Genomic DNA, 288358 nt, shown 5'->3' with positions numbered 1-288358 from the left:
AATGATGTGATTCTCCATGAATCGCGTCATTTAGCCCCGCCCCATATTTAAATTGAAGCCAATCTCGGCCATATGTTGTGAAGGGGATGGGGCTTAATGAGGTGACCTGTTAGGCCACGCCCCCATCACAGCTCATCTGCTTGTCCTCCCCAGGCTTCTCCCGGGGAGGACAATGAAAAGGTAGGCAACTATGGTACAGCTCACTGTAGTACCTGTTCTTAAATCTCCTTTGGTTCTGCTAGTAGTGGAAATACATGTGAACCCTTTCAAGAAAGAATATATTGTAGATAGAGGCAAAGCACCCATTTTAACATAAACTTTGTGTTTCCACTGCAATAAGTGCTGACAAGTAGTAAAGTTCCTCTTAGGACACTAGTCTGATATTAACATAGGAATGTCAGCACTGTTATAGTAGCAGCTGGCTGGGTTATGATAGTACCATAGAATTATCATACCAGTCTGTGTGGGAGTAAAACTCCCTGAAACTAACAGAATAGGATATTTGATCAAGTTTACTTGCCAGGTTTATTTCCGTAATAACTAAACTTAGATTTATGCAATATTAATCTATCATATTGCTATACAAACGTCTTTCTGTTATTAAATATGTTGTTGTTTTTTTTGTATTAAAAGTAAAACCTGTATACTGGCTACATGGGCCAGCTCCCATCATTTTGAAATGAAAAACCCATGTAACCTGAAGTTTGCTCAGGTATAAAATCTACCTTAGAATAAACCCTTGGTTAGGCATATACTGGCTTTAGAGGCCGTATAGATTATTTTGGCTACATGAGGGAAATTTGCTGTCAGGTAGAATGTGTGCCTATATTGCTGTATGTTTCCTATGAGCAGTGCCGGATTACCATATAGGCAGAGCAGGTAATCCTATGGGCCGTGCGCCTTATAGAGGCCTCGCGACAACGGATCAAAATATCATTGATTTGATCTTGAAAGAAAATTACAATCAAGCTTTCTTAAATTGTTTCCAAAAGATAGAAAAAAAAATGAATCAACTCAATGTACCCATTAATTAACAACTTAAAGTACATAAACCATAGACATCATATTCACATTACAGTTTGTCTATTTAAAAGCTCATCTTCTGTCAGCTGTCAGTTTGTAAATATTTTGGTGCAACCTACGTATGTGTAATGTACAGTAGTGATGGTTATCCCCATGGTTCAATGTTGTCCCACAAGAGCGCACGCACAAGAAACCTAGAGAAATGAAGCTTTCTGTGAGTTAGTGTGTCGTGAGTTCCCACTGACTCCAGAACGTAGTAGAATATTCGTCAGTAGAAGCTTTGAGAATACCGATGAGTATATATACTTCTCAAATTAAAAATATATTAGAAGATCATTTGAGAGGGGGCCCCAAGAATTTGACTGCCTAGGGGCCTCCACATTATCCACTGCCTATCAGACATGTTGCATAGGGGCTCCCACACCACTAAGTGCTGATTGTGGAATCTTGCTTTAATGCTGATGAGGTCCAATCTTTTTTTGTCATCTCCTCCTAACTCTTCTAATTTCCAATGTCACTGTCTCTGTTCTCTCAATCCCAATGCCTGCCTGCACCTAGCCGAACTCTTCATCTTGCCCCACATAATGCTCTTGTGTCACCTATACCCAAAAAATATTCCCATGACACTGCTTCTCTCCCATTTCTCTCTTAGGGGGTAATTTAATAAAGCTTGGAGAGAGATAAAATTGGAGATAAATAGCACCAACCAATTAGCTCATAACTGTCATTTTTCAAACACAGCCTGTAAAGTGACAGTTAGGAGCTGATTGTTTGGTGCTATTTATCTCCAATTTTATCTCTCTCCAAGCTTTATTAACTCTCCCCCTTAGGGCTCTATTTACTACAATCCACATTTAGAATGCAGATTGTAGTGTGATATTACCGACTGAATTCGCATTGCAAAGTCAGCCAATATCACAGGGATTTACGAAATATCCCTTGCATGGACAGAGCTTGCGATGTCCTCCATGGCTCCGATCAGCTGGTCTCCCATCCTGCACTGGGACCTGGTCATCTGATTCCTACCCAGGTCAGTCTCCCATGCTAATTCAAATGTTTCCTTGAATTCAGGGGGGGGGGGGGGCCCAGACAATAAAGAATATAAAATGGAAATAGCACTTTTACGACCAGGGTTGTAAGTGCAGAGGCGCTCAGTTGAGCTGAGTTCCCTGAAGGATCGTGACTTACTGAGGGAATTGATAAAACTAGTTATCTGTAAATATGCAAAATATATTTTGGTTGCAGGCTATATTTTTCGCACAGTTCCTCAATAGTGCGAGGGGCAAAATCCCCAACAACATGTAAGACTCTAGTGATACCCACTGCTACCCAGTGGTGTGAGTAAGGACCTACACAACCCAAAGGGAACTGAGGGCGTCTCCAAAGGGGTGTCAAGGGGGATGGGTACGAGGCTAAGTCTAACCATTTATTCACTCTGTCCCAAATACTCAAAGTGGCCTTAACACATGGAACCGTATGCACAGAGGCTGGTCTCAGATGTGGAGGGAGCCATGGGAGAAAACCCACCCTCTGGTCGCCAATCAAATTGCTTTCAATATCCACCCATTTTTTATGTCCAGGGTTTAGATACCAAGACATATTTGGGTAGATGTATTATAGCGGCACTTACCGTGCCGCTATAATGCTTCCTGCTTCGCCTCTTTACCGAGGCAAAGCAGGAAGCACTACCGATGAGATGTATAAACATCTTATTGGCCGGAGTGGGGGAGCTATAACTCCACCCCCTCCGGCGCTCCCCACTAGAGACCGCAGTGCATCAGCCTAGTGCTGATGCGCTATGTCTCAGTCCCGGCTGATTCCACTGAGCATGCGCGGGATCTCGCAAGTATCGCGAGATCCCCGTGTGCAGCCCTGGAGCCGGCAGCCGCCACAGTGGGGATAGGGCAGCGCCAGGCTGTAGCTGTCGACAGCGACAGCGGGTTGAATGGTCAGGCGATCTGACCGTTCATACATGGCCCAGGCTATCGGCGCTATCTTGTAGATAGCAGCGCCGATAATGGCAGGGGCGCATACATCAGGTAGAAGCAGTATCAGCGCACATAATGTGTGCTGACACCGCTTCTGAGCTTCTTACATCCCCCCAATGTGGCTAAGCTGTGCAGCAAAGATAGGGAGGCCTAAACCACCATTAATAGAGGATTTAGCTAGACAATTTCTGCGAGTACGAGGTCTTTTACCCTGCCATATGAAAGTACCACATAGCGACTGAATGGTGCGTAGAAACGTAGTCGGGATAGTGATTGGGATCGTTTGAAACAAATAAAGCAGTCTGGGCAAAACATTCATTTTGATAGAATTGATACATCCAGTCCAGGAAACACAGAGGGGAGCCCATCTGGCCAAGTCCGCTTTAATAGATTGCAAAAGAGGGAAATAGTTATGTGCATACAACTGGTCATACAGTTTTATTATCTGGATACCAAGATAAGTAAGAGACTTCGGCCGCCAGAGGTAACCAAAATTAAATTCCAATTATTTAGAAGCGGAAGGGGAAAGGTGAAATGCCAATGCCTCCGATTTTGATCCATTTATTTTATACCCTGAATATGTACCATACAAGACTACTTCAGCCTTCAAGTTTTAAATCTCATTCCACATGATATAACTCGTTGCTAAATGGGCCCCACAGTTTCCTAATCCCAAACACCATTGACTCTACCTTATAGTTTACACTTCACATTCAGCCTCTCTTCTGAGTATGTCGCTTTCACATTTGAAACATTGAATTATACTTGCAACAATATATGAAGACTATATGGTAATAGAAATTCAGAGATATTAGTTGCATGCATTTGCAAATACATGGGAAGCTGTTAGGCCACGTCACGGCTTCTCTGTCACTAGCAGTCCCTAACACTCAAGCTGCATACACACACAACGATGTTAGTGACCAACGATTTTTGTGAACGATTTTTGTTCAGATTTTCCCTTGAAAAAGTGAATGAAAATCATTCACTAAAAATCGTTGGTTACTAAAAAAATTAACGATTTTCAAAAACTATTAACGATTTTTTAACCATGCATACAGTGAATGGAAATCGTTCATCGTTTATCGTTCATTATGCACAATGAACAGTCAGAATGGACGATAAACTACAAACGTGAATGCGCATAAACGATTATCGTTCATCGTTCAGCTAAAAAAGATGAACGATTTTACAAACGATTTAATGATAACGACGTCGTTATAGTTAAATCATTAAAAAATCGTTATGTGTGTACGCACCTTAAGTGGTTCACGTCCAGGGCGCAGGGCACTCAAAAAAAAAACATCCAGCCCAGGACCCCCCCAGGGCATCACACGAAAAATGGAAAAAGAGTGACAGTGCAATGTAAAGTATAGATGTGTGCGAGTAGTTAATAAGTGTTGAAAAAGGGGTTAAAATATATGTGAAATAATTACATGAATAAAAAAACAAACATAAAAAGTGATGTGAAAAGTAACTGTGTATTAAGTGGTGATGCCCTGAGGAGGCCCAGCCAGAGTAGCCTCGGGGGCCCTATGCCCAAACACTCACCCCAAATGTAATATATATCAATTATCAGGCCTCATGATAAAGGCAACAATAAAAATTGTCAAATGTAAGGCCTCATGATAAAGGCACATACATAAATGCATCCAAATTGAGAGCCAGCTTACCTGGGAGTCAACCCTGGGAACTCCAACTAGCACTACTAGAACCAGCATGCCCTCCTAATGCTAGCTCATTCATGCATCTCGTGACAACAAACAAAAAAAAATGTCAGCTGCTCAATCAATCTTGCAGTACTATTCAGGTGTATGAAAGGGAGGGGTCATACCAAGTAGAAAAAGGGGGGGGTTAACCCCCTATTGTTCCCCAGCACACTGAATTATACTTGTACATAAATCATCATATGCTGCTACACTACAACTTCCAGCTGATGGCTGGGCATGCTGAGAGCTGTAGTCCACCAACAGCTGATGAAGGAAATCTCGGCGTCCCCAGATGTCTCTGTGTTATCGGTCGGATCTCTCTGGCCTCTTCCTAATTAGTTTATTTCTACCACAGATGTGTTCTGTGGCTTAGGAAAGTGTGACAGCAGACATCTAGTAATGTGAATGTGTGTATGTGTAGGGCATCCAGTAATGTAAATGTGTGTGTAGGGCATCTAGGTGGAGCTAGACACTCCCCTTGGGTGGAGCGGGCCACGCCCCCTCAATGGCGCGCCGCGCTGCTCATGGCGCATTCTACTACCATCTGCATTCTCCCTGAAAGTGTTTTTCAAAAGTAGGCAACTATGCATTGTCGAAGCTGAATAATTGGCTGAGACAAGTTCAGTTTAAAATTTAATTGCGGCAACACCATCTTGCGAATGGCCGCAAGACGCCATCTTGAAAATGAGATCGCAAGACGCCATTTTGCGAATGGCCACCTAAGCGCCATTTTAGATAAACTCACATTTTAGTACATGTGGCGATAATACTAATAGCACCATGCGTTTGCATCTTTCACCATTTCTCATACACACATTAATACACACAATTGCGTTGTTAACTAGTCGCATATTAGCGAATGCATAGGACTTTGTATGAAACCGCTGTTTTATTAGCTTTATGCGCACGCATCTGCCCCATGTTAACTAGCATCCTTATATCAAACCCTGAATACCCACACATTACATATTCACACATAAGGTTCAATACGCTTTAAAGTGTATGATTTAAGTTGGTTCAGTTAGTTTAAATGCTGAGAAATAAAGATATTTGATAACTAAGGTATTATACATGCTAAACAAGTCGTGTTTGGAGTTGTACTGATGCGTACTCTTTTTACAGTATTCCGGTGTTATCGGTGGGGAGATCGCATCATGCATTCTCGAGTTATGGATCGCAGAGCCTACAAGCAACAAAATGTATATTTTAGGAACAATTTAGGATGTTGCAGGGGGCATGAAGAGGAAGATCCCCAGCTGTTAGAGGCAGGGAGAGTCTATTTGAACTAGCCTGTTAAATGTGCTGTAACAGATGCTTCTCCCTTTGGAACCAATGACACCAGCAACAAACTTCCCTATTGTCCTGTTTATTCTGGGGGGTATAAATATGTGTGCACGAACGCTGGTTCTCAGTCTTCATGCTAAACGCTGTATGACTAGGGATCTATTGCTGATGCATATCTCCGGGTCCGGAAGCGCCTGTGTATGTATACTGTACTTGGGTCTGTATAATTTTCCTTGTCTTGATCAATTGCGTGTAACTGTCTGAACTTTTACCTGAATAATACTTGTGCTTTGGAACCACAGATTCCACGTCTAAGTCTTTATTTATGGTATGACTGCGTACGCAAAATTAGCATCATCCTTAGAGGTTTATAGGAAGGGTTTTAGAAGGTACAGGCAGAGGTATATAGAGGTTCTGATCCAGTATCGTTAGTTGGGGGCTCGTAGTGAAGTCACTTACCTGCTCACACGGTACATACGGCTATCGATATTTCAGCAAAGGGTGGAGTGGCCACATGCAGGGTTTGCCTGCAACCGCTTTGTGCTGAAAGATCGCTATCCGTCTCCGTGTGAATCAAGGAAGCTGACTAGAATCCAGGGACAAGAGAGGAAAAAGTTTGTTTTCCTCTGTTGATAGAACCTTACGTTTAAAGGGGTGTCGCAGTACTGAGTATGCGGCTAAGTCGCAGGTTTGCGCATAGCAAAGACGCACTTTTGCGTACGCAGTTAAAAAGCCATTATACAGTTGTGTGGTAGTCGCATTATTGCGTATGCGACTGGTCGCACAATAGCGTATACGTACTTCTGGTTGTGCTGCCACGTGTTTGAACAAAGCCATTGAGGTTTACATTTTTTCTTTTATCAATATCTGGGTTAACGTGTATTTTTCTGCGCAGGAAAAAAGTGTGCAACAGTGAATATTTGTTGAACAAAGTTAAGGGTATCGTATGATCCTGAAAGGCTAGGTGCAAGGGTTAGTCTAGCCGCTCGGTAAGCAGCTTTACCGTTCTATACACAGTAGCAGGTGTACATGTTGTCTTTGTTGTAGAGAGGTGCGTGAGAGTAGCCGACATATAAACTCTCATAGGTGTGGAAGTCACCTTACTAAATCTTATCCGGGTGTGGAAGTTGCCTTTTTCAAATCTTATCCAGGTGTGGAAGTTGCCTTGCTAAATCTTATCCAGGTGTGTGGGTGCCGCCGACTTAAATCGTCCACAGGTAAGTGAAAGTGTCTTGAATGTCTTTCACCAGTTTAAATTTTTATTGAAAAGCGTAGGAGTTGTCTCAGAATGGGAGCCACGCAAACAGTAGAGATGTTAGGCAATGATGTGTTGCAAATGGAGGCGCCGATCGGATTGGCCCTGCGTATCATGCATACAAAGTACGGTACTTATGCAATAAGGTATTGTGATTTATGGTTTAATATGACGAGGAAGAGTGTTAGACCGTTTCCCAGAATTGGTAGTTTCGATAAAAATATGTTAGACAATGTCCGGGATCACATCAGTTTGATGCGCTCCTGAGAGAAAAAGGTTAAATATTTTGAATGTTTAAAACTGTGGCAGCATGAGGGGGATGCGTGGCTTAAAAATGTGCAAGCGACGCAACCTAGCGTCACGAGCGCATTGCCAGAAAATGCATCCACAGCGCTGAATTGCAATACGGGCGAGCCACAAATTAGCTCGCACGTGTGGCAAGGTAGCATTGTGGAGAGTATTGTCAGCAGTTCACGCTCACCTCCCCCACCTTATGTGGATGGAGGTGCAAGTACAGTTACCAAAAATACCCATAAAAATGTAACAAGCAACTTGTACCCTCTCTTAAGCAACTATAAAGAAAATGTTCATGATGCGGATGATGAGCCTATTGTAATGTCTGCCATTTCCCATGCTGTGCAGATGATAGATGCTGCATCACCACAATCAGAGTGGTGCCGCCATCTCCATCGGTAACAGCAAGAGAAGTGTTAATGCCCTCTGCACCCGTAGAGGAAGTTGTTCATACCATACGCAGCAGCAGCAGACTAAACCCCCAGCCAGGTAACCAGGTCAAAGGTAGCAGCGCTAGCGGTCTGCATCCCATTCAGACAATAACTGTTCCAAATGGAAATGCAGATGCGAACGGTATAGTGCCCATGAGGGAAGTAGTAATGCATTGTCCTTGGACAAGAGCAGAACTAAATTCCATCATAAATGATTTCCCCGATCCCAAAAAGGAATTAGCCAAATGTCAAAGATTTTTGAGAAATTTGGGTAGTTCACATGAGCCCACTAATAAAGATTGGTGTGTGGTGTTAAGGGCCTGTCTGCCACGCACTACCGACGTGACAAAATTTATCACGGATTGTGTATTGGATGGTGACATTCCCTTAACAGACCAAGTAAACCAAGGTAACATTTCCCGCATTGTAACTCAATTGGGTATATATTTTCCAGTGGTAGTTAACTGGAACAAAATTTTCACCATTAAACAGAAAGAGAGTGAGACTGCAGAAGATTACTGCGATCGGCTCTGCAGGCTATCACCCAGTACACTGGGATAGAAGATATTAAAGATAGCACTCACCACAGGGGAATGATAGTTACGGTACTTGTGGACGGTCTGAAAGAGAGTTTAAAAACTCGGGTTCAGACCTCACAGCCTGGCTGGCGGGGACTTACAATAGATACCCTCATAGAAACCGCCATTGAACATGATAAAAACATCTCCAAAATGAGAGAAGCCCAGAGCGAAAAACTAATGGCTGTCAGTATACAAGCTCTGGAAGGAATGACGGTAACATCACAGCCAACAGACACACTTGCACACACACTCACTTCTGAACAAGTATGTGCTCTCACTAACCCCACTCAACAACAAACACAACTCTATCCCACTAACCCAATGCAACCACAGGTCCCAGGCTATCCACCAACTTCTTATCCCCCACAATACCCTTACCCTCCCTATCCTTACCCATATCCACCACCTTTACCCTCTGCGCAAACCTCACAACACCACGTCTTCACCCGAAACACGAACCTGTTTTAACTGTAAACAAACAGGACACTTAAGTAGAAACTGTACAGTAAAAGGAGTAGGGATCCCACATCAGGGAAGACCTAGATATCCCCATAAGGGATATGCACAGAGGCCAGCAAATGTTCAGCAGGCACCAGCTCCAATTGTAGCCGTAAATGCTTTATTGGAGAATGGTAGCCAACGCTAGGGGTCAGGTCATACCTGTAGTCTACAGATGGTCAGGTTAACGGGAAGTACTAGGGAAGAACCGATCATGATGGTTGATGTAGCTGGTACTGAATATCCTTTCCTTGTAGACACAGGGGCGACCAGGTCGGTGATAAAATCTCCCATTAATTTGCAGGTGACCAACGAGACAGTACCAACAATGGGTGTAACAGGTAAAGTGGAACATTATCCTTTAACAAAGTCCACAGAGGTTACTATTGGGCCGTTGCATACCAGGCATTCTTTTCTTCTGGCTGCTGCGGCTCCTACTAACCTACTGGGCAGAGACTTGTTATGTAAGACGGGATGTGTTATATATTGCACCCCCGATGGTGTATTTTTAGATATCCCAGAGAGAATGGTATACGAGGTGCGGGATATGTTAGACACTCCTCAAAGGATTATGTATCACTCTACAGTTTTAAATGAAACTCCATCACAGGTAGATGAAATGTTGTCCCTAATTCCAGATTCCCTTTGGACTAAAGATGGACAGGACACTGGATTAATGGCAAACGTAAGCCCAGTAATGGTAAAGTTAAAAAGCGGAAGGCAAGCTCCAAAAATTCCCCAGTACCCACTAAAGCAGAAGGTAGAATTAGGGGTTTTTCCAATAATTGAGCGATTATTGCAACAGGGAATTTTAGTTCATACAGCTAGTGTAGCCAACAGTCCCATCTTTCCAGTGAAGAAGAGTGGTGGGAGGGGTTATAGGCTGGTACAAGACCTTAGAGGTGTTAATAAGGTAGTAGAGAGCCAATTCCCCGTAGTGCTGAATCCAGCTGTCATTTTGATGCAAATCCCACCAAATGCAACCCATTTCACTGTCATTGACCTCTGTTCAGCTTTCTTCTCTGTGCCTCTCCATCCTGACTGTTAGTATCTATTCGCCTTTACATACAGAGGTTTACAATACACATGGACACGATTACCCCAAGGTTTCATAGACAGCCCCAGTATCTTCTCCCAGGCATTGCACGACTGTTTACAATCTTTTCAACCTGCCAATGGATCTGTTCTAATTCAATATGTGGACAATTTATTGTTATGTTCTTGTCTCGTTTATGTCATGTTTGAATGATACTAAACTTTTGTTACTTCATCTCTCACAAACAGGACACAAGGTGGCTAAGGACAAACTACAGCCGTGCCAATCCAGAGTAAAATATTTGGGACATTGCCTAACCCAGGGGTTACGACACCTTACAACAGATAGAATCCAGGCCATACAAAACATGACACTGCCGCAGAATCAACAGCAAATTCGTACTTTCTTGGGAATGTGTGGATACTGTAAAATGTGTACCAGGTTTTTCTATTTTGGCCTTACCTTTACAGGAATTAGTCTCTTCCTCAAAGCCTGATCGTGTCATACACACAGAGGAATCAGAACAGGCTTTCCTTAATCTTAAGGATAGTCTGACAAGAGCTCCTGCATTGTGAATACCTGATTCTGAAAAACAGAATAGCAAACAAAGGTAGCAAGATTACTCCCCACCTGTTTGAGAAGTGTAGCAGCTACCGCTTTATTGGTGAGTAAAAGTGAGGACGTAGTATTGGGCCATGATATGATTGTCTACACTCCCCATGCTGTATCTGCTCTGTTGAACTCAGCTCAAACCAGACACGTCTCCTCGGCTAGGTTCACCAAATGGGAACTAGCTCTAATCGCTCCTGCAAATATTACTGTTAAACGTTGCAGTACGCTGAATCCAGCAACATACCTACCATATGTACAACATGATGTACAAAGGATGGAAGGAGAGGAGTTGCTGGGGGGAGGTGAGTTCGGCAGACATAATGATACGCATGATTGTATGACACATCTGAATCAGACCTTTACTGCTAGACCTGACATACATGACACACCTTTAGAGAATGTGGATGTAACTTTTTATACGGATGGGAGTTGTCATAGACAAACAGACACAGGTGAATTATGTACAGGTTATGCTGTTGTAACTGACACAGACATCATAGAAGCTAAACCTCTCGGTCCTCCTCACTGAGCCCAGGTGGCAGAGTTAGTAGCACTGACTAGAGCATGTGAACTGGCAGCAGGCAAATCTGCTAACATTTACACTGACTCGAGGTACGCGTTCGGGGTGGTGCACGATTTTGAGGCTCTATGGCGTCTGAGAAATTTTATGACAGCAGCAGGCACACCAGTTGCACATTCCCGACACATAAAACATCTTTTAGAAGCAATCCAACTGCCCAAAGCAGTGGAAGTAATTAAATGCAAAGCCCACACATGTGAGGATGACCCGGTGTCACTGGGCAACAACAGAGCTGATGAAGCTGCAAAATGGGCAGCAGGGTTAAAAATGTTTCCTCCAACTGAAACAATGATGTCATTTCAAACTATTGATATGCTGAAATTAATTGAGATACAAAATTTGTGTTCAATTCAGGAAAAATCCATTTGGAAGTCCAAGGGATGTGGGCAAGAGTCCTCTGGGCTCTGGAGGGACGGACATGGTAAGCCAGTAGCCCCTAAGGCATATCACCCCAGCCTGGCTGAGGCAGCACACGGCTTGGCTCATGTGGGTAAACAGGGTATGTGCAAGTTGGTGAGGGCATACTGGTGCGCATCAGGTTTTTCTTCACAAGCAGAGAAGATAGCACTGTCCTGTCTGACCTGCTTGAGAAAGAACATAGGGAAAGCTATCCCTACCGAACCGTCCCACATTCCACCGACTGATCGACCTTTCCAGGTGATACAAATTGATTTCATCCAATTACCACCCTGCAGGAACCTTAAGTATGTATTAGTGTGCACAGAGGTATTTTCTAACTGGGTTGAGGCTTACCCAGTGGCCACTAATACTGCTGCGTTTACTGCCAAGAAAATAGTTCAGGAATTTGTATGCAGGTACGGTATCCCTAAATTTATCGCGAGTGATAGGGGTACCCATTTCACAGGTGATGTTTTTCAAAATATGTGTAAGCTGATGGGTGTTAATAGCCGACTTCACACCACCTACCGACCGCAAGCCAGTGCCAAGGTAGAGAGGATGAACGGGACTATTAAAAATAAGCTAAGTAAAATCATGGCAGAGACTGGACTAGGATGGCCAGAAGCGTTACCTTTGGTCCTACATAGCATAAGGACCACTCCTAGACCTCCTCTGAATCTGTCCCCATTTGAAATATTGTTTGGTAGACAACCTCATTTGATTATAAGTCCACAGGAAGATCTAAAGGGTAACAACGAGGTAACTGTGAAGTATCTTATATCAATGAGTAAGCAATTAAAGCAACAGCAGCAGAAACTGAAATTGTTGTCTAATGATATGCCTGAAACGAACTGTCCTGATGTTGAACCAGGAGAATATGTAATGATCAGGAATTTCTTGCGTTCAGGTTGTTTGACTGATCGGTGGGAAGGTCCGTACCAGGTTCTGCTGACGAGTACTACATCTTTGAAGGTGGCCGAGAGAGATACCTGGATCCATTCCACTCACTGCAAAAAGGTCAATCAACCGGTGGAGAAACAAGTCGGAGACAAAGCTGATAGCGTGGACCTGTCGCTCGCGAGCTTGTTCCGGGAGGATTGAAAAGGTCGTAGCAAGATACCTGAACTGAGAGAAATTTGCAGGTCTTGTTGTGACAATGGACGGGCCTGCTGTGTTCATTTTCATATTCTCTTTTAGAGTGTTCACCATCCTGGTCAGTCCGGGGATATCCAGTGTCTGTGATGGGGGACCGATTGAGGAAACGGGAGCTGATGGCAGTGCTGATGGAGTGGAATCAGGAGGAGTGCAATGCCAATCAGGGGAGTGTCTTTCCAATCTTAGTACTGTTATTGTTAAAAGAGCTGTCATTCCGGATACTCGGGGAAGGTGTGGAGGGTTATCGTCTGAAGATTCCTGTATTTGTGAGCTTTGTGGGTCCCTAGTTGATGAGAACTGTATCCAACGGTGCCAACCTAAATATAATCCGTACTGGGGTGGGTTATCATAGCATGGTAGGCAAAGTGTTAAATCAAACTGATTGCTGGGTGTGTTCACATGTGCCCCAGGGACAGCATAACGTAGGGTTGGTGCCATTCCCGCTGAATATCAGGGAAATTTTAGAATTGCAAAAAGGGAAAACATTGGATGGAAAATTCCTCTCATCCAAACCACCTCATTTCAAACTCTATCAATTCCAAGTAGATAGATCACTTTTGTGTTTAAACATAACCAACCCCAATAAACTCGGGAGTTGGGAAGTGACGGGGAATAATCAGACAATGACCTTCTCACAAAGAGCTGATAATGAGTCCATAAACCATGATCTGCTGCGCTCCATTAAGTCTGGTGGGAAACATTTTAGGTACCGGTATACATTGAGTTCCACCAAAGAAATTATTGGTAAGGTGCCAAATGGTTATTGTGCTAAAATAATACAGCCAGAAACTTGCATGTACCAGATGGAAGAACCAGAAATAGGATTGTTTGCAAGGGAAATGTGCTTAATGATAATGATGCATACCATTCCTTATGTTCTCCCTGATAATGTATATTTCATCTGTGGAAGAAAAGCATATAAATGGCTCTCCCCGAGTTCCGAAGGTTTGTGTTACCTGGGAAGAGTAGTCCCAGAAGTTATGACCCTCACACATGTTGAAATGCTGGGTATACATAAAAACACACCGTCACCATATCTTCACACACAATATGAACACAGAGGCAAAAGAAATATGGTACCTGGTGATATACATAAAGCCACTCAGTTAATCAGTGAGACAACTGGCTTTCAAGTTCTGGTCGCATTGGACCCCACCAGGATTGCTCGGGGTACATTAAATTTTAGATATATCCAGGAACTTGCTAAATTAATAGATAATATCACCGAGATGTATGATGAAACATTCAGGTATACAGGGAGAGAATTGCAAGTGTACAAGAAAGAACTGGTGCAACACAGGCTAGTGTTGAATTATTTAACTGCTGTTACTGGAGGGTATTGCGTAACATTGGCCACCCAATTTGGAGTAAAATGTTGCACCTATGTCACCAATGATACCAGCGACCCTAAGGAGGTGATAGACCGGAAGATGGATGAAATTCTGCAGCTAAAGTGGGAATTTCACAAGAACCATAATGCTTCAGTGGCTGAAGTAGGGGAAAAGATAGTAGGATGGGTGTCATGGCTGAACCCAGTGAAATGGTTCTCAGGTCTAGGGGAATGGGTCCAGGAAGTGATCGCCAGCATAGGCAAATTCTTAATCCTTATACTGATTGTCATCATAATAATTGGCATATGCATCCGGTGTGTTCCTATTGTGTTGAAGTGTGGAAAATGTAAAAACAGAGTGAAACGAAAGAATGAAACTATGATGGTGGTCAGTAATGACAATATGTATACCGATGTAAATATAGAACTGCATTACAACCCTAAACTAGGAAATACAATCGTTTGATGTATTATATTTAGACATGCATAGAATGTATTATTGAAATGTTATTCATAGAACACCTCAGATAATGTAAAGTCTCGATTCCCCTTCGAGACTGCTATTATAAGACTGGTGTATTCCCACACCTTTCACATGATCTTCCAAGATCCGCAGTGTGCGTATAATAGTAGTTTTATGTCCCCACCCAGAGACACATTGATGGATAAAGAACCACCTTGTGCCATCCCATAATAACACCAAATAATATGTAAATGTAATCCTAAATTAAATTCTAATAGCAGATTGTGATAGCATGTTGTTTGCTATCAAAGGGTGGACTGTCGAAGCTGAATAATTGGCTGAGACAAGTTCAGTTTAAAATTTAATTGCGGCAACGCCATCTTGCGAAAGGCCGCAAGACGCCATCTTGAAAATGAGATCGCAAGACACCATTTTGCGAATGAGATCGCCTAAGCGCCATTTTAGATAAACTCACATTTTAGTACATGTGGCGATAATACTAATAGCACAATGCATTTGCATCTTTCACCATTTCTCATACACACATTAATACACACAATTGCGCTGTTAACTAGTCGCATATTAGCAAATGCATAGGACTTTGTATGAAACCGCTGTTTTATTAGCTTTATGCGCACGCATCTGCCCCAAGTTAACTAGCGTCCTTATATCAAACCCTGAATACCCACACATTACATATTCACACATAAGCTTCAATACACTTTAAAGTGTATGATTTAAATTGGTTCAGTTAGTTTAAATGCTGAGAAATAAAGATATTTGATAACTAAGGTATTATACATGCTAAACAAGTCGTGTTTGGAGTTGTACTGATGCGTACTCTTTTTACAGTATTCCGGTGTTATCGGTGGGGAGATCGCATCATGCATTCTCGAGTTATGGATCGCAGAGCCTACAAGCAACAAAATGTATATTTTAGGAACAACTGTTAGGATGTTGCAGGGGGCGTGAAGAGGAAGATCCCCAGCTGTTAGAGGCAGGGAGAGTCTATTTGAACAAGCCTGTTAAATGTGCTGTAACAGATGCTTCTCCCCTGGGAACCAATGACACCAGCAACAAACTTCCCTATTGTCCTGTTTATTCTGGGGGGTATAAATATGTGTGCACGAACGCTGGTTCTCAGTCTTCGTGCTGAACACTGTATGACTAGGGGTCTCTTGCTGATGCCTATCTCCGGGTCCGGAAGCGCCTGCGTATGTATACTGTACTTGGGTCTGTATAATTTTACTTTTGCGCCTAAATTGTGTCTTGATCAATTGCGTGTAACTGAACTTTTACCTGAATAACACTTGTGCTTTGGAACCACAGATTCCACGTCTAATTCTTTATTTATGGTATGACTGCGTACGCAAATTAGCGCCATCCTTAGAGGTTTATAGGAAGGGTTTTAGAAGGTACAGGCAGAGGTATATAGAGGTTCTGATCAAGTATCGTTAGTATCAACTGCTTCCTACAATGCAGGGCGGTTTAGTTTATGCTCTGGTAATCTGAGCCAATATTCCCTGTACCAGTGGAAATAACATTGATATACAGGAGGCAAGAAAGTAAAGTTTTAATATAATGCAGGTGAAAGGTGTTTACACAACTTCAGCAATGAACAGGATACACATGATAAAGGTTACAGAGTGTACAGGTTAATGAGCTTTCATACTCTAAAACAATCGCATAAAACAATACCAACACAATATATTCACAGTCAGCCAGCAATCCCTCCCCAAGGGTAACTCAGGGGTCATGCTTCCCTTGTAGGATCAAAGACAGGACAAAGAACAACCAGATGAAATACTTCTCTTATGTCATCGTATGCATATATATTTTTTAAACACAAGCATGCATGTCAAATATTCAAATATGTAGTACACACACACACATTTTATATATATATATATATATATATATATATACACACACACAGTATATACACATATACACAAGATGATTAATTTTCCTGCGCTTCAATTGGAATATTAAAAACTATTATCAGCCAACAGTATTACTATTATAACTTGAATCTAAATCTGCACCTCCTGAAAAGAACCCACCAGCAAGAGTTCTATCTAACAATGTAAAAAGCTACTCTGAAGCAAAGGGCGCTTTGGTAGACACAGGGCCTGATTAGCAAGGATCGCAGTAGCAAAGACGCACGCAATCGGTCAATTAATTCACATTGCACATGCGTATGCATCGCAGTGTGCGTGCGTGAGCTAGCAATTGTGATGGAAAATGTGTTTGCAGAGGCTACGCAGATCCAGAGCACATCGATTGATAGGAAGTGCCATTTGTGGCTGGTGACAGGGTGGGGGTGGGGGGGGTCGGGCGAACACATGCGTGTCAGTGTGTTGTAACGCCGTTGCAGGGGCGTGCATAAATTATCCACTGCAATACCAGACACAACATGAGACCTCATAGCATGTGCTTAATTTAGTAATTCCTGAGTGAGGTCTGACCTGCCTTAACTGTGCGTATGGGTCCGATGTTACCGATTATTTCGCTATATTGCCCAAGTAAAAAGATGTGAGTAAGGGGAAGTGAGTGTCCTTATGTTAGGCTGTGATTGAAATGCGATTGCAAACATTTGCATTTCACCGCTAATATTAGCAACTGCGGTGCGTGCGTTCTAGCAGAATAGCGATCCTTGCTGAATCAGGCCCACAGTGTGATGATTGCCTCTTAGTGTGTCACATATGTGTTCTAACTTATTAGTGATGTTTTAAGGTGCATACACACTTAACAATTTTTTGAACGATTTAACTATAATGACGTCGTTATCGTTCAATCGTTGAAAAAATCGTTCAGTTTCTGAGTTATAACAATGAATGATTATCGTTCATGCGCGTTCCTGTTTGTAGTTTGTAGTTTGTAGTTCATTCTGACTGACCAATTGAACGATTTTCATTAAGGGAAGTTACAAAAATCGTTTATTACACTTTAAAAAATCTGACAGATAATCTGACAGAAAATCGTTCATAAAATCGTTGGTAACAAAATCGTTGTCTCATAAATGTTTTTATATCATTAATTCAGTTGTACCCAATTTTGACATATTTTGATACAATAAAAATTTTACAAAATTTTATAAAACAGTGTTTCCAAATAAACATTTTTTACAATACAATAACAATTATTATATATGCACCAAATAGCTAAAGATCTGATACCACTTTTTCTGCTTGATGGAATGTTGCCACTTTTTCTTCCATCCTAGGACCTCATTTATCAACGAGTTTCATCATTCACGAGTGATAAAACTTGCTGCGTATGGTAAATGGTGCTCCAGCCAATCAGCTCCCAACTGTCATTTTTCAAACAGATGCACCATTATCATATGCAACGAGTTTTAACACTCCTTGTGAGTGATAATACTCATTGATAAATGAGGCCCCTAGATAGAACGCAAACTTGTACCAAATGTGGCTTTATAGTATTGTGGACACAAATTTCAAACACCCAATGCATTTTGTCGACTTCATCAGGGGTGGTGCTTGAGTGAAACAGAAAACGGGTACAACTACATAGGCAAACGCAGGGGGGTTCTGGTTGCCTGGAAACCCCCCTACCCAGCCCATACCATGACCAGAATAGATTATTGCTACTGCTACATGTTCTTCTAAGTATCACAAATGAAATAATTAGCACCACCTGTGGTTCTTTTAACATGTGTCAGCCAGTAATAAATAGACCTGTGCAACTAGGAGATCTGGAAAACTTGCGCTGTTAAGGGTGCACTGCTATAGACCATCAATGGGGTTAATTATTAATACTGTATAATAATAGTGCATAAGAAGACCAGTATGTACATTTAAGTCCAGGACAGTGCTAGGTCCTTGTGCTGCTCTCCCAGACTCCTGTTTTGCTCCCATGCTCTGTAATGGTGCCCACATGTGAAATAAAAACATTGAGCTCAGGCAGGATGGCCCTTCTGCCGCATGTAATGGCTTACTGTGATTGCTGGTCCTGTATATGCTTTAATTATGACACACAATACATTTTGTATGATGCATATTAAAGCTGGATAAGTGCTAATTATGCCCTCTTCATGGACTGGCCACACTCACTCTATAATCAAGCATTTTGGACCCCCCTTTAGAAATCCTGTGCTTGCAAGATGGTAACTTGCAATATCCACCCTATATATCACTATTCTATAACAATATGGTGATAATGTGATGAAATCACAGACTAATATAAACAATAATATTGAACCTTTTAGGTCTTTGTTGGATACATACCAAGATTGGGGAGTATCATAACTTCCAAAATATTTTTTTAATTTATGAATATAATCTATGAATAACACATCATACAGCAGGTAAGCAATCTAAAACTAGAAAAAAAAAAAAAAAAGAGTAAAAAAAACCATAATAAGTATGCTAATCGTATAAGGGAATCTACGTAAATATTCGATTGTAAAATCCAAAACAGAACGACAGAAATAGGTGTCCATAATATAACAATTAGTTCATCCTTATATGGTTAGCATACCTTGTTCAGGGTACAATTTTATAAGGATATACAACACTGTGCAAAAGTTTTAGGCATGTGTGGAAAAAAAGTTGAAAAAAGGGGGGAATGCAGATGCACACTCAGCACTAAGAATACTAAATATATATAATAAACTATCAAATAACATGGTTTTCTATTGAGGTTCTTAGTACATGTTTAGCCAAAGATGTTTGCCCACCTACCACGTCACGGTGACCTCATCAGGTGGGTCCCTAACATCCCTAATATTGACACATTGTATAAATGTATCTAGGACTTACCTGTAATAGTACCCATTACATGTGTGTACTGCAATTTAAGGACCAGTACTAATTAAAATCACCTTGGGCAGGTAGGAGGCGTGCTAGCCCAGGAGAAGGGGTCTCACACCTTCAAGTGTACCTTAAATACACACATACATAGGAAAAAAAGGGGGGCTGGGCTGCACATCCTAATTTAAACATAAGAGGTGCTACCATGCTGAGACCTGTAGTTCTATTGCAGCAAAAGGGGGGGGGAGATGCAGATGCACTAAAGCTGCATACATACACAACAATTTTGTTACCAACGATTTTCTGAACGATTTTCTGTCAGATTTTTCAAAGTGTCATGAACGATTTTTTTGAACTACAAACGATTTTTGCATATTAACTAATGGAGCGTACACACGGTCAGATTTGTCAGACTTGTCAGATTTGTCAGATGAACGATTGAACGATTAAACGATCTGAACGATTTGAACGATTTGAACGATTGAACGATTTTTGACTGCATTAAAATGAATGGAATCGTCCAAGTCTGACTGCAAACCCATCAGATGTCAGATATCGTTATCTGACAAACGGGAACGCGCATCGTTGATCGTCCATCGTTCAGGCATGTCAGATATGAACGATTTTCCTTCAGATATGAACGACTGAACGATTTTTAAATCGTTATCGTCCATATCTGAAGAAAAAATCTGATCGTGTGTATGCACCATTAATATCGTTGAGTTGACAAGTCTGACTGAACTACAAACTACAAACTTGAACGAGCATGAACGATAATCGTTCATCGTTTGACTCAGAAAGTGAACGATTTTTTCAAACGATTATCGTTAAACGATATCGTTTAACGATAATCGTTCAAAAATCGTTTTGTGTGTATGCAGCTTTAGAATACTAAATATCAAAATATATATATAATAAACTATAATTAACATGGTGTTCTATTGAGGTTCTTAGTAGATGTTTGGGCAAAGATATTTCCTATGTATGTGTGTATTTAAGGTACACTTGAAGGTGAGATCCCACCTGATGAGGTCACCGTGATGTGGTAGGTGGGCAAACAGCTCTGGCCAAACATGTACTAAGAATCTCAATAGAAAATCATGTTAAATGACAGTTATTATATATATTTTGATATTTAGTATTCTTAGGCCCGTATGCAATTGCAGGCAAAAAGGCCCAGACTTTTCGCCTGGTATACTTTTCACCGTCATCGCTAGTTTTGCCTCCGGAAAAGTTTTGCGCTCAACACCGCTTTTCGCCCTATTCAGTTGCAAAGGATGCGAAAACGGGACCAGCAAAACTCAAATAGGCGAAAAGTGCTGTCAGTTTTGGGGAAATCAGCCTGACACCCCCCAAAAGATGCACTGACATGGGGGATCACTTTGGATACCCCCGAATAGCCCTGCTGAAGGTATTTGGGGTACTTGAATGGTCTCAATAGGTGGTATTTAGCGTCTTTGCATAACTGGTGAAGAATAGCATTTTGAAAAAATTTTTGGAGAAAATAAGTAAAATCCCAGCAAAATTGGGGTACCTGAAAATGGGGGCTAGCATATTTAAAAGTTTCTAAAGTGAAGTTTTAAAAAACATGAAAAATCCACCTTCCGCAAGCACCTGCAAAGTAAAAAACACCTAGGGCATACTTGGGGGCTCCCCTGGAGTCTATTTCGCTAGTTTTTAACTTTGTCCCCCAACTTTATTTTTTTTCACCCCCAAAATGAAAGTACTTTTTTGGGGTGTTCTAAAGGTTTTTTGAAACTTTTTTTTTACGTAGTTTACCTTTGGGGGACTGTCCAAACACTGCACGGGGGTTCCCACAACTTTGCACCCTACAACCCCAATTCTACATTTTTTTCCGCCTGTTTTCAGAGGCGAATTTTTTTCTTTCCACGTACGCGAAAAGTCATTGCAATTGAATAGGGCGGAAAGTCTCCAACAGGCGGAATGATGTCATCAATTGAATATGGACCTTAGTGCTGAGAGTGTGCATCTGCATCCCCCCCCCTTTTTCTGCATTAGATCTACAGGTCTCAGCATGGTAGCACCACTTATTATGTTTAAATTAGGATATGCAGCCCAGCCCCCCCCCCCTCTTTTCTTTCCCTATGTATGTTGGAAAAAATGCTGCAAAGAAAGAATGCTTTCAAAAATAGAAGTGTTAATGGTTAATTTTTTTTATCAATTAACAAAATGCAAAGTGATGAACTGAAGAGAAATGTAAATCAAATCAATATTTGGTGTGACCACCGTTCACCTTCAAAACAGCATCAATTCTTCTAGGTACAAAGTCAGGGATTTTGTAGGATTATAGTCAGATTATAGTCAGATGTATGATTAACCAATCCTACCAAACAGGTGATAATGATCATAATTTTCATATGTAGGTTGAAACACAGTCATTAAATGAAACAGAAACAGCTGTGTAGGAGGTTTAAAACTGGGTGAGGAACAGCCAAACTCTGCTACAAAGGTGAGGTTGTGGAAGACGGTTTCATGTCACAGGTCATACACCATGGCAAGACTGAGCACAGCAACAAGACACAAGATAGTTATACTGCATCAGCAAGGTCACTCCCAGGCAAAGATTTCAAAGATGTGCTGTTCAAGCTCTTTTGAAGAAGTACAAATAAATGGGCAACGTTGAGGACTGCAGACGAAATGGTCGACCAAGGAATCTTAGTGCATCAGATGAAATACACATCATGATTCCCTTCGAAATCGGAAGATGTCCAACAGTGCCATCAGCTCAGAAATTGCAGAAACCAGTGAGACCCAGGTACATCCATCTACTGTTTGGAGAAGTCTGGCCAGAAGTGGTCTTTACGGAAGAATTGTGGGCAAAAAGTCACACCTTTGACGATTTAACTGTGCACGAAAATATAGGAACTGGGGAGCAGAAAAATGGCAGCAGGTGCTCTGGACTTATGGATCAAAATCTTAAATACTAGGCTGTAACAGAAGGCAGTTTGTTCGCCGAAGGGCTGGAGAACGGTACAATAATGAGTGCAGGCTACAGTGAAACATGGTGGAGGTTCCTTGCAAGTTTGGGGATGCATTTCAGCAAATGGAGTTGGGGATTTGGTCAGGATTAATGGTGTCCTCAATGCTGAGAAATACAGGCAGGTATTTCATGCAATACCATCAGGGAGTCATCCGATTGACTCCAAATTTATTCTGCAGCAGGACAACGACCCAAAACATATAGCCAATGTCATTAGGAACTATTTTCAGTGTAACGAAGAACAAGGAGTCCTGGAAGTGATGATATGGCCCCCACAGAGCCATGATCTCAACATCATCGGGAACATTTATAATTTAAACATTTAATAACTCACAATAAAAATGCATATGCCAATTTCATATTATACACAGTTGTGTTAATAACACTAAAATAGAAAAACAATAGTTTCCACTATACTCTGTTAGTGTTCATAAAAACTAAATAAACCCACAAAGTTCAATTTATATTTTGGATAATTGAAATCCTGAGTCCAACATATGCAGGGTGATCCCTTTCGTGTAAGAATAAGATACTATTATGTATAGATTTTGTCACTGGTCTGTATAACGTTCCACCAGAAGCTCACATACTGTATATCCGTTTGAATCACCTGTTCTGTGTACAGGTGAGCTGGATCTCAGTAGAGTGGAGCAGTGGTGCTTGGAGCCAAATTTATTCCAGCGTGAGAGAAGCGGAATTCTGCAATGTGAGTTTGTAGTTGTCAAGGTTGTGAAGCAGCTTGGAATACATGGGTCCCGTTAGTCCCTCTTGGAATAGACACCGCTGTGTAGGGGTGTGCAGTCACAGGCAGGGCCGTAACTAGGGTAGTGCGACTTGTGCCATGGCCCAGGGCACTGCACGGCAGGGGGCGCTGTTTGGGCCTGTCAAGTTTTTGTTTATTATCATTCACACTTACAGGCATCTTCCAGACAATGTGATATCCTACATGAATAGTAAATACTGGCTGAAGACACTGCCCAGTGAGGCTCAAATTCTTCAGAGACTCCCCGTTGCAGCGAAACCACCACATAGGTAAGAAAAGACTTTCTAACAGACTGGCCTGTACCTTGTGAGAAGGGGTGGGGGGGGGCCACAAAAAGAGTTCACCAAGATTTATTTTGCCGGCCCTGCTCCCTTCAGTGGCTTGCAAAAGCCCCTCCAGGCCCTAAGAGGATGGAGTATTCTTCCCTCCTCCACAGACCCCGACCCTCAACAGACCCATCCCCTCAGCAGACACGCCCCCATTAGAGCTGCTTCCAGAAATTTCAAGGGCTGGTTTTCCATCCCAGGCCACCCCTGGTAAGGGGTTAGGTATATTCACCACCACAAGTGTCTGCATGTTAAAGTTGCAATTGAAGAGGCGAGTGGATGAAGATGTTATGTTTAAAAGAAACTGATATTTAGAGTTAAAGTTACATTAATTTGTACATAGCACCAAAATATATCAGTAAATAGACTAACATTTAAAATAACATTGTTACTTTGATCCCTAGGTTGTCGAAGCTGGGAAATTGGCTGAGACAATATCAGTTTAAAATTGAAGCGCGGCGACGCCATCTTGCGACTGGCCGCATGACGCCATCTTGGAAATGAAATCGCAAGATGCCATTTTGCAAATGGCCGTCCAAGCGCCATTTTAGATAAACTCACAATTAAGTACATATGGCAAGATTACTATTAGCACCATGCGATTGCATCTTTCATAATTTCTCATATACACAGTAATACGCACAATTGCGCTGTTAACTAGTCGCATATTAGCGAATGCATAAGATCCTATATGAAAACACCGTTTAGTAGCTAAATGCGCACGCATCCGCACCAAGTTAACTAGCGTCTTTATATCAAACTCCGCATACTCACACATTACATACTCACATACAAGGTTACATAAGCTTTAAGGTATAAGATTTAAGTTTGTTCATTTAGTATAAATGCTATGAAATAAATATTGTTTGGTAACTAAGGTTTTATACATGATAAGTAAGCCATGTTTGGTTTTGTACTGATGCGTACTCTTTCCACAGGATTCCGGTATTAACGGTGGGGAGATCGCATCATGCATTCTCGACTTATGGACCGCAGAGACTTCAAGCAACAAAATGTATATGATATGAATAACTGTTAGGATGTTGCATGTGGCAGGAATCTAGGGACCCTCAGTTGTTGGAGGCTGGGTTGTGTCTATTTGAATCATCCCGTTAAATGCTCTGTAACAGATGTATCCCCCTTGGGAACCAATAGCATCAGCAACAAACGTCCCTATTGTGTTGTCTATTCCTGGGGGGTATAAATATGTGTGCTCCAACACTGGGTTTTAGTCTTCATGCTGAATGCTGATAGACGAGGGGTTTCTTGCTGATGCCTAACATCTGGTCCGGAAGCGCTGCGTATGTATACTGTACTTGGGTCTGTATAATTCCTTTGCGCCGAATTGTGTCTGGATCAATAGCGTGTAACTGACTGTACTTTTGCTTGAATAATACTTGTGCTTTGGAACCACAGATTCCAGGTCTTAAGTCTTTATTTACTGTATGACTGCGTACGCAAATTAGCGTCATCCTTAGAAGATATAGGCAGGATATTAGAAGGTATAGGCAGGATATTAGAAGGTATAGGAAGGAGTGCATAGAGGTTCTGATCCAGTATCGTTAGTTGGGGGCTTGTAGTGAAGTCACTTACCTGCTCACACGGTACATACAGCTATCGATATTTAAGCAAAGGGTGGAGTGGCCACATGCAGGGTTTACCTGCAACCACTTTGTGCTGAAAGATCGCTATCCGTCTCCGTGTGAATCAAGGAAGCTGACTAGAATCCAGGGACAAGAGAGGAAAAAGTTTGTTTTCCTCTGTTGATAGAACCTAACGTTTAGAGGGGTGCCGCAGTATTGAGTACGCGGCTGAGTCGCAGTTTTGCGCATAGTAAAGACGCACTTTTCTGTATGCAGCTAAGAGTTGTCATACGGTTGTGTGTTAGTCGCATTATTGTGTATGCGACTGGTCGCACAATAGAGTATACGTACTTCCGGTCGTGCTGCCACGTGTTTAAATAAAGCCGTTGAGGTTTACATTTTTCAATTGTTATCAATATCTGGGTTAACGTGTATTTTTCTGCGCAGGAAAAAGTGTGTAACAGTGAGTATGTGTTGGTAGGGGTAACTTGTTCCCTACAGTTAAGGGTATCGTATGATCCTTAAGGGCTAGGTGCAAGGGTTAGTCTAGCCCCTCGGTAAGTAGCTTTACCGTTCTATACACAGTAGCAGGTGTACATGTTGTCTTTGTTGTAGAGAGGTGCGTGGAAGCAGCCGACATACAAACTTCCATAGGTGTGGAAGTTGCCTTACTAAATCTTATCCTGGTGTGGAAGTTGCCTTTTTCAAATCTTATCCAGGTGTGTGGGTGCCGCCGACTTAAATCGTCCACAGGTAAGTGAAAGTATCTTGATTGTCTTTCACCAGTTTAAATCTTTATTGAAAAGCGTAGGATTTTGTCTCAGAATGGGAGCCGCGAAAACAGTAGAGATGTTAGACAATGGAGGCGCCGATCAGATCGGCTCGTCGTATTATGCATACTAAGTACGGTACTTATGCGATAAGGTATTGTGATGTATGGTTTAAAATGACGATGAAGAGTGTTAAATCGTTTCCCAGAATTGGTAGTTTTGATAAAAATATATTAGATAATGTCCAAGATCACATCAGTTTGATGCGCTCCCGAGAGAAAAAAATAAAATATTATGAATGTTTAAAACTGTGGCAGCATGAAGGGGATGCGTGGCTTAAAAATGTGCAAACGACGCAAACTAGCATCGCGAGCACATTGCCAGAGAATACATCCGCGACGCTAGATTGCAATACGGGCGAGCCGCAAAATGGCGCGCACGTGTGGCAAGGTAGCATTGTGGAGAGTATTGCCAGCAGTTCACGCTCACCTCCTCCACCTTATGTGGATGGAGGTGCAAGTACAGTTACCAAAAATACCCATAAAAATGTAACAAGCAATTTGTACCCTCTCTTAAGCAACCATAAAGAAAATGTTTATGATGTGGATGATGAGCCTATTGTAATGTCTGCCATTTCCCATGCTGTGCAAATGATAGATGCTGCATCACCACAATCACGAGTGGTGCCGCCATCTCCATCAGTAACAGCAAGGGAAATGCTAACACCCTCTGCCCCCATAGAGGAAGTTGTTCATACCATACGTAGCAGCAGCCGATTAAACCCCCAGCCAGGTAACAAGGTCAAAGGTAGCAGCGCTACCGGTCTGCATCCCATTCGGACGATAACTGTTACGAATGGAAATGCAGATGCGAACGGTGTAGTGCCCACGAGGGAAGTAGTAATGCATTGTCCTTGGACAAGAGCAGAACTAAATTCCATCATAAATGATTTCCCCGATCCCAAAAAGGAACTAGCCAAATGTCAAAGATTTTTGAGAAATTTGGGTAGTTCACATGAGGCCACTAATAAAGATTGACGTGTGGTGTTAAGGGCCTGTCTACCACGCAATACCGACGTGACAAAATTTATCACGGATTGTGTATTGGATGGTGACGTTCCCTTAACAGACCAAGTAAACCAAGATAACATTTCCCGCATTGTAACTCAATTGGGTATATATTTTCCATTAGTAGTTAACGGGAATAAAATTTTCACCATTAAGCAAAAAGAGAGTGAAACTGCAGAAGATTATTGCGATCGGGCTCTGCAGGCTATCACCCAGTATACTGGGATAGAAGATATTAAAGATAGATACTAATGGATGGTCTGAAAGACGACTTAAAGACTCAGGTTCAGACCTCACAACCTGGCTGGAGGGGAATCACAATAGATACACTCATAGAATCTGCCATAGAACATGATAAAAATATCACAAAGAAGAGAGAGACCCAGAGCGAAAAACTAATGGCTGTCAGTATCCAAGCTCTGGAAGGGATGACAATAACATCACAGCCAACCGACACACCTGCACCCACACCTACACCTGAGCAGTTACACGTCCTCACCAATCCCACACCACAGCAAACACATCCTTACCCCACCTATCATACACAACCGCAGGCCTCATACTACCCACAAACTTCATATCGCCCACAATACCCTTATCCTTCATATCCTTACCCATACCCACCATCTTTCCCTCTTGCTCAACTCCCACAACAATCCTTTCATTTCCCCTGTTCAAAAATATGTTTTAATTGTCACCAAGTGGGACACATAAGTAAGAACTGCAAAGTGAAGAACACCACACATGAACACAGGTTTCCCATAGGTTCATAGGCAACCCCAGTATCTTCTCCCAGGCCTTATATGACTGTTTACTATCTTTTCAACCTATCAATGGATCTGTTCTAATGTAAAATGTGGACAATTTATTGTTGTATTTTAGGTCATGTTTAAGTGATATTAAACTGTTGTGCTTTATCTCCCACTCACAGGACACAAGGTTGCGAAGGATAAACGGCAGCTATGCCAGGCTAAGGTCGAATACTCGGAATACTACCCAACCCAGTGGCCCAGGCATTATTTAGAGCAGTAGCTATTAATAAAAATATTTAATTGCAGGAACCTGTATGCAGATACTATATCCCTAGAATTATTAAAAATGATAGGGGGACTTATTTTACAGGTGACATTTCCAAGAACATGTGTGAGGTGATGGGTAACAACACTAAGATTATCCCAGACTGTCTTTTCCTTTATTTGCCCCCCCTTTTTAGATACTGTTCAAACGGGCAGCCTATTGTGAAAATATGATAATGATGTTACTGTGCAGGGTCTCACGAAGATGAGTGAGAATAACCGAAATTGAAAGTGTTATTAACTAACATGTCTAATGCCAACTGTCATGATGTCAAACCTGGAGAATTTGTTATGATCCAAATTTTTTTAGCTCAGGTTGTTTGACTGATCAGTGCAGAGGTCCGTATCTGATGATACCACATCCTCAAAGAGTGGCTGAGGAAAATACGTGGGACCATTCCACTCACTATAGGGAGGTTAACCAACCGGTGGAGATACAAGGCGGAGACAAGGCCGATAACGTGGACCTGTCAATTGCGAGCTTGTGCCGGAAGGATTAAAAAGTGACGGTGAGATACTTGAGCTAAACAAATGTGTAGATCAGTGCTTCCAGCAATGGAGTAGTCTGCTGTGGTCATCTTAGTTCTTTCTTCCAGAGTTTCTGTCGTGATGATCTGTTTGGGGATACCCAGTTTCTGTGATGGGGGACCGATAAAGGAAATGTGAGCTGATGCCAGTGCTGATGGAGTGGAGTCAGGAGGAGGAGTGCTATACCAAATCAGGGGAGTGTCTGACCAATTTTAGTATTGTAATTGTTATGTTATTTGGGAAGAATACTTCCAGAAGTTATGACCCTCACAATTGTGGAAATGCTTGGTATACATAAAAACACACCATCACCATATCTTCACACACAATATGAACACAGAGGCAAAAGAAATATGATACCTGGTGACGTGCATAAAGCCACTCAGTTAATCAGTGAGACAACTGGCTTTCAAGTTTTTGTCGCATTGGATCCCACCAGGATTGCTCGGGGTACATTAAACTTTAGATATATTCAGGAACTTGCTAAATTGATATTTAATATCACCGAGATGTACGATGACACATTCAGGTATACAGGGAGAGAATTGCAAGCGTACAAGAAAGAACTGGTGCAACACAGGCTAGTGTTGAATTATTTAACTGCTGTTACTGGAGGGTATTGCGTAACGTTAGCCACCCAGTTCGGAGTAAAATGTTGCACCTATGTCACCAATGATACCAGCGACCCCAAGGAGGTGATAGACCGAAAGATGGATGAAATTCTGCAGCTAAAATGGGAGTTTCGTAAGAACCATAATGCTTCAGTGGCTGAAGTAGGGGAAAAGATAGAAGGATGAGTGTCATGGCTGAACCCAGTGAAATGGTTTCATTCCTAGGGGAATGGGTCCAGGAAGTGATTGCTAGCATAGGCAAATTCTTGATCCTTATACTAATTGTCATCATAATAATTGGCATATGCGTCCGGTGTGTTCCTATTGTGTTTAAAAATAGAGTAAAATGCAAGAACGAAACTATGATGGTGGTCAGTAATGACAATATGAATACCGAGGTAAATATAGAACTGCATTACAACCCTGAACTAGGAAATACCATCATTTAATGTATTATATTTAGACATGCATAGAATGTATTATTGAAATGTTATTTTTAAAACACCTTAGATAATGTAAAGTCTAAATTCCCCTTCAAGACTGCTTTTATAAGACTGGTGCATTCCCACACCTTTCACATGATCTTCCAAGATCCGCGGTGTGCGTATAATAGTAGTTTTATGTCCCCACCCAGAGACACATTATTGATGGATTAAGAACCACCTTGTGCCATCCCAAGCGCCATTTTAGATAAACTCACAATTAAGTACATATGGCGATATTACTATTAGCACCATGCGATTGCATCTTTCATCATTTCTCATATACACAGTAATACGCACAATTGCGCTGTTAACTAGTCGCATATTAGCGAATGCATAAGATGCTATATGAAAAAACACCGTTTAGTAGCTAAATGCGCACGCATCCGCACCAAGTTAACTAGCGTCTTTATATCAAACCCCGCATACTCACACATTACATACTCACATACAAGGTTTCATAAACTTTAAGGTATAAGATTTAAGTTTGTTCATTTAGTATAAATGCTATGAAATAAATATTGTTTGGTAACTAAGGTTTTATACATGATAAGTAAGCCATGTTTGGTTTTGTACTGATGCGTACTCTTTCCACAGTATTCCGGTGTTAACGGTGGGGAGATCGCATCATGCATTCTCGACTTATGGACCGCAGAGACTTCAAGCAACAAAATGTATATGATATGAATAACTGTTAGGATGTTGCATGTGGCGGGAATCTAGGTACCCTCAGTTGTTGGAGGCTGGGTTGTGTCTATTTGAATCAGCCTGTTAAATGCTCTGTAACAGATGTATCCCCCTTGGGAACCAATAGCATCAGCAACAAACGTCCCTATTGTGTTGTCTATTCCTGGGGGGTATAAATATGTATGCTCCAACACTGGGTTTTAGTCTTCGTGCTGAATGCTGATAGACAAGGGGTTTCTTGCTGATGCCTAACATCTGGTCCGGAAGCGCTGCGTATATATACTGTACTTGGGTCTGTATAATTCCTTTGCGCCGAATTGTGTCTGGATCAATAGCGTGTAACTGACTGTACTTTTGCTTGAATAATACTTGTGCTTTGGAACCACAGATTCCAGGTCTTAAGTCTTTATTTACTGTATAACTGCATACGCAAATTAGCGTCATCCTTAGAAGGTATAGGCAGGATATTAGAAGGTATAGGCAGGATATTACATGGTATAGGAAGGAGTGCATAGAGGTTCTGATCCAGTATCGTTAAGGTCATAACACCTTCATTCATTAAAAAGTCATTTTCAGGAAATTGTTACATAACACCATCATCCGCTCGCCTCTTCAATTGTGTAAAATGCACGCCACGCTGCTGTAGACAGTTATAACAGTTACTTAACTATTTTGCTCCTATTAAATACATATATTTTGTGGTATGCAGAGCCAAAGTGACAAGCTAGCGTTTGGGGGGCATAGCTATGCCCTGATGGGCTTTTGTTTAAGGAAAATGGTATTTTTCATACGGAACTGCAACACTTCCCGACCCTCTACAATTCATGTCGGTGGTTTGGATGATTTTTCTTCTTAAGCAGTAAAAATACATTAACATGGTCAATTACACTGTAGCGATCTATTTATTATTGTACAAAAAGCCTTATGGCTGGTAAAAAAGGGTGTTTTTAGGTCAACTTGGAGATGGTTCTCTCTTCCCTCTGCAGGACAATCTGTAGTGACATCAGCACTTATGCAGGAAGAGAGAATATGACTGCTATGGTCCTGGGAGGTGTCAGGCAGCAGCAGTAATGTAGTACAGGTTGAGTCTCCCATATCAAAATATTCCGAAATACGGAATATTCTGAAATACGGAATATTTTTAGCATGACTGAGAAAGTGAAACCTTTGCTTTCTGATGGTTCAATGTACACAAACTTTGTTTAAAGCACAAATTATTAAAAAATATCGTATAAAATAACCTTCAGGCTGTGTGTATAAGGTATATATGAAACATAAATGAATTTCATGTATGTACACAAACTTTTTTTGATGCACAAAATTATGAAAAATATAGTATAAAATGACCTTCAGGCTATGTGTATAAGGTGTATATAATACATAAATGCTTACTGTGTTTAGATTTGGGTCCCATTCCCAAGATATTTAATTATTTTATGCAAATATTCCAAAATACGGAATATTCCGATATCCAAAATACCCCTGGTCCCAAGCATTTTGGATATGGGAGACTCAACCTGTATTCTGTCTGTAAGCAAAGTGTGCAGTGACATAAATGTGCTTGCTTCAGCTCTGTCCACCATACGGAACAGCTATCAACAAATGCTCAACTAATCCAAGCTACAGCCTGCATAACACCCCCCCCCCCCATAACATTCTCCTGTACTTTGAGAACATATATCTTCATAAAATAATAAAACGTGTATGCCACCAGTGATTTACACTAAGAATCCAGCATTCTCGGCCAGCCACAGGCTGCTATTCAACTCTAAAACTTGTAGTTCCCTAACACCTGAAGAGCTGGACGTTGCATAGTTCTGCTTCCGCCTAATACAACCTCCCACATCTATCAGCCCCAGGTCTTCTCACACTGACCTAGCCCCCTCCTGCTGCTTATTGTGTGTTCATGAGACTTATTACAATATATATGCTGAGAGGTTAGTAAACTAGTAATCTGCAAAGTACTAAAACAAAAAGCAAGAATCTACATGGTATCAATTTATAGTCAATAAAACAAGCTTTTTTCTTCTTTACCATATGAATAGCAATCTATATACTTACATTTTCCTGAGACAACACTAGTATAGCTTGTAGCTTTATACAGTGAGGATGGTAGAAGACACTATGAAACCTTATGGTATGGTCAGGCCTCTCTGGTAAATATGTGCGTAACAGGTAAGGAATAGACCTATACTTGTACTTCTTCACTATTGGGCTAAACATCCAGGTAGATGGCTTGGAATAGTCTTCTCTAGTGATGTACTGTATGTATAACATATTCAGTAGGATTATATGGGAGGATTTGTATACACGTGCTACGGTCATTGTAGAATGGTTCTTTTCCCGTTTGGTAGTACTCCTGACTGTAATGCTCATCAGTGTAATACATTAGTAAAAAAAAAAAATCTTTTACAAAAATAGAAACAAACCTAAGGATTGTTTGCATTACTTATATTCAATATGAGATGTTGAAATATTTAAAGTGTATGTATTACAAACTGGCACACACTAGAAATACTGTAGCCCAAGAAGGCTGAGAATCCCCCAAATCCACTAAATATAGCACGCATCCATACATACTGATCTCATATTGCTGAGTTCCCCTTCATGTTTATGCCAAATCTGGTAATTGGGGGTGAGCGTTACACACTGTACTCTCTGTGTTTTATCCCAATGCGACATAGAAGAATAAGGCCCTCACTGTTTACTTACGTCCGGCAGAGGAGTGGGCCAGGAAGGAAACTGCTGTTACTGGCACAGAAACACTGAACATTTGTCTGCAGGTGTGTATCCATGTGCTAAGCCCTCTTAGGAGGGGTCTTTATCATTTAGTATATTGAATTCGATCATATTTTTGTGCAATATTGAAATGTGAAATTAAATCTAAATCCTTAGGATTAAATGGGTTTCATCATACTAAAGTATAGAAAACATGGACATCTTCAGCACCTCCACATCAGAACTTTTTTTTTAATGACATTATATATACTGTTCTGGGAGTACAACCCCTAAACAGTTAATGATAACATTAATATTTTGGGTCTATTCATGATGTTAATTATCTGTGATATCTCCTGCTTTACTTTCGTGATGAATGGCCCTAATACTTAATTTTTACAATTGCAGGTGAAAATTTCTTTTACAATTGCAGGTGAAAATGTTAAGTGATAATGAATAGGCCCCTTAATATTTGGTTTTATTGGGGGGGAAGTCCTTTTTCCTGTGTGGATAATAAATTTCTGTCAGTCATGAAATGGGTTTTAGTTTCATTCAGTATGAATGGCTTAACAATGACTAAAAAACAAATATCTAATTATGTTTACAATTATAAGTTAAAATCAAGATTTGACCAACTTCAATCAAATCACGGATCCAATCTGCCAAATCAATTGATTTTTTTTGCTAGACAGTATTTTGAGATCAATTAATATTTGTACGATTTCCCCCCATAAATATTAAGGATCATAGGTTTCTATAAGGCTGCCGTGCAGTCGGATTTACTAAGCTCTGGAATGCGGAGCTTGGACCCGGTAGCTAACGTTAGCCTATAGTATCGGGGTTTTTTTTAATGAAAAACTTCATATTTTTTATTATAGTGTAGGGCCCCATATGATCACCAGGTAATAACTACTAAGGGAAAAAGGGGTCCGCCTCTTTCAAATAAGGGTGCCCCTGAGTGTGTAGGTTCCTGTATGGGGGACATAGGTCACTTTAACTATATATATATATATATATATATATATATATATATGTGTGTGTAGAGCCCGGGCCACCAACCGGGGACTTCAGAATTATTTTATGTTGGGGGGCAGGAGCGTATATCTATAATGGGTGCAGGGTGTGGGGTGCACACTGGCCCGGCCCGCCCTGCACACCCTGTACTCTTATTATCTAATACCTTTCCAAGGTCCAGCGTCAGGTATCTCAGCCCTGTATAAAAGACAGGAAAATGCCTGCCACTTCCCCGGTGACCTGCGCATGTTTTTTTGGGGGGCAACATAACATCATTCCGATGCCCCTGTGCATGCCCTCACCTCCCCTCCTTACCCATATATATGCCAGACACAATGCGGAATCTATGGGTTAACAACATAAGCAGGTTTGCCCCGCAGAGATAATGCATAATAATTGAATAGTTCCGCCTGTTAAATTCGGAACTTTAATTGCGTGGTAAACACAGAAGCTAATTGAATCTGCCACTATAAATTAAAGTAGCTGAAGGTAGGCGCTAGCTATACACCCATAAAACTAGCCATACCCCATGGCACAAACCACACACCCTGTTTTGACCATAACCACACAGTACTGGTCACACACCCTATAGTGGCACACAATAGGCCCTTAATAAATTTCAGCTCCAGGCCCATGTGGACTTAATCTGGCCCTGATTAGGAAATTGTTTCTCTGGCTTATTGGAGGTCTATCGCTAGTTTACTACTCCTTCATCTATTTGCCCATATTATTGTCACACCTTTCTATTCACTGGGTACACCCACTTTGGCATATGGTTACGCCCCTTCAGCAGGCCCCTACTATTTCAATCCCCTGGTGGGCCGTTCCAGTCCGATACTGGTGCTGGCACAGGGCACCATGTTCAAACTTGCATCTGCCATAGGGCTGGTGCAAACTTCGATGATTCGACCGATTGTGCATCTAAAGGTGCACTGAGATGTATTAGTGCCGCTGGCTGTGAGCATCTCAGTAGGAACAATGGGCCTGATTCAGACCCACTCGCGAGCGGCTGTCCGCTCGCAAGTGGGTCGATGGTGTGCACTGCGCATGCGCACGACGGAGGGAGCTCCGTCGTGCGCATGCGCGAGACGCGACGAGCGAAGGACTTTCCTTCGCTCGTTGTGTCTGATCAAAGGGGGCGTGCTGTCAATGTTGATTGACAGCACGCCCCCTTTGGTGGGCGTGCCGGGGGCGTGCCTCCCAGACGGGGGCGTTCCCAAGGGAACGTCTACCGTCAGAAGCCGGCCCCACTGACATCACTAGTGATGTCAGTGGGAGTGATTTTGGCTCTGATAGAGCCAAAATCACTCCGGGCCTTGCGGTTGAGAAACTCAACCGCAGGCTCCGGTTCGCAGTGGCGATGGTCGCGATGGTCAAGACCATCGCGACCATCAACCTGCACGCTCGTATAGGCTGTGGGTGGTGACCCACAGCTATACGAGCGTCCAGGAGGACGCTCCATAATTATGGAGGTGGGCCCTGATTCAGAGCTAGCGCTCTGGTCAGAGCGTCCGGCTCTGAATCAGGGCCAATATTGGCTGCGGCATTACCAAAGAGACGCAGCTGAGGCAAAAGGTGTAGATGCACCTGCATGTTCCTCTGAGTCAGGCTCCTTATATCAGATGCTCTGTACTTTGTATATCTCAGACTTATGAATGTTATTTTCCCAGAGCACTGTGATGGTCACCTATACTTGTATATATGAATGAAAATTATAATCATATTAGTGTTCAGCTGAAGCATAACTTTCATTGTTCTTTAATGTACTCACAAAGTTTACGTTTGTAAACTAGTTCCCCAAATTGTACTGCAGAAACCTGCCACATGTAAGTGCTGCCTCAGTACACTCATAGGCTCACTTATAACCAGGGACAATTCACAGAATACACAGAATGTTACTTTGTACTGGTCCACAGATATGTGCAGATCCTGTGTGTGTGTCCTGTCTTTTATATTGCTGTCCATTCTTTCTTTAGCGGTATGCATGCCGACATACAGCATCACTATCAATATAGTGTGTCTGATTTAAAATAAATACATTTTTCTGTTTTTCTTATTTGGACAGATTACTGCAAATATAATAAACTACTGATTGCCAGTACACAGACATGCTACTGATTGCCGGTACACAGACATGCTACTGCTTGCAGGAACACAGACATGCTACTGATTGCCGGTACACAGACATGCTACTGATTGCAGGTACACAGACATGCTACTGATTGCCGGTACACAGACATGCTACTGATTGCCGGTACACAGACATGCTACTGATTGCCGGTACACAGACATGCTACTGATTGCAGGTACACAGACATGCTACTGATTGCAGGTACACAGACATGCTACTGATTGCCGGTACACAGACATGCTACTGATTGCCGGTACACAGACATGCTACTGATTGCCAGTACACAAACATTCTGATTGCTATGAATTGCTTTATTCCCCCCATCATGCTTTGCATAATTAACTGAGATGCTGTGCATCTGCCTCAGACCATAGACGGGTCACAGATTGTATTGCTTTAGAGCCCATGACTCATCCAAATAGTCATAAGCTCTTTATGCTGCCTCAGCACAGACTCTGAGTGAGAGGACCAGAGCTCAGCAGGGACAGCAAAGTTCAGAGAGCCTAGTAATGTAAGCCATTGTTATTTTGCAGAACTACACTGCGGGTGGCTACACATGCTCCATATTCTGTAAAAATTCAACAGTTTTTATAGACCAGAATAAAATGTATATTATATAATGTAGTGTAAATTGATCAGTAATATACACAGGGCCGATGCCAAAAGACCAGAATAAACTGTATATTATATAATGTAGCTAGGCAACATTTCACCAACCTCTCCTGCTCCCTCCAGTTCATAATATGCAACGCATCAGTATCCCTAGTTCATAATATGCCACTCATCTGTGTCCCCTGTTTATAATAAGCCACACAGCAGTGTCCCAAATTCATAATATACTATATAGGATATGCCACACAACAGAGCACCAAACTTATAATGTACCTCATAACACTGCTGCCAATTCATAATATGACACTCAGCCGAGAATTATGCCCTACAATGCCCCACACATCAGTGCCCCAATATATATTTATTCTACACATCTGTGCCCCAAAATATTATTCAAAACGGAATTGGGTCCGCACTAGTAAGAAAATAATTGCAGTATATGTTAATAGACCAATATGTGTCACATGTAAATAAATGTTGCCCCATACACAATTAGTGGTGCTCCCAGAAGTTTTGTAGACAATTAACTATATAGATTAAATAAGACAAAAAAAACACTATACCAATAATCAATGGAATTTTTTTTTACTTTTAATATTATACCTTTAAAACCCTTGTGGCTTGCAAAGCATTGGGCCACAGATGAGAGGGTGATGTATGTACAGTACTGGGGCAGAAATAGAAAGGACGCCTCTGCTGTTTGTACTAAAAATAAAAAGGACCTGTTACACAATGTGCATTGCAGGACCCAGTATCAGTCTTTTCCAAATGGGAGAGCATCTGAAGAATTAAAGTAATGTGTAAAAATATGTTGGAGTTAATACTCTCAATTAGACCATTAGTAACTGATTAAATATATCCTGCTTGATTAGCCTATGTCGTCCCATGGAATTAGTAGAAACATAAGTGCAATAAGTACCCTAATTTACTGTATGTCAGCACCCATTACCCTCCCCACCGCCACACACACACTCACCATGCCAGGACTCAATACACACACTCACCATGCCAGGACTCAATCAACACACACACTCACCATGCCAGGACTCAATCAACACACACACACTCACGGTGCATACACACACAACGATTTAGTTAATGAACGATTTTAGTAAACGATTTTCTACCTTGAAAAAATGAACTAAAATCGTTTACTAAAGTTGTTCATTTACTATGTTCATTTAAATGTAATGAACGATTTTTATGAACTACAAACGATTTTTGCATATTAACTTAATGAAAATCGTTGAGTTGACAAGTCTGACTAAACTACAAACGTGAACGCGCATGAACAATAATCGTTCATCGTTTGACTCAGAAAGTGAACGATTTTTACAAACAATATCGTTTAACGATAATCGTTCAAAAAATCAGTGTGTGTATGCACCTTTACACTGCCAGGAGCCCTTACCTGGCTCCATTCAGCTGCAGCAGCAGTTCCTTGTGTTGCTTAGGGGGTGGAGCTTCCTATATGAATGACGGGCTGGCACACCTAAGGGAAGGAGGGGAATGTAGGAGACAAAGGGCTGCCACCACTGCTGCTGAGTGCTGATTCTACCGAACCGCACTGACAGGTGAGAGTGCATTCCTGGGGGGCTGGGGGAGATCCAGATGCTTGTAAGGAACGAAAAAAGGCATCTATTTTTTTTTGTGGACTCAGTGGCACCCTCCATTGGTCAGCACCCTTAGGCAGCTGCCTAATGGTAGCACCGGCCCTGAATATACCTCTACTTTCAGTCTACCTTGTTTAAGTTTCTGACACTTTAAAAGAATACCCTACCCACCCTCTCAGATTAATTGTTAATAGTAAAAAAACAAATAAAATAAAAAAATATCATATTTGTATAAAAGCAAAAAATATCATACACAAGAATAAAAAAATCCCATTCCGACGCCCATATGCCGTTACCCTTATCATGAAAATTCTCTGCCTAAAAATGTGAAGTGAAAACACAACGACCAAACAAATTTTGTAGCCCCTTAGTGGAATATAAAACATTTCCCAGGTTGTGAAAGAGTAAGTGCATAACCTCCTGTGACGTCGGTGACAGGAACTGTCCGATAACACAAATATTCCACCTGCGCATCCATATGTATGCCAGGGTTAGGTACGGGATGCCGGTGCTCGGGATTCCGACGATCAGAATCCCGGTAGAATAAGTACCTAACCCTACCCCTAAACCTAAGCCTACCTCCCCTAGTGCCTAACCCTTATCCTCCCCCAGTGTATAACCCTCCCCCTAACCCCAATACTTACGGTCAGGATGCTGGCACCAGCATTGTGACTGGTGTTGGGTTTCCTGCACCGGCATTTCGACAGCCAGGATTTAATCTACATCCCGTATGCCAGTATCTAGCCACCATCTATGAAAAACCTTACAGGCATGTTCTTTAAAGAGTTTCTGACTGGGAGGTGATCGGTGTATCCAGATATATAGCATGTTTTTTCATGCCACTATATTTTAAAGCAAGGGTTCTCATACTATTTTGCTCTAGGACCACATCTGACAATAAAAAATTATTACAGTACCCCAGCAAGTTACCACAGAATGGCTGCCACACATGTGTGACCAGACCACCCTTGCACAGAGGCAGGGGGGCCGAGAGGAGGGACGGATACAAATTACCCGGGCTTGCTGGAGGGGCCCGGGTCTGGCACCGCTTCACTCCCTCTTACATCACACAGCAGCCCAGCACACGCTGCTGTGTGCTGGGCTGCCCTGGAGACTACTCGCGGCTGCTAAGAAGCAGCCATAGCAGCTCCTTCAGTATGCCTGTGGGGGGAGGCGATCAAGCTGATCACGCCTCCCACTGGTTATGAACCAGGCTGAGGGGGCTCACTGCGCCCCCCCCCCCTCGCCAGCGTGCCGCTGCAAAACTTTTTTTTCTTTAACCTACGGAGGCATGCCAAGGCCTCCCGCTATTAGGCAACGCCCCCTTTTTTTTTACCAGGGCCCGGCGCGGCTCTTGATGGGCCTGCACAGAGGCACAAACAGAAGTGAAGAGACGGCTAATGTGCTTACTTTCACATCGCAGGGGCGAGCGCCTTTCCGAACCTCTGTCTCTGCATGTGTTTTTAAATACATTCATGAAACTGTAAAGTTTATACCACCTACAACAGCTTTGTGGGTGGCAGGAAGAGGCAGAGTGACTGGGGATGCAGAGAGTGACTGCTGGGGAGGAAGATGGTGACAAGAAGAGACAGAGGGAGATTAGGGAGGCAGTGGGTGACTAAGGAGAGGTAGTGGCTGATTAAGGAGAGGTAGTAGGTAGTACAAGATATCAGTGATGGACAGAAACCATCACTGATATCTTGTATGTAAGTAAGCTATCAACAAATACAAATAGTGCTTTCAATTCTGTTTTATCATGAATAGTAATGCATGGACTCAAAGTATTAGATGGGATGAAGGTTGTCGAGAGAAGCTAGAAACTAAGGCTCTATTCATGCATGTCCCCTTGCAGACTGTATCATAAACGGCTTCACAAGGGTAGTCACAAAATTAGGCATTCTTACAAGCAGACTACTGCTGGGCAATCCCCTACCTTTAATAACTACCAAGGTAGCATCAGCAGCTCCTCTTTCCGCATGCTTTGACTCTCCACAGACAGCAACGACGCTTCATGCCCAACATTCATTGGGAAGACAGCGCTATTCTGAGGCTGTGTGTTACAGTCTGTGCCTTAAGCTGGTCTGCCCTCACGACACGACCTCATGCTGAAATGTTCATGACCCATTGTTTGAGAACCAATGTGTTAAGGAATATCTCCCTATTAAGTCAGCAGAGATACATTTCCAAGAGTATTGAAGAGATTTTATGAGATCTAGGATGGTGAATTCTAAATACTGCTAGTTAACATCATCGCCATGTTGACAATTTGTCAGTGTTGGCATTATTAATGTTGAGAAAATATATCGAACCCGCTAGAAAGCATGGACAAAATATCTCCCCAAAATAAACCTTAGTGCAGGGATAGAACCATTAGCTACCTGACTAGCAGGAGTGTCCAGCCCTGCCTTGGTGATAGTGCTTATATATAATTGTTTATTACCAGTTATTTATATTAGCGCACACATATTCCGCAGCGCTTTACAGAGAATATTTGGCCATTCACATCAGTCCATGCCCCAGTGGAGCTTACAATCTATATTCCCTATCACATGCTAACACACATACACACCAGGGTCAATTTTTGTTAGGAGCCAATTAACCTACCAGTATATTTTTGGAGTGTGGGAGGAAACCGGAGCACCCAGAGGAAACCCACGCAAGCACAGGGAGAATATACAAACTCCACACAGGGCCACGGTGGGAATTGAACCCATGATCTCATTGCTGTGAGGCAGTAACGCTAACCATTACACCGCCTGTGCTGCCTATATATAATTAACATCCTTACTATTTAATTTTAAGAGACCTCCACCTCATACATTAACATATGTGACAGAGAAATAACTACCCCTTTAAAAGGTGTAGGAACTAGATATATCGATACTGAGAATTTGCTAGCAGTAGCCTAATGTGGGCAATATACACAGTTGCCATAACATTAAAACCATCTGCCTAATATTGTGGAAGTCCCCTTATGCTGTCAAAATAGCTCTGACCCATCGAAGCATGGATTCTAACACCGTTCTGCCATAGCCATTATCTTTTTCAGCAACTTGTACTACAGTAGCTTCTGTGGAATCGGACCAGGCAGGCTAGCCTTCACACCCCACGGGCATTAATGTGCCCTGGGCACCTATGACCCCGTCGCTGGATCACCGGTTGTCCTTCCTTGGACCACTTTTGGTAGGTACTAACCACTGCATACTGAACACCCCACACGACACCAGTCATTTTGGAGATGCTCTGACCCAGTCGTCCAGCTCTCACAATTTGGCCCTTGTCAAAGTCGCTCAGATCTTTTTGCCTATTTCTTCTGCTTCCAACACATGAACTTCAAGAACTAAGGCCCTCATTCAGAGCCACTCGCTATTTGCGGTCGTTCATTCTGAAACAAGGGGTGGCTATTCAAATGAACCGTTCGCTGTTTGCGGTCTGTTCACGCCTCTAGGTCTGAACGAGCGAACAAAACTTGCGTTCGTTTTTTGGAAAAATACGCCCCCTGGCCGCTCGCATCCTACGTCATGTCCGCTATTTATTAGATTAATCGAGTACATCGACCAGGGTATGAACTGCTCGCTATTCGTGTGTTTGGTTTTTGCTACCACAATTTTGCGAACAGTTCTGGCTATAAAAGAACCCAGTGACGTGGTCAATGACGCTGCTGTTTTAAATATGCACACCAATAAAACGCCCGTTTTGACCTTTAAGCACGCCTGCGATCGGATCTCCACTCCCCGTTTTCAAGCACCTTCCCCTGTTACCACCCACATACGCCTCTTTCTGTCACTCAAATTATCAGGCATTCGCTATTTTGCGAGCACATGAATTTCGGCCGCACTGAGTGGTTCGCGCATGCGTATTACGATCCGTACGCATGCGCAGTTGCGCAAACATCGCTCGGAGCGAACGAGCTGCCACTTACGAGTGGCTCTGAATCAGGCCCTAAGTGTTCACTTGTTGCCTAATATATGTCCATTATGAGATAACCAATTTTATTCACTTCACCCGTCAGTGGTTTTAATATTATGGCTGACAGGTGTATATGTCAATCTCCGAAAGCTCAATGAAATATCTTCTGCCTATACTGTTCCTATATGTCGCCTAAGTCTTTGTTATGCATCTAATTTGACATTTGTCTTCCAAGAGGAAATGGTTTTTCTATAAGAGGGAACAGAAAGTAGCTATTTCCTGTAATCCTCTTCTATTCCTCAATTGGGCCCTCCTATGTGCGATAAAGCTCATCTGCTGACTGAGGCAAATTCTACTTAAGCTGTTTAATGACAAAAATATATACATATCTATTTTTATCTATAAATAGACATTAAACATGACAGGGAAAGGGTACAGAGAATAGACAAAACATAATCTCTAATATTTTTGCATTTATACATATCTAGAAAAAGAACTCAGTCCGCATCTCAACTGTCACCATAACTTAATATTACCTTTATAGGATAGGAATCTGGAAACGAAATAGTATAGAAATAGAACTAACATACAAGTAAGGTGCAGCATTGAAAAAAAGGAAAATTATACAACTACTCGTATATATACAGTATTACTTGTGTAGTGTCAATAGTAGATAACATAATATTGCAGCAGTGTGTAAGAATGAATCAAGAGGGGTTGTCCAAGCATACAAGTAGGTCCATATACTGTATATATTTGGATACTGATACAATGTTGGCTCTGTACGCCACCAGAATGGATTTGATAATAAACAATGTAGATGCAATTGAAATGCAGACTTGACACTTTAATTCAAGGGGTTGAACAAAAATATTATATGAAACATTTAGGGATTGAAACCATTTTTATACACATAGAAAAACAGAAAGATCTGAACCTTGCGCTAATACACAACTCTTAGCTGCTGGATGCAGTACAAAGGAACAGCACTCCTCAATCAGCGCTAAATGACACAAAAGAAGTAGAGTGAACCTAATCGCTCAGAATATCATTAGACTTATCGTTATCGAGTGTCTCTCAATTATTTGGTGTTATCATAAAGCAGGTGACTTCAGTTTCCTAGATGGTATAAGGAAAAATAAGAATAGATGTATATAATATGATGTTATCCTCTTTCTAACTATCACATAAAACCAGGGATAATACCATTTGCAAGTGGACAGATAAAATGTGCCCGTGTCTTTAGTTGTTGTTTGTTCGGGGGTCATTCTGCCTAGTTTTCTCTTCAGCAAGTAAATTGCATGCTTGATTGGGTTGAGATCGGATAATGACTTGGCCATTGCAGAATATTCTACTTCTTTGCCTTAAAAATGTCTGGGTTGCTGTTGCAGTATGTTTTGAGTCATTGCCCATCTGTACTGTGAAGCGCCGTTCATTCACCATTGCTGAATTTGAGCAGATAGTATATCCCTATACACTGAAGAATTCATCCAGCTGCTTTGTCTTCTGTCACATCAATAAACACTAGTGACCTAGTGCCATTGGAAGCCATGCATGCCCATGTCATCACATTGCCTTCACAGTGTGTTAAAGATGATGTGGCAGCCATTCCAGACCTCCTCCATACTTTATTCTTACCATCATTCTGGTACAGGTTGATCTTGCTTTCATCTGTCCTAATAATGCTGTTCCAGAACTGGGCTAACTTTTTTAGGTCGTTTTTTTTGGCAAAAGTCTAATCTGCCTTTTCTACTCTAGAGGTCTAGTAATGATTTGCACCTTGTGGTGATCTGTACTTGCTCTTGTTAAGCCTTCTCTTTATGCTAGACTTGGATGATGATATGCCTACCTCCTGCAGAGTCTTCACTTGACTGGATATTGGAAAGATGTTTTTTTATTTCTTTTTAACTATATAAAGGCTTCTGCGATCATCCACCATCGTTGTCTTCAGTGGATGTCCAGGCCTTTTTTGTATTGCCGAGCTCAGTAGTCCGTTCCAGTTATCTGATTTTTATTTTTTTTTGCCTCCTAAGGATGGGCTGCGTCACTTGCAATGAGAGCTCCTTTGTCCACATGTTGCTGGTTCATAGCAACAGCTTCCAAACGCAAATGCCATATTTAGGGGTATATTTACTAAAGTGCAGGTTTTTAGAAGTTGCCCATAGCAACCAATAAGATTCTACTTAACATTTATCTAGCACCTTCTAGAAGATAATGGCTAGAAAGTATGGGCAACATCTGCACCTTAGTAAATATACCCCTTAGAACAGGGGTGGGCAATAAGCTGCCCCTGAGATTTTTTAGAACTACACATCCCAGCATGCCCTTACAGTTTTGCTATTTGGCCATGCTAAATTTGTTGCAAGGCATGCAGGTTGCATAGTTCAACAACAGCTGGAGGGCTGCTTATTGCCCACCCGTACCTTAGAATAAACTCCAGCCTGCTTAATTGACAAAGAAATTAATGGACAGGTGGGGGCTGCACCTTAACAGCTTTTGAGTCAATTGTCCAATTATTTTTGGTCCTTTGAAACAGAGACTGCTACATATTAAACAGACGCCCAAACCCTTCAATTTGGATGTAAATACCCTCAAATTAAATCTTGACTTGAAAACCATTTTCATTATATAACTAACTTAAATATGTTTTAGTAAACAGGTAAAATAACAAATTGTGTCAGGGACCAAACATATATGGACCTAACTGTATATGGTAAAAAATCCCTGACAAAGTACATACAATACACAGAGAAAACATGTTTGGAAAAAAGCATATGGACAGCGAGGCTGGTGGACTAGGGTACTCCAGGTAAACTAAAACACCACAAGACTTGTTAACCAAAGCTGGGTACAAACTAAACTATGTGTGCCCAGTGTGATGTCGCTAGTGATGGGACCCGGCAGTGATGCAATGATGGCGTGGGCCATGCTGCATTTGGAGCATCATCCGGACTGGATGGTATGAACGATTTGTCGATGCATCGGAATCGGCCAAATCATTCATAAAATCGTCTAGTGTGTACCCAGCAATAGTGACTCCACACAAAACTTCACTAAGTAACATTTATTTTAACCAGATTTAGGGGCTATTTATCAAAGCTGGGAGTGAGATAAAATTTGAAAAAATAAATGACCAACCAATCAGCTCATAACTATAAATTTTTTAAACACAGCCTGCAAAGTGTAAATTGCAAGCTGATTGGTAAGTTCTTTATCTCCCACAATTTTATCTCTCTCCCAGCTTTGATAAATACCCCCCTGTAAGAGAAGAACAAGGTGAGAGCGTATCCTGGGGAAAACATAAGCAGTGTATGCATGTGTGACAATGTATGTACGACGGTCATCTACATTGCTTTTCTCTATTGTATATGCTGATAGAGGTGGCCTGATCAGTGGCAATAAAGACCCTCCCCATTCTGCTACAACAGGGACGGCCCAATAGGTTACGCGTGTTTAATGCTTACCATAGATGATATATTAGGCATGCTAAAAATGTGGTATAGGGTGGTTTGGTACGGCATAGGAGTAATTATCACATGTATTGTATATTTTGTGGCATTCCGTTTGAGGCTGTGGAAATGTCCTCTAATTCTCTCACATCCCACACCAATTCTGCTCCCAAAAAATATGCAAAATGGCCATGTGGTACTTTCATATATATACCGGTATAATTCTCACACAACATACATCACACACAACAAACGCAGAATTATATTAATTATTTTATTGAATAACTGTGTGGTTCTTGTAGAATAGAAAGGCTCCATTCTCTGTGTCTCAACCAAAAAATATACATTATATAGATATTTATATTAATAAACCCTCCCAGGAAATTCCCACTAGTTTAAAGGTTTGTTTTTTTGAGCTTTTGATTTTTTTATTTTCTCGCTGAAAGCCCTAAATTATCAAGTTGTAGTTAATAAGAAAATATATGTGGAAGTTAAATGAAAAATATACACAAGAAATGTTAACAGAAACAAGTATGTCTAAGTGCTGTGACAAAACACTGTCCTTTAGGGTTAGCCCTTGCCCTTCACACCAGTCTGTGATTATACACAATGTTCTGAGGCTCATCCGGCAGTGAGTGGAATTGAAGAACACATCCATAATAGAGGCACCAGTTTGTAATCCTTATTTACCAATTAAGAGCTAAAGATCCGGCAACGCAATGCGCAGCAATGCGTAATAGATTGGAATCAGCACTGATGGAGTTCAGAGAGACTGAAGGCATGTAGATGTAAAACAGAATTAGACTGTGGCTACGGTCTCTAAAAGGCAAGAGGTATAATATTTTCATAAAAACAAAAAATGGCAGAAAAGTAGAAGCATAGTTCGGGCTGTAATTCTGTTTCATGGCAGTTAGGATATAACCTTTGCTTCTGGTAAAAATGCTTCCCAACACTTGGCCAGCTGAAATGATAAAGAAAGGTGTCAGATCCCGAACAAACATGCGGTCGCGGTTTGGTGACTAGTTTATGAAATCTTTATACAATGTGATTTATATCACAGTCTTATAAATGAATGATAGCTCCAGCAGTACCGTAGGTGTTTTCTGTTCCTGAATAAATAGAACACGTATATGCAACAGAGCGCTCCATGGCTAGCACACACCCACTACCTTATATACAATCACCTGGGACACAGAAAGTTGTGATTTATGTATTATGCCTTTAGTTCCACATTGCTATATTCTACCATAAAGAGCCTTCTGCTTTCTCTCATTAGCATCCTACCCTCAGGAGTCAGGAACAAAGTAAGGATTCATTACTTTGTGTACTTACAAGGGAAACAGTGGAAAGAACATTTGAGGACAATACAAGACTTATAAAGTCGGAAATATAATAATGAGATGTCTCAGATGAGTTCTCCTAAACAGTCATTCAATTAGTTCTGGGGGCAGTAGGGAAAATTATACAGCAAACAAATTATTTGCAGCAGGTGTAATGAGGTGTAACGTTTAAAAAAAAAAAATGCAGGTACTTGTGTACTTTACGGACTCATTGCAGAGAGAACCCAATGAATGTTTTAAATGGTACTTGTGTACTTTACGTATTCAAGTACCGAAAGTTGGCTCCAACTAAAGAAGAAAGATGTCCCCTCGCCACGCTTCGGGCTCAGTGGCTCGCTACAAGGTTATATTCCCCCTCTATGCCCACTTGGATGGTAGGAAATGACCCTGGATACTGGCTGATGAAGTCAGGGTCCTCCCCGTGAAGGGGATTTAGATATTACCATGATTGATAATGATAATAATAATAATAATGAGTGTAGGACACTTGGGTTCTCTCTGCAATGAGTCCGTAAAGTACATAAGTACCAAAATTCACACTACCCGAGATCAGTGGTAACCATTTTATATGTCTGAGAGCAGGAAAGGTCAATTATCAGATAAAATGTATCATGTAACACAAATGCTGTAGAAGCATATGCTGGAAAGTCAGAAGCAAGATGTACAGAATGTCCAGTCATGTGCACGGAAGATGGTCTTAAATTGGTTAATAACATGATAGGACGCCACAAAAGTTATAAATTGTGTCAAGATTAAAACTACTCAAAAGTATCCTATAAAAACACATGTACGGTGAGAAGATTTTACCAAAGCCAAAGTGACCAAAAGTCCCTCTCTCTGTCTTCTTAGTGAGGAGCCAAACACAGTCCCTCATACCACAGCTTACTAGCTGTACAGGCTGAGGTGTGATACATTTCACTCCTTACAGGGACTCTAAACTAAATGTCTAAGAGGCTGCATAGCCCATTACCCCAGCAAGGGACAGAAAATTAGCCCTCACTTCCTCCTCTGATATGATTGACTTGGATCAATGCTTTCAACTCTTTCTCAATAACAGCAGCTAATTCACTGTCATCCTCATCACTTCTCCATGCAAATTCCTTTATTCTCTCAGCATCCTATTTCTCCTTCCCCTTCACTACTTCCCTCCTCGCTAGTCTGTAACAATGACATACCTGTATTATGTTTCCTACACCCTCCACACTCACCGGCTTATAAAACACAAATCATCCTATTGTATCCTCATTCTGACTATACATCTTCTCATGGCGACAGCTCACAGAATCCCTACTATCTGCCCACACAGCTAATGCCAACTTGTACTTCCGATTCTTCCAACCTTATACACATAGACATAGCTCTACTACCCAACCTCCCCTGTTTGTGCACTTTAAGCACAAGATCTGTTTGTAACAGATTCAAAATAAATTGATAATCTAATTAAAAATCCCTTAACGTGTATGCCATGCAGAAATCTGGCTTATCTCATCTAACACTACAGCCCATGCAGCTTTCTCTAGTCCCTCTACTCTATATCCTTTGCCCCAATGCATATCTGTCTCTTGCTTAACTCATCAAACCGTCTCTCCCTGCTGGCACAATTGTCGGATAGACAAAGACAGGATTTTTAGATATGCTGACAGGTTCACAATACAACTCACAGTGTATAAAACAAAAGTGACAAGCTGACGTTTGCAAAATGTGCATAGTCACAGTAAGAACTATTTACAAGCATTGCTCAATAGATCTAATGTACACTACACCTCAGGCACCAAACATCTGATTTAGTCATTTCATTTGCACTAGACAGAAAACCGCTGACTGCTGGTCTTTTGCTGTGGGTTACTAACATTTCCACGTTTGGGTGCCATTTACAAGGTGAAGCTATATTATTAAACCATAAGGATAAAATACATTGAGACAGTACAAGTCCAAATACTTACTTTGTGCTGTGCATTCAAGAGAGTTTCCAGGTATTTCACTATGTGACTTTTAAAATCCTTGGATTTCTCTTTCTAGAACAGAAACATAAATCTGTCAGTCTTAATAGCAACACATCTGCAAATCTCTGTTTTCTGAAGTGTGAAATTAACAGTGTGCTACTTTCACTAACAAGTAATAAAGGTTATGCAGTAAGAAAGACACATAGCATATCTGGGCCAGGCATTGTAGATCAGAAGCTAGCGGGAACGTTTTACAAGGCTGAATGGAGTAATTGGACATATGGATTTGTCCTAAGGGAGAGTTCTTACCTTAGTGTAGCCAGAATGGACATTGCTGCTTTATGTAGCTATATAGTGAATTGGTGAATATACATGCTATGTTAGTGTGATGATGGTTGCATTTGCACCTTACATAGCAAAAGGGAATTTGTGCTCTACTGGCATATTTATTGCAGCCTTATACCCCACCCAGAGCTTTGCTAGTTTTATACTGTGTAGCATTATTCTGTCCATTTGGTCATGAACATGTAAATGCTTTGTTCTATTTGACATGTATTATATATGCAGGAAACAAGCTGTAGGACACCATGCAATGAGGAAAACTACAACTTTCTCCTGTGCAATTTAAAACAAGAAAATGTATGCAGATATCCCTGTTACAATCTACAAACATGTTGGCAACATGACCTTACCTCAAACCTCATGACTTCCCTTCGGACAGTAATAGAAATCCTCTCAAACTCCCTCTCATACTGTGTGACTCTGGATTCCCACTAATAGAAGAGAGCAGCTCAGTCACATGACAGATTATAAGTAATCCATTCAATAACACTGCAATATTATTCTGTATTACACAGTGAAAGTGAAGTGTCTTAACAAAGCATACTAGCGTAACGCACGTCTACGTTACTTCTGCCACCAGTATCCTGATTATGGCCACAATATAGAACACATGACTCGATGTGCTGCCTAATAATAGCTGATGTCTGAGGTGTAGAAACCATAGTAAAGATGCTACAAAGAGGTCAATAATAGGACATATCAATGAATGAGGATATCACCTTACAGGGGCAGAACAGGGATATTGCACTATAATAGGAATACCTGATAAATGAATACAGAGTGAGCCAAATACAGGCAGAGAGAGGAGACTAAAGCCGTGTACACACTAGATAATGTATGACCCAGTGACGGTGTGATACGATGTAACGACGCATCGCGCACACACTGCACGATCCGGTGTATGACGGCGCAATGTGTTATTACATTCTGTATGTAACAGCACTGCCTCGTTCATTGCATCATCCCATCTTCTGTGCAACTCTTATTTTTAAAAATCTTTAATCTCTCTGTCACATAACTGTACATTACTTTATAGTACTCCATATCTACATATCCATAGCATGTGTATACATTAATCCAATACTAAGACATTACATACTTATCAAACACCTAGCTAGCTTATTACAAATACAGCCAATCAAATTCCTTGCTGAAGCTCAGTAAAATAAATACACAACCAGATCACTTCCATACACACCCGTGCCCCACTGGGGAGCTCACCTCTATATACTACTATTTCCCAAATGAGGGGCTCACCTTCATATACCACTATTCCCCAACTGAGGAGCTCACCTCTTTACACTGCCATTCCCCAACTGAGGAGCTCACCTCCTTACACCGCCATTCCCCAACTGAGGAGCTCACCTCCTTACACCGCCATTCCCTAACTGAGGAGCTCACCTCCTTACACCGCCATCCCCAACTGAGGCGCTCACCACCTTACACCACCATTCCCGAACTGAGGCGCTCACCTCCTTACACCGCCATTCCCCAACTGAGGAGCTCACCTCCTTACACCACTATTCCCCAACTGAGGAGCTCACCTCCTTACACAACTATTCCCCAACTGAGGAGCTCACCTCCTTACACCACCATTTCCCAACTGAGGAGCTCACCTCCTTACACCACCATTCCCCAACTGAGGCGCTCACCTCCTTACACCACCATTCCCCAACTGAAGCGCTCACCTCCTTACACCGCCATTCCCCAACTGAGGAGCTCACCTCCTTTCACCACCATTTCCCAAATGACGAGCTCACCTCTAAACACCTCCTTTCTCCCACTGATGAACTCACCTCAGAAATGTCCTCCTTTGCCTGCTGTAATTTATCTGGCTTGTTGGCCCACAACAGCCGTGCTTCGTTCTCCCTTTTCTTCTGTAATGTTGACTGGGCATCTTGCCAGCGTTGCCAAGTCTTCATACGTTGGTCAAATGCACCCTACAATGGACAGAATGTACACGTAAAACATATATTGCACTGCAAATAGAGCTTACCAATTTCTAAGCTGCACAAATAATCAAGGTGGAAAAATATGTTCTGAACACTTGAGATAAACCTACAGGGCAACAAGAGACCATAAGAAATATGCAAAAAGCAAACACACCATGCCATGTGTGGATACATCAACTGTACTGAAAACTAAACTTCAACTATATTAAATGTTTATAAAACTGACCCCCCTCTAGTAAGCTGCTCCCTTTCCTCTGTACTATGGGACTCCCAATATAACCTAGTGTGAATACAGTGTAAAGGGGCAAAATTAAATGGCATGAGATTGCGCACCCAACATGATGTAGCCAGCTCTGCAGAACTCTCCCCTACATTGTAGAGGTCCAATTTGATCAGGGGTGCCCCATATTTGAGGAGGAACTCAAGAGGATGGACCTGCACCAAACAAGCTATTGAAGTGGTGAAAACTTTAGGAAAGTGCCGAACACTTATGTTATATACCTGTAAAGTCAGTTCAGTGCACTCACCCTGACTGCAGACAGTAAGCGGATGTAATCGGCCAGCAGCTCAGCTAGTAGGAAGAAGTCACTATTAGCCTGTTCCTGGTGTAGTTGCTCTATCTTCTCTTCCACCTCGGCTAGCTGGGACAGTGCTCGGGAAAGTGCTGTGTTATCTTCCGAGCTCCCCAGCATGGCTAGACTTTTTGCAAATTGGGCAGTGTTTACAGCCAGTTCTGTATGCAGGAATAAACAGCATTGAAGCTAAAGGAACTAAAACATAGCTATGTGAGCACAAAAAAAATACAAAACTACACAAGAGCCTGAGATGCAGTCCTATTGTAAAAAGTGCCTGATAGAGATATTGGGGCCTATTCATTATCGGAGGCCGTATGGCCTCCGATGATTAAGTAATCATCTCGCTGCGAGGGATACTTATGTATCCAACTCGCAGCGGGAGAAACTTTCATCATTGCTCCGGTTCGGGGACAGCTGCTCCGAAAGTAGCTGTCCCCTCGATCAGTATCGCAGTTACTGATGCATTACTTACCTTCACCCCTTCGGCCAGGCTACGCATGCGTGACCCAAGGTCACGCATGTGCACAGCTGCTGGGGAGGGAGTGAGGAGGCGGCGAAGTGTTCCGCTCGGATCCCTCTTCCTATCCCCGGAACTCCTTCCCAAAGGAAGGAGTGGGGATCTGAGAACAAGCGCGGTCTGAAGATGGCGCTTGTTCTTGGAAGCAAACCCGGAAAACGTTCAGCTTTCGGAGTTTGCTGTGGGTTACTCCACACAAAAATCTATATAAGAGAGAAAGTGTGTCTGTCTATCCTTTATGCACGACCAGAGTTTTGGACTTGGCTCTACCAAATTTGGCATGGTGATGTAGTTTGACCAGGATTAGGTTTTTGCCTAGGTTTGAACTTTGTCAGGGCCACACACTGTCACACGATCCCTAAAAATAGGGACACTCTTACATTACAGAGGTTCCAGTGGAAATTGGTAGTCTGACAAAAACCTGTGTGAAAGCTACAAAAGTATAATTTCAACCTCACAGGCTGAGCAAGTGTCAACTTTATGACTCATGCAAGTTCATATTAAATCCACAGTTAGTCCTTTTTAAAGTGACCATATATATTAGTCAGCCCTCTGTGTTTGCATGCAAGGGCATACCTAGAACTTTGTGGGCCACTTATCAAGATCTTAAAAGCACCCCCAGAGGTAAAAAAAAAAAAAAAACCACATACATTTGACCCCACACAGAGCACATTCATGTTATGCCACACACAGCCCATTCAGGTTATGCCACACAGTAGTACCCCATAAACACATTATTCCACACAGTAGTAGTGCCACGTCTATATTATGCCACACAGTAATGGCCCTTACACATTATACCACACAGTAATGCCCTTTAGATTGTGCCACATAGTAGTAGTGCCCCATATAACACATTATTCCACACAATAGTAGTAGTGCCCCTTACACATTATGCCCCCCCAACAACTCACCGGCCCATGTCCCTCCAGCAGCCTCTCGCCTCCCCGTGTGCCATCAGCAGCCAACAGGTGTGGATTTGGTGCCATGCCGCCAGCTAATTACAGCTGGCACACAGACAGGCAACAGCAGACAAACAGAAAGTGCCAGCGCAATTTGGATCTGGCGCTGGTCGACAATCAGAGCTCGTGAACCGGCAGCCAATCAGGAGCAGACACTACTGATTGGCTGCCAGTCCATGAGCTTGGATTGTCTCGATACCGGCTATGCTCTCTCTGCATGTCTGCCTGTCGGTTAATTGGATACTGACAAAAAAGGCTGCTGGCGTACTTCAGGGACCAGTCTTCGACCCGGGCAATGCCGGGTATCCCAGTTAGTGTGTATATTTATTGAGGATCTTTTTATGGAATTAATTATGGCCGTGAATAGGTCCCCCGAAGGTGAAATGTGTCCCTCATTTGTTTTTTTTTACTGTAGATAAAGTTTTTATACCTAAATACCAAGACCAGAAAAATACAACATAACTAATATAAGAACTATTCAGGAACCCCAGGGCATATTTTTCTAAGATAATTGTCATATACCACAAATGCCGAGATTTGTATGCTCTCAAGAACTGTCCCCCAGTATCTCAATTTTACCAATGATAACAACTGAATAAGCTGACATGTACTGAATAAATGGGTTTACCCTTTTATGTGACAAATTATGAAAGTGTCATAATGTGTAATGTAAATAAACCAATCTATAAGACATGCACCCACTGTGAGATATTTTTTGATTAATATTTACAAAAGATCATGGCAGAAACAATGTCTGGTAGGTTAATTGGATTCTGACAAAAATTAAGTGGCACACTCAGGGGTGTTCCAAATACCTAGACATGTCAATCAAGCTGAGGCTAAGGGGGCACTGCGAGCGATCATGCAGGATCTGTTGCCGCTAACATGATATAAAGAGCTGCATATAATATTTGCAGGTTTGTGGCTAAATTACAAATATGCTGGTAACCTAAATTGTCCTAGATCAGTGTTGGCTAACCTTGACACTCCAGCTGTTGTGGAACTATATATCCCAGCATGCCCTGCCACAGTTTTAGCATGCCCTAATAGCAAAACTGTAGCAGTGCATGCTGGGTTATGTAGTTCCATAACAGCTGGAGTGTCAAGGTTAGCCAACACTGTCCTAGATCATCTTAGAAACATGATCTCTATGAGTTGTGTAGATGATACTTAACAGCTAGAGGTTCTGTAGCACTTTAAGCTTTTCCAGCTGGAGAAGGGAACATTTTATCTTTTGATGTGAAAATTACCTTTCCTGTGGTTCACTAGAGTCTCCACCACAGTGTGAAGTTTACGTAGATGCTGCTCCTCACATTCCACCTGTTGGAACTTGTCTTCAAACCACTGAACAATATAGAATAGTAGAGAGAAGCTGATGTCTAACTTCAGATACAATTAATACATTATCTTTTTTTAGATAATGGAGCAGCTTATACAGTCATCAACAGAAGTAAAGTCAAGGAAATGCATGAAAACAACTGAACTGAAACATGTCTAATGAAATACCTGTTAAAGTACACCAACAGAAGCACATCAATATAAGAAATAGTACAAGGATGAGATGAGACAGAGATTATCACAGATAATATAACCATTACACTACAGAAACGGGTTACTTGTAATCACAGATAATATAACTACTACACTACAGAAACGGGTTACTTGTGACCACAGATAATATAACTACTACACTACAGAAATATGGGTTACTTGTGACCACAGATAATATAAGCACTATACCACAGAAATAAGGGTTACTTGTAATCACAGATAATATAACCACTATACCACAGAAATAGGGGTTACTTGTAATCACAGATAATATAAGCACTACACTACAGAAATAAGGGTTACTTGTAATCACAGATAATATAACCACTATACCACAGAAATAGGGGTTACTTGTAATCACAGATAATATAACCACTACACTACAGAAATATGGGTTACTTGTAATCACAGATAATATAAGCACTACACTACAGAAATAAGTATTACTTGTAATCACAGATAATATAAGCACTACACTACAGAAATAGGTATTACTTGTAATCACAGATAATATAAGCACTACACTACAGAAATAGGTATTACTTGTAATCACAGATAATATAAGCACTACACTACAGAAATAAGGGTTACTTGTGACCACAGATAATATAAGCACTATACCACAGAAATAGGGGTTACTTGTGACCACAGATAATATAACCACTATACCACAGAAATAGGGGTTACTTGTAATCACAGATAATATAAGCACTACACTACAGAAATAAGGGTTACTTGTAATCACAGATAATATAACCACTATACCACAGAAATAGGGGTTACTTGTAATCACAGATAATATAACCACTACACTACAGAAATATGGGTTACTTGTAATCACAGATAATATAACCACTACACTACAGAAATATGGGTTACTTGTAATCACAGATAATATAACCACTATACCACAGAAATAGGGGTTACTTGTAATCACAGATAATATAAGCACTACACTACAGAAATAAGGGTTACTTGTAATCACAGATAATATAACCACTATACCACAGAAATAGGGGTTACTTGTAATCACAGATAATATAACCACTACACTACAGAAATATGGGTTACTTGTAATCACAGATAATATAACCACTACACTACAGAAATATGGGTTACTTGTAATCACAGATAATATAACCACTATACCACAGAAATAGGGGTTACTTGTAATCACAGATAATATAAGCACTACACTACAGAAATAAGGGTTACTTGTAATCACAGATAATATAACCACTATACCACAGAAATAGGGGTTACTTGTAATCACAGATAATATAACCACTACACTACAGAAATATGGGTTACTTGTAATCACAGATAATATAAGCACTACACTACAGAAATAGGTATTACTTGTAATCACAGATAATATAAGCACTACACTACAGAAATAGGTATTACTTGTAATCACAGATAATATAAGCACTACACTACAGAAATAGGTATTACTTGTAATCACAGATAATATAAGCACTACACTACAGAAATAGGTATTACTTCTAATCACAGATAATATAAGCACTACACTACAGAAATAAGGGTTACTTGTGACCACAGATAATATAACCACTACACTACAGAAATAGGGGTTACTTGTAATCACAGATAATATAAGCACTACACTACAGAAATAGGTATTACTTGTAATCACAGATAATATAAGCACTACACTACAGAAATAGGTATTACTTGTAATCACAGATAATATAAGCACTACACTACAGAAATAGGTATTACTTGTAATCACAGATAATATAAGCACTATACTACAGAAATAGGGGTTACTTGTGACCACAGATAATATAACCACTATACCACAGAAATAGGGGTTACTTGTGACCACAGATAATATAAGCACTACACTACAGAAATATGGGTTACTTGTAATCACAGATAATATAAGCACTACACTACAGAAATAGGTATTACTTGTAATCACAGATAATATAAGCACTACACTACAGAAATAGGTATTACTTGTAATCACAGATAATATAAGCACTACACTACAGAAATAGGTATTACTTGTAATCACAGATAATATAAGCACTACACTACAGAAATAAGGGTTACTTGTGACCACAGATAATATAACCACTACACTACAGAAATAGGGATTACTTGTAATCACAGATAATATAAGCACTACACTACAGAAATAGGTATTACTTGTAATCACAGATAATATAAGCACTACACTACAGAAATAAGGGTTACTTGTGACCACAGATAATATAACCACTACACTACAGAAATAGGTATTACTTGTAATCACAGATAATATAAGCACTACACTACAGAAATAGGTATTACTTGTAATCACAGATAATATAAGCACTACACTACAGAAATAAGGGTTACTTGTGACCACAGATAATATAACCACTACACTACAGAAATAAGGATTACTTGTAATCACAGATAATATAAGCACTACACTACAGAAATAGGTATTACTTGTAATCACAGATAATATAAGCACTACACTACAGAAATAAGGGTTACTTGTGACCACAGATAATATAACCACTACACTACAGAAATAGGGGTTACTTGTAATCACAGATAATATAAGCACTACACTACAGAAATAAGGGTTACTTGTGACCACAGATAATATAACCACTACACTACAGAAATAGGTATTACTTGTAATCACAGATAATATAAGCACTACACTACAGAAATAAGGGTTACTTGTGACCACAGATAATATAACCACTACACTACAGAAATAGGTATTACTTGTAATCACAGATAATATAAGCACTACACTACAGAAATAAGGGTTACTTGTAATCACAGATAATATAACCACTACACTACAGAAATATGGGTTACTTGTAATCACAGATAATATAACCACTATACCACAGAAATAGGGGTTACTTGTAATCACAGATAATATAAGCACTACACTACAGAAATAAGGGTTACTTGTAATCACAGATAATATAACCACTATACCACAGAAATAGGGGTTACTTGTAATCACAGATAATATAACCACTACACTACAGAAATATGGGTTACTTGTAATCACAGATAATATAACCACTACACTACAGAAATATGGGTTACTTGTGACCACAGATAATATAACCACTACACTACAGAAATAGGGATTACTTGTAATCACAGATAATATAAGCACTACACTACAGAAATAGGTATTACTTGTAATCACAGATAATATAAGCACTACACTACAGAAATAAGGGTTACTTGTGACCACAGATAATATAACCACTACACTACAGAAATAGGGGTTACTTGTAATCACAGATAATATAAGCACTACACTACAGAAATAAGGGTTACTTGTGACCACAGATAATATAACCACTACACTACAGAAATAGGGATTACTTGTAATCACAGATAATATAAGCACTACACTACAGAAATATGGGTTACTTGTGACCACAGATAATATAAGCACTACACTACAGAAATAAGGGTTACTTGTAATCACAGATAATATAAGCACTACACTACAGAAATATGGGTTACTTGTGACCACAGATAATATAAGCACTACACTACAGAAATAGGGATTACTTGTAATCACAGATAATATAAGCACTACACTACAGAAATAGGTATTACTTGTAATCACAGATAATATAAGCACTATACCACAGAAATAAGGGTTACTTGTGACCACAGATAATATAACCACTACACTACAGAAATAGGGATTACTTGTAATCACAGATAATATAAGCACTACACTACAGAAATATGGGTTACTTGTGACCACAGATAATATAAGCACTACACTACAGAAATAAGGGTTACTTGTAATCACAGATAATATAAGCACTACACTACAGAAATATGGGTTACTTGTGACCACAGATAATATAACCACTACACTACAGAAACAGGGTTTACTTGTAATCACAGATAATATAAGCACTACACTACAGAAATAGGGGTTACTTGTGACCACAGATAATATAACCACTATACCACAGAAATAGGGGTTACTTGTGACCACAGATAATATAAGCACTACACTACAGAAATATGGGTTACTTGTGACCACAGATAATATAACCACTACACTACAGAAATATGGGTTACTTGTGACCACAGATAATATAACCACTACACTACAGAAATAGGGGTTACTTGTGACCACAGATAATATAAGCACTACACTACAGAAATAGGGGTTACTTGTGATCACAGATAATATAACCACTACACCACAGAAATATGGGTTACTTGTGACCACAGATAATATAACCACTACACTACAGAAATAGGGGTTACTTGTGACCACAGATAATATAAGCACTACACTACAGAAATAGGGGTTACTTGTAATCACAGATAATATAAGCACTACACTACAGAAATAAGGGTTACTTGTGACCACAGATAATATAACCACTACACTACAGAAATAGGGATTACTTGTAATCACAGATAATATAAGCACTACACTACAGAAATAGGGGTTACTTGTAATCACAGATAATATAAGCACTACACTACAGAAATAAGGGTTACTTGTGACCACAGATAATATAAGCACTACACTACAGAAAATATGAGATATGGTAAGAACTTACCCTTGTTATCTCTATTTCTACGAAGTCCATAGGGTTCCACAGGATACCTTGGGGTTATAGGTGTGACGTCAGTCGCAGGGCACCAAAGAGTTAAGCTTTCAGCCTCCCAGGATGCACTAGGTCCCCCTCCTATACCCCGCCCCCGGGCCAAGGCACCTCAGTTAGTTACCAAGCCATAGGCCGGAGGAGGAGAAGGAAGAGAGAGAACAAAGATCTGGACACATACAAGAATCACATTCTCACCAGAGGGAGACGGAAAACCGGTGACCAGAGCAAAGCCCATCTGCAGCACAGGTGCGACAGGGCGGGAGTCCTGTGGAACCCTATGGACTTCGTAGAAATAGAGATAACAAGGGTAAGTTCTTACCATATCTCATATTTTCTACTTCAGGGTCCATAGGGTATCCACAGGATACCTTGGGGATGTCCCAAAGCAGTATCCTTTAAGGGTGGGGACGCTCCTGTGCAGAAAGGAGAATCCGCCGCCCGAAGGAAGCATCCTGAGAGGCGAAGGTGTCAAACCTGTAATACCTCACGAAGGTATGGACAGAAGACCACGTAGCAGCCTTGCAGATCTGAACTGCCGAGGCACCACGTCGAGCTGCCCACGAAGGACCCACAGACCTAGTGGAATGAGCCTTCAGAGAAGGAGGGACCGGTAGGCCTTCATGAAGATAAGCTTCAGAAATAGCCATACGGATCCAGGCTGCCAAAGTTTGCTTTGAAGCAGGCCAACCCTTTTTACAGAAGCCATAGAGGACAACAAAGCGTCCGACTTCCTAAACGAAGAAGTGCGGTCAACATAAGTCCTTAAGGCCCGCACAACATCCAAAGAGGCCTCACCCACGGAAAGACCCGGTGAGTTAAAGGCCGGAACAACTATTTCCTCGTTAACATGAAACTGGGAAACAACTTTGGGAAGAAACTCGGGCCGAGTGCGGAGCACTGCCCTGTTCCCATGAAAAACCAAGAAAGGGGGTCTACAAGAAAGAGCCTCTAACTCAGAAACACGTCTGGCCGAAGCAATGGCCAGAAGGAAAACAGTCTTAGCTGTTAGCCATTTAAGATCCACTGAGCCCAGTGGTTCAAACGGCGGTCCTTGGAGAGCCCTCAGGACCACAGCCAAATCCCAAGGCACCACAGGTGGAACAAAGGGCGGCTGAATACGGAGAACACCTTGCATAAAGGTGCGCACATCCGGGATTGTAGCAATCCTACGGTGAAACCAGACAGATAGGGCCAAAACCTGTACCTTCAAAGAAGCAAGGCGAAGCCCATGATCTAGTCCCGCTTGCAGGAAGGCGAGAATCCGAGACAGACGAAACTCCCGCGGTGCATAACCTCTTGGTCGACACCACTGGAAGAACGTATGCCACACGCGATGGTATATCCTCGCGGAAGACGGTTTCCGAGCTCGTAACATGGTACGCACCACAGAGCTGGAAAACCCCCGGGACCTCAGCATGGCCGTCTCAACAGCCATGCCGCCAAAGAAAGCCGAGTCAGGTCCGGGTGAAGACAAGGACCCTGAGACAGAAGGTCCGGTCGTAGCGGCAACCGCAGAGGACTGTCCACGGACAGACCCTGAAGGTCTGAGAACCAGTGCCGTCTGGGCCACGCGGGAGCTATCAACAAGAGCGTCCCTCCTTCCTGTTTGAATTTCCGGATTACCCGTGGAAGAAGGGAGACCGGAGGGAACAGGTATGCGAACCTGAACGTCCACCGGACGGACAGAGCATCCACCAGAGACGCCCCTTCGTCTCTTGTGCGAGACCCGTACACCGGCAACTTGTTGTTGTGCCGGGACGCCATGAGGTCGATTTCTGGAAGACCCCACCTGTCCACCAGTAGTTGAAAAACGTCCGGGTGCAGGGACCATTCCCCTGGATGAACGTCCTGGCGACTTAGAAAGTCCGCCTCCCAATTTAGCACTCCCGGGATGAAGACCGCTGATATGGCCGGAAGATTGCGCTCCGCCCAAACCAGGATCCGAGAGACCTCTACGAGAGCCGCCCGACTGCGAGTTCCTCCTTGCCTGTTTATGTAGGCCACGGTGGTAGCATTGTCCGACTGGACCTGCACCGGGTGACCCTGGAGAAACCACTGTGCCTGCAGGAGAGCACTGAAGACCGCACGGAGTTCCAAGATATTTATTGGAAGCTCCGCTTCTGTCGGCGTCCACCTGCCCTGGAACAAGTGTGGACCCGAAACTGCTCCCCAGCCTCGAAGACTGTCGTCCGTTGTCAACAGGACCCAATTTGGAACCCAGAACGGACGTCCCTTGTTGAGGTGGGTCGTCTTTAACAACCACGCAAGGGACAGGCGAACCTCCGGGGTGAGCACAATCGTCTGGAACTTCAGAGACTGAGGCAGCCCGTTCCACTTGGACAGGATCAGGTGCTGCAGAGGTCTGGAGTGAAACTGGGCGTATTCCACCATGTCGAACACCGACACCATGGAGCCCAGTAACCTCATCGCCGAGTGTAAGGACACCCGGCGGCTGTGCAGACAACTGCGCACCCTTGACTGTAAAGCAGAGATCTTGTCCTCCGTCATGAAGATCCTTTTCTGTCCCGATTCCAATAAGGCTCCAAGATGCAGAATCAACAGAGACGAGATTAGAGTGGACTACTGCCAGTTGATTAGCCAGCCGTGCCGTTGCAGCAGTGCAATGGTCAGGTCCAAGTGGTGTAACAGGAGCTCTGGAGATCCTGCCACCAATAACAGGTCGTCCAAGTACGGCAACATGCGGACTCCTTGCAGCCGCAGAGAAGCCGCCATGACCGCCATCACCTTGGTGAAAACACGTGGTGCTGTCGCCAGGCCAAAAGGTAACGCCCGAAACTGGAAGTGGTCGCTGCGGATTGCAAACCGAAGGAACTCTTGATGGCGCAAAAGAATAGGGACATGCAGGTAAGCGTCCTGTATGTCCAATGACACCATGTAGTCCCCAGGTTCCAGCGCCAGAATGATGGACCGTAGGGTCTCCATCCGAAACTTCGGGATCCGCAAAGACTTGTTGAGTGCTTTGAGGTTGAGAATCGGACGATATGACCCATTGGGTTTCTGTACCAAAAATAGATTTGAATAGAAACCCTGGCCCCTCTGGGAGAATGGAACAGGTACTATAACTCCAGCCTGGAGCATAGTGTGCAATACCTTCCGCAGCTCCGTAGCCTTGTTCCGGTCTGATGGTAGACCCGTGGTGAAGAATCGAGCCGGGGGTCTGTGCCGGAAGGAGAGGGCGTACCCGTGGGAGACCACCTCCAGAACCCAAGTGTCTGTTGTAGTGAACGACCAACACCGGGAGAACTGCAGCAGGCGGCATCCCACCCTGGGATCCCCCAAGGGGAGACCCGGACCGTCAGGCCGCAGGCTTGTCATCTGGCTTGGGGGCCGGACGTCTGGTACTCCATGCCTGTTTCCGGGGCTTGACCGATTTCTTAGGGCCAGCCTGTCGAGGAAACGACTGTGGTTTGGGCCTGCCCTGGGCCCTAGATGACCGAAAGGACGATGGTCCAGAACCAGAAGGAGCAGCGGCCGACGGGAGACAAGCAGATTTGGCTGCCGCCAGCGTGGCCACAATCTTATCCAGATCCGGACCGAAGAGAACTTCTCCGGTAAACGGCAATGCTTCCAGACCTTTCTTGGAATCTGCGTCCGCCTTCCAGGATCGCAGCCACAAGGTGCGACGAGCAGCTACCGCTGCTGAAGAAATTCTAGACACCAGAGTACTAATGTCTAGAGCCGCCTCGTTGATGTAGGTGGCCGAGTCACGGAGATTGCCAATCAACTCCGCCTGTTCGGCCGGACAGTCGGATTCAAAAGAAGCCTCTAATGAATCCGCCCAGCGCTCCATCGCTCTGGCAACCCAGCAAATGGCCATAGCCGGCCGTGCTGCCCCCCCTGCAAGGGAATAAGGGGACTTCAGGCAGATTTCTACCTTGCGGTCCGTAGCGTCCTTAAGGGAGGACATGGATGGCATCGGCAATGTGGCACTACGGACAAGACGGGTCACGTGAGAATCCACCTGTGGAGGGGATTCCCACTTAGCAAAATAATTATCCGCGAACGGATAAGCCACCGCCAGGCGTCTCTGCGGCTGGTATCTTTTGCCAGGTTGTTTCCACGCGTCCTCTAAATGGTCCACCAACTGACCCGAAAGAGGAAAGACTGTGGCATCGCCCTTCACATCTTTGAAAAAGGCATACTTAGATTTAGCCGCTGGGGGAACTTCGTCCTCAATCACCAAGGCTGTGCGGACCGCCCGAATAAGTCCAGGAATATATACTTTGGACTTAGCATCAGCGTCCTTAGTATGGAGAGGTTCCTGATCGTAAGGATCCAGAATCTCCCCATCATCAGACGTCCCTTCGTCATCCTCATAAGGAGCGGACAGAGACGCCACCGGCCTTTTATGAGGCCGCATCACAGACTCCCCTTGCAACACATCCGACAAGTGCTGTACAGAACTAGTCAGGGAGTTAACCCACGCTGGCTCCTGAGAACCCGGGAGCGGGGAAATAGGGAGACTGTGGGGTACCACCAATTGTCGTGGGAACCCCTGCATGGGTGACGACACCACAGACTGCTGGGACAAACCCATCGGAGTAAACGCGGGCTGCGGAGCTAACTGGCCCACTAAAGCTGTTAACGGCTGAGCGAAACAAGCCCAGGCGCGGCTCCTGTACCGGTGCTGTAACCGTAATAGGCCGCGCCATGGACAAACACTGCCGGCAAAGGCCCTCCGCGCTACCCTCCCCCTCCGCTAACGGTACTTTGCACGTGGTACACTGTAGCCGGAGGGGAAAATCACTTTCAGACATGATGGCACCACGTATGTGACCTCTCTCACCAATTAAGTATTAAATAGGCGAGAGACCACCCTGCAGCACCGCACCGCAAGGGCTTTAGCAGAAAGAACAGGGACAGTAATAAAGCTGACAGTTTAGAGAAGAAAAGTTACAGGCAGCGCTAGCACAGTCACATACAATGCAGAGAAATAACAATTCCTGCACTAACAGCGCTGATCACTCAACTACGCAGACACAGGGCCTGGTAGGACACAGCGCTGCATACACAGACCTGAGCCACAGCGGAGGAGAGGTATGCGGGGGGACCCAGACCACGATGCTTCCTTCCAGACTTCCAGCAGCGTTCACCATGCGTTGCAGAGAAGATGGCCGCCGAGGAGCAGAGAGAAGCTGGCCTGGGGGAGGAGCGCTGACACAGGACCAGTCAGCACAGTGCAGAGAGGGCTGTGTGCAGCGGGGGAGGCGCCGGCTGTGAGACAGGGAAGGCGCGCTCCCCTGGCATGCATTTAACCCCTGGGACGCCGCAGCGCTACCGCTCTGCTGCGGTCCGCTGTCCCAGGGGGTAGTGGAAGCGCACCAAACTAAACTGAGGTGCCTTGGCCAGGGGCGGGGTATAGGAGGGGGACCTAGTGCATCCTGGGAGGCTGAAAGCTTAACTCTTTGGTGCCCTGCGACTGACGTCACACCTATACCCCAAGGTATCCTGTGGATACCCTATGGACCCTGAAGTAGAAATAGGGGTTACTTGTAATCACAGATAATATAAGCACTACACTACAGAAATAGGGGTTACTTGTAATCACAGATAATATAAGCACTACACTACAGAAATAAGGGTTACTTGTGACCACAGATAATATAAGCACTACACTACAGAAATAGGGGTTACTTGTAATCACAGATAATATAAGCACTACACTACAGAAATAGGGGTTACTTGTAATCACAGATAATATAAGCACTACACTACAGAAATAGGGGTTACTTGTAATCACAGATAATATAAGCACTACACTACAGAAATAGGGGTTACTTGTAATCACAGATAATATAAGCACTACACTACAGAAATAAGGGTTACTTGTGACCACAGATAATATAACCACCACACTACAGAAATAAGGGTTACCTGTGACCACAGATAATATAACCACCACACTACAGAAATAAGGGTTACCTGTGACCACAGATAATATAAGCACTACACTACAGAAATAAGGGTTACCTGTGACCACAGATAATATAAGCACTACACTACAGAAATAAGGGTTACCTGTGACCACAGATAATATAACCACTACACTACAGAAATAGGGATTACCTGTGACCACAGATAATATAACCACTACACTACAGAAATAGGTATTACTTGTAATCACAGATAATATAACCACTACACTACAGAAAATATGAGATATGGTAAGAACTTACCCTTGTTATCTCTATTTCTACGAAGTCCATAGGGTTCCACAGGATACGTTGGGGTATAGGTGTGACGTCAGTCGCTGGGCACCATAGAGTTAAGCTTTTCAGCCTCCCAGGATGCACTAAGGTCCCCCTCCTATACCCCGCCCCCGAGCCAAGGCACCTCAGTTAGTTATCAAGCCATAGGCCGGAGGAGGAGAAGGAAGAGAGAGAAAAAAGATCTGGACACATACAAGAATCACATTCTCACCAGAGGGAGACGGAAAACCGGTGACCAGAGCAAAGCCCATCTGCAGCACAGGTGCGACAGGGCGGGAGTCCTGTGGAACCCTATGGACTTCGTAGAAATAGAGATAACAAGGGTAAGTTCTTACCATATCTCATATTTTCTACTTCAGGGTCCATAGGGTATCCACAGGATACCTTGGGGATGTCCCAAAGCAGTATCCTTTAAGGGTGGGGACGCTCCTGTGCAGAAAGGAGAATCCGCCGCCCGAAGGAAGCATCCTGAGAGGCGAAGGTGTCAAACCTGTAATACCTCACGAAGGTATGGACAGAAGACCACGTAGCAGCCTTGCAGATCTGAACTGCAGAGGCACCACGTCGAGCTGCCCACGAAGGACCCATAGACCTAGTGGAATGAGCCTTCACAGAAGGAGGGACCGGTAGGCCTTCATGAATATAAGCTTCAGAAATAGCCATACAGATCCAGGCTGCCAAAGTTTGCTTTGAAGCAGGCCAACCCTTTTTACGGAAGCCATAGAGGACAAACAAAGCGTCCGACTTCCTAAACGAAGAAGTGCGGTCAACATAAGTCCTTAAGGCCCGCACAACATCCAAAGAGGCCTCACCCACGGAAAGACCCGGTGAGTTAAAGGCCGGAACAACTATTTCCTCGTTAACATGAAACTGGGAAACAACTTTGGGAAGAAACTCGGGCCGAGTGCGGAGCACTGCCCTGTTCCCATGAAAAACCAAGAAAGGGGGTCTACAAGAAAGAGCCTCTAACTCAGAAACACGTCTGGCCGAAGCAATGGCCAGAAGGAAAACAGTCTTAGCTGTTAGCCATTTAAGATCCACTGAGCCCAGTGGTTCAAACGGCGGTCCTTGGAGAGCCCTCAGGACCACAGCCAAATCCCAAGGCGCCACAGGTGGAACAAAGGGCGGCTGAATGCGGAGAACACCCTGCATAAAGGTGCGCACATCCGGGATTGTAGCAATCCTACGGTGAAACCAGACAGATAGGGCCGAAACCTGTACCTTCAAAGAAGCAAGGCGAAGCCCATGATCTAGTCCCGCTTGCAGGAAGGCGAGAATCCGAGACAGACGAAACTCCCGCGGTGCATAACCTCTCGGTCGACACCACTGGAAGAACGTATGCCACACGCGATGGTATATCCTCGCGGAAGACGGTTTCCGAGCTCGTAACATGGTACGCACCACAGAGCTGGAAAACCCCCGGGACCTCAGCATGGCCGTCTCAACAGCCACGCCGTCAAAGACAGCCGAGTCAGGTCCGGGTGAAGGCAAGGACCCTGAGACAGAAGGTCCGGTCGTAGCGGCAACCGCAGAGGACTGTCCACGAACAGACCCTGAAGGTCTGAAAACCAGTGCCGTCTGGGCCACGCGGGAGCTATCAACAGGAGCGTCCCTCCTTCCTGTTTGAATTTCCGGATTACCCGTGGAAGAAGGGAGACCGGAGGGAACAGGTATGCGAACCGGAACTTCCATCGGACGGACAGAGCATCCACCAGAGACGCCCCTTCGTCTCTTGTGCGAGACCCGTACACCGGCAACTTGTTGTTGTGCCGGGACGCCATGAGGTCGATTTCTGGAAGACCCCACCTGTCCATCAGTAGTTGAAAAACGTCCGGGTGCAGGGACCATTCCCCCGGATGAACGTCTTGGCGACTTAGAAAGTCCGCCTCCCAATTTAGCACTCCCGGGATGAAGACCGCTGATATGGCCGGAAGATTGCGCTCCGCCCAAAGCAGGATCCGAGAGACCTCTACGAGAGCCGCCCGACTGCGAGTTCCTCCTTGCCTGTTTATGTAGGCCACGGTGGTAGCGTTGTCCGACTGGACCTGCACCGGGCGACCCTGGAGAAACCGCTGTGCCTGCTGGAGAGCATTGAAGACCGCACGGAGTTCCAAGATATTTTTTGGAAGCTCCGCTTCTGTCGGCGTCCACCTGCCCTGGAACAAGTGTGGACCCGAAACTGCTCCCCAGCCCCGAAGACTGGCGTCCGTTGTCAACAGGACCCAATTTGGAACCCAGAACGGACGTCCCTTGTTGAGGTGGGTCGTCTGTAACCACCACGCAAGGGACAGGCGAACCTCCGGGGTGAGCACAATCGTCTGGGACTTCAGAGACTGAGGCAGCCCGTTCCACTTGGACAGGATCAGGTGCTGCAGAGGTCTGGAGTGAAACTGGGCGTATTCCACCATGTCGAACACCGACACCATGGAGCCCAGTAACCTCATCGCCGAGTGTAAGGACACCCGGCGGCTGTGCAGGCAACTGCGCACCCTTGACTGTAAAGCTGAGATCTTGTCCTCCGTCACGAAGATCCTTTGCTGTCCCGAGTCCAATAATGCTCCAAGATGCAGAATCCTCCGAGACGGGATTAGAGTGGACTTCTGCCAGTTGATTAGCCAGCCGTGCCGCTGCAGCAGTGCAATGGTCAGGTCCAAGTGGCGTAACAGGAGCTCTGGAGATCCTGCCACCAATAACAGGTCGTCCAAATACGGCAACATGCGGACTCCCTGCAGCCGCAGAGAAGCCGCCATGACCGCCATCACCTTGGTGAAAACACGTGGTGCTGTTGCCAGGCCAAAAGGTAACGCCCGAAACTGGAAGTGGTCGCTGCGGATTGCAAACCTGAGGAACTCTTGATGGCGCAAAAGAATAGGGACATGCAGGTAAGCGTCCTGTATGTCCAATGACACCATGTAGTCCCCAGGTTCCAGCACCAGAATGATGGACCGTAGGGTCTCCATCCGAAACTTCGGGACCCGCAAAGACTTGTTGAGTGCTTTGAGGTTGAGAATCGGACGATATGACCCATTGGGTTTCTGTACCAAAAATAGATTTGAATAGAAACCCTGGCCCCTCTGGGAGAATGGAACAGGCACTATAACTCCAGCCTGGAGCATAGTGTGCAATACCTTCCGCAGCTCCGTAGCCTTGTTCCGGTCTGATGGTAGACCCGTGGTGAAGAAGCGAGCCGGGGGTCTGTGCCGGAAGGAGAGGGCGTATCCGTGGGAAACCACCTCCAGAACCCAAGTGTCTGTCGTAGTGGTCGACCAACACTGGGCGAACTGTAGCAGGCGGCCTCCCACCCTGGGATCCCCCAAAGGGAGGCCCGGACCGTCAGGCCGCAGGCTTGTCATCTGGCTTGGGGGCCGGACGTCTGGTACTCCATGCCTGCTTCCGGGGCTTGACCGATTTCTTAGGGCCAGCCTGTCGAGGAAACGACTGTGGTTTGGGCCTGCCCTGGGCCCTAGATGACCGAAAGGACGATGGTCCAGAACCAGAAGGAGCAGCGGCCGACGGGAGACAAGCAGATTTGGCTGCTGCCAGCGTGGCCACAATCTTATCCAGATCCGGACCGAAGAGAACTTCTCCGGTAAACGGCAACGCTTCCAGACCTTTCTTGGAATCTGCGTCCGCCTTCCAGGATCGCAGCCACAAGGTGCGACGAGCAGCTACCGCTGCTGAAGAAATTCTAGACACCAGAGTACTAATGTCTAGAGCCGCCTCGTTGATGTAGGTGGCCGAATCACGGAGATTGCCAATCAACTCCGCCTGTTCGGCCGGACAGTCGGATTCAAAAGAAGCCTCTAATGAATCCGCCCAGCGCTCCATCGCTCTGGCAACCCAGCAAATGGCCATAGCCGGCCGTGCTGCCCCCCCTGCAAGGGAATAAGCGGACTTCAGGCAGATTTCTACCTTGCGGTCCGTAGCATCCTTAAGGGAGGACATGGATGGCATCGGCAATGTGGCACTACGGACAAGACGGGTCACGTGAGAATCCACCTGTGGAGGGGATTCCCACTTAGCAAAATAATTATCCGCGAACGGATAAGCCACCGCCAGGCGTCTCTGCGGGTGGTATCGCTTGCCAGGCTGTTTCCACGCCTCCTCTAAATGGTCCACCAACTGACCCGAAAGAGGAAAGACTGTGGCATCGCCCTTCACATCTTTGAAAAAGGCATACTTAGATTTAGCCGCTGGGGGAACTTCGTCCTCAATCACCAAGGCTGTGCGGACCGCCCGAATAAGTCCAGAAATATATACTTTGGACTTAGCATCAGCGTCCTTAGTATGGAGAGGTTCCTGATCGTAAGGATCCAGAATCTCCCCATCATCAGACGTCCCTTCGTCATCCTCATAAGGAGCGGACAGAGACGCCACCGGCCTTTTATGAGGCCGCCGGCCTTTTATGAGGCCGCCGGCCTTTTATGAGGCCGCATCACAGACTCCCCTTGCAACACATCCGACAAGTGCTGTACAGAACTCGTCAGGGAGTTAACCCACGCTGGCTCCTGAGAACCCGGGAGCGGGGAAATAGGGAGACTGTGGGGTACCACCAATTGTCGTGGGAACCCCTGCATGGGTGACGACACCACAGACTGCTGGGACAAACCCATCGGAGTAAACGCGGGTTGCGGAGCTAACTGGCCCACTAAAGCTGTTAACGCCTGAGCGAAACAAGCCCAGGGCGGCTCCTGTACCGGTGCTGTAACCGTAATAGGCCGCGCCATGGACAAACACTGCCGGCAAAGGCCCTCCGCGCTACCCTCCCCCTCCGCTAACGGTACTTTGCACGTGGTAAACTGTAGCCGGAGGGGAAAATCACTTTCAGACATGATGGCACCATGTATGTGACCTCTCTCACCAATTAAGTATTAAATAGGCGAGAGACCACCCTGCAGCACCGCACCGCAAGGGCTTTAGCAGAAAGAACAGGGACAGTAATAAAGCTGACAGTTTAGAGAAGAAAAGTTACAGGCAGCGCTAGCACAGTCACATACAATGCAGAGAAATAACAATTCCTGCACTAACAGCGCTGATCACTCAACTACACAGACACAGGGCCTGGTAGGACACAGCGCTGCATACACAGACCTGAGCCACAGCGGAGGAGAGGTATGCGGGGGGACCCAGACCACGATGCTTCCGTCCAGCGCTTCCAGCAGCGTTCACCATGCGTTGTGGAGAAGATGGCCGCCGAGGAGCAGAGAGGAGGCTGGCCTGGGGGAGGAGCGCTGCCACAGGACCAGTCGGCAGCATGCAGAGAGGGCTGTGTGCAGCGGGGGAGGCGCCGGCTGTGAGACAGGGAAGGCGCGCTCCCCTGGCATGCATTTAACCCCTGGGACGCCGCAGCGCTACCGCTCTGCTGCGGTCCGCTGTCCCAGGGGGTAGTGGAAAGCGCAGGTTGGTCGCCTGGCTCCACGCTGCAGCCAGTCCCGAGGGAGCCCCCTGCCTGGGGACTTAGGACCATGTGACCAGCGGGGACCCACCGCGGGACCCCGCTGCTTACCTTTGTCCCCCTTGGATCCGGCCATGGTCCGGAACATCTGGGGTCACCGCTAGCTGTGACCCCAGATGCTCACCAGCATCCCCGGATCGGTACCGGCGTTCTGGTACCGGCGGGGGTGTAGGGAAGACAGCATGGACGTCAGGACTGACTGTCCATGCTGTACATCCAGATGTGCAGCCACAGCTGCACTGAAGAAAGCTTCAGGGGCTCTTCTAGCCCCCACTCCGACAGGTGCACCTGACGCCGGCCGGGCACCAAACTAAACTGAGGTGCCTTGGCTCGGGGGCGGGGTATAGGAGGGGGACCCTAGTGCATCCTGTGAGGCTGAAAAGCTTAACTCTATGGTGCCCAGCGACTGACGTCACACCTATACCCCAAGGTATCCTGTGGATACCCTATGGACCCTGAAGTAGAAATAGGGATTACCTGTGACCACAGATAATATAACCACTACACTACAGAAATAGGTATTACTTGTGACCACAGATAATATAAGCACTACACTACAGAAATAGGGATTACTTGTAATCACAGATAATATAACCACTACAGAAATAAGGGTTACTTGTAATCACAGATAATATAAACACTACACTACAGAAATAGGGATTACTTGTGACCACAGATAATATAAGCACTACACTACAGAAATAGGGATTACTTGTAATCACAGATAATATAACCACTACAGAAATAAGGGTTACTTGTAATCACAGATAATATAAGCACTACACTACAGAAATAGGGATTACTTGTAATCACAGATAATATAACCACTACAGAAAAAAATAGGCCAGTATGAATACTGTGAAAAAAAAAAAAAAAAATGAACATACCAGATTTTTTAAAAGGCCTTTAGCTATTCAAAGTTTTGTATGATATATGTATGAATAACAAGATTTTTTCTGCTATTTTGCATTCTGTAAACGAATGTACATTCCAGGTCTTGTTTTATAAAACAACAAATTGACCAATACCAATGTTAAAAATACAAGTGCTACAATATGAGTGACACTGAAGTAAAACATTTTTTGAAAAAGTACTAAAATAGGAGAGACAAGAGTGAGAAAGCAACTGGTGGTTGTCTAGAACTGCACGCAATGTATGCTGCTTCGCGTCTACACCATGTCCGATGAGATAGTTCCCTGTTATACACTGGCTTAATATTGAACATAGTAGACATATTAATCCTAAATATATGTATTGTCCTAGCACCACATTTCTTACTGTAACATTTGTGATGGCTTATTCATAGAATGATGCAGTGACATAAGTAAAATGTATATAGGCTGGGGGAGCCCTGTGTTCACTGATCAGCTTTCTAAACACATCTTGTAAGTGTACGTGCCCAGATTGTGTGACACAAATGTTCCTCATCCATCGATTTTATACCTCAAGCAAAGCAAAACATTTAATAGGTTCAGTAAATAGTTGGGGAAAAAAATACAAAAAGCCTCAACAGCAAAGGGGTAAATATATAATATTCCCCCACCCCCTGTTATCTTAGGCTGGCAATAGAGGACTCAATCACATGACGTTACACTGAAGTGCTATGGAGTGTTGGTAGTAATTGTGTATTCACAGAGATGGCTGCAGAGTGACTCAGCTCCTGTATGGAGGGGTCACTAGTGGGTGTAATGGGAGAAAGCTCAGAAAAGGTAAATGAATAGCAGTCACGGAAGATCGCCGGTATTTACACCATATCGATTACACTAGAGAAGGAACATTCAGGGTGTAGGAAGGCACCACCTTTATACAAATACATCCATGTCCCATATTTAAACTAGGGGTGAGCGGGTTCGGATTTCTGAAATCTGAACCCCCCCGAGCCCCCCCGATCCGAGTCAGGCTCGACTTTTCCCGCCTGACTCGGATCTGAAATCGAGGCAAAACGTCACCATCCCACCTTCCGGGTCTCGCAGGTTTTGGATCCTATATAAGGTACCCGCGTCGGCGCCATTTTCTCACTCGGCTGTGGACAGTGAAGAGGGAGGGTGGGAGTTAGAGCTGGCTGGGCTGTGTAGTGTAGTGTAGTGTAGTGTTGTGCTGTGCTGTGCTGCTGTTGTCCATAGGGGCTGTGTCCACTACTTCAAAGTCCATAGGGGCTGGCTGTGTTGTGCTGCTGTTGTTAATAGGGGCTGTGTCCACTACTTCAAAGTCCATAGGGGCTGGCTGGACTGTGTTGTGCAGTCAGTTCTCCATAGGGGCTGTGTCCACTCCAAAGTCCTGTGCAGTGTCCCAGTCCTAAAGGGGTGCTGTAGTGTTGTCCAGGGGGTGCTCTGTCCGTCAGGGGTGCTCCCCCCAAGTGCTAAAAAAAAAATATATTTTTTTTCTGTGTTTGTGAATTGTGTGCGCAGTAGCCACACGTGCATCAACAAAGTAGTGCCAAGCGTGCGCCTGTGTCCCATAAATAAAGGGCCGGCTGGATTGACCGCTAAAGGGTGCTGTAACCCCCAAAGGGCACTCCAAACAAAATAAAAAAATATTTTCTGTGTTTGTTGATGCACGTGCAGCCACAGTGCACACAATTCACAAAGGAGCAGCGCCAAGCGTGCGCCTGTGTCCCATAAGTAAAGAGCCGGCTGGCTCATTTCTTAAAGGGTGGTGTAACCCACAAAGTGCACTACTCTCCAGCAAAAATAAAAAAATATTTTCTGTGTTTGTGTGCGCCTTAGCCGCACGTATATATCAAATCAATATAACATAAATGGAGGACCAAACTTTCTCCGATAAAAATAAAATAGGGAAAGATCAAGAACCACTTCCTCCTAGTGCTGAAGCTGCTGCCACTAGTCATGACATAGACGATAACATGCCATCAACGTCGTCTGCCAAGGCCGATGCCCAATGTCATAGTAGAGGGCACATACAATCCCAAATCACAAAGTTCAGGAAAATGACCTTAAAAAACACATTTAAATCATCTGAAGAGAAACGTAAACTTGCCAATATGCCATTTATGACACGGAGTGGCAAGGAACGGCTAAGGTCTTTCCCTATGTTCATGACTAGTGGTTCAGCTTCACATGACGATGGAAGCCCTCCTCCCGCTAAAAGAATCAAACGAGTTAAGATGGCAAAAGCACAGCGAAGAACTGTGCGTTCTAAGAAGATATCACAAATCCCCAAGGAGAGTCCAAGTGTGGTGGCGGTTGCGATGCCTGACCTTCCCAGCACTGGACGGGAAGAGGTGGCTCTTTCCACCATTTGCACGCCCCCTGCAAGTGCTGAAAGGAGCACCCACAGTCCACTTGCTGATATGCAAATTGAAGATGTCACTGTTGAAGTACAAAAGGATGAGGATACTGGTGTAGCTGGCGCTGAGGAGGAAGTTGGCGAGGAAGATTCTGATGGTGATGTGTTTTGTTTAAATCAGGCTCCGGGGGAGACAGTTGTTGTCCGTGGGATGAAAAAGCCCATCACGGTCATGCCTGGGCAGAAGACCAAACATTCCACCTCTTTGGTCTGGCAATATTTCCATCCAAATCCGGACAACAACTGTCTTGCCATATGTACCATATGTAAAGGTGAAATAAGTAGGGGTAGGGACGTTAACCACCTAGGAACATCCTCCCTTATACGGCACCTGCAGCGCGTTCATAAAAAGTTACTGTCAAGTTCAGAAACTTTGGCTAAGACCGTAAGCAGTCCAGGGACACCTAAATCCCTTTTTCCTGTTTTATCCAAGGAATCGGTGGATGAGGAGGATGAGGACGACATCTTGCCTCCGTAGAGCCAGTTTGTGCAGGGACACATTAATTGCCAGCTTGTTTTGTGGGGGCCCAAACGAACCAATCATTTCAGCCACAGTTGTGTGGCAGACCCTGGCGCTGAAATGATTGCTTTGTTAAAGTGTGCATGTCTAATTTATACAACATAAGGGTGGGTGGGAGGGCCCAAGGACAATTCCATCTTGCACCTCTTTTTTTTCTTTGCATTATGTACTGTTTGGGGCCTAGTTTTTCAAACTGCCATCCTGTCTGCCACTGCAGTGTCACTCCTAGATGGGCCACGTGTTTGTGCCGCCCACTCGTGTCGCTTAGCATAGTCATCCAGCTACCACGGAGCAATCTTTTGGCCATAAAAACAATATTGTGAGGTGTGAAGTGTTCAGAATAGACTGGAAATGAAGGTTATTGAGGTTAATAATTGCATAGGAGCAGAAAAACCCACAAATTCTGTGATTTAAGCTGTTTTTATGATTTAAAAAAAAAAAATACAGATCCAAAACACAAAACCCAGAACCCAAAACACGGAAGGGTGGTTTTGGCAAAACCAATCCAGATCCAAAACACGAAGAAAGATCCAGATCCAAAACACGAAAAGTGGCCGGTGCACACCCCTAATTTAAACACAGACTTTCCATCCTGCACAATACAATTTGCACAGGGTCATTTCTTTTTGAAATGTTTATAATGTCAGCTGAATTTATGATTTAACACCTTAATTACAAGTTTAACCAATATGTAATGGAAAAAACACAAATAAGCAAGAACGTAATGTAAACATGCAAAATTGTATGAAAACATGCTTGTGAAAATCTGACTAGTGTAAGCAGAATAGGGTATCACAATGTGTAAATCATCAGTTGCACTGCAGTATGGCAGGTTCACACAAACTTGTTATTTAAAATGCTATAAAAATACCATTAGTCAATATATTGTGGGATCTACAGCATCTCACAAAATGAAGTGCTTATTATAAAAATTTGTATGAATACTACTCAGTTCCACTAGGAGGCGGCAGTGGTAAGTAATATATACCTTTTCCCTGTGGATTTACTGACCTCTGCTATGGGTGACACTAGTGTTATAGTTAAATTTTTTTAATTTTGAGTCCTGATGAAAAAGCTATATTTAAGCTTTGAAACGTTGACTGTACTATTACGCTACCTCGGAGTTTCTGTTTGTACCAGGAGTGCCGCTCGTACGTACTTTACGTACGTACGTACGTGTGTGTGTGTGTGTGTGTGTGTGTGTGTGTGTGTGTGTGTGTGTGTGTGTGTGTATATATATATAATATCTATCTAAAGTAAATGAATAAAGTAGCTCTTGCAGAGACTGAGCATGAGGACTGATTCAACAATGCTAACATCTTCAGTGTACTAATGTATAGTCCATATCACATCTATGTGCTAGTGATGTCACTAATGTTGGCCACACTGCAGCAATGAATTGGGGCAATTCCCCGTTCTGCCCATGCCTGGGTCAGGTGATCTGCAAAATCCAACATGTTGGATAATCTCGATTCGCCGATTGTGAGCCAAAATGATGATCGCAATTGGCGAGCCAGGAATTTTTAAGATGCTGTATTATGTCGACCCCCTGAGAAATAGCCAATCATTGGGGTCCGCCGATTAACGGATCTAGATTTGCCCACAATTGAGATATATGGCCCGAGTAAGATATATGCACTTACTGGATACAGTTATTACTTTTGACACATCTAAATTCTATATCACCTTTCACAAAATATTATAAATGTCAGTGTGAAGAGAATGAATCCCTAATGACTAGCTCATTAAATAATGCATAATTATGTTCTGGTGCATAACATGGACACAGGTGAACAATAAAAGTGTCAGGTGTTTAGCTTGTTAGACAGCAATAAGGAGAGAGACATCCAGTCAGTACTCACAATATCAGACTCATTCATCTTGATAGTCATTTTGTTGACAGCATCAGTGGCTCTATTAAACATCTTGAGGAGACCAGCTCCACTCAGGGTTTGGGTGCTGACAGCACGTGGAAGCTAAGTAGGAGAAAGAAGTAAATGTAATAACACACCCCTGCTATACATCATCTCAAGAATACACAGTATAAAAAACCATGGATAATAACATGCTTGTATGAAAGAGGGATTATATAGTGCACAACACTTGTCAAAGCAGGTAGGACACACTGATGTGTTCAGTAAACCACAAACACAGCTGGATGTGAAGGTGTTCCATTACTCCCACAGAATTACCATCAAGAACCCTTTAGCCCCTTGTTACTGCAGGGCTGATTCTCAGTTGGGCGCAAAGCAAAAAACTTTGGAACCTGGACAAACCATGTTGTAATGCAAGGGGTGCAAATACAGTTATGGCTGCTATGGCACGTAATCCCCCAAACACTGGACAGCTTGATTTTTACAATGCAATTTAGATTTTAGTTTTGACACACTGCTCTTTAAACCTCTTTGCACAATTACATCTGCCCTATCTGCAGTGCAGCATGGATTTGGCAAGGTGCAAAGTTTCTAATTTTTTCCCAACTCAGAATCTGCCTATGTATGCCAGCTATACATTGCCATTAGGAGATATAATACCTCCTGAATGTCACAGTATATCTATATATGCCATTAACGAAGGTTGTGCTTCCACAAGCATGATGGCATCCCTGGTCTCCTGGGGTTCAAGTCCTGTATTACTTTGTTCCTGGTCACATTAATGCTATGTGCATGTAATGTCTTCAGTGTTAGAAAGGTATTGGAGACCTCGAACTACTGGCAAACCAGTTATTATTAGACCCACTTTACAGCAAGCAATAGGGAAAAGCTTTCACAGTCCTTCATGGAAGTCACCCTTAAAAAAAAGAAAAAAAGAAACCATATCCATGTATATGTAGACATATTTAGATATACTTTTATTTAAGAAAAAAATATGATTAAATGTAAAATCATCCCTCAATCAGGAACTAGAAAATTCAAACTAGAACTAGAAAATTCCAAATCAAATACATAAGATGAAAAAACAAACAAAACAGAAAACAAACTATGGGGATTATTCAATTACACGTGAATTACTCGCGGTTGCGAGTGAGGCTACATGCTGCACTCCCGACTTGCAGATTTTTATTTGCAGTCCCATAGAGCTCAGTACAAAAATCCCCGAGTCAGCCCTCAAGGGGGGTGGATTTGCGTTGTTGTTTCCACGCAGTTACAACGGAATCCCTTTCCCTTGGATTGATGTACAATATATAAGATTACCTCTTCCTTCTCCAGAAACTCCCGGACATCTGGGTCTTGTAAAAGGGTAGGATGACTAACAATTCTTTGGAGGTACCTGTAATTAGAAGCTCCATGAAGAGGTCCACGTGACCCTATTTCAGTCTGAATATTGTTAACGAAAGTGAAAACACTGCCTTCCCTTATTAGTAAAAGAGTGTAGCAGTTATGGTAAAACTTACCTTGGTTAACGCTCTTTCTTCAAAGTCCATAGGGTCCACAGGGAGACATTGGCGGTTAGGTGGGACCTGGAGGACTGTACACCAACATTAAAGCTTTTCAATCCAAGGGTGCTCCGGTCCTTTCCCCTATACCCCGCCCACAGCCTGAGGGCACTTCAGTTTTGTTAACAAGCCCAAAGCAGGAGCAGGGTAGAAGAGAAGGAAGACTGGTACACTGAGGAATCACACTCTCACACAGAGAAGGAAACAATTGACCAGGAGAAGAAAACCCTATGGTTCTATAAGCTTCTATAAGCTAGGAGCGTCAGGGTGGTTGCCCTGTGGACCCTATGAACTTCGAAGAAACCAAGGGAAGTTTTAACATAACTCTCCTTTTCTTCTTCAGGGTCCATAGGGCTCCACAGGCAGACAATGGGGATGTCCCAAAGCAGTTGTTCAAGGGCGGGAACCACTCTTGAGCTGATAGGATGCTTCCTTCGGGCATAGGGTTCTCCTGAGAGGCAAATGTATCAAAGACATAAAACCTAAGAAAGGTGTGGACAGAAGACCAGGTGGCCTACTTGCATAGCTGTTCAGCTGAGGCACTACGCCGGGCTGCCCACGAGGGACCCACAAAGGGAGTAGAATGAGCAGAGACTGTAGTCGGCACAGGAAGGCCCGTCTGCGTGTAAGAGCACAGGCCACATCCAAAGAGGCCTCACCTGCCGAGAGGTCTGGTGAATTAAAGGCCGGAACCACAATTTTCTAATTCAGGTGGAAGCGAGAAACTACCTTGGGAAGGTAGCCTGGGCATGTTCAAAGAACAGCTCTGTCCTGATAAAATATCAAAAAAGGGGAGCGACATGAAAGTGCCCCTAAATCCGATACCCTACGGGCAGATGCTATCGCCAGAAAAAACAGAGTGCTCACAGTGAGCCATTTGACATCAACTGATTGCAGGGGTTCGAATGGAGGTTCTTGAAGTGCTTGGAGCACCACTGCCAAATCCCATGGAGCCACAGGAGGGACAAAGGGAGGTTGTATTCGTAGAACACCTTGCATGAAGGTAGGTGTGAACATCTGGTATAGGAGCAATGAAACCAGATAGACAAAAGCAGAGACCTGCACTTTCAGAGATGCTAGGCAGAGGCCTAGATCCAATCCAGCTTGAAGAAAGCAAAAATTTTAGAAACCTTAAAGAGCTGAGGGTCATAGTTTCTTGGAGCACACCATTGGAAACATGTATGCCATATTGTGTGGTAAATCCTGTCTGAGGCTGGTTTACGTGCATTTAGCATGGTCTGGACCACAGAGCTGGAAAAAACCCTTATCCGTTAGGCGGGATGTCTCAAGAGCCAAGTCATTAAAGACAGACTGGCTAGGTCCGGATGTAGACACGGACCCTGAGACGACAGTTCTTCTCATAGAGGAAGCTGAAGAGGAACGTCAATGGGAGAACCTTTGAAGATCGGAGTACCAGTGACGTCTGGGCCAGGCTGGAGCTATCAACATGACTATGTCCCCCTACTGTCCGAACTTTCGAAGCACTCGAGGAAGCAGGGACATTGGAAGGAAGAGATATTCTAAATGGAAGTTCCATTTCATTGACAATGTTCTACGAAGGCCAAGTTTGTTGTTGTGTCTGGAGGCCATGAGAGCCACCTCCGGAAGACTCCATTTGTCCACTAGAAGCTGAAAGACTTCTGGATGTAGAGACCATTCTCCTGCATGCACGTCGTGACGGCTGAGGAAATCTGCCTCCCAATTGAGAATCCCCGGGATGAACACTGCGGAGATGGCTGGGAGATTGCGTTCAACACAGGTGAAAATGCAGGACACTTCTGTCATTGCTAACAGACTTTGAGTGCCCCCTTGGTGATTGAGGTAGGCCACAGCCGTGGCGTTGTCAGACTGTACTTGTACTGGCCTGGTTTTCAGAATATTCTAAGCCCAAAGTGAGAGCTCTGTAGATGGCTCGAAGTTTCAGGATGTTGACTGGCAACACTGCCTCGACTGTGGACCACTGGCCCTGGAAGGAGTGCTAGCTGGTTACTGCACCCCACCCTCGGAGGCTCGCGTCCATGGTGAGGAGAGCCCAGTCCAGGATCAAAAAGGGATGACCCTGGTTCAAATGAGAAGTCTAGCTACCAGGCTAGGGACAGGAGAAGCTCTGGGGTAGGCTCATCGTCTGGTATTTGAGCAGATGGGGTAGCCCGTTCCACCTGGAGAGGATACAGGTGTTGGAGGCGAAACTGGGTGAACTCCACCATGTCGAAGGTGGACACCACTGATCCCAAGGCCTACATTGCAGAGTGAATTGACACTCTGCTATTGTGAAGCAGTCTGCGTCATCTGTACTGTAGTGCTGAAATCTTGTCTGCCGTTCTCTGAACTCGAGAGTCCAGGAGGGCTCCCAAATGTACCATCCTTTGAGAGGGTTTCAGGGAAGACTTTGATCAGCCAACCGTGCATTTGTAGAAAGGCAATGGTTACCTGCAGATGGCGGTGAAGAGTCTCTGGGGAGCTTACCAACAGCAAGAGATCATCCAGGTATGGGAGCAGTCTGATCCCTTGACGATGAAGAGAGGCCGCCATAACTGCCATGATCTTGGTAAAGACCCGAGGGGCCGTTGAGAGGCCAAATGGCAGAGCCTGGAATTGGTGATGTTGCAGCAGTGTAGCAAACCGGAGATATTGTTGAGGAGAAGGCGCTATAGGTACATGTAGGTAAGCGTCCTGAATGTCTAGGGATACCATAAAATCTCCAGGCTCCAAAGCTAGGATAATAGAGTGGAGGGCTTCCATACGAAACCTGGGCACCCTGATAAACTTGTTCAGAGACTTGAGGTTGAGGATAGGTTGATGAGACCCACTGGGCTTCTGAACCAAGAAAAGGGTAGAATAATAGCCCTTGCCCAGTTATGAGGAGGGGACCTGAATTATTACTCCTGAATTCAGTAAGGACCAAATGACTTTTTGGTGCAGCAGGGCCTTGGTTGAGTCCGATGGAGGTCCTGTGCAAAAGAACTGTTAGGGGGGGGGTCGCCTCAGGAAGGAGAGGGTGTATGCGTGGGGGACCCAGGCATCTTACGTGGTTTGATGCCATACTTGGGTGAATTGAAGAAGTCGGCCTCCCACCCTGGGAAAGGCCCGCCCCGTCAGGCTGCAGGCTTGTCCTTGGCAGGTGGGTGTCTAGTAGCCCAGGCTTGTTTGGCCCTAGGCTGGGAGACCTTGGCTGATGTCTGTTGCCGTGGAAAGGACTGACCATTGGCTTTGCCTTGAGAGCAAAAGGACCGAAAGGATGACGTCCGCGGCTTTGTATTATATGCAGTGGGCAGGAATGGTGTCGTTAGTCGCCAAAGTAGTCACAATTTTATCCAATTCTGGACCAAATAGGATGTCTCCTGCATAAGGCAGAGACTCTAGAGTTCATTTTGATTCTGAATCTGCTTTCCAGGAACGTAGCTAAAGAATACAGCGGGCCACTACCGAAGTGGCAGAAGCAGCCGTATCCATAGCTACTTCACCCAAGTAGCCATAGCTGCTTCACCTAAGTAGGAGGCTGCATTTCTGATGTAAGATATGCAGGACAGCTGTTCCCTCAAAGCATCAGGGGGAAAAGTTTCTTCTAGGGCCTCTGCCCAACTCTCAATGGCTTTTGCCACCCAGGCCGTAGCCCTAGCAGGACGAGTAATAGCTTCTGTAAGACTATATAGATTTATGACACGTTTCTATACGTCTATCTGTGGTCTCCTTTAAGGAGGTTGCAGTATAAATGGGCAAGGTGGCATTTTTAACCAGATGTGTTACATGAGAATCCACCGTTGGGGGAAATTCCCATTTAGTACAATCAGTAGCTGGAAGCGGGTAAAAGGATCTGAACCGTTTTTGAACTTGAAACCTTTTACCAGGCATATTCCAAGCTTCACTCATGTAATCAGATAGATGGTCAGAGAGGAAACTTTGGTAAAACAACTTTTTGGCGCTTAAAAAGTGAACTTTTTTTTGTTTAGAAGCAGGTTCATCCTCTTCTATTTGTAGAATAGTTTTAACAGCTCGCACAAGAGCAGGTATATTTAGTTTAGAGGGTGGCTCCTCTTCTCCTGAGACGGAGTCAGAGTGAGAGAGATCTGCGTCTTCTGCCTCCCCAGATAATGATATCTCAGATTCAGATAACTGTGTGGATTGGGAAGATATCATAGTACGTTTAGTAAGCTTAGTAGGTAAAGGTTTATCTTTTTGTAGCACTTGCTGAAAAACCGTAGAGGTACAGTGCCTTGCAAAAGTATTCACCCCTTGGCTTTTTACCTTTTTTGTTACATTACAACCTGTAAAAAAAAATTATATCTGAATTTTACGTGATAGATCTGTACAAAAGTCTAATTTGGTGAAGTGAAATGAGAAACTATATATAAAAAGAATCTTTAAAAATACAATTCTGAAAATTGGCATGTGCATATGTAATCACCCCCTTTGCTATGAAGCCCCTCAAAAGTTCTGGTGCAACCAATTACCTTCAGAAGTCACATAATTAGTGAAATGAAGTCCACCTGTGTGAAATCTAAGTGTCACATGATCTGTCAGTATAAACACACCTTTTCTTAAAAGCCCCAGAGGCTGCAACACCACTAAGCAAGAGACATCACACCATGAAGACCAAGGAGCTCTCCAAACAAGTCAGGGACAAAGTTGTTGAGAAGTACAATTCTGGGTTGGGTTATAAAAAATATACAAATCTTTGATGATCCCCCGGAGCACCATCAAATCCATCATCCTCAAATGGAAAGAACATGGTACACCACAACAAACCTGCCAAGAGAGGGTCGCCCACCAAAACTCACAGACCGGACAAGGAGGGCATTAATCAGAAAGGCAGCACAGAGACCAAAGGTAACCCTGAAGGAGCTAGAGAGTTCCCACAGCAGAGACTGGTGTATCTGTGCATGTGACCACAATACGCCGTACACTCCATATAGCTGGGCTTTATGGAAGAGTGGCCAGAAAAAAGCCATTACTTAGTGATAAAAATAAGACGACACGATTTGAGTTTACCAAAAGGCATGTGGGCGACTCCCCAAATGTATGGAGGAAGGTGCTCTGGTCAGATAAGACTAAAATGTAACTTTTTGGCCACCAAGGAAAATGCTATGTCTGGCGCAAACCCAACACATCCCATCACCCCAAGAACACCATGCCGACAGTGAAACATGGTGGTGGCAGCATCATGCTGTGGGGATGTTTTTCAGCAGCAGGGACTGGGAAACTGATTTGAGTCGAGGGATAGATGGATGGTGCTAAATACAGGGATATTCTTGAGCAAAACCTGTTTTAGTCTGCCTGTGATTTGAGACTGGGACAGAGGTTCACCTTCCAGCAGGACAATGACCCGAAGCATACTGCTAAAACAACACTCGAGTGGTTTAAGGGGAAACATTTAAATGTGTTGGAATGGCCTAGTCAAAGCCCAGATCTCAATTCAATTGAGAATCTGTGGTCAGACTTGAAGATTGCTGTTCACAAGCGGAAACCATCCAACATGAAGGTGCTGGAGCAGTTTTGCCTTGAGGAAAGGGCAAAAACTTATCCAAAGAGACTTGCAGCTGTAATTGCCGCAAAAGGTGGCTCTACAAAGCACTGACTTTAAGGGGGTGAATAGCACGCTGAAGTTTTCTGTTATGTTGTCCTAAATGTTGTTTTATTTACAATATAAAAAAAACACAACTTCACAGTTGTAGGCGTGTTCTGTGAATGAAATGATGCACACTTTCAAACAATCCACTTTCACTCCAGGTTGTGAGGCAACAAAACATGAAAAATGCAAAGAGGGGTGAATACTTTTGCAAGGCACTGTATTAGCCAAATTCTGCAGCGAGTTAGACAGTACGTCTATCCATGGGGGAGGCAAAGGATTTGCAGGGGGTACCTGCTGTGGCCATCCCATAGGGGGAGCTACCATGGGGACTGCTACTTGGTCCACAAGTTTTGTGAAAAGGCAGCCCAGGGTGGGTCATGAGGAAGAGACACCGGGGCTGTTGGACTTGGGGCTGTGTAACAATTAATACAGAGACCATCCTGAATGAGGTCCTCTGTGGCTAAGCCCACAGAGCAGGACTTACAAGATATCAGAGTAGGAGGAGCAGCATCAGGCTGCTTGTTATTCTTTCCTCTGCCAGACAAAGTCACAAGAATAATAGAATACACAGTATGATACAGTGCAATGAACACCTTGCAGTATGTGTAATATGGCACAATGTAATGAGGAACCGCGCTATTTATGGCACAGTGTAGTGGGCAACCATGCTATATAGTATCTGATGGTCCTCACACTTAAATAGCAGATGTGAGGTCCAATGAACCCCCAATACCTTAGTATGTCAGGGTATAGTAGAAAAAAGGGACAGGTATAAACTGACAGTATAGAAAATAGAGATTAGTGCAGAAAAAAAAACATTACATGTCTGCACTGGGCACTAAAAACAACTACACAGTCCACAGTGGCTTGTAGCATATAGCGTTGTATAACCTCGCCATGGGAGAGGTATACAGGGAGACTGGACCCAGCGTTTCTCGGAGACCTGCTTGCCTTAAATGGCTGCCGTGTCTCTCTGAGGGGGTGGAACACCAAGACCGCAGTGGAAAGGCGTCCTGAGCTGAGGACATTAACCACCGGGTCCCCTGGCCTTTTTAATATGCCTCTGCGCCAGTATCGTTATGCCCCGGTGGTCTAGTGTAGTGGGTGAGCCAGTGTCCACATCAGCGCCTCCGGACTGTCTGCTGACTGCACTAAGATACGGGTCCCCACGAACAGGGTTCCGACTTACCTGTCCCCTGGATTCCGGGCTGCAGTCTGGGGTCCGGGGAGCCTGCTCGCTAGTCCCCCTCAGAGCCCCACCAGGAGTACCTAGCACGGGCTTGGTGTCACGGCACCACAGAGAGGTGATGGGGCGGCAGCACAGACATCCGGAGGACAGCCTGGTGCTGCTCACCCATTTGGTAAAAAAAAATATAAAAAGTAAATTAAATCATAAAATTAAAGCTTGGTCCCCTTAATGCAGCCCTCTGTTAGAATGGTGGTCCAGCTCCTGCCAGACACCAACAAAACTGAAGTGCCAGGCTGTGGGCAGGGTATAGGGGGACATCCTGGGATTGAAAAGCTTTGCTGTTGGTGTCCGGTCCTGCAGGTCCCACCCACACCCCAATGTCTCCCTGTGGAGCCCTATGTACCCTGAAGAGAGAGATACACACACACCCCCCCCCCCCCCCCAATACCTGAACATATGGCAGCACAGACATCTGTCGCTCACAAAATAATTCTGAGCGGTACCATGTTATCAATAATTCCCCATGGCCAATCCAAGCTGCAACTCTCCAAATAAGGCATCAGGGAGCTTTATGTTCTCTCCATTACCCCTAAAAAGAAGGTACAATAGGCCTGGGAGCTCCTGGGGGTTTGAAGGTGTAGGGAAAGTTTCTTAATTGCTGCATGCAATTCCATTAAGATGTAGACAGCTGGGCAGGGCTGTAATTGACTTAAAAAAAGGGAATCACAAACGCCCTAGACGCACACACACATCCAAATACCGCCACATACAGAGACTACCAAATTGGTACGCATTAAAAAAAATAAGTGTACAAATAAATAACTTGAAAGTGGATGGGTTTTTACCATAAAAATTATGTTTTCTCATAGTAAGAACAAGATGGTATTGCTTCATGCCTTGGTCTCAAGTGATATGTTATACAACCCCCCAACATGTATGTCATTATCCTTTATGTTATGCTGTTCCTTACCTCTCCAAAGCTGCTCGCCTTCTCTCCAGAAACTCAGCTGAAGATGAATCCTCTTTCCCCACCTTCACTTTGGTCATACCTGAGAAACACACAATGCATCAGATTCTCTGACGTGGAAAGGAAGCAGCCACTTCCCCAATTTTTACCAACATCATCAGTGCTGGTGTCTACTCTGCACTGCAGCTCCCAATACACCATAAACTAAGTACATCATTTACATGGTACGGTATCAACGTGACAAGGGAATTGTACAGCACAACACTCAGTCATAGGAAATTGCCTAAGGATATGGTTTATTTAATGAGTAATTTGCTGGTCCATGCTGTGTCAGCATCTGTGTATATTAGAAACAGGAACTCAGACCGGAGCAGCCATGTTTGCCTTAGCACAGCAGTCAGTAAAAGAGCAAAGATCCTGTCACATGAACACTTGTACACTTTATGAAGGCTTCTCACCTATGAGGCTTTTTTCCGGAGGTGGGGCAACAATGAAGCCATTCTGGGAGTGCTTCTCAGAAAGCTTCTCATACAGGCCCAGGAAGTCACTGAACCGTCTCTTTACAATGAAATGTTTGCTCCGGAACATTGGTAAATTGGTCTGGTGTAAAACAGTACAAACGAATGAATGCCTGCACCAAACTACACACCTTAAGGTCTACCTATACATTTAAGTCCTGTATTCAATTTATTGTCCATCTGTGGTAAGTTTGCATTGCATTAACTGGAAGGGGAACACAGTTCCAGGTAGATCTCAGAGAGTAAGGCATATCCGTACTGACTGCACTAAACGTAGGACGGACCAATAGACGGGATCGGTATGAACGACCGCCAGATCTATGTTCAACTCCCAATGCCGGAAAACCGTGAAAATCCCGACAGGTAAGTAAATACACTATCACTAACCCTTTCCCCCCCTAACCCTCACTTAGGGGTGCCTAACCCTAACCTCCCCCCCTAGTCGCCTAAACCTAACCCTCCCGGGGGGGTGCCTAACCTTAACCTTTCCCCAGGGGTGCCTAACCCTAACCTCCCCTTCCCCTAAACCTAACCGTCCCAGGAGGGTGCCTAACCCTAAGTCCCCCCCAGGAGCCCCTAACCTAACCCTCCCCCTGCGCGGACAGTATGCCGGGCGTCGGACTCCCGGCGTAGGGATAATGATAGGCGTCGGGATTTTGACGCCTATCATTAGTCCCGTCGGGATTGCACAGTCGGGAATACCCAATAGACACATGCAATTCTATTCATGGTCTGTACAAGTGCAGTGAAGTAATATAAAGTAATCCTTATCAATAGATAACAACTTGGTCTACTTGGGAGTACATACCCTTGTTCTAACAGAAGTCTGTACTTGCTGTCACTACGCTGCCAACTGTCATTTAACAGCAGCTATGGGACTACAGCCTGTCTCCTCAATATATAGCAGAACATAGTGTATGGAAGGATACAGAAATGTCAGAGGATAAGAGAAACTAACAACATACAGATAACAAACGTTTAGGTGGCCTGCACAAGCAGAAACAATATACAATAGAAACAATATGCAGGGCCCCAAGCAGAAATTCTAGAGTAAAGCTGGGTACACACTGATCGATATATCGTTCGTTTGAACGGGCGATATATCTATAGTGCATCACCGGGTGTGTACAGCGGATATGTCTGTGATCGACGTCGTACACAGACATATCTGACCTGCTGTGCAGCACATCAGATGGCTGATATTTCTGAAAGATATATCGGTCATCTGCTGGTGTGTACGGGCGAGTTAGCAGGAGAGACCCAGTCACATTCAACACGGCTCTTTACAGGGACAGAGCATTGGGTTTGCTTTTTTTGCCAAGATTCGTGGATGTCTACTTGAAGAGGACCAGATTCCTGAATTGTGTAAGTACTAAATTGGGGAATGAGGAGTGTGGGGGGGGGGGAAAGAGTAGTTTCTTTAATAAATTACTTTCAGTATGTGTTTCTTGTCTTTATTTATTTTTTTACGGGCAGATTACTGGTACTAGCAGGCTCTTAATGTCCAAGCATGCTGTCACTTGTGGTTCGACAAGTGGCATCATACCGGGACAGGCTTACTGGGACTTGTAGGTCGCCTGTAAACAATGATATTTAACTATTTAATTCTTTATTACCCCCGAACCCAAAGCCCAGGGAGTGTGGGAAAAGTCCAGGACCGGCTTCACTCGAAAGGTGGAACAGATTTTTTTATATCCTGACTTTCCAAAGGATTTCAGCCCTGCGGTGGCCAGTTTGGGGCTGGTTAACAGTATGACAGGGGGATCCCACGCTGTGTGTCCCCATGCAATAGCATTTTGTTTCTTAAATTTTACCTTTAATTCACTTTTACACATGACTAAGCATGCACAGATCTCTGCATTGCTTCGGTCAAACACATCATGCCTGGGCAGGTCTATTTTTCTGCTGCAGTGTTTGTGCGGGTTCCATAGGGTGAAGAAACCCGATAGTTACTAAACCCATGGTTTCTATTTTTGCCCATGATTAAATATTGCTGTTAGGGTCTATTGCAGCTAATGTTTTTTTGCAATTTGCCCTTGAATTTGCCTTCAATAAATCTCCAGATTGCACAAATTGACAGAAAGAAAAATCCCACCAAATCAACACTTAATAAAAATGACTCCAAAGTCTTGTCTGACTGGTTTATTTTCATTACTGCTGCTTACCTGCGTGGAAACTTGATATGCTACATAAGCATTCATACCATCACCTAATGGAAAGGAACCTCTATTAGTGTTTTCACAAAAGGAATTATTGTCACACAGCAAGAAAGAAAAGTTCTCTAACTATCGCTGGAATTGAAAAGAAAGACTAAAGAAATTATGACAAGCAGTCTCCAGTTAGCTGGTTAGGCAGATAATCTTTAGGTCTGTGGACAGCTTTAGACACCATCTATAAGATGTAATGAGTTAATATCACCTGTTTTGGAATGTCCGTCCTGCCAAATCTTCCTAACATTTCAGAAAGAATAATTGAATACCCCTGCTATAAGGGCATTTATACTGCCATGCAGCTGGTACACTGCACAATATGGGATTACTTTTCTATTACAATTCAGCAGGTGTCTTAGAATCAATAATGTTCACAAATAATGCTGGTAGAATCAGAATCTTTATTTGTATGCAGACTGTATGTGGAACCTTGCTCTGAATGGCTCTAACCCTCCAGGAGAACATTCTGCACTAATCATAGGGTACACAGACTATAATTATTTACACTGCAGGTGAGCAGAGTACATAGGAACACTTACCAATCTTCTCTGGGTCTCGAATACTGATATTCAGTTCAAACTGGTCCTCCTGCTCCGCCTCTTCTATCTGGTAGCAAGACAAGAAGTGGATCAGTAGTATATAGAATGCTGCTTATTAACTGTAGAAATTAATGTGTGGCAAACGAAGACAAATTTGTCTCAATACAATGGCTGGGGATAACTTCCCTATGTACTAGAGGAGACAGGGATGCACATGAATCACCCAAGACAAGCTCAAGGACAGCTAGATTGTAGAGTTAAAGGGAGAATGACCAAGTGGCTATTTACTAACAATTTCTTATATAGCGCAGCTTATTCCGTTGCGCTTTACAATTTGAGACAACATTAATAGAACAAGACTGAGTTGTAAGAGAGACATAAAGGTAAGAGGGCCCTGCTCACAAGCTTACTTAGGGAAATAGGCAGTGATACACAAGGATAGGTACTATATATTGCAATTTGGTCCAGCCCGAATGCAGAGGTTCTTGGTGAGCTGTATGATCCAGTCACACAGGGAAGTTGGCCTAGGGTCAGGAGGATGTGAACGGAAAGACTATGTGTGAGGTTATGTGTGGACAGAGAGGTGATGTAATTAGATATGGAAGCTATGAAGGTTATGTGGGAGATTCTGGAATCTGATCAGCTAGATAAAAACAAAATGAGAAACAAAATTAGAGATAGTCAATGGTTTTTCTGTGGTGAAACTCGGAGGGTCCTCCGGCATCCCAGTTTTATTAAACCATACATATATATCCCCCATGTCACTGGCGCCAAATTACCTCTTCATAAGTGTTTTGCTTGGAGGGAGCAGAAGCAGCTGCAATGAGCATAGGGGTAGTGAGAGGAGCTTCTTCCTTCTGGCTGTTTTGAGAGTTGTCCACTGATAGTTTGACAGTAGATTCTGCTGGACAAACATGATGTAGAATAGTGATGGGATAACCTGCATAACTTAAACCAAACCATAGCCTATAAACAGTTTGGGGCAGATTCAATTAGATGTAAGCTGCTGGCAGCAGCACTTATAAGCACAATTACAGCAGCCTAATCTCTGGTCACACGTCCATAGGCTGCAAGCAGAAACCAGCTAGTGAGACATACCCTGTCTCACGGGTAATTGAATCTGTCAATTTGTCTCACTTTACAAAAACTATTTATATTTACCTGCAAAAAGATCCTGGTCATCCTCATCCAGGAATAGCCCATTTTCTCTGGAGATTTCTGGGACATCCTCCTCCTTCTTCGGCTGTGGAGCAAGCACCTCTTTGCTCTGAAATATAAATGTAAAGTGAGCTGGCAGATATGGGCCAAATGAGGACAAAGGTGATGGTAACAGGGGCAGTCTGGCAGCGCGTCCTACAAACCAACTGCTGTCTCAATAAAGACAGGAATGAAGTAGGTTCCAGCCCTGGGAGGAATCCAGCCTCAGATATTTGCTATACTGGTTAGACAAGCCAACAAGAAAGGCACGTGCTGAGCTAAGGAAAAGCTGGTTAATGCTCCTGAAGAGCTGTAATTTTTATCCACCTATGCCTCTGGGTATAGTGCACAAAAGCTAGATATTATACCCTGAGAGGCCAGATATTAAAGTATGGTCCATAAATCAAATGTTTACTGTGCCGTTATGTGGAGAGCAATATTGTAATGTATTCAGTATTTATGTGACAATTTCAGATGCAAATATGTTACATAGGACAAAGCATTTAGGGGTCTATTATGTTGCAAGAAAAAAAAGTTACAAGAATTTTTTATTACTGCATCACCACAATTTAAAAAGGAACGTTCTAGGGAACAGCTGAGGGATGCTGAGCTCCCTGGCAAAGCTGGCAGGGGGCCTTCTGTGCATGTGCAGTGGAGGGTCCAGACTTGGGCTTCTAGTTTCACTTTCGCGGAAAAGTAAAAGTCACAAAAAAATTAAAACAGATTATAAAAAAGAGAGAAAATATTTCATTAAAAAGCATTTTTCTCTTTACCACCCTGAAATGGTGAGAACGATGAGAGGATGGTACATGTACTGCAGAAATCCTTCTTAATTAAGCTTCCCCATTACACTGCCAGTAATATTTAAAAAGTGGTTATCACCACCTAGTAGATAGACTACTTGGGGCCAATTCAATTCAGCGCGCTGTGAATATCTCCGGGAAGTTGGTCCTGGAGCTATTCAATTCAGTGCGTTGTTAAGCCGACTAAAGGATTTCTTCTCACTCCCTCTTGAGTGTGTGAGAAATCTGAATAAAGTACCAGCCGTGAGGGTGTTTACCAGCTTAGCGTGGTGCTAACAGCCTTGCGGAAGGCACTTTAGTTAGAGAATGACGGTTCTCCCAGGTTAAGTTGCGAGAACCAGCATTCTCCAACTTAAGTTGTTATAGTCAAACTAAACAGTGCGCTGCATTGAATAGCTCCGGGACCAAGAGGGTTTTGATATTCACAGCGCGCTGAATTAGCCCTCTTATTCTTATAGGGGCAGATAAATTGCAGCTGGAGATTCTTTATGTATATAACAGACAAAGCTGGAGTGCCATAATGATTAGAAACAGCTAGCACTATATCGTCACCAAGACAAGGAGAGCTCCTGAGAGCTTTCTAAATACCCCGGCAAGTACGTCTTTAGGTAAATGATACAAAAAAATTGTTAAATACAAAAAGGCAGAAATAGGCTGTCAGTCCTTTACAACAAAGAACAAGGAGATACCTTTTTTTTTTAAATTATTCTCCTTTATTTATTTGGGACCACAAGGAGTCCACAGCACCTTAAAAAGTTCATAAACAGAAAGAACAAAACGTGACAAAACATTGCTGCTGCAGAAATGTCTATTAACCATGCCCAAGTTTTGCAGTCATAATACCCAAATAAGCAGCAGGAAGGACCAACCCAAGGTATATTAATACTTGTTAACTGTACAAATGTAGCTCTGTAGTGGCAGAATATAACTGGGCCTTTATGTTTAACAGACTGGGACTTGCAGAAACAGCACAGACTGCACTCACCCATAACCTCCCAGTGATATTTGCATGCTTGGGTGAATCTATGATGATGACTATGAGGGTACTGTAATACAAACAACAATCCTACACCATGTTCTTTTATGGCTTACAAAGAAAGGTAAACCCTAACATGTACTGAAGGCAGATACATTGACAGATCCGGTAAATCACACAACTAATTATTTATGTCCATGTAATTTCATAGCTGGCAACTGTCGTATATATGCTGGGACAGTGACAGTTTTTAAACATTTGTTCCTGACAAATGTCAGCTTATCACAACATGACCAACACATGGTTTCCCTGCTCCAGCGCATCGCTCATCACATAACAGGATTTTATTACATTCATGTCTCATGCTTATGTCATTCAGGGCCTGCAGTGGTCAGCACATATCATCTATTGTCCTCTTGCTCTGCCTGAAACACAAGCAGACACTAAGTGCAGTCGTCATTTTCACCACAAAGCCCCTGCCTGCTGGCTAGAGTAGTAGAGGGGAAGCTTCGTAGTGAAATGCCACATGCAATTAGTTGCTGATGGCACTTCAGAGCCAGGGCGATCAGCTAGCCCGCAGTGTGTTCTGGCTGTAAGAACTTGGGTCTAGTGCAGGCCAGAGGTCACTGTAGGAATGTAAGGGAAGCGGCACGGTAATGCCATATCCTCAGATGCCCATACCTGCTCCTGTTGCCAGGGTGTATTCTCTGGTTGCCACGATGACAGGAAAATGTGCACTTTAACTAAAAAATTCTATGACATCTGTGTGGAGTTTGCATATTCTCACCCGTGTGTGGGTTTTCTCCGGGTACTCCAGTTCCTTCCACAATCCAAAAATATACCGGCAGGCTAAATGGCCCCCACAAAATGAACCATAATGTTTGTGTGTGCATTAGGTTGGGAATATAGAGTGTAAGCTCCACTGGGGCAGGGACTGATGTGAATGGCAAAATATTCTCTGTACAGCGCTACGGAATATGTGCTATATAAATATAAGAATTAATAAATAAAGGTGCCTTCACTTTTTATCTGAGTTTCAGACCCTTATTCGGGTATTATGTATAAGTGATGTGTATCGGGCGGCTTGAGGTTTAGCAAAAAGTTGATTGTTGTTTTCAAATTGTGATTTATTGTGATTTATTCCTGCATCAGACCAAAATGTTTCACATCAGTAAAATGCACTGCAATTCCACCAAAAGTATATTTTACAAAGCAATGTGTGTGCCAAGCGGGCTTTGTAATGTATACAATTATACAGACAGCAAAATATTTGGATTTGCTTCCAAGAGTGTTTTTATACACATCTCACTACAGAAGGGAGCTGCTTAATGTCCTTATGTATGCCAAACCCTCTGTCACAAACATCCACGGTGTTCATTTTAAGCCTGAGGAGTATACTCTTATCACCCTGCCCTGTGACAGTGCAGATACTGGGTGACTGGTCCACAATAAAAAGGTTGACATTCAGAAGGTCGACATGTTCTGAATGTCGGCAGTAAAAAGGTTGATATGGTCATTAGGTCGACTATCATTCTGTAGAGATGTATTTAGGTTGACAGTGTTAAATGGTCGATACAGTCAACAGGTCCACAATTAACACGTTTTTTTTTTTTTCATGATTTTTAGGGTTAGGCAAAAATAAAGAAAAAAAGTGTCGACATGTTAAATGCTGACCTTTTGACTGTGTCAACCCTTTAACCCTGTTGCCTTAAATACATGTCTACAGAACAATGGTCGACCTAATGACTTTGTCGACCTTTTTACTGTCAACATTTAGAACCAGCCGACCTTCTGAGTATTGATGTTTATACCACACCCAACAGTGCAGACGGGCTTAGGTTTTTAGACCCTCTCCTAAAGAAGAAGGGCCCTGTTTCTCCCCATTCAAAAGAACCTTTATGGGGCCTAGGGTCTTCGAACCTTCCTTTGCCGTTGCTAAGAGGACCCTTGAAGTCATAATGTCCCTTTCGAGGCCAGGGTCTTTCAAGTGGTTCCCTTTCCCACAAACATTCCATGGCCCCCCAGAAGGAGGGATCCTCTGCTGACTTGGGGTAATAGCTGGAAATAAGGGCTGCTCTTAAACCCCTAAAAATACAGACATTACATACAAACATAAAAAAGTGTTAAGACCTAGGGGGAGATGTTCTAAGCTTTGGAAAGTAATAAATTATAAAGTGATAAACTACCAGCTACTCAGCTCCTAACCTGTCATGTTACAGGATGTGTTTGAAAAATGACTGTTAGGAGTTGATTGGTTGGCAGTTTATCACTTTCCAGAGCTTAGTACATCTGTCCCCTAGTGTAATATAAATAAATATATTTCCGTCTGGTGGCTATGAAAATATTTGTTGCCCAGATGCAACTCTGGGGCAAAAAATTAAAACATGTTGCACAGTTCAAGAGCAACATGTTTTTAAAGCTAAACACAAATTCACTTTTGGATAAGAATGCTAAATATTTGTCTCCACATTAGAATTACAGTGAACAACAAGAGCTCTCTTTCCTATGTATACAAGACTTAAAAGGACTACATAACCTACAATAAAATGGTCTTAAGCTGGGTACACACGGGAACAATGGGCATTCGTTCCGAAATCGGAACGAACGCCCTTGAAAGGAGATTGCCCATACACACTGTACGAGGTAATGAACAATGGAACGATCACTGTTCCGTCCTTCATTAACTTACTACTGGTCGCTAGCGATATCGCTAGGTTGATCTGCAGCACATTAAACCTAGTGAGCGTGGAATCGCCGTTACACATTGAGCGGTGTAGGGGATTTGTCGTTATGAAACCGCCCCGACATCGCTCCAGTGTGTACCCAGCTTTACATAAAAAGAGCTACAAGGGACTATTACAAAAAAATAAAAGATCATATCTATACACTCACATACATACCTAATATACTGTATATGTATACATCAAACTGATATGTTTTAAAATTGTGATCAGAAGGCTGGGTACACACGTAAAGATTTTCTGTCCAACCATCCAACTAGTTGATTGGTTGGAATGAAAATCTGGTAACGTATGGGAGTGAATGATTATCAGCAATTTGCTCCTAAATGCCAGAAAACAGATGAAAATGGTTGTTAGACAAGTTTGTTACATGTTTGATATAAACAATTTGTTCACACAACAGTTTTTGTCCATTTTCCGGCGTTTGAGAGCAAATTGCTGATTGTCATTTGCTTTCATACCTTACCAGATTTTCATTCCAACCAATTAACTAGTTGGAAGGTTGGACAGAAAATCTTTACGTGTGTACCCAGCTTAAGGTGAGATATTTTCCAACACACGTGACGAATGCAGTCAGAAATTCCATGTAAGGATACTGCGGCCAGCAACCTTTTGGAGAAAACACCAGATAACAGAACAATTGCTGGAACTCATCTGCATAGTAATGCAAGTAGAATGTCAGACATGACAAGTACTGGCAAGGTATGGGAACTTCTGCCTATATATCTGTACATGTTGTAAGTAGCATACATGCATTTTTTATTAAGAAACTAAAAATGTTTAGTGTTCATTTAGTGATTCTACTTTGGCTGAAAATGTCAATCCAAAGTGTGTTGTTAAGGGGACCTTAACCCTTAATGATTGGGGCTGCAGGACCAGACACATTTTGCTATGAGTTGATTTAAATATACTAACTTTTATTTGTTAGGGCATCAGTGATTTTTTTATATATTTTTTTCCATGACAAAGTTTTTTTTATTAAGGGTTATGAAATCTCAGTGAGAAAACACTTTATAATAAATATACTTCTAAGCATATTTAAGCAATTCTTGTGCCCATAGAAACATACCCTGAAATGTGTCCCCCATTTATTCTGATCCTTAGTATGTGTAATTTCCTCAAGCTTAGGGTAAGTTATAGGGGCTACAAAGCGGAGGGGAGGGGGGGGGGGCTGTTAACCTTACATGTTTTTACTGAAATATCCCCAGTAGCTGAGAATAAATCTTGGGGTACACAACAAACATTTTCACAGCAACTGTTCATTTACAGATGACGTAACAGAGTCAGAGCGGAGAGGAACCATTGTTTTATTTATTATTCTTATGAGACGTAGTCTGGATCTACTAAGGCCCAGTGAGCTCTCATATACATAGGTCCAGTGATCACATGGTGGACCCTGAAACCTGAACACACTGCACGGCATTCTACTGAATTGAGCAGTCAGGAACCGCACATAATGGACATCTCGTGCGAGCAATCCCACCATTCACCCCATTGCATTTCTTGTGTTGGCATTGATAAATGGAAATTGAAAACAGCTGTGTCAGTTTCCAACACAGACGCTGATGGGACAGAGCCACAACACAGCGCTGAGCAGCCCTTGCTCCTGACTGTCAACGCTCTGACAAGGTGGAGTGCTGTAGCACTGGCTGCAATAACGTCTCCTGAATTTTGAGGTAAAGAGATGTGACATCGAAATGATGCTTTAGCTGGAGTTGCCCTTTAGCTTGAAAGAACTGATTTCTGATGACACCAGTGAGGAATGAATCATAGCCCCATCAGTAAATTTTCAGGTGGGAGTTTTATACGGATACAGGGCCTGATTCAGCAAGGAAAGCACGGATATAGATGCACGCAACCGGCCGCTGCGAGAATGTGCTAATGAATGCATACGCACGGCAATCGCAGCAGAATAAGCAGAAGCCCAGCACTACATAATACCACCCACTTCCCTTTGTGTCCTCTATACCAACCAATAAAGCGGAAACGTTGGCAACATCGAGAACCATCGGACCCATACGCACAATAGTGGTTGACCTGACCCTCCCACAGACATCTCGAGACTTCCTGTGTGCAACTAGACCTCAGGCTGCTTCCGCCGCAAGGAATTATGCACGCCCCCTGAAACGCCGTCCAAACGCACAGGCACGCCTACGTTTGCCCTACCATTCCTCCATCACCACCCACAAACGGTACTTCCTGTCAATCACTTGTCCTGGGTCTGCGGAATCCCTACGTACGCATACTCCATCACACTGGCCGGCTTGCACACTGCGATGCATAAGCAGAGCAAAAACATTGACCGATTGCGTGCATCTGCACGTTTCTTGCTGAATCAGGCCCACAGTATTCGCTCTCAATAGCTGGAACTAGACTGAAAAGAAGCTGGGACTTTGTAAAGCGACTTTACAACCAGTGAAATCAAAAAACCTGTTTCAAAAAAAAAAAAAAAAAACTTAAAGAAAATAAATAAAAGTCGTAAAACTTGTATTGGTTATGCATTTAGGAGTGAAATCAGCAGGGAGCCCATGAGAAAAATCTGGTATATGCTGACAGTGCAGGTTACAGAACACAGGAATGTATATCCTGTGTACACGTCGGAGAAAGCATGAAGCTAGCATACATAGTTAAAATGTATTTTGAAACAAATATTATTTTAGGTCATGAAGTACCTTCAATTTATCTTAAACTGACCTTTTTTGTTCTATGAATCATCAAAGCTAAAGTGATAGCAGCTGACTTATCACTGTTACAATGCTCACTGGATTGGTCTCTAAAATAGCACAAGCATTAAACTAAAGCATCCAAACAATGACAGCGAGAACATGATTTGAAAAAACATTGAGCATTTCTGGAAACAATCAATACCATTGTATGTGATCACCAATGTATGATCCATTACATTAAAACATGTTACTTATGGTGACAATGCAACAAAACTGTACACCATAGAGACAATGTGCATGCACTGCCACAAAGGGGCCTATTCATCAACACTAAAATAACGTTTTTAAGGACATTTTTCTTAAATAACATTATTTTGGTATTCATGTAGCCACTTAGCACAGGAGATATCACAGATATCTCCTTGCTAAGTTCCCCTGCGTTAATTTCCACACTCTCCATACATTAGTATGGGGATGTGGAAATTATGGTATTTATCAAATTCCGAAAGTTATCAATTTTCGGAATTTGATGCAGTTACTATTCGCCACTGTGAGGTGGCGAATAGCACTTGAAACTTACCTGTATCCGCGTGTGCAGGTCCCCCGACGAGTCCCTCCAGCGCTCTGCTCCGTCCTCAGGCTCCGGAGGCTGGTCAGACATGTGTGCTCCCCAGCAGAGCACAAGAAAGTTTAGACAAAAAAAAAAGTTTTTTTTTTTTTTTTCTAATCTGTCATGTGGTCTGCTGGGAAACCACATGACAGACCAGCAGGACGGAGCCGGAGGCTGCTGCGCGGACAGGTAAGTTGGGGGGGGGAGGTGAGCAGGGGGGGGTACACAAACTTAACGCATCTGTAGGCAGTGCTGCGCATGCGCTGGTTTTACAGATGTAACAGCACATGCGCAGCACTGTTTCCAGATGCGATAAGGTAGTGTAGGCAGGGAAAAGTATCTATTTCCTGAAAAGCTGTCATCACAAAAATGACAGCTTTTCGGAATAGATACTTATGGAGAGGTGGAATGATGAATTCCACCTATAATTAGGTAGAACTCCATGCGAGTTCTAAAGCTACTTATCTCCAGAGAATTTTTAGGTTTAATGAATAGGCCCCAAAGCTCTGTAGAGTCCTGTGTGCACATATTACTATACTGTATGACTCTGCACTGCAGAGGCTTTCCTGTATGCAGATATGTCACTGTGCAAAGATGGATGACTGGCTTGAGCTCAGTGTCAACAGACATCTGACTGAGCTCAGTACAGCCCTTAGGGGTGTCAGCAGTCAATTTTCAACTGTTTTTTATTCTAGTTCCAGCTGCTGGTGAGTGAAGATAGTTTACTTTTGAAACTCTCGCCTGAAAAATAACTGATGATTAGGCAGGATTTAATATCAGACTAAAAATATCAAATCAATCACTTCAATCTAAAAAGGCTAACTCCTGTTAAACTATAATTTTGAAGCAACAGCTTTGTCTTGGGGCCAGCAGTCGTCCGCCTGGGCACGGCCCCTCCGGGCCAGCAGTCGTCCGCCTGGGCACGGCCCCTCCGGGCCAGCAGTCGTCCGCCTGGGCACTGCCTGGGTAGAGTGATGCAAATAACATGACTTTAAATAACAGCAATGACATATTTACTATACAGAGCCTGCTTAGCACCCTATATTTTATAACTCTGCTCACAAAAAAAGATCTGTACAGAGCCCTGAGTGTCTACGACAACATAACAGTATGTAGAGTGAGATCAGTGAGATAAATGCCCTGCAGCAATATGACACATATACCAGGCACCGCTAGGCAGCTCTTCTTGCCAGTTACTCACAGTCCCGGTAAAGATGTCCTCCCCCTCCGTGTCACTGTCACTTCCCGGCGCCTCCTCATCTTCGCCCAGGTCCGGGGGACCCCACTGTGGGACTCCACTTTCATCCGCCATCACTCGAGCTGCCGGAAGCGGGAGGACTGGGCAGGAACTCCGTGGAGCAGAAGGGAGGGGTCAATGCCGGGCTACGTCACACACCCAAAACAGAGGCGCAAAAGCGCCCCCGTGCGGCTCATTTGAATAACTGTCCTTCATAGCCATCTGGAGTAAATGAATTTGTTGTGGATTAATCAGCCAAATCGTTGTGTTATGCCTGTTTTGCCTCTGGCAAATGTAGTAAATAATGGCTGACTGTATATATCTGAAACTTGATTTATGGAGTGATTTTATTTTCTTTTATTCACTGGAATATACATAATAATCAGCTATGGGGTATATTTACTGAAGTGCAGGTTTTTAGAAATGGAGATGTTGCCCCTAGCAACCAATCAGATTCTAGCTATTATCTTCTAAAATGTGCTAAATAAGTAGAATGTTATTGGTTGCGATGGGGAACATCTCCACTTCTAAAAACCTGCAATTTAGTAAATATACCCCATGGTCTGTGCAATCTCCAACATGCGTAGTGGGGGCCTGGGATGTCCGAGTTGTCCCCTTCCGCCCCAATTTTGGAACAGATGACAGACATGCAGGAGAGGAGGTAGGGATAAAAAGCAACCTGGGAGAAGATCATGAAAAAGTGGGGAAACCATCCTGGATCCCAAAAAAGTGACAACTGAGATAGCAGAATTAGAGTATATAGATGGAAGTTAGTGGCAGCTGCCAGGGCTGTAAATAGGGGTGTGCGAGCGGTGTGACCGCACAGAGGGCCTGATTCAGACCCGCTCACGAGCGCTGAGTGCTCGCAAGCGGGTTGATGATGGCCCAGTGCGCATGCATACGACGGAGCCGGCTCCGACGTGCGCATGCGCGAGACCCAGATAGCGACGGGTAAACCATCGCTCCGGGTCTCGTACCAAATTGGGTATGCTGTCGATGTTGAGTGACAGCACGCCCCCTTTGGTAGGCGGGCCGGGGGGGTGACTGCCCAGACGGAGGCGTTCCCATGGGAACGCCTACCGTCTGGGGCCGGCCCCGCTGACAACTGGGTCAGCCGGCCCCACTGACCAGTGATGTCAGTGGGAGAGCTTTCGGCTCTGTTAGAGCCGAAAGCTCCCTGGGGCTTGCTGCAACGAGACCCTACCACAAGGGACCCGTCGTAAGCCCGATGGTCGCGATGGTCTTGACCATTGTGACCATCTTCCTGGCCGCTCGCTATAGCTGTGGGTGGTAACCCACAGCTATGCGAGCGGCCTGGAGGCCGCTCTAAAAAACAAGAAGGCCGGCCCTGGTTTAAGCGAGCACTCTGTTAGAGCGTCCGGCTCTGAATCAGGGCCAGAGCTATAACGGCATCCTGCTGCCAGAATCTGCAGCAGTGCTGCCTGGAGCATCCTTAGGACCAGGGCCGTAGCTAGGGTAGTGCGGCCGGTGCCATCGCACAGGGCACCACAGGTCAGGGGGCACTGTTTGGGCCTGTCAAATTTGTGTTTATTATTCTTGCTTGTAGCTTCCTCTTATTTCATCCCCAGGATCTCCTGGTCTCTTCTATCTCTTCCCTGGCCCTTCCCCATGAAGCCATGGCCCTTTTTTGGGTGCATTATGTCCCTTTGAAAAATGAGGTGGGCGCCAATGCTTTTTCTGGCACAGGGCACCAAAATGTCTAGTAGCATCCTGAGGATGCTCTGGGCATTGCTGTGATTACCGGCGATCGTGGTCCCACCCCCTCTGTGTAGTTACGGCGCTGGTTAGTGGCTATAACAAAACTACTGGAGGCTCCTACATGGTGTCACTTTTTAATAAAGGTTAAAAAATACTATAGCAACAAGTGTTTTTCATCAAATTAAAGTCTTTATAGCATTTAGGGGTACAGGGAAAAGTTTGTACAATGATTTTGCAGTGTTTTATACAAGTTTGTAAAAAGCTGGAATAAATACTTTTAGCTCCCATCTGCAAATTCGAAATCCCCTCTCTCATCAATACAACACCCCCTCATACCTGTTCCACATCATTTACACCTTCACACACCTGTCCCACATAATTTACACCTCCACATACCTGTCCCACATCATTTACACCTCCACATACCCGTACCACATCATTTACATTTTACCATACCTGTCCCACATAATTTACACCTCCATGTACCTGTCCCACATCATTTACACCTCCACACACCTGTCCCACATCATTTACACCTCCACATACCTGTCCCACATCATTTACACCTCCACATACCTGTCCCACATCATTTACATTTTAACATACCTGTCCCACATAATTTACACCTCCACATACCTGTCCTACATCATTTACACCTCCACATACAAGTGCCACATCATTTACACCTCCACATACAAGTGCCACATCATTTACACTTCCACATACCTGTCCTGCATAAATTACATCTCACCATACCTGTCCTACATAAGTAATTTACACCTCCATATATACCTGTCCCACATCATTTACACCTCCACGTACCTGTCCAACATAATTTACATCTCCATATACCTGTCCTACATCAATTACACCTCCACATACAAGTGCCACATCATTTACACTTACACATACCTGTCCTACATAATATACATCTCACCATACATGTCCTACATAATTTACACCTCCACATATACCTGTCCCATATCATTTACACCTCCACGTACCTGTCCAACATAATTTACACCTCCACACAAATGTCCCACATCATTTACACCTCCATATACCTGTCCCACATAATTTACATCTCACCATACTGCAGCGCCAGTGTGAACTTTTAGCCAGTATACCACAGCAGTCTCTGCCACACTTTGTATGGACCTTCTGCTAGTACACTTCTCCATATGCTTGCGTGGGTTTCCTCCGGGTTCTCCGGTTTCCTCCCACACTCCAAAAATATACTGGTAGGTTAATTGGTTCCCCACAAAAATTAACCCTAGTGTGTGTGCGCATGTAGTAGGGAATATAGATTGTAAGCTCCACTGGGGCAGGGACTGATGTGAATGGCCAAATACTCTCTCTGTAAAGCGCTGCGGAATATGTGTGCGCTATATAAATAACTGCTAATAAATAAATAAATTAGGGGTGAGCGGGTTCGGATTTCTGAAATCCGAACCCCCCCGATCTGAGTCAGATCCGAGTCAGGCTCGACTTTTCCCGCCTGACTCGGATCTGAAATCGAGGCAAAACGTCATCATCCCGCCTTCCGAGTCTCGCGGGTTTTGGATCCTATATAAGGTACCCGCGTCGGCGCCATTTTCTCACTCGGCTGTGGACAGTGAAGAGGGAGGGTGGGAGTTAGGGCTGTGTAGTGTAGTGTAGTGTAGTGCTGCTGTTGTCCACTACTTCAAAGTCCATAGGGGCTGGCTGTGTTGTGCTGTGCTGCTGTTGTTAATAGGGGCTGTGTCCACTACTTCAAAGTCCATAGGGGCTGGCTGGACTGTGTTGTGCAGTCAGTTCTCCTTAGGGGCTGTGTCCACTCCAAAGTCCTGTGCAGAGTCCCAGTCCTAAAGGGGTGCTGTAGTGTTGTCCAGGGGGTGCTCTGTCCATCAGGGGTGCCCCCCCAAGTGCTAAAAAAATAATATATTTTCTGTGTTTGTGAATTGTGTGCGCAGTAGCCGCACGTGCATCAACAAAGTAGTGCCAAGCGTGCGCCTGTGTCATAAGTAAAAGGCCGGCTGGCTTGACCGTTAAAGGGTGCTGTAACCCCCGAAAGTACACTCCAGTCCAAACCAAAAAAAAAATTATTTTCTGTGTTTGTGAATTGTGTGCGCAGTAGCCGCACGTGCATCAACAAAGTAGTGCCAAGCGTGCGCCTGTGTCATAAGTAAAGGGCCGGCTGGCTTGACCGTTAAAGGGTGCTGTAACCCCCGAAAGTACACTCCAGTCCAAACCAAAAAAAAAATGATTTTCTGTGTTTGTGAATTGTGTGCGCAGTAGCCGCACGTGCATCAACAAAGTAGTGCCAAGCGTGCGCCTGTGTCATAAGTAAAGGGCCGGCTGGCTTGACCGTTAAAGGGTGCTGTAACCCCCAAAGTACACTCCAGTCCAAACCAAAAAAAAAATGATTTTCTGTGTTTGTGAATTGTGTGCGCAGTAGCCGCACGTGCATCAACAAAGTAGTGCCAAGCGTGCGCCTGTGTCATAAGTAAAGGGCCGGCTGGCTTAACCGTTAAAGGGTGCTGTAACCCCCGAAAGTACACTCCAGTCCAAACCAAAAAAAAAATTATTTTCTGTGTTTGTGAATTGTGTGCGCAGTAGCCGCACGTGCATCAACAAAGTAGTGCCAAGCGTGCGCCTGTGTCATAAGTAAAGGGCCGGCTGGCTTGACCGTTAAGGGTGCTGTAACCCCCGAAAGTACACTCCAGTCCAAACCAAAAAAAAAATTATTTTCTGTGTTTGTGAATTGTGTGCGCAGTAGCCGCACGTGCATCAACAAAGTAGTGCCAAGCGTGCGCCTGTGTCATAAGTAAAGGGCCGGCTGGCTTGACCGTTAAGGATGCTGTAACCCCCGAAAGTACACTCCAGTCCAAACCAAAAAAAAAATTATTTTCTGTGTTTGTGAATTGTGTGCGCAGTAGCCGCACGTGCATCAACAAAGTAGTGCCAAGCGTGCGCCTGTGTCATAAGTAAAGGGCCGGCTGGCTTGACCGTTAAGGATGCTGTAACCCCCGAAAGTACACTCCAGTCCAAACCAAAAAAAAAATTATTTTCTGTGTTTGTGAATTGTGTGCGCAGTAGCCGCACGTGCATCAACAAAGTAGTGCCAAGCGTGCGCCTGTGTCATAAGTAAAGGGCCGACTGGCTTGACCGTTAAAGGGTGCTGTAACCCCCAAAGTACACTCCAGTCCAAACCAAAAAAAAAATGATTTTCTGTGTTTGTGAATTGTGTGCGCAGTAGCCGCACGTGCATCAACAAAGTAGTGCCAAGCGTACGCCTGTGTCATAAGTAAAGGGCCGGCTGGCTTGACCGTTAAAGGGTGCTGTAACCCCCAAAGTACACTCCAGTCCAAACCAAAAAAAAAATTATTTTCTGTGTTTGTAAATTGTGCGCAGTAGCCGCACGTGCATCAACAAAGTAGTGCCAAGCGTGCGCCTGTGTCATAAGTAAAGGGCCGGCTGGCTTGACCGTTAAAGGGTGCTGTAACCCCTAAAGTACACTCCAGTCCAAACCAAAAAAAAAATTATTTTCTGTGTTTGTGAATTGTGTGCGCAGTAGCCGCACGTGCATCAACAAAGTAGTGCCAAGCGTGCGCCTGTGTCATAAGTAAAGGGCCGGCTGGCTTGACCGTTAAAGGGTGCTGTAACCCCCGAAAGTACACTCCAGTCCAAACAAAAAAAAAAATGATTTTCTGTGTTTGTGAATTGTGTGCGCAGTAGCCGCACGTGCATCAACAAAGTAGTGCCAAGCGTGCGCCTGTGTCATAAGTAAAGGGCCGGCTGGCTTGACCGTTAAGGGTGCTGTAACCCCCGAAAGTACACTCCAGTCCAAACCAAAAAAAATATTATTTTCTGTGTTTGTGAATTGTGTGCGCAGTAGCCGCACGTGCATCAACAAAGTAGGGCCAAGCGTGTGCCTGTGTCATAAGTAAAGGGCCGGCTGGCTTGACCGTTAAGGGTGCTGTAACCCCCGAAAGTACACTCCAGTCCAAAAAAAAAATTATTTTCTGTGTTTGTGAATTGTGTGCGCAGTAGCCGCACGTGCATCAACAAAGTAGTGCCAAGCGTGCGCCTGTGTCATAAGTAAAGGGCCGGCTGGCTTGACCGTTAAAGGGTGCTGTAACCCCCAAAGTACACTCCAGTCCAAACCAAAAAAAAAATGATTTTCTGTGTTTGTGAATTGTGTGCGCAGTAGCCGTACGTGCATCAACAAAGTAGTGCCAAGCGTGCGCCTGTGTCATAAGTAAAGGGCCGGCTGGCTTGACCGTTAAGGGTGCTGTAACCCCCAAAGTACACTCCAGTCCAAACCAAAAAAAAAATTATTTTCTGTGTTTGTGAATTGTGTGCGCAGTAGCCGCACGTGCATCAACAAAGTAGTGCCAAGCGTGCGCCTGTGTCATAAGTTAAGGGCCGGCTGGCTTGACCATTAAAGGGTGCTGTAACCCCCGAAAGTACACTCCAGTCCAAACCAAAAAAAAAATGATTTTCTGTGTTTGTGAATTGTGTGCGCAGTAGCCGCACGTGCATCATCAAAGTAGTGCCAAGCGTGCGCCTGTGTCATAAGTAAAGGGCCGGCTGGCTTGACCGTTAAGGGTGCTGTAACCCCCGAAAGTACACTCCAGTCCAAACCCCCCCAAAAATTATTTTCTGTGTTTGTGAATTGTGTGCGCAGTAGCCGCACGTGCATCAACAAAGTAGTGCCAAGCGTGCGCCTGTGTCATAAGTAAAGGGCCGGCTGGCTTGACCGTTAAGGGTGCTGTAACCCCCGAAAGTACACTCCAGTCCAAAAAAAAAATTATTTTCTGTGTTTGTGAATTGTGTGCGCAGTAGCCGCACGTGCATCAACAAAGTAGTGCCAAGCGTGCGCCTGTGTCATAAGTAAAGGGCCGGCTGGCTTGACCGTTAAAGGGTGCTGTAACCCCCAAAGTACACTCCAGTCCAAACCAAAAAAAAAATGATTTTCTGTGTTTGTGAATTGTGTGCGCAGTAGCCGCACGTGCATCAACAAAGTAGTGCCAAGCGTGCACCTGTGTCACAAGTAAAGGGCCGGCTGGCTTGACCGTTAAGGGTGCTGTAACCCCCGAAAGTACACTCCAGTCCAAACCAAAAAAAAAATTATTTTCTGTGTTTGTGAATTGTGTGCGCAGTAGCCGCACGTGCATCAACAAAGTAGTGCCAAGCGTGCGCCTGTGTCATAAGTAAAGGGCCGGCTGGCTTGACCGTTAAAGGGTGCTGTAACCCCCAAAGTACACTCCAGTCCAAACCAAAAAAAAAATGATTTTCTGTGTTTGTGAATTGTGTGCGCAGTAGCCGCACGTGCATCAACAAAGTAGTGCCAAGCGTGCGCCTGTGTCATAAGTAAAGGGCCGGCTGACTTGACCGTTAAAGGGTGCTGTAACCACCGAAAGTACACTCCAGTCCAAACCCAAAAAAAATTATTTTCTGTGTTTGTGAATTGTGTGCGCAGTAGCTGCACGTGCATCAACAAAGTAGTGCCAAGCGTGCGCCTGTGTCATAAGTAAAGGGCCGGCTGGCTTGACCGTTAAAGGGTGCTGTAACCCCCGAAAGTACACTCCAGTCCAAACCCCCAAAAAAATAATTTTCTGTGTTTGTGAATTGTGTGCGCAGTAGCCGCACGTGCATCAACAAAGTAGTGCCAAGCGTGCGCCTGTGTCATAAGTAAAGGGCCGGCTGGCTTGACCGTTAAGGGTGCTGTAACCCCCGAAAGTACACTCCAGTCCAAACCAAAAAAAATATTATTTTCTGTGTTTGTGAATTGTGTGCGCAGTAGCCGCACGTGCATCAACAAAGTAGTGCCAAGCGTGCGCCTGTGTCATAAGTAAAGGGCCGGCTGGCTTGACCATTAAAGGGTGCTGTAACCCCCGAAAGTGCACTCCAGTCCAAACCAAAAAAAAAATTATTTTCTGTGTTTAGCCGCACGTATATATCAAATCGATATAACATAAATGGAGGACCAAACTTTCTCCGATAAAAATAAAATAGAGAAAGATCAAGAACCACTTCCTCCTAGTGCTGAAGCTGCTGCCACTAGTCATGACATAGACGATAAAATGCCATCAACGTCGTCTGCCAAGGCCGATGCCCAATGTCATAGTAGAGGGCACATACAATCCCAAATGGCAAAGTTCAGGAAAATGACCTTGAAAAAGACATTTAAATCAGCTGAAGAGAAACGTAAACTTGCCAATATGCCATTTACGACACGGAGTGGCAAGGATCGGCTAAGGTCGATCCCTAGTATGTTCATGACTAGTGGTTCAGCTTCACATGACGATGGAAGCCCTCCTCCCACTAAAAAAATCAAAAGAGTTAAGCTGGCAAAAGCACAGCGAAGAACTGTGCTTTCTAAGAAGATATCACAAATCCCCAAGGAGAGTCCAAGTGTGGTGGTGGTTGCGATGCCTGACCTTCCCAGCACTGGACTGGAAGAGGTGGCTCTTTCCACCATTTGCACGCCCCCTGCAAGTGCTGAAAGGAGCACCCACAGTCCACTTGCTGATATGCAAATTGAAGATGTCACTGTTGAAGTACAACAGGATGAGGATACTGGTGTAGCTGGCGCTGAGGAGGAAGTTGGCGAGGAGGATTCTGATGGTGATGTGGTTTGTTTAAATCAGGCTCCGGGGGAGACAGTTGTTGTCCGTGGGATGAAAAAGCCCATCACGGTCATGCCTGGGCAGAAGACCAAACATTCCACCTCTTTGGTCTGGCAATATTTCTATCCAAATCCGGACAACAACTGTCTTGCCATATGTACCATATGTAAAGGTGAAATAAGTAGCGGTAGGGACGTCAACCACCTAGGAACATCCTCCCTTATACGGCACCTGCAGCGCGTTCATAAAAAGTTACTGTCAAGTTCAGAAACTTTGGCTAAGACCGTAAGCAGTCCAGGGACACCTAAATCCTGTTGTCCTGTTGTATCCAAGCGCCTGCAAACCACACCGTCAACCCCCTCCTCGTCAATTTCCTCCTTAGTCAGGATCGGAAGTAGTCCTGCAGGCCATGTCACTGGCATGACTGACTCTCCTATCCGGGATTCCTCTGGAGGATCCTGCATTGCTACGCCTACTGCTGCCGCTGCTGCTGTTGCTGCTGCTGGGAGTCGTTCATCATCTCAGAGAGGAAGTAGGAACACCACTACTTTTACTAAACAATTGACCCTCCAACAGTCCTTAGCGAGGAGGATGAAGTACGACAGCAGTCATCCTGAAGCAAAACGTATAACTGAGGCCTTGACTGCTATGTTGGTGTTAGACGTGCGTCCGGTATCTGCCATTAGTGCAGTGGGATTTAGACAATTGATGGAGGTAGTGTGTCCCCGGTTCCAAATCCCGTCTAGATTCCACTTCACTAGGCAGGCGATACCGAGACTGTACAGAAACGTCAGAAAAAGTGTCCTCAGTGTCCTGAAAAATGCCGTTGTACACAATGTCCACTTAACCACGGACATGTGGACAAGTGGAACAGGGCAGACTAAGGACTATATGACTGTGACAGCCCACTGGGTAGATGTATCACCTTACGCAGCAACAGCAGCAGCGTCACCAGTAGCAGCATCTCAGAAACGCCAGCTCGTTACAAGGCAGGCTACGCTGTGTATCACCGGTTTCAGTAAGAGGCACACCGCCGACAACCTCTTAGAGAAACTGAGGGAAATCATCGCCCAGTGGCTTACCCCACTTAGACTCTCCTGGGGATTTGTGATATCTGACAAAGCCACCAATATTGTGCGGGCATTACATCTGGGCAAATTCCAGCACGTCCCATGTTTTGCTCACACAATAAACTTGGTGGTGCAGAATTTTCTGAAAAGCGACAGGGGCGTGCAGGAGACGCTTTGGGTGGCCCGAAAAATTTCTGGCCACTTTCGCCATTCAGCGACTGCGTGCCGAAGACTGGAGCGCCAGCAAAAACTCTTGAACCTGCCCCGCCATCACCTGAAGCAAGAGGTTGTGACGCGGTGGAACTCAACCCTCTATATGCTTCAGAGGATGGAGGAGCAGCAAAAGGCCATACAAGCCTATACATCCACCTATGACATAGGCAAAGGAGGGGGTATGCACCTGACTCAAGCGCAGTGGAGAATGATTTCCGTGTTGTGCAAGGTTCTCCAGCCCTTCGAACTTGCCACACGTGAAGTCAGTTCAGACACAGCCAGCTTGAGTCAGGTCATTCCCCTCATCAGGCTTTTGCAGAAGCAGCTGGAGAAAGTGAAGGAGGAGCTAAGACGGAGCGATTCCGCTCGGCATGTGGGACTTGTGGATGAAGCCCTTCATTCGCTTTGCCAGGATTCCAGGGTGGTCAATCTGTTGAAATCAGACCACTACATTTTGGCCACCGTGCTTGATCCTAGGTTTAAAGCCTATGTGGTGTCTCTCTTTCCGGCCGACACAAGCCTGCAGAGGTGCAAAGACCTGCTGGTGAACACACTGTCAGCTGAAGCGGAACGTGACACGTCAACGGCTCCTTCTTCATTTTCTCCCGCAACTGGGGCTGCCAGGAAAAAACTTAGGTATCCTAAGCAACCCGCTGGCGGTGATGCAGGGCAGGCAGGACCAAGTTTGGACATCTGGTCCGGACTGAAGGACCTGGCAACAATTTCTGACATGTCTACTGTCACTGCATATGATACTGTCACCATTGACAGAATGGTGGAGGATTACATCGGTGACAGCATCCAAGTAGGCATGTCAGACAGTCCATACCTGTACTGGCAGGAAAAAGAGGCAATTTGTAGGCCCCTGTACAAACTGGCTCTATTTTACCTGAGTTGCCCCCCCTCCAGTGTGTACTCCGAAAGAGTGTTTAGTGCAGCCGGGAACCTTGTCAGCGAAAGGCGTAGGAGGTTGCTTCCACAGAATGTGGAGAAGATGATGTTCATCAAAATGAATTATCAGCTCTTCCAGGGAGACCAGCCTCCAGAAGGTACAGAGGGACCTGTGGTGGTGGATTCAAGTGGGGACGAGTTAATACTTTGTGAGGATGAGGATGTACACACTGAAGAGGGTGAGGAATCGGTGGATGAGGAGGATGAGGATGACATCTTGCCTCCGTAGAGCCAGTTTGTGCAGGGACACATTAATTACCAGCTTGTTTTGTGGGGGCCCAAATGAACCAATCATTTCAGCCACAGTTGTGTGGCAGACCCTGGCGCTGAAATGATTGATTTGTTAAAGTGTGCATGTCCTGTTTATACAACATAAGGGTGGGTGGGAGGGCCCAAGGACAATTCCATCTTGCACTTCTTTTTTTTCTTTGCATTATGTACAGTTTGGGGCCTAGTTTTTCTAACTGCCATCCTGTCTGCCACTGCAGTGTCACTCCTAGATGGGTCACATGTTTGTGCCGCCCACTCGTGTCGCTTAGCATAGTCATCCAGCTACCTCGGTGCAACCTTTTGGACATAAAAACACTATTGTGAGGTGTGAGGTGTTCAGAATAGACTGGAAATGAGTGGAAATTAAGGTTATTGAGGTTAATAATAGCATAGGAGCAGAAAAACCTACAAATTCTGTGATTTTAGCTGTTTTTATGCTTTTTTAAAAAAAAATACAGATCCAAAACACAAAACCCAGAACCCAAAACACGGAAGGGTGGTTTTGGCAAAACCAATCCAGATCCAAAACACGAAGAAAGATCCAGATCCAAAACCAAAACACAAAAAGTGGCCGGTGCACACCCCTAAAATAAATAAATAGTACACCACTGCAGTCCCTGCCGCACCTCAGCATCTGTGTATACTTCCTATTAATTACATTACAGCAGTCCCTGCCGCACTTCAATGTCTGTGTATACTTATTAATTACATTACAGCAGTCTCTGCTGCACTCCAGTGTCTGTGTGAATTCCCTGCTATACTTCAACCCTCAAGGCTGCAACCAGCCATGTACACATTAGCCCTCAAGGCTGCTACCAGTCAAGTTTACCTCAGCCCTCAAGGCTGCTACCAGTCAAGTATACCTCAGCCATCAAAGCTGCAACCAGTCAAGTATACCTCAACCCTCAAGCAGGTGCAACCAGCCAAGTCCGCATCAGCCCTCAAGGCTGCAACCAGCCAAGTACACATCAGTCCTCCAGGCTGCTACCAGCCAAGTACACCTCAGCCCTCAAGGCTGCAACCAGTCAAGTACATATCGGCCTTCAAGGCTGCAACCAGTCAAGTACACATCAGCCCTCAGGGCTGCCACCAGCCAAGTTTATACCAGCCCTCAAGGCTGCAACCTGGCCATCAGGCCACTCACCAGTCAAGTACACTCCAGTCCTCAAAGCTTCTTTATTAATTGACTCCTCATCAATCGATTCCTCAAAGCTTCTTTATCAATTGACTCTTTAAAGCTTCTTTATCAATAGACCCCTCAAAGCTTCTTTATCAATCTATTCACACCTCAAATGATGAACTTCCTGTGAATCTTCCCAACGATTCCTAACACTGCCTACTTGCTGCCATGCCAGTATCTCTACCCCTCACTGGTGGCAGCACCCTGGTAGTCAGAGTTAGGTGCCCAGTGACATGTTTGTATGCCACCTACATAGCATTGCAGCTAGTTCTGCTTGTGTTGGCTGCTTTGCTATTGTGCATATTTCAAAGGATGACTGTGCAATATTTAGGGGTGTGCACCGGCCACTTTTCGTGTTTTGGTTTTGGACCTGGATCTATCTTCGTGTTTTGGATCTGGATTGGTTTTGCCAAAACCACCCTTCCGTGTTTTGTGTTTTGGATCTGTATTTTTTTTTGGAAAAAGGCATAAAAACAGATAAAATCACAGAATTAGAATTTTTTTTTTTCTACGCTATTATTAACCTCAATAACATTAATTTCCACTCATTTCCAGTCTATTCTGAACACCTCACAATATTGTTTTTAGGCTAAAAGGTTGCACCGAGGTAGCTGGATGACTATACTAAGCGACACAAGTGGGCGGCACAAACACGTGGCCCATCTAGGAGTGGCACTGCAGTGGCAGACAGGATGGCAGTTTGTAAAACTAGGCCCCAAAGAGTACATACTGCAAAGAACAAAAAGAGGTGCAAGATGGAATTGTTCTTGGGCCCTCCCACCCACCCTTATGTTGTATAAACAGGACATGCACATTTTAACAAACCAATCATTTCAGCGCCAGGGTCTGCCACATGACTGTGATTGAAATGATTGGTTCGTTTGGGCCCCCACAAAACAAGCTGGCAATTAATCTGTCCCTGCACAAACTGGCTCTACAGAGGCAAGATGTCGTCCTCATCCACCGATTCCTCACCCTCTTCAGTGTTGTGTACATCATGATCTTCACAGAGTTTTAATTTGTCCCTGCTGGAATCCACCACCAAAGGTCCCTGTGTATTTCCTGGAGGCTGGTCTCATTTTGATGAACATCATCTTCTCCACATTTTGTGGAGCAACCTCCTACGCCTTTCCTTCAGTCCAAACCAGATGTCCAAACTTGGTCATGCCTGCCCTGTATCACAGCCAGCGGGTTGCTTAGGATATCTAAGTTGTTTCCTGGTAGCCCCAGTTGCGGGAGAAAATGAAGAAGGAGCTGTTGACGTGTCACGTTCCGCTTCAGCTGACAGTGTTTTCACCAGCAGGTCTTTGCACCTCTGCAGGCTTGTGTCGCCAGAAAGAGAGACAGACACGACATAGGCTTTAAACCTAGTGTCGAGCACGGTGGCCAAAATGTAGTGGTATGATTTCAACAGATTGACCATCCTCGAATCCTGGCAAAGTGAATGAAGGGCTTCATCGACAAGTCCCACATATCGAGCGGAATTGCTCCTCCTTTCTCCAGCTGCTTCTGCAAAAGCCTGATGAGGGTAATGACCTGACTCAAGCTGGCAGTGTCTGAACTGACTTCACGGTGGCTTGTTCGAAGGGCTGGAGAACGTTGCACAACACGGAAATCATTCTCCACTGCACTTGAGTCAGGTGCATACCTTCCTTTGCCTATGTCATAGGTGGATGTATAGGCTTGAATGGCCTTTTGCTGCTCCTCCATCCTCTGAAGCATATAGAGGGTTGAGTTCCACTGCGTCACAACCTCTTGCTTCAGGTGATGGCAGGGCAGGTTCAAGAGTGTTTCCTGGTGCTCCAGTCTTCGGCACGCAGTCGCTGAATGGCGAAAGTGGGCAGAAATTTTTTGGGCCACCCAAAGCATCTCCTGCACGCCCTTGTCGTTTTTCAGAAAATTATGCACCACCAAATTTATTGTGTGAGCAAAACATGGGACGTGCTGGAATTTGCCCAGATGTAATGCCCGCACAATATTGGTGGCGTTGTCAGATATCACAAATCCCCAGAAGAGTCTAAGTGGGGTAAGCCATTTTACGATGATTTCTCTCAGTTTCTCTAAGAGGTTGTCGGTGGTGTGCATCTTACTGAAACCGATGATACACAGCGTAGCCTGCCTTGGAACGAGCTGGCGTTTCTGAGATGCTGCTACTGGTGACGCTGCTGTTGTTGCTGCGTAAGGTGATACATCTACCCAGTGGGCTGTCACAATCATATAGTCCTTAGTCTGCCCTGTTCCACTTGTCCACATGTCCGTGGTTAAGTGGACATTGGATACAACCGCATTTTTTAGGACACTGAGGACACTTTTTCTGACGTCTCTGTACATTCTCGGTATCGCCTGCCTAGTGAAGTGGAATCTAGACAGGATTTGGTACCAGAAACACACTACCTCCATCAATTCTAAATCCCACTGCACTAATGGCGGATACCAAACGCATGTCTAACACCAACATAGCTGTCAAGGCCTCAGTTATCCGCTTTGCAACAGGATGACTGCTGTCATACTTCATCCTCCTTGCTAAGGACTGTTGGAGGGTCAGTTGCTTAGTAAAAGAAGTAGTGGTGTTCCCAGGGCCGGATTTACCATTAGGCAACCTAGGCATATGCCTAGGGCCCATTGGGTCCCAAGGGGCCCGTGACCGGGCCCCTGAAATCCGTCCCTGGAGAGAACCTGCAGCACTGTGTTGCTGGCTGCTGCTCATTTCCAGCTCCACACCTCAATAAGCTCCACCCCCGGGCCGTGATGTGTGCAGCGTGAGCTGCTGCAGTCACAGCAAGTGTCTCCTCCAAACCCTCTCCCTGCAGTGTAACACCAGCCTCCTTCCCGCAGTGTGAATCTAGACAGCCTCCTCCACCCAACCTCCCCTGTTTCCTGCGCTGCTGTAATCAGCCCCACCGGCCCTCGCAGTGTAGCCCGCTTCCCCCAGCAGCATGTGTTGATCTCTGCAGTGCAGTCGAGTCTAAACAACCTCCCCCCACAGCTATGGCCAGTAACCTTACCCAGTCGCTGTAATGGCACCTCCACCCAGCAGTGTAGCCAGCTCCCTCTGGCAGCCCAGACCAACCAACCTCCCCAGTAGCTATGGCCAGTAAGTAGTTTTCCCCCATAGTCACAGTGATAGCAACCTCCCACAGGCAGCCCCCACACCCCGCAGTATGGCCATCTCCACCTGGTAGCATGCACTGATCCTGGCAGCCCCAACCAATCAACCTCCTGTACACTATGCTGCTATGGCCAGTGCCAACCTCCCCCTGCCCTGACTGATTTCAACCCCCATCTGAGCTCCATGGGGTGATTACCGCGGACACTGATCTTCTGCTTATGAAGACAACAGGACCCAGCACAGACAGAATGATGGCACCTTCCCTCCTCTCCATCTTTGCCCCCTCTCCCATGTATATATAAATATGTACATAATATAATGTGAACTAGCAACACCTACTGTAATAATAACTGTGCATATATTACAGTAGGTGTCCCTGGAGCAACATATACAAATCATATTACTGTGTGTAATATATATATATATATATATTATATATATACATATACACACAGTCAGGTGCATATGTATTGGGACATTGACAGAATTTTCATATTTTGGCCTCTATTCACCACCACAATGGCTTTGAAATGAAACAAACAAGATGTGCTTTAACTGCAGACTTTCAGATTTAATTTGAGGGTAATTACATCCAAATCAGGTGAACGGTGAAGGAATTACAACGGATTCTATATGGATCTCATATTGAGAGTCAACAGCAACTGATTCCAAATGCAAATGTCACACCTAGAATCAACTCTAGAGTCCAGGCCTTTTACCTGCTTAATTGATAATGAAATAACGAGGGAATAGCCCACACCTGTCCATGAAATAGCTTTTGAGTTGATAGTCCCATTACTTTTGGCCCCTTAAAAAGTGGGAGGCACATATAGAAACCGTTGTAATTCCAACACCATTCACCTGATTTGGATGTATTTACCCTCAAATTAAATCTGAAAGTCTGCAGTTAAAGCACATCTTGTTTGTTTCATTTCAAAACCATTGTGGTGGTGAATAGAGGCCAAAATATGAAAATTCTGTCAATGTCCCAATATTTATGCACCTGACTGTGTATATATATATATATATATATATATATATATATATATATATATACATATTTATATTGAGATGTGTGTATGTAATATGATCTGTGTATCTTGCTCCAGTGAAACCTACTATAATATGGGGCCCCAAACCGGTATCTTGCCTAGTGCTCCGTGAGGTCTAAATCCGGCTCTGGGCGTTCCAACTTCCTCTCTGGGATGATGTACGACTCCCAGCAGCAGCAGCAGTAGGCGTAGCAATGCAGGATTCTCCGGAGGAATCCCGGATAGGAGAGGAGTCAGTTATGCCAGTGACATGGCATGCAGGACTACTTCCGATGCTGACTGAGGAGGAAATTGACGAGGAGGGAGTTGACAGTGTGGTTTGCAGGCGCTTGGATACAACAGGACAAAGGGATTTAGGTGTCCCTGGACTGCTTATGGTCTTATCCACAGTTTCTGAACTTGACAGTAACTATTTATGAACGCGCCGTAGGTGATGTATAAGGGAGAATGTTCCTAGGTCGTTAACGTCTTTACCCCTACTTATTATACCTTTACATACGCAACATATGGCAAGACAGTAGTTGTCCGGATTTGGACTGAAATATTTCCAGACCAAAGAGGTGGAATGTTTGGTCTTCTGCCCAGGCATGACCGTGATGGGCTTTTCATCACACGGACAACAACTATCTCCTCCGGTGCCTGATTTAAACAAAGCACATCACCATCAGAATCCTCCTCGTCAACTTCCTCCTCAGCGCCAGCTACACCAATATCCTCATCCTGTTGTACTTCAACAGTGACATCTTCAATTTGAATATCAGCAAGTGGACTGTGGGTGCTCCTTCCAGCACTTGCAGAGGGCATGCAAATGGTGGAAAGAGCCACCTCTTCCAGTCCAGAGTTAGGAAGGTCAGGCATCGCAACTGCTGGCGCCGACACACTTGGACTCTCCTTGGTGATTTGTGATATCTTCTTAGAATGCACAGTTCTTAACTGTGCTTTTGCCAGCTTAACTCTTTTAATTTTTCTAGCGGGAGGAGGAGGGCTTCCATCATCATGTAAAGCTGAACCACCAGTCATGAACATAGGGAAGGACCTTAGCCGTTCCTTGCCACTCCGTGTCGTAAATGGCATATTGGCAAGTTTACGTTTCTCCTCAGATGATTTAAACTTATTTTTTAAGGTAATTTTACTGAACTTTGCCATTGGGAATCGGCCTTGGCAGACGACGTTGATGGCATTTCATCATCTATGTCATGACTAGTGGCAGCAGCTTCAGCACTAGGAGGAAGTGGTTCTTGATCTTTCCCTATTTTATTATTTTCCTCCAATTTTTTGTTCTCCATTATTTTTATGGAGTGAATAAAAATAATTTGTAAGAGTGTACCGCTACAGCAGACAGGGCAGCCCCTGTAAAAATTATTTGCATGAGCGTACCCCTACGGCAGACAGGGCAGCCCCTGTAAAAATTATTTGAATGAGCGTACCCCTACAGCAGACAGGGCACCCCCTGTAAAAAAAATTTGTATGAGCGTACCCCTACAGCAGACAGGACAGACCCTGTACAACACAGCACTACAGCCAGCCAGCCCCTATGGACAGGACAACAGCCAGCCCCTATATGGACTAGGACAACAGTAGCCAGCCAGCCCCTATGTATTGTATATGGAAAACAGTAGCCAGCCAGCCAGCCCCTATGGTCAGCGTCAACAACAGCTCCCTCCCTCTTCACAATAGCCAGCCGTACTTTATTCTTTTTTATTTTTATAACAGTACGTCTAACACACTGGGCTCCCAGCTCCCTCCTAACTCACAACTGGAATGAAAAATGGCGGCGATCATGGGACCTTTTATAGAATCCAAAACCCGCGAGAATCCGACAGCAGGATGATGATGTCTTGCCTCGATTTCAGATCCGCCAGGCGGGAAAACCCTAGCCTGACTCGGATCCCGGCTTGGATTGAGGGGTCTTGGGGGGGGTTCGGATTTCGGAGAACCGAACCCACTCATCCCTAGTAATATTAGCTTAGGTCACAGCTTTATTTGTGATATATATACACTTAAGTCATACAGTGCATCTGGAAAGTATTCACAATGCTGCACTTTTTCCACATTTTGTTATGTTACAGCCTTATTCCAAAATGGAATACATTTTTGTCCTCAAAATTCTACACACAATGGCCCTGATTCAGAGCCACTCGCAAGCGGCCCGATGTTTAGGCATTGCGGCACATGCACCGCATCTGGTGTGTGCGAGCCCCGCCGAGCGACTGAATGTCAGTCGCTATGGGGCTCACAACAAGACGGCGCGGCTGGCGATGGTGAGTGACAGCTCGCCCCGTTTTGTGGGCGGGTAGGGGGGGTGGCTAGACAACCGCAGGCGTTCCCTTAGGAACGCCTGGCGTTTGTAGGGAGGTCTTACTGATATCACTACTGATGTTAGTAAGTGGACTTCCTGCTCTATTAGAGCAGGAAGTCCACTGGGCCTTGCGGCAGTCTAGACCCTACCGTAGGGTCTCGTCGCAAGGTCAATGGTCGCGATTATTGTGATGGTCTCCTGGCAGCTCGCAGAAGCTGTGGGTGGTCTCCCACAGCTTTGCGAGCGGCCGGAGAACACAAAAAAAAATGCCCACCAACCCGGCATGCAGGCAGCGGCAGCGAGCAGCTCTGAATCAGGGCCAATACCCCATGATGACAACGTGTAAAAAGATTTTTGCACATTTATTTTAAAAAAAAAAAACAACTAAGAAATCACATGTACATAAGTATTCACATCCTTTGCTCAATACTTTGTTGATGCACCTTTGGCAGCAATTACAGCCTCTAGTCTTTTTGAATATGATGCCACAAGCTTGGCACACCTATCTTTGGGCAGTTTCACCCATTCCTCTTTGCAGCGCCTCTCAAGCTCCATCAGGTTGGATGGGAAGCGTCGGTGCACAGCCATTTTCAGATCTCTCCAGAGATGTTCAATCGGATTCCAGTCTGGGCTCTGGCTGGACCACTCAAGGACAGTCACAGAGTTCTCCTGAAGCCACTCCTTTGATATCTTGGCTGTGTGCTTAGGGTCGTTGTCCTGTTGAAAGATGAACGGTCACCCCAGTCTGAGGTCAAGAGCGCTCTGAAGCAGGTTTTCATCCAGAATGTCTCTGTACATTGCTGCATTCATCTTTTCCTCTATCCTGACTAGTCTCCCAGTTCCTGCCGCTGAAAAACATCCCCACAGCATGGTGCTGCCACCACCATTCTTCACTGTAGGGATGGTATTGGTCTGGTGATGAGCGATGCCTGGTTTCCTCCAAACATAATGCCTGTCATTCACGCCAAAGAGTTCAATTATGTCTCATCAGACCGGAGAAGTTTGTTTCTCATGGTCTGAGAGTCCTTCAGGTGCATTTTTGCAAACTCCAGGTGGGCTGCCATGTGCTTTTTACTAAGGAGTGGCTTCGGTCTGGCCACTCTATCATACAGGCATGATTGGTGGATTGCTGCAGAGATGGTTGTCCTTCTGGAAGGTTTTCCTTTCTCCACAGAGGAATGCTGTAGCTCTGACAGAGTGACCATCAGGTTCTTGGTCACCTCCCTGACTAGGGCCCTTCTCCCATGATCGCTCAGTTTAGGAAGAGTCCTGGTGGTTCCGAACTTCTTCCATTTACAGATTATGGAGGCCACTGTGCTCATTGGGACCTTCAAAGCAGCAGATATTTTACTGTACCCTTCCCCAGATTTGTGCCTTGAGGTAATCCTGTCTCGGAGGTCTACAGACAATTCCTTGTACTTCATGCTTGGTTTGTGCTTTGACATGCACTGTCAAGTGTGGGACCTTTATATAGACAGGTGTATGCCTTTCAAAATTATGTCCAATGAACTGAATTTACCACAGCTGGACTCCAATTAAGCTGTAGGAACATCTCAAGGATGATCAGTGGAAACAGGATGCACCTGAGCTCAATTTTGAGCTTCATGGCAAAGGCTGTGAATACTTATGTACATGTGATTTCTTAGTTGCTTTTTTTTTAATGAAATTTGCAAAAATCTCAAAAAATCTTTTTACACGTTGTCATTATGGGGCATTGTGTGTAGAATTTTGATAACAAAATTTTATTTATTCCATTTTGGAATAAGGCTGTAACATAACAAAATGTGGAAAAAGTGAAGCGCTGTGAATACTTTCCGGATACACTGTATATCACCTTCTTGTACTGGAAAGCTTAAGTCCTTATATAAGGTGCTTATATTTAATACAGTCAGTGCCTGAGGGGGAATGGTGTGACAGGGGGCAGGTGTGACAGAGGAGCTGGAGTGACAGGTTTGTGGTGTATCGGGGCTGGTGTGACAGGGGGCAGAAGGATGGAGAGACGGTACAGTAGGTCTTAAAGACAGGGCAGGAGGCTGGAGAGACACAGGGGGCAGGAGTTTGGTTTAACCTCTGTGGTATGATGACGACATTGGTTATATTCCTACACAAACAGGCATCTTCAAACCATGTGATCTCCTGCATGAATAGTGGATACTGACTGAATCATGCCCAGGGAGGATTCATTTCTTTAGAAGTTCCCCATTTCAGAGAAACCACCATATAGGTAAGGTGTATTTTTATTGAGTACACACAAAACTGTGGATTTTATTAGTGGAATTACTTTAGTGGGTTGGAATAAATCTAGCCCTCCATGCCCCACTTTGATACTGCCCCTAATGTTTATTTTTATTTCCCTTTAATTTACCCCACATGCTGGACACGCCTCCTCCCTGGCACACTTGGTGGGGGCACAGTAGCACACACGTTCTATGGGCGCTCTTGTCACATGCTACACCTCTGATGAAAAACCTCTTCTGGTAGTTAGTTACACTTTATATTATTTACTGTCGGCCATATTCCTGTAGCCTCACTAGATCTTTGTTATGCTATTGTTTAAAATTACTGTGATCATTTTCATAGATGTATTCTGATTGGTCAGTCAATTACCAATGTCCAATTTAAGCACCTCCATTTGGCATATACCACTTGAACCACATCCCTGAGAAAGTGTGATACAAGACGTGTTGGTTGTTTCCTGTTGGTATCCTGCCATCGCCCACTCTTGAAGATTCACCACAACTGGAACTCCCACTCCTGTTATTGTGACATACATTCCACCTCTTCCTCCTGGGACTTGGTGATATTAAATATATCATACTTGCCAACTCTCCCTCATTGTCAGGGAGACTCCCTGAAATAGTAGCAATCTCCCTGTCTCCCTGAAGAGTATAGCAATCTCCCTGATATCAGTTTACCCCCATTATGTAGCTGATATATAAATAAAACTGAGATATACAATATACATTCAAATGGGATTATTAGTATTTCCCTGCATTGTAAATAAGTCACAATGATCCCTTTGGCTACATACATTTTCTGAGAAGTATGAGTGCGTTTTCATCACCAAGTAGATCTTACTAATGGCTTTGGGGCTCATATACATTTGAACGTAAGTCAATATTATGACACACCTCTCAGATGTAGCAGTACACGTCCACTTTGACAGTTAGTGGTAGCCTTCGCTAATAGCAAAAATTTAATAATTAGACCCTACAGTCTTTAAACTCATCAGGTCATCAGGATCTCACTTTCTGTGACAAGTCTGGTTAACCATAATTAATTCAGATACCTGAAATAGCGTTGTTTACCCTTTATGGGACAGTAAGGCACGTAGGCAGCTTTGCAATTGTGATCTTTGCAGATACGGTAAAGCCTGTGTCCAACGCAGCATCGGATAATCTATCCAATTGTCCAACACAGCATCAGTTAATCTGTCCAACATCGGATAATCTGTCCAATGCAGCATCGGATAATCTGCGTACCATCGGCCGGCTGCGGTGACCCGTGGGGTCCTGCAGCCGGCCGCCGCAGTTTAGAGGTAGAGCCAGGAAATCTCCGTCAGCTGATGGAGTTCCTGGCTTCTTCCCTCCCCCGCAATGGCAGTGACACGCCTCCGTTTCGGGAAAAGGAAGGCATCACCGCCCCCTCCCCTTCCCCAAATGGCAGCAAACTGTCAATCACTGACAGGCTGCTGCCAGTTTACGTGCGGGCTCGCAGACCCCTTCTGCATATGCGCAGAACTGGTCTGGCGCCTGAAAGATTCCCGAACATCAGGAATCTGCATTCAGCAGTGCACTAGCATGCACTGCTGAATTAGGCCCATAGAACATTGATAAGGGTAGCATATTCTCAAGTCAACCATAAGGGTCAACAGGACAAGCCTGGAAAGAGTATCAGATCCTCATTCTCCCAGCAGTGACTCCACCCTTTATACAATACAATACCTCATTCAATATGTTCTCTAAACATTTCACATATTATGCAAGCATTTTGTCAACAATGATTTTCAATACATGTGGTTCAGTTCCATTAGGCCCAAAAATGCCAAGCTAATGGTAAGTAGTGCTCACATGAATGATGGTTTTACCGTGATCCAAAACATGCAGGAATTAAGCACTTACCTGCATAGCAATACAGCATAGTAAAATGTAGAACAGAGTTGACACAGAGCGATACATATGATACGACAAGATACTACTTACCTTCCGGGGCACCGAGGGGGGGTGCCCAGGTCCGGCACCGCTCCCCCCCCTATCACATCACAGCAGCCCAGCACACGCTGCTATATCCTGGGCTGCACTGGGAGACTGCTCACGGCTGCTAAAAAGCAGCCACAGCACTCTCCTATGCCTGTGGGGGAAGAGATCAAGCTGATCGCACCCCCCCCCCCCACTGGTTATGTGCCGGGCTGAGAGGGCTCAGAGCGCCCCCCGTTGTCAGCGCGTGGCGCTGCAAAACTTTACTATGTTTTTTTTTTTATAGAAGGGGATGTGGCTACATATCCTGTGATTAGGCCACGCCCCCTTTTAGCCGGGTTCGCCGCTGCTCTTGGCAGGCCTGGTTACCTTAATCATATCACCCTCTTAAAAAATGTTTGTCTGGTACTATTTCTAAGTCATAGGACAGAATCGGTATGTAATGCCGGTGGCTCTTTAGCCGCCGGATCAAATACCAACAGCGGCAGCCCGACGGATCGAAATCCCGACTGCAGCAGGTAAGTACCCTAACCCTCTCTTCTCCCTACCCTAACCCTCCCTTAGTGGTGCCTAACCCTAACTTCCCCCTGTTAGTACCTAAACCTAACTCCCCCTCCCCGCACCCTAAACCTAACCCTCCTGGGGGGTGCCTAACCCTAACCCCCCCTAGTAGTGCCTAACCATAACCCCCCCTTTCCCTACCCTAACTCTCCCGGCGGGGTTGCTTAAACCTAACCCTCTATCCCTCTGCAGCTAGACGCTAACACTCCCGGCTTATCTTCATTCGGTATGCCGGGTGTCGGGATTTTGTAGGGGGGCTAATGATAGGCGTTGGGATTTTGATGACTATCTTTAATCCTATGTCGGGATATCCCGCCCGCCGGTATCCTGACTAGCTTGTTTCTGTATCAAGGTTAATATTACAATCTTTAATACCAAATACAATAGTTAATGCAATTGTTAAGTATTTCCTATATGAATATATGTAAAAATCCTGGTAAATGTATCCTTGTGTTTGGGGAAGAGTGACATCAAGGACCTGCTTCCTGTTTGTTCACTGAGATGAGCAGGACTTAATGACACTATATACATATCATCGTGGGCGTGGCATTTCCTTGTGTACCTTGCAGCAAGTAAATGGCCTATTGAGTGAAATTTACAGCTTCCAGACAGAGCCGGATTATAGGCGGAGCAGACAGGGCGGTTGCCCAGAGGCCCCCACATAATGGGGGCCCCACACTGCCGCAAACATGCCACTTTGGACCCTCTATGGCTGGCTCCCCGCAGCAGACAGCAGTGACAGCACACTCCGTCACTGATGGACCGTGGCTGACAATGGAAGTACCACACACTCGGGGGCGGGGCCTAAAGCCGTGAAGTGTCTGCCCCCATTGCTGCCTGATGCTGCACATAGTGGTAGTGTATCCAGAAGAGCAGATGTACTAAACTCTGGAAAGTGATAAACTACCAGCCAATCAGCTCCTAACTGTCATTTTTCAAACACAGCCTGTAACATGACAGTTAGGAGCTGAATGGCTGGTAGTTTATCACTTTCCAAAGCTTAGTACATCTCCCCCTCTCTCTCTCTAACTCCCTTATGACTTCTCTCTCTCTCTGTCTCCCTCCCTCTCTCTGTCTCCCACCCTCTCTCTCTCTCCCTCCCTTTCGCTATCTCTTTCCCTCTCTCCCCCTTCCTCTCTCTCTCCCCCTCCCTACATCTATCTCTCTCCCTCTCCCCCTCCCTCCCTTACTCTCTCTCCGCGCTCCCTTTCTATGCCTCATTCCCTCTCTCTATCCCTTTTCTCCCCCCCTCTTTCCTTTTTCTTACCCCCTCTCTCTCTGTCTCTAACACCCCCACTCAAAATCCTGCATTTGTCCTGGCAGTGTACTAGATCATGTCCACTATGCTGTTGGGAGTCAGTTCTCAGCAGTGTTGCGGACAGGGGCACCAAGAGGGGGGGAGCGGGTACAAATTACCCGGGCCTGGGCTTGCTGCAGGGGCCCGGCGGAGGCCAGGGTCCAGCACAGCTCCCCCTCCCTCTTAAGTCACAGCAGCCAAGCACACGCTGGGAGACTGCTCGTGGCTGCTAAAGCAGCAACTGGAGCAGTCTCCTATGCCTATGGGGGGATTGTTCCCCCCATTGGCTGTGCGCTGGGCTGAGGGGCACACAGCACCCCCCTCCCCAGAGCGCAGCGCCACCTCGTGGCGCTGAAATAATACTTTTTCAGTATCTCCTAAGAGGGCGTGGTCACACCTCCTGGGATTAGGCCACACCCCATCACCTGGGCCCGGCGCGGCTCTCATCGGCCCTGGTTGCGGACATTACATAGTATGCTGCGACCTTGCTGGTCAGTGGAGAGTCCGGAGACAAAGTAATACCCCTTTCACATTGCAATGCCGGGTCACACCTGGGATTTTGTTCAAGCGTCCATCCTGGGTGCGACCCGGCTGAGACCCCTTTCAGACTGGCGTCCCAACCCGGCTTATTGTGAGATCATCTCCAAGTGCTGGTTCTTCCTATGCTGTGAACGGGACCCAGGTTACCTGTTCACATTGCATCGCGAGCCGGGTTGAACCCGTGTTCAACCTGCTTGTTAGCAGGGTTCAAATGCCGGGTCGCTCGACCCGGCTTATTTCAACCTGGCCCTTTCACACTGCACAGAGAAATAACCGAGGTTATTGAGTATGGGGCCCCCACAATTTAGTTGCCTCGGGGCCCCCACAAGCCTTAATCTGGCCCTACTCCCAAGTGTCCCTGATTCCGGAGCATTATAGCTGGGTCCACAGCACACAGGGTACACCACTGATTTTCCTAGTAATAGAATCTTGAGAAGAAGGTCCTAAGAGCATAAGACCCCCATATACATAATTCATGCTCAAGTATCCTTACCAGATATGAAGGGAATTATTGTGCTCCAAGTTTGGCCTGGACAGTATCCCTGGTGATGTGTTTAATGTACCAGTTCAATGTACCAGTTAAGAAGCAAAGTATCCTTGCAAATTATTTTAAAGTGTTGGTATATATGTAATATGGCATATGGTAAGAGAAAGCAACACGTGACATGATCTCAGCTCATTCCTACCTCCTGCTCTGCTCACTTTTCCTACTTACAGTATATGATACTTCACATCCATTTAGTTGTCCAATTATGCTAGATATTTCATCATTTTACTCTGAGCCACTCTAAACTCCCTCTCAGCATCACATCTATCTATCTATCTATCTATCTATCTATCTATCTATCTATCTATCTATCTATCTATCTACATACAGGGTGATCCATAAGTCTGGAGACCTCTTTATAAAAAGGAAATGATTAAGGAAACCAATAATTCATATATAAAGGGAAATCAATAACTAAATTAATTGGACAGATTCGGTTTTAGTTTTGAACTTTGTTGCAGTTGGGATGGAAGCAGAAAGAATACAGGGAAGCTATAGGACAGTTTATTGACGAGTCAGCTGGCAACCAAGCCCATGTTACATTGTATCACTTGCCAGTAAGCAGTTGTAGGACATACTTCTCACTTATTACATACACAAAAAGGGCAGAAAAAAGTCCTCAGTAAAAAATAATAATGTGCAAACAGTCATATCCTCTATTTTGCTAAATGTGAAATAATTTCTCAATAAGGGGCCTATTCATCATGAAATAGTTTTCACTTGAGATAATTTAGTTTACAATTGTAAGTGAATTGTTAAAAAATATTCTAATTCATCATTCCTTCCTTACAAAATATTCACTTCCGAAAAGCTGCTCTTTTTGCGGAGACAGCTTTTCGGAAGTGAGATAGTTTTCACCTTCATCTGTGCCTCCCGAGAATCTCCGCCGGCTTTTTTCAAACAGCGCATGCGCAGCTCCTGAACAACAAGAAGCGGTAAGCGGCTTGGCTCCTATTTTATAAGATTGAGGGCTCAAGGAGCCGTCGGCAGTCGGCTCCTAGTTTACAACAGTGAGGGGCTCAAACATTTCTGGATTCATCCCCCCGCGGCCGCCGGTGTCAGTGAAAGCGGCCGCCGGTGTCAGTCCTGGATCCCTGTGGCCACCGGTACCAGTGCAGCCACCCATCCCCCTGCAGCCGTCAGTGTCTGTGCCATTCCATGCGCCCGCCGGTGGCAGTGCTGACCCCCCTTTCCCCGCCAGTGCCGCCCCCCCCCCCCACATTCGCTGGTTTCTGTAGCCGTCCTCCCTCCCCATGTAACCTGCGTCCGGAGTCTGAACCCCCCTACCGCCCCCCCCCCTCCCACGCGGCGGCTGCTGTTCCTAACCTCACCCCAAGCGCCCCTGCAGCACAAGCTCCCGTGAATTACACAATTTCCACATCCCCATACTTATGGGGACTGTGGAAATTATCGGGGGGAGAATTGTAACCAGGAGATATCTGTGATATCTCCTGTGTTACATGCTTAATGAATAGCCCTGATCATGAATTTTTACAAAAGTAGAGACATTTTAATTTTCAGCCACTTTTGTAGAAATTAAGGGATGAGATGAATAGACCCCTAAATGTGACAATCTAGTATATTTTTAATAGCCTGTAGAACTGTAGAAACCAAAGGCTCCTTATCACAATGCAGGGAAAGGGGGAGTCCGCGTGACACTGACAAGATTTCTTTGAAGAGAGGTGGTTTTTAAGGGTGATCTGGTGGAAGAATCGTGTAGCTGTGACATCACACTGCAAAACAAAAGTGTGTTATAAATGTGGGACTGTTGCCATTCATTTTCCTAACAAGGGGCCTGATTCAGGCATGTACACTAATGCAATCCCATACATAGATGCTGTGCAAAGATATGCTAATGCATGCAGCCACCTGGAAATGTATAGAGAGGCTCATTGGCGGCTTCACAGATCCAAGCAAGTGTGTACAAACACCCAGTGGTGGCCGCAGATCGTTCTATAATCGACCATCTGAGTAACCCTATGATTGCGCAGAATGGCCACTGGAACTGAGACACTGGAGCCATGTTTTCGGCGTATGGGATTGCAGTAGTATGTTGAGACACGCCACAAAAATAGCTGCGACACACCTGCGTTTTTGCCACCACTCCCTGTAACCACCCCTAAATGGTCCCTGAATGTCAATTACTTTGCAAATAAATCCTCACTGCGAGCGGCATTGCTAGGTATCTTGGCGCATGCACAGTCGGCTGATAATCTCTCAACTGCGAAAATATCTCTGCGTCCACATCTTAATCAGGCCCAGAATCCCTATACTGTTCTGTTTAATGCATATATACATACTGTGACAGGATCACCAGAGATGGCGATTCTGTGTGGGGCTGTAGGGATCCACCCACACAGGATAGTTAAACTAAGTTTTGTCACACCTAGCTGCTGCCTTGTGGAGAGAGTCCAGGTCTGGGCTGATGAGAAGGCAGACCAGTCAGGCTGCCATTGGAGACAGTCTAAGTGGGACTGTGGCAGCCAGAGAGACCAGTGAAGCTAATCCAAGCCATTGGGGGCCAGAGGGCCTGAGTCCAGACCTGTTGGAGGCAGTACGGACCACAAAACTCTCAAACTGTGTGGCGTAAAAGCATCTAAGCTGCAGGCAGGAAGCCACTGTCCATACCTGCAGAAGGCAGGTAGGACCACAAGAGAAACTTTGTATGAAGGCCAGGCCGGAGCCTGTGATAGACTCTGCAGAAAGAGACTTTGGAATTTATTTGCAGACTAGCCATCCGAGGTTAGTCAGGGGTGAAGAAGTGAGTCAGTGCCCAAATGGGGCTACGCGTTTATTATTTTTGTTTCCAGATTTATGCTAACAGTAAAGCACTTTTCTTATTTATAACCTGAAATGCAATGTGTGGACCCTGCTTTCGAAATTTGCTAGGCCTGCAATTTGAATGGCAACTTGTGCAGGGTCTTGGCTGGACACCCCTCCCCTCTCAGACAGGTACCACTTCCACTTCTGCAGGGTTTGCATCTGAGCCACTGCTGTGTGGGCCCTTAGTCCTTCTTGTCGAACCCACCCTGCCACCAGCAAATCAGTTCGGACAGTAACTGGTTGTTGCTTTGTTGTGCTCTCCACATGCTGCAGGGCAGTGTAGGCTGCCCGGAGGGTCTTCTCCAATCTTGAGTACCTGGTCTGGTCAGTTACAAATTGTTTTGTCCAGACACCTATTGGAATCTTCTTTTTACCGCTGTTTGTGCTCTTCTACCATAGGTCCCATGACGGGTGTAGTATGGCATGCCGACAGATCAAATCCCGGTGGATCAAATACAGACAGTGAAAATAATAAAGTAGGAACCGGAGCTTCAATGAGTGGATGCTGCTCTTCAGTCCACTGAAGTGGTCATACAACACTTCTAAAACAGTAATAAAAAATATAGATGTGGACAAAGGCGCAACCTTCTAAGATGGCGTGACCAGATAAACCAAGATATAGTCTCATATAAATTATGTGAGTTCACTGAGGATTGAAAAGTCCTTCTTCAGTTTTAAACAACACCAAATCCAACAGATGGATCCCTCGTAGATCACATAAAAAAAGAAGAATCGCAATATAGCGTAGTAAAATTTAATCACATGAAATATCAAACATCTAAAACACAAATCCTTCACCAACATATAAAAAGCGTACCAGAGATGGCGGTGTATAATGCACACCTATTTGCATATGAGCCAATATATCCCAAAGTTTCCCTGGAAGAACCTGGAATGGCAGCTCTTAGGTGTGTATTCCAAGATGGAAGTCCTCTGGTGCTATGTCTCTGTCACCAACGCGTTTCAACTCCCTTCTGGAGTCTTTTTCAAGGTGTGTTTGGTGGGTGCTAAAAAGATCTTTAAATACCCCTCACATACCTCTGATAGGTAGACAGAGGAGGAGTAGCTAAATGGTTACATTCATTTAGACAATAAAAAACATATTATAATCCTTTCTCAAAATTTACATAAAATGAATCACTGTAATAGGTCGACAATAATTAAATAATACATATTGTAAAAGTGTCTCCCTCCTGGAATGCATATTCCAGCAGCGGGACATCACTTCCTGTTTACCTTTTTATATAAATAGTAATCCGGGAATGCCTTTAATGAACATCAATCTCTCTATGTGCTCAAATAGCCAGCTACTGAACATCCCCACATTCAGAAGTAGCGCTCGCGCACTTTCTAATTGCATATGCAGATCTAACTTGGACCAGGAAGTGTAATACACGCCTTTGATCTTGAGGCGTGAAACGCATGATGACCCCGTGTCCAGGAGTCGCACTCGCGCATCTCCTACCACGAAACAGGGATCCACCGGAAGTCTGGTAATGTGCTGCACACCTCTGATTAAGAGGCGTGGAACGCAACGCTTTCCTAATCCCAGAAGTTGGTCTCACATGTTTCCCAATATCATATAGAGATATAGGAAAGACCGGAAACATGTCACATCCCTTTGTCATTCGGTGTGGAACACATAAGTTCCGATTAAAGCAATATATCATGACAATGAAAGGGATAAAATAATAAATAGGTGGACATAGTAATATACATCGAATATAAACAAATTCACATGAATATAATAAATAACATTAAAATCCATAAAATAATCCTAAAAAACCTACAAAAAAACCTTAAAAGACCTAAAACCCTCATAGAAACCATTTTAGTTCAAAATCAACATTCAAACCCTTAGGTGCTAAAGTGCCAAGTTCATAAATTGTTTTCATTTCTGATTGTGCCAATGAAGTATCTACATCTTTTTTCCTCCAGTGTCCCTCAACTTGTTTGATTCCTATAACTAGCTTCAAATCTGCGATGGAACATCGGTGAAATTCTTTAAAGTGTTTAGAAAGTGAGTGATTTTCGTATCCTTTTTTTATATTTCTAATGTGTTCGGCCCATCTAACTCTTAAAGGTCTAGATGTGCGACCTACATATTGAAGGCTGCAACTACATTGTAATAAATAAACACAGTTCTTATTATTGCACGTAATGAAGTCTCGAATCACATGTTCTGAATTTCTTGATTTGGCAATAAAGTTTTCTACTTTACTTGGTTGATTTTGATGGTTTCTACACATAATACATACTCTACACCTATGAAATCCTTTAGTTTTTATTCTCCCTTGTTTTTTCTTTAGTATGGCTCCTTTTACTAACTTATTCTATAAATTCGGAGCTCGACTGTAGATAAATTTTGGATTTTTAGGAATCACAGGCTTAAGTAAAGGGTCAAAAGGTCTTCTTCCAGAAGGTGCCAATATTTTCTTATTATCTTCTCCACTTTTTTATGTTGTCCATTAAAAGTCGTGATAAAGTGAAGAATAATTTCTTCCTTGGTCTTATCTTTAGTAATTAGCAGATCATCCCTGTTGACAATAGTCATTTCTTCTATTGCGGGGTCAATATCTGAGGTTTTATATCCTTTTGCTAGAAATTTTGGTTTAAGAACTCCCACCTGTTCTTTAAATACCTGGACAGCAGTACAATTTCATCTGATCCGTCTCATTTGCCCTTTAGGGATGTTGTTTAACCATAAGGGGTGATGATTACTGTCAATGCTGATGTAGGAATTACTATCAGTGGGCTTACAATAATTTTTTGTGTTTAAAATGTTATCTCGTATATATATGACCAAATCTAAAAAGCATACTTCCTCCTTACTAGAATTAAAAGTTAACTCAACATTAAAAGCATTTAGATTCAATTCCACACAGAACTTGTCGAGACTTTCCTGATCCCCCTCCCAAATAAATAAAATATCATTGATAAAACGGTACCATTTTAAAATCTTGTGCAAACACTTGTTATTGGACCATACAAAATGCTCCTCCCACCATCCCATAAAAAGATTAGCATAAGCAGGGGCAAATCGAGTTCCCATTGATGTACCCCTGCGTTGCTGATAGAATTTCTCATTATACCAGAAAAAATTGTTCTCTAGGATGAACTTAATCCCTTCACAAATAAAATTAATCTTACACAATGGTGTTTCACTTCTCATGAGAAAATATTTTACAGCCTCTATCCCATGGGAATGGTCAATAATCGTGTATAGCGAGCTGACGTCTACTGTGTCCAATATATAACTCTTTCCATTCTATTTCTTTCAATTTATTTAAAATGTCAATAGTATCTTTCAAATAGGAATTTACTTTTAAAACCTCCGGCTGTACAAAATGGTCAATAAAATGAGATAAATTAGAGGTGGCAGAGTCAATCCCTGCCACAATGGGATGTCCTGGAGGATTCACACTATCCTTATGAACTTTAGGCAGGATGTAGACTATTGGGATGGTAGGTTTCTCTATATAGATATATTTTTCTTGCTGTTCTGTTAAAGCCCCTTCTATTAAATATTTGTGTAACAAAATTTTAAGATTTTTGTTTATCCTTTCGCTAGGATTGGTTTTTAAAAGCCCATAGATCTCTCTATCATTAAGCTGTCTCATAATTTATTTGTCATACTTAATGGAATCCATAATCACTATTTCACCACCTTTATCGGCAGGCTTAATTTTAATATCTACATTTTCACGCTGATCTTGTATTGCCTGTCTTTCTTTTCAGCTGATATTGCCAAATTTACTCCATTTTGGTTGAATTTTATCCAATTCAGCTGTTACAAGTTTATTAAAACTTTCTATAAGGCAACCTCTTTGAAAGGTGGGGTTAAACATGGATTTAGGTCTAAAGGTCTCTATTTTCTTTGATTTTTCACCCTTTTGGCTTAAAAAATACTTTTTTAAGGAGATTTTCCTAATAAACTTCTGTAGGTCCAAATATATTTCAAATTTATTCAATCTGTTATTGGGAGCAAATTTAAGTCCATTTTTTAGGACTATATTCTCTTCCTTGGTCAACGTATGGTTACTTAAATTAAAAATTCTAGTTTCTTTTAATTCATCAGGCATAGATATAGCAACATTGTTTTCAGGAAAGCTGACAATATTTTTTCTACATTTTCCTTTCCCTCTACATCCTCTTTTCTTTTTCCTCTCTAGAAGTTTATTTTTTTCCATCTCTGACTCCTTCCTAAAAAATCCTCTTTATTTAAAGTCTCGAACCTATTCCGTGTAATAAAATGCTTTGATCTTGGAGGGTCTCTAACGTGCCATTCATCCTTTACATAGAATCTTTCTTTATCATGATTAAAATGGTATCTATTACATTGATTAGTTCTTTGTGTGCTCTCATAGCGGGAGTTCCATTTTTTGGGAGTGGCATATCTATTATCTCTTCCCCTTATTTTAGGTTTTCCCATCTATTTCCACCAAGATAGGTGTGAACTCTCCCCCTACTGTTTTCCCCCCTTATGTCTTTATTGTGGTAGGAGTATTTTCTAGAACTTTCATATCTACCTTTTTCTATTTCCTCACAACTGCAGGGGGAATCAAATTCATTTTCTATATTCTGAGTCTCAAGGGGAGTTCCAAAATTAAACCCCTTTTTCTCACGGGGTATACTTTTGTCAATATTTTCTATCTCATCCCCTCTTTCAGTTATATCCCTCATAAATTTTCATTTTTTTCTCTGAATTATTTCTTTCTCTTTCTTAACAATCCTAAATTCCATATTCCTTTCCATATTTTGGCAGTCTTCAGAATCTCTATAAGGTTCAATAAGGGAGGTTAAAGTTCCAATCTGTTCTTCTATGCGACTTAACTCTTTTCTTCTTTCCTGGACAATTAGGTCCATCAAAGAGAAAGAACAATCATTTAAAATTTTGTTCCATTTATTTAAAAAATCACTATCTTCCTGTTTAAAAGAAGATGGTTTATGAATCTTTAAACCTCTTGGGATCAATTGTTCAGTTATGTATTTTTCCATGGTAACAGTTTCCCATCACAAGCGGCTTTCTTTGCCTAGTATATTTTCTAGTTTTTTTAAGAGGTAATTTAAATCCTCTTCAATTAAATTCTCCTGATCGGTTTCCTTAGTAATGTTTTCACTACTACTAAATACTGAGTTAATTAGCAGTTTCCTCTGGTCCCTGTATCCTAGCATGATGTCTCAAGGTTCACAAAGAATGACATAATAATGATCTGAAAATAAAGTAGGAACCTGAGCTTCAATGAGTGGATGCTGCTCTTCAGTCCACTGAAGTGGTCATACAACACTTCTAAAACAGTAATAAAAAATATAGATGTGGACAAAGGCACAACCTTCTAAGATGGCGTGACCAGATAAAGCAAGATATAGTCTCATATAAATTATGTGAGTTCACTGAGGATTGAAAAGCCCTTCTTCAGTTTTAAACAACACCAAATCCAACAGATGGATCCCTCGTAGATCACATAAAAAAAGAAGCAGAATCGCAATATAGCGTAGTAAAATTTAATCACATGAAATATCACACATCTAAAACACAAATCCTTCACCAACATATAAAAAGCGTACCAGAGATGGCGGTGTATAATGCACACCTATTTACATATGAGCCAATATATCTCAAAGTTTCCCGGGAAGAACCTTTTATTATGTCCGGCGGTATATCATCCGGCGGTATGGTAACTACATCCCCCCATGACATGCCGTGTTCAGTGACTGTCACATCCAGGTAGAAAGGCTGGTTAACCTGAATTGGGCCCAGGGTGTTATGCACCTGGATAGCTTCCTTAGCAGCTTGAAAAGCATCTTCTTGCTCAGCTGTACAAACAAACGCAGTATTTTTCCTGATATCTTTGTAGATAGGACTTAGAATGAGACCCAAGTGTGGTACAAATGATCTCCAGTATGCCAAAGTTAGCACTTTCTGTGCTTCCAGATGTTGGAGTCTTTATTTGGTACTCCTGCATTCAAAAAGTCAGAAAACATCTGGCTTCTGGAAACCTTATTTCTGACAGGCTGCTTTTCCCCAGCTTTTGTCTTTTCAACAAGACGCTGTGCCAACTATAATAGCGTGAGAGTTTAGAAAATGTGAGAGTTTAGTAGTAACCTCTCATATTGGTCGAGTTTTATCTTCAAAATGGGAAAACATCTGAATTAGAATTTAAATCATGAGTTTTTTAAGTCTAAAACATGCGAGTTTGCATGTTCTCAGACTCTATTTTCTGTGTTTGTGTGTGAAATGTATGCGCAGTAGCCGCACGTGCTTCAACAAAGGAGCAGCGCCAAGCGTGCGCCTGTGTCATAAGTAAAGGGCCGGCTGGCTCGTCTGTTGAAGAGTGGTGTAACCCCCAAAGTGCACTTCAAAAAAAATAAAAATTCTTCTTTTCTGTGTTTGTGTGCACCTTAGCCGCACGTATATATATCAATTTAACATAAATGGAGGACAAAACTTTGTCCGATAAAAATAAAATAGGGAAAGATCAAGAACCACTTCCTCCTAGTGCTGAAGCTGCTGCCACTAGTCATAACATAGACGATAAAATGCCATCAACGTCGTCTGCCAAGGTCGATGCCCAATGTCATAGTAGAGGGCATATAAAATCCCAAATGACAAAGTTCAGGAAAATGACCTTAAAAAAACATTTAAATCATCTGAGGAGAAACGTAAACTTGCCAATATGCCATTTACGACACGAAGTGGCAAGGAATGGCTAAGGTCTTTTCCTATGTTCATGACTAGTGGTTCAGCTTCACATGACGATGGAAGCCCTCCTCCCGCTACAAAAATCAAATGAGTTAAGCTGGCAAAAGCATAGTGAAGAACTGTGCGTTCTAAGAAAATATCACAAATCCCCAAGGAGAGTCCAAGTGTGGTGGCGGTTGCGATGCCTGACCTGCCCAACACTGGACGGGAAAAGGTGGCTCTTTCCACCACTTGCATGCCCTCTGCAAGTGTTGGAAGAAGCACCCACAGTCCAGTTGCTGATGTGCAAATTGAAGATGTCACTGTTGAAGTACTGGCGCTGAGGAGGAAGTTGGCGAGGAGGATTCTGATGGTGATGTGATTTAAATCACGCTCCAGGGGAGACAGTTGTCCGTGGGATGAAAAAGCCCACCACGGTCATGCCTGGGCAGAAGACCAAACATTCCACCTCTTTGAAAACAACTGTCTTGCCATATGTACCATATGTAAAGGTGAAATAAGTAGGGGTAGGGACGTTAACAACCTAGGAACATCCTCCCTTATATGTCACCTGCAGCGCGTTCATAAAAAGTTACTGTCAAGTTCAGAAACTTTGGCTAAGACCGTAAGCAGTCCAGGGACACCTAAATCCCTTTGTCCTGTTGTATCCAAACGCCTGCAAACCACACCGTCAACTCCCTCCTCGTCAATTTCCTCCTTAGTCAGGATCGGAAGTAGTCCGGCAGGCCATGTCACTGGCATGACTGACTCTCCTATCCGGGATTCCTCCGGAGGATCCTGCATTGCTATGCCTACTGCTGCCGCTGCTACTGTTGCTGCTGGGAGTCGTTCATTATCCCAGAGAGGAAGTAGAAACACCACTACTTTTACTAAACAATTGACCCTCCAACAGTCCTTAGCGAGGAGGATGCAGTACGACAGCAGTCATCCTGAAGCAAAATGGATAACTGAGGCCTTGACTGCTATGTTGGTGTTAGATGTGAATCCGGTAACCGCCATTAGTGCAGTGGGATTTAGACAATTGATGGAAGTAGTGTGTTCCCGGTACCAAATCCCATCTAGATTCCACTTCACTAGGCAGGCGATACCGAGACTGTACAGAAACGTCAGAAAAAGTGTCCTCAGTGTCCTAAAAAATGTGGTTGTACCCAATGTCCACTTAACCACAGACATGTGGACAAGTGGAACAGGGCAGACTAAGGACTATATGACTGTGACAGCCCACTGGGTAGATGTATCGCCTTACGCAGCAACAATAGCAGCATCACCAGTAGCAGCATCTCAGAAACGCCAGCTTGTTCCAAGGCAGGCTACGCTCGGTATCACCGGTTTCAGTAAGATGCACACCGCCGACAACCTCTTAGAGAAAGTGAGGGAAATCATCACCCAGTGGCTTACCCCACTTAGACTCTCCTGGGGATTTGTGATATCTGACAACGCCACCAATATTGTGCGCGCATCACATCTGGGCAAATTCCAGCATGTCCCATGTTTTGCTCACACAATATATTTGGTGGTGCAGAATTTTCTGAAAAATTACAGGGGCGTGCAGGAGATGCTTTTGGTGGCCCGAAAAATTTACAGCCACTTTCGCCATTCAGCGACTGTGTGCCGAAGACTGGAGCACCAGCAAACACTCTTGAACCTGCCCCGCCATCACCTGAAGCAAGAGGTTGTGACGCGGTGGAACTCAACCCTCTATATGCTTCAGAGGATGGAGGAGCAGCAAAAGGCCAGTCAAGCCTATACATTCACCTATGACATAGGCAAAGGAGGGGGTATGCACCTGACTCAAGCGCAGTGGAGAATGATTTCCGTGTTGTGCAAGGTTCTCCAGCCCTTCGAACTTGCCACACGTGAAGTCAGTTCAGACACTGCCAGCTTGAGTCAGGTCATTCCCCTCATCAGGCTTTTGCAGAAGCAGCTGGAGAAAGTGAAGGAGGAGCTAAGACGGAGCGATTCCGCTTGGCATGTGGGACTTGTGGATGAAGCCCTTCATTTGCTTTGCCAGGATTCCAGGGTGGTCAATCTGTTGAAATCAGACCACTACATTTTGGCCACTGTGCTCGATCCTAGGTTTAAAGCCTACGTGGTGTCTCTCTTTCCGAAAGACACAAGCCTGCAGAGGTGCAAAGACCTGCTGGTGAAAACACTGTCAGCTGAAGTGGAACGTGATACGTCAACAGCTCCTTCTTCATTTTCTCCCGCAACTGGGGCTGCCAGGAAACAACTTAGGTATCCTAAGCAACCCGCTGGCGGTGATGCAGGGCAGGCAGGACCAAGTTTGGACTGGTCTGGACTGAAGGACCTGGCAACAATTTATGACATGTCTACTGTCACTGCATATGATACTGTCACCATTGACAGAATGGTGGATGATTACATCGGTGACAGCATCCAAGTAGGCATGTCAGACAGTCCGTACCTGTACTGGCAGGAAAAAGAGGCAATTTGGAGGCACCTGTACAAACTGGCTCTATTTTACCTGAGTTGCCCCCCCTCCAGTGTGTACTTCGAAAGAAAGTTTAGTGCAGCCGGGAACCTTGTCAGTGAAAGGCGTAGGAGGTTGCTTCCACAAAATGGAGAGAAGATGATGTTGATCAAAATGAATTATCAACTCTTCCAGGGAGACCAGCCTCCAGAACGTACAGAGGGACCTGTGGTGGTGGATTCCAGCGGGGACGAATTAATACTCTGTGAGGATGTACACAACACTGAAGACGGTGAAGAATCGGTGGATGAGGAGGATGAGGACGACAACTTGCCTCCGTAGAGCCAGTTTGTGCAGGGACAGATTAATTGCCAGCTTATATTGTGGGGGCCCAAACGAACCAATAATTTCAGCCACAGTCGTGTGGCAGACCCTGGCGCTGAAATGATTGGTTTGTTAAAATGTGCATGTCCTGCTTATACAACATAAGGGTGGGTGGTAGGGAGGGCCCAAGGACAATTCCATCTTGCACCTCTTTTTTTTCTTTGCATTATGTACTGTTTGGGGCCTAGTTTTTCAAACTGCCATCCTGTCTGCCACTGCAGTGTCACTCCTAGATGGGCCACGTGTTTCTGCCTCCCACTTGTGTTGCTTAGCATAGTCATCCAGCTACCTCAGTGCAACCTTTTGGCCTAAAAACAATATTGTGAGGTGTGAGGCGTTCAGAATAGACTGTAAATCAGTGGAAATTAATGTTATTGAGATTAATAATAGCACAGGAGCAGAAAAACCCACAAATTCTGTGATTTTAGCTGTTTTTATGCTTTTTTAAAAAAAAAAATACAGATCCAAAACGCAAAACCCAGAACTAGAGATGAGCAGGTTCGGTTCTCAGAGAACCGAGGCCACCCATATTTAGCATAACCGAGTCGAATCCGAGCAGGCTCGGAGGTTCCCGCCTTACTCAGTTCTCGAAACCAAGGCAAAACCGTAGAGACGTAAATCTCGCGGTTCGCAAGCTTTCGTCTCTATGATCAATGAAGTATATAAGGGACCACGCGACAGATGCCATTTCCACTCCGGCTGTGTAAAGTGAACAGGGAGGGTGGGTAGTGTAGGGCTGGGAGAGGTACTGGTGCTATCTGCTGTGTCCTGGGCTGGTGACTGCTGATCCATTCTGGTCTCTGGTCACGGTGCTGTCACTGTCACTGTGCTGTCTGCTGATCCATTCTGGTCTCTGGTCACAGTGCTTTCACTGTGCTGTCTGGTGATCCATCTGGGCTGTGTGCTGTGTCCTGGGCTTGTGCTGTGTCCATCTCTGGGCCCAAGTTCTGGACTACAAAAAAAAAAAGTGTCTTTTTATATTTTTCTGTGTGTGCATGCGTGTTAGGCTTAACCACAGTAGCACACAAGAGCTAGCCAGCAACGCACGTTGCACTTGCAACCTTGTGCTGCCCGACTCCAGTTGTTCTTCAAAAAAAATAAAAATAAAAGTGTCACTCTCTGTGTGTGCGTGGGTGTTACCACAGTAGCGCACAAGATCAAGCGACTACAGTCGTGTTCAATATAAAAAGAAAACAATACAAGTGTCACTGTCTAATATATTTTTTCCTTTTGTGTGCGCGCGTGGGTGTTAGGCTTAACCACATTAGCGCACAAGATCCAGCGACTACAGTACAGTCGTGTTCAATAAAAAAAAAAACAATACAAGTGTCGCTGCCTTATATATTTTTTTCTTCTGTGTGTGCGTGGGTGTTAGGCTTAACCACATTAGCGCACAAGATCCAGCGACTACAGTCATGTGCAATAAAAAACAAACAATTAAAGTGTCAGATTTTTTTCTTGTTTGTGTGGGTGGGTTTTAGGCTTAACCGCAGTAGTGGACAAGATCCAGAAAGTAATGCAAGTTGCAACCTTGTGCTGACAGACTCCAATCGTTCTTAAATAAAAATACAATTAAAGTGTCATATTTTTTTCTTGTTTGTGTGGGTGGGTTTTCGGCTTAACCCCATTAGTGAACAAGATCCAGCCAGCAACGCAAGCTGCAACCTTGTGCTGCCAGACTACAGTCGTGATCAATCGTTGCTCTGGGGCCAAGTTCTTCTGGAGCTGCCAAAAACATATAAATCATCATTTGTCGTCTTTTCTAATATTTTTGTGTGTGCGCACGATTGCACGTGTGTTCATTTTGTAACCGCACCTTGGCTACACTATTAGTGATTGTGACACTGCTTCTAGACTGCAGAAAAAATATGGAGGGCTGTCACATGACAGGAGAGCAAGGCCAAGAACCACATGTTGTAGCTGCCGCCAGCAGTGCAAGGCCGTCAACTTCCTTGACCTCTAGGAAGGCCCATGCCCCAGGGCTTAAAATTAAAGGATATTTGACTTTAGATAAACTAAAAATTGCCAATATGCCATTCACTACACGAAGTGGCAAGGAAAGGATAAGGCCTTGGCCTTCTTGCTTTATGAAGACTGCTCATTCTGATAGCCCTTATGCTTGTAGTAGTAGTGGTGGTGGTCCTATTAAAAATTTGAAAGTTGTTAAGACAGCTCTGGAAAAAACAACTGTGTGCCCTGAGAAATCGAAATCACAAATCCCAGAGGATAGTGCAAGTGTGTCCGCGGTTGCCATGTGTGAGCCCGACCTAAATGATAGTGTACTGGAGGATCCTCCAAGTTCCAACATTTGTATGCCCTCTGTTAATGTGGGGAAGGGCAGTCAACATCTTGCACACATAGTCATTGAGGATGCTTCTGTGGAATTGCACATGGAGGAGGAGGATATTTGGATGTTTGATGGATGAAGGCGCTAAGGATGATGAGGATGTTGATGATGAAGATGTTGGTGATGAGGATGTTGATGCCGAGAAATGTCCTTTGTGTAAGTAGGGCAACAGCTGTTGCCCATGGTTTGAAAAAGCCAAAGCCCATTGTTGTCATGCCGGGACAAAAGACAAAAAAATCTACTTCTCACGTTTGGAATTATTTCCATCCCGATCCGGAAAACAGTTGTCAAGCCATATGTGCCCCTTGCCATGCAAGAGTGAGTAGAGGGAGGGACCTAAACCACCTAGGAACCTCCTCCTTGTTACGTCACTTGGAGCGCATTCATCAAATATCAAAGTGTATGTCGCCAAGTTCCAACACTCAAAACGTAACAAGTCCAGTGTCACCTACCTGCTCCCTCTCTGTGAGATCCAAGCACCTTCGATATCCAACACCAACACCTGCATCATCATCTACATCCTCATTCGTGATCGGAAGTCATTTAAAAAAGCAATTGACTATTAAACAGTCCTTTGATAGAGGAAGTAAGTATAACAGCTGTCACCCAGTTTCACAGCGGATCATTGACACCATACGGCTGTGCTAGTATTAGATGATAAAAAATGAGTCTGATAGTGTGGAGGAAGTGCAAAAGGAGGATGAGGGGGAAATTTGTGTCCTATCTGACGCTAATGTGAATGTTGATGATAAGGATGTGGTTTGCGTAAATCAGCCACCAGTGGCAGCAGTTCTTGCTAATGATAAAAAGAAAGACAGAAAAGCAACGTCTTGGGTGTGGAATTATTTTAATCTAAATTCTGACAAAAGTTGTGAAGGCATCTGTTCCATTTGTAAAGCCAAAGTTAGCAGAGGAAGGGATGTTAACCATCTTGGCACCTCCTCCCTGTTACGTCATTTGCAGCGAGTTCATGCAATTTGTTTAACAAAATTTGTAAATTAATAACAAGCAATCCAGTATCAGCTACCAGCAGTTTGGACCATAGCATGCAATCTCCACCACCAACACCCTCATCATCAACCTCCTCCTTAATAATTGAAGGTAGTCCTTCCAAAAAATGTTTTGTGGGGCCCAAACAAAGCAAGGAGTTTAGTCACGAAAGTGTCAGTCCTAGTGGCTAAAGTGCTTGGTTTGTTAAACTGTGCATGTCCTTTTTAATATCCCACATAAGAGTGGGACAATTCCATCTTGCACCTCTTTCCTTTACATTTGGCACAATTTGGGGCATTGCTGACTGACATTATTATAGTTTATTAAACTGCCATCCTGTCTGCCACTGCTGTGTGGCAATGTTTCATAGATGTCTGATAATTTTTAAACTGCCGTGCGTTTGTGCTGCTGCTCTGTTGCTTACTTTAGCCAGCCAGCTCGCTGCAGCCTTTGGCCTGTACTGGTGAAAAATAGTGAAATCAATATTGTGAGCTGTGAGGTGGTTAAACATGCCTAGAAATGCCTGAAAATGATTGTTATTAAGGTTAATAATACTGTAGGAACAAAAACAGGCCCAAATTATGTGGTTTTAGCTGTTTTTATGATTTTTTGCAAAAAATCCAGATCCAAAACCTAAACCAATACACAAAAACAAAACACGGAGAAAAAAAAATCCAAAACCAGATTCAGATCCAAAACCAGGGGAGATCCAGATCCAAAACGAAAACTCGGGGGGTCGGCGCACATCTCTACCCAGAACCCAAAACACGGAAGGGTGGTTTTTGGCAAAACCAATCCAGATCCAAAACAAGAAGAAAAATCCAGATCCAAAACCAATGGCCGATAGCACACCCCTATGATGGACATACTGCTCCATATACTTTCTCGTGTCTTATCACTCACTGCAACACTCATAATTGTCAAATTATATTATACATGCACTATTTTGCTATAAACAGCAAGAACATCTTCTTTGTTCAGTGTAGAAACTACATACGATATGTTCTCTTGTCAAGGTCATACTTGCCCATCTGGTATAAATGTGAGAGGTCTAGGCCTCCTTAGAGTCTTAGGCCCTGGACTACTTCCCTAAGCGTCTATTGTTATCCTTACAGTTATCACTTGGGACTAGTGGCGGATTTTACCGAGCTGATGCAGGACTGCAGCCCCCCAGTAAAATCCACCTCCCGCAGGTCTGCCTAGCAGTGCAAGTGGCTTCCCATTGGAAGCACTCCCTGCTAATCCCAGCCAGACAGGCAGTCCCAGGGTGAGGTGTTTTCTTCCCCAGGGACTGCCAGTCCGGACTGCAATTAGCATATAGAATGCTTCCAATAGGAAGCCACTCCCCTGCTATAACAGCAGCCCTATATGGCTTCTAGGGGCTGCAGCCGATGAAGCCTCTAGAAGTCTGGGCTACTTGTCAATTTTTGCGCATGTGCAGGATCATGATTACTGACAATGGTCGCAGTGAGGACTTGGATGCAGTATGATTGATAATCAAGGAGTGTTTGTGGGAGGTTACGGGGAGTGGTGGAGGCCAGCGCAAGTGTGTTGAGATCATTTTGGAGTCATGTCTCAGCCTGCAAATGCGAATTCGTATGCAGTAGTAAGGGTTCCAGCATCTTACTTGAGATGGACATTGTGAGCGATCATAGGATTGCTCAGATTAATGGTGCTACCGATGTGCGACCAATGGTGGGTCTTTGTACGCAATCGGTGGATTTGAGATGGCTCTAGCGGGCATCTCAGTATAAACTCCTATGGCTGCAACATTTGCATATTTTTGCACAAACTCTGCGTAAGGAATGGCAGCCACAACAGGATTTGCAGTCACCTCTGTATTAGTCTAGGGCCCTTTTCCATAACCTCTGAATCAGGCCCTCTGTCTCATAGGACAGTACATTATTTTAGATTCTGCAAGACTGCACTCACCAGCATTCCTTGCACAAGTATCTGTGGACGTCCATCTCCTGCAGTTTGGGGGTGATCACTAGTGGTCTCACCTCTGTGTGGGTGTGTATGGTCTTCCTTTGTTTGGGCACATGGGATGCAGCTCTGCCATAGCACAAAAGACCATCCTGAAGACGAGATAAACATAATTATATTTATACCACAACAGATTCAACAAGCAGAGCAGAACGTCTAGAAATAAATGATCTAATAATCTCTGTGTGCGTCCAATCTCAATAAATTTGTACACAATTTAATCCACATACATTTACAGTATTTCAAAATCAAACAAGCACCACACTGGGGGCCGTCACTCATCACACGCATAGCGACATAAGTAACACCGGTATGCATGAATAAAATCACAAAGAGCTGTCCTTTACGATAGAAGGACTTCCAGGTTTATGTCCCAGAAGTCCTTCTGTGCATGAATCGAGTGACGCACGCGCCGCAGGGGGTACTGGGAGGGATACGATTGGCTCCATCGCAGGGGGAGTCAAAAATAGAAGTCCATAGCCTTCTATTGGGTAGCGCTATATAAAAATGGTGTTGCCCGACCGCACCCAAGCCCCGGAATGTATCACATTCTGGAGCTTGGTGTATATGCACTGAGCAGCCACACCCCCGAAAAACATAATTTTCCAGGGCTTGACCGCAATATCTGCAATAGTGCATCCTGCCCTAGATCCGATATTAATACTGTACTGTACATGTCACATCTCTGCTGATGATACTTCAGCACATTTTGCCTATTGTTCATGTTTTCACAGTACTTTTAAACATCTACACCTCTCTCTGTTTTAAGCCCTGTCATGCTGAGGGGTCTTACACGGGTTGGTGCTACCATAAGGCAACTGCCTACGGCATCAGGATTTGGGGGGCTACTGAGGCCGTCTAGTTTTAAAATTGTGGATGTCTCTAAAAGAGGGAGTACACTTTAAGACTACCAACTGCTTACAGTCTATTAATCTCACACTGCGCAGCGATTTGCTCGGAGTGTGAGAACTCCACAGGAACCTATTCCCCATTGCATGGAGCCACCTAGTAGTCAACAATTAAATTGCAACCATAATCCCTCTATGTGACATTATTGCTGTACACTGCTTAGTTATACAACTGCACTACAATGCCATGGCCTGGTACTCATAGTACTTGAGTCTTGCCACTTAGCCATCGTAACTTTATAATCTTCTATACGGTGGAATGTGGCCTTTGTTTATCTGACTGCAAGTTGCGTCTAGTAAACAAGCAGAATATCAGTCTGTAGATTCCTGATGGGAAAGAAAAAAAGAAAGAAGTGAGAAAATAATGCTAATACTCACCTCAGTTTTATCTATGTTTATTCCAAATTTTACACCCTACTTACCTAGGGCGGGATGCACTATTGCAAATATTGAGGTAAAACCTCCAAAAATGATGTTTTCGGAGGTATGCACCAAGCTCCGGATGCAGTGGGCAATGCCATTGGTGCATGCATCACTGAACGCATGCGAAGGACTTCTGGGTCATAAACCCAGGAGTCCTTCTATCGCAAAGGACAGCTCTTACTGGGAGAGCTGTCCTTAGTGATTTTATTCAAGCATACCAGCATTTTTTACTCCAGTATGCAGGGTCGGACTGGCCCACAGGGGTACAGGGGAAATCCCCTGTGGGTCCCACAGCCTGAGGGTCCACCCCCTCCTCTAGGGATCAGGTTACAGACTGTGTACTTGAATTATAGATCAGTAGCGTATATAGGTGGGTCGAGCGTGGCACGTGCCCTGGGCGCTGTCGGACACATCCATCCAGGCCAGTGCGGTGGTGTGTTTGTTTTAGCACTGCAGCCAATAAGAGTCAAACAGACTGCTGCACCCAAGGCCAGAGCCAGGCTGGAGCTCACTAATGAGCTCCACCGTCCGGCTCCCACCGTGAGTGAAGGGAGAGACATTATGACGTCTCTCCCATAGTGCCGAGCGGGTGCGGAGGAGCGGACAGCAGCGAGCACAGAAGCGGGAATTCGGGTATGATTATGTGTGTCTGTGTGTTTTATGTGTACAGGGCACTAATACTGGTGGCACTGTATAAGCGCCACTAATGGGGGCACTGTATAAGGGGCACTACTGGGGGCACTGTATAAAGGGCACTGCATAAGGAGCATTACTGGGGGCACTGCACAAGAGGCACTGCATAATCTGCACTACAACTGGGGGCATTGCATAAGGGGCACTACTATTGGGGGGGCACTGCATAAGGGGCATTTCTACAGGGGGCATTGCATAAGGGACACTGCTACTGGGGGCATTGCATCAGGAGCACTACTACAGTGGGCATTGCATGAGGGGCACTACTACTAGGGGCATTGCATATGGGTCACTACTACTGGGGGCATTGCATTAGGGGCACTACTACTGGGGGCATTAAGGTGCATATGGAATGGAAAGGAATGATGAGAAATGGTGGTGTGACACGCCCCATTTTCCAGTGGCCATGCCCCTTGTGGTATATGACCAACCCTACTTTTTCAGCACGCGCACATAGTTGGGGGGGTCCTACGTTTTTCATCTTTCCCTGGGCTACAGATACCCTAGTTATGCCACTGTTATACATTATACATATGTTACATTTACTGCACAGGACTACGGTGTATTTTCTACAATGCATTGCTCTTACTAATCTGGTGCATTATCATGTATGCACCAGCAGTATTTATTATATATATGTTTTTAAAGGGTCCCAGACCATGCACTCTCTAATGGCTAGCCAAGCTTCTGTGGAAGATGGCCATAACCCCTCTGGAGGCTAAACACACCCCTATGGATGGGCTCCTATCACTGCATTCACCCGATGGGCCCTATATACCATGAGTGGCAGGATGCATTGCATGCAAAGTGCGATGCGTCATGCATCCCGCCCCTAGTAAGATAAGTGATATATTAGCCCACTTGAAGACAGGGGTTGGTTGAGGGAAACGGGGGTGTGGTGGTGCGAATGCTGGCATGTCTGTGCGACTTAACGCCGTTTCAGAGGCGTGCATAATTAAGACGCAGTGTCATAATACACGTCACATGGCTGAATTAATCACTGAAGCACTCGCAGTACTTGCGGTAGGGCATGGTCTGCCACAAATGCTGCATATGGGTCCGATGGTACCGATTATTACATACACTTCCTGGAGATGACAGGTATCGGTATGGGAAAGTGGGCATCTTAAGACAGGCTGGTGGGCGTCTATATACACACCACTATCGCATGCCAAGACATAGTGGGCGTGCTAATGCCTTGCTGTGCGATCAGGGAATTTGCATACTTTGGCAAATGATGGCTGCGAGCGAATGCATCTAGCGAGCGGGTCTGAATCGGGCCCTGAGAGTTTCCACCTTAGAAGAGGACAAAGATACCTTTCACAGACGACCTTAAAAATAGGGTTAGTTGAAAACAACATTAGAATATGTGGACTTCCTAAAGAAAATATTTGGTGAGATTCTGGAGCTAGAGCCCAACAATCACATATTGGACCTCATTCAGAGTCGGTCATTGCGGCCACTCGGTCATACGCCACCGATGTTCGCTAAACTGCGCATGCATAAAATTCGCAATGCGCGTGCGCAAACTAGCTATTACGATCAGAAATTGCTCTCTCCTTGAACACAGCCAGGTCGTTAGTTTGAGTGACAGGATGAGGTGTTTGTGCATGGTAACAGGGGAAGGTGCTTGTGAACGGGGGAGTGGAGATCCGAACGCAGGCGTGCCTGACTATGCAAACGGCGTTTTATGGGAGTGCATAATTAACTAAGTCATGGCACATGTGACATGGGAGGTTTTTACACTGACTAGATCGTAGTGCTTAAGAGAGGGTATGGTCAACCTTAAGCTCTACGAGCAGCTCTGATGGTTCCCGATGGTCTCGATTAATCCTTATATGCCCGGAGATGACGTGTAATGCGAACGAGAAGGGGACGTATTTTTAGTCTTACGGCCGCATCCTCCCCTCGCTCGTCCAGCTAACGATCCCATCTTAACGTCGCAACTTGCGAGCGCTTCATTTGCATATCCAGCCCCTTTTACCTTATGACCGTGCGGCCGCAACGACTGACTCTGAATTAGGTCCATAATTCGACAGGGCACATGGAGCCCTGACATGGAAGGACCAATGAGGGATTGCCCAGGGATGTGATCTGTAGGCTCTATTACTTCTCACAAAAAGAAGATCTTTCATAATGTGCAAAATCTGGATAGTGTGCACCAAAATACAAATCTTCCAGGACTTCTCCTGGTGCATGCGCCAACAGCATAGATCAGGGGTAGGGAACCTTTTTTCTGCCAAGGGCCATTTTGATATATACAACATTATTTGCGGCCCCTCCATGTGATGTCATACGGGGCATGGCCACACTCGCCAGTGATTACAGCAATGCCCGGAGCAACCTGAGGATGCTCCGGGGAGCTGTAAGGGCAGCGGTATGACACTCTAAAGCAGGGGTGGGAACCTTTTTTTTACCAAGGGCCATATATATAACATTATTCGCTAGCCCGGTGCAGGCCACGCCCCACCGCGTGATGTCACACGGGGCGGGGCCACAATCACCAGTGGTTACAGCAATGCCCGAAGCATCCTAAGGAAGCTTCGGGGAGCTGTAAGGGCAGCGGTGTGACTGTCTGAAACGTCCAGCCAGCACTGCTGCATAGATTCTGGCTGCACAGTGCCATTCCAGGCACCCTGTAAGCCAGATGAGGCTAGCAGAAAAAAGCTTTGAGGGCCAGACAAAATGATTCCTGAGATTCCCCATCCCTGGCATAGATGATTGAAACCCCTGACAGCTGAACTGTGCAAACATGACCATAAATACAGGTGGGGCTACCCCTCAATCTCCAAGTGATGCATAGTGGAAAATTGTTCCATCTACAGTGCCCTCTGACCTTGATGATTTCTGCTCAGTCCTGGGTGTAGACAAGATCACTGTTCCAATCTGGCGGGATCTCACCCTTCCAATAGACCTGCCATGTGGTTCAGTGGTGGATCCAGGGGAGGGGGGGGGGCGATTGGAGCGATCGTTTCCCCTAGTACAGTCTGTCCTTGTTCATCTCACTCCTCTACATCACGCTCTGAGCAGGTCATGTGCCCTCCCCCTCCCCTTTTCAACATTCAGCCTGTGCTGTGGTCAGATCCATCCGGGGGGGGGTGTCCGTGACAGGCTGTCACCGGGTAGCCGGGGAGGGAGTGATCACAGCCGGCTCTCCACACCCTGCTGCAGGACAGACCGGAGACTGTCATCCCTGCACAGCGGCGCTGTCTGTGCACTACTGACACAGGGAGACGTTACAGCCTAAGGGCCTCATTTATCAACGAGTAGATATCTCAAAACTAGTGATAAATATCACTTTTTATGATAAATGGTGCTCCAGCCAATCAGCTCCCAACTGTCATTTTTCTAACAGTTGACAGTTGGGAGCTGATTGGCTGGAGCACCATTTATCATAAAAAGTGATATTTATCACTAGTTTTGAGTGATAAACTCGTTGATAAATGAGGCTAAGTCCTACCCAGCTGCTACTGCCCCAGACAGAGAGAGGAGGGAGGGGAGCAGGGAGATGGCTGCTTCTGTACCCGCACAGTGGAGGAGAGGGGAGGTCATTGGCGGAGGGGTGGCTTCTGCTGCCCTTGGACTGAGGGAGGGGCGAGCAGGGAGATGGCAGGGGGAGGGGAGAGCAGGGAGATGGCTTGGCTGCTTCTGCCCCTGCACAGAGAGGAGGGGGAGGGATGGCTTCTGCTGCCCTCAGGGAGAGGGGGGAGCAGGGAGATGGTTTGGGGAGGGGTGTGCAGAGAGATAGTTGCTGGTGCTAAAACTGTGTATTCACATGGATACATTCAATATCCCGGTGCAGGGAGTTCCGGTGCTTAGAATACCGGCGCCGAAATCCCGACCACCGGCATCCTGAAGGTAATTAACAGGGTTGGGGGGAGGGTTAGGCACTAGGGGGAAAGGGTTAGGTTTAAGGTGCGTGGAGGTTATGTTTAGACATTAGGGTGGGAGGTTGTGGTTCAGGCACCGGGGAGGGAGGGTTAGGATTAGGGTAGGGAGAGGTGGAGGGTTAGGATACCTACCAACAGGTATTGGTATCCTAACCTGTCGGAATTTTGACTGTCGGGATCCCGAGTGCCGGTATCCCGTACCCATCCTGTATTCACAAATAGTGAATACATAAACATATAAATTGTAATAATCAATGTGGCCACCCAAAAAAATCCCTGTGAAGGGGAGGAGTTGGAACCAGAAAGGGGAGGTGCCAGTACAGAAAAGAGGAGGAGTCAGAATTAATCATTAAATCTCCCCTACATTAACAGTCCAGATCCGCCCCTGATGTAGTTTACCACAACGAGAGAAGGGGCAATCAGCTCAGCTTCCCATAAAGAAAGATTCATGGCCTTTGCAGGAATCAGAGAATACTTTAATATTGAATACAGCAAAAGTAAGTTTATTCTTTGCTCACTATGTCTGCGAGTTTGCTTTCTTCCACATGTGCCCTTTATTGACTCCTGGCGGAAGACTGCTGATTTACTTGCTGCGCTCCAATTTGAGGGCCTCTTTGAGACCCTGACAGACACCTTGACTACTCCCTTATTTGCCATATGTACCCTATCAACTTGGGCTGTCTGAGGTGTCACTGTATTTACCTTGCAATCCTCTGCCTCTGTGTTCTTTTATTGATATGCATTTGGACCCATTAAGTAGCCACCCACATACCTGTATGTGTTGGCCATGTGTGATATTATATTGTTATACTTAGTTATTGATCATGGGCCTGATTAACTACAGATCGCAATATTGCGTATGCACGCAGTTCAACTGCGATAGTATGCTAATCCATTGCGATCGCAATGCAAACTCAGCACAACATAAGGACGCCTACTTTACCTTACACACATCAATAATGTTTAGCAGAATAGCGAAACCATCGGTACAATAGAGTACCATCGCAGCCTCACGCACACATGCACAAGCTCTCACCTTACCTTGCTAACAACTATGCACGCTATGAGACTTCACACTGCGTATGGCATCGCAATGGCTAATTGAAGCACTCCCCTGCAACGGAGTGCGAACGCGCTGGCATGCCTGCGTTTCCCCGACCATCCCCTAGGTCACCACCCACAAACGGTGCTCCCTGTTGATCTCTCAGCAAGGGGTCTGCATAGCCTCTGCAATCACAGTCCTGATAGCAATAGCTAGTTCACGCACACGCACTGCAATGCATACGCCGTTTGCGTGTGTATTTGTAACTGCAATCCTTGCTGAATCAGGCCCCATGAACAATGTTACAAGGTAGTGCCTGTGTTCTTAGAACAAACTAAACTCATAGGGATTATTTTTTACATTTAATGTGTAACTTATTTTTTAAGACACAACTATTTTAAATATCAGGAAACTGATTAACCTGTGAGTGTCAATGGGAATCTCAGTAGCTCCAAATTGCTGGAAAAACATTCATATTTGAACTAACAATCACCCTTCTGGCAATCAGTCTTCAGATGGAAAGGCTATTTAAATTAGGGATGAGCGTGTTCGGTTCTCAGAGAACCGAGCCCACCCGAATTTTGCAGATTCGAGTCGGATCCAATCAGGCTCGGAGATTCCTGCCTGACTCGGATCTCGAAACCAAGGCAAAACCATAGAGTCGGAAATCTCACGGTTCGCGAGCTTACATCTCTATGATCAATGTAGTATATAGGGACCACGCGGCTGACGCCATTTCACTCCGGCTGTGCAGACTGAACAGGGAGGGTGGGTAGTGTAGGGCTGGGAGAGTGGTGCTATGCTGCCTGCTTTGTCCTGTGTCCTGGGCTGGTGCACTACTGATCCATTCTGGGCTGGTGCTGCTGAGTGCTGATCCATTCTGGGCTAGTGATCTGCTGTCTGCTGTGTCCTGGGGTGCTGCAGTGCTGATCCATTCTGAGCTGGTGCTCTGCTGTGTCCATCTGGGCTGGTGCAGAATACACCTGGGCTGGTGCTGTGTCCATCTGGGCCCAAGTTCTGGACTCTCTCAAAAAAAAAATATATATATATATTGTAAAAAAATAAAAAAATAAAAGTGTCTTTTTGTGTAATATTTCTCTGGATCTTGTGCTTAACCGCACAAGATCCAGCCAGCAATGCAAGTTGCAACCTAGTGCTGCCCGACTCCAGTTGTGATCGATCGGTACTCTGGGCCCAAGTTCTGGAGCATAAAAAAAATTAAAATAAATTGTCTTTTTTTTTTTATCTTTAACTTTAACTGTCTGTGTGTGTGCGTGTATCCAGCCAGCAACTCAACTTGCAACCTAGTGCTGCCCGACTCCAGTCATGATCAATCGGTGCTCTGGGCCCAAGTTCTGGAGCATAAAAAAAATGAAAATCAATTGTCTTTTTTTCTATCTTTTACTGTCTGTGTGTGCGTGTGTGTTAGGCTTAGCCAGACAAGATCCAGCCAGCAACTCAAGCTGCAACCTAGTGCTGCCTGACTCTAGTAGTGATCAAACGGTGCTCTGGGCCCAAGTTCTGGAGCTGTAAAAAAATAATAATCAATTGTCTTTTTTTTTATCTTTTACTGTCTGTGTGTGTGCGTGTGTGTTAGGCTTAACCGCACAAGATCCAGCCAGCAACGCAAGTTGCATCCTAGTGCTGCGCGACTCCAGTCATGATCAGTCGGTGCTCTGGGCCCAAGTTCTGGAGCTGAAAATAAAATGAAAATCTTGCACCTCTTTCCTTTACATTTGGCACAATTTGGGGCATTGCCGACTGATATTATTATAGTTTATTAAACTGCCATCCTGTCTGCCACTGCTGTGTGGCAATGTTTCATAGATGTCCTATATTTTTTTAAACTGCCGTACGTTTGTGCTGCTGCTCTGTTGCTTACTTTAGCCAGCCAGCTCGCTGTAATCTTTGGCCTGTACTGGTGAAAAATAGTGAAATCAATATTGTGAGCTGGAAAGGGGTGGTTAAAAATGCCTAGAAATGCCTGAAAATGATTGTTATTAAGGTTAATAATACTGTAGGAACAAACATAGGACCAAATTATGTGGTTTTAGCTGTTTATATAATTTTTTGGAAAAAATACAGATCCAAAACCAAAACCTAAAAACAAAACACCAAGGAAAAAAAATCCAAAACCAGATTCAGATCCAAAACCAGGGGAGATCCAGATCCAAAACCAAAACACGGGGTCGGCGCACATCTCTAATTTAAATGCCTTTATCTGGGCCAGGCATGAGGGAAATTTAGACAACATTATTAATTATTTAAACACCAATCAGTTTAATCTAATTTACACCCACACAGCCAGCAAAATGCTGGCAGTGTTGATTGATCTTGTAATCTGAGTATATCAATCACAGGCCAACAGCAGCAGCAGCGGCAGCCCCCCGCAGGTAAGAGGGCAGGAGCCGCTGCTGCCTGTATCCCTGTTGGGTGACCTGGAAAATGTGAACTCTGTGGGGTCCTGAGGATCGAATTTAAGAAACACTGCACTAGACAATGTGCCCAATATCTCGTCTGATCGGATGACATATAGTCTAGTGTGTACCCGGCTTAATGCCCATGACACTCCCACAAATCAGGGAGCTTCCATGCGATTGCATTGTCACTGCTTAGTTCCCAGCCTAAAACACCTTGGGCCTGATTCAGACCCACTCGCGAGCGGCTGTCCGCTCGCAAGTGGGTCGATGGTCTGCACTGAGCATGCGCACGACGGAGGGAGCTCCGTCGTGCGCATGCGCCAGACACGACGAGCGAAGGACTTTCCTTCGCTCGTTGTGTCCGATCAAAGGGGGCGTGCTGTCAATGTTGATTGACAGCACGCCCCCTTTGGTGGGCGTGCCGGGGGCGTGCCTCCCTGACGGGGGCGTTCCCACGGGAACGCCTCCCGTCAGAAGCCGGCCCACTGACATCACTAGTGATGTCAGTGGGAGTGATTTTGGCTCTGATAGAGCCAAAATCACTCCGGAGCTTGCGGTTGAAAACCTCAACCGCAGGCTCCGGCTCGCAAATTCGATGGTCGCGATGGTCACGACCATCGCGGCCATCAAAATGCACGCTCGTATAGCCTGTGGGTGGTGACCCACAGCTATACGAGCGTCCAGGAGGACGCTCCATGAAAATGGAGCCCGGCCCTCATTCAGAGCGTGCGCTCTGCTCAGAGCGTACGGCTCTGAATGAGGGCCCTTATTTCACAGAAAGACAGAACCAGCCGCGTCTGACTCAGAATAAAATTGGAAATACAAAATAAAGCATAAATTTACATCTGTGTATGCACTGCATGCAAAAACTTACCACAGATATCCATCTATCTCAGAATCAGGCCCATCATGTCGTCAATTAAGTGATGTCGACATTGCAATTCTTTGAGCATCCATCTTTTTAAATATACATTCTAAATAAATAAATATATTGGAGCCGGACAGAGTAGCAGATGTGGAGCAGAGCAGCAGATAAGGAGTGGGCAGTATATGTGTGTGTGTGTGTGTGTGTGTGTGTGTGTGTGTGTGTGTGTGTGTGTGTGTGTGTGTGTGTGTGTGTGTGTGTGTGTGTGTGTGTGTGTGTGTACATACATACATATACACACACACATACATATTCACACATATATATATATATATATATATATATAACTATTATTACAATTACACTGACCTGTACTCCACCAGCAGCTCAGGTTTTGTGGCACCACTTTTATCATAATTTCAGTGACCAGCTGCAGTTGCCTGCCAAGAGACAGCCATGGGGACTGGGCTTCTGTTGTAGTGATGGGTAGGCTCTGAATCAGGGCCGTCCCTCCTACCTTTTGGAGCGGCCTCCTGGCCGCTCGCATAGCTGTGGGTTGGCGAGTGGCCAAAATAATGGTCACGATGGTCAAGACCATCGCGACCATCGGGCTTGCGACGAGATCCTTGCAGTAGGGTCTCGCTGCCGCAAGCCCTGGAGTGCTTTTGGCTCTCCCCGTGGGAACGCCTCCGTCTGGGCAGCCACGCCCCTGGCACGCCCACCAAAGGGGGCGTGCTGTCAATCACCATTGACAGCACTCCCCCTTTGGTGCGAGACCCATAACGACAGCTTGGCCGTCGTTATTCGGGTCTCGCGCATGCGCATGACGGAGCCGCCTCCGTCGTGCGCATGCGCACTTGGGCAACATCGACCCGCTTGCGAGCGGGTCTGAATCAGGCCTTCAGTTCACAGCTCTGGCAAAGATCAGTTCATCAGGAGCTAAAACAAGTGGGAGGAGTTAGACACAGTGACAGAGAGAGCCCAGCAGCTCCATTAGGCATGAGTCATTAAAGCACGCGAATGCTAGAATAAGCATCAGAGGACATAAGCACCCTGATTTTTATTGTGCTAATACTGGTTAGAACTGGCTTTGGGTTGCAGTCTCGTTATAGGTTAGGTTAATGGATCAGTCAGTACTGACAGCCTATCAGGGACCTGTTTGGGCGGGCTCTGTTTAGGAATATTAGGGTGCTGGGAGGAGTCAGCTTCCTCTTTTCCAGTTGTGATCTCCTCTGGATAAGTACCTCAGTGTCATAATACTTATCAATTATTCCTGCCACTGTTTGTTTTACCTCCATTTACTATCCCATATTTTCTGCCTCTCCTATATTGTATCTCCTCTATTAATTTCATCCCACCCGTGTATCCCCCCCCCACGCTCCTCACCTCCCTCTGCCTGCTCTTTCCCCTCTTCATTTATTGATACCCCCATCCTGTGCCCATCCGTTATGCCGCATCCGCGCCGCAATGCCCCCCCCCCAGCGGCTGGTTGATGCAGCCAGGCCGCTTGTGGTGGCCACCACCTCTCCTTGCCCGTGCGTGTGTCATCCAGGGCGCCGGCAGCGACCGCTTACAGCGCGGGCCCCAGCGTCCTCGCGCCTTCACCGTCGGGCTTCCAGGTTTGGCTGGCCCGCGGTGGGGGCCCATCTCCTAGAGCCTGTCAGTCTCCAGGGGTTGGCGGCGGGAGCGTTGTCGCGGTCACCACGGCTCCCGCCATTGGCCCTGCCCAGCAGACAGCGGCGGCCATTTTAAGTGTTCAGTGCCTTCAGGGCCCTGCGTTAATGGCCGCCGGCTGTCAGGAAGCAGCGAGGGCGGGGTCGTTGACCCCAGTCCCTGGCCCCACCCCCTTAATGAGTCAAGCGCTTGCTGACCCCCAGCGCTTGCGCAGCCCTTCATCGCGTCCCTCCACTGCCTTAGGGGCAGGGAGGGTGGGGCTCTACACCCCTATTCAGACACAATCCCCCTCTGGCATTTCTTTGTTCTCCAGCCCGGCTGGGCTGCAGGCTTCCCCTATGAGGCGCGGTGCTGCTGCGGATGGACATCGCAGTGTCTCCGCTCGCAGCATCCCTGTTACGCTGCAGTTATTGTTACCTGTCACGGCACCATTGCCGCAGGTGCCCAGTGTTACTGTTTGTGGTCCCGCGCAGCATAACCTGCCTGTGTACAGCCCTGCATTAGGAACGCAATGGTCCCCTTATTTTGGCCATGGCTTCGGGCAGCAGGCGCTCCCAACCGCCCCTACAGCGTTCATGCAGCAGTACTTTGACCCGCAGTTGTCTCAGGCGTCGGGTCATTTCGTGCAGCAGGCGGTGCCGCCCTATGCGGGCCAACAATTTTATACCGCTACTACGTGGTTCCGCCTTCAGCATCCAGTTTCCCACCAAGCGTCGGGCTATTTTTTGCGACAGGATCCCATCCCACAGCCCCCTCTGCCAGCGGCCCCTCCTCCGATTAGGCCACCCACCCCGCCCAGCTTGAGCCACGTGCAAGCAATGGCTTCCCCGTCCGCAGTGGACACACCTCAAGCCCCCGCAGCGGCTTCTGTTTCTGATGTGAACGGTTCTAACTGTGTTTTTCCCAGTTCACAGGGTCCATCGACTCCGGCCGTTCTCGCTCAAGATGCTGCGACTACAGTGGATGTCCAGGCGTCGTCAACTCCAAACCTGGTAGGCGCACCGCGCAACGCGAGTCAAGATGCAGCTTCTGCCGTGAGGCCCGCTACCCCGTCGACTTCTGGAGCAGGTGAGACAACATTGCATCAAAGCACCGTTGATTTGTCACACTCGAAGGATTCGTCCGACTCATCCAGTTCAGTTGAGAAACCGCGTAAGCTAATTCGCTATTTTGTTCAACAATTGAAAGGGAGCGTAAAAGCCCAAGTAGAGCCCGTAGTTCAGCTGGAAGCTCGGTTCCGGATGCGACGGGCGATGCAGTGCACTGCTCTAACACTGCCATTTTAAGAGGCGTTAGATCGAGAGTTAGGGAGCGCATTAGGAAAGGCAAGTACGTCAACATGTTTTCTATTACGCATGACGCCAAAAAAGCTTTGGATATAGCTAAAGCTGGGGGGGCAGCAGCTGAGGAAACTCGCCGCAGCTACGCAAATTGGCTTTGTGGGATGTACATTTTTGCGGCTTGTTACACTGAAAGTAGGCCTGCCGAGTTTTTGAACATCCTTAAGTATTTACACCTGGTTCATAGCATGCAGTTGTCCGCTAGGCATAACGTTTGGCGGCAATATGACGAGGCTTTCCGTAAGAAGCAGGATGGCCAAAAAATTCTTAGCCTCGGTTATAAGGACGTGGAGGTTTGGCTTGAGGTCACCCAGCAAAACAAACCCACCACTGAGACACCAGTTGGCCGTGAACAGCCCTTTGTTCCCCGTCCGGGTTTCAACACGGTAGGAAAGGGAAAATGCTTCGCATTTAATAACGGACAGTGTAGCACAGGAGCCAGCTGTCGTTTTAAGCATGCCTGTCTGTCGTGTGGAGGTAGTCACACAGTTAAGGAGTGCAAGCGTACAGGTGGGCAAGCAGCTGGGCAAGGCGAGCAGCGTAGTGCTAAATAGAGCCTTTTCACCAGTGCAAATAGATGTCCTTGAACGGTGGTTGGGCCGCTATCCGCTTAGGGCGGAAGCGGCCTTTTTGTTGCAGGGTTTTTGGAAGGGTTTTCGTTTGCCAATAGTTAGGCCAGTTTTTGTGTTAGCAAAAAGGAACCTTAAATCGGCCAGGGATTACCCTGATATTGTGAGAGACAAAGTGATGGCGGAGGTGGATTTGGGCCCCATGGCCGTCCCTTTCCCGTCTCCTCCCTTAGCGGATTTGTGCATATCTCCTTTTGGAGTTGTTCCCAAGAAGGAGGTAGGTAAATTTCGGTTGATCCAGCACCTGTCCTATCCGGATGGGGGGTCAGTTAACGATGCGCTGGATCCAAATGATTGCAGCGTCGCTTACCAATCTTTTGAGGACGCCCTCCGGACAGTGCAGGAGTTTGGTAGGGGAAAATAGACATAGAGTCTGCTTTCAGGTTACTTCCATTGCACCCCGAGTCTTTTAAGTTCATGGGTTTTAAGTTTGACGGTTCATATTTCGTTGATAAATGTTTGCCAATGGGTTGCTCCATTTCATGTTCCTTTTTCGAGTGTTTTAGCTCATTCTTGCAATGGTGCATTTGAGGGGGTTCGGGAAAAACTGGGATTGCCCATTATTTAGATAATTTTTTATTAATTGGTCCAGCTGAAAGCGACGTCTGCAGCGAGCTGCTTTTATCAGTGCAGGCTGTTTTTCGAGATATGGGCGTGCCCATTGCGGTGAAGAAGACAGAAGGGCCTACCACAGTTTTGTCCTATTTAGGTATCGAGATTGATACCGTGATGGGTTTATGTCGATTGCCCCAAGATAAAGTCGCTAAGATGCGGGAGTATATCGGGCTCTGCCACTCTGCAAAGAAGATTTCATTGAAGCAGTTGCAGTCATTACTCGGCCTACTTAATTTCTCTTGCCGGGTGATCCCTATGGGTAGGATCTTCTGCCGTAGGTTGGAGAGGGCCACGGCGGGTGTTAAAAAGGCGCACCATTTAATCCGTTTGACTAGGGAGCTTAAGGAGGACGTGCGTTTGTGGTGCGCCTTTTTGCGGGATTTCAACGGGGTGAGGATTTGGTTACCCGAATCAGTGGCAAACTCTGAACTCCAGCTTTATACGGATGCGTCTGGTGCTTGTGGTTTTGGGGCCTTTTTCGAGGGGCAATGGTGCGCGGAAGCATGGCCGAAAAGCTGGCATGACGCCGGTTTTACAACCAATATGCTCCTTTTGGAGCTTTTCCCAATTGTGGTGGCAGTAGAGATTTGGGCTGCGCAGCTTAGTAATCGTAGCATAAGTTTCTGGTGCGACAACTTGGGAGTAGTTCAGGCCATAAACAACCAGAGGGCCGTCTGTCCTCAGGCTCTCAGTTTACTTAGGCATTTGATACTCTTATGTCTAAAGGGGAACATTGATTTCAGGGCCTGGCACGTCCCGGGTGTTGAAAACGAGATAGCGGATGCTTTATCTCGTTTTCAATGGTCTAGGTTTAGGTCATTGGCGCCCACAGCCAGCGTTCATGGCTCACCTTGTCCCGCTCATGTCTGGCAGACCATCGGGCCGGCATCGATGGACTCGCGTTGAGAGCTTTGGCACCGAGCACTTTAAGGTCCTATACGGCTGCGTGGGATTCGTGGCTGGCTTTCTTAGCGGGGTAAGACCATTGAGGACAACATTTTACAGTTCGTTTGGTTGTGGCATGAGCGGGGTCGGTCTAAGGCCGCAATGTCCGGTGCCTTCGCTGGCATTTCCTATTTTTCGCGCTTGCGCGGCTTGGTAGACCCAACCAAGTCGTTTATTCTTGCCAAAGCATTGAAACGTTGGGCTAGAGAGCAGGCGGGCCCAGGTGACTCTCGGAGGCCGGTCGACACCGGTTTATTGAAGAATCTCCTGGTGGCGGTGGCGGGAGTAGCCCTAGGCCAGTATGAAGCGGGTTTGTTTAGTTTAGCTTTTGTTTTGTCATTTTTCGGGGCAATGTGGGTAGGCGAGCTGGCGGCTGCTAGCAAGAAGTCAACGAGCACGGGGATTCTTTTGGATAATGTGATGGTTAAATCAGATTTGATCTTGCTCAAAATTCAGAGATCAAAAACCGACCAATTAGGTAGGGGGCATTGGTTGTCTATCCCTGCGCTTCCGGACCCGAGCATATGCCCCGTAAGCGTAGCTAAGCGTTACAATCTCCAGCGTCCGCAGGGCAGTTTGCAATGGCTAATTCACAAGGACCTTTCACCGCTGACGCGTTTTCAATTCTCTGCAATTTTTAAACGGTGTTTGATAGCACTTGATTTGCCAGTAGAGCATTATGGCACACACTCGTTTAGGATTGGCGCGGCTACTTGTGCGGCAGCAGCGGGTTCTTCCAGCGACGCAATCAAACGGTTGGGTCGTTGGAGGTCTTCCGCTCATAAAGGTTACATTAGAGGCGACATGCTGCCTAATTAGACAGCGCTTCTGGCGAGTTTGTTTTTTGGGAAACCCAGTGCCTTAAGCTACCCGCCGCTAGGGGGGGGGGGGTTGGAGTTCTTTTCACCTTTTGCCCTCAATTGAGGTTTTAGTGTTGTTCACCTCCATCTGGGTCACTCAAACAACTCAGTTTTTTCCCCGCTCTCGTTGTTGGTTACTTTATATTGGATTTATACACTAATGCTCCTTTAATAATTTTCCCCTTACAGGTTGTGGTAGGGTATTCGATAGGGTGTGGATTGTGGGGCATTCGTATGTGTATTGGGCATGCAGACACCCCCTTGCTCGCGATAGCCCCGGTAAGGTGTGATGGATTGGGGTGCGAGGTTTTAGATGGAGTGGCCTGTGGTCTCTTCTTTGGGATTCAGAGAAGAAATGGGGTGCCCCGGATTGCTTGATCATCCATCTAGGCGGCAATGATTTGGGCACGTGTAAAGGTGTTGAGATCATCATCGCCATGAAAAGGGATTTTCAAACAATAGCTGAGCGTTGGCCGCAGGTGCAGTTAGTGTGGTCGGAAGTTATTCCTCGTAGGTTCTGGAGAGGGGAGCAAGGTGGCGCGGCTTTAGATAGGGTGAGGAGAAAACTGAATGCCGCAGTGTCTCGTCATGTAGCAGGTCTGGGAGGGCGTGTCATCAAACACCCCCATATCCGTTTTGAAGAGGTTGACTTCTATAGACCGGATGGAGTGCATTTGGCAGGAGAAGGTTTGGCTTTGTTTCTCTCAGCTCTTTTGTCTGGCATTCGTGGCAGTTAGTGGTCCTATTAGCTGGTGGTGGTACGTTGTCAGTGGACCCCGTTTTTGGCGGAAAGCAGTGCTCCTCGGCGGCTCAATTTAGTGCAGCTGAACTTGGCTAGCATCCCCCCTTTGAGAGAGGCAAGTCGGTCACTGCCTTAGGGGAGGACCAGGTCTCCATCTTATGGAGGGATCAGCACTGTGCTAGATTAAGGGGGGATGGTACTACTCAAGACAGCTCACATTTGGTGGTGGATTCTCCACCTCCTTCTTAGCAATATACTCTCATATGGGCTGTAGCCGAGTTAGCACTGCTTTTTCGCCACCATGCTCGATTATACAATTCAATTTCTGATCCGATTTTAATAAATTTGGCTGCGACCTCTTTTTTGCAAATCTATATCGTTGTCAGTGTCGTTATTTTAGTTGAATAAGTTTAAGTTAAGTATGGTAGAATAATAAAACTATGGGTGACTTACTGCTAAACGACCACAGGTGGCACTGCTATGCTCAGACTGTGTGTGTGACTGTGCAGCTCATTGAACTAGAGTCAGGCATTCTAGTTCACTAGCTCGAATAGGTCAGTGATTCAGTGACTCATGTGGAGCTGATTAAAATAGATTGTCATGATGACTCATTGAGTAGTTCAAAAGTCACATGATACATTCCCCCTTAGCTCTCTCACAGTTATGAGTCAATACTGCTGTGATCAGACATATGAATTGTATGGATCTGATGTATATTGTCAGGATTCATTCTCCTAGTATATTAATTCACAAGATACACTTCTAATCATCTTAAGACACAGTGTGGAGTGCTGCATGCTATATACTGTACTTCTCTTTACTCTACAAGACATAGGGGGAGATGTAGCAAACCTTCAAGAGAGATAAAATGGAACCTATCAGCTTCTGTCATTTTATAGACTATGCTTTGCATAACTTCTTTACTTTATCTCTCTCTCTCTAAGGTTTCATACATCGTCCTCCTATCTTTATTGTACTGATCTCAATTTTAAAGGTGTGATGTATAAAACATTCTAAAGAGGACAAGTAGAGAACTTGCCCATATTGAGACCATCCCCCTATTTTTATGTGGAGGCTGTAATCCCACCTGCCCTATTGCTAATCTACAGTAGCTCTGGTGTGCATTAAGTGACATTAATAGGTGCAATTAAAAAATGAGGCAAAGTTTTTTTTCCTTGTAATTACTGTATTTTAAGAGAAAAAAAAAATTGACACAGTACAATACTCTGAATTTGGGTCTCTCTCACTTGTATATTATGGAAATAAAAATTCTAACAATTAAATTAACATTGCAGAGCTAAACATGTCACTTGTAGTTTGTTATATATTGCTTTTTTAAAATATTAAAAGATCAGACATATTAAACATAGTTGACCATTTGAACAAGACTATAACTCACCTAATGAGCTAGTAGTTGAAATCCCTACTGTTTGTGTAATAGACTAGTTCTAGGTTTCCAATCACTTCTCTCAGCAGTGTATCAGAACCAGTGATGTAAATGAACTACATGAACTGATAATTTGAACTATTCTTTTCAGTGAACTAGATCATAATGAACTGGTCACCAAAATGAACTACATTTCCCATCACTATTCTGTTGACACTGGTGGGCGGGACTTCGAAGACCATAAGCAAAGGGGCTGGGCTTCGGTCAGCCAAGTAAAATAGATAGGACTTGGGACTTTCTGTAGCTGAATGGGCATGGCTAAGGACAGCCTGGGTTGGTGGGTTTGAATGGGCGTGGCTTAGGACTATCGGAGGAGAGTGGATGAGACTTTGCAATGCTGCTAGGCTAGCCAGGGGGACAGCACTGTGTCAACTACAGTGGTTTGTGTGGGCCTATTTTCAATGGGGGCTTGGAGCTGCAGCTCCACCCGCCCCATTGTTAATCCTGTCCTGAATGTGGGCCCAAAGCACCTCCCCCCCACCCTTTACTGGCCGCACGCATGGTGCAGACCCTCCAACATGACCCGTTCCATTAGGTACAAAATGCTCTGCTCCTGGACTTCCCTCTTAATTTATGATTTCAGCCACCTGTGGTGAAACACCCTTCTCATCAATTACCTAGTTCAACACAGGTGGCTGCAATCACACATTAGGTGGGAAGTCCAGGAGCAGAGTGTTTTGTTCCTAAAGGAACGGGTCATGTTGGAGAGTAGGATGGTGCCAAACCTATCTCTTGCATTCATGATGGCAATACATTTTGTTTTTGTTATTGCTCAGCTTTAACTTGATGGATTGACATGATACAATGTGCAGGTTATTTCTAGGAGATTCCACTACAAAATGCTGCAGTTTTCATGAAAACCGGTTTTGTAGTTTTTGCGCCAACTTGGAACAGACAGACACAACGTTCTTATTATATTAGTATAGATTAAAATGAAGAGTGAAAATGTTGACAGAAATTCATTACTGAGAATTATACTGTACCTAGAAATTCTGCCTGCCAACTACAAACTGATCTTTGGGCCTAATTCTTAGTCTCGTGTCCCAGTTTCAGACACCTCCAGCGCTAAAAAGTCCTATGCAAATATCCGCCAGTATTCTGATTCAGATGCAACTGTACCACCCCGAGCCTTTCGGCCATGAGAGTAGGCATGATCAATAGTAACGGCACTTACAACTACCCCACGCTTGAGGAATATGCAACTGAACATGGCAATTAAGTCACAACTCCGATTACACGCTTACGAAATGGCCAAATGGTGCTTCTCACGTGTGAAAGCACGCTCGTTCTCCCACCATCAGGAAGAAACAGCTGAGATGCGTATAAATTGATTCTAGCCCTTTATATCCAATTACAAAAGGATTATAAAAAATCAGAATCCTTGATTAGTAATAACTGGTAGATCCTACACATGGTTCCAGCATTACATACACTGTTTTCCAGACATGCCGAAATTCAAATACAAATCACCCCCACCCCCCTTTTCTAGAAGAATATTTCACATTTAGCACATGTCGTCTTCACCATTAGGCCCCTTAAAGGACGCATTTAAGAGCACCCACAACACTAGCTTTATATAAACATTTTAATGATGAGATATCTGCATTTAACAGAAGAAAAATACTAGCCTCCTACGTAGATGGGAGCCCTAAAGGATCTATACTTTAAACGTATTTCTACCTATTTTAATCATACTTTAAATACATTTGTACCCGTTTGATTGTTGGGGGGATTTTGTGGAAGCTGATTTTAAATTTCCATAATATAAATAATGGTCTTTTACTATGGATTTTTTATGAAGAATATTGAGATGCAGCAATAAAGGAAGTTGATTTTCAGGAGTGCAGAACATTTCTTGCTGTGTTGTGGTCTTGCTGCATACAGTTAATCTCTGTCCTACTGATGCATCGCTTGGCTCTGCTATTATGATACCTTAAATTGTTACCTTCAGGTCAGTCAGTTATTTAACTAGTAGTCAGTCCTGCCAACCACCACTTGTCATGTCATCATTAGCCAAGATTATGTCCTATGGACAAACAAGTGCCAAGGCTCATATTGAGTTCTACCGTATAAGAACAGGGGCTATTATAGGTGAAGTTCTCATCAAGGATCGGTTCTGGTAAGTTAAAGAGTGAACAGGTTAGTGACAGCCATTTCATATTCATGGATATGCTTTTTTATTCCCACCTGTATGTATGTGCTATTGCTTTCATGTAAATACAATTGTTAACATGCTCTTAAACTATCAAGTACTCTCCATCATCACATTAACTTCCAAAATACATACATAGTGCTCAAATAATAACAATTAATATGATTTTGTAGAATGTCAACTAAGTTAGGAATAGTTAAACAATGACATACTAGGATTTCCTTCTATTTGTACCGTGATCGCAGTAATACACTTCCTTTTCACCCACCAATGTTACCTGGTTCAGTGAGGGGAGAGCAGGCTGAAGAAGTGCTTTACAGCGAAGGCGGCTTTGTTTGCGAGTTTCCATCACTGATGAGCTAAGTGACAGGAGAATATTAAGCATTAAACATATGACAAATCTGAGCTCTATAAATCAGTTTGTGGGTTAATATATTGATAATATACTGAGAAAATCTAATGCTTTGGATTTAAAAATAAAAAGATTGATAAACTTTTAAAATGAAACAGGTCTTGAAAAGTGTCATTGGACATCTACTAAGGGTAATCCATGAGTCGTGCCACATTTGTGCCCCCTTTTAGTGTTGGTTCAGTAACGGATTCAGCTGCCTGTGGACTGTCATTCATGTACTGATTTCATAGTGATTTGGAGCTAAGAACAACACTGGATAGTGAATTAATGTTAGATGGACCTGAGACTGATTAATGGGCTCTATGTTAGCTCCCAATGTTAGTGCCCTTGAAGAAAAGTAGTATAGATTCATATAGCAATGTGCACCCAAAGGTACATACCCCAAGTAAACTTCATATTTGTATCTCAGTTTTAAAAAACATGTAAGTGTGCAAGTATATCTTTATTTCTCTGCACTAGTGGATGGTGTCTGCCCTTGTATTTTTAACACTTGATATGGACCTCCAATAACTATTATGGATTGTCACATACAGTATATATGTATATTTACCTGGTCCTTTAATGATAGTATACTATGTAGAGGAATAAGTAGAAACTGAAATATCATGACAGTATATTGAATCTGATTACCATAAAGTACCTCTTGGACGGCTGACAATATAAGGACTGAATTATATTGCTTTGGTGCTCCACAGTAACTACACAATCATTAGAACTATATTTCCATAAACTCCATTACAGCCACTTGAGATGGAAACAGTGCACCATAATGTGACGTATATACTGTAGCTCTACAGTGACAGGCAGAAGGTTGCCGTGCTCAGGGCATTACCTTGCGGACCAGGAGAGAATGGGTTTGATGAGAAATATGCCACTCTCCTCTTGAACTCCTTGTAAAGTCTGGTGTAGAGCTGCTGATAGACTGATCCGCTCCTCCTGGCTCTGCATCATCTTTCCTCTCCAACGAAGGAAAACCTGCAGCACAGACATATTCTCAGATATAGTAATATAATACAACAGAGTACGGGCGTGTCAGTCTACTGGAGGTGTGATGCAAGCCAGGACCTTCTATGCAGATACCAAGGTCTACACTTACTAAGGATAGCAGCATATTAGCATTAATAATCTAACATTATTGATGCTGGAACATTGTTTATTATCAGTTCTGTAAATGCAATGGCAAAATGTATAGTTGTATTTCTGGCAAGGCAGGCATTACCTGATCTTTCATCTTTTGTAGTTTACTTAGGGTGGGTGTGACCAGTGGTTTGAGGACACATTGTTTTTGTAAGAGGTTCTCAGCCCTTTTCCAGGCAATATATATAACATATCCCCAAACTAGAGCCCGTAACCTCTCCTGGCGCATCATGCTATACGCTGACATCACTCTGCTGGCGTCCTTTAAGGAGACAAGATGAAGAACGTTTCAGATTGACAAAATTGCAGCATGTAAGCCCAGCATGAAGTCCTCACCTTGTATAAATGAATCGGTATCCTGCCCTGGTATCTTGCCCGCTGCAATACTCGTCTGTTGTGTTCTTCATCAAGACGGGTAAAGACCATAGAGGGAATACTGCCAGAATCATGACTGAGGGGAGAATCCATCTAGGCACACAGAATACATTAAATTCTATTCCTAATAGAATTATAGTTCTTTGTATTAAGCAGTTGTTTGATGAAACAGATAAACCTGTGATTTCCAACTAATATGGGGCATATGTGTGTATCATAACACCAGAGTGAATTTATGAACCAATGTGTAATAGTGTATAATTAAGGTGAGAATGTACAATTAGGATTATTTGTAATTTATAGTTATAGTAGTAATTTATCGGATACTAAAAGAGAACCACTGACATATTAGTGCACATTTACGAATTCATTCTTATTTCAAATGCAACTATCAATAATTAAAGCAAGATTCACAAAATGTCACCAACATAACAGCACTGAGGCTAGCGACACTGCCTGCACCAAATTATAAAGGCTCTGTATATAGAGATCAAGCAATGGTGAACATAAAGCAGCTAATTCTGAGTCACATGCAAAGTGACTGTAGTTCAGGGCAGCAGTGGAAGCCAGATTTACTGCCTTATGCCTTTTCCGTAGAGCTAATGAGGTGATCTTTGCGTCTGCAAGCAGGAAGCTGTGCCGCCCATTGATTTTATGCTGGCTGCTGCAACCGTCACCATTACCAGCCCATGCTAGGCTTCCCTTCCCTTCCCAGTATGCACGACTCTGAATCGCACAGAGCTTTAGATATCCTCCAACAAGTCAGGGCGGATTTGTACACTTGTATTGTTGCTGCCCGGTTGCTGTCCCATAATGCCTAATTTCACGTTTCATCTGACGGACATGCAAACATGCGTAAGTTCACATTTTCGCATACGCTGTTTGCAAAGACTCGCCATTTGGGCCCATGCACAGAGATCCGTATGACTGAGAATCAGCCCTAAAATCTGTGGCACACTTATAACAATGGCAATGTCTGAGCACTTTCCAAGCTGAAGGCTTTTATTCTACTTACGGGAAGATCAGCAGAAGTTTGGGCTCCATTTTCTGCATGTGTTAACAGCAGAGGTCTGAAATTATATGTGTGTAAGAAAAGAATAGGTTTAGACACATGTTTAATCAATAAGACATTATAGCATAATTATATCATGTGTACTGCTTGGATAAATACATTTTCTGCCCTGTGAACAACAACAGAGCAGAACAAAGTGGTTTCCATTAATATAACATCCTTCCAGTTCTCAGTATATACAGTACAATAACTTATGTAGGGTTAAAGGGAAAATCATGACAGTTTCAATGTAGAAAAAAGTTACTGATGTGGAATTGTGTATATGTAATAGTTGGTTTGTACTTCTGATTTATTAGTATAATTTGTAATAAAAATAAAAGAATAGGTAAGAGAGAAAAGCAGTGGTTGATTGATGGAGTAAAGCTAAAATCAATGTTTAAAGCTGAACTTATAAATAATTTGGGGAATCAGAGTAGCCGTGACAAAGACGTATACAAACTAGAACAACTATAGAACTGTCAGCATATCAGTGACACCTGCTCCAGGTTCTGGCACTGCAGAGAACTGCGATTGAACCACATCAACAGATCTATATTTGGAGATCCCTAAGCATCAGTGCAATTATGAAAGACCTCAGAATGAATGAACCACTCTTCTGAGTCTCGGCACTAGTAACTAAATAACCATTTCCCAGCTATCTCCCACACGCAGGGCCGGATTAAGGCTCACATGGGCCTGGAGCTGAAAATGTTCAAGGGCCTATACTGAGAAGGGGAGGAACTGTGATCGGTGCTGTGTGAGAGTGGTCAGAGTCACCTTGGTGTGTACACCCCCTACACTATGAGATACAATGTCTCCCTAACTACATAGAAATAGGAAAATTGCTTTTTTTTTGTGGGGGGACTAGAAAAACTATTTAAATACTTAAAATGTATGGCCAGTTAGGCACCTGGTAATCATGCTGTCATGTTGATGGGCCTATTTTTATGTGGAGGCCTGGAGCTGTAGCTCCGTCCGCCCCATTGTTAATCTGGCCCTGCCCACACGGATGTAGATTGCTGAGGGGCGTGGCTTGGCTGCTAAGTGAAGCGGACACATTTTTTGCAGCTCCTCAGGATCCCCTTCGAAGTTACCCCACTGGGGCTGTTATTGCTGTGCAAGTGGGCTCCTTCGGCCTCCCCTTACCTCCTGCTGCTTTGCTAGGTGCCTCACTGAGCTCTGGGAACGATTCCCGGCTCTGAGGGTGCCGCGGCCAACACCAGCTCCAGAAGCCGGGGACTCAATTTCGGAGCCCCGCGGATCGGCGGCACCGCGTCTGCGGCCAGACATCATCATGGCCCCCCTGTCCGTCCTCTGGACCTTGCTGGTGGTGTGAAGATCTGGGGAGGGGTACCCCATACTCCCGAGGGCCTGTAAAAACAATCGCGGCTGGAGCCGCGAATCGCGGGAGCCGCCATCTTGGATGCAGGCCTGCGTTCAGGATCAGGCTGGGCTCCCTGTAGTATACATCACTGTCACCTGTCAGCTTACTATATTGGTGACACTGCTGGTCAGGTCACTAATTTTGTGATTACAGTCCTCATATTGAACCACGCGGAATCCTAATTTTGCTGGACTTGGTTAAATATTATAAAGAATATGTTCTTTGATCAGCACAGACGGTGTAATGGTTAGCATTACTGCCTTACAGCACTGAGGTCGTGGGTTCGATTCCCACCACGGCCCTACCTGTGCGGAGTTTGTATATTCTCCCTGTGCTTGCGTGGGTTTCTTCCGGGTACTCCGGTTTCCTCCCACACTCCAAAAATATACTGGTAGGTTAATTGGCTCCCAACACAAATTAACCCTAGTGTGTGTGTGCGCATGTGCTAGGGAATATAGATTGTAAGCTCCACTGGGGCAGGGACTGATGTGAATGGCCAAATAGTCTCTGTAAAGCGCTGCGGAATATGTGTGCGCTATATAAATAACTGGTAATAATAATAATAATAATAATAATAATAATAATAATAATAATGTAAATTACAAGCCATCTAGTGGTCGTAGTATATATTGCAAGACCAAAGTGATTTGAAGATCCTCGGTTGTGATTTTGGCCTTTGGACACTTTATTCTGAAGAATGGATAAATACGTGGCTTCAACGCCCGCTCCTAAAAATCAGTGGGGTAAAAGTGGAGCCAAACGTGTGGACACCAACTTGCAGCGTACTGAAAACGTTCCTACGACTCCTGACTCTAATGCCACCCTTTCAGCTTCGGACTCTCTGGTATCCCCCGTTCCTTTATCGTATGCGGAGGTGTTCAGAGCCATTCAAGAAACTGTTGGACCGTTATTACAAACACAAGCTGACAAATTTATGGGCGCAGTGGCGGACATAAAATCTCAATTGTCCTCTATGTCCCATCAAATCTCTAAAAATGAAAATCGGATCGGGGCTAATTTTCATGACATTGTGGAGTTAAAACAGCAAGTGTCCTCACTTACTACCACACAGCAACAGTTGCCCTTCAAGGTCGACGACCTTGAAAATAGGTCGCGACGTAATAATCTACGCCTGATAGGCCTGAGCGAATCTATCAGGGGCCTGGATATTGCTAAATTTCTACTATCTGACCTTCCTGAGCTCCTTGGCATTTCAGAAGAATTACAGTTTATGGAGATTGAACGAGCACATCGTTAGGCCCTTTTCGTGACTCTCATAACACCAGGCCACGTGCAGTCATCTTCAAGTGTCTAAATTTTCGCCATAAGGAACTCATTTGGCCTACAGCCAAAAAGAAGGGCCCTCTTTCCTGGCATGGCAAGCGTATCTCTATTTTCCAAGACTACACCGCAGAGGTCTCTAGAGCTCGCAGAGAGATGTCTCCGGTTTGTTCTCAACTTATTCAAGCTGATAAACGATTTGCTCTTCTATATCCGGCTCGGCTACGAGTATTTACTTCACAAGGTCCTAGAGACTTCACCAATGTAGCTGATGCACAGGCTTATCTTCAGGAAGAGGATGGCGCCGCACCATCCTCCGATATGGATCAAAATACTTGAGTATATTTTTATGTAATGTATATGCCTTGCTTTTGTTGCCTAATATTTAAATGGTTGGTCGGCGTTCGATCCCTCACGGATTCCCACTCCTCCGAAATTAGGTTTACAATTTTTTATTTCTCAATTGGATTTAGTGGATAGTTGGAGGATGCATCATCCTACTGATAGGGATTTCACGTGTATGTCAGCAGCACATGGTACCTTGTCCCGTATCGACTATATTTTGCCGACCAAATTTTTATTTTCTAAAGTATTAGATACAGGGATTGCACCTATATGTTTATCTGATCATGCACTTATATGGGGCACTATTGCAACATCAGTAGATGTGGGATCTTGTCGCCAGTGGCGCTGCCCATCATACCTTTCTTCCTCCATAAAATTCCGGAATATGATAGAAGCGAAGTGGCAGGAATATGTTCATGATAACCGGGAACATGTTTCTGACCCTTTATTGTTTTGGCAGACGGCAAAGTCTGTTTTGCGTGGAGAAATTATTTCTTATGTTTCCAAATTTAGGAAAGATATTTCAGCTTTATATCTGCAATCCCAGGAAAGATTAACTGCCGCTTATGTAAATTTTAAATCCTCCCCATCCCCTAGTAATGAAAGACGCTTATATACAGGCAAAGATTCAGTTTGAAGAGGTGTTGGCACAACAGTCGACTCAACATACCTTCTCTACTAATTTTCAATTTTATAAGCATGGGAACAAATCGGGTCGACTTTTGTCTAATTTAGTGAGGACCACACGCTCTTACACTGTAGTCTCTGCTTTGAAAAAGCCGGATGGTAGTCTAATTTATAAAGGGAAAGATATAAATGAAGCTTTTAGAGACTTCTATGCCTCTCTTTACTCACAAGGTCCTATTGATGAACTCCAAAAAGCTACTTTTTGGACAGATATTTCCACTCCTCGTATTTCTGAAGAACAGGCTGAGTCCTTGCTTGCTCCTATTACTAAGGAAGAAATTCTTAAGACTATTGGGGGATTGAAGCCTCTTAAGGCCCCGGGGCCGGACGGTCTTTCCGGGGAATTCTACAAATTATTAGCTAATAGAGTAAGTGACACATTGTGTTTGGTCTTCAATTCCATCTTGAAAGAACGTAGATTACCATTATATTTTAACTGTGCAGTTTTCAGAGTTCTGCCCAAACCCAATCGAGATCCGGAGGATCCGGGATCATATCGCCCAATATCACTGCTGGATGTCGACTACAAATTGTTAACTAAAATCTTGTCGGATCGTTTGAAATACATTTTACCTACTATTGTTTCCAATGACCAGACAAGATTTATCATGGGTCGCCATTCGGTAGTTAATATTCGGAAAGTGCTGGCAGCCGTACAAGCTCTTGGTTTCTCAGGTGGTCCTAGGTCTCAGGCTATAATTTCTATGGATGCCGAAAAGGTTGTCCTCTCTCACCCCTGTTATTTGCACTGGCCCTGGAGCCTCTTGCAATAGCCATTTGTCAGCATGAGGAATTTAGAGGGATTTCTATTGGAAAAGTAATGTTGAAGGTGTGTCTCTTTGTGGATGACATGCTCTTGTTTGTGTCAGATCTCACAAACTCTGTTCCTGCTATTTTGGAATTACTGTCGCAATTTGGTTCTTTTGCTGGGTATAAGATTAACCTACATAAATCGGAGGTCCTTTATATGCATGATTCAGGGTCCCCACCTTTGTCTCTTTCTGCTATATGCTTGGATCATTTCCGACTGGCTCAGCAAGCTATTAAGTATCTTGGAATCTTTATCCCGGCTAATATCTCTAAGTTGTATACGGTTAATTTCACCCCAGTGATAGCTTACATAACTAAACTATTAGACATTTGGCGACACCTTCCATTATCTCTCCTGGGCAGAGTTGCATTGTTGAAAACTGTCATATTTCCTAAACTGGCCTATCCTATACAAATGTTGCCAATACGATTAACCCGTTTCGAAATTACTCAAATTACTCGCCTATTTTTTAAGTTTTTATAGAGGGGTGGGAAACCACGTATATCTAGAGCTAAGATGTATTTGGGGAAATCTGCTGGTGGATTAGCTGTTCCGCATGTCTCTGCATTCACCAATGCAGTATTTTTTTTATATATATATGTGATTGGTTGACGGGTTGTGAAACATATACCCATAAATCCCTGGAGGAAAAAATAGCTTCTCCCTATTCTTTGTCTGCTCTACTTCATACTCCCAAATCACATCTCCCACCATTGATGCGAAAAAATATTCTATTTTTTGACACTTACCTAGTCTGGTTACAAATAAACCCAAAGCTTCACAGGCGCCACACTGTATCTCAGTATAATACGTTCTGGGGTAATCCTATGTTTATTCCTGGCCTAGAATACGCTGAATACCTGGTCTGGAGGGTGAGGGGTATCGCTGCCATTCGTGATGTGTTTGATCCAGGGGGCCAAATGTATTCTTTTCAAGATTTGAAGTCTAAATTTTTTCTTACTAATTGAGACTTTTTTATGTTTCTGCAACTTCGTCACTTTATACAATCTTTACCCTCTCCTATGTTGAGGGAGGGAGATGATGAAATTTTATGGCCCATATTTAATTTATCCAATACTGGGTATTATAAGACACGGTTGTTATACCCCTACTTGCTTCCCACGACAGCTGAGGCTCTATGGGAGAGTTGCATCCAAAATTGGTTCTCAGAAATACCACAAGTAGACTCCCCTACTGTTCTATTAAAGCATACTGAGAAGACTTTAAGAATTCTCCACTCAGCTATTTGGCAGGAAGTGCATATTAGGACCATTCATAGGGCATATATGTCTCAGAGTCAGAGGAAACATGTTGTTGAGGAGGAGTCAGGCTGCTGCCCGAAGTGTAAATTTTCACGAGCTACTTTCTTCCATAATATGTGGGAATGTGGGAAAATTAGAAAATTTTGGGATAAGATTATGGTATTTCTAAATAAGATATGCGCATTACATCTTATGAAGGACCCATTGGCTATGTTATGCGCTAATTTTATAAATTGGGACCTGCAAGGTCGTAACATAGAAATATTGCCCTTTCTTACGATAGTGGTAACTGTGGTGAAGAAAGTTATCCTCTGTAATTGGACAGTTTCCACAGCACCATCTCTTCAAGTAGTTAAAACCATATTGCTACAAATACTTTATTTTGATAGAAGAGCAATTATACCTGATGTTGAGAAGGGGGTGTTTCGCTTTTACGCTAAATGGGGTATATATATCGACTCCCTGGATTCTGATGTTAGAACTCATATAATGAGATTTGAGACTACGAATTGGTCTCTACTTCGTAATTTGGAGTGATGTTGTATATTTAGATCTTTAAATCCTATATTTACGGGTCAGGGGATAAGATTCTTTGTCTCCTGTAGAGGAACAATGATATTTCCTCCAGTGTAGGAGTATCCGATCAATGGAAAGGGAACAAGCTGCACCAGGGTTCAGGGGGGAGGGGGAAGGGGGTGTTTGTGTTTATTTTATTTTACTTTATACATAATTACATATATAATTAGTTTTTGTTTTCTGTTATTATGGTTCTATTTGAATTATATATTCTGTCTCTGTGCTTATGTTTAACAGTCATTTTTGACTTGCTTTATCCTACAGACAAAATGTATTTATTTGACGTTGTACTTGAACTGTATTTGTTTACAAAGATTGCAGTTCTGTATATATGTGTATATGGATTTATGTAATATATCTGTATGTTTGTATAGATATACATATACATGTATGTTTGCACTTTTGAGTATATAAAATAAAAATAAAAAATAGATTTGAAAAAAAAAAGGATGTAGATTGCTGAGATAGCTGAAAGAGATAATTTTGTCCATCATAAGATTCAAGGTGTTTCAGTTAACCTAGGAACTGCAAGTGCCCCACCACTGATGGTTCAGATTAGCCACTGAAGTGCAGTGGTCCATCTGGACCTGACTGCCTGGTTCCTGACAAGGGATGTCCAGGCACTCTGAGCCAGATTGTTAGGTACATATGTGACTCTTATGAGTATAAGTCCTGCAACATCCTTGAGGGCTGGGATTCTTGGCTAGATGCGGCTGTACAACAGCTTTGAGAGCTGGCAAACAACTTGGCTAGGTGGGCCTGAAGGCCGTAAGTGATGAAGCGGCCTTTGGGCCGTGCAGCAGCCTTGAAGGCTGGAGTAACTTGGCAAGTTGCAGCCTTTGGGGTGTGTAACAGCCTGTGGGCTGGGTAGCAGCCTCTGGACTGTGTAGCAGCCTTGAGGGCTGAATAGGCTTGGCAAGATGTGGCAGATGAAGATCTGTGCAATAATAAAGTCGCTGGCGTTGGAACACCGGATGGTGCACTGAACACACTGGAGTGTGGCCTGTGCCACCGGGTTGACACAAGCAGCTGATGCTGTAGTGCGGCCTGTGCCGCCGGGTTGACACAAGCAGCGCACGCTGGGCTGCGTACACTGGACACAGAGTACTGTCCGTGCTGTCTGGATGACACGAACAGCAGAGGACAGGTATGCGAACCGTGCCACCAAGACGCCACTAACGGCAGGTAGATGATAAGCGAACCGTGCCGCCTGGATGACACAAACGGCAGAATAACACAATACAAAAGACAGGAGAACTGGAGCTCGACTGCGTGACAGGAGACTAAGCCAGAACCGGAAACACGAATACTCACTGGCATGGAGTGAAGGGCTGGCTGTAATTTAACAGATACAGGGTCCAATCAGAAGAAGCCATGCAAGCCTCCTTAATGACAGACCAGTGTGCAGCTGGCCTGTGCACACTGACAAGACAATTAACTAGTGTGCAAGTGATACTGCACAAAGGCCGATAGCTAATTACTGAACACATGTAATCAGCACGCAGACAGACAGGATTAAATGCAAAGTTCTAGTAGCAGCTAAGACTGGGAACTGCAACCAAAATGATCTGCTAACTGCAAATCCTAATACAGATAAATAGTCCAGAGTTCTAAAATTTGATAGGCAGGGAGGTCTCCTAAGAAGATTATGGCCCTCATTCAGAGTCGCTCGCAAAAAGCGAGCGCTCGCTCTGAATGAGGGCGGACACTTTTCTTTTAAAAGCCGGCCTCCTGGACGCTCGCTAAGCTGTGGTGACCACGACAAGACCTACCGCAAGCCCCAGGTAGCTTCCTGCTCTAACAGAGCAGGAAGCTCCCTACTGACATCACTGGTGATGTCAGTAGGGCCGCCTACAAATGGCAGGCGTTCCTTCAGGAACGCCTCTGTTTGTCCAGCCACCCCCCCCACCCCACCTACAAAACGGGGCAAGATGTCGATCAACATCGACAGCCGCCCCGTTTGTATTGAGCCCCGGAGCGATTGAATTTGTCACTCGCTCCGGGCTTGCGCACGTGCACTGCGAGCGCTGCGCATGTGCAGGCCCTCACCATCGACCTGCTTGCGAGCAGGTCTGAATGAGGGCCTATGTCCCTTGGATGTGGTTAATGTGGTGGTGAAGGTATACCATACGCTAACCTTGGAGACTTTCATCTATGGTGAACACTTGCTGAACAGGGACTGATGGGTCTATATACTAAGCCTTGAAGAGAGATAAAGTGGACAGAGATGAAGTACCAACCAATCAGCTCCTAACTGTTATGTTACAGGCCGTGTTTGAATAATGACAGTTAGCAGCTGATTGACCAAAACTTTATCTCCACCCACTTTATTTCTCTCCAAGGCTTAGTACATAGACCCCTTGGAAAGGTATGCTCACCACAAGATAAAATGGATCTATCCACTAAAGAGAGACCACCACAATGGGAGACACTAGAATCAGACTCAGAGTGCTTGAGAGACCACAAACACAGCACCATTCTCTGAATGGGAGGAGACATGTGTAAATTTGTGTAGGGGACCACTTCCATGATCTCTACTACCCTCATGTAATACCTGATGGTTATGTCTGTGTTTGGGTGAGGCTTGGAGAAACTAACAACCTTAGAGAGGATTGTGACATGGGAAAGGATAATATTCTATTTCATGAAGCGGGACCAAACTGTATCATGAAGGCATATTATAATCCAGCCATGGTCTTGATGACCAGTTTAACCCTCCGTGGGTGGTGCCCAACCCTAACCTCTGTGGTGGGTGCCTAAACCTAACCCTCACCCCGGTGAAGTCTAAGCCTAACCCCCCTCTCCACACCCTAAACCTAACCCTCCCCGGGGGTTGCCTAATCCTAACCTCCCCCCGGTGGTGCCTAACCTTAATCCCCCCTCCCACAGCCTAACCCTCCCAGGGGGTGCCTAACCCTAAGTCCTCCCGGGGGTGCCTAAATCTAACCCTCCCCCCCTTGGCTAAGAGCTAAGACAGCCGGCTTACCATCGTTCGGGAAGCCGTCTGTAGAGATTCCGGTGTCGGGATTTCGACGCCTATCTTTAGTCCCGAGTCGGGATTTAGATGCTAGGATTTAGACAGATGGTTTCCCGGCTATCGGTATTTCAACTACATCCCCTTTGGATGGCAAATTAAGGAAACACTTATGTTCCCAGATAGCGACTATAGACATCAAGAATATCCCTCTCCATCATGGTCTGGATCACTAAACAGAACAACTCCATCTTGAATCTGAACTGAAAGAGACTGGAATAAACCTAGACCTCTCTGATGCCCCAGAATGAGAAAGGTTACTGCTGCATTCAGAAACCCCGGAATGGTATAATAAAGCACCTGTTTTGAAACTCTGGGTCCATAGGAACCATGTAGAAGAAAAAAAACGATTCAGGGAAGATCCGGTAAAAAAGAAATCTGCCAGGCCCCGGTACTAGGGTGTGAGACCATGGATATGGGGGCGGGACCACACCCCGTTGTGAATACAGGTTCCCTATTCAGAGGCTGTGCCACAATGGCATAAAGAAGGGGGGTGGCCATGTCCTTATGGGGCATGGACACACCTTCCTGGCCAGCACGGGTACTTTGTACCACTACTTTTGGCTCCTCTGGCCTTATATAACTATGATAGATTTTTCTAATTATTGTTTCAGTCAATTATTAAATAATATTCAGTATTTTCAAGTTTAAAGAGAAATAAAAAGATACTTCTATCGGAGTGATCGATAGTAATATATTTGAGGAAGTCATGAGACATTTGAGTACTATGCCAATGGTGTTCTAAATCTGCAGCAGACCTTTAGAAGACATTGCATTTAATTGGTGTACCATGAGAGAAAAGAGTATCGGCACCCACATGATCAATAGCTGTGCTAAAGAGACTGCCTGATCAGGACAGAATTGGAGAAACTGAGGAGAAAAACTGAAAAGTTGTTCAAAAATGAATGGATCTGAGATTTCTAACTGGTTAGAAAACAATTGGTAGAATTAAAGGGTGAAAGAAGTTTTAAAGCTATAGAGGAGGGTATGCAGACAGAATGTCGGCACTGACCTTGTTGACATTTATAATGTCAACATGATTAATAAGTCAACATCATAAATGATGTCAGCATGTTCACTGTCAACATTATGAGCATGCAGACATTCTTATGTCAACATTATGAATGTCAACACAATATACTGAACACATGGAGGAGGGCTCTTTTCTTTCATTTAAAAAACAAATGGGGTCAAATCTTTTTTTCTCTGGCATTCACCAGTCAGGGGTAACAGGAGAAGCCTAATGCAAATCCTAGTACCCCTGCTGCTGGGAACAGTGGCCCTGATTCAGAACCGGACGCTCTGACAGAGCGCTCACTCTGAATCAGGGCTGGCCTTCTTGTTTTTTAGCGCGGCCTCCTGGCCACTCGCATAGCTGTGGGTGACCACCCACAGCTATAGCGAGCGGCCAGGAAGATGGTCGCGATGGTCAAGACCATCGCGACCATCGGGCTTGCGATGAGACCCTTGTGGTAGGGTCTCGTTGTCGAAAGCCCCAGAGAGCTTTCAGCTCAAACAGTGGGGTCGGCTCCAGACGGTAGGCATTCCCATGGGAACACCTCCGTCTGGGCAGCCATGCCCCCAGCCCGCCCACCAAAGGGGGCGTACTGTCACTCAACATCGACAGCACGCCCCCTTTGGTACGAGACCCGGAGGGAAGGTTTGCCCGTCGCTATCCGGGTCTCGCACATGCGCACGACGGAGCCGGCTCCATCGTGCGCATGCGCACTGTACCACCATCGACCCTGAATCAGGCCCAGGTCTACCAGGGCCGATGCTAAGTGGCACTGTCCTGGTAGCCTTGGTAGTACATTATTGAAGGGGAGAAAAAAGGTGGAATGTATTTAACTCTTTTTTTTTTTTTTTTTTTTTAAACATGCTGACAGGTCAGATAGTTCAGACACAGAAACAGACAAATCTCAGGTGCACAACTCCAAATTATTAATGATATATATATATAAATGCAATAAAATTTTGCAATCAATAGAGGTTTTTAGCATAATCATGGCCAAGCTTATGGGCCTACCCACCATATCCAGGTAACCTCTTTCGGGTAGGTCCCTAACATACCAAGGTTCAAATCCAGAGCGCAGGACCCCCCAAAAAATGCCCCAGCCAAGCTGCCCCAGGGCACCAGCATAGTAAGAAAAGTGCAGTGTAAAGAGATAGTTAAGAGCAGCTACAGCTGCATATAAGGAATGAAAATAAAAAAAGGTGAAGTACATATATATTAAACACACAGTGAAGGGTTAAAATGTGTTATAATGGAAAATGTGTTATAATGCAGTGCCCTGAGACAAACCAGCCAATGCAATCCAGGGGGACCCACGCCCCAAAAATGAACCAAAATTGCACTACAGTATATAACTTTTAGGACTTACCTAGAATTGTGCCTAATACAGTGTGCATATACATTACCATACTCCATGCTTTTAAACCAATAAGGTAGGGTGCTAGCCCAGAATGAGGGCGTCTCATTTCCCTCAGAAGTGCAGTAAAGCACATTAAATGGAGCATATGGGAAAGATTTCTGGGCTGCACAACCTGAAGGCCCCCATACATCAGAGATTGATTGCAGCAATCGTGCAATTTGCAATCGATTGTGTATAAAAATCTTTCCCTTTTTCAATCGATTGTGGCATCTCTGCAATCAGCAATCGATTGAAAAAGGGAAAGATTTTTATACACAATCGATTGCAAATTGCACGATTGCTGCAATCAGTCTCTGATGTATGGGGGCCTTGACTCTATATATTAAGGGAGGTGCTACCTGATGAAACTAATTGCAGACACAGAAACAGACAAATCTCAGGTGCACAACTCCAAATTATTAATGATATATATATATAAATGCAATAAAATTTTGCAATCAATAGAGGTTTTTCCCTTAATATATAGAGTCAGGTTGTGCAGCCCAGAAATCTTTCCCATAGGTCAGATAGTTCAAACTGCCCATCACAAACACTGCTTTTCTTGTCTGGCAGCTTTCCCAGAGGGTTTTCCTGCGCTAAGTGAAATTGCAGCTTATATCATGTCCAATGATTTGTGATTTTCTGGCGATATTCCCTCCCATAAATCCGGCGCTTTAAAAATGAGCCAAAAAAAGCTGAAAACCTACGACTTTACAATATTTCAGGCTGATAGGGCCCCTATTTGTGCATGGCTGGGAATACATGTGCTGCTTCCCTCCTCACTATCTAATTCATAAGGCTTTATGGGCAGCACAGATTGTGTAATGGTTAGCATTACTGCCTCACAGCACTGAGGTCCTGGGTTAATTTCCCACTACAGCCCTGACTGTGTGGAGTTTGTATATTCTCCCTGTGCTTGCGTGGGTTTCCTCCAGGTACTCCGGTTTCCTCCCACACTCCAAAAATATACTGGTAGGTAAATTGGCTCCCAACAAAATTAACCCTAGTGTGTAAGTATGTGTGTGTACATGTGGTAGGGAATATAGATTGTAAGCTCCACTGGGGCAGGGACTGATGTGAATGGCCAAATAGTCTCTGTAAAGCGATGCGGAATATGTGTGCGCTATATAAATAACTGGTAATAATAATAATGAACCAACGATTCACCATGCAAAACAATTCACCACGTAAAACAATTCACCATGTAAAACAATTCACCATGTAAAACAATTGACACATTACACCTGAAGGATCACATTGAAAACACTTTTACAAAGAAACAGAATACAGAAGTGATTTAGAAATTAATATATATTTTTGACAATATTTTGCCTGTTTTTTGTACCTGTTTTTTTCACTCCTCTTGTTTCCATTTGTTATATCAGCATCTTGTAAATGTTCATCACTTAACTGCTTTTGGGTATTATGTAATAAGCCGTGCAACACTAATGAGAAAAATATATTCATGCATGTTATATATGATGATGTACCGCTACTGAAAATAATGGGATTTTGGTTCTTACCTGATAAATCCTTTTCTCTGATTCCATGGCAGACACTTGGGAGATACTGGGTATAGGAGGTGCTGGAGGAGTCTGGGCACTAAAATGTTAAAACTTGACAGCACAGACCCTTCCTCCCCTATACCCCACCCCCTGCCCATAGCAGCCAGTTAGTAATAATCTCAAAGGACAGGGAGTAGGAGGAGAAGAAGAGAACCAGGCCCACAGAATGCACCCACTGAGAGTCCAGCGAGCCTGGACCTCCACAACCCTGGTAACCAACCCTAGCAAACGCCAGGAGTGTAAGGGCAGGCATTCAGTGTCCCCCATGGAATCAGAAAAAAAGGATTTATTAGGTAAGAATCGATATTTGATTTTCTCTATCATCCACGGGGGACACTGTGGAGACACTGAAACTTCTGAAAGCACTAGAGGGGAAAGTGCCAAAAGTGAATGTGTAAAAAGTGCAGAATGATATGAAAGTACACTCTGTGGGCCACATAGGTGCCCCACAAAGAAGATTCGCAGAGGCCCCAAGGTGAGTCGTCCAGGAGGACTTAACGGACATGTCAATTGTGTCATCACTGAGTCTGGAACAGACAAGCTCACAGGTGATTGCCTTAATTCGATGAGCTATCGTCTGAATGGAGGCATGCCAACCCTGATCGTCTATTTTATAGAGCATAAACCAGAGTATGTGCATCCAAAATGCTGATCTTGTCTACAGAAACACATTGATCCCACATGATGTGATGTTCTGGGTTGTTTGTGGACCCGGGGTGGTAGCAGGAGCGATCACAGAAGCAGATTTAAAAATAAAACTAGAATTTTTAATAAGTGCTTGAGTAGACAGATAATGGCAGTAAATAAAAGTCCAGGAATATATAATGTGCACAAGAGTTCTGTGGTGGGAGTAAAAGGGTTAATGTCCAAGTAGAAACAATTAAAGCTGTCCAGGTGTGCAGGTAGTGAAACTGAAAATAATCAAGCCAGGTTTGCAGGTAGTGAACTAAAAATAAACAAGCCAGGTATACAGGTAGTGAACTGAAGCGCAGGATGTCAGCAGGCTCAGGCACTCAGGTATCGGCAAGGGTGATGGAGGTAGCGGGGTAGTCCAGTGGGAGCTAGGAGCTGACAGGCAGACTGCGAATTCACAGGAACAGGAAAGCACAGAGAACTCCCTCTCAGCTAGGCTGAGATACACGTTGCACTGGCAAAGAAGGAAGGCACTGACCCTTCCTAAATACCCCATGCCGTGCTGTTACTGGCCGGAGGGAACATGTGACTCACCAGGATTGGCCAGCCGCATCACATGGCCAGAAGGCAAGATGGCGGCGCCCATGCCAAACGGAACGGAGACGCCGCCAGGCCTCACCAGCGTAGAGTGACAACAGGGCCGCACAACAACGCGCGCAGCCAAAGCCCCCCGCCAGACACCAGCTCCGCCACCAGACAGCCCGCGCCACAACGACCTCACAGGTAACACCCGCCTAGTGCCATGCTGAAGTACCCTGGCCGTGACACATGACATCTAAAGGTCTGAAGGACGATTCAGGACCGTACCGATCCGCCACATGAAGAGCAGGAACCACCGTTTCCTGGCCGAATTAAAAACAGGAAATAACCTTTAAAAGGAAAGCAAATAAAGTCATGGAGAAACATCTGGAAAGGTGATAAGGGAGACAGCTCAGAAACCCCCTGGCAGATGAGAAAGCTAGGAAGAATACAGGCCGCCACGTAAGCCATCCAAGGTACACCAAGTTCAAAGGTTAAAAAGAGAAAGTGCTGAAGAGCCCATATGACCAGAAACTGGTCCAAAGGGCAACAGGGTACAAAAAATGGTTGAATGTACTGTATAGAGCCCCATGGATGGAAGGTGTGTACTGCAGGACCTTTCTCTGTAAATAGACTAAAAAGGCAAAGACCTACACCCTGATGGAAGATAGACGAAAGGCCATGCCCAACCCCGCCTGTAGGAAGACTAGAATCTGGAGAAGGCAGAAAACTGTATGTTCTAAATTCCGGATGACAAACCCGGAAAATGTAGACTTGTCACATCTGTTCATACGTCCTAGTGAAAATAGGTGACCTGTACTCCACATCATACACCCAATGGTGTCGGAGAAACCCCTGGCCTTCTGAAGGACTGCCTCGACAGCCATGCCATGAATGGCCCCATAATGGGAAAGTCTGGCCTGAGTAGATAGGGCACACCAAGCTGATGGGCGGTTAGGTGCTAACCCAAACCGGCTTGGCCCAATGCCTGATCAAAGTCCCTGAAAATGTACATGGTAAGGCCAGTTAGCAGGTCTTAGACTGATCCACCTTACCAAGGAACCACAGATTTGGACTGATAGCAAAACTTCCAACCAGAAGACATCTACAGGATACTGTAGGCATTTGCCATAGCTTCCCGAGCTGAGGACGAAGCGAATGTATAAAATGTACTTTTCTCTCAGAAGATATTCCAATACAGCATGCCATCCACACACACGTAACTCTGTAGAAAGATGTGTCCCAGGTCACACAAAATGACTAACGAGTAACTTAGATAAGAAAGGTTAGTTATGTAAACAGGTCTAGAACCAGTAATGGGCACAGAATAATCAGAGTAGCAATTTAAAATAAATGTCGGGCCATTTACACCCAATCCGAGAGGATAGAGCCATAGATACTTTAGGTAATTAACACATATGCAATGCGGCAGAGACATTTGTAAAGGTCTTCATTATAGAATAAATGTGGCTTTGGGATATTTGGATTTACCTCAGCTAATTAAAGAAAATGAAAATGGCAGCAAATACAGGCAACAGCAAATGGTACACCAGAAGAGGATGTAGCTACGATGCCGGCGCTCAGAATACCGGCGCCGAAATCCAGACAGCAGTCGGCATCCCGACGGTAAGTATTAGGGTTAGGGGGAGGATTATGCACTAGGAGGAGGGTTATGGTTGGGCTGCAGGGGGGAGGGAGGGTTAGGGTTAGGCTGGAGGAAAGGTGGGTTAGGGGGAGGGTTTGGGGTTAAGGTAAGGTGACTTACCTGCAGGTACCAGGATTCTGACAGTTAGGATGCTGTGCCCAGCCCCACCAGAAGCTATAGGGTTATTAGCTCAGTACACGGTATAAAACAATATTAGTATCAGCCGTGGCAAAGTAACAAACTCTGTTGTCATTCTTGGGAAGGACCCACAAAAAAGAAACTACCTACATGCTGTGGTACAGTGTTGTCTGAGTAATGGCATATGCTGTGCCTGTGTGGCATGATAATGCAAACTGACATGGTAATCTGCAAAGGCAGTAGTTTGTGAAAACAAACATATATGTTGTGGTAGAATTAGGTATGTGCTTGGTTTTATGAGTAATGCAGTCTGACATAGGCATAAGGAAAAGGCACATTATAAGAGAATTGGGCAGTGGAAATTTTTCTTTTTTTATGCCATTGCAGCAAATACAAACCCACACATAGTGGTATGCACCCTGAAATCTGAGTATGGATCAGTAAAGGACACATAATCAGAAATATATATATATATATATATTTATATATATATATATATATATATATATATATATACATACAGCAGGCATGTTTACACATAGCTGCATTACATGGGTATGATTGCATTGGAGTGTGTGAAGGATAAAGGGATTGTGGGATCTGGTGGGTGGGGCTTCAGACACTGACTAACAGCCGGATGATAATTAGTGCTGGTGGGCATAGCTAGGGATATATTTACGAAAGTAAGAGTTTTTAGAAGTGGAGATGTTGCCCATAGCAACCAATCAGATTTTAGCTATTATCTTCTAGAAGGTGCTAGTTAAATGTTAAGTAGAATCTGATTGGTTGCTATGGGCAACATCTTCACTTCTAAAAACTGTCAAATTTACCCCCTAGTGTCAGAAAGTCATCTCATGTATACAAGTGTGTTGTAAAGAAGAGTAAAGAAGCCATCTAACATAACCGACCAGTGTGAAGAGTTGTTTGTTTGCAAGCCGGCTTTTACAAAGTGGTGTAAAGGTCACATTATAGGATAAATGTAGCTTTGGGATGTTTGAATTCACCTCAGCTAATAAAATAAGACGAAAATTGCAGCAAATGCAGGCAATAACAAATGGTATGTCGCAAGCTCTCGGATGGATAGTAGATTGACTAAGACCCAGTATAGAGGCGAGGAGTCTCACGTGCCGGAGGTATTCACTAGGGACCCCCGCAAGGAGGTTTGAACTTGGCTGCATCCGACAGGTTCCGGTCCTCTGACTTGGTTCCCTAGTACAGATGCCGGTGTACAGTGGAACGTGGTATGGTACATAGCATACTCGTAGTCAATAAGCAGGGTCAGAACCAGACGGACGAAACGGTAACAACGATCAAACGGAATAGGTCACGGAGCATTGCCAAAGTCAAAACCGGAATACCAAGTGCAGTACCAGGGTGGAGAGTGAATCAGGTCACAATCAAGGACAAGGTAAGGAACGAGCATTAGAGGTAGGAATGCTGGAGTATGGTTTGGGAGCCTATACTCTGCACTGTCTAGTGCCCAGAGACTCCGTCTTATAGGGAGGAGTTCAAATCTTGCGCCAAAAGTTACATCACATTTGGCGAGTCTGTCCCTTTCAATTTCTCACAGGTCGATGTGCGTGCCCCCAGGGGAGCCGCTACTGCCGTACACAGCTGCCAGATGCTGGGAAAGGAAGACGGAAGACACACCACAGACTCCCAACCTGCAGCCCTGCTGCTGACAAGTGCTGCAGAACCCGGTATGTGCTAGTGACCGATGCGCTGTGACATGGTACACCAGAAAGGGATATAATTATGATCCCAACGGTGGGTAAGCCGGCGCTAAGAATACCGGCGCCGGAGGCCAGACAGTAGTCGGAATCCCGGCGCCAGTATCCCGACAGTAGAAGGAATCCCGGTGCCAGTATCCTGATGGTAAGTATTATGGTTAGGGTTAGGCACTAGGGGAAGGGTTAGATTGCAAGGGGGGAGGGTTAGGGTTAGGCTGCAGGAGGGGATTATTAGGGTTAGGTTGTGGAAAAGGTAGGTTAGGGAGGGGGGTTAGGATTAGGATACTTACGAAAAATAATTCTCTGGATTCCTACTGTTGGGGTGCTGCTGACGGTATTCTAACTGCCGGCATTCCGACCGCCGGGCTCCTGTACCCAATCCGAATTAAGTACCTTATACACAGACTCAGCTGGGAAGGTAACTGCACAGTTAACTGCTGTATTGAATAGGCTATACAGGTTGAGTCTCCCATATCCAAAATGCTTGGGACCAGGGGTATTTTGGATATCGGAATATTCCGTATTTTGGAATATTTGCATAAAATAATGAAATATCTTGGGAATGGGACACAAATCTAAACACAGAATGCATTTATGTTTTATATACACCTTATACACACAGCCTAAAGATAATTTTATACTATATTTTTAATAATTTTGTGCATCAGAAACAGTTTGTGTACATACATGAAATTAATTTATGCTTCATATACACCTTATACACAGCCTGAAGGTTATTTCATACTATATTTTTAATAATTTGTGCTTTAAACAAAGTTTGTGTACATTGGACCATCAGAAAGCAAAGGTTTCACTTTCTCAGTCATGCTAAAAATATTCCGTATTTCGGAATATTTGGATATGGGAGACTCAACCTGTACATATATGTAGCACAATTATAGTAGAATTTACCTAGCTATACATATAACTAAGTATAGGTGAGGTAATTATGGAGGAGGCATATAAGAAAACGGCATATTTATCTGCAGGAGTCCAGGAGGCTGGAGAAGATGGCCTCCCGAATATCACAAATTAGCAGGCTGTCCATAGGAGACAGTGCTCCAAGGAGTCTGAATCTCAACCTTTTGGTCACGCACCTCCTTCTGTAAAACCTTTTTAGGAAGGGGAAGCGTAGTAGCTGTAACTAAGCAAGCAACAGAGACATCTACTTTTTTATTTCTAAATGCTCAGGATGGTCTTTACCTCCAAACACATGACTGCTAGTTAGATAGTTAACACCTGAGCTATTGCTTCTGTTGAAGTGTTCCATGTGGCTTTAGCAGCCGGAGGAAGCGGACAAAATACCAATAAAACTGGGTACACACATAAAGATTTTCTGTCCAACCATCCAACGTGTTGATTGGTTGGAATGAAAATCTGGTAATGTATGGGAGTAACTGATGATCAGCAATTTGCTCCTAAATGCCAGAAAACAGATGAAAATGGTCCTCAGACAAGTTTGTTAAATGTTTGATCTAAACAATTTGTTCAAACAACAGTTTTTGTCCATTTTCCGGCGTTTGGGAGCAAATTGCTGATTGTCATTTGCTGTCATTCCTTACCAGATTTTCATTCCAACCAATCAACTAGTTGGATGGTTGGACAGAAAATCTTAACATGTGTACCCAGCTTAAGTCTCTTAGAGACCACCTGGAACCGAATATTAGGGTTCAGTACTCTGCCGGTTTACCAATGCACGATCTGTGCTGAGCAAAGGAAGGTGACTGTGTGGATACTGAAGAACTCCAAGGTCCAGTTTCTGTTGTAGCGAGCTGAGCTAGACCTTTTTACAAGGATAATCTCTGCACTCCCAGGGGGAAAGAGGGCTATCGGAATTGGCCAAGATGCACTGGGCAAATAGTATCTGGGGGAACCGTCTAGAAAAGGGCAACTGCTTTGCAAGCTCAAACATGGATTGGATCATGGTGGAATCCCACGCATTTCTATTGAGGGCTCTACCACCAGGGTCCCAGACTGCTGTACCTCAAAACATGACCTGCCATTTTTCTTGCCAGAGAGGGATTATTTAACTTAAGGATCCCATGACTGGGACAGCTCTGGAAGAATTCCACTTAGCAGACATGTTAGGAGCCTGCGGGGTGATTCCAGCAGAGGGCTCTTACAGTGGACTGTGAGGAAGACTGTGCATCGAACTATCAAGCCCACACTATAATAGTTGTGGCTACAACGTATTGAAGGGAAAATGCTCATATGCTAGGGTTGCAAAATAAGAATTGTTTCTTGTAAACAACTCCCGAATGAGGATGCATAGCAGAAGTATACGAGATAGGCAATATAATGTTAACAAGCTAGTATGCTAGGCAAAAAAAAAAATCACTGTAAGAATAATCTTATAAATAAGCAGATCACATGGTACCTGAACTTGTGTCATTTTGTTGTAACCTGAGCACCTGCTAGCGTCATACCAGAAAGTTCTGGAAGGCACAGAAAAACAGCATGCGAGACTGACACAAATTACAGCTACACCTAAACTGGTATGGCAAGGTAAACAGACCAACTAGGGCCCTCTTACCTTTATGTCTGTCTGTTACTATCCAGTTTGGTTCTGTTAATGTTATTTCCATTTGTAAAGCGCAACGAAATCTGCTGCGCTATATAAGAAACTGTTACTAATAATAATAATTAATAATAACTATAACCTGACAATTAACGTGAGGCATAGAGGAGGAACACCACTCTATCTGCCAAACTCTCTGAGCTTGAGCTGAGAAAGATGGCTGCCCAGTGTCTGAGAGCTAGAGAACCTTTGGCATGAAGACTCCTCCAGCACGTCCTGTACCCAGTGTCTCCCCAGTGTCCCCCATGGATGAGAAAGAAATCAGGATATGCAGGTGCATGTAATGACCCAACACTACAGGATTTAATTACAGAACAAATACATTAGTAGATCAGTGACAGCAATCTCCACATAAGTATTTGGCAATTAGTGATATCTACATCAAAAATAAAGGAGAAGAATTGTGCTACAGTACAGAAGTGAAATAATTGTATATAACATTTTGGGGTGTTATGTTCACATACTACCCCTCTAGCTAGGCCACCATAGACACTTGCCTTTCCATATATCTGATTGTGTGCAGCGAAGAAAAACCTTTACCTGCTAAGAAGTTTTCAAGTTGTGTAAGATTCCCTGATATTCCATCTCCACTACTGTCCTGTGTCCCTTCTGTTAAACAATCAGCCAATGATTGAAAGCCTAAAATAGGATAGTTGTGTAAAGATACATAAAAGCAAGCCAGTGGAGAAAGAATGGTTTATGGGCCTGATTCAGAGCCGTTCGCTATTTGCGGTCGTTCGTTCAAAAACAAGGGGTGGCTATTCAAATGATCCGTTCGCAAATTGCAGTCTGTTCACACCTCTAAGTCTGAACGAGCGAGCAAAACATACGCTCGTTTATTTGATAAAAACGCCCCCTGGTCGCTCGCACCATACGTCATGTCCGCTATTTATTAGATTAATCGAGTACATCGTACAGCGTATGAACTGCTCGCTATTCTTGTGGTTGGTTTTTTCAACCGCTATTTTGCGAGCAGTTCTGAGTTAAAAAAAACCAAGTGACGTGGTCAATGACGCTGCTGTATTAATTATGCACTCCCTTAAAACGCCCGTTTTGACCTTTAAGCACGCCTGCGTTCGAATTCCACTCCCCCGTTTTCAAACACCTTCCCCTGTTACCACCCACATACGCCTCATTCTGTCACTCAAAATAGCAGGCATTCGCTATATAGCGTACAAACGATTTTCGGCCGCACTGACTGGTTCGCGCATGCGTACTAAAAACCGTACGCATGCGCAGATGTGCGAACATCGCTCGGAACGAGCGTACGGCCGCTAGCGAGCAGTTCTGAATGAGGGCCTAAGTAGCTTTACAACTATATTATAAATTTATAATAGGTAATTATCAAATATAATAAGATTGCTATTCCTGTAAAAATAATTTCACCAGTTGCTCACCTTCAGTAACAAGCAAGTCTCTTATTCCCTGCACACACCTATGCAATCTTTGCGAGACCGGCAACAACTGTGCATGCTGATTATCACAGTCCAGGCTTTTCACAGCTGACACTTCTTCTAGATAGGATATCCATTCTGTCTGAGCAACACCAACAGAAAAGTTAATTTAGCATTTGATGCGCACTGCATCTTGTTGGTCCAACAAGCATGCTTCAAGGAGCATGTCTATTAGGGGTCAGAATCCCGACACCAGCATCCCGACAGGTTTAGGATACCGACACCTGCAGGTAAGTATCCTTACTCTAACCCTACCCCTAAACCTAACCCTTCCTCCCTGCAGCCTAACCCTCCTTCCCACAGCCTAAACCTAATCCTCCTCCCCGCAGACTAACCCTCCCTCCCAGCAGCCTAACCCTAACCCTCCCCCTAGTGCCTAACCCTAACCCCAATACTTACCATCAGATTGGCAGCGGTTGGGATGCTGGCACAGGGATTCTGATTGGTGTCGGAATTCCGGCACTGGCATTCTAAACGCTGGCATCATGACAGCTGGGATATGAACTATATCCCCTACTATGCACCTACTGTGCACTCTCGGGAGACACCTCTGCAAGCTGTAAGTGCTTCTAGACATGAAGAGGGGCGGTAATATTTTCCATAGGAATACTGCATAAAAGTAAAGGTTGAGACCCAAAGATTACCAACTCTGATTTGTTGCAAAACTCACATCTGTACAAACACAATATAGTGTTTCATTAGTCGTTACCTGTGCACAGAATACATTGTGTAAGTGTATATTAGATATTCTGATTAGAGCTTGTTTTATAGTTTACTGAAAGATTTAGAATGGATAAAGGTTGTTATTATTATTAAACTTTATTTATAGAGCACACAAGAGGTCCACCACTCCGTACAGAGGGCAGAACAATAAGACAGTACAGAATAAAAACAGTACAATAGACAAGTAACAAACAGCACTATAAATCATTCTCAACACAGCCACTGTGCCGGGGGAAGAAGAAATACCTTTCTTCCTGCCTGGACGTCACAGAGCACAGCCGCTTCAGCTGCTTGGTCTATAGAAGCAATGCTGCTGGAGATTAAAGATTCTTCATTATCATTTGCAGTAACTTGTTCTTCATGCGTCTCCGGAGGCTGGATATTGTCTGAAGCTGTATGATCTGAATAACATACAAAGGTTACTCTATGACAGGCTCACAATACTGGTTTGATCTCATTTTCAAGTGCATGTTCGCTGTATTAAAACACTGTTACAGTATGCTACACATGAAAGTGTAATACAATAGGCTGCTATATCCTCTATAGGACATAATGTGATACCTGGTACATTAAGTGATATAGGAACACTGTCATCCATATTGCTGTTCTCACTATTCAATGGAAGCGCTTTCAATGGATGCATACTGTCACTTGGTATAGACAGTGATGTAATAAGCTCAGTGGTCTCATCAAGCTCAGGAAGTGATGTAAGAGGTAGGGTAGCCATGTCAGGCACAGGAACTGATAGGTTGCACTGTGCATTGTGATCAGAAATTGGATGAGTAAGATCATTGTGCTCATACAAAGGAGAAAGTGCTTCCAAGGTGTTATCTGCAGGAAGAGATATGTGGATAATCTTCTCCATTATGGACACCGGATGAAAATCTGGATTTTCCTTAATATTTGATGGGGATATCATCAGATGAGTTTCCTTGTTGGTTACAGGGATTGATGTCCTGGGGTTTGTGTCTTCATCAGGGATGAGTAATGTGATATTCTTCTCAGACACCTGGAATAAAGTGTCACTGCTGTCAGGCTGAGAACATTGTACTCCCTCATGAGTCAAGTGGAAGGCTGTAATGGGAATGCTGAACTTCTCAGATATAGGTGCTGACAATATAAAATGGGTTTCCATGTCAGGCTGATGACATGATGCTGTAACATCAGATTCACTATTAGACAGAGGAAGTGACAGATTACTCTCTGGTATTTCTCCTGAGACTGAATGTGCAGACTGGTCCTTTTCTTCTGTCACAGCAGGTAAAATGAGATGATTGAGCTTGTCTTCAGGTGACGTCATATTGTTTTGTGATACACAAGGGGTAAGAACTAACTTCATTCTTTCTTTAGCTTCAGCAGAGGATGGAGGGAACATTTCAGGATGATCGTTGTCTCTGTGATGGATTTCCAGCTCAGACACCCCCCATAGCTGTAAAGCTGATAAGTCATCAGGTGGTGGTGTTACGCTATGATTGCTGTTCTCAGACGGAGGAAGAGATGATAGAATTGTGTTGCACTCTTCTTCTACACTAGCTGATGTAATAACAGCATCATACTCCCCCACCACAGGAGACCCTGGTATATCAGGAATGTTCTCCTCATATACAGTAAAAGATTCCAAAGAGTCAGGTTGGGGCGCTTTTTCTGTGCCACTGTCTATAGCGTTGAATTGCATTTCAAGGTTCGGCATATCACTTTGTTCATCACTGAGCTCCTATGAAACCAAAGAAGACATGGATGTAAAGTAATTACGATATGAACACTATGAATAGTCAAGTAGAAGAATATGTTGGTGTCTCAATAAAAGGAGGGAAAATAGAATCACAATGCTGTAAAGAATAATCCCACGCAAAATGAAAGAAATTAGTTCTGAGTGGAGTTCACTAAATTGAGAGAATAAAGTTTTCCTTTGGCATAACCCCAATGTGACATGTCCACCCTATTGTCCAGCTCCAAGAATCTCTCTCCTACTAATACAAACTAACAGCAGTGTTGTCAGTGACTCTCCCGAGTCCACACGTCAGGGAAGGAGACACATGAAGGGCAGCGACCACACAATCAGTAGAAGTGAGAATTGTGCACTAAACACTGAAAATATCAGGGTACATGTCACATCGGGGTAACATTAGACTAAAACACAGTATAACTTTGTATTCTCTGTTACTTTGGTAACTCCACATAAAACAACCTTTTAAAGGTTTAATTATATCATAAAAGCAGGATAAGCAGAATGTAAGTGAATAAAATCAGGACTATGGGGCCTATTCATCAACGTGAAACATGTGGAAATAGTAATTTCTGCATGTTTTTCACATATTTCATTTACAGACCCATTTATGAAAGTTGCACTGAAGACCCATTATGCCAAGTGTCCCCATACACTAATAAGGGGATAACTATTCATCAAGTTCTTAAAACTTAACTTTTTCAGAGCTTGACTGTTTTAACTCATACCATCTTCAGATGATGTAATCCCGCTGAGCAACGCTCCTTCCTGTAGGAAGGAAATCTGGAATGATGGGATGCATTCTGCCTACTCGACCCTGGCAGTGCGCATGCGTGACCTAAGTTTGCGCATGTGCAGTAACAGCTTAAATCCTGACAGTGTCAACTTTTGCTGCTAGTTTTAGTAGAGTTACGGCTTTGTGGACAGCAGCTACTCAGAACAGCTGTAACGGCACCGGGGCATTAACAAATTGTTCTATTAGATTAGGCTCTGCTGCTGCCAATCCTGGCGAGTGAGATACATAATTTGCTTGGGGCGACCGCAATTACTGATGAATAGGCTCCCAACAGAGAAGTTGAATATTACACAATTGCCAGCATATCCGATTTCCATGCAATTTTCGACCTTTCCAAAAACAACTGCAAGAGAAAAATTTTAACAATTGAACTAAAGTTTTATCCGTCTTATTGATCCTGCAGTTTTGTCAGTTTTAGATGTTCCTGAGTTAGTAATATTTTGTTCTGTTTCTAATATATTCAGACCATGTGAGAGTCCCATACATATCCTAGTACTAACTACAACACTGTGTAAAACAGTTTGGAAAACAAATGAATAGATATGTCAATGAAGGAATGTCACATTGTTGATACTTTTACTGACATAGGGGTCTATTTACTAAGCAGTGTTAGGAGACAGAGTGAAAAGTGATAAGAAAGTGATAAGGAACCAGCCAATCAGCTCCCAACTGTCATTTTTCAAACACAGCCTGTGAGATGACAGTTGGGAGCGGATTGGCTGGCACCTTATCACTTTCTTATCACTATTCACTCTGTCTCCTAACACTGCTTAGTAAATAGACCCCTATGTCAGTAAAAGTATCAACAATGTGACCCCTCAATGAGAGGACATACGTATATACATGAGTGTCAGAAGGTGTCTGCCTGTGTGTTGTGTGTAACAAATAATCCTATTCTCCCACAGTCGCCAGCATCTGTATTGCAGAGTGTCAGTGAGCATGCTCCTGCCAATGGTGCAAGTGGCAATGAAAGGTATTATTTGTAAGGTATTATTTGTAAGAGGTGGCCGGCCTAGTGCTTCTCACATGCTAGACATACACCCTGGGAGCACAGCCACACCCCAGCATAGTGTGGATACAGCTACACCCCTATCAGGGTGCCTCCTTCATCCTAAGCATCTATGTAGGGGACCGCGAGAAGTCTCTGTGCTGGCACCAGAAATCCCTCTCGGTGGCCATGAATATTTTCGCCATATCCTATAAGTTTCATAAGCTCCGTCAGTCATAATGCAATGACTTCTTATAATCCAAAAACATTTTTCTACTTACTGTTGGGGATGTTTTCGCAGTTATTTCCATAGAGTCTTTAAGGATATTCTGTTTCCCTTCACTGATAGCAGTAATGTCTCTTTCTCCATCTTTGAACATGAAGTCTAGAACTTCCCACTGAGGATATATGGTTAATACACCAAAGTGATTTAATCAAACAGTGCTGATAGTATGAGTGAGAGAAGGCCGAGTCAGACTTTAATCATTATTGAATGCACCTGCCCCAAATTACAATAAGAATAATACAGAGTTATCACATGAAATTAAAATTCAAAAATAGAATGTTAAGAGGTAACTTGAAATTTCTCTAATCAGCAAGTTGACACATAACTGTGATGTCCCCAACCTGAGTGCTGGCATCAGTTTGCTGCTCTCTTCTTACTGCATTCCTACTACCAAGCTCCTCCAGCCTCCCCGCCTGTCTCCTGAGTTCAGCCTCAAGAAGTGACCGTTGTGTTGCGGTTTCATCTTGTAGACTTTGCAGACTTCTCTGGAAACAGAAATGGTTAAGTCTTGGAGCCAGATCAAGGGTGAACAAAACAATGTAGATAATGTAGACTGCTTATCATGTTACGCAGCAAAGGGAGGCATCCATAGCCAGCTAGAGAAAATATAAAGAAAAAGCATGGCTGCAAGCTGTAATGTTTATATACTGTGGGATGCTGTGACTCCTGAGATTTATCTGTCTAGCAGTGATCACATGTACAGCCACAAAAAAAATTAAATATAAAATGTTATAATACGTGAGTGGAGGGAATAACTGTAAAACCAGCAACGACAGATATATTTATCTTTGTGAATCTCTGAAATCACTAACCATCAAACAAAATACATTTGTTTTGCAGTGAGTGACAAACATAATTGTGTTACACACTTATTAATACAAAGTGTTCAAGCAGAAACTAATTATCCAATAACATAATTAAACTCAATGGCAGCTAAAACATACTTATTTAATTTCCTTCCGACCTATTTGTTAAAAACAGATGACAGTGATAACAAACTGATAGCCACTTATTGCAATGATGGAAAACACCCTATAGGGGTCTATTCATTATGTTAATTATTGGGGTCCGACCCCAATACTTAACTTGATGTGAGTGCCAGAGCAATGATGAATTGCTCCGGCGCTCAAGTCGATTTAGTATGTCAATCCAAAAATCAGCTGTCTCCCTGAAGCACTTCACAACTCCTTTCGGAGCAGTGACACTAGTGCACATGCGTGACTTACAGGTCAGGCATGCGCGCAAAAGCTCCGGTGTCTGGCACAAGGGGCCGGACAGGGGTGGAGGGATCCAACAGGATCCTTCTTCGCAAACCGGGACTCCCGCAGTCAAGCGTAGAAAATATTGTATTTTTGGAGTTTGATGAACAGGGCTGCCATCAGAAATTATGGGATCCGGTATTAAAAAAAATAGGCAGAATCCCCCCCATGGGTATAGGGCAGACTAGGGCCGAGCTTTGGATAATGTGGGTGGAGCTATTCCAGGGGTGGTGCATCAATTGGTGCGTAAACCAGGGATGGCTAGACATTGTGGTGGTGGTGGTGGAAGGAAGGAGCAGGGGCGCCGAGAGGGAGGGAGCGGGTACAATTAACCCGAGCCCGGGATTCCAGATGGGCCTGGCGCCGCCCCCCCTCCCTTCCTCCCCCCCTCGCAGCTTCCCAGCACACAGGGTGTGCTGGGATGCAGTGGGAGATTGCTCGTGGCTGCTAAGCAGCAGCCACAGCAATCAATGCCTGAGGGGGGGAGTGATCACACTGACCGTGCCCCCCCCTGGCTTTGAGCCGGGCTGAGGAGCTCACAGCGCCTCCTCCCAGATGCGCAAAACTAATTTTTTATTTGTTTTTTTTGCAAGGAGGCATGGCCACGCCTCCCGCGATTAGGCAATGCCCCCTCTTTACCGGGGCCCGGCGGCGCTATCTACGCCCCTGGGAAGGAGGGGAGAGGTGGCACAGGGCAGGGAAGACTGGACAAAGAAGGGGCACTGGGCTGGAAAGGGTGGACTGGGGTGGCAAAGGGCTGAAAGCTAGTTGGACTAGGGGGGCAAAGGGCAGGGAAGGCCGGCTGCACCGTGGGAGGGGCATGGAAAGCAGGCAGGCTGGTTGGGCATGGGGGTCGGCGCAGGGAAGGCTGGCTGGACTAGGGCAGGGAAGACAGGCTGGCTGGCTGAACTAGAAGGGGAGGCGCAGGGAACACTGGCTGGACTGGGGGAGGGGCAGAGCAGGGAGGGCAGGCTGGCTGGACAGGGGGGCGTAGGGAAGGCTGGCTGGACTGGGGGAGGGGCAGGGCAAGGCAGGCAGGCTGGCAGGACTAGGGGGTGGGCCGGAAAGGCTGTCTGGAATGGGGGGCAGGGACAGTGCAGGGAAGGCTGGCTGGACTGTGGGAGGACAGTGCAGGGAAGGCTGGCTGGACTGGGGGAGGACAGTGCAGGGAAGGCTGGCTGGACTAGAGAGGGGGGGGCACAGGGCAAGGTCAGCATACCTGCTGTCTTCCTAGTTTTCTTGAGAGAGAGAGAGAGGGGGCCCGGGTGGCAGCGGCAAGGAATGCAACAGGCGGCAGGCCATTCCGGGAGAGAAAGGTAAGTAGGAGATTTCTGTGATATCTACTGCTTTACCTTCTTGATGAATGGCCCGATAACTTAATTTCTACAATTGCTGGTGAAAATGTTAATTTTCACCTGCTTTTGTAGAAATTAAGTGATGATAAATAGACCCCATAGTCACAATTTATTAGTAAAATATCAAGGGGACAGTCTCAAAGCCGGCTCACACATGTGCAATGGAACTGAAAGCATATACTTTGACTTTTAGTTCACATGTATAAAATAAAAAATACTTATATAACACAATAATTTACATTTGAAAGAAGGCTTATTTTAAACAATATGAACTGTTTTAATTTAATATTTTTTGCTATCGCTATACTGAGATGGTGACATCAGAAGAAGGATTATGGCGGTACTTATTAAATAGGACAGATTCAGCGAACTTCTTTGGCGGTGACTGCATTTTTTCACTGTTTAAGAAATATACCTATTCGTCATGAAAGAACCACTCATATATTTATAACAAATGATGCACTACATACTGTGAAAGAAAGATTATAGTAGGCATTGTGCCATTATTTGGTTAAAGAACTACTCAGTGACTTCTAATGCCCTTTTATGTCACAGTAGAGAGTGCATTATCTGGTTGTAAAAATGTTTGGCAACCATGTATATGAAACTACAGACTACCAGTTTGAAATAAGCTATATATTAATTAAAACTGGGAAATCAGATCAGCATTTTTTTTTGGGTAGTGTATATGAGCTCTTTTGGCAACTAGTATCGTCAGTCACCCATTCTAGGCTTTTTATGGACTACACCTATTCATGTTTTGTTAACAGAGAATGTACACACATTAAAGTAATAATGAATTTATTCGTCAGAATCTTATCTGTTATAGGCATTAGTTCCTCACCTGTTTTTGTCTATTGGATAATTCCTGCGGACCATGACTTTGTTCTTGACTCTCGTTCTGTGCCACCTCCCATGTTTTGATTTTGACAATTTGCCTTCCAATTTTCTACTGCTTTTGTGAAAGCCTACATTATCGCTCTTGCCCTTTCATTGGTAGCTAATTAGCCAGACTGGTCAGTGTCTAAGGCTGTGTACACATGCCAGAGGGTAACAGTGAATGCATTACTTTTTTTGGGAAATGGGGCAGCTAACAAGAAGACTATAACTAGCCCTACAAAAGTGCCTGACCTGCTGGTGTCACTGATGATTAGAGCCATAACTAGACTTTTTGGTGCACTGGTGCAGGTAATACCTGGGTTGGGAATCAGTGGCTGTGTTCAGGGCTGCTATCAGAAATTGTAGGGCAGATAGCACCATGTGCAAGGTGTCGGACTGCCATGTGAGAGGTGATAGGAATGCCAGTATTATGAAATATGTGTGTTAAAAAAAAAGAGAATGTGACTGATGGTGCTTTCAGAGGTGGCCAAATGGAGGGGGAGTCGGCCTCGGCCAGGGAGGAGATAGGGGCAGCCAGGAAATGCCAGGGATAAAAGAAAAGGAAGCTACAAGCAGGGCCGTAACTAGGGTGGTGCGACCTGTGCCGTGGCACAGGGCACCGCAGGGCAGGAGGCGCTGTTTGGGCCTGTCAATTTTCCTGTTTATTATCATTCCCACTTGTAGCTTCCTCTCCTTTTATCCCCAGCATCTCCTGGCTTCACCTATCTCTTCCCTGGTCCTTCCCCATGAAGCAATGGCCCTTTTTCAGGTGCACGATCTTATGTCCCTATTTAAAAAATGGGGAGGAGGGGGGCGCCAATGCTCTCTCTGGCACAGAGCACCAAAAAGTCTAGTTACGGCTCTGGCTACAAGTGAGGATGATTATAAACAGAAAATTGAACAGGCCTAAGCAGCGTCCACTCCCCTGCAGTGCACTCTGCCATGGCACATGTTGCACCACCTTAGTTACAGCCCTAGTGGTTAATGCAGGTATTTTGAGATTTTTTATCTTACTATTCAAAGAATAATTTGTGGTGGATAAAAATAGATATATAGAGATACATATCAGTGGTGAAGTGCATACTGGTTAGTTTTATCATGTCACTTGGGAGCTCAGTAGGCTAATCATGTGACTGGCTTACTTCATAAACAGCCTTTGTGATGTCACTGTTAAGGCGCATATCCACTAGACAATATGCTCCTTGAGTGATATTGTCTAGTGTTTGCACTGCAGTGGTGGGCTCTATGTCGTTAACGACATTGAACATCCACACTGAACGATATCATTAACAATATTGTTCAGTGCCGGCACCCTCCCTCATCCCCGTACTTGCAGAGCCTGACAATATCGTCAGGTTATTATTATCCTTTATTTATATGGTACCACAAGTGTTCCGCAGCGCCTTACATAGTACATAGAACTAATAAGTGAACAAGAAACAATTAACTTACAGTACATTACAGTGCAGGACAAGGACACGTTTTATATACATTGCTGCAATAGCGATTAAAGCACTCACAATAAGCAGCCAGGAGTTGGCAGTCACGTGTTAGGTGCCCTTATGGGGAGTAAGGAGTAGAAAAAAATGTAAAGAGAAGCACATGAGGGAAGAGGTCCCTGCTCGTGAGAGATTACATTCTAAAGGGGGGGAGGGCAGACAGACAGGCGTGACACATAAGGGGAAGATAGGGAGGAAAGAGCATGAGGTGGGTTAGGATGAGAGCTGGAAGGCCTTGATGAAGTAGTTGGTCTTGAGAGCCCATTTGAAGATTTGTAGAGAGGTGGAGAGTCTGATAGGGAGAGGGAGAGCATTCCAAAGGTAGGGAGCAGAGAGCAGCACGGGCAAAATCTTGGATGCGGGAGTGGGAGGAAGAAATCAGTTGGCAAGAGAGGTTGCCCTGCAAGTACGAGCAATGAAAGATATTGTCAATGACCAGCGGGAGCGCGAATGGCTGGTCATGACGGCATACACACTGAACGATATTGCAGACAATGAACGATAACGATATCGTTATCGTTAAAATCGTCCACTTTATCATTTAGTGGATACGCACCTTAAGTTTAGAACAGTTAGCACCTGCATCTGCTGATGTGGCATCTTACAATGTAAGGTAAGTTTATTTTACCTTAAAGTAATATAAAAATATAATTTGATAGATAAAGCAAAGAAGATAGATAGATAGATAGATAGATAGATAGATAGATAGATAGATAGCAGGGACGTGCAGTCAGGCTCCCAGCACTCAGACCCATCTCTATTTGTGCCTCCCCAGCCATTGACCTCACCGCACGTCACAGATAGATAAATAGATAAATAGACAGATAATTAGACAGACAGATATATATGTGGTTAATGCAGGTAGGTGGATATTTATCATCTCCGTTTTTTGATAATTTAACTGGATAACATAATAAACAGACTTTATTATGTCACTCAGCTTTGCTATAGAAGTCACTACATTGCATTTAACTTTTAATTATCAGCTGTAATTGAATCTATTACTTTTCACAGTGTGAACCAAGTTCACTTTCACCTAAATAGTATACAGAGAAAAATTTTAGGTGAATAAAAATAGATATATAGAGATACATATCAGTGGTGAACTGCATGCTGGATTAGTTTTACCATGTCAGTTGGGAGCTCAGTAGGCTCATCATGTGACTGGATTACTTCATAAACAGCCTTTGTGATGTCACTGTTAGTATAGAACTGTCAGTTAGCAGCTGCATCTGCTGATATGACATCTCATATTGTAAGGTAAATTTGTTTTGTCTTAAAATCATACTGTATAAAAAGAAAATTTGGTAGATATATCAAAGAGGATTGATAGATACTGTAGATAGATACAGATGTGTCCTTGCTCCTCTTGACATGCCTTCCCCGCGTCCAGAGCAAGCACAAGAGAAGGAAGGTTATGTGTATTTTATATAGTGAATAATGTTCACTGTACATCTAGTATTATCTAGTGCCTGCCTGGACAGGACAAAGCCTACCTGATCAGGGTGAATAAGGTTGGGTAGTAGGGAATTGAGCCTAGTTGCAAGGATCTTAGCGAAAATTTTCAAATCAGCATTATGTAGTGAGATGGGTTGATAATTAGAGGTGATGAGAGGATCCTTATTTGGTTTGGGAACGACCGTGATAGTGGCTCTGGTAGTAGAAGGGAGGAAGATTTCACCATCTAGAATTTGGTTAAACATCTCAGTACTGTGTGGGATTAAGGAGGCTTGGAACATTTTATAGTAGGATATTGGGAATCCTTCAGGGCCAGGCACTTTGGATGGTTTTTCAGGGCATTATGGGTTTCCTCCTCAGTAATGGGAAGTCCAAGTGTTTCCGCCACTTGTTGATCAATACAGAGAAGACCACAGGAAGAAAGGTAATCAACGGTTTGTAGACCGATACTAGGGTCCGCAGTGGCTGAATCTGAGAGGTTATACAATTGGTTATAATAAGTCTTAAAAATAGTATTTATGGCAACTGGGTCTTATTGAGAGTCATCATTCCAATCTTGTAGGGCCTGAATGGCAGATTTAGCTTTCCGAGATTTTAATCTGTTGGCCAGTAATGTGTCCGCCTTATTACTTTTTTCATAAAAATGCTGGTTAAGACAGCGGAGGGATTTCTCTTTTTTTTCAGATAGAAGGGCATTAAGGTAGTTTCTGGCTGATGTAAGTGTTTTGTAAAGAAGAGGAGAAGGATCGCTTTTGTGGGAAGTTTCTAAATGCTTAACATCCTCAGTCAAATGAGCCAATCAAAGTTTATGCTCCTTATTTCTATAAGAAGCATAGCTAATTATATGTCCTCGTATAACAGATTTATGGGCCTCCCAAACCAAAGGTGAGCAGGGGGAATTTGTTGCATTAATAGAAAAATAATCAGCCAGTGCGGATCTATTTTTATCTTGAAATTGTGGTATCTTCAAAAGGTTTTCATTTAAACGCCAAGAAGGTCTAGATGCAGGTGTTTCAAGGAGATCAAAAGTAGTTGTAAGGATCAGAGGCGGATTTAGACATCATGTGGCCCTAAGCAAGACACCGAATTAGGGCCCCCCTTACCCAGCCAGAAACTTACTCTGGGTCCAGCACTGGTGGAGCCCCGGCCTCGTCTCACCTCTGCTGTACAGATCCATTATGGGCAGTGCTGTGTGTCTCCTCCTTACCACGGTATGGCTGTGCAGCTGTACAGGAATACATGCAGAGGATGTCACAGTCCTTGACTGTCTCTTTACTCAGTCAGGCTCCTCAGCTTGATTACACAGAATGTGTGGCACCAGACGCACCGAGCCTGTGCAAAAAATATTATGGAGACAGCCACACTACAGTGTCGCTGAACTAAAGGGTGATGATTGATCATCACCCTTCATATTATCCAGGGATGGAACTTCAACCATGGCTCCTGGAGGCAAGATCTCCCTGCCCAAACCCCTCCCCCTATCACCTTTGGTGACATGATTTTTCAAACCTGGCAACAAGATCCCTCACACTCAAAAATATATGTTTTATTCCTGTTTACAAAACAATGTTGTTACCGTAATGCTCCTATATCAGTACACAGACTAGTTAAACTGTCAAACCAATTACAGTTTACAAATAACAGTTAAAATAATTTTTGGACGGTTACACTTCAGTAAAGATAATGACAGCTTACTGTACCTCATTTTAAAACCCTATGCATACCTCCCAACTTTGTTGTGAGTGTGCATGGAAGACCTCGATAAGGGGGCAGAACCTCAGGAAAGAGGGCGGAGGGAATGGGTTATTCTTAGGGAACCGTGCGAGCACTGAAGGGAGCAGGGACACATGCTGGGCATAGCACACAGTCACAGTGCAGCCTGCCCTGTATATACTGTATTACTGTATAGCTGGCGCTGATTCATTGAACTGTGTCCCTGCACTGACAGACAGTCAGTAAGCACTCTCTTGTTTACAGCCCTGCCATCAGGAATGTGTGGGTAGTCATTGCAGCCAGAGCCGTAACTAGACATTTTGGTGCCCTGTGCCATAAAGAGCATCGGTGCCCCCCTACACACACAATTTTTTATATAGGGCCATTAAGAGGGCATGGCACTCCCATTTTCCTTTATGTAAGCCTTACCCTATATGGGACCACACATCAGGACTATTGTTTATATGATTGTCATTTTTTGGGAGATTAAATGACTATTCTCTACCCATTAGGTAAATTATCAATTTCCACAGGTTACACTTGAATTTGATGGACCTATATTTTTTTTTTTAAAGACTTACGCCTAATTAAATTCACCTAATATTTTACACAAAGAGGGGAATTCAATTAGAGGCGAAAAGCCATATTCGCTTGTTTTTTTGTGAAAAATTCGCCTAAAATAAATTCGCCAAATTCAATTCCAGGACAATTTCGCCTAAGTGGAAACAATTCTCCAAAAATTATTCTCCAATCAATAGCTGGTGAAAACAAATGCAAAATCTTTATTTTGGGGTGCAAACATGGGGAAACAACTCAGACCCCTTGGGACAGCCCCCAAAGGACAAATACGCAAAAAAAACCAGAAACTAAAACCTAAGAACACCCCAAAAAAGACATGTCATTTTTGGGGTGTAAATTTAAAAAGTGGGGGGATAAACATTAAAAGTAGCGAAAAATACTTCTTGGGGGTCCACAAGTATGGGTAAGGTGTTTTTGGGATTGCAGGTGCATGCAGCAGGTGGATTTTTCACGGTTTTTAAAACTTCACTTTAGAGACATAAGAATATGCTAGCACCCATTTTCAAGCTCCCCAAATTTGTCTGGACTACTTATTTTCACCAAAAAATACAGCTTTATGCCATTCTTCACCACTTTTACAAAGACGCTAATAGCAGCCAATTTACACAACTTAAGTACGCAAAATAGTTTTATTTGGGCTATTAGTACACATCTATATTGATTCCCTATGTTAGTGCATCTTTTTCTGGGGTACAGACTGATTTCCCCAATTCTTTCAGTACTTTTCACCTGTTCCGCATTCGCCTATTTCCGTGTTCGCCTGTTTTGCAATTGAATTAGGCGAAAAGCGGGGACGAGCACGGAATAAATTTGCCTCTGAAACAGGCGAATGAAGCGAACAGTCGGACAGGCGAAAACTTCGCCTCTAATTGAATATGGCTCAAAGTGCTGAGAAACACAAAAAAGATCAGCAATTCCATTAGAATTGCAAACAAAGGCCCTCATTCAGAGCCGGACGCTCTGAGCAGAGCGCACGCTCTGAATGAGGGCCGTCCTCCATAATTATGGAGCGTCCTCCTGGACACTCGTATAGCTGTGGGTCACCACCCACAGCCTATACGAGCGTGCATGTTGATGGCCGCAATGGTCTTGACCATCGCGACCATCGCCAGTGAGAGCCGGAGCCTGCGGTTGACTTTCTCAACCGCAAGGCCCGGAGTGATTTTGGCTCTATCAGAGCCAAAATCACTCCCACTGACATCACTAGTGATGTCAGTGGGCCGGCTTCTGACGGTAGGCGTTCCCTTGGGAACGCTCCCGTCTGGGAGGCACGCCCCCGGCACGCCCACCAAAGGGGGTGTGCTGTCAATCTACATCGACAGCACGCCCCCTTTGATCAGACACAACGAGCGAAGGAAAGTCCTTCACTCGTCGCGTCTGGCGCATGCGCACGACGGAGCTCCCTCCGTCGTGCGCATGCTCAGTGCACACCATCGACCCACTTGCGAGCGGACAGCCGCTCGCGAGTGGGTCTGAATCAGGCCCAAACATATTAAGCATCAGCTGTTCCTAACAATGATGTCACAACATGACTCATATGCTGCCATGACCTCCATAATATAAGACAAAGGTTGTGGCTAGATCCCCTTCCGCAGATGTACCCTAACGTCATCAGTTGCTGTCCAACGTGACGTCATTCCCTACTATCCACGTGGACATAGACGGGAAATATAAACCAGCCCGAAGCGTGGCGAGCGGACAAGTTTTTTCTTGTGGAGGCCTTTATGGGCAACTGCACTTCCGCCTCACTCCACGTCACTGCCAGGTACAAATACTGAAGGGCATCTATACACAAACCATAGGACAAATGTACATATAGGAAAACTTACAACCAGGTGCACAGCATATCAATACACAGCATCAATAATCAGTTTAGCAGCAATCATACTATGCAGGAGATGGCCCCCAGTACACATATATCTAAATATACAATAAAAAACAGAGCACATTGGAAAAAAACAAAAAACACATCATACCATGGGTAGTATACAATCCCCCATACATTACTACATCTTCCCCCTACACAGAAACATTACTGCACCCCCCCCCCGAAACTCCAGGTGTTATTAGTATATAAGGAGACCATCCCCCATTCATTACTACATCCACAAGACCCCTAGGAAATATTAGTGTATACCCCCATCCCCCAACACACACACACATTACTGCAACTCCCCCAAACCCCATGAGTTATTAGTATACAAGAAGACATCCCCCATACATTACTACATCCCCAACCCCCCTCTCTCCCCCCTAGTAATATTAGTGTACACCCACACATTGCTACAACTCCCAACTTAGGTCACTTTAGTATACACCCCCTACACACACTACTACAGCCCCCTCCCCCTTAGATAACATGAATAAGCGTATACAGCCCCCACACCCCAGGAACTTACCTCTGCCTGCACTGGAAGCTGTGCTCTCCTTACACACCGACTGCTGCAGGGGAGGGGGCGGGGTCTCGGCAGCACATTTGTGCAGTAGCTGCCCATGGCTGGGGCTGACTCCAGTCCCCAGCAAGTCTCATGCCTGCTGCCTGCTCCTGTGTGGATAATTTTCTGCCAGGGTACACAGCCATAAGTGCGGGGTCTGCTCAGGGCGCTGTATGTGTAGTTTTACAGGCGGGGCAGGCAAGCTGTGCAGGGGCTGCTTCAGTCATGTCACATGGCCTCCTGCTGTGAGAGGCCCTGACAGGACTTGGGAGGGGGCAGTGACAGGGAGGAGGAGAAGGAAGGATATAGGGGGGAATCCAGATCTCAGTGAGGACGGAGCTGCTCTGTTAAGCCAGCCCCCACCCCTGCCTTGCGCTCTGCGGTGGCACATGCTGCACCACCCTAGTTCCGGCTCCGATTGCAGCAAAGACATACCAGCCCACCCCTGCTGGTGCTTCCCTCACACACAGAACATAGCTGCCTGCCTGCACAGCGTCCCGTTTCCCCCCTAGCTGTTCTCCTGCAGTCTGCAGCTGGGTGCCCCGCTGTGATCATAGTGCGGGGGTAGTGCTTCCCAACTTCTTTCCCCGTCACTTTTGGTGGACTTGCGTTCCACCATTTTTCAGCCCTGTCGGCGGGCCCCCTGGGTCCCGTCGGCCCTAGCCGTCCGCTTTGGTTGCCTAGCGGTAAATCCACTACTGGTAAGGATAGAGTGGTCCGATCATGTATTAGGTATAATAGAGGAGTCGATTAAGTGTCTGGAAATTTGAGTACAGTAAAGAAACAAGTCAATTCTTGAATATGTTTGGTGGGGGGAGCAAAAAAAAGTATAATCACGAGAGGAGGGGTTAAATGCACACCAAGCGTCAAAGAGTCCTGATTCTCGAATGTGTTTATTAAGAGATTTAGGCACTCATTCAGAGCCGTACGCTCTGAGCAGAGCGCACGCTCTGAATGAGGGTCGGCCTCCATGAAAATGGAGCGTCCTCCTGGACGCTCGTATAGTTGGTGGGTCACCACCCACAGGCTATACGAGCGTGCAGTTTGATGGCCGCGATGGTCGTGACCATCGCGACCATCGAAACTGCGAGCCGGAGCCTGCGGTTGAGGTTTTCAACCGCAAGCTCCGGAGTGATTTTGGCTCTATCAGAGCCAAAATCACTCCCACTGACATCCAGTGGGCCGGCTTCTGACGGGAGGCGTTCCCGTGGGAACGCCCCCGTCAGGGAGGCACGCCTACCAAAGGGGGCGTGCTGTCAATCAACATCGACAGCACGCCCCCTTTGATCAGACACAACGAGCGAAGGACTTTCCTTCGCTCGTCGCGTCTGGCGCATGCGCACGACGGAGCTCCCTCCGTCGTGCGCATGCTCAGTCCAGAACATCGACCCACTTGCGAGCGGACAGCCGCTCGCGAGTGGGTCTGAATCAGGCCCTTAGTAAGTTGTTGCAATTGCGGGCGATACAGATAGTGCAATTTATCTAGGTCTGGATTGAGAACAGCATTAAAGTCCATGCCCACTATAAGATAATCCTTTCTCCGTTTATTTAAAACTGAAAAGAATGAGTTGAAGAATGGAATATGACCTGTATTAGGAGCATAATCATTAGCTATTGTCCTAATTTACCAGTCGCAATAATGAACCTGCCATCTAAGTCGGTAAAGACAGAATGTTGAACAAAGGGAAGTTTGTTATTAATCAGTATAGCTACGCCATTATGTTTGGTAGGACTTGAGGAGTATAACACAGTGGAGAAGTTCTTAGATTGAAGAGACAGATGGGAGGAGGCACAAAAGTGGGGTTCTTGTAGTATTACAATTCCGGCTTTAAGGCTACGGATAGAGCAAAATAGCAATGAGCGTTTTTGAGGGGTATTAAGACCTTTGACATGGAAGCAATGGTCAAAGGCATCTTGGTGGATTAAAAAAGCAGGGCTAGATATTGGGGGAATAAAGGACTGCGAAATCCCGACTTGGGTAAGGGAGGGAAAGAAAAGAGATAGGGTAAGAAAAGGGGAAGCAAGGGGGAAGTCCGGGTGTGGAATCCCCGAGTCCAGCAGAGGATAACACACACAGAAATTAGGACAGTAGAGTCCAAAGAGGTATAAGAGATTTAGCTCGTATTACCTCTAGGAAATATGAAAACAATAGAGGAGAAACAGACAGAGAAAAAACAAAAGTATATAGTATGTAGAGTAATAAATTACTCAAGCAATCAGAGTAAATCTAAACAGAATTGACTTGAAACCCTCTGGGTGTGTTCCAATGAAAAAAGCATATTGTAAGGCCAATATTGTAATGAAAGAAGCATATTGTTAGTATATTGGTTTCGAAAGTGGGGAAGACAACAAGTAAACAAAATAATGGCTACAAATGGGAGCCAGGATAACATTGAAGAAGTCATATAACAAAACCTAGAAAAGATGGTGATCGGCTGGTGTATAACTTGTGGATATATAACAATTTACTGGCGAAAGAACAAAAACACCATATTATATCAATTCAGCAATGAGTAATAGGAATCAGTGTTTGTAAAAAGGATATGAATCTTCTTGAGTTATGATATAAAAGGTCGCAAATTAAAGATCAGTCACAGTAATAGGTATCATCATACAGGAATCATGAAAAGTAACAAAACCTATTGGCCAGGTCCAGATTCTTCTAGATGAGTCAGTAAGTCTTTGCCCTCTCTAGGATCTCGGATAATAATCGTTTTGCCGTGAAGATCAACTATAAGTTTAAAGGGGAATCCCCAATGGTATCAAATTCTACGATCTCGTAGAGGCCCTGTCAGATCTCTGGGTTCTCTTCATTTAATAATTGTGGTAGGAGCAAGGTCTTGATAAAATTGAAGTTTGGCATTTTCGTAGAGCATATGAGGTTCGCCACCAGTTGGGGCTAGGATGGATTCTTTGTCTTTAAAGCTAAGAAGTCCCTATGAGTCTCAGTCTGAGCTTTATGAAGAATGTCCTGATGGGTTTCCAGTTTAGACGTTCTAGAGGCCAAGGAAGAAATATCAGATTTGATAGATGAAACAGCCTTGTCAAGTTTGGTCTCCAAGGATTCTTTAAAGTCAGTGATTAGTGACTGTAGGGCTAGGATATATTCCTTGGTGGTAAAGAGGGCATGGGATGAGGGTCTGCCCTCATCTTGAGGTGAAAGTGAGGTAGAAGAAGGATTTAGCGATTGGGAAATTTTGAAAATTTTTGTGCAATGTTGAGCGATGTCACCACCCACTGGTTTCTTAGCTCTTGTATTGGATTTGTTAATGATGGTAAAGGTGATTCACCGTTGGTGAGAGATAAGTGAGATGGCAAAAAAAGATGAAGAGGCCAGTAAATAGACTCCCAGAGTGTATGAGGTCTGGTAATCAGGGTGCCATAGGCAGGGTGCTAAAGTATCAAATTCGGTTGGTTGGAAAAACAGTCTCATAAGAACTGAGGGGGGGCTAGGAGGAGCCTGTCAGCAGTTTATGCATTGTATCACTCTACCCTTCGAGGGGGGAGTATGCTTCTCATTAACAGCAGGGGAGGATTCTAGAGATAACTGTCTCCCCAAATAGTACAAGAGTAATTATAAAACGGCTTAATAGGTCAAGAATAACAGCCTAATAAGAAAAAATGCTGAAATTATGTATTCTTTCACATAGAGAAGCTACAATAAACTGCCACAGGAGGGAGTCAGAACCTCAGTAATAAAAGCTATCAAGCTTGCAATAGCAACAACTTTAGGTAAAGCATTTTAATATAAAAGGTGAACAAATTATTAAAACTGCCTGCTTAACAGGGCTATCAAACAGGGCTCCTGTAGGATGGTGGGCAGTAAAGGATGGCTGTTGAGACAGCACCCTACTTAAAGTGAATGGGGAGCATGAAAGGGGAGGTGAGGCAAAAGGAGGGAGAGAAGGTAGCTTAATTCAGGGCTCACCACTGCCAGCTGGGCAGGCAAGGAGGTCTCCCCAAGGTCTTCAGGAGGCTGCAGTAGAGGCTGCTGGGGCGTGGGATACCGGGTGTGGACCAGCCAACAGTCCAAGTGTCACTGGAATCAATGTAGCCGGCACAGCAGACAGATCAAGCGGCCCCCGAGTCCAAGCAGCAGTGAATCAGCAAGAGCAGGAATCCAGATGCTCCCAGTGTGGGAGTGCAGGAGTCCAGTCCCAGGCAGGATGGGAGTGTCGCTGGGGCTGAGGCAGCTGCTGCATCAATGGCCACCATGTGGTGGAGCAGCCGGATTGTATAGCTCTTGCAGCCGAGTCCAGACAGTGCTGAACTAGCAGGAGCAGGAGAGCAGGTACTCCCGGGGAATGAGGGCAGGAATCCAGTCCCGGGCAGGTCCATAGGCTAGTGGAGGGCCCTGTCCGCATGTGGTCCAAAATCGAGGCCCCGGCTTGAAAGGGGTGGGCAGGGCGCAATCCGTAAGGGCACTTAAAAGTACCCCCCGACTCCGCTAACTGAACCCCCAGGTGTTTAGCAGCAAAGCACCGCTAAAGGTTCAGGCCAAGGGCACCAGCAGGATTTCAGTGGGTCATAAAAGGGGTATATTAATGCGTCAGGCAGGAGCTGCTATAAGGTGCCTCCACTCTCCTTGCTTGTGAGGTCACGCCCTATATATTTATTTTTATTCACCTAAAATTATTCTTTGAATAACATTTATGTGAAAATGACTTGGTTTATACTGTGAAAAGTCATAGATTTAAATACAGCTGATAATTACCAGGTAAATGCAACATAGTCGGTATTCTGACAGGAGGCATCCCCACAGATGGCATTACATACCCATTCCAAGTATTGCATATAAAATTAAATAGCACATTCTTCTGGTGCATCCTAGTTACAAAAGGCACGCAACGCTAGCAGAGTTGCACAGGTTGTTGCAGCTAACTCACACCAGACATGTAGTGCAGTCCTTTATTCCCCCAATATCTAGCTTTTTTAATCCACCAAGATGCCTTCGACCATTGCTTCCATGAATGTCAAAGGTCTTAATACCCCTCAAAAGCGCTCATTGCTATTTCACTCTATCCGTAGCCTTAAAGCCGGAATTGTAATACTATAAGAAACCCACTTTCGTGCCTCCTCCCATCTGTCTCTTCAATCTAAGAACTTCTCTAATGTGTTATACTCCTCAAGTCCAACCAAACATAATGGCATAGCTATACTGATTAATAACAAACTTCCCTTTGTTCTACATTCTGCCTTTACCGACTCAGATGGCAGGTTCATTATTGTGACTGGTAAATTAGGACAGTTAGATTTGACAATAGCTAATGATAATGCTCCTAATACAGGTCATATTCCATTCTTCAACTCATTCTTTTTAGTTTTAAATAAACGGAGAAAGGTTTATCTTATAGTGGGCATGGACTGTAATGCTGTTCTCAATCCAGACCTAGATAAATTGCACTCTCTGAATCACCCCCAAACACCACAACTTACTAAATCTCTTAATAAACACATTCGAGAATCAGGACTCTTCGAAGCTTGGCGTGCATTTAACACCTCCTCTCGTTATTATACTTTTTTTTCCTCCCGCCACCAAACCCTTTTGAAGATACCACAATTTCAAGATAAAAATAGATCCGCACTGGATGATTATTTTTCTATTAATGCAACAAATTCCCCCTGCTCACCTTTGGTTTGGGACGTCCATAAATCTGTTATACGAGGACATATAATTAGCTATGCTTCTTAGAGAAATAAGGAGCATAAACTTCGATTGGCCCATTTGACTGAGGAAGTTAAGCGTTTAGAAACTTCCCACAAAATCGATCCTTTTCCTCTTCTTTACAAAACACTAACATCAGCCAGAAACTACCTTAATGCCCTTCTATCTGAAAAAAATGAGAAGTCCCTCCGCTGTCTTAATCAGCGTTTTTATGAAAAAAGTAATAAGGCGGACACATTACTGGCCAACAGATTAAAATCTCGGAAAGCTAAATCTGCCACTCAGGCCCTACAAAATTGGAATGGTGACTCTCAATATGACCCAGTTGTCATAAATACTATTTTTAAGACTTATTATAAACAATTGTATTGTATTGTCTCAGATTCAGCCACTGCAGACCCTACAACGGTCTACAAACCGTTGATTACCTTTCTTGTTGTGGTCTTCCCTGTATTGATCCACAAGTGGCGTAAACACTTGGACTTCCCATTACTGAGGAGGAAACCCATAATGCCCTGAAAAACCATCCAAAGTGCCTGGCCCTGATGGATTCCCAATATCCTACTATAAAATGTTCCAAGCCTCCTTAATCCCACACGTTACTGAGATGTTTAACCAAATTCTAGATGGTGAAACCTTCCTCCCTTCTACTACCAGAGCCACTATCATGGTCATTCCCAAACCAAATAAGGATCCTCTTATCACCTCTAATTATCAACCTATCTCACTACATACTGCTGATTTGAAAATTTTCGCAAAGATCCTTGCAACTAGGCTCAATCCCCAACTACCCAACCTTATTCACCCTGATCAGGTAGGCCTTTGTCCCATCCAGGCAGACACTTGATAATACTAGATGTACAGTGGACTTTATTCACTATATAAAATACACATAAGCTTCCTTCTCTTGTGCTTGCTCTGGACGCGGAGAAGGCCTTTGATAGGGTCTCCTGATGATTCATGATGCACACGCTTACTGCTTTTGGTTTTAGGGGTACATTTTTACAGGCCATTAAGTCCCTTTACTTTAACCCAACTGCATATGTCCTTGCTGGGGGAGTACTTTCAGATCCTCTCTCTATAACCAACGGAACCCGACAAGGATGCCCTTTATCGACCCTTATCTTTGCATTGATTATAGAACCACTGGCTAGGAGAATATGTGTTGATCCTGATATTGTTGGTGTGACCGTTGGAGACTCTCAGTATACTCTTTCTCTATTTGCCGATGATGTTCTTCTCACCTTGACTAAACCGCTCACCTCACTTCCGAATATATTTTGTGAATTATTTATATATGAAGATCTGTCGAGCTACAAAATCAACCATACTAAATCTGAAGCTCTCCCTCTGCATCTCTCGGGAAGTCTGAAGCAATTATTGCAAATTAATTTAAAATTCCATTGGAGGAAAGACTCCTTGCGATATCTTGGGGTCAATATTACCAAAACGTATGATTGTCTATATAAAGCTAATTACCCTCCCTTGTTTAAGTCTATTGAATGTGATCTTTTGCAATGGAAGACCTATTTTATCTCATGGGTTAGGCATATAAATGCTATAAAGATGAACGTTCTACCAAAACTGCTATACTTGTTTCAGACACTACCAGTTGCGATACCAACCTGAGTTCTTAATCAACTCCAATCTTTGTATTGTAAATTTATTTGGAACTATAAAAGGTCCCATATACGTCGGGATATTTTAGCTAAACAATCATCTGACAGGGGATTGGGGTTACCCATACTTCTATGGTACTATAATGCTTCTTGGTTAAGTCAGATGGTAGCTTGGCATGCTTCTAATTTTACTAAACGCTGGGTTGACCTTGAGAGTGCTTTAGTGGGTTTGGATTCACTCTCCCATCTACCTTGGTTACCTCGAAAACACAGACTTCGAACAGCCCTCTTGATCCCAACTATAGCTCTAACAGTCTCCATATGGGATAATCTTAATAAAGAAATTTCTCGCTCCACATACCCGTCTCCTCAGACCCCCTTATGGAACAACCCTTCTTTCCCATCAGGCCTCTCACCCACCGTGGCATCTACATGGTCAAGGGTGGGTATTATCCGCCTCCATCACATTGTAGGACAATTTAACCCACAGTCTTTTAGTGATATCCAGGAAAAAAATGGCATTCCTAATTCATTTCACCAATATTTACAAATTTGCCATTTTGTTGCCTCTTCATTTCCACTCTCTCACCTCAAAATCCCTCTCATATGGAAAGATTTTGCATATACCGACCTACTGACAAGGGTACTATATCATTTCTTTACCATTCTATTTTTATATTGGAGTCCCCCCCACTTTCTATACATGAACTTGCCTGGGAGGCAGATCTGGGACATCCATTAAATGACGATACCTGGGAAACAATACCACTTGCTATTTCCAAATGTTCTCTTAGTGTGGCTATCCGGGAAACTTCTTATAAAGTTTTTACTAGATGGTACCTAGTCCCAGAACGCCTCCATCATATGTTTCCTAACACTTCTGACCTGTGCTGGAGGCAATGCGGTCAAGTTGGCACATTTTTTCATACGTGGTGGTCCTGCCCAAAAATTATTCCATTCTGGAACATGGTTTGCTCCCTTATATCGTCTGCTGTTGCCCTACCTCTCTCTATTACTTTGTTCCCCGGTTGAACAGGCTTCCAAAAATTTTAAACTGATTCTTAACATCTCCTGTGCAGCCAAATATCAATTGGCACGTAATTGGACAAAAAAGATACTCCTACTCAACAAGAACTCCTGAACAGAATCTGGTTTGTATCTAAGATGGAGTACACCACTAGTTTATTGAATAATACAGTGGATAAGTTTCACTCAGTGTGGTCTCCCTGGTACTCCTCCCAAGCGGTTACTCTTCCCAGCCTTATGTGAACCATTATTCCTATATTTACTCCTGTTTGTTTTTTATTATGAGTTGTCCTGGCTCGCTTATACTCCCCTTTTCCCCTCCCCACTTTCTATCCTTTCCTTTTCCTCAAACATCCTGTTGCTGAACTTTATTTTCTGCCACATTTTTTTCAATATTTTTACTGATATTTAGGATGTTTTCCTTTTCGATTTCAATACTGCTGAAGAACTTTTATTCTGTTGTGTTGTTTTTTTTATTGCAATGTGATTTTTTTCTATCACTATATATGGTTTTTCTATATATGTACTATTTTTTTTTGTTTCTCATATATGACTTCATGTTTTTTTCACTAGATACTATGGCCCTCATTCAGAGCCGCTTGCAGAAAGCGAGCGCTCGCTCTGAATGAGGGCAGTCGCTTTTGTTTTAAAACCTGGCTTCCTGGCCGCTCGCTAAGCTGTGGGTGACCACCCACAGCTTTAGCGAGTGACCAGGTGATGGTCACTATGGTCGAGACCATTGCGACCATCGGGGCTTGCGACGAGACCCTTGCGGTAGGGTCTCGTCTACCACAAGCCACAGGTAGCTTCTTGCTCTAACAGAGCAGGAAGCTCCCTACTGACATCACTGGTGATGTCAGTAGGGCCACCTACAAACGGCAGGCGTTCCTTCAGGAACGCCTTTGTTCGTACGGCCACCACCCCAACCCGCCTACAAGACGGGGCGAGCTGTTGATCAACATCGACAGCCGTCCCGCTTGTAGTGAACCCCGGAGCGAGTGAATTTGTCATTTGCTCTGGAGCTTGCACTGCGAGCGCTGTGCGTGCGCAGGCCCTCACCATCGACCTGCTTGCGAGCGCATAGCGCTTGCGAGCGGGTCTGAATGAGGGCCTATGTCTTTTGTGATGCCAAACTGCTTTGTTGTTTATTTCTGCTATACCTAATAAACGATATTTAAAAAAAATATATATAAAGATTCATGTCAGTGGTGAAGTGCATACTGTTTCAGTTTTATCAAGTCAGTTGGGAGCTAATCATGTGACTGGCTTACTTCATAAAAACCCTTTGTGATGTCACTGTTAGTATAGAACTGTCAGTTAGCAGCTGCATCTCCTAATATGACATCTCAAATTAAGGTAAGTTTATTTTAACTTAAAATTATATTAAATAAAATTTAATGGATAAAGCAAAGTAGATAGATAGATAGATAGATAGATAGATAGATAGATAGATAGATAGATAGATAGATAGATATGGTTAGTACAGGTAGGTTGACATTTATTATCTCAGTATTCAAAGAATAATATTAGGTTAATAAAAATAGAGATATAGAGATACATATCAGTGGTGAACTGCATGCTGGTTTAGTTTTATCATGTCAGTTGGGAACTCAGTAGGCTCATCATGTGACTGGCTTACTTCATAAACAACCTTTGTGATGTCACTGATAGTATAGAACTGTCAGTTAGCAGCTGAATCTATTGATATGACATCTTACATTGTAAGGTAAGTTTAGTTTACCTTACAATTACATTAAAATACATTTTAATGGATAAAGCAAAGAAGATAGATACTTTAGATAGATAGAAAGATAGATAGATAGATAGATAGATAGATGTACTTTATAAAGGTAGGTTGAGATTTATCATCAGTTTTTTGATCATTTAACTGGATAACATAAAAAACAAACTTGGTGATGACACTCAGCTTTACTATAGAAGTCTCCACGTTACATTAACTGTAACAGTATGTTATTAACTTTGTTTAAATGTATGACTTTTAACAGTGTAAACCAAGTTCATTTTTACCTAAATTTTATTCAAGCAATATTTTAGGTGAATAAAAATAACTAGAGATACATATCGTAATTGATACTCCAAATGTATCAGGTTCTCACCGGTCCCGGGCAGCCAGGGTCCCTGAATGTAATGGAGGATGGTAAATCAAATTGTGATCCAGCAGTACACATAGAAAGGTCCTTTCTCACCATGGGCTTAACATGTTTCGGACGCTCTGGTCCTTCCTCAGAAGCCTAATGGTGAGTCTTCACAATATGGTTTAAATACCCCATAAACCACTCCCCTGGGGTGTATCCATTCAATTTTCCCGCACTTCCGCTAACCGGAAGTGCGTCATCACATGCATCCCGCGAACCGGAAGTGCGTCATCCAAAATGGCCGCGGCACTTCCGGTTTCGCGGAGATCCTGCGTTCCATAAACAGGAAGTGAACAATTATGAACACCAACCCAGCATTCAGTTTCCATGGAGACGAGGAGTATAAGTTTCAGGAACGTTGATAGGCAATGTAAAAAAACTCAGTGGTAACGTCCAAACATAATTCATTAATAGTCCATATAGAAAAGAAGAGAAAGAAGGAATATATCAAATTCAGACAGATTATACTTTTAAAAGCGCATATTTAAAATAAATTTTGGGAAGACAAAATAAAAATTAGCTGATATTAAGCTAATATTTAAAAAAATTAAGATTATAAAAAGCACTTAATTTCAAAATCCCCATTGAGGCCATTAGGTACCAAAGTTTTTAATTTGTATATCCAACGCATCTCGGCTTGTGATAATCTTACACTCAAATCTTTTGACCTCCAAGAAGAAGAAAGTGCTTGTATACCCCAAAAAGTCTTAATACAACATTCATTTAGATTGTGTTTCTTTTTAAAATGCGCTGAAACAGTATGGGTATCCAACCCTTTTCTGATGTTGTATATATGCTCAGAAAGGCGAACTTTCAGGCTCCTACTAGTCTTGCCTATATATACAAGTCCACATTGACATTCAAGAGCATAAATAACATTTTGCGTATGACAGGTTATAAATTCTTTGATGGGATATTTATAGCCATTAATAATAAAATCACAAATTTTCCGGTCCCCTTTTACCGTTCTACACATTAAACAACTTCCGCAGCGATGAAAACCTCTAGAGCGGATACTAATACGTTTTTCATCCTCTAGACTACTCCTTACTAGAGTATCTTTTAAAGAAGGAGCTCTCCTATAAATAAATGTGGGGTAATCAGGAATTTTGGTACCAATTACTGGATCATTCTTCAAGATAGACCAATTATCTTTAAAAATTCGCTCAACTGCCTTAAATTCAGAATTATATTGGCTAAAGAATGCCCACTCAAATTTATTGTCTTTCTCAGGTTTGTTAACACTTGTCAAAAGGCTCAATCTATCACACGTTTCCACTTTCTTTCTTGCTCGTTCAATGGTCTTAGCGTCATAACCCTTTTTAAGGAAACGATTCGCCATTTCAGTAGTTTGAAAGTCACAGACATCCTGTTCTGTACAATTTCTTTTTACCCTTAAGAATTGGCTGAAAGGAATACCTTCCAGCCAATTCCTATGGTGCTGACTTGATCTTTCAATGTAGCCATTGGAGTCTGTGGGCTTTCTATGATTTTTAGTATATATAGCACCTTCTTTAATATAAATATTTAAATCTAAAAACACAATTTCACTGCTACTTATACTAAAAGTAAACTTAATATTGAAATCATTCATATTTAATTTATTGCAAAAAATGGAGAGTTCATCTTCTGAACCTCTCCAAATAAAAAGAACATCGTCTATATATCTCATCCAGGATACCAGGCCCGCCCCCAGTTGTCTATCTTGCCAAATGTTTTGTTCCTCCCAGAATGCCATAAAGAGGTTGGCATAACTGGGGGCGAACCTGGTACCCATAGCCGTCCCGATTTGTTGTAAAAAATATGTTCCATTAAAATAAAAATAATTATTTTTTAAAATGAATAAAATACTTTCCAGTATAAAATTCTTTAAATCGGAAGAATAATCGGTCTGATCTAAAAAATATGATGTAGCTTGTAACCCTTTTTCAGGTTTAATAATGGTATATAAAGTACTAACATCAGCACTGACCAAAAATGAATCCTCTTCCCACTGTAAATTCATTAATTTGTTTAATACATCATTTGTATCTTTCAGGAACGCTCTAGTATTTTTCACTATAGGTTGAAGAAGCGAATCAATAAAAGCGGATAGGTTTGAAGTTATGCTATTAACGCCTAATACTATTGGCCTTCCCGGAGGGTTCAAAGAGTCTTTATGGACCTTCGGCAACATATATATTGTTGGTGTCGATGGACATTTAATATTAATAAAGTCAGATTCTGATTTTGTAATAACCTGTCTCTCAACTCCTTTATTTGTTAATTCTATCAAGGATTGTATTATTTTGTTAGTCGGATCACCTTTCAATTTTTTATATGTATCTCCCATCGTTAGATGTTTTTCAATCAAATCTATATACCACTCCTTCTCCATTAGCACAACTCCCCCCCCTTTATCCGCAGGTTTGATAACTAATTCTTTATTATTTTTCAAACCCTGTAAAGCTATATATTCTTTCTTTGTTAAATTACACTTAGACTTCTTCCTATAGTTCTGGAGTTTATTAGTTTCCTCACTGACAATTTTATTAAAACATTCTATAAATGGTCCTTTCTGATAGGATGGGTAGAATGTGGATTTAGGTCTAAACATTGACCCACCGAGATCGGTGTTCTCCCTGTTTAGATTTTCATTTTCCTCTTTATTTAAAAAAAACTTTTTAACAGTAAGCTTACGAATATATTTCTGAATATCAATGAAAAGATCAAATGAATCAATTTTCTTTGTTGGGGCATATTTTAAGCCCTTCTTTAAAACTTTTTCTTCGTCAACTGTAAGTGTATGACTACTTATATTAAAAATTTTACTTTCAAAGATAATTGGTCTATCTTGAAGAATGATCCAGTAATTGGTACCAAAATTCCTGATTACCCCACATTTATTTATACTCTAGTAAGGAGTAGTCTAGAGGATGAAAAACGTATTAGTATCCGCTCTAGAGGTTTTCATCGCTGCGGAAGTTGTTTAATGTGTAGAACGGTAAAAGGGGACCGGAAAATTTGTGATTTTATTATTAATGGCTATAAATATCCCATCAAAGAATTTATAACCTGTCATACGCAAAATGTTATTTATGCTCTTGAATGTCAATGTGGACTTGTATATATAGGCAAGACTAGTAGGAGCCTGAAAGTTCGCCTTTCTGAGCATATATACAACATCAGAAAAGGGTTGGATACCCATACTGTTTCAGCGCATTTTAAAAAGAAACACAATCTAAATGAATGTTGTATTAAGACTTTTTGGGGTATACAAGCACTTTCTTCTTCTTGGAGGTCAAAAGATTTGAGTGTAAGATTATCACAAGCCGAGATGCGTTGGATATACAAATTAAAAACTTTGGTACCTAATGGCCTCAATGGGGATTTTGAAATTAAGTGCTTTTTATAATCTTAATTTTTTTAAATATTAGCTTAATATCAGCTAATTTTTATTTTGTCTTCCCAAAATTTATTTTAAATATGCGCTTTTAAAAGTATAATCTGTCTGAATTTGATATATTCCTTCTTTCTCTTCTTTTCTATATGGACTATTAATGAATTATGTTTGGACGTTACCACGGAGTTTTTTTACATTGCCTATCAACGTTCCTGAAACTTATACTCCTCGTCTCCATGGAAACTGAATGCTGGGTTGGTGTTCATAATTGTTCACTTCCTGTTTATGGAACGCAGGATCTCCGCGAAACCGGAAGTGCCGCGGCCATTTTGGATGACGCACTTCCGGTTCGCGGGATGCATGTGATGACGCACTTCCGGTTAGCGGAAGTGCGGGAAAATTGAATGGATACACCCCAGGGGAGTGGTTTATGGGGTATTTAAACCATATTGTGAAGACTCACCATTAGGCTTCTGAGGAAGGACCAGAGCGTCCGAAACATGTTAAGCCCATGGTGAGAAAGGACCTTTCTATGTGTACTGCTGGATCACCATTTGATTTACCATCCTCCATTACATTCAGGGACCCTGGCTGCCCGGGACCGGTGAGAACCTGATACATTTGGAGTATCAATTACGGTGAAAAAATCTCTTGTCAGCAGACATTATTTTGGAGTTACCACTTTTTGTGGCTATATGCTGTTTTAATTTTTAAACCATGTGAGTGTAATGTTTGAATAAATTCCTATGTATTTTCTGGATTACAGTGTTGCACTATGATTTTTTTCTTTTTTTCTCTTTTCTTCTTTGAAATGCACGATTAAATGAAGAATTTTCGATTTATAAGAACACCGGTCCAACACATTTCTACAACAGGGATTTTTTACATTACAGAACTGGACGGACTTTGATACCATTGACTTATTCTAATGTAAGCGAACTTTATGACAATTAGCGCCATTTTAGGACCCATTGTCTTTTTCATGCTATGTTTATGAGGAATTGGTAATATTCCTTGGTTCCTAATAGGCTGCTTGTTTTTGTCTTTTGCGCAATTTGGGATTCAAATTTGTCTATACTAGAGATACATATCAGTAATGAACTGCATGCAGGTTTAGTTTTATCATGTCAGTTGGGAGCTCAGTAGGCTAATCATGTGACCGGCTTACTTCATAAACAGCCTTTGTGATGTCACTGTTAGTATAGAACTGTCAGTGAGCAGCTGCATCTGCTGATAATGGGGGGCAACAGGGGTGGTCGTCTCTGGGCCCCCACACATGAAGGGCCCCCACACCCATCGGGGTTAAAGTGGTCCGGAGGAGACAGAACCAGTTCCGCCTCCTCCGGCAACCTAACCCCGGCGCCGCAGGGAGGCTCCATTTGCCAGGTGCCCGCTGAGATTGTAAACAGTGGGCGTCCAGCTGCCTCCCCGCAGCGGCAGCCGGAGCTGGAAACTGGAGCTCACTTGTGAGCTCCGGCTTTCGGCTCACGCAGTGCACTATGGGAGGGACGTCATGACGTCTCTCCCATGGTGCAGAGGAGCAGCCGAGCGGACTGGACGTGGACTGCAGCGGACGCGGGAGCGGGACTTAAAGTGAGTATTAGCTTTTTTGTGTGCAAGCGACCTTTCTATTGGGGCATTACTCGGGGGTGGGCATTACTACTGGGGGCAATACTTGGGGGGCAATACTACTGGAGGCATTACTACTGGGGGCATTACTCAGGGGTGCACTACTACAGAGGGAGCATTACTACTGGGGCACAACTACAGGGGTATTACTACTGGGGGCATTACTATTGGGGACACTACCACAGGGGACATTACTACTGGGGGCATAACTACAGGGGGCTCTACTAATTGGAGTATGGCATAGAGGGCACTGCATACTGGGGGCACTACTACTGGGTGCACTGCATAAAGGGCACCACTACTTTGGGCTTTGCATACGGAGCACTATCACTGTGGGAGGTGACACTACTGTGGGCTCTGCATAAGGTCCCCATTGCGCATACCCCCAGTTTGTCACATTTAATTGGGGCCCCCACATGTTTGTTGCCCACGGGCCCCACAGACCTTAATCCGGCCCTGCTGATATGACATCTAACATTGTAAATTTTAAAATTATATTAAAATAAAATTGAATGGATAAAGCAAAGAAGATAGATAGATAGATAGATAGATAGATAGATAGATAGATAGATAGATAGATGTAGTTAATACAGGTAAGTTGAGATTTATCATCTCAGTTTTTTGATCATTTAACAGGATAACATCAAAAGCAGATTTTGTTATGTCACTCAGCTTTACTATAAAACTCACTATGTTGCATTTAACTGTTAATGATCAGCTGTATTTGAATCTATGACTTTTCACAATATAAACTAAGTTGATCTTCACCTAAATGGCATTAAAATAATAATTTTAGGTGAATAAAAATTAATATATAAGGATTCATATCATTGGTGAACTGCATGCTGGTTTAGTTTTATCATGTCAGTTGAGAGCTCAGTAGGCTTACTTCATAAACAGCATTTATGATGTCACTGATAGTCAGGGCTGCCATCAGAAATTGTGGGGCCCGGTAATGAGAAAATAGGCAGGGCCCCCTCCCCGGAGTAAGGGACAAAGGTGGGCGGAATTGTGGATGTGGGTGGAGCTACTTCAGCGGTGAGGGACAGGGAGGGCTGGAGCTATTGGGAGCACAGGGATTAGACATGGTGGGGGGGCGGTGGCACAGGGGGCATGGAAGGCTGGACAAGGGGGGTACTGGGCTGGGAAGGGTGGCACAGGGCAGGGAAGGCTGTGGGGGCAAAGGGCAGGGAAGGCAGGCTGGCTGGAAGGGGGGCGCAGGGAAGGCTGGTATATTATTGTTAATATTACTATATCATCAATTCATTTTTTTTTGTCATATTCGAGATTTAGACAATTGCAAAAAAAAATACCTTTAAGCACCTTATAAATTTTGGTAGACACAGGCAGCCTGGGAGAAAGAGCATCGGCTGCATTTCCGGAGATAGAGGGGACCCAGGTAGCAGAGCTGCAGAGGTGTGGAATGCAGTGATGTGCGGTACCGCACGTCATCACTGGTGGAATGCACTCGGCAGCCAGAGAAGAAACGAAGAGTGTCGGTGGCATTTAAAACATAGAGCTGGCCACGAGCCAATCACAGCTCGCGGAATGGCAGCCAGCCAATCAGCAGCGGCTGCTGCGGATTGGCTGCTGTTCCACAAGCTATGATTGGCTGCAGTTCTGCGAGCCAATCAGCAGCGGCTGCTGCTGATTGGCTGGCTGCTGTTCCCAAGCTGTGATTGGCTTGCGGAACTGCAGCCAATAAGCAGCGTTCGCGAACGGCAGACTGCTTTTTTCTCTAGCTTCCAATGCATTCCACCACACCTCTGCTACCAGGGCCCCCTCTCTCTCCGGGCCCGGGACTCGAGTCCCCGCAGTCCCCCCCTGATGGCGGCCCTGCTGATAGTATACAACTGTTAGCAGCTGCATCTGCTGATATGACATCTCACATTGTAAGGTAAGTTCATGGTAGCACCTCCCATTATATATATATTACAGGGTGTGCAGTCCAGAAATCTTTCCCATATATGAAAGAGATTGTGACTGAAGGTGCTTGGGGAGGTGGTCAGATGGAGGGGGAGTCAGCCCCGGCCAGGAGATAAGTGCAGCCAGGAGCTGCCAGTGTTAAAAGAAAAGGAAACTACAAATGAGAATGAATAAAAACTGAAAATTAACTGCTTGGAGCAGCTGTCCCTGCCCTTTAGTGCCCTCTGCCATGGCACATGTCGCACCACCTTAGTTACAGCCCTGCTGATGATAACCACTGCATTACTCAGCTGAACATTTAGTAGTATCATCATCCATCATGTACATCATTCTTACCTACACTCCCCCGCACCTCTGGAAGTGTAGGAAGATCTCCCGCATCCTGCCCACTTCCTAGTGGAGAGGGCAGAATGGGGAGATTTAATGGGGAATTTGTGGGTCCATAGGGAGCGGGCAGGGCTAAATGACGCAAATTGTGTCGTTTAGACCCCCCCTCCTTGCGGACCTGCGAATCTTGGACTTTTCCGGTAAAGGGATGGGGCCTAATTACACCAACAGTCCGGCTTCCCTCCCCAAACCGGCCTGCAGCAGCAGCTCTCCGGGCTGCTGCCAAAAAGTATTTATACAAAGTCGGCAAGTATGATATAGACTTACTTTTGTGACCTGTAGTTGGCTTTTAAAGTGTTGGATCTCCAGCATTCTCAACTCATTCTGTTTCTGTAGTTCCTTCATCTGCTGGTCTTTTAATGTTAGATCTAAAAATAATGATTCAAAGAGGGATAGAATGAATGAAAGTCGCAAAGAACTGACATCTTACTTAATATGATCAGAAATTGCCCGGCCACCTCTATACAGACCACAAACTTTCTTATTACATTATCAGAACACCTTCCTAATCTATATCAAAACAATGGCTAACGTAGTAGGTGCGCAAAACCTGCAGCCTCTTATGTGGTATAAAAATAGGATCTCACTAAGGGGCCTATTCATCAACACTAAAATAACGTTTTCAAGGACATTTTCCTTAAATAACGTTATTTTGGTTTTCATGAACAGACTTAGCACAGGAAATATCACAGATATCTCCTTGCTAAGTTCCCCTGCGTTAATTGTATGGGGATGTGGAAAATTGTGGTATTCATCAAATTTGATGCAGTTACTATTCGCCACTGTGAGGTGGCGAATAGCAGAATCGACTTACCTGTATCACAAACTTACCGCATCTGTAGGCAGTGCTGCGCATGCGCTGGTTTTACAGATGTAACAGCGCATGCGCAGCACTGTTTCCAGATGCGATTAGGTAGTGTACGCAAAAATGACAGCTTTTTGGAATAGATACTTATGGAGAGGTGGAATGATGAATTCCACCTACACCTATAATTAGTAGAGATGAGCGGTTCGGATTCTGTGGAATCCGAACCGCTCCGAACATTGGGGATCCGAGTCCACCCGATCCCTGTTCGGGCGTTCACCGCCTGACTCGGATCCCCGTTCGGGGCCGAACGGCGGCCGCCTGATGTCGGATTCTCACTAGAGAATCCGACATCAGGGCTCCTATTGTGTAGGGCAGAGCGCTGTGATAGCGCTCTGCCCTACACAGACACAAACACACAGCCGCCAGCGGCAGCTGTGTGTTTGTCACAGCAGCCAATGAGAGTCACACAGACTCTCATTGGCTGCTGCACGGAGGGAGACGGCTGGAGCTCACACATGAGCTCCGTCTTCCGGCTCCCTCCGCAGTGTGTGACAGGCTCAGCAGAGCGGACTGCGCAGGAGCGGGGAATCAGGAATCAGGTAAGTTTTTTGGGTTTTTTTTACTTGTGAAAGTTGTGCAAGGGCTGGGGGCGCTACTGGGGGGGTCTGCTACTGGGGGGGCCTGCTACTGGGGGGGGCTATACTACTGGGGGGGGTCTGCTACTGGGGGGGGCTATAAAACTGGGGGGTCTGCTACTGGGGGGGGTCTGCTACTGGGGGTCCATACTACTGAGGGGCCTGCTACTGGGGGGGCTATACTACTGGGGGGGTCTGCTACTGGGGGGGGTCTGCTACTGGGGGTCCATACTACTGAGGGGCATGCTGTTGGGGGGGGCTATACTACTGGGGGGGGTCTGCTACTGGGGGGCCATACTACTGAGGGGCCTGCTACTGGGGGGGCCATACTACTGTGGGGGCATACTACTGGGGGGGGCCATACTACAGGGGGGCTACTACTGGGGCAGCCTACTACTGTGGGGGGCCTGCTACTGGGGCAGCCTACTACTGGGGGGGGCATACTACTGGGGGGGCCATACTACTGGGGGGGCTGCTAATGGGGGGCATACTACTGGGGGGGCTGCTAATGGGGGGCATACTACTGGGGGGGCCTGCTAATGGGGGGCATACTACTGGGGGGCATACTACTGGGGGCACTGCATAGGGGACCCTACTACTAAGGGGACTGCATAGGGGGCACCACTGCTGGGGGCATTGTGTAAGGGACACCGCTACTGTGGGCATTGTGTAAAAGGGGCACTACTGTGGGCATTGTGTAAAAGGGGCACTACTGTGTGTCGTAACATAAATAAGAGACACTACTTTATGGTGTAATGTGAATCAGGTCCTATGTGCGGTGTAATGTGAATAAGATTGTGCACTGTGACTCCTTGGGCCGTAGCCAACTATGTAAACAAGTACTGTGATTCTGCTGGCCGTACCCCACTGGGTGGGTGCACTACTTTTCATTTCTGCCACTGCTGTGTGGCAATGTGTCATAGATGTGCTTTATACTGTGGTGTCTGTGTCGTTGTGCTGCTGCTTTGTCGCTTAGTAACCAGTCAGCTCACTGCAACCTTTGGCCAATAATGTTGAAAACAATATTATAAGCTGTGATATGGTCTAAATTGACTGGAAATTAATGTTATTGAGGTTAATAATACTCTAGGAAGAAAAAAAAGACCAATTTATGTGATTTTAGCTTTTTTTGTCAATTTTTGTAAAAAAAATCCAAATCCAAATCCAAAGCCAGTCACCGCAGTTTGGCAAATCCAAATCCAAAGCCGGACGACGAATTAGAACCAAATCCAAATCCGGCAAAAATGGTCCGGCGCACATCCCTAATAATTAGGTAGAACTCCATGAGAGTTCTAAACCTAATTATCTCTAGAGAATTTTTAGATTTAATGAATAGGCCCCTCAATCCTTAATAATGCATACAAAATAGAGAATTTATGCCACAAGATGGCGCTGGATATACATATAATCAGTTTAGTTAATGGAAATAATGGATACTCAGTCCTTATATAGTGGTTCAGTATAAGAAAGGTCCTTCCAGCCAATTGTTCTTTCTATGTTGGGATCCCAAAGATTCTAGTAGTTCCCATATAAAAAAAAAACAAAAAAAACATATAGAACAACTTCTAAATGATGATGTAATAGTATAGACAATTTTCAGTTATATGCCAATATGTTGATGTGGTGGTATAATCGCCCAAATATGATAGGGTAAACGCGTACCCGAACTCACAAGTCAGAGTGTAGAACTAATCACATCAAGGTTTCTTTATCTTCTTGCTTTAAAGCGCTGCGGAATATGTGTGCGCTATACAAATAACTGGTAATAAATAATAAATAAACAATTGGCCGGAGGGACTTTTCTTATACTGAACCACTATATAAGGACTGATTATCCATTATTTCCATTAACTATACTGATTATATGTATATCCAGCGCCATCTTGTGGCATAATATTCTCTATTTTCTATACCTTCCTAATCTGTTTCCTCCTATCAAAAGCAATTGACAATGAAGAAAAAACAGATACCATTAGGAACATGGACAATTCTGACAAGCATGTTAGATATTAGATATTTTGTAATATACTGTTTAGTTTGCACTCATGTATTGATTCCTTGAATTATGGAGATTATTTATGAAGGAATGGAGCAGAGCCTTGGTAATACAGGTTGAGTCTCCCATATCCAAATATTCCGAAATACGGAATATTCCGAAATATATAATATTTTTTGCATGCCTGAGAAAGTGAAACCTTTGCTTTCTGATGGTTCAATGTACACAAACTTTGTTTAAAGCACAAAATTATTAAAATATAGCCTACAGGCTGTGTATATAAGGTGTCTATGAAACATAAATGAATTTCATGTATGTACACAAACTTTTTTTGATACACAAAATTCTTAAAAATATTGTATAAAATGACCTGCAGGCTGTGTGTATAAGGTGTATATAGAACATAAATGCATTCTGTGTTTAGATTTGGGTCCCATTCCCAAGATATCTCATTATGGTATGTAATTATTCCAAACAACAGAATATTCCGATATCCAAAATACCCCTGGTCCCAAGCATTTTGGATATGGGAGACTCAACCTGTAATGACAAATGTGGGCTGAACCCTACTGTAGCGTTAAATCTAATGGAAAAACCGCTACGGACATTGAGGCCCCTGAAAATGTTCTTATTACAGACTCTTTAGTATCTCTAATTCAACCTAGTATAATACCTCTTCTCCCAAACTTCCTACTTTATTGTAATTACCAGGACTGAATCAATTAATTAATCTTAAACAATAAAATTCCTATCAATTATTTAAATCCAATTAGCCGCAATAGTAAATTAGATGGGATGGTTGGTAACAGAGCACTTTATACTCTATATCATTTGTCTAGCCTGCTTAGGTACATATAGACACACCTATGTATGTGCATATTTGCATGTATTTGTATAAATCAGGACTTGAGCCAAGTATATATTACAGCTCCTGCAAGTCATGTGTAAAAACTAAACATGAAACCTGGCAAGGGTTTCACTTGGCATTGAAAGTGCCATTCTAAACTGAAGGACATAGACTGTAATGTAAACAGAACGGAAAGTATAACAATGTAGTGTATGAGTGCCACACCTTCCTTTGCTTGCAGGAGCTGGTCAGTGAGCTGCACAATGTCTAGTCTTGTCTGCTCCAACACTTTCTCCAGCTTTTTCCGTCCCCTAGAGGGTGAGATCCGCATTATATAATGTATAATTCTGATTCTATTCAATACATCTTTATATTTGAAATTGCTAATTGTTTTCAACCTTGGGGCCTGATTCAGAGCCACTCGTAAGCGGCAGCTCGTTCGCTCCGAGCGATGCTTGGCCAACTGCGCATGCGTACGGATCGTTATACGCATGCGCGAACCAGTCAGTGCGGTCGAAATTCATGTGCTCGCAAAATAGCGAATGCCTGACAATTTGAGTGACAGAATGAGGCGTATGTGGGTGGTAACAGGGGAAGGTGCTTGAAAACGGGGAGTGGAAATCAGAACGCAGGCGTGCTTAAAGGTCAAAACGGGCGTTTTATGGGTGTGCATAATTAAAACAGCAGCGTCATTGACCACGTCACTGGGTTATTTTATAGCCAGAACTGCTCGCAAAGTTGTGGTAGCAAAAACCGACCACAAGAATAGCGAGCAGTTCATACCCTGGTCGATGTACTCGATTAATCTAATAAATAGCGGACATGACGTAGGATGCGAGCGGCCAGGGGGCGTAGTTTCCCAAAAAACGACCGCAAGTTTTGTACGCGCGTTCAGACCTAGAGGCGTGAACAGACCGCAAACAGCGAACGGTTCATTTGAATAGCCACCCCTATTTTCAGGACGAGTGAGCGCTAATTGCGTCTGGCTCTGAATCAGGCCCTTAGATCCCTGTCTTCAAAAATATTATTTGTCTATTATCAGTAGTACAGTGAGTGATATAATTAAAACACAATTCAATCATACTTGCCTATTCTCCCGATTTGGGCGGGAGTCTCCCGAAAATCGGGTGACGCTCTGGCCCTCCCGCAAAAGCAGTCAATCCTCCCGGCTGACCCCTCCAGACCCCCCGCAAATAACATACAAATCCCCGCAGCAGGGGGGCAATGATGCGATTCACACTGAATCGCGTCATCGTGGCCCCCGCCCCGTTTCATAAAATGATGCGATTCTGTGGCCATGTCCCGCTCCACCCCTATTACCGGGTAGTATCACCGGCCACGCCCCACTCTATCGAGTCACGCCCCCCCTGCTTGTCCGACCTGGCTATCCCCTCCAGAAGGGGGCTGCCAGAATGTTGGCGAGCATGATTTCAATGGGCATTCCCCTGTATTGATGCCACAGATTACTTAGCTGTTTTTCAATTAACAATGCAAAATAACCTTGTTGTATATCAGATGAATTATCATAACTAAATGTTTTGTCACTTTCTACTTTGATTTAGGGGCCTATTTATCAATTTTTTTTCCTTAAAATGATTTTATGTTACCCTACTATGTACTATTAGCTCCATGCAGCAGATTTTACAGAAATCTCCGGCAAAGTGCTAATTAGCACTGCAGGCCGCAGTACCCTTTATTATCAATGGGGACTACAATCTCACCCCTATGTATCAAACTCTGAAATGCAAAGCGTTTCTGCTTCTACCTCACTTTTGTAACTTAGTAAATTGCATACCTGTCATGCGAAGATTTCCTGCAAAACATAAGCAGAGAGATACAACTGGTGATCACTGATATGGAAAGTCTATGCAATCACATATATAGTGCTGGAAAAACCAACGTAGTGCCCGATTCAGAGATGATACAGATGTGGTAGATGCTGCATATTTTGCAGCAGTTGCAATACCGCATCCGATTTTTAAACAGCAGAGATGCCTACTTACAGGGTCTAAGACTGTGCATTAGCGTCAATGTGCGTATTTAGACGCACCATCGAAATTTGCACCAGCAGTAAGGTAGGTGCACTTTAATTGTCTGAGTATGGCCTCCTGTGTGAGCGGCTGTGCATCTAAGAACACAGCCGTTTTCAGCAACACGCCAGCGCAAGCTTCGATTCCCCTCTGTTACCTCTCAGGAACGCCTCCTATAATTCTCAGACCCTGCGTCCGATTCAGTGCTGCGTCACTGTGCGCAGGACAATAGGGGTGCATGTGCAGTACAAAAAAACATTAGTCAAATATGTGCATGTTGGCACTGCGTCCACCTCTGAATCAGTGCCATAGTGTATATACTATGCTCTTATTCTAGTGGCCCCTTATTAACAGAGCCGTAAAAGCCCTGAAAAAAAATTCATATTGCTGCACATGGCAGACTGCACATGTGCAAGTGTAGGTTATCGCAGAGGTATCCTAATAAGAAAGACCACAGTCCCATTAACAAAATGGGGACAAGAGTATTCCGCATTATTTAGATAAATTAAGGATATATCTGTCTTGCCTTAACAATGTTTTATAATATTGATAATATGGAATGCAGTTGGCATCCCGGGGGTCGGGATAACGGCGATCAGAATCCCAGCACCAGTCGGAATCTCGGCTCCGGAATACTGATCGCTGACATTCCAATGGTAAGTATTAGGCTTGGGGCTAGAGTTAGAGTAGGGGATCGGGATTAGGGTTAGGCACTAGAGGGAGGGTTAGGGTTAGGCTGCTGGAGGGGAGGGTTAGGGATAGGCTGCGGGACGGGAGGGTTAGGGTTAGGCTGCAGGAAAGGAGAGTTAGAGTTAGGCTGTGGAACGGGATGGTTAGGGTTAGGCTGCAGGAAAGGAGAGTTAGAGTTAGGGGAAGGGAACTTACCTGAAGGCATCAGAATTCTGACTGTGGAGCTGCCGCTGTCAGTATTCTGCCCGCTGGCATCCCGACTGTCAGGATCCTGTACCCAACCCGATAATATAACAATAACAATATTAGAAGAACCTATTAGGGGTTGGGTATGGGATGCTGGTGCTCTGGATCCTTCCGGTCAGAATCCCGATGCCAGCATCCCGACAGCTGTTGTAAATATCCTATCCCTACCCCTAAACCTACCCCTCCCTGCACCCTAAACCTAACCTCCCCCTAGTGCTTATAACTAACCCTTTCCCATAGTGCCTAACCTTTAACCTCCCCCTAGTGCCTAACCCTTACCCTCCCCTAGTAACTAACGCCTAACCCTCCCCCTAACCCCACTACATACCATCAGGATGCCAGCAGTCGGGAAGCTGGTGCCGGGATTCTGACTGGTGTCGGGATTCCGGCACATCCATTCTGACTGGTGTCGGCATTCAGGAGTCGGCATTCTGAGCATCAGCATCCCGACAGCCGGGACTTCAAGTACCTCCCCATAATAGACCCCTGAGACCAGGTCTGTCTATGAATAACACTTATAAAGTTTAAGTTTGTGACAGTAAGATTTGCTGCTGCTGCTACACAGTTAAGGGTATGGGAGCTGTAAGTCAGTGTGCACTATGCAGGGTTTTGCACACAGGCCAGAGGTTCCCAAACACGGTCCTCAAGGCTCCCGACAGTTCAGGTTAGATATATCCAGTTGAGTACAGGTGACTTAACTAGTACCTTAATCAATTTGATTTAACCACCTGTGCTCAACCATGGATATCTCTAAAACCTGAACTGTTGGGGAGCCTTGAGGACCATGTTTCTGACAAAGGCAAATATATGCCCCAGGCCAGTGGTTCCCAAACATGGTCCTCAAGGCACCCTTAAGCTGGCCACACATCTAAAGATTATCTGTCCAACCAGCCAACTAGTTGATTAGTTGGAATGAAAATCTGGTAATGTATGGGAGTAACTGATGATCAGCAATTTGCTCCTAAATGCCAGAAAACAGATGAAAATGGTCGTTCAGACAAGTTTGTTAAATGTTTGATCTAAACAATTTGTTCAAACAACAGTTTCTGTCCATTTTACGGCGTTTGGGAGCAAATTGCTGATTGTCATTTGCTTTCATACGTTACCAGATTTTCATTACAACCAATCAACTAGTTGGCTGGTTGGACAGAATCTTTAGATGTGTGGCCAGCTTAACAGTCCAGGTTTTAAGAATATCCATGGCAGAGTACAGATGGTTAAATCAAACTGACTGGGGTACTAATAATTTACCTGTGCTCAATTATGGATATCTTTAAAACCTGGATCATTAGGGTGTTTTGGGGACGGAGTTTGGACAATTAAACTTCTGGACTAATAAAAAATGTAATACAAGTTAAAAATATATAAGAAGCCCCCCCAGATAATATACACCCTCACTTCTGGCACCTGTAACTTTCTATAAACTAAAGTAATAACTAAAGTAATTTGTGTTTATTAAGTATATAAACATTATATAAAACACAAAGGGTATTTAGAGAAAAAAACACAGCTTTGGCTCTAATGGAAAAATGGCCAATAGTTAAGCCAGAGGTTCCCAAACTCTGCCATTACAAACCCGGTTTTAAGGATATCCATGCTTGAGCACAGGTGACTTAATTAGTACCTCAGTCAATTTAATTTAACCATCTGGGCTCAAGCATCCTTAAACCTGGACTGTAATGGCGGAGTTTGGGAACCTCTGCCCTAGGCGGGAAAATTAGGTGAAATAACAATAACCTGAATGTGAGCATATTCTGTGGTTAGTAAATAATCCTTAGTATACTGTGGGCCTGATTCAGAGATGTACGCAAATCCGATATTTACATTGTCAACCGATTATCAGTAAACTGTGCATGTGTCTAAGTCGAACTGCGCATGCGTCAAGGTAGCGTCTTCGCTCGCACCAACATTTTACCCGCAGTGTGATTGACACTCAGGGACTGTTTGTGGGAGGAAATGTAGGAGTAGTGGCAAAAACACAAGTCTGACGCGACCACATCTGGGGCACGTCACAGCCTGCGTCTGCGATCTCGTACGCAATAAAATAGTTTTGACGTCTCAATGCACTCGGCCATTCTGTGTGACCATAGGGTTACTCAGAAGGTAAATTAATGAAGGTATGCGACCGATGCTGCGTCTTTGTATGTAGTTGCTTGGATTTGTGGTGCCGCGTGTGGGCATCTCGATACAAATCCCGGTGGCTGCGACATTTGCATATTTTTGCACAACCATTGCGTACACAGACGCAGCAGCAGCGGCATTGGCGTCCATCTCTGAATCAGGCCCTGTGTTCCCTAATTCTATAGAATACAGCTGCACAAATGGAATCGGTATGGATCGATTCCCGGCAGCGCCTGGCCGACATCAGCAGAGTTCCCGGCAGCGGAAGCCCGACAGCACTGGAAATCCTGATCGTGGATAAGTAAGTATTCTCTAACCTAACCTAAACCCCTAACCCTAACCCTCCTTAGGGGTGCCTAACCCTAACCTCCCCCCCAAGTGCCTAACCCTAATCCCCCCTCTAAGTGCCTAACCCTAACCCCCCCTTCCCCGCTGTCCCCCGGGGGGGTGCCTAACCCTAACCCTCCCTCCCCCTAGCCTAACCCTAACCCTCCCGGGGGGGTGCCTAACCCTAAGTCCCCCCCGGGTGGCCTAATCCTAACCCTCCCCCCGCGGCTGTCCGCCCGCGATGCCTGGCATCCCTTCAATCGGGATGCCGGGCGCCGGTTTCCCGGGATTTCATCCCTCGCCGGGTTATGACAGTCGGGAAGCTGGCTGCGGTATTAAGGCAGCCGGCTTCCCGATTGTATACCGCACAAACATGCTGCAATTTCCCCTATTTGGTACTAAAATGAGATGTTGCCCAGAATGCTGCACTTTGCATGTTTTTAGCCATGTAACACATGAAATAAATGATTTGCTTCTGACTCACCATTTACCCTGGGTTCCTGCAGATATTGTCTGACTCATGTAATTCATGATGCCAGTGTGAATATCAGCTAGACGGGACATTGCAGCTTCTGCAGATCTCACTGCTCCAGTTACCTGAAAATGCACAAATCAAGCGGAACTAAATAGTAACTCTATAGTCTCAGCTTTTGGTGACTTTACTGCTATGCTATTTCTAAAATAGGCAAGTTATATCATATAACTTATATGGTAAAAGCTAAGTATAATTTAAACAATTAAAAAAGGCACTTCTGGAACTGTTAGCCCAGTATTTTTGTACAAAAATATAGTTTTACCTTATTAGTTTTGCAAAATAAAATAAATGTGTGTCCCACCCCCAACAACTTCTTTTCTTAAGAGCAGAGGGTGGCATATCTTGCTCCCTTCAGTATGAGAGTGTGGTACTTACATGCCCTCCCAGAACTTGAGGGAAGTTCCCTGGATCAGCGGATGAGTAGGAGTTCTTCCTGCATTCCACCCACTTCCTAGTGAAGTGGGCAGGAAGTGGAGTATAATGCTGGGAATGGCGGGCACATGGGAAGGGTGTAGGGCCAATATGACACCCCTTCTCCCATCAGCTGTTCTTCGCAGAGCAGACAACAAAGGTAAGTAAGTATGGAGTGTGGCAGTGACACATAGCTCAGCGCCACATTCCCAGCCCATCACTGACATTGCGTCACAGGTAAGAAGCTGCCAGATGATTCTCCTCCATGTCAGTGGCCATGGCACTGCGGGGGCTTTAAAACACTGGATGAATGAATAACATTATATAGGTTTTCCTAATGGGAACGACAGCCCTCTCATACAGTGTAAAAACAGAAGATCATATCCTAGGTTTTATCTATAAACATGAATATGTAAGATGGTGCAGTTTGCCCAATAATGCTATTAACGGAAATTGACTGTCCCAGGTTTCAAAGGCAAAATAAACTTTTGGACAAATACCAAACCTCTCACCTGTTAACACCGAATAGCCAATTGGGGGATGGGTCCGACATGGGCAAAATCCCACTTTATCTAAAGCTGGGAGCCACTGCAAACCAATTATGCTATGAACTTGCTTAATAAGAATTTCAATAATTGGAGCTATTATTATTATCAATATTATTCTCCTATGTTAGAGGACAAAATAGACTCCCTCCTCCTACCCTGCAAGCTCCCATTACGATTTGCTCCTAGCTTCAGATAATGGGAAATCTGGGTAATGGGTAAATGGGGGGTTGGGCAGGTACAGTAAGAAGGTATTTGACCAAAAGTTTCTCTTTTCAACAGAGACCAACTTTACAGTACAATTTTACTACTGTAAGTATGCAATAATAATAGTCTATGACTTTTTCTGTGATTTGTACTTAAAGTAGGAATTCAAATAAATATATATTTCTTAAAGTAATAAGATTTAATAATTTTGTCCCTTCTTGTTTAAAGTTTAGATGCAAATTGGGCTTTGGTTTTGAGTTTATTTGGTGTTTGGCACAACATTGTATTATTGGGTTTGGTATTAGGACGAAGCCAAAAATATGGCTTTAGTGTGTACCATGGTTTATCACTACTAAAAAACATTAACAGTTTAGTTCATTTGTCCAACTGAACCACAATCTTACCTGATATGCTATACCATCCAAATCCAAATTAGCCTGTCTAGGCTGGTGGTCGCCTTCTTCTCCTCCAATATTGGAATAGAGGCTGAAAAACTGACGAGATCCTATGTTAGAAATTTAACTTCACAGGCATGTCTGTGTATCAGCCTAGTTCCAGCAGCGCAACTACCTATGGTGGCAGATGTGCAGCTGCTAAGGGATCACTTTCCCTGTCAAATCTCCATGCAGCAGTACTGGGGCTGCTGCACCCAATTTCTATTCTTCTCAAGCATATTAAGACCCACTCTGTGGATCCTGCAATGCTGACCAAAACAAAGGATATGATTGGATAACAGTGCGGGCAGTTTCCTATATGGTCTTGGATACTATGACAGTAAAAAATGATCTTCAGTAAGCTGGAGAAGGTGAGACATTGGGCAAAATTTACTAAGCGGCAGTTTGACGGCGGTGTCTATTCTATTCTAAACCCCGGCGGTTTGGTGGTGGTTTCTATTCTATTCTAAACCCCGGGGGTTTGGTGGCAGTTTTGCAGCAGTTTCTAAATGACAGCCCTGTTCTATTCTATTCTAAAATGTGTTTTGACTGTGGTTTGGCGGCGGTTTTGCTATCTGCAGATTTACTAAGGCCAAAACCACTGCAAAACTGCCATCAAAACACATTTTAGAATAAATTAGAACAGGGCTGTCATTTAGAAACTGCTGCAAAACCGCCACCAAACCCCCGGGGTTTAGAATAGAATAGAAACTGCCAACAAACCGCCAGGGTTTAGAATAGAATAGAAACCGCAGCTTAGTAAATTTTGCCAATTGTCTTTACATAAGGGCTCTTATTACATTTTGTCATGGGGCCTGCAAATGTTTACTTACACCCAGTAAATTTGCTACACGCGTGTGTGCGTGCATGCACGGTTGACAGTTCTTTGGTTTGTAGGAGCAATTACTACATAGCTTCAAACATTTTATTTCTTTAGCTATGCCTTGCACTGGGAATATTATACATGCTACTATTAAGCCTAAACACAGTGCCACACTCCCAGTCTGAGGAGCAGAGGATTCCTCCCCATTTCTTCTCTGTTAAAGTAAGAGCAGCAGGAGTTGGAGTACCAAAATGGTTTAATGAGCCATTTGCAGTTTTATTGTACAGAGTGTGTGTACTTCCACGTGCATGGCTTAATCTTTGTGACAGAACACTACAGGCATCAGTTCTGATTTTATGCAGATCAGACATGAACAAAATATGAGATATGGTAAGAACTTACCCTTGTTATCTCTATTTCTACGAAGTCCATAGGGTTCCACAGGATACCTTGGGGTATAGGTGTGACGTCAGTCGCAGGGCACCAAAGAGTTAAGCTTTCAGCCTCCCAGGATGCACTAGGTCCCCCTCCTATACCCCGCCCCCGGGCCAAGGCACCTCATTTAGTTACCAAGCCATAGGCCGGAGGAGGAGAAGGAAGAGAGAGAACAAAGATCTGGACACATACAAGAATCACATTCTCACCAGAGGGAGACGGAAAACCGGTGACCAGAGCAAAGCCCATCTGCAGCACAGGTGCGACAGGGCGGGAGTCCTGTGGAACCCTATGGACTTCGTAGAAATAGAGATAACAAGGGTAAGTTCTTACCATATCTCATATTTTCTACTTCAGGGTCCATAGGGTATCCACAGGATACCTTGGGGATGTCCCAAAGCAGTATCCTTTAAGGGTGGGGACGCTCCTGTGCAGAAAGGAGAATCCGCCGCCCGAAGGAAGCATCCTGAGAGGCGAAGGTGTCAAACCTGTAATACCTCACGAAGGTATGGACAGAAGACCACGTAGCAGCCTTGCAGATCTGAACTGCCGAGGCACCACGTCGAGCTGCCCACGAAGGACCCACAGACCTAGTGGAATGAGCCTTCAGAGAAGGAGGGACCGGTAGGCCTTCATGAAGATAAGCTTCAGAAATAGCCATACGGATCAAGGCTGCCAAAGTTTGCTTTGAAGCAGGCCAACCCTTTTTACAGAAGCCATAGAGGACAACAAAGCGTCCGACTTCCTAAACAAAGAAGTGCGGTCAACATAAGTCCTTAAGGCCCGCACAACATCCAAAGAGGCCTCACCCACGGAAAGACCCGGTGAGTTAAAGGCCGGAACAACTATTTCCTCGTTAACATGAAACTGGGAAACAACTTTGGGAAGAAACTCGGGCCGAGCGCGGAGCACTGCCCTGTTCCCATGAAAAACCAAGAAAGGGGGTCTACAAGAAAGAGCCCCTAACTCAGAAACACGTCTGGCTGAAGCAACGGCCAGAAGGAAAACAGTCTTAGCTGTTAGCCATTTAATATCCACTGAGCCCAGTGGTTCAAACGGCGGTCCTTGGAGAGCCCTCAGGACCACAGCCAAATCCCAAGGCGCCACAGGTGGAACAAAGGGCGGCTGAATACGGAGAACACCTTGCATAAAGGTGCGCACATCCGGGATTGTAGCAATCCTACGGTGAAACCAGACAGATAGGGCCGAAACCTGTACCTTCAAAGAAGCAAGGCGAAGCCCATGATCTAGTCCCGCTTGCAGGAAGGCGAGAATCCGAGACAGACGAAACTCCCGCGGTGCATAACCTCTCGGTCGACACCACTGGAAGAACGTATGCCACACGCGATGGTATATCCTCGCGGAAGACGGTTTCCGAGCTCGTAACATGGTACGCACCACAGAGCTGGCAAACCCCCAGGACCTCAGCATGGCCGTCTCAACAGCCACGCCGCCAAAGACAGCCGAGTCAGGTCCGGGTGAAGACAAGGACCCTGAGACAGAAGGTCCGGTCGTAGCGGCAACCGCAGAGGACTGTCCACGGACAGACCCTGAAGGTCTGAGAACCAGTGCCGTCTGGGCCACGCGGGAGCTATCAACAGGAGCGTCCCTCCTTCCTGTTTGAATTTCCGGATTACCCGTGGAAGAAGGGAGACCGGAGGGAACAGGTATGCGAACCTGAACGTCCACCGGACGGACAGAGCATCCACCAGAGACGCCCCTTCGTCTCTTGTGCGAGACCCGTACACCGGCCACTTGTTGTTGTGCCGGGACGCCATGAGGTCGATTTCTGGAAGACCCCACCTGTCCACCAGTAGTTGAAAAACGTCCGGGTGCAGGGACCATTCCCCTGGATGAACGTCCTGGCGACTTAGAAAGTCCGCCTCCCAATTTAGCACTCCCGGGATGAAGACCGCTGATATGGCCGGAAGATTGCGCTCCGCCCAAACCAGGATCCGAGAGACCTCTACGAGAGCCGCCCGACTGCGAGTTCCTCCTTGCCTGTTTATGTAGGCCACGGTGGTAGCATTGTCCGACTGGACCTGCACCGGGTGACCCTGGAGAAACCGCTGTGCCTGCAGGAGAGCATTGAAGACCGCACGGAGTTCCAAGATATTTATTGGAAGCTCCGCTTCTGTCGGTGTCCACCTGCCCTGGAACAAGTGTGGACCCGAAACTGCTCCCCAGCCCCGAAGACTGGCGTCCGTTGTCAACAGGACCCAATTTGGAACCCAGAACGGACGTCCCTTGTTGAGGTGGGTCGTCTTTAACCACCACGCAAGGGACAGGCGAACCTCCGGGGTGAGCACAATCGTCTGGAACTTCAGAGACTGAGGCAGCCCGTTCCACTTGGACAGGATCAGGTGCTGCAGAGGTCTAGAGTGAAACTGGGCGTATTCCACCATGTCGAACACCGACACCATGGAGTCCAGTAACCTCATCGCCGAGTGTAAGGACACCCGGCGGCTGTGCAGACAACTGCGCACCCTTGACTGTAAAGCAGAGATCTTGTCCTCCGTCACGAAGATCCTTTGCTGTCCCGAGTCCAATAAGGCTCCAAGATGCAGAATCCTCCGAGACGGGATTAGAGTGGACTTCTGCCAGTTGATTAGCCAGCCGTGCCGTTGCAGCAGTGCAATGGTCAGGTCCAAGTGGTGTAACAGGAGCTCTGGAGATCCTGCCACCAATAACAGGTCGTCCAAGTACGGCAACATGCGGACTCCTTGCAGCCGCAGAGAAGCCGCCATGACCGCCATAGCGTCCTGTATGTCCAATGACACCATGTAGTCCCCAGGTTCCAGCGCCAGAATGATGGACCGTAGGGTCTCCATCCGAAACTTCGGGACCCGCAAAGACTTGTTGAGTGCTTTGAGGTTGAGAATCGGACGATATGACCCATTGGGTTTCTGTACCAAAAATAGATTTGAATAGAAACCCTGGCCCCTCTGGGAGAATGGAACAGGCACTATAACTCCAGCCTGGAGCATAGTGTGCAATACCTTCCGCAGCTCCGTAGCCTTGTTCCGGTCTGATGGTAGACCCGTGGTGAAGAATCGAGCCGGGGGTCTGTGCCGGAAGGAGAGGGCGTACCCGTGAGAGACCACCTCCAGAACCCAAGTGTCTGTCGTAGTGAACGACCAACACCGGGAGAACTGCAGCAGGCGGCCTCCCACCCTGGGATCCCCCAAGGGGAGACCCGGACCGTCAGGCCGCAGGCTTGTCATCTGGCTTGGGGGCCGGACGTCTGGTACTCCATGCCTGTTTCCGGGGCTTGACCGATTTCTTAGGGCCAGCCTGTCGAGGAAACGACTGTGGTTTGGGCCTGCCCTGGGCCCTAGATGACCGAAAGGATGATGGTCCAGAACCAGAAGGAGCAGCGGCCGACGGGAGACAAGCAGATTTGGCTGCCGCCAGCGTGGCCACAATCTTATCCAGATCCGGACCGAAGAGAACTTCTCCGGTAAACGGCAACGCTTCCAGACCTTTCTTGGATCTGCGTCCGCCTTCCAGGATCGCAGCCACAAGGTGCGACGAGCAGCTACCTCTGCTGAAGAAATTCTAGACACCAGAGTACTAATGTCTAGAGCCGCCTCGTTGATGTAGGTGGCCGAATCACGGAGATTGCCAATCAACTCCGCTTGTTCGGCCGGACAGTCGGATTCAAAAGAAGCCTCTAATGAATCCGCCCAGCGCTCCATCGCTCTGGCAACCCAGCAAATGGCCATAGCCGGCCGTGCTGCCCCCCCTGCAAGGGAATAAGCGGACTTCAGGCAGATTTCTACCTTGCGGTCCGTAGCATCCTTAAGGGAGGACATGGATGGCATCGGCAATGTGGCACTACGGACAAGACGGGTCACGTGAGAATCCACCTGTGGAGGGGATTCACACTTAGCAAAATAATTATCCGCGAACGGATAAGCCACCGCCAGGCGTCTCTGCGGCTGGTATCTTTTGCCAGGTTGTTTCCACGCCTCCTCTAAATGGTCCACCAACTGACCCGAAAGAGGAAAGACTGTGGCATCGCCCTTCACATCTTTGAAAAAGGCATACTTAGATTTAGCCGCTGGGGGAACTTCGTCCTCAATCACCAAGGCTGTGCGGACCGCCCGAATAAGTCCAGGAATATATACTTTGGACTTAGCATCAGCGTCCTTAGTATGGAAAGGTTCCTGATCGTAAGGATCCAGAATCTCCCCATCATCAGACGTCCCTTCGTCATCCTCATAAGGAGCGGACAGAGACGCCACCGGCCTTTTATGAGGCCGCATCACAGACTCCCCTTGCAACACATCCGACAAGTGCTGTAAAGAACTCGTCAGGGAGTTAACCCACGCTGGCTCCTGAGAATCCGGGAGCGGGGAAATAGGGAGACTGTGGGGTACCACCAATTGTCGTGGGAACCCCTGCATGGGTGACGACACCACAGACTGCTGGGACAAACCCATCGGAGTAAACGCGGGCTGCGGAGCTAACTGGCCCACTAAAGCTGTTAACGCCTGAGCGAAACAAGCCCAGGGCGGCTCCTGTACCGGTGCTGTAACCGTAATAGGCCGCGCCATGGACAAACACTGCCGGCAAAGGCCCTCCGCGCTACCCTCCCCCTCCGCTAACGGTACTTTGCACGTGGTACACTGTAGCCGGAGGGGAAAATCACTTTCAGACATGATGGCAACACGTATGTGACCTCTCTCACCAATTAAGTATTAAATAGGCGAGAGACCACCCTGCAGCACCGCACCGCAAGGGCTTTAGCAGAAAGAACAGGGACAGTAATAAAGCTGACAGTTTAGAGAAGAATAGTTACAGGCAGCGCTAGCACAGTCACATACAATGCAGAGAAATAACTTTTCCTGCACTAACAGCGCTGATCACTCAACTACACAGACACAGGGCCTGGTAGGACACAGCGCTGCATACACATACCTGAGCCACAGCGGAGGAGAGGTATGCGGGGGGACCCAGACCACGATGCTTCCTTCCAGACTTCCAGCAGCGTTCACCATGCGTTGCAGAGAAGATGGCCGCCGAGGAGCAGAGAGAAGCTGGCCTGGGGGAGGAGCGCTGACACAGGACCAGTCAGCACAGTGCAGAGAGGGCTGTGTGCAGCGGGGGAGGCGCCGGCTGTGAGACAGGGAAGGCGCGCTCCCCTGGCATGCATTTAACCCCTGGGACGCCGCAGCGCTACCGCTCTGCTGCGGTCCGCTGTCCCAGGGGGTAGTGGAAGCGCAGGTTGGTCGCCTGGCTCCACGCTGCAGCCAGTCCCCAGGGAGCCCCCTGCCTGGGGACTTAGGACCATGTGATCAGCGGGGACCCACCGCGGGACCCCGCTGCTTACCTCTGTCCCCCTTGAATCCGGCCATGGTCCGGAGCATCTGGGGTCACCGCTAGCTGTGACCCCAGACGCCCACCAGCATCCCCGGATCAGTACCGGCGTTCTGGTACCGGCGGGGTGTAGGGAAGACAGCATGGACGTCAGGACTGACTGTCCATGCTGTTCATCCAGATGTGCAGCCACAGCTGCATGAAGAAAAAGCTTCAGGGGCTCTTCTAGCCCCCACTCCAACAGGTGCACCCGACTCCGGCCGGGCACCAAACTAAACTGAGGTGCCTTGGCCCGGGGGCGGGGTATAGGAGGGGGACCTAGTGCATCCTGGGAGGCTGAAAGCTTAACTCTTTGGTGCCCTGCGACTGACGTCACACCTATACCCCAAGGTATCCTGTGGATACCCTATGGACCCTGAAGTAGAAATTTAGAATGCAGTGGCTGCCTTCAATTGGCTCCCCTCCTTTTTTGTGCCTTTAGACTGACTAAACTGCCAGTGATATAAGGCCTATCTTTGTAATAGGAAATGTCCTAAAATATTGGTATTATGAGGGGATTATCACAAATAAAAATGATAAACAGGAATATATGGAGAGGAGATATGGAAAAGGGACAGAGACAAAAAGAATGGATCTACAGATACACTCAGCTGTGCACGCAGATATAATATCACATGTATACACGCAAAGAATGATTTTGTTAACAATTTAATTTCATCTGAATATTTACTTGAGATGAATGCACTGAAAATTAAAACAAACTTAGGTGTCAATCCTATTCCACGCAATGTTCTCGTGGGTGCGAGCTATCGCGGCAACGGGCACGTTTCACGGAATCACAGATAAGCCTAAAAGTGCTCGCAACCCCATAGGGCTCCGAGTAAAATTAAGCGAATTCGGGCTTGGAGACGGCCGTGAAGGGTGCTAGGTGACGGTCCGTTGCCGTTTAATGCCGTTGCAACTGTAACTCGCACCCTTCGCATGGACTAGGATTGACCTGTAAACTTGCCTTTGAGATTCTCCTCAAACACAAAATAATGCAAATACAATAGTCATGTATCAAGTAAAGCTGCCTGTGCTACCCGGGCAGCAATACAATACAAATGTATGCCCATGTCTCCAACAGACCTCTTGTAGTTGTGTCAGGAGATGTCTCCTTTGCCCGCAGGTCTCCTGATATCCCACAATGAAGACTGTTAGCTTCTGCTGGTATTTCCTCTTCTGATCCTGGTCATGCAGGACGTTCTCCAGCTCATCCTGTACACAGAAAGCAGCTAGATCACAGTAATGTATCTCTATAGTATTTCTCACTTCCGCGAGAGACAAAAATAGAGGCATTAAGTGACCTCAGCTAGTAATATAAAGTCGAGACTGTATTACAACCAATCCAAAGGAAATATTTACATAGTAAGGATCTCTTGATGGAGATTTAGGGGTATTTGTAATATTGTGTTGTTTTCATTTATCTCTCTGCTGGCTGTGCTTCACAATTCAGCTGCAGTGTCTTGATATATAGGGGAACAAATTGTTGCATTCTACAGTAGTAACACAGCCCATGCTGCAGTATGCTATAATAGATGATAGCACAACCATCTAATAGACTGATACAAGTGTAGCCATTCCGTTGGAAGCAAATGTTTGCAGATCATGCAACTGAGCCAATTACATTTGTCGGATGACAAGTGTAGTTATGATAAAAGCTATGTGATTGGTTAACTGCACCAATTACAATTTAATAAACAACTTACTTGCAGTCACCAACTTTAAGGCCATTAATATTGTGTAAAAGAGGATATGTACAGGGAAATATAGGCGGGTTGACTAGTGCAATAGATGGTTACTGTAATGATTAATAAATGAAACAACTATAACATTCTTAGTTAAATGACTGAATGGTTAAATTCAGTCATTTAACTAAGAATGTTATGGTTGTTTCATTTTTTAGTAGTGATAAACCATGGTATACTGACACCTCCAAGATGAAGCTCACACTCTGGTTTAACCATCTGCTTTATTTGTCAGAATGACAGACAACGTTCACATAAGAAATACAATTTCTTCTTGGTGATCCCTACTACTAAAGCTAACATAGCCAAACTGACTATCAGATCAACCAGTTAGTCCGGCTTCCAATACCACACCCACAGGAACCAGCACCTTTTTAAAGGCTAAGCTACACCCCAGCTCTATCCCAATTGGATGGCATTAGCTGAATAGCTCAGGTGCTCTGTTTGGCTTGTCTCTACCCTGCTAGCATCAGTGAAAGCTGAATTCTTTATAAAGGCATATATGGGGTCTATTCACTTAGCCTTGGAGAGAGATAAAGTACCAACTAAGCTCCTAACTGCCATTTTTCAACCAGCATGTAAAGTGACAGTTAGGAGCTAATTGGTTGGTACTTTATCTCTTCCCACTTTATCTTTCTTCAAGACTTAGAGAATAGACCCCAAGGTAAGTTATTCACTTTGCACTATATAGGAAGGGGTGGACAGGTGAGGGGAGGGAAGGGGGAAAGTTAGCAGGGAAAGATATGCGCCCTGGTGCCTTCCACAAGTAATAGATACAAATATAACGTGTCACCCACACAGAAGAAGGCGACACTCATGGTTTTCAGACTCGTGATGTATTAAATACCACCAGAGGTATTTTAATGTAGCATGAAACTGAGGCTTGAGATCTCGAGTGCTGGCTCTTCCATGTTCTTGAAATATTGCATTTGTGAATGTATGTATGTATGTATGTATGTACAGTATGTATTTATGAACATTAGCATTCTGGTGGTAATGCTACATGCTAGTATTATTTGTCTAACAAGGCAGGTTACATATGTGGGTGGTAATATATTATTAGTATTCCTACTATCTACTGCTCACCATATCTTCCAGTATCTCCATGTCAGGATTTTGTTTGTTGCTGTAGATACTGTTGTGTGTTCGTTCAAAAGTCTGAATCATCTGATAGAAAAACTCAGTTTCAATTTCTCTACATATATGGTGATCAACAGCCATTAACATGACGTTTTTATTATACTCATATATGTCTCTTGTATTGAAGTAAAGAAAATGGGTGGCTATGTAACACAATGAGTCACCATAACTGGACAGACCTAATTCACTGCAGAGAATGGAGTATGACTGGAAGTTGCTATGTGCCAGACTAGGAGTTTATTTACTATGCGTCAGGTCCTAAAGACTGGCGCTTCCTATTTTGTTTATATCCAAAATGTAAATGGGCAATGATTTTACTAGCTAAACATGGCTAGCAAATCATTGCCCTTTTAAATCTTGGGTATAAACATGATCAGCAGTGCCAGTTTTAGAACCAATCTCTTAGTAAATAAACCTCTAGAACTGCCTTCAGTTCCAAACAACTGTATCCAACTAATTCATAGCAATGCTTTCTCTCACCACGAGCCTGGACTTGAACAACTATTCCTAAATAAGTCACACCTGGATAGCTTCATTACAGAAGTTCATATACAGAAATAATTGAATATGTTATACAATATTATGAAATAACATACAAGAAAATGTCTGAACTTTGTATTTATTTATCTGGACTGTTTATCTTGTAATACTCAGCATACAAGGGTCACATCATCGGTGACCTGGTCCATACCAACAGCAGTGTAGTGGTATGTGAAATCTCTCTCCTCTTATCTTGCTCTTTAGTAACTGATCTTACCATGTTCTTTCATTGATAATTGATGGAAATCTCACCCTATCCACCCGCTGCTTTATCCTAGTCACTTCCTCTGTGATCTGGTCGGCTCTCCGGGCCATTCTGGATACGTTATTAGATGCTATAACAGCTATTGCAGGATCATCAGTCCCTTCAATCCAGCCAGGTCTGGAATCCATTTCGAAATGACCTGTCAATAAACAAACATAGGGAGAGATTTATCAAAGCTTGGAGAGAAATAAAGTGGAGAGATAAAGCAGCAACCAATGAGCTCCTAACTCTCATTTTACAGGCTGTGTTTGAAATATGACAGTTAGGAGCTGATTGGTTGATATTTTATCTCTCTCCACTTTATTTTTCGCTCCAAGCTTTGATAAATCTCTCCCATAATTGTATCTTCTCTTGTGCTCTGATCCCAATATCCGTGTTTAATTCTGCTGAATGGAACAACCGCAAATATAGTTTTTCCTCTCTGCAAAAACTATTGATAAATCATCCTATGGTAAATGTTACAAATCCCAAACCGTTTTCTGCAGTTTAATTCTGAGCAAAAATATTAATTCAGAAGAATTACGTCTGCTACCTTCATATCCCTTTTGTAACAAAACCCAAAACATCTCTATTGATGAAACCAATCAGAAATAAGACAGTGTGCATGCTTACATAGGGCCTGATGCAGCTTTGATAGTAAATAGGGGCGTATTTTGCTCCCGAACTGCGTGCATTGGAAAAATTAATATTACTTGTATACAGAGCCGTATGCATCTTACAGAGCAACTTCTCCCTATCTGTATGCTTAGTTTTCTATTAGCCAACATCAATGTACACTTGTGCCTACCCTATACTAAGTGCAAGGCATTTTACGTATATGTCCAACTCTGCATAGTTGCAATCACATGCCCTCACTGAACTCTGCCTATGTGAGAATGCCCCATTACTGCCCAGTTATGCCTCTTCTGCTGAAAATGTAGATGCGATTAAAATGTGTATGACTCTGCATCACCCGCATTCGTGTGCATCAGTTCCGGAACATGCGCAGTGCAGAAACAAACAAAATGTACTCCAAAGACGGGCGTACATTTAACTCAGTCCCATGGTGGGTTATTCTGGTGGACATTAGAATTGCCTTATATACTTTCCTTTCAGCAGGATGCTTGCTTGGTAGGCATGTAATTATCTAGTAACGACGTGGCTTGTGCATGACACCATACTCCTTTAGCATCTTGTATATTTGTCAGGAGATAAGACATACTATACAGCAGGCACAGTTCATCCCTTGCACTTACCTGCCTCTGTGTACATATGAATATTATGGTACTGTTCCCTACTCGTTACTATAAACAGGTCTGCTGTAACCTTGCAGCTCTGTACACGCCCTAAATACATGATAGAATGCAGATCGTCAGATCACAAAGTCTCAGGGTGGGGAGTGATATTTAAATTACTATATAAGATTAATTATATTAGTATACCGAAGTGATCTTAGAAATATGACATACTTAATAAAGTACATTTCATTCTAAGTAGTGCTGTTCAATGCATGCAAAGACAGTACACAATGAAATGTAGGGCGAGATGTAATAGGGTCCGAGCTTTGAAAATGTGCGAGTATAGAGTCATACATGCACATTTTTAGAACTCACCCTATGTAATAGAGCGTGAGAACTTGCAAATTTGCATGTTTCTCACACCCCCGCAACTCGCAATTGCAAAACACGCATCCAGATGTTTTGCCATTGTGAGGATGTAACTCGGGCAATGTAATAGAGTGCAAGTGTTTACACTATTAATGTCTGCAAACTCGAAGAGACAGACCTGCTTCAGGCTAGCGAGTCTAGCCTGAGCAGGTCCGAGTTACACAGAAACATGCACAGATCCATGAGCTCTGTTGAGCTGGTCCTCGTTGAGAAAATATGGGAAAAAAATTATGTAGGGGTCCCCCGTATTTTGATCAACCTGCATTAGGCTCAGTGAGCCAGTCCTGGTTGTGGAAATATATATATATGGGGGACAAAATGAGTAGGGGTCCCCCGTAATCTCCGCAACAAGCACCGAACTCTGTCTAGCAGGGGTGTAATGCAACAGCCGGATGACCCTTTCACCAGATCCCCTGGCCAAAGCATTCACACCTGACTGCTAGTCAGCCCAGGCCAGGGATCCCTGGGGAGGTGGGGACCCCCCCAAAAAAGGGGTTCCCCCTCTCCAGGGCACTCCAGGCCTAGGCTGATAGTCTGGGACTATTCCCAGCACCCCTGACTGGTGAGTGCTGGGTTGATTGTGGAAAAATTTGATTGACTAATATTGTCTTTTACTGGAGAACTAGAGGTTCCAGCAAGCCTCCCCAGCGTGCTGATACTTGGAGAACCACAAGTACCAGCATGCAGGTCATTAAGGGCCTGCTGGTACCTCTAGTTCACCTTCAAAAGAAATATTAAATTAACCACAAGACTCATACACCGTAACAGTGTAACATGATGCAACAACACTGCTTCAGAGACCACACCAGGGATCCAGGGGCTTTTCTGGTGCATGCCCTAGCAGTCGAGTGGACCCTACCATTCCTCCTTCCTCTTTCCTCTGATCTCTTTGATCTCGCAGGTTCTCCGCAAACTGAAGTTGGAGGACGGTACGACAATTCTTCTTGCTCCCAATTGTCCATGTCAAGCTTGGTATGCAGACCTTATAGGTCTGTTCATAACATGATGCAACAACACTGCTTCAGAGACCACACCAGGGATCCAGGGGCTTTTCTGGTGCATGCCCTAGCAGTCGAGTGGACCCTACCATTCCTCCTTCCTCTTTCCTCTGATCTCTTTGATCTCGCAGGTTCTCCGCAAACTGAAGTTGGAGGACGGTACGGCAATTCTTGTTGCTCCCAATTGTCCATGTCAAGCTTGGTATGCAGACCTTATAGGTCTGTTCATAGACACCCCGTGGCATCTCCCTCTCCAGCTGGACCTTCTGTATTATGGTCTTTGTCTGCACCTGGTCCTCAGCTGCCTCGCCTAGACAAGGTGGCTCTTGAGATAATCATCTCCACCTTGTTCATCCGTACTCTGCGAAGTGCTAGAAAACTGTCCTCGGCTAGGATCTATCACTGAGTCTGGCAGCCCTACTATGACTGGTGTGCGGTCAGCCGCCTTAACCCTTGGGTTTGCCGTTTGTCGCGTATCCTGTCCTTTTTGCAGACGGGCTTGAATTTGGTCCTTCGGCTTTCCTTCCTTTAGGGTAAGGTCTCCACACTCTCTCTTATCTTTCAGAGGAAGCTTGTTGTTGTGAAGAGAGGCCATCATGTCGATGTCTGGATACTCCCAGCGACCCAACATGTGGAACACTTCTGAGTGAAGAACCCATTTGCCCACGTGCATGTCCTGGTGGCTTAGGAAGTCCACTTTTCAATTTTGGACCTCTGGGATGTGAACCGCTGACGGAGCTCACAGGAACCGCTTGGCCCAATGAAGAATGCTGCTCCCCTCACTCAAGGCCCCTTTGCTGTGGGTTCTGCCTTGATGGTTTATATATGCGACAGCTGTCGCATTGTCAGACTGAACCTTGACAGGTTTGTACTGGGGAATGAACTTGGCCTGACATAGGGCTTTGTAAACTGCCTGAAGCTCCAAGATGTTGATTGGAAGTAAAGCTTCCTGAGTTGACCATCGACCTTGAAAGGTGTGATGGCACATTACTGCCCCCCAAATTCGAAGACTTGCATCGGTGGTGAGCAGGACTCCATCCTGGACGACCCTTTTTCAAGTGGTAGAGATGGAGCCACCACATCAAGAAATGGCACACTTCAAATCTGATGAGATCGTAGATAAAGGTGGGAGAAGATCCATCAGGAGAGAAGCTCCAACTGAAGAAGCCTGGGGTGAAATTGGGCATATTCCACCATGTTGAAGGTGGATACCAATTTGCCCAAGATCTGCATGCAGGCATGGATAGACACCCTGCGATGATGAAAGAAGGTCCAAATCTTGTCTTGTAATGTGATTAACTTGTCCTTTGGGAGAAATACCCTCTGATCCTTCAAGTCTGGCATAGCTACCATGTGAAGCATCACCTAAGATAGAGAGACTGTGTATTTTTTTCCAGTTGATCAACCATCCGTGAGACTGAAGGAGAGTTACCATTAGGTGAAAATGGTCCTGAAGGACCTCCAGTAACTGTGCCAAAATAAGGAGGTTTGTCCAGGTAAGGTAGAATATGGACCCCCTTGCATTTGAAATCCACTGCCATTACATCCATGACTTTCATAAGCACACGAGGAGTTGTAGAAAGCCCAAATAGTAATGCTCAGAATTGGTAGTGATCCTCCCACACTGCAAACCTAAGGAAACGCTGGTGATCCCGACATATGGGAATGTTCAAATGGGCATCTTGGATATCCAAGTAAGCCATGAAGACCCACAGGTTCCATCACCAGAATGATAGAGCAAAGAGATTCCATCTGGTATCGCAGAACACAGATGTACTTGTTGAATGATTTCAGGTTGAGGATTGTGCGGAAGGAGCCGTCCAGCTTCTGAACAAGAAACAGTTTGGTATAGAAACCTGTTCCTTTTTAAAGAGGAGGAACTGGGACGATAACATGGTTGGCCAGCAAAGGCCGACTAGAGTTGTTAAAAGCCACTGCCTCTCTGTTTTCTGATGGAAGACCTATGGAAAAGAACTAGCTTGGAGGGCAAACCCGGAAGGTAAGAGTGTAACCCCAGGAAATGACACTTCTTACTCAGGCATCTAAAGTAGTCAACAGCCAGGTAACTGCAAAGAGTAGAAGATGCCCCCCCATGCTGGAAGGTCCCAGGAGGAGGCCCACCTTGTCTAGTTGCTGGCTTGTTGGCTGGCTTGGGAGCTTGGTGATGGGTTGATCAGGACTGGTGGCTTTTGGACCTTGAGACCTTAGAGGGTGGGTCTTGCGACCTTGAGTAGGACTGTCCCCTTTCTTTGCCTTTAGGAGCGAAAAGAAAAACATTTTGATTCAGGTGCCGCTGATGGAAGGAATGCTGTCTTAGAAGCCGCAACTGTAGCTACAATTTTATCCAGTACAGGCCTGAACAAAATAATGCCTGAGATAGGTAACACTTCCAGAACATTTTTGGTACAGCCAGAGTGCTCGTCTAGCAGCTACTGCAGAAGCTGAGACCTTGGAGTAAAGGAGGCCAGAATCAATGGCCGCTTCCCAAGGTAAACACTGTCCTTGCGAATGAGGTCCACCTTGGACAGCAATTCAGATTGGTGGGTACCATTGCAATGGCCTTCCTCAAGAAAATCCACACAATGTCCTATAGCTTTAGCCACCCAAGCAGAAGCGAGCACTTGACGAAGATCCGCATCAGCGTTAGAAAAGATGGATTTTAGAAAATGTTTCATTTTCCTATCCAAAGGATCCTTAAGAGAAGCTGCATTTGGGATAGGAAGGGTAGTGGACTTGACCAAACAGACTATGTGGGCATCCTCCGGACATGGGGATTCCCACTTGACCCTATCTGCAGCTGAGAAAGGGTAAAAGTTCAAAATGCACTTAGATACCTGGAAATGTTTGTTATTGTATGTCCAATCCTCTGCCAGGAGATCCTCCAATTGAAGAGAGGAAGGAAATACAGCTGCCTCCTTTTTCTTGCTTTTAAAAAGAGGGGCCTCCACCGTAGGCGTGGTGTCAGAATCCTTAAGTAGCAGAGCAGACTTGACTGCCAAGTCATCTACTTCTACTGGGCACTGTCAGTCCTCTGGAACAGATGATGTTTCCACATCAACGTCACAGACACATCCTCCTATGGGCACAAGGAATCCCCTGACTCTGAGCCGTAGCTTGAAAGAAGAGGAACAAAGGGTGCATAGATGATTGAAGCATACATGGTTGATCCGGCCTCTGTTTTAGTGAGGTAGATACCTGCACTAGGCCCTGGACCGACTGAGACAAACCCTGAACCCATGCCGGTTCAGGTAGGGCTGTTGTAAGCAAAGGAGTTGTGGGCCGAGAGGCTTGCTGCTGAACTGTACCATGACCTGTTACAGGGTGGATGTCCAAGCTGGTTCCTGAAGGTTCCTGAAGTGCTCCCACTCTGCGTTCATGCAAAGCAGGTTTCACACAAACCATCGTGCTCCTGGTTCGGAGATGCAAAAGACGCTGAACAGTTCTGACAAACACTGTGCGCAACATCACAGCTCCCCACTCCCTCAGGACTTTTGCTGCCTGACCTCTGGAAGACATAATAAAGTGTACCAGGTGATACCCCTACAAACTTTGTTATAATAATAACAAAAGTGGGTACATTGGGGAAAAGACACTGAGGGCCAAATTTAATAGCATGAGAGTTTATAAAATTTGAGAGTTTTCTCACACTTTTTAAACTCGGCCAATGTAATAGAGTCCGAGAACAAATCAAACTCGCATATTTTAAAATCTTATTCAGATGTTTTCCCATTTTGAAGATAAAACTCAACCAATGTGAGAGTTTACTGCTAAACTCTCACATTTTCTTTTCTTTTTTTTTTTTATGTTTCTTTATTGAAGCATAATAATTGTGTACAACGTTACAAAAGTACACAAAATAAATATTCATATAAACAAGGACACAATTATGGCATGAACATATAAAGGTCAACATCTAATATCTGATACAATAAAATGATCAGTAAATATCTTCACCAATACATCATTGCAATACAATTAAAAAAACAATATAAATATATATATGGATGATATTAACAAATTTGTATTATGTAATATATAATATGTAATATGTAAGCCCGGGTTCCTGACATCTTTTCATGACTTCCAGCGGGATAATTTTATACATTAAAATTATATTGGGGGATCATTTGCGCAGATACGTGTTTCATACCAAAGTGTATTTCTAAAACATTTCTCTAATTGTTCTTTCAATGATTGGGACAACGTTTCGATGTAACTTTCCCAAGTGGAAAAGAACATTTCCGTGAACTTTTTTTTCTGGAGCGTGGCCTCAAGCCACTCCATTCGAAAGATGTGGAAAAGTTTTCCTTGAAACATCGTTAGTGTAGGTGCAATAGCTTGCAACCATACCTGCAAAATGCATTTCTTTGCTACCGCTGAGATAATAATTAGTAGCTTTTTAACCCCTCTTGGTACTTTACTTTCCTTAGGTGTGATATCGAAAATTGCCCACTCAGGTGTTAATGGAAGGCAATTCACCAGATATCTATTGACATAATTTCCCACCAAAACCCAAAAACCTCGTATAATTGGGCAGTTCCAGAGACAGTGCATCAATTCCGCATCCTGTGCTCCGCAACGAAGACAGTTAGAATCCTCCAACAGTCCCATTACATGTCTACGATGAGGGGTGAGATAGGTTCTGTGTAATATGTTTAAGAAGAGTTCTGTGTAATTTTCTGGAGAGTTGAGCTATGTAGTGTTGTGCTTGGTAGTATGATAGGGATGAGGAACTGACAATTGGGTATTTGTCTCTAATTTGGGTTAATGTTAAGGGTTTTCTTAAAGTGATGTCCGACAATTGTCGAATAGAAGTGATTCCTCCTCTATGCCATAAGGTAAAGGGGTATCCAGCATTACCCTGTTGGAAATTTGGGCTGTGTAGAAGTGGGAGGTGTAAAGAAAAATATGGATTTAATAAATGTTTGTGGCGTAAGATGTGCCATCGTTTTCTGGTAGTCATTAAAAGGGGATTGGTCTGAATCGATTCCGGTATTTCCTCATGTATATGTAAAAAGGTTATAATGTTTATACAGGTTGAGTCTCCCATATCCAAATATTCCGAAATACGGAATATTCCGAATTGCGGAATATTTTTAGTATGACTGAGAATGTGAAACCTTTGCTTTCTGATGGTTCAATGTACACAAACTTGTTTTAAAGCACAATTTCATTAAAATACAGTATACAATAACCTTCAGGCTGTGTGTATAAGGTGTATATGAAACATAAATGAATTTCATGTATGTACACAAACTTTTTTTGATGCTCAAAATTATAAAAAATATTGTATAAAATGAGCTGCAGGCTGTGTGCATAAGGTGTATATAGAACATAAATGCATTCTGTGTTTAGTTTTGGGTCCTATACCCAAAATATTTCATTATAGTATGCAAATATTCCAAAATACGGAATAATCCGATATCCAAAATACCCCTGGTCCTGAGCATTTTGGATATGGGAGACTCAACCTGTATTGCCCAAAAAGGCTGTTTCCAATGTCGTGTTGGCATATTGATTTTTATTGTGAATCCAATCTCTTAGATAACGGAGATGTGCAGCATGACCATACAAAGTAATGTTTGGCATATTGATACCCTCATTTGATTTGTGTTGTTGAAGTCGCACCACACCAATTCTGGCCCTGCCACCCTTCCATATAAATGTTCTCATCAGTTTTTCTATTTCTGTTGTGTCCCTTTTGGTCAATAAGATAGGAAGATATTGGAGTGGATAGAGGAGTCTAGGAAATAGAATCATCTTTATTCAATTGGCACGACCCATATAAGAAATGTTGAGATGTTTCCATCTTTCAATATCTTGTTTGATGCTAGGTAAAATATGTTTCATATTGATTGCGTATAGGTTTTGCAGATATTTAGGTAACTGGATCCCCAGATAAGAAATATATTTAGTTGTCCATTCAATTGGAGTTTCTCTAAACCAAGATGGCCTCGCACAGCCCTTTTTTTTAAATAAAGTGCCTTTGATTTTTAAAAATTTACTTCAAAGCCGGAAACTAATCCAATTTCCGATATTCGCCTTATTAACGAGCTGAGTATTCTCCAGGGTTCAGAGATAAGTAGAAGAACAAAAATTTGATATGTGACTGAAATACAGGACCAAATCCCCATCTATCCAGAATCGCACGGAGATAAGGCCATGAAACCATATCAAAAGCCTTGGTGGCATCAAGACTCAAGAGCATAGATGGGGTCTCTGGTTGTAAGTTAGCTGCCATTACTGCTGCTATTGCAGTGCGTATGCCTTTCACTGAATGTCTTCCTTTAGTAAAGCCTAATTGGTGTGGTCATAGGCAAATGCAGGGGGGTTTCCGTCTGCCTGGAAACCCCCCTCCCCAGCCCACACCATGACCACAATAGAAATAGTAATATAATGGAATTTTACTAGCGCTGCATGTTCTTCTCAGTATCATAAATGAAATAAATAGCACCACCTGTGGATCTTTTAACATGTATCAGCCAGTAATAAATAACCTGTGCACCAATTAGGGGATTTGGAAAACATGCACTGTTAGGGATGTACTGCTATAGAGCCCAATATTTAACTATATGTCCAGGGCAGTGCTAGGTTCTTCTGCTGCTCCCCCAGACTCCCGGACTTGCTCCCATAGCCTGGAATGGTGCTCACATCTAAAATAAAAACATTCAGCTCAGACAGGATGGCCCTATTGCCGCATTTAATGGCTTACTGTGATCTATGGTCCTGTATATGCTGGAATTATGACACACAATACATTTTGTATGACGCATATTAAAGCTGGATAAGTGATAATTCTACCCTCTTCATGGACTGGCCACACTCACTCTAATTCAAGCATTTGGAAACCCCCCTCTAGAAATCCTGTGTTTGCCACTGGGTGTGGTGTAAGTAGAGCAGCAAAAAAAGTTTGAAGACGATCTGCCAATATTTTAGCTAATATTTTGAAATCAATATTTAGCAAGACGATTGGACAATATGACGACATTAATGTCAGATCCTTATTAGGTTTTAGGATTAAAGAAGTATATGCTTGGTTAAAATTTGGGTAACAAGGGGTAACCTCTCTTATTTTTTTAAATAGCGCACATAGGCCCTCATTCAGAGCCGCTCGCTAGCGGCCGTACGCTCGTTCCGAGCGATGTTCGCACATCTGCGCATGCGTACGGTTTTTAGTACGCATGCGCGAACCAGTCAGTTCGGACGAAAATCGTTTGTACGCTATATAGCGAGTGCCTGCTATTTTGAGTGACAGAATGAGGCGTATGTGGGTGGTAACAGGGGAAGGTGCTTGAAAACCGGGGAGTGGAATTCGAACGCAGGCGTGCTTAAAGGTCAAAACGGGCGTTTTAAGGGAGTGCATAATTAATACAGCAGCGTCATTGACCACGTCACTTGTTTTTTTTTAACTCAGAACTGCTCGCAAAATAGCGGTTGAAAAAACCAACCACAAGAATAGCGAGCAGTTCATACGCTGTACGATGTACTCGAGTAATCTAATAAATAGCGGACATGACGTATGGTGCGAGCGGCCAGGGGGCGTTTTTATCAAATAAACGAGCATATGTTTTGCTCGCTCGTTCAGACTTAGAGGTGTGAACAGACTGCAATTTGCGAATGGATCATTTGAATAGCCACCCCTTGTTTTTGAACGAACGACCGCAAATAGCGAACGGCTCTGAATGAGGGCCATAGAGTTGTAAAATTTTGTAATATTCTACCGAATAGCCGTCAGGGCCTGGAGATTTATTAAGGTGCGTGGAGAAAATTGTAGCAGATATTTCAGTTTCAGTGATATCGCTTTCTAGTTCCTCACATTGTAGAGGTGTTAGGCATGGCAATGCTGCTTCATCCAATATTTTTGTCAATAGGGCAGGGTCATGTGTATTCGCTTAATACAGGTTTTTGAAATATTCCTGACATTTTTTTAGTTATGTCTGTGTTTTTAGTAAGTAATATCTGTGTATGAGTGTCTCTAATGGCAGTTATGTGGTGTCTTTTTTAAAACTTTTTGTCATATTTGCCAACAATGTGCCGGTCTTGTTTCCCCATTTAAAGTATTTTTGTTTCGTATGATCTAGTTTTGTTTGTGCCTGTGAAAGCACAAAACTATCTAGAAGTTGTTTTGCTTCTAGGTACGTCGATTGTGTTTCTGGAGTGGGTTGGGAAATATAATCTGTAAGTGTTGTTTGTAGGTTTCGTTGTAGTTCTACATATTGTGCCTTATTATCTTTATTTCTCTTTGCTGTGTAAGATAGGATATGTCCACGCATTACCGCTTTGGACGTTTCCCAGAATAAAATGGGGGTATCCCAATGTTCTAAATTATTATCCATAAAGTCTGTCCATTTTGCCATCAAATATTTACGGAAATTGTTCAGAATTATACAGATATGACGGAAAGCTCCATAGGAAAGAGTGGAAATAATTGGATTTTATAGCCAAAGTTATTGATACTGGTGCGTGGTCAGATATTGCAATGTCCCCTATTGAGGTAGTTACTATTTCAGAAAGAAGGGTTGTGGATATTAAGATGTAGTCTATTCGTGAAAAAGACCCGTGAACTGCTGAGTAGAAAGTGAATGATCTATCCGTGCAATTATGTAGTCTCCAGATATCCATTACATTATGATCATTCATAAGTTGTGGAACATGTGTCCAATGAGTGGCTAAAGGGTTTGCTGGAATTGATGATTTATCTATCATTGGGTTAGCTACTGTATTCAAATCACCTCCTATTATTAAATAAAAATTGACTCTGCTATGTAATAGCTGTGTTACAGATTGGAAATAGGCCTGTTGGTCATTATTAGGCGCATATAGGTTTAGCTATGTGTATTTGGTGTCATAAATTTGAATGTCCACCAGTATGTAGCGTCCCTCTGGATCTGAGGTAGAAAATAGTATGGTATATGGTAGATGTCTAGCAAGTAGGATAGCTACACCTCTAGTTTTTGTACGATCTGAGGCCGATATACATTCATTAATCCATCGGTCTTTTAAAATAGAGTCATCACCCCGTTTCCAATGGGTCTCTTGTAGGAAAGTTATGTCAGGTTTTAGTTTTTTTAATGACATAATTATTTTTTTGCGCTTAAGTGGTGTGTTGAGATCCTCTACGTTCCAAGAGGTAACCTTAATTTTTGAGAAAGTTGAGAGTCAGAAGATGTCATGGTTCTTGTGGGGGCAGTCATCCAACGTCTATGCCAAAGGGTAAACGGTATAGTGTAAAAATAACGAAATCCCCCCTGTCCCAGCCAGCAGGGAGAATTAATTGTAAGTACAACAGAAAATCAGAACCCGGGCTTGGTTCATACAACAACACCCTGTCATTGAAATAGTTCAAATATAAAATATGCTTCAATACTTTTTCTTATCTTTTCCTAACAAACATCTTTTTATACCGAGTCTGAATGTGTTTCTCAGACATCGGGGGATATATACTAACAAAACACAATTCGAACAAAAACAACAAATAACAGTGGAATATAGATAAATAGATAGATGAAATGGGATGTTCCATTCCCCTTACCACGCACCAAAAATTTCCATATTTTTACAGAATACATTAAAAAAAATAATTACATTTGTTAAGGAAACATCAAATCACCAATCAATTCTTAAGTATTAATAAAAAAATCAGAGCGAGAATGACTTGGTGAGTTTCTGGGAGAGAGGATCGGGAAAAAAATGTGTATGTGCTTTTTCAGGGCTATCAAAAAATAGCGTATGGCCATTATCAGTAACTTTCAGTTTTGCTGGATATAATAATGGGAATCTCTTATTGTGTTCCACCAAGTATTTGCATATTGGGGAGAACTCTGGGCCTGATTCAGAGCCGGACACTCTGACCAGAGCGCTCACTCTGAATCAGGGCCCTCCTACATGAAAATGGAGCGGCCTTATGGACGCTCGCATAGCTGTGGGTTACGAGCATCCATGATGATGGTTGCGATGGTCAAGACCATCGCGACCATCGGGCTTGCGATGGAGACCCTGCGGTAGGGTCTCGCTGCCGCAAGCCCTGGAGTGATTTTGGCTCTATCAGAGCCAAAATCACTCCCACTGACATCACTAGTGATGTCAGTGGGGCCGGCTTCAGATGGTAGGCGTTCCCATGGGAACGCCTCCGTCTGGCAGCCACGCCCCCGGCACGCCCACCAAAGGGGGCGTGCTGTCAATCAACATCGACAGCACGCCCCCTTTGGTGGGAGACCCGGAGCGACGGAGAGCCCGTCGATTGCCGGGTCTCGCGCATGCGCACGACGGAGCTCCCTCCGACCGTAAATGTATATTAGAAGAAGGGAAATGAGAAGATGGGGATCAGAAAATGTATGATCAGATATGAGTGGCAGTGATCAAATATACAATAAACACTTCAACAGCAATACGTGGTGGTAACTGTAAGTATATAGTGAGTATACTCACGTAAACCCGGTAATGTACAGTAAATCGGGCAGACAGTTCACCTATGTCACTCCAGCAAAGCAGGGTCTGGAGGTGGAGAGAGATGATGAAGTCGAGAATCCTTCAGGAATATAGTAATTAGCAGCAACCCCCTCGACCCTCCAAGTACCATTATCTATAAAGCACCCAATCTTCATGTTCTCTGCAGATGGCAGAAAGGTCCAGACAGCCTCACCCAGCTACTGCAGAGATGATCAGCAGAGATCTGCACAAATCAGCAGCAGGGGACACAGCCGTCGTCAGAAGGGGATTGCCGCAAGTGAGCGGAGGAAGATGCCAGGGAGTTTCCGCAGGTGGCACTCCGATTCCAGGGACACCAGAGGCAGCCGCAGACTCTATGGCAACAGTAAGGAACCAGCAGTAGTGGCACCCGATAAGCCCAGGTGGACGGGGCCCATAAAAAGCCTGACTACTGCAGGGCACCTGAGCCTCCAGTCAGTGAACAGCGAGGGACAGCGATGGTATGCCCCCGAGGCACACACTCTGCAGGACAAGGATGGCCCCACTGTAGGAGAGACAGAGAGGGGACACTACCGCCGGTATTGGTGGACCACTGCCCACAGGGTAGCAGCAGAGGTGCCGTCACTCACAGCCGCAATACCTCAACAGAGAGGAGCTGGCCGCACTGCTTCAGCAGAGAAGAGCCAGGGTGCAGGGGAGAAGACAGTGCCGGGAAGTGCTCTGGAGATCTATGGTCACCGCTCCGCCGTGGGCATCCGCAGTATGCTGGTCGAGATGGGTGTCAGACCGTAGAGGACAGGAGCTGGATCACGCAGTCTACAGATCTCAGCGGAGAGGCAACTTTTTTACAGCAGCCCCTCCAGGAGATCCGGGCAGCCACGGCTAATGGAGGGGCCGCCGCTTCAAGTACAGGTAAGCGGCACTCGGGATGGTGGTAATAGCAAGGTGTCTCTCGCCACTTCCAGGGGGAGCAATTTGCTGTGCCAAATATTAGAATCGCCCGGCGTCGTGGTCCTCTGTGGCTAGGCACCGTTTGGCAGGGAAATCAGTAGGCAGTCCCACAATAGTTTAAGAGCAATGTACTGGCTTAAGATTGTGCTGAGTATCTTCGTGCCAAGAGTGCCACACTGCGTGGCCGGACTCCGGGGATAAATATGCGCTCCGTTCTGGCTATTAAATGTCACCAGGTTGACCCATGTGGATTCCCCTGTCCAGGGGGACACTTATGATCAGCAGTTCTTCGCCTGGGAAAACACAATTGATCTTATTCAGAGTCGCTCGCGAGCGCTGATGTACTCGATGTTTAGGCCTGCGCATGCGCAAGCCCTGGAGCGACAGAGAAACTCCGACGCTCCGGAGCTCGCTACCAAAGGGGCGGCTGTTGATGTTGATCGACAGCTGCCCCCGTTTGGTAGGCAGGCCGGGGGGGTGGTTTCCAAAACGGAGGCATTCCTTTATGAACACCTACCGTTTTGTGGGTGGCTGCACTGACATCATCAGTGATGTCAGTGGGGAGCTTCCTGCTCCATCAGAGCAGAAAGCTCCCTGGGGCTTACGAGTGCCCAGACCCAACCTTAGGGTCTAGTCGTAAGCCCCGATGGTCGCGATGATGATCACCATCGCGACCATCAACCTGGTCAGTCGTTAAGCTGTGGGTGGTAACCAACAGCTTAACGATCGACAAGGAGGCGGCCGTTCAGGATGCAAGCGGCCGACCTGATTCAGTGCGACCGCTTGCATCTAACGACCGCCTCTGAATGAGGGCCAATATACCTAAATAGATATGCCAGGTACGGAGCGGAACTAAAATGCGGCCAACTCAGTTGCCCCACCCACCGGAAGTCCTCTCTCACATTTTCTAAACTCTCATCCTATTATATTTGGCCCTGAATGTTGAAAGGACCACTTAACAGAGTTTAAGGACTAACAGAGGTTAAGTGGAAATTTAACTAACTACTAACAAGTTAATTACAAATAGAGGTTAAGTAAAATATGCAAGAAGTGAAGAGTTGGAGAGTAAAGATAGAGCCCCTAAGACAGTATATCTCTCCTTCTGCCTGCTCCCATCTTGCCCACCTCCTTAATCTCTCCCTCTCATCTGACACTGGGCCTGATTCAGACCCACTCGCGAGCGGCTGTCCGCTCGCAAGTGGGTCGATGTTATGCACTGAGCATGCGCACGACGGAGGGTGCTCCGTCGTGCGCATGCGCCAGACGCGACGAGCGAAGGAAAGTCCTTCGCTCGTTGTGTCCGATCAAAGGGGGCGTGCTGTCAATGTTGATTGACAGCACGCCCCCTTTGGTGGGCGTGCCGGGGGCATGCCTCCCTGACGGGGGCGTTCCCACGGGAACGCCTCCCGTCAGAAGCCGGCCCACTGACATCACTAGTGATGTCAGTGGGAGTGATTTTGGCTCTGATAGAGCCAAAATCACTCCGGAGCTTGCGGTTGAAAACCTCAACCGCAGGCTCCGGCTCGCAATTTCGATGGTCGCGATGGTCTCGACCATCGCGGCCATCAAAAAGCACGCTTGTATAGCCTGTGGGTGGTGACCCACAGATATACGAGCATCCAGGAGGACGCTCCATGAAAATGGAGCCCGGCCCTCATTCAGAGCGTGCGCTCTGCTCAGAGCGTACGGCTCTGAATGAGGGCCACTGTTCCTTCTGCATTCAAGCATGCCCGTGTTTCCCCTATTCTTAAAAAACCTAACCTTGGGCCTGATTCAGACCCACTCGCAAGCGGCTGTCCGCTCGCAAGTGGGTCGATGTTGTGCACTGCGCATGCGCCAGATGCGACGAGCGAAGGAAAGTCCTTCGCTCGTTGTGTCTGATCAAAGGGGGCGTGCTGTCGATGTTGATTGACAGCACGCCCCCTTTGGTGGCGTGCCTTTGGAGGCGTGCCTCCCTGACGTCAGAAGCCGGCCCACTGACATCACTAGTGATGTCAGTGGGAGTGATTTTGGCTCTGATAGAGCCAAAATCACTGCAGGCCTTGCGGTTGAAAACCTCAACCGCAGGCTCCGGCTCGCAGTTTCGATGGTCGCGATGGTCACGACCATCGCGGCCATCAAACTGCACGCTCGTATAGGCTGTGGGTGGTGACCCACAGCTATACGAGCGTCCAGGAGGACGCTCCAGAATTATGGAGGGCGGCCCTCATTCAGAGCGTGCGCTCTGCTCAGAGCGTACGGCTCTGAATGAGGGCCCTTGATCCTAACATTCTCTCTAACTACCGTCCAATCTCTCTCCTCCCTTTTGCCTCCAAACTCCTTGAGCGTATTGTTTACAACCGCCTCACCACATTTCTTTCTTCCCACTCCCTCCTTGACCCTTTTCAGTCTGGCTTCCATTCTCTCCACTCCACTGAAACTGCCCTCACAAAAGTCAGCAACGACCTCCTTGCTGCCAAATCCAAGGGCCACTACTCACTGCTCATTCTCCTTGATCTCTCTGCTGCTTTTGACACTGTGGACCACCCTCTACTGCTGCATATACTTCACTGCCTTGGTCTATGTGACACTGCTCTCTCCTGGCTGTCCTCCTACCTCTCTGACCGTTCCTTCTCTGTTTCCTCTCATGGCGACTCCTCCCCCCCACAGCCTCTTACAGTAGGTGTTCCCCAAGGTTCTGTTCTTGGAACTCTCCTATTCTCTCTCTATACGTCTTCTCTAGGTAAACTCATCAGCTCTTTTGACCTCCATTATCATCTGTATGCTGATGATACTCAGATCTACCTTTCCTCACCTGATCTTTCCCCTCTATACTGACTCGTATCTCCAACTGTCTCTCTGCTATCTCTTCCTGGATGTCCCAGCGATTTCTCAAACTTAATATGTCTAAGACTGAGCTGATAGTCTTCCCACCCTCCCACATAACATCATGTCCCACTATTTCTTTATTAATAGATGCCATTACTATCTCATCTAGCCCCAAAGTGCGTTGTCTTGGAGTCATCCTGGACTCTTCCCTCTCCTTTAAACCACACATTCAGAACCTCTCACAGTCCTGTCGTTTCCATCTCAAGAATATTTCCAAGATCAGACCCTTTCTCACCCAGGATGCTACCAAAACCCTTGTACATTCACTGGTCATGTCCAGACTGGACTACTGTAACCTTCTCCTAGCTGGCCTCCCCAAATCCCATCTCTCTCCTCTCCAGTCTGTGCTCAATGCTGCTGCTCGGCTCATCTTCCTCTCCAAACGCTCTACATCTGCCTCCCCTCTTTTGCAAGCCCTCCACTGGCTCCCATTCCCTTTCAGAACCCAATTCAAGGCTCTTAAACTCACTTACAAAGCCCTCACCCATTCCTCTCCCATTTACATCTCTGATCTCATCTCCCTTCACTCTTCTGTCCGCCCTCTTCGTTCACTTAATACACGCCGCCTTTCATGCCAATTGATTACTTCCTCCCACTCCCGCCTCCAAGACTTTGCCCGTGCTGCTCCTCACCTTTGGAACTCCCTCCCTCTCCCTATCAGACTCTGCACCTCTCTACCATCTTTCAAACGAGCTCTTAAGACCCACTACTTCATTAAAGCCTTCCAGCTCTCATAACTTGCTGCTACATCTTCCTTTCTCCCGGCCCACCCCATTCTGTGTCACTCCTGTTTGTCTTCCCCTCTCTTAAAGAATGTAAGCTCTTTCGAGCAGGGCCCTCTACCCTCTTGTGCTTCTCCCTACTGTAATTTAATTTATCTCTTACTAGCCACTAGGGCAACTAACACTTGGCTGCTTATGCCGGCGTTAATATAGCAATGTTTATCCATGTCCTGTATTGTATTGTATTGTAAGTCAATGGTTACTTTTTTGTCTATGTACTTTGTAAGGCGCTGCGGAACACTTGTGGCGCCATATAAATAAATGATAATAATAATAGTGATTTTCTGGCTGACAGGATGGAGTGGTTAGTTGTACACAAACAATGGACAGATTTTTTGTTAGACAAATCACGGATATTTCTGCTATTTAATGTCCATGATTATTATATTATTATTATATTGGGCGTAATCGCACTGGCAGGTTCTTAGTATATTTGGCTAGAGCGGAGGTTTCTCCTACCACTGTGCACAGATTGCAAGATGCTGATGGAATGAACTATGTGGACACCCCCTCCATTGCTGCTGTACTTCGTGCCCACTATGTAGATGCTTATAGGTCTAGAACTCAGTATTCCTATTCCGAGTTATCTTGCTCTTTAGATCGGATTATATTACCCACTTTATAGACCTCACACTAGCAATATTTAGATTCCCCTGTTACATTGGAGGAAGTTGAAGATGCTATCAAATCTTTCCCTAATAATGAGACCTCTGGTGTAGATGGCCTTCCCACTGAATTATAGAAGACTCATTAAGTTTTTTTTCCCAAGCTGCTGGAAATTTTTGAGGCCTTGTTGAAAGTTGTTTCCCTTCCTCCATCCATGGCAGAGGCCATGATTGTGCTGATTCGGAAGCCGGGCAAGGACCCACTTTACCCCAACTCGTATTATCCCATCTTATTACTATTCACTTATAGTAAAATTCTGGCAAAAATTCTTGCTCTTCGGGTTAACAAAATTGTATTTGAACTTGTTCATCCCGATGAAACCAGTTTTATGCCGGGAAGATCCACTGCCATTAACCATAGAAGATTATTTAACAACTTACAGGTGGCTGGTGATTAGATGTATGGTGCAGTAGTTGTATCCCTTGACACGGCCTATGCATTTGACTTGGTGGAATAGCCCTTCCTTTGGGAGGTACTCTCTAGATTTGGAATGGGGCACACATTTTTGGCATGGATTAAACTCTTATATTCCTGCCCAGCTGCTAGGGTTAATGTAAATGCTTTTATTACTGAGACTTTCCTATTGGAGAGGGGGACTAGACAGGGTTCCCCTTTGTTATTTGCCCTTGCTATAGAGCCACTGGCATGTGTAGAGTCTCCTCTGAGATCTCTGGTTTTAGAATTGTGGGTAAAAAGGAAAAAAATGGTTTATATGCTGATAATATGATTTTGTTCCTAACATATGGTGTGTTCTTTGTCTGCCCTCCTTAAATTGGTGGAGGATTACGGTCTATATTCGGACATCCACATTAATTGGGATAAGTCTGTGGTTTTCCACCTCCTCTATGAAGAGTTGGAAAGTAAAATTAGAGCCCTTGAGGCAGTATATCTGGCTAGTGGTCTACTCAACCTCCAGCATATGATCTCCCACTCAGGTGGTGTACACAATATAAATACCTTAGTATACAAATCTCCCATTCCCCGGATAATATTGCTGGAAATATTATCCCTCAAATTGAATATTTAAAAACGTAAGGCCTCATTTATCAACAAGTTTTATCATTCACATCGAGTGATAAAACTCGTTGTGTATGATAATGGTGCTCCAGCCAATCAGTTCCCAACTGTCATCTGTTTGAAAAATAAAAAATAAAAGAAGCAGCTGGAAAATCAGGTTGTGTAAACAATGTAACAGGTTCATTAGTTTTAAGCAATATTTATTGTCAAAAAATATATCAAAACATATATTCTTCTATTGGTACATGGTTTTAAAAATAAACATTAAAAACACAATTTGTTGCAGAGTTTAAAGTCTTAGGACTCACTTAGAGTCTTGGGTGGTTTCTAATGTATTTAAAAACAAGTTCAAAAAGGTATATAAAATTTAAATATACTTGCCAGACAATTGGAAAATTGAAGAAGTATACTTCTAGGAAAATAAGTATGAATATCACTGACAGCCAAAGTCCTTATAAGCGGAATGGGTATTGAATTGATCCCAATGTCACTGGAGGCTCAAACCTAATTGAAGGGAGCCTGGATCTCCGTGAATCTCCTGAACCAGCAAAATTTGTCCTGATAAGGGGCACTAAACTCCTCGTCCGGCAGCCGCCCCCGTTAGTAGCAGGGGGGGTGTGTGTATGTGCCGCTGTTTGTTAGTATCCTCTGTTAGAGTAGCGGAGTTCACGGTGTCACTAGCAGGGCTCAACCTTGTGACGGGAGCCTGGATCTCCGTGTAGCTTCCGCAGGGGTGACGGGTCTCTGTGAGGTTGATAGTAAAATCACCCAGCAGAGATCCCGGTGTGAGCAGGAGTAGTGGAGCGCTGGTAAGGATGTCCAAATGCAGGAGAAAGATCACGTGGGCTAATCAGCAGATCACCTGCCGTTTCACTGAAAAGCCAGTTATACCATCTGCTGATTAGCCCACGTGATCTTTCTCCTGCATTTGGACATCCTTACCAGCGCTCCACTACTCCTGCTCACACCGGGATCTCTGCTGGGTGAGTTTACCATCAACCTCACAGAGACCCGTCACCCCTGCGGAAGCTACACAGAGATCCAGGCTCCCGTCACAAGGTCGAGCCCTGCTAGTGACACCGTGAACTCTGCTACTCTAAGAGAGGATACTAACAAACAGCGGCACATACACACACCCCCCCTGCTACTAACGGGGCGGCTGCCGGACGAGGAGTTTAGTGCCCTTTATCAGGACAAATTTTGCTGGTTCAGGAGATTCACGGAGATCCAGGCTCCCTTCAATTAGGTTTGAGCCTCCAGTGACATTGGGATCAATACCCATTCCGCTTATAAGGACTTTGGCTGTCAGTGATATTCATACTTATTTTCCTAGAAGTATACTTCTTCAATTTTCCAATTGGCTGGCAAGTATATTTATATACCTTTTTGAACTTGTTTTTAAATACATTAGAAACCACCAAAGACTCTAAGTGAGTCCTAAGACTTTATACTCTGCAACAATTTGTGTTTTTAATGTTTATTTTTAAAACCATGTACCAATAGAAGAATATATGTTTTGATATATTTTTTGACAATAAATATTGCTTAAAACTAACGAACCTGTTACATTGTTTACACAACCTGATTTTCCAGCTGCTTCTTTTATTTTATGTTTCTTGAATATTGGGATTGACTAACCCTATCAGCTGTAACTTATTAGGTTGTGATATCCACTCATTAAGCGCCTAGGTACTTTTTCTATTTTGCAATCTGTTTGAAAAATGACAGTTGGGAGCTGATTGGCTTGAGCACCATTTATCATACGCATCGAGTTTTATCCCTTGCTGTGAATGACAAAACTCGATAAACGAGGCCCTTAGGGGATCTTTTATCCACAAGTTTTATCATATGCAACAAGTTTTAAAACTTGTTGCGACTTCCCCTGACTTCTCAAGCGGTCAGACGTCTGGTGCAGTGGCGAGTGACGCGCTGAGGATTATACCTTAGGATCACTTGGACTTCCATGTGCTGCCCGTTGACTTAGTTACTGTGGTTGCCATCATGGGCGCAGCTTAAATACCCATATCCCGCTTGGAGGTGTCACTGGTGAACACCTCTCAGCAAGTTAGACTTTGCGCCTTTGGTCAGGTCTCGTCAACATCCAGTACTTGTGGATGAGAAGGAAAAACATCCAAGCCTCTCACCTCCGATTCCTTCCTCAACCCGGGACCTCAGCTTTCAGCTCTTCAGAAGGAGATCCTCCTGAGCAGACCATGACATTATGTACATGCCCAATGGAAGCCACAGGATCCCAGGGTGCAGGGGGACTGCAAGATCTTGCCTCTCGCATGGACAATCAGAAGGCAGCACAACATCAAGTGACTCAATACCTCCAAGAGCTCTCTGGTCAACTACTTCCATCCAGTCAACCCTTTCCAATATTCTACCTCCTTCTTCTGCACCAGTTCCTGCCAATCCTCCAGAAATAGTCGATCTGAAAACTCACCTACAGTTGGCGTCACCCGACCACTTTGATGGAAACCCTAGATGCTGCCGGTGTTTCATCAATTAATCAATGTGAGATCCAATTTGAGTGCTTGCCACAGAACTTCCCCACATCTAGGTCGAAGGTGGCTTATATCATTTCATTATTGACTGGGACTGCTTTGGATTGGGTATCTCCCTAATGGGAACAAGCAGATCCTTTAGTTTCTAATTTTGAATTGTTCCTTCCAAAGGATTTTTGATGAGCTGGGCCAGACTGTCATGGCTTCCTCTGACCTCCTTTGAGTCTGACAAGGAACCCGTACTGTGGGCCAGTACGTGGTCCAATTCCAAACAATCGCCTTTGAGTTAAAATGGAATGAGGAGGCACTCAAGGCCGTCTTTCTCCATGGGTTGTCTGAGAGAATGAAAGATGATTTTGGCCACTCGGGATGTTCCGGGATGTTTGTCTTAATTGAATCTCTTTATGTATTAAAATTGACCTGCGCCACTGAGAGCGGCTGGCTAGTTGGGGATGAGAACATCGTTTAAAGGATCAGTTCCTGCCAAATACACGCCCTTCTTCTCCGGTAACAAATAAAGAGGAACCTATGCAGGTCGATAAATCTCGTCTAACTCCAGCTGAGCGAACCCGCCGGTTCCAAAACAAGCTCTGCCTTTACTGTGCTGCCTCAGACCATATTCTTAAGAGTTGTCCTCATCTTTCAGGAAACAAGAGACCCTAACTGGTTCAGGGAGCATCTGGTTGGGGGTGTTAATCAAGCCTTTCCTTTCGATGGACAATCTTTTACCAGTGTCTATTCTTTATGAGACCAGAACCAAAGATTTGAAAGCCATGGACTCTGGAGCCGCCGGAAATTTTATGTCTGAGTTCTTAACATTTGAACAGGGAATTCTGGTCTCTCCTCTCCCTAATAACTTGGCTCTTTCAGGAGTGGATGGCAATGTTATGCCGGGAGATGCTATTTCCTCAGTTACTCATTCTGTTGCACTCCGAGTAGGATGTCTTCATCAAGAGGTGTTGGAATTCTTTGTTCTTCCGAGAACATTCATATGATCTAGTCTTGGGTTTGCCTTGGCTTAAGAAACATAACCCCACGTTGAACTGGTCTACCATGCATGTCTTGGCTTGGGGTTCTAACTGTTTTCATCAAGGACTACCTTGTATTTTTCTTGTTCGGACCCATCCAATCTCAACTGGATCCTCTATTAAGTCTCTTACATCTGATCAATTGGAAAAAACGGACCCCCTTTTGCCGGAACCATATAAAAATTTTGCTGATGTCTTTAATGAACAGGCTGCGGACAAATTGCCTCCCCTTCACTTTTGGGATTGTGGTATAGATCTCATTCCTGGGAAAATGCCACCTCATGGCCATATATACCCTCTTTCAGTTCCAGAAACAGCTGCTATGTCCGATTACATAAAAGAAAATCTTGCCAAGGGTTTTATCAAACCATCCTCCTTTCCTGCTGGTGCTGGATTATTTTTTGTTGAGAAAAAAGACGGGGTCTCAGACCCTGTATAGATTACCGTGAACTTTTCGATGAAGTTCATGGGGCATCTTTTTTCACAAAATTAGACCTTGTGGTGCTTACAATTTGATCTGTATAAAAGCAGGGGATGATTGGAAAACAGCGTTCAACACCAGAGATGGTTATTTTGAGTATTTGGTGATGCCTTTCGGGTTGTGTAATGCACCGGCTGTTTTCCAGGGGTATGTCAACAAAATTTTCAGGGATGTCCTCTACAAATATGTTGTGGTTTATCTCGATGACATTTTAATTTTTTCTGAGAATTTACAGTCCCATCGACTTCATGTCAGAGAGGTTTTATCCTGCCTTCGTGACCACTGTCTCTATGGGAAGATCTCTAAATGTCTCTTCGAACAATCCTTCATGCCATTTCTGGGATACATCATTTCTGGACACTCCCTATAGATGGATCCAGACAAACTAAAGGCCATCCAGGACTGGCCTCAACCGAACTCCTTAAAAGCCATTCAGCAATTTTTAGGTTTCTCCAATTATTATAGAATAATTATTTTTAATTTCTGCACTCTGGTTGCCCCATCACAGCCCTCACCAAGAAAGGTGCTAACCCGTCCCACTGGCCTCCTGCAGCAGTGGCGGCTTTTCAAAATCTCAAAGTAGCATTCTCCACAGCACCAATCCTTCACCAACCACAGCTTGAGAAACCTTTTTGGTGGGTGTGGGAGCCGTACTGTCTCATACAGCTGAAGATGGGAAGAGTCATCCATGTGGGTTCTTTTCGCGAAAAATTCTCTTCAGCCGAGGACAATTATACCCTCGGTGACCAAGAGTTATTGGCTATGCAATTGGCACTGGAGACACCTTTTGGAAGGCGAAAAATACCCTGTCTTGTTTACCTCCAGACAGCTCATCGGTTTAACACTAGACAAGTTCGCTGGTCCCTCTTCTTTTCCTGGTTTGACATCAAGCTTCAATTGCATCCTGGAGCTTTGAACAAGAAAGCGGATGCTTTTTCTCGATCCTGTCTCCACAAGCGAAGGAAGATCTATCTCAAGTTCGCCCAATTCTGGATCCTCTCGTCTTTGCACCCACTCAACTCATGACTCCTCTACCTAGCAATATCTTTGTGGCACCACAACTGCAAAAAAGTTTACTGACATGTTTCTCTTTTTGCTGGTCATTCGGGCATTCTCAAGGCTTTCAAGTTTTTACAACGATCCTACTGATGGCTTACTATGGAGTAAGATGTTCGAGATGTCATTGTGTCTTGTGACAAGTGTGCCCAGCATAAAACTACCCACAATAAAGTTGTTGGCCCCGCTGCGTCCTTTACCTGTTCCAGATGCTCCTTGGACCCATCTATCAATGGATTTTATCTCAGAATTACCACCTTCAAAGGGACATAATACCATCTGGGTGGTAGTAGACAGATTTTCAAAGATGGCTCATTTTATTCCCCTAGTTGGTCTTCCCTCTGCACCACAACTGGCCAACGTTTTCATCCATGACATCTCCAGGCTTCAAGGGTTGCCCAAGGAGATAGTGTCTGATCAGGGTGTTCAATTTATGGCTCTTTGTGCTTCCTGCGGGATTAAGTTAAAATTCTCTTCCGCTTATCACCCTCAAACAAATGGCCAAACGGAAAGGGCGAATCAGGAGCTGTAGACATTTATCAGACTTTTCGTGTTCTCCTCTCAAGATGACTGGGTCAATTTATTGCCTTGGGTGGAGTTTGCCCACAACTTTAGATATTCTTCATCGAATTCTACTCCATTTTTTGCAGTGTATGGTAAACACCAGGGGCGGATTGGGCTGCCGGGAAAGCGGGAGAGTTCCCGCTGGGCCGGTCCCACGAACCAGTCTGCAGGGCTGGCCAACCCGACACTGCTGGCCGGGTCGGAGTTGCATGCTGTCTGCCGCGCTTCCAGGAAACCGGAAGCTCGCGGCTGCACCATCACTGCGTTACTACATTGCCCTCTCCATCAGCCTCGAGTCTGCCGCCGGCCGTCAGCAGCCCCCTCCATGTCTGTGGGATTGACAGGGCCGGACCATCCCCTGGGGCTGCGGGAGGCGGGGTGGAAGTGACCATGTGGGGATGAAACGGGCGTGTGCAGGCTGCAGCTGTATGGCTGGGAGTCCTGTGACAGAGTAGGCGCCGGAATAGCGGGACGTGGGTGGACGCACTGGAAGGAGCATTTCACTCACTCACTCACTCTGGATGTGCAAACTTGCTGCTGTCAGCGCAAGAGGGACGGTGATCAGGACCCATGCAGAGAGAAGGTGACACCCGGAGTGGAGGTTAATTCTTCCCAGAGAGTCCCCTTCACTCCCATTGTGCCCACTTATTTCTACCACTACTACCATCCTGCTTCCCAGTACTACTCCCACCCTGCTCCACAGTACTACTCCCCCCCTGCTCCCCAGTACTACTCCCCCCCTGCTCCACAGTACTACTCCCCCCCCTGCTCCACAGTACTACTCCCATCCTGCCCCCCTGCTCCACCCTACTACTCCCACCCTGCCCCCCTGCTCCACCCTACTACTCCCACCCTACTTCCCACTCCTGCACCCCCCTCTCACACCCTGCACCTCACACTACCTTATTCCTTCTCTCACCCCCTGTACCTCTATTTCCTTGTCCGGAGTCGGGCAGGGACGCTGACTGCTTTGATTAGCGCTGGGATGGAGCGTCGGGGGAAGTTGTGGTGGCGATTTGGACTTGGTGCCGGCTGTGAACCAATGGCGGCACGGACCGGCAGACAATCAGAAACAGCCATGTAGCTGATTCTGATTGGCTTCCCGTCCGCAAGACGTGAGTGCCTAGCGGCCGGCTCCAAATTTAAAAGTCCACCACCACCACCACTGCTCCACACTACTACTCCCACCCTGCCCCCCTGCTCCACCCTACTACTCCCACCCTGCCCCCCCTGCTCCACACTACTACTCTCACCCTGCTCCACACTACTACTCCCTCCCTGCACCCCTGCTCCACACTACTACTCCCACCCTGCCCCCCTGCTCCACACTACTACTCCCACCCTGCACCCCTGCTCCACACTACTACTCTCACCCTGCCTCCCTGCTCCACACTACAACTCCCACCCTGCCCCCCTGCTCCACACTACTATTCCCGCCCTGCTCCACACTACTACTCCCACCCTGCCCCCCTGCTCCACACTACTACCCCCACCCTGCCCCCCTGCTCCACACCACTACTCCCATCCTGCGCCTGCTTTCCTCTATTACTCCCATCCTGCACCCTGCTCTGAACAACTACTCCCAGTCTACCCACTGCTCCACACTACTACTTCAAGCCTACCCCAAATTACTTTGACTCCCATCCTGCCCCTGATCTGCACTACTACTCCCATCCAACCCACTGCTTCCCACTACTACCACTCTCATCCTATACCCTGCATCCTACTACTACTCTCACCCTAACCCCAGCAGTGGCAGGGTGTATGGAGCTCGTGCTACAGGCGCTGCCTCTGGTGGGGGCGATTGACTTACCAGACTACCCCTGACCTCACAATACAGTACCCACCGTATATAGCATCTATGCCTCTTATACCCGTAATCAGCTTCCCCCCGGCCTCATACCCTACTCTCTGCCCCCCTAGATATACAACATCCTACAGGCCAGGGACATACACTACCCACCATACCCTAGCCCCAGGGACATAGACCGCTGACCCTATTTTTTTTTCTTGTTGAGGCCAAAGTGTTTTTGGCTTTTTTTCTGTGTGTTTTATGTGTTTCTTGTGGATACCAATGTGTTTGTAGTTTTTGTTCTGCCGGGGCCAATGTGTTGGGTTTTTGTCTGTGGGGACCAATGTGTTTTTTTTTTCTTCTGCATTGTTTTTTATCTGCGCGTATGTGCTTTATACCTCATATACGTCCCAATGATGTTTGTACAGAGGGCTTCATTCAGAACCGCTCGTAAGCGGCCGCTCGTTCGTTCCGAGCGATGTTCGCACATCTGCGCATGCGTACGGGTTGTAATACGCATGCGCGAACCAGTCAGCGCGGTCGAAAACCGTGTGCTCGCAAAATAGCGAATGCATGCTAATTTGAGTGACAGGATGAGGTGTTTGTGGGTGGTAACAGGGGAAAGTGGAGATCCGAACGCAGGCGTGCCTAAAGGTCAAAACGGGCGTTTTAAGGGTGTGCATAATTAATAAAGCAGCATCATCGACCACGTCACTTGGTTGTTTTATAGTCAGAATTGCTCGCATGATTGCGGTAGGAAAAACCAACCACAGGAATAGCGAGCAGTTCATACGCCGTTCGATGTACTCGATTAATCTAATAAATAGCGGACATGACGTATGATGCGAGCGGCCAGGGGGTGTTTTATACAAAATAACGACCGCATGTTTTGTTCGCTCTTTCAGACATAGAGGCGTGAATAAATATCCACCCCCTTTTTCTGAACGAGCGAGCGCAAATAGCGTCCGGCTCTGAATCAGACCCAGAGATGCAGTACGGATGTGTTTGCCATTCCTAGGCAGTTACAGCGGATTGGCTGATCAGACGCAGATATAATGTAGTATGGGCATGTTGCTGAAAGTGTTTGCTTATAGAGACGCTCAATTGCTCACATTGGAGGCCATACACAGACTGATGATCTGCACCTAGCATTGGGTTGGGGAAAGGTTAAATGGTGCAACTGATGGTGGTGACGCACAAAGCATGATTGCAACGTCTGTACACACTGACAGTGGGCGTCTCTGTCCTTACATATTCGGAGGCACGGATGTACATAGCGTCATTAGCAGACCCAACTGCAGCAAAAGACGCAAGGAAGGCTGCAGCTCAGAATCAGGCCCTCTCAACCTAGGCCGGCGCTAGGCTGTGCTGCGCCCACCGCCATCCTGTGTTGCCGCCCCTTCCCTCCTCCGCTCCCTCCCCCCTGTGCTTAAATATGTCCTATACTGCCGGGCAGGTGGTGGGCGTTTCCTGCGCCCCCTGGAAACAGTAGCGATCCGGGCGACGGACCGGCTTGCCCGTGCCTGGAGCCGCTACTGCTCTCAACAAACCTCACCTCCATTAGGGCTGCTTCCATTATTTTCCCGGGCTGGTTTTCCATCCCAATCCGCCCCTGGTAAACACCCACGAATACCAGATTTTAAGGAACTAAGGGCCTGATTCAGACCCACTCGCAAGTGGCTGTCCGCTCGCAAGTGGGTCGATGTTGTGCTCTGCGCATGCGCACGACGGCGGGAGCTCCGTCGTGCGCATGCGCCAGACGCGACGAGCGAAGGACTTTCCTTCGCTCGTTGTGTCTGATCAAAGGGGGCGTGCTGTCGATGTTGATTGACAGCACGCCCCCTTTGGTGGGCGTGCCAGGGGCGTGCCTCCCTGACGGGGGCGTTCCCACGGGAACGCCTCCTGTCAGAAGCCGGCCCACTGACATCACTAGTGATGTCAGTGGGAGTGATTTTGGCTCTGATAGAGCCAAAATCACTCCGGGGCTTGCGGTTGAAAACCTCAACCGCAGGCTCCGGCAAGCAGTTTCGATGGTCGCGATGGTCACGACCATCGCGGCCATCAAACTGCACGCTCGTATAGGCTGTGGGTGGTGACCCACAGCTATACGAGCGTCCAGGAGGACGCTCCATTTTTATGGAGGGCGGCCCTCATTCAGAGCGTGCGCTCTGCTCAGAGCGTACGGCTCTGAATGAGGGCCTAACTCCCATGGAAGTTCCTGCCGTTACTAGCCTTGTAAGTTCATATGCAGAGATAATGGAAAAATATTCATTGCTCTCTGAAAAAGGCTTCCAGTAAGTACAAAAGGTTTGCAGATCGGATGGCTGTCATCTAAGAGCATTCGTTTAAAAGTGCCAAGCATGAAATTTGCTCCACACTTCATTGGGCCATACCGCACTCTCAAAATTATTAACCCAGTGGTATATAAATTGGAACTCCCTCCTTCTCCAACACCTTTCAAGTTTCTCTGTTATGTCCATTCATTCTTAATCAATTTCAAATTTCAGCTGGTAGTTGAATTTGAGATTGAGAAAATTCTTGATTCTCCGCATCGGTCGAATTGTCTTCAATTTCTTATTGATTGGAAGGGATACAGACCTGAAGAACAGGCATGGATCACGGTCTCTGACGTCCATGCTCCTCAACTGGTTTGGGCTTTTCACAAAAAAATTCCTGATAAACCTTGTGGGTGTCCAGAGTCCACCCTGAAAGGGGGGGTACTGTCAGGTTACGGCCTAGGATTGGCCGTCACTCACCCCAGTGCCGACTTCCCCTGACTTCTCAAGCGGTCAGAAGTCTGGTGCGGCGGCGAGTGACACACTGAGGATTATATCTTAGGATCACTTGGACTTCCATGTGCTGCCCGGTGACTTGGTTACTGTGGCTGCTGTCATGGGCACAGCCATGACAGTCGTTATCGCCTGACTGATCCTTTACCCAATGGTAGCGTGGTTACAGTCAGCTGACGCTGTCCTCCAATAGACTGCTACCTTAGGGTATATAACTGGGCTCAGTGGCGGGCTGGGCCGGGGGGCAGGGTGTCATGTGCCCCCTGGGCCGCAGCATCATGCGGGCCGCCTGTGTCACTGTGACACAGACTGCACCGCGTGTGTCAACGCTACACAAGTGACAAACACACAGCCGCCGGCTCCGGCAGCTGTGTGTTTGTTTTGATCAGCAGCCAATGAGAGTCTGACAGACTCTCATTAGCTGCTGCTGCGCCCACTGCGGGAGCCACTCCATCTTCCAGCTCCCGCAGTGGGTAATGGGAGAGGCGTCATGATGTCATGACGTCTCTCCCATAATGCAGAGCGGCCCGGCCCGGGAAGGACAGACGGAGGAGCGGATGGCGACCGCGGGAGCGGGGATTCAGGTAAGTGTTTTTGTTTTGTTTTTTTATTATGACGTGTGTCTACTGAGGGGGGGGGGGCTACTCAGGGCCGTAGCTAGGGCAGTGCCATCACACAGGGCACCACAGGTGTGGGGGCGCTGTTTGGGCCTCTCAAATTTCTGTTTATTATCATTCTCACTTATAGCTTCCTCCTATTTCATCCCCAGCATCTCCTGGCCTCCCGTATCTCTTCCCTGGCCCTTCCCCATGAGGCCATTCCCCTTTTTTGGGTGTATTATGTCCCTTTGAAAAATGAGGGGGCGCTAGTGCTCTTTCTGCCACAGGGCACCAAAAAGTCTAGTTACGGCTCTGGGACTACTACTACTTGGGCCACTACAAGGGGGGAACCACTACTGGAGGCACTGCAAGGGGAGAACTACTACTACTGGGGGAACTACAAGGGGGAGATCACTACTGGGGGCACTACAAGGGGGAGATCATTACTGGGGGCACTACAAGGGGGGGGCGACTACAGGGGGGGCACTACAAGGGGGGACCACTACTGGCGGCACTGCAAGGTGGAGACCACTACTGGGTATTATTACTGGGGGCACTTCAAGGGGGGGACTACTACTACAAGGGGGGACTACTACTGGGGGCACTACAAGGTGGGGACTACAACTAGGGGCACTACAAAGGGGGACTACTACAACTAGGGGCACTACAAGGGGGGGACTACTACTACTAGGGGCACTACAAGCGGGGACTACTACTACTAGGGGCACTACAAGGGGGGACTACTACTACTAGGGGCACTACAAGGGGAGGGGACAACTACTAGGGGCACTGCATAGGGGGGAGGGGACTACTACTAGGGGCACTACATAGGGGGGAGGGGACTATCACTGGGGGCACTGCATCGAGGGACCACTGCTGGGGGCTCTATAAAAAGGGCAATACTGGGGGTACTGCATAGGGGGAGACTACAACTGGGGCCACTATTTAAGGGGCATTGCATAAGGGTTAACACTATTGGGGGCACTGCATGTGGGGTGGACTGCTACTGGGGGCAGTATATAAGGGGGTACCACTACTGGGGGCACTATATAAGGGGCTTACTACTGGGGGCACAAGGGGCACTGCATAGAGGGGATCACTACTGGGGGCACTACTGGAGGCCTGCATAAGGGGGTCCTCTCCTGGGGCACAGGGTGGCACTGCATATGGGCACCATGATGGGGCTGCCCCTAATCTTTATTTTTACTTTACATTAATCCCATATGGACCCGCCTCCTCCCTGGAACACTTGAGGGGGTGGTGGGGGGGCGCCGTAGCACGCACGTTCTTCGGGCACCCTGGCTACACGCTACTCCTCTGCCAGGGCCGCCTGCATGCATTTGCCCCCCAGGCTAAAAGTTGCCAGCCAGCCCCTGACTGGGCTCCGGCCAGCAGGAAGTTGCCTATACAACGTTGTTACTACTGGTGTATGCTTGCCATTACTTTGACCCAGGTTTCTTGCTCCTTCGCTCTCACGAGTCAAATCTGGTGTCCCGCCTCTACTGTTCAAAGTGATTCTCCTGTGCCAGCGGTGCGTCTGGGTTCTCAGCCCGTGTACTCAGTACACCACCCGAGTACAACACAAGTGTCACTCTCCTGTGCCAGCGGTGCGTCAGGGTGCATCGGAGAAGGGGGGAGTTATTTCTGTTCGCCCATTACACGTCCATTGTTGTCCCCAGAAGACGGAGAGCTGCCGAGGTGGACGCCATGCAGAGGGAGAGAGGAGTTGCTTCATAACAAGCTTTGGAGGTAGGGATTCACTACGGCTACAGAACGCAGGGCTCTGGATTGCAGGCTCCTATCAGCGGAGGAAGATTCTGCACTTGGCTGCCTGGATGGACTTGGCGGCTGAATAGTTTCTGCTGAGGCCGACTTTGTGTGGGGCGGAGTGCGTCACATTGCTGTGGCAGCCCTCTGGAGAACAGCCGCCATCTTGCCACTACCTGCGGGCTGCAGTATATTTGCATCAGTGGGTGCACTTCACTGGGCGTCTAAACCGGTGGACGGACATCCTCTCCGTGCCCTCAGCAGAGCAGTTGTGCATGTCTTCTAGACCTTGCTGTGGTGACGAAGTCGAACTGCTCTGGTGCTTAAGATAGCGGTTTCCAGCCATAACCCGTGGAGTGACTGCGGATTTCCTCACTGCTGACGGTGGACCATAGGAGATCCAGTCTACCTGCCTTGTTTGTACTTATCCCTGTTATCCCTAGTGTGTCTCCCATTCCCTTAATCTTTGCCATACTTTCTCCTCACTGCCACCCCACTTTCTTTTTACTCTTCTCTCTCCAGGATTGCTATTAGACTTTTTTGGACACTCTATATTGAATGGTTTTATTAGATCAGCCAGGAGGAGTGTTGAGCACAACTTGATCTGTATGAACAGAACCATCACTATTCTGAAGAGTCACTGAAAAGTTATATTTCTGCTATATATCGTATTGATTTAATAGCGCACTTATATATTTATATGTTTTGCTGAAGATATTTGCTGGTGTGTATTTCTGTACCCATATGAACCTAGCTAATATTTACTAAAACTTATTGGTAGTAATAATCCCTATATAATATTTGCTGATATATAGTATATTTGCAGTTTTGAGTGTGAAACAATTTCTTGAAAGGGGAAAGATCGCCATCTAGTGGCCCTTTTCCAATACCACAAGATCATTTTTAGTATATTGTGCAGTATTGCTGTCAAATTTTATTTATTTATTAACAGTTTCTTATATAGCGCAGCATATTCCGTTGCGCTTTACAATTGGAAGCATTAATAGGACTAAACTGGGTAATAACAGACAGATATAGCTTACAATCTATAGGGAAATAGGCATTGATACACAAGGATAGGTGCTATATATTGCAATTTGGTCCAGCCAAACTGCAGAGTTTCTTGGTGGGCTGAATGATCCAGTCACACAGGAATGTCAGCCAAATGTCAGGATGATGTGAAAGAAAGACAGTGTGTGAGGATATGTGTGGACTGTGAAAATGTAATTAGACATGGAAGCTATGAAGGTTATGTGGGCGCGGTTTTGGAATCTGATAAGCTTGCCTGAAGAGGTGAGTTTTCAGGGAACGCTTGAAGGATTGGAGACTAGATGCAAGTCTTATTGTGCGTGATAAGGCATTCCATAGAGTGGGTGCTGCCCGAAGAAAGTCCTGTAACCGTGAAAGGGAGCAAGTAATGCGTGGGGATGAGAGACGCAGATCTTGTGCTGAGCGGAGAGGTCGGGTTGGGAGATATTTTGAGATGAGTGAAGAGATGTATGTTGGTGTGGTTTGGTTAATGGCCTTATGTGTAAGTAAAAGTATTTTATATTGAATACGGTAGATAAATGATAAAAGATAACCATTTAGTGGCCTTTTCCTAAAATTACACAATTTTTCTAATATACTGTATAATATTTCCGGGAACTTTGGTTGTTATGCTCTTATCTATATTACTGATTATTTCATTGATGGATGTGAGGTTTACTGATCACCAAACCTATCTAGAGGCGGGATTGGATAGATTCACATGCCTCTCGCATAACAGCATTAGAATCAAGGGTTAGTGATATTGAGGATCATTTGCATTCCTGTCAGACAGAAGTGTCAGCCCATGATAGTTTGTTGCAACAACTTCAGGAGAAAATAAACGACCTAGAGAATAGGTCTAGGCGCAACAACCTAACATTTATAGGGGTGCCTGAAACAATAACTGGATCAGGTTTAACATCTTTCATAACCACAGATGTTTCCACAGCGTTGGGGATTATGGTTACCTTAGATATCCCACACATTGAGAGAGTTCATAGAATTGGGATGGAAAGAGGGAGGACCTCAAAGGTCTCGACCTATGATCGCACGCTACCTTGATTACAGAACAACGGAGCAGATTTTGATTGCATTTCGTAGATCTAGAAAATTATTGGTTAATGGTAGCGAAATTCTGATATTCCAAGATTTTTCTGCTATAATAAGACAAAAGATAAAGGAATTTTCTGAAGTTTGCACTTTTCTACATAATAATAATATTAGATATGCCTTATTGTACCCTGCGAAGCTTCGTGTCCTGGAGAATGGATCCAATCTGTTCTTTACGAACCCTACTTTGGCCAAATCACACTTATGTCTAATGTGTCTCCACGCCAATCTCCCAACAGATGATTATTCTCTAAGATTTTTTTCAAAATGTTAGTAGTTTAGAAATGCTCTGCCTGAGCAGGAAAATAAAATAAAATATTTCAGTTATATTTTGGTAATTAAAATGTGTTTGTTCTTTTGAGTGTCATAATACACACTCTCTATGGGATAAATCCCTAAAATGTGTTTTTTTTTCTCTTTTCCTGTTTGGTATGTCAAAAATGTTGAAGTGCACTCCTCTAAATTTAGTGGGTATCCACTATAGTTTTGTTAAGATGGAAAATGTAGAGGGGGCGTGGTCTGGCAGCAAACGGAGCTGGACGTGTGGAGGATTTGCTCCTGACAAACCCATCGAGGAAACGGGGTAATATATATAACCCCAACACAAAAGTGGGTGAAACTGCCCCTGGATAAGCGGAAGACCTGCTTTTAACAAGTGGTGAGGCACTCAGAGCCGGGTGACGCGATATCCAGTCGCCGCAGGTTGAGGCCTCCACCATCCAGTAAAGCTGGGGCCTCGATTTTGGACGGCCAGACCCGCGTCTGCACAGCAAGGACGCGCTGTACTGAAACTGTCAGCGCAACCAGCGGGGACAACAGCAGAGGGCGCCGGTCATTCCCCTCACTTACACACCCGCTCACCTCTATCTTTAGATCTCCGGTAGATCTGGAGAGCAGCGGGCATCCTCTGGCATAAGGGCCGAGTACAGGTCCCTGGGGAATGTGGCAGGTGACGTCATCGCAGGAGCCGAGATCCAGTCTACATTAAAGGCTTGCTCACTAAATCTTGGGAGTGAGTACAAGTGAGACAGACATATCATGAAATACTCCCCTATAATTTACAACAGGAGAAAGGAGCAGTGCAAATATACAGTCAGGTGCATAAATATTGGGACATTGACAGAATTTTCATATTTTGGCCTCTATTCACCACCACAATGGCTTTTAAATGAAACAAACAAGATGTGCTTTAACTGCAGACTTTCAGATTTAATTTGAGGGTAATTACATCCAAATCAGGTGAACGGTGTAGGAATTACAACGGTTTCTATATGTGCCTCCCACTTTTTAAGGGGCCAAAAGTAATGGGACTATCAACTCAAAAGCTATTTCATGGACAGGTGTGGGCTATTCCCTCGTTATTTCATTATCAATTAAGCAGGTAAAAGGTCTGGAGTTGATTCTAGGTGTGACATTTGCATTTGGAATCAGCTGCTGTCGACTCTCAATATGAGATCCAAAGACCTGTCACAATCAGTGAAGCAAGTCATCATTAGGCTGAAAATTCTAAATAAACCCATCAGAGAGATAGCAAAAACATTAGGTGTGGCCAAATCAACTGTTTGGAACATTCTTAAAAAGAAAGAACGCACTGGAGAGCTCAGCAACACCAAAAGACCCGGAAGACCACGGAAAACAACTGTGGTGGATGACAGAAGAATTATTTCCCTGGTGAAGACAAACCCCTTCACAACAGTTGGCCAAATCAAGAACACTCTCCAGAAGGTAGGTGTATATGTGTCAAAGTCAACAATCAATAGAAGACTTCACAAGAGTGAATATAGAGGGTTCACCAAAAGATGTAAACCATGGGTGAGCCTCATAAACAGAAAGACCAGATTAGAGTTTGCCAAACAACATCTAAAAAAAGCCATTACAGTTATGGAACAACATCCTATGGACAGATGAGACAAAGATCAACTTGTACCAGAGTGATAGGAAGAGAAGAGTATGGAGAAGGAAAGGAACTGCTCATGATCCAAAACATACCACCTCATCAGTGAAGCATGGTGGTGGTAGTGTCATGGCGTGGGCATGTATGGCTGCCAATGGAACTGGTTCCCTTGTATTTATTGATGATGTGACTGCTGACAAAAGCAGCAGAAATTAATTCTGAAGTATTTCGGGCAATATTATATGCTCATATTCAGTCAAATGCTTCAGAACTCATTGGACGGCGCTTCACAGTGCAGATGGACAATGACCCGAAGCATACTGCAAAAGCAACCAAAGAGTTTTTTAAGGCTAAAAAGTGGAATGTTATGCAATGGCCAAGTCAATCCCCTGACCTGAATCCGATTGAGCATGCATTTCACTTGATGAAGACAAAACTGAAGGGAAAATGCCCCAAGAACAAGCAGGAACTGAAGACATTTGGAGTAGAGGCCTGGCAGAGCATCATTAGGGATGAAACCCAGCGTCTGGTGATGTCTGTGCGTTCCAGACTTCAGGCTGTAATTGCCTGTAAAGGATTTGCAACAAAGTATTAAAAAGTGAAAGCTAGATTTAGGATTGTTTAGTTTGTCCCATTACTTTTGGCCCCTTAAAAAGTGGGAGGCAAATATAGAAACCGTTGTAATTCCTACACCGTTCACCTGATTTGGATGTAATTACCCTCAAATCAAATCTGAAAGTCTTCAGTTAAAGCACATCTTGTTTGTTTCATTTCAAAGCCATTGTGGTGGTGAATAGAGGCCATAATATGAAAATTCTTTCAATGTCCCAGTATTTATGCACCTGACTGTAAATCCTGTCTCCTGCTAGATTAATTCACCAGTTTTGACACTTTGGCTCCATCTTGTGGCAGGTTGCTATTATTACATGGTGCAGTGCTTCTATTATATATTTCATATTTTTATTGAGTGCTGAGGATTTAACCCAATACTATATGATCTGAATACTTCGCTAGGTGGCGGGTAATATCCTCTCAATAAATTTTCAGATATAATAGTGATATATGCACAGATTCCCCCCACCGCTCCTTGATGCATTACTGAATATCATCACCGTATGATTGTCACATATAATTGATACCAACTCTCCTGTTGAGAAAGATAAAGGGAATAGAAGATAAAAACGGTGGCGATAGCTCCTAAACGCCAGAAAGATCCTACAAAGGTTCCGCCGGTGAGTTTCTTCAAAATGCCTTCACCTGCGCAAGGTTCTAAACATCATTCCAGTGACGGGGGTTCTAAAACTACCTCTACTACTGAACCAATCACAAAACCCCATGCACCATTGACAGTGGGATCCATAAAGCTCCTATTGGCGTCCTTTAAATCGGACATATCTTTGGAATTTAAATCTGCACTCCAGACCTGTCAGCAGTCAGTGGATAGTCTGGGAGAACGGACGGACCACTTAGAAAATAAATTAGAAGAAGTGGTCAAGTCCCACAATTACTTAATAACGCTACACGAACAACTTCAATCAGAAGTGTCCACACTGAGAGATAAAGTCGGAGACATGGAAGATAGATCCCGACGTAACAATGTCAAAATCAGGGGTATTCCAGAGTGCGTAACCAACTGAGATCTCAAAGAATATGCCACTAATTTGTTTATGAAGCTACTTCCTACGGTCACCATAGAGGACTGTCTGATAGATAGGATTCACCGTTTACCTAAATCTAGAAATGCCCCAGAAGGCTCATCCAAAGATACACTCATGAGACTCCATTACTTTCACATCAAAGAAGCAGTGCTTCGAGCAGCGAGATCCTCCGACATCGCAGGGTCGGTGCTAGGCGATCTTCAAATTTATGGAGATCTATCAGCATCCACGTTAGCTAAACGCAGATCTTTCTACCCCGTTACAAGAGCTCTGCAACAGGCTAGTATACCCTACCGATGGGGTTACCCCACCAAATTGTTGCTCGAAATGGGTCAGCCACAGTAGTATCATCACCGGAAGACGGTATCCAGCTGATGGTCGCTTGGAACCTAGAGAATATCTCGGCATCGCTTGTCAAAAGCCCAAATTCGAACGTGAATGGACTTAAGTAAAATTACAGTGTTCTCTATTCTTCTCATATCATAGGTTTTGCTATAATTACAAAGGCTAATAAGTTAAGTGCCTATAGATTTACAACATATCTTCTTTCTCCAGTTAGTTGGTTCTAATAATGTTAGATAAAGAGATAATCATTTTATTTTGCTCTGTATTGTATTGATAATCGTAGATTGATATTTACATTTATACTATTTGAAATGGAGTGGTGGGGGAAGCCGCTACCCCCACTATATACCTTGTATGTACCACCTCAGGAGGTGGTCCCAAATAGCTCCCATAGGGTGCTATACTTTACCCTTCCTTATTTGTTTTCCTCTCCTCTGTCTGTTTTATCTATACAGTTGTTTTTCCACCGGTTTTGGTAGTGCAATTGTTTTTTTAGTTACATTTTTTCCTCGCTCTAAAAGGTACTATATGTGTACACCAGTTGTTTTATGTGGTAAAATATAGCCTAAGTTATAGCTATTGTAGAGTGACTCAATGGTTAATCTATTGTCTTTAAATGTTAAAGGGCTAAACTCGCCGAACAAAAGGCGACTGGCCCTCAATTTTTTCCATAAACATAAAGCCCATATAGTTGCGGTTCAAGAGACCCATTTTATATGTTCGGCTCCTCCAAAATTCACTAATTCTTATTATCCTATACAGTATTTTTCCAATGGTCCACAAAAAAAAGCTGGAGTAGCCATATTATTTGCAAGCTCCTGTCAATTTACACTAGAGGACCAGATTGTAGACCCCAATGGCCGCTATCTTATTCTGACAGGGAAACTTGAAAACAGGATAGTTACAATTGCCACAAACTCTAAACAAACATTATTTTGCAGAAAATGTTGTGCCATTCTCCAACGACATAGCAAGGGACAGGTTATTTTAGTAGGTGACTTCAACATGGTGCTAGACCCTTCCTTAGATAAATCTACGCCCACTAATAAACTCCAACCACAGCAGGCTCTAAGTCACTCTAAAGCGTTTAATAGAATAATATTGGAGTATGACATTTATGATATATGGATGGCAAAAAACCCCACGACCAGAGACTACACATTCTACTCCCATGTGCACCGATCCTATTCAAGGATAGATTTAGCGCTGTCAGATAAATGGACATTGCGGCAATTCAAGAAAGCTATAATATTACCAGTTGCATGGTCAGACCACTTGGCCCTTGTTTTACACTGGGATGCTGATTCACATAAGATTCCTCCTAGACCATGGCGTATGGGTGCCTACCTTCTGAATAGTCCCACGGCTAGACAGACCATTATGGAATCTGCCAAAATGTACTTGGAAACAAATAAACCCGAAGACACCTCTTTAGTTAATTATTGGTGCACTCTCAAGGCGGTGGTGAGAGGATCAGCCATCCAAGCAGCGGCAACTTAGAAAAACCGCTGTTAAGACAGGAATGGATTTAGAGGTAAAATTGGCTGACCTTGATGCCAGACATAAAAATTCATCTCTTAATGATAACATTTATTGAGAACTTCTAAAAACTAGAGAAGAGTGGAATGTGTTGGAATTGGGAGTAGTTCATAGAAACATTTTTACATTAAAACAGAAATATTATATCCAGGGCGACAGGGCAGGAAGAATATAAATGACCAGGGAAGGGGGGAATAGGGGGATATAGTTTGAGCACAGGATATAATATATTGGATATAATTAGTCAAAAGAATAATGAAAATCCACAATTATTAATATCAAACCCTAGTATAGGTGTCAAGCAAAAATATTGTAAAGTGTGGAGGTGCTCCCCATGAGAGTATAGATAAACGTAGTATGGGGAAGAAGAAGAAAACTCTCTTGTTGGGGGCACTCGAATGTAAAGGTTATAATAAGAATAATATATAAAAAATAACTTTTATTAGATATATTTTAAAATACCAAAAACAAGTCTGAGCCTGTTACTTATTGGCATTACTGTTGGAATAACAGCTATAATTTATCACAAGCAGAACACGAACATACATAGAACATAAGACAACATATAATACAATACTTATCACAATTATGTGAAGCTAAGTGAAATATTACAAATAGGTCTATAATTCTCTGTCTCATACAATATTGAGACCTATATAAAACATATACTAGTTCAATGACCTCATAATGTCGTCATAGCACAATGGCTAATCAGAATTACGGCAGAAGCATACAAGGAAATCTTCTAGAAAAGAATGTGATAATAACCATACAATATTCAATATAGGTTACGTGAGATATCACAGCACAATAACACTGAACAGTAATCAGAGAAATACAATGATAAGGGGGTCAGATGAAATAATAGCTGACCCTGCAAATATCAAAATGAATATAAGTAAATCACAGGTTGTAATGAGAGGCAGATCACACGTAGGTCGCCTGTGATGCCACCCAAGTACTTGTAGACAGTAAGGTTATAGGAAAAAGTAAAGCTACTCCTTTATGTGGCGTTTACAAAATAGCAGCTGCTGCATGCCATTGTATAGCCATTACTTTTTCCTATAACCTTACTGTCTACAAGTACCTGGGTGGCATCACAGGCGACCTACGTGTGATCTGCCTCTCATTACAACCTGTGATTTACTTATATTCATTTTGATATTTGCAGGGTCAGCTATTATTTCATCTGACCCCCTTATCATTGTATTTCTCTGATTACTGTTCAGTGTTATTGTGCTGTGATATCTCACGTAACCTATATTGAATATTGTATGGTTATTATCACATTCTTTTCTAGAAGATTTCCTTGTATGCTTCTGCCGTAATTCTGATTAGCCATTGTGCTATGACGACATTATGAGGTCATTGAACTAGTATATGTTTTATATAGGTCTCAATATTGTATGAGACAGAGAATTATAGACCTATTTGTAATATTTCACTTAGCTTCACATAATTGTGATAAGTATTGTATTATATGTTGTCTTATGTTCTATGTATGTTCGTGTTCTGCTTGTGATAAATTATAGCTGTTATTCCAACAGTAATGCCAATAAGTAACAGGCTCAGACTTGTTTTTGGTATTTTAAAATATATCTAATAAAAGTTATTTTTTATATATTATTCTTATTATAACCTTTACATTCGAGTGCCCCCAACAAGAGAGTTTTCTTCTTCTTCTTCCCCATACTACGTTAATCTATACTCTCATGGGGAGCACCTCCACACTTTACAATATTTTTGCTTGACACCTATACTAGGGTTTGATATTAATAATTGTGGATTTTCATTATTCTGTTGACTAATTATATCCAATATATTATATCCTGTTCTCAAACTATATCCCCCTATTCCCCCCTTCCCTGGTCATTTATGTTTAAACTTTTTCTGGGTTATCCCAGCCTTCAGTTTTTGATGCACGGATGTTTATCTAAATCTTAGCGATATACTACGCAAGTAACATTTAACAACCTTATAACACGATCTGACTCATCATTGGCTCTGAATTATTACTCTCTATACGGAGAGAATAATATGGCATTCAGCCTTAAAAATGAATTAAGTTCCAAACGGAAAACCATCGAGGAACTAAATAACATATTTCCCAGTGAACTAGCAGGTTTACCACACGAATCCAATTGGGACGATGACATAAGAAAACTCAAATTTTTACTCCAAAAACAAACAAGATCTAATTGGGAGTTAACTACAATAGAAAACTATTTGAAGCAAAAAATTGTTCCCCGTGGTTTGAGACCAAAGATCTTTCCCACCTTTGAACTTGCCACCAACTCTCTCAAAACTGACTGGGAAGCCTGCCTCCTCAAGTGCTCTCAAGAATTGATGAATATTCTACTCAAACACAATCTCCTTGTATTAGAAGAACTAGATAAAGAAGTTGATACCCTGGGCAAAACACTTGAACAGTGGGAAAAAGATGCTAGATTTCAAAGAGCCTTTGAAAAAATTAAAGAGGATCTCAATACCTATGAAGAAACTCAGATAGAAAGAAAAAGGAATAAATTTATCAGAGACAAGAGGGATTTCTCTCAAGGCAACATATTCAAGTGGAAACACAACACCCACCACTAAAGAATACAAATATCCCGCTGGTTAAAGCTCCTCCGAAACAGAGTCCTCTGGTACGGAAGATCTTGTATCACCACCTCGCAGGAACACACTCACTTTTTTAGAAGAAAGCAGGAGTACGCGAGGTTTCCGTACAAAAAGAGGAGGACGAGGAGAAGTATCAAGAAGGGGAAGAGACCCAAGGACTTGGGACTCTCCCATACCCCAGAGAACATCGTCCAGAATCCGCAACAAGAATTAGAGGTGACATCCAATTTGAAGGTTATCAATCTGTCACCTAGGTGCCTTACGACTACTGAGATGGAGGTACTAAGTAAGGGACTGTCGTTCTCTCCCAGCAAAACATTTAACAGATTTACATGGGAAAAGGACTTACGTCTCTTCGGACGCAAATTACTTTTAAAAAATTTTTTTTCAAATAAAGACAAAAGTGATTTGACGGTTATTGATACACAAACTCAAGGGCTATTTTCTGGAGATACTCTCCCACCCTTTCATACAGAGGAAGAAGTACAAGCTTTGATAGACTTAGAGGAACTTATGGAAGTAAATGAATCTACCAATAGCCCTCCAGAAGTGTTATCTACACGCAGAAACATCTGTAAAAAGAAGAGCACGTTCACACCATCAGAGATGATATGTCCTGAAGTTAAGATCTTTTTGGACCTAATCTCCCGCGACATGGACAAAGCACACAGTAACAAAGATACCTCTCATTCGAGCGACAATCTTAATCAGGATGAAAGACAAGCACTTAAGGTGATAAATCAATGGGACGATGTAATTATCAAACCCTCAGATAAAGGGGGTAACATAGTCCTTTGGCCAAAGGATATGTATTTAAAGGAAGCATATAGGCAATTATATGATAAAACCTGCTATAAACAAATGATTTTCAATCCCACAGAACTATATAATTTACTATATCATAAACTTGTCAATGATGTTTTCACAAAAGGCGTCATTACCAAACAAGAACACGCCTTTTTAATTGTGGACAAACCTAAAACACCCACTTTTTACATGCTACCCAAAGTGCATAAAAACATTCACAACCCTCCAGGACGACCAATTGTCTCGGGAATTGGGGGACTATCTGAACAAGCCAGTATCTTTTTAGACCAACACTTATGACATCACGTCGATACCTTACCATCCTATGTCCAAGATACTAGGGATGTCCTCAAAAAGATACATGATGTACAACTTGAAGAAAACCAATTATTGGTCACTTTAGATGTGGAATCTTTGTACACGAGTATCCAACATGACATCGGCATCTCAGCAATTCGATATTTCCTACAGATGGAGGGGATGGACGAGTTTAAAGAGTTCTTACTGGATTTATTGGAGTTCATCCTTTACAAAAATTTCTTTACATTTGATGACAAATTCTTCCTCCAAATCCGAGGAACGGCGATGGGTGCAGCATGTGCACCGACATATGCCAACCTGTTCCTCGGTTGGTGGGAGAGGGAAATTGTCTTCAAAGAGTCGAATGAACGATTTACCAGCCATATAACCACCTGGCTAAGATATATTGATGATATCTTTATGATATGGCAGGGAGATGTGAACGACCTACTTACCTTTATCCAGGAGTTGAACAAAAACTCAATAAATTTGAAACTTACATATACCTTTAGCAGAGATAATGCCACCTTTCTTGATCTTCACCTCTTTACTAATGAGAATGGATACCTACAAACAGAACTATTCAGAAAAGAAACAGCTACGAATAGTCTTCTTCATTGCAGTAGTGCTCACTTTCCGCCTACTATCAAAAACTTACCTAAGGGTGAGTTTCTGAGTCTCAGAAGAAATTGCACAACTGATGAGACCTTTCTGCGCAAAAGTCAAGATCTT

The 288358-nt window shown here is 44.5% G+C and overlaps 2 protein-coding genes across 3 annotated transcripts; both read right to left on the bottom strand.

The window, feature by feature from the left end:
• Positions 1-46013: 46013 nt before the first annotated feature.
• On the bottom strand, positions 46014-99892 carry SNX1 (sorting nexin 1). Of its 2 annotated transcripts, none has more exons than XM_088445998.1 (15): positions 99706-99892; positions 90673-90778; positions 90291-90415; positions 89512-89578; positions 88928-88971; positions 86703-86844; positions 86248-86326; positions 78278-78353; positions 76946-77059; positions 54635-54728; positions 51858-52063; positions 51175-51318; positions 49729-49809; positions 49037-49108; positions 46014-46714 (listed from the first exon to the last, which is right to left on the bottom strand). In XM_088445998.1, the coding sequence occupies exons 1-15, from the start codon at positions 99814-99816 to the stop codon at positions 46664-46666; spliced, it is 1512 nt and encodes a 503-aa protein (XP_088302124.1). In that variant the 5' UTR covers positions 99817-99892; the 3' UTR covers positions 46014-46663. The 2 variants fall into 2 exon arrangements, with proteins under 2 accessions (XP_088302124.1, XP_088302132.1); XM_088446006.1 differs by having other exon boundaries at positions 90291-90412; positions 99706-99891.
• A 26827-nt stretch (positions 99893-126719) lies between these two features.
• LOC148540410 (uncharacterized) lies at positions 126720-244514 on the bottom strand. The gene is made up of 22 exons (XM_088443704.1): positions 244374-244514; positions 243528-243608; positions 241783-241911; positions 234045-234134; positions 232427-232539; positions 228324-228341; positions 226754-226839; positions 222510-222610; positions 193617-193760; positions 193271-193387; positions 190125-191193; positions 189726-189880; positions 188700-188838; positions 187843-187941; positions 179780-179879; positions 166608-166662; positions 165554-165685; positions 165300-165479; positions 164913-165055; positions 163946-164027; positions 142970-143115; positions 126720-127092 (listed from the first exon to the last, which is right to left on the bottom strand). The coding sequence occupies exons 1-22, from the start codon at positions 244512-244514 to the stop codon at positions 126984-126986; spliced, it is 3429 nt and encodes a 1142-aa protein (XP_088299830.1). The 3' UTR covers positions 126720-126983.
• Positions 244515-288358: the final 43844 nt, after the last annotated feature.

Source organism: Taudactylus pleione, unplaced genomic scaffold (genome assembly GCF_031769625.1).
Source record: "Taudactylus pleione unplaced genomic scaffold, aTauple2 ptg000019l, whole genome shotgun sequence".
Classification (NCBI taxonomy): domain Eukaryota; kingdom Metazoa; phylum Chordata; class Amphibia; order Anura; family Myobatrachidae; genus Taudactylus; species Taudactylus pleione.
Note: the sequence above shows the minus strand (reverse complement) of the source record. Positions and strands in the feature narration are given on the sequence as shown.

Bases quoted from the DNA above. Each gene is read 5' to 3' on its own strand.
- SNX1 (XM_088445998.1), bottom strand. From the start codon at position 99,816: ATGGCGGATGAAAGTGGAGTCCCACAGTGGGGTCCCCCGGACCTGGGC. The intron at 86,327-86,702 runs GTGAGAAGCCTT...TGTGTTTCTCAG, and splicing joins TCCGGAAAAAAGCCTCATAG to GTATGACCAAAGTGAAGGTG. The intron at 54,729-76,945 runs GTGAGTACTGAC...TATATTGTTCAG, and splicing joins AGATGAATGAGTCTGATATT to TGGTTTGAAGACAAGTTCCA.
- LOC148540410 (XM_088443704.1), bottom strand. From the start codon at position 244,514: ATGGATTCCAGACCTGGCTGGATTGAAGGGACTGATGATCCTGCAATA. The intron at 166,663-179,779 runs GTACAAAAAACA...ATATAATTTCAG, and splicing joins AAGAGGAGTGAAAAAAACAG to ACCTCTGCTGTTAACACATG. The intron at 127,093-142,969 runs GTGAGTGCAGTC...TTTGTTTTGCAG, and splicing joins TACTTGTGCAAGGAATGCTG to TGTGATGTCACAGCTACACG.